The sequence below is a fragment of the Cyprinodon tularosa genome, unplaced genomic scaffold (assembly GCF_016077235.1).
Source record: "Cyprinodon tularosa strain WSP-4 unplaced genomic scaffold, ASM1607723v1 ctg74, whole genome shotgun sequence".
NCBI classification, from domain to species: domain Eukaryota; kingdom Metazoa; phylum Chordata; class Actinopteri; order Cyprinodontiformes; family Cyprinodontidae; genus Cyprinodon; species Cyprinodon tularosa.
In genome coordinates this window covers 2,360,102-2,641,252 of record NW_024039496.1, presented here as the reverse complement: position 1 = coordinate 2,641,252, position 281,151 = coordinate 2,360,102, and the positions used below count along the sequence as shown (strand labels likewise).

At 37.7% G+C, this 281,151-nt stretch overlaps 1 protein-coding gene across 1 annotated transcript; it reads right to left on the bottom strand.

The window, feature by feature from the left end:
- Positions 1-87,475: 87,475 nt before the first annotated feature.
- On the bottom strand, positions 87,476-246,448 carry LOC119773038 (EGF-like repeat and discoidin I-like domain-containing protein 3). The gene is made up of 10 exons (XM_038269832.1): positions 246,075-246,448; positions 208,666-208,695; positions 190,554-190,682; positions 165,597-165,710; positions 152,079-152,260; positions 134,266-134,421; positions 133,409-133,553; positions 132,080-132,264; positions 100,342-100,497; positions 87,476-90,723 (listed from the first exon to the last, which is right to left on the bottom strand). Exons 1-10 carry the CDS (start codon positions 246,136-246,138, stop codon positions 90,574-90,576), a joined length of 1,311 nt encoding a protein of 436 aa, XP_038125760.1. The 5' UTR covers positions 246,139-246,448; the 3' UTR covers positions 87,476-90,573.
- Positions 246,449-281,151: the final 34,703 nt, after the last annotated feature.

The following is a 281,151-nucleotide window of genomic DNA, read 5'->3' as shown; positions in this document are numbered from 1 at the left end:
CCCAAATCTTGTTAAATCTTCAAACTTCAGGTATGGAGTTAAGACTGAAGGGACCAGTCAAAGTAAAAACAGAACATGATAACTACATATCCAGTACACAAGGCCGAACAATGTTCCTGCATGACTCAGGTGAAAGAAGGCTTGACTTCACCTATAAAATCTTGAGCATAAAACACAGCTGACATCACCTACTAAACCAAAGCAGTCTCGCCTTATTCACCTTTTTGCATCTAATGGTAAGAAAATTGTTAAAATGGCTTTTTTCTTTCGACTGACCACTAGTTAGACCATAAGTAACTTAGGTGAGAAGAATTGCGCCCTTGCTTTTAAAGAAAAATTGGCTTGTCAAACGAACAAACACTGTTTAGATTGTTCGGGCATATAACATACTGTAGAAGGAGCATCAACAAAATATATCAGGCACAGCAGAGATTGCTTGCCAATCAACAGATATCTATTTTGTACATAACAAGCAAAACAATAAGTTGTTTGGCAAAAGAGTATTACACTGTAGCCTACTCAATTCCTTGGAGAAACTACATAGTATGTCGTGGCTCAGAACAGAGCACCCAGTATGTAACCACTTTAAACCCACCGGGTCCCTAGCGACCCGGTGGACTTTAAGTGGTGTTAATAATGTTTACCAGCAGGTGGCTCCATTGCACGCAGCTCCAAGTTGACAGCAAAAGTTCCATACCCCACAGCTCTGGAACTGTTATAGCTAGAGGTCTGAAATTTTCTGCATTTCTGGTCGACATATAATACAATAAAACCTGCATTTTCTCAACAATGTCTTTATTCAAAAAACACCTATCATTTCTGAGAATAAAAAAAAACAAAACAACTTTAAGTCATGCTTGTACTGATGCAGGTTGCTCTGTGTTCTGGTCACTCAATTTTATATATTTATATATTAGGAAACTAGAGCGTGTTAGCTTTCAAACAATGTATTGCACATGTAATTTGGGCTTACAGTTCTTAAGTTATTTGCTTTTCCATTTGGGTATGCAAAATAGGTGAGGATTACCCAAAATGAGGTGGATGTTAAGAGGTTAAGGCAAGACAGGCAGTGGGATAATTCAAAAATGTTTATCTAAAACGTTGAATCTGCAGTTACATCAGCTAGAGTGGCTAAGGCAGGAACCTCAGCAAGAGAGAAACAAAGATTAATGACCACGATAATCGGACAGAGGATAATTATGTACGCATGAGTCACTTTTTTTTATCAAATCAAAATGTAAAAAATTTAGAAATATATTGTAACATACATTTTTTTGATCTGCAAGATAAATACTTAATCTTTAATGATGAGTAAAGCATCATTTCATTTTTGGATGGATGCAGTTTAATACAATGAAGTGGAATGCTCTGATCTTCTTTATATTGAAGAAACCAAACAATCTCTGCACAGACACATGGCCCAACACAGAAGAGCGACCTCCTCGGGAAAACACACACGGTACATCTACACCCTATGGACAAAGGACATTCTTTTGAGGAGCAGAATGTTCACATTTTTGGACAAAGAAAATAAGTGGTTTGAGAGGGGTGTGAAGGAAGCCGTCTATACTACGAAAGAAAAACAAATCTTAAACGCAGAGGGTGGACTTAATTTCAAAAATATTCAATGCAGCAACTGACCCCCTTTCCCTCCCCCTTACAGGGGAACAAAAGACCTTGCCTGTTCAGTCAGGCCACCAATTCCCTTGAATGACCCCCCTGTCATAGACATAGACAGGTATGGGGTATTGTAGGCTAACAAAAAGCCAAACGACCTCCATACCAAAGGGGAGGACACATTAGTCCAGTTCAATTTGAATGTTTTCTAAGCCAAAACAAGGCTTTGTTTTTGGTTCACTCTATAAAGCCTCGAACTTAACAATATTTCTGACATTTGGAATTGGAAAACCTTCCTGGATGGGAAGCGAAACGTCTTCAAACTTGGAAACAAAGTCCAGTGAATTGTTTTTTTTTTTTGGAATATGAACTGGATGAATCAGAATCTTCACTAGTTTATTTATTAAAATTAAAAAAATGAAATACCCAGATTAAAAGAAAAAATGCAGCCTTATAATATTTATAATATTTAAAAAACTGCAAATAGCAATATGGATGTATAGAAGGCACTCAAGAGGCAGCAAAAAAACTGCAGAGGCGCTGGCCAGAACTGTTTAAATAAAGGCAACGATTTTAAACAATACCGAGCAGATATAAACAGTGTAACTAACAGCATGGAAGACAGGTATCTAAACAACTCTCCTTTTTGCACCTTGAGTAAATAAATATTTCACTTAAGGAGCTCTTTAGCCTCTAACAGCTCTATCCAGCAGGTGTTCAACAGTGATGTTATTTTTGTTACAATGCCTTTACTATCTAAACTGTGTCGAAGGGGCATACTATGGCAGATCTCCCCTTGCCAGTGTACTTATTCAACTGCTTCTTATTATCAACAGATAAGCTAATGCTCCAACATACCACCCTATAAAAGATGTCTGGTGCCACCACAGTGTCAAAAGAAAGTATTAATTCTAAAATATCTCAGTTTCCTGAAACTTTATGACGTCTCAGTCGAAGCACAAATCACTGAAGCGATAAACAGGTTTAGTACATTGAGTTTAAATTCCAAATAGATCAGAAAACAAAGACAAGGCTAGCAACAAGAAGTAGTCATAATAAAAAGTATTCATGTTGAGCTACCGTCAAAAAGTTACAACTCTTCATGTACTGTGCTCTTAGTAATATCCAAATCAAGAAAACAGAAAGACATTTATCCAGATTAACAAAAGGACTGAACACATATAAACACATGCAGGAGAGGGAAAAGAAAAGATTCAAATAAAAAAAGGGAAGTTTACTTTGGCTTTTTCATAAATGTTTGGTGTGAAGTAAATCTGAAGAAGATCTGAAGCAGATCTGAAGTACCGATATTTACTCTTTAGGTCTGTTTTCATAAGGCCATGTCTCAAGGCCAAGAGCACTCAAAGAGCTGTCTTTCGGTTGGCTAAGTTCCCACCCTTCCAAAGGGTGCTATAAAGGATATAGCATCTGAAAAGTGATTGGGACCCTTTATTTGTAAACTTCTCGTTCCCAGTGGACACAAAGAGGTAAAAACTGAGAGACCACAACTCCTATTCTCATGAACACACATTTTAACCACTGCCAAAAATGCACTAATAATTATAGGAAACAGAACCACATGTAAATAGACTTAGAAACACATGTTAGGAGTGGAGGCACAATGAGGTTTGTTCCTTTTAATAAGACATCAAACTCAAGAAATATGACTTCTTATAATCTTAGGGAAAGGAGAAACCCAACTGGTATGTTGCAGACTTATCATGATTGTCATAGTATTCATATAAAAGCAGTAAAACAGCATTTGTTTTATCTTATTTAAAAAAAGAAATGTTTTGCCATTGGATTGAAAGAGCCCAAGTCCATAAACTTTGAGAAAATTTCAACCATTTTAGAGCTGAGAAACAAAAATACACACAATAAAAAAAGGAGAAAGCTTAAATCTTTACCATGATTTCCAGTAATTTCTTTTTCAATAAACAACAAACAGCATGTTGTAGTTTTTTTCTTGTAGGAGAGAATCCATATGTATATTTGACAAAATGCCATCAGAACCTAATTCAAACACTGAAATAAAATCATATTGACAACAACCTCACTTTTTAAAAACATCTAAAAATGTAAATGTTTTTTTCATTTACTTGTCAATAGCGATTTACAAACCATTTCCTAATGGTGCACTCAGACTAGAGACTGACACGGGAGTGGATTTTCACTCCTGTCCTGTCCCACTCCCACAGAAAAAAATGGTGTTCCGTCCCGATCCCGGGCCAGAGTAGAAATCTAAATTCTGTCCCGTCCCACTCCTGGTGAAATTACTCCCACTCCCATCCCGCTCCCATTCAGAATGACTCCCTCTCCTCCTGCACCGCTCCCATTCTTGTTGTTTTTGAGCGCGGGTGAAAAACTCAGAGCGGAAGCACTGTTGGTTTTTGGGTCGTGTAGTTTTTTTGACTCGCATTATAGTGTAGGCTTCAAGGAAAAAACTACTGACCTAGACTTCAAGGAAAAAAATCCAGTACTGGTGCCGCGCCAGTACTGGATTTTTTTTCTTTCTATTTTATTTATTTTTTTGGCATCGATCCTAGTTTTTCTTTTTAGTTATTATTGGTTTGCTCCCGCTCCCGTCTGCTCCCATTAATGTTCAATCCTGTACCGTCCCAATCACATGATCGTTACTAATACTGACTCCCATCACACGGGAATCCCACGGGAATCCCGTGACCCGTGGGATTCTCGAAAAAATGTCAGTTTCTAACTCAGACTGGGCACGAGGGCTGTGGTAAACACAGTGGATTCACATAGAATTCCCATGCAAACCATGCGGTGAAGAGTGGTGAAGCAGCCAGCGATGAACTCCACGTTGTGAGAGCGTCCACTGCTCTGGCCTCACCTCATACTGCTAGATAGTCCTGAGGGGTTGTCAAACAGCAGCACAGCATGGAGAGAGCGTAACGGTGATCGCTGAAGTTTCACCTCTGCTTTTATTGTGAAATGCCAACAGCGAGACCTTGACAGGAAATGACATGGAGTTGCCAAGGGTAACAGCAGGTCCAAAGCAAAGGGTCTAAGAGGCTGGTGAGTTACTGAATACAAAAAAAAATACAAAAAAAAAAATTCCGGCCACTAAATAAGGTAAATGTTCCCACTATTACTGTATATTCAATGCCAGCACAGGAATGACATGTGATTTTGACCTCTGGGTCAAAAGCTTCTCCCCCATATGCAAACAAACCTTCCCCCACCTCCAACCCATCTACTCCCGCATTCTCAGACCATTCTCAGTCTGTCCCATACTCAGTCCCACTCATCCTCAGGCTTATTCCACCATCAGTGTCCAGGCCCCACGGAGAGACTACTCAAATCCTTTTCTAAGTTACTCATACAAACGAATGTTGATTCACAGCATTAAAGTCTTCTGCCGGGGCCCAAACACCAAATAACTTATTTTGTTTATGTCTTTATCTGCTTCTGTTTCCTCAAACCCAGATGGCCGCTCACACTGAGCCTCGTTCTGCTGGAGTAACCTTCCTGTTAAATGAGAGTTTTCCTCTCTACTTTCGTTCCATATATGCTCAGTGTGAGGGATTGCAGAGAGTCAATGAGTCCTCACAATCAGCTGGTTTACCTCAGATAAAAATATTTTAAAGAATATGATTTTGTTACTTGTATAAATATATTAAATATATTTTAATCACAGCTTTACTCTGTGTGAGTCTCTCCAGTTTGAAATATGTATTACAAGGAACCTATGTGTAATTTGAACTTGATATAATCAGAGCTCTTCTGTAAATGAGTCATGGTTGTTGTGAATGTAAATAAAAAAACGGCACCATTAGGCAAGCCAAATCAAAGCAAGGCAAGGCAAGACAAAACAGAACAGGCATAGAAAGCAAGGTGAGTTTATTTAGAAAAATTCAAAGTGCTGAAAAATGAATCAAATGGCCCTATTTGTGTTGTGGCCTAAAATGGGAAGCCTGAAGTCTAAAAAAATTATATCACTCATTACATTCTAGCAGTTTCATGATATTCTGCCAAATTCCCAGTGACAACTGTACATCCACAGTAAGTAGATTATATAATAAACCTAACAAAGCAATGTCTACAATTCTGCGTAAATTTAAAATTAAGTTTTGCTTGTAAACCTACAGTCAGTTTAAAGCTGTGGCAGATACATTCAAGCATTTCTATAAGATAAATCAAAATTTGTTTTGTGTTTTTAAGGACATGTTTCTGGGTTACACTTTGTTCCTCCTTGGCTCCAGCTGGTTTGTTCTAGCTTCTTGCTGCCAAGTTCTCACCAGGGGGCATGTGGGTGTATGACTCCATGTGGGCCACAGCTGCAAGGACCTGGGAAAGAATCGCCACCATAACACAATTGCAATCAAGCAGTTTTTGAAAATCTCATTACTTTCTTTTACAAAGACGGCTCTTATCCATTTGATGACTATATTATCTCCTGTTCACAAGAAAATGCTTTTTCTCTATCATGCATCTCTGTCCTTTAGAGATAAAGGATTTTCCTGAAAACAGTAAAACACATTTTTCGCTGCTAGAGAAACAGGGAATGGGAACCGACTGAAAACACATTTCAGTGCTACTTTCTATCGTCATAGTAGCGTGCCTATCATGTATGAATCATGCCTCAAAACAAAAAATGGACTCTGTTTCTAATCTCCTGCAAGCTATTGTGTTTGACCTGTGTTCAAGGTGAGATAATAGAGTTGGCCCACCTGTAATACTTTGAGGTTTAATAACCTTCTAAAAGTCTTTTGAAATGTTATTCTTTAACGCTGACAGTTTCTGTATCTAAACATAATTTTCTAATGGACTGTTGGGTGCTTTGAGTTAAAGTTGATTTTATACTTACCACAGCCTTTGTCAGGATCCCAGTTTTTGTATTCGTCTGTTTGTCTTGTCTTTTGTGTCTCACCCTTCCACCACCAGGAGACGCCTGGCTCCATTTTGCCTCCTCACACACCTGCAAGCTGTTGCCTCATCACCGGACTGCTCTTAAGCCGCTGGTTGCCACTACTTCGACGCCAAAGTGTTTGCCAGTTTGGGGTACTCTAGCCAAGCCTTGTTTATGCTGAGTCTAATCTGATTTTTTGCATTTTGAGTTTTTGTCCTCTAGCCAAGCTGAGATCAAATTGAGTTTTACTGAGCGCTTGTTTCTCCCTGAGTCTCAACTTTGTTTGTTCTTTGCCTCTCAGCAGGAAGCCTTCCTGCAAACTGGACCTTTTCGGACTGCCTTCTCCCAAGAGGGATCAACTGAGTCTTACACTGAGCAACGGATTCCAAACAGGAGGTTTGGATCCAGCCACCTTTGAACATGCTGAGATCACTCTCTGAGTAAGGAACTCATCTTCACCATGACCCGTTCAAGTACCAAGGGAAAACTAAGTTGCAACCAGCGGCTGCATCATTCCACTCCGTCCGAGTTCTAGGTAAACCCCTGTCCGCCCTCCACCAAATCAAACAAACCCTGGAAGACCAACACACAGACTGGTGTCTACGTGTCTCTTTTTCTCTGGAAACGTGAGTGGCAACAAGTCCTCTCCTTCAAGATTAACTCCAATTCCCCACTGAGCCTGAATCTAACAGTCTGTCTTCCCCTCGTCTTCCACTTTCCCGGCCGAGCAGAGTTCTGAGGAACTCTGCACCGAACTTAAAATACTCTTCAATAAAACCCGTTCAAACTTTTACTCTGTGTCTCTCTGTTTGGCTTCACTGCATGTGGGTCTGAGCTTTAGATAAAATCATAAAAGCCTTTACTTTGATCTTTTTAAACCAGTAAAGGTATTTGTCATTTATTATTTCAAGTAAGGAACTACAGTTAGAAATTCATTTGTGTACAAAATAGTTTATAATTCTTAAGCTTTATCAGATTTTTCACAGTATAATTAGAAACCTCTTCTTTTTCTGTAAGGTTAATACACAATCTAAAGTGAAAGCTAGTTGATATATGCTTGAATATCTAGAAAATATTCAGCTCTATTCAACCCTGAGACAATAGATTTTAGAACTACCCGTCTGTTCAGTTACCAGCTTTGCTAATTTAAAAATTTAAAATTTTGGTACAGTCATCTTTGCACAATAGCTTAGGCTCAGTAAAATTGAATTGAGAACTAAATCCTCAATCTTCATACATTATCAGCAAGATTTGGATCTGTAATTATGACTTCACCATTATAATAGATTCATACTATCCTTTAGAAGGATAAGTGGAGTTGGTGCAGAGAAAGCCTGTGTTTTCCTGAATAAACCTGACTGGAGACATAACTGTGATAACTGTGTTCTCTAAAAAAAAAAGGAAAAGAGCACATTGTAAATTTTAAAGGAGTTTAGGTCATTGGTCTACTGTGGGGAGTTTGATGTATTCTGCCATCATTTGGTTGGGTAACAACAGCAGAGCAAATTACTTAAAGAGGTGTAATGACTTAAAAAGCTTAATGACTTAAAGGGCATAATGACTTAAAGAAGTCCGGCTCTGTTCAAGGAACTCCTTTAGAACCTCTGGAGATGATTTTCTAATGAAGAATTCTGTCAGGTTGAAGAGGACCCGAATGCAGAAACAAAAGGTGACGTGGGTTCTAGCAGATTTACAGTAATGATAAAAAGGTGGCAACTGAATCAAAAAAACCAAAATAAATACAGAATTGTTTTAACATCGAGGGACATCAAGGAAAACACACACAAGGAGCTGAGAAATGAAAAGGAACAAGCAAACAGTAAATGAAGAGGATTAGTATAAATGGGAAACTGAACAAAGACCAGGCTAATTAGCAGACTGGGAGCAGATATGGAAAGAAGACTCTAGAAGGGAGCAAGGGGAAAGGAGACTGACACAAGAGGGCAACCTTAACTAACTCACTAACTAACTCACTCACTCACTCACTCACTCACTCACTCACTCACTCACTCCATTTTCCGTCACGCTTATCCCAAGCCGGGTTGAGAGGGGTGCTGGTGCCTAGCTTTAGCTGTTTACGGGTGAAAGGTGGGGTACACCCTGGACAGGTCGCCAGTCAACCAAAAATACATTAGTACTTAAACACAACTAGAAAACACCACAAAATGGGAATGAAGCCATTAAAACACAGAAAAACAGTCTATCAATTTTTACAACACCCTTTTCTACAATGTTCACTGTGTCTCTACATGACTCATGCTTATATTAGTTTGTGTTTTCTTATCACTACTATACAGTCCTAATCACTTCAGGCACTACCAAAAGTTTTCCTCTCGGCAGACTCACCCCTTTTGAGCTGTAGATCCTTTGGTTCCATCTCTGATGACATTCTCCTGTCATGGCCAGTCAGTTTAGGTGGATCATGATGTCTTGAAGAGTTTGCGGTTGTATCATACTCTTTCAGTATATTGTATTAACCTAATCATGTTTTTAACCTCTCCAAAACGTTATTTCAGAAATCCCTTTGACCAGTTTTTTTTATGGCTTTATGTCCATAAAAAAAAAAAAAAAAAAAAACAGTCGTAGGAACAAAAGCTACAAGATACAAAATACACACAAAATAAGTTTTTTTTCTGAAAATAAAAAAAACGATTATTCTGTTTCTGTTACTTTAAAACATATGTTGTACTTAAACATATTAATGAAAAAAAAAATTAGAAAACATAGACAAATAATACTTTTGTGAGATACTGTACACAAAAATAAAAAGGAGGGATCGAGAAGGGATCCATGGAAAATTTATGTAATTACTGTATGGTTTCAGAACCTACAAAGCAACCTTTTGGGCTGGTTTTATAGCCCACAGTGGCCCAGAAGGAGAAATTTACAGTTGCACTGAGAAATGAATGGGTTCGGTGGAGATCATTTATTGGAAACAAAACTGCAGGGAATTATTTTTTGGTAAAGGTGGAAAAACTCTTGTATTTATTAGGATTACTTGTGACAAGTCATAATAGCTTCCCCTTGTACTGTAGTTTTATACCATTTTACTATGCTTACCTTTATGCAAACTCATTAAGACTCATATAATATTTTATTCACAACATTTCAGATAAAATCAAGTAAAGAATTAGTACCGTATTAGATTAAACAGACTGTCTACATTTTGCAGTTATAGACTACAAATCTGTAGCAAATTATGGTTCACAAGTTAAAAAGATAATAGTATAATATCCAACTACAACTGATATTAATAAAGAACTGAGCTGATATAAACACTGGGAAGACTGCTTCATGGATGGTGAATTATTGCAAAACTTAAAAATCAATTAACTAACTCAGAATATAAAGCGTGTGTTGTTTTTGTATTTGGCTGATTTAAGATGTGGTCAGAACATCCAGCAGCTTGGAAAGACTTCAGGCTCCAAGAAGGAGATTCATCCAAGGACACGGGTGTGGTGCCGCGGCCACCTGGCATTGTACTGCATAGAGATCAAGTTAGTTTCTACTGTGATGTTTGTATTTGGCATAAAACTAAGATACACCATTATGTTCTCTTGTGAAAGTGAATAAACTACATCACAGGCATTAGAAACCAAATCTGCTTGCAGTTAAGGAAGAAAGAAGGTAATTTTGCAGATTGGAAGCATATGCTGTCCTTTCACAAAGTTCAGGAACAAAAAGAAAAAAAAAAAGAAGAAAAGAATCATAAAAAGTGAATACATTTTTTTTTTAGAAGGCAGTGCAATGACTTGGTAGGATGAAATGTAACCTGCATCAAAGAATGAGATATGAATTATCTGAAAATCATTAGTTAGTACTGAGGAGGGAAGTGAATATTCACAGAAAACAATACAGATATCTCCCAAGTTGTCTAATACAGCGAAATGTTTAAAACAATACTTTAATGGGGGCTTAATATGAATACATGTGGATTGGGAGACAAATAGCAGTTAATGTTTCCACAATTGTAAAATATTTACACAGAGACAAAATGCTTCAAAATAAACTGAGAGACAATTTTCAAGACTTATATTTACCAAACACAGCACTGTTTCCTGAATTTTTATTTAATTACTGTAGATTGAAGCCCCATTTGCTTAGCCATGAATAGTGGAAAACTGATGACAATCTTACATAGACATTAGAGTTCAGATGAGGACAGGCATTATAAATATTTAGAACATGGAATAAATTTCCACACAATACTGAAGCCAACATACATGTGTCACAGAGAGGTTTATTTCTTGAAGCAAATCTGTTAGTTTTCATTATTTCTTAAAAAATGTCCTAAAAAAACTAAAAAATGCACATAATATTAAATTAAAAGAAAAGTTTTAGAACATTAGAAATTGATTAAAATACTTATAGTGTCAATAATCATTTTAACAACTTGGTCAGACTAGAGATAAGAGCTATTTCTATGAGAGATCAGTTTCACAAATAGAAATTTACACTTATTTAACCTTAGGAGCTGGCTTGAATGTTTTTCAGGGCTTTGTAATGACAATAGCTTAACAGAGACTCTGATGTTCTGAATTCTTAGTATCCTTTTCCTTTTGAAGAAAACAATCTTTAAACTCCTTCAATTTATATTATCTTATTCATATATTTTCCATATGGAACAATAGTGAATATGTCTAAACCTTCAGCCTAATCAGATCACACAATGTTTAAAAAAAAAAAACTCAAAGTATAATTTGACATATAATCTGGATTTCAAAATGTTCATTTCTATTGGTTATTTGGGGTCAACTGAGACCTAGTGGATAGAGAAGCCCTCTTACATTAACAAAATTACATCTTCTTTACATGTCAATGTGGCACTGGCCAAAGCATCTGACCTCAAGTTATCAATGAATGCTTCAAACAAGTTTATTGAAAAATAAACAAAAAGAGAGCAACGAAAAGGGGGTTCTTAGATTCTCTGCTGAGACAGGAAACTCAGGTCAGTGACAAGAAACATGAGAGGAAAAAGACTACAAAAAGTTACTGACCTGGTTGGGAGTTCAGTCCGATTCTGAGACCTGGGGGAGATTGTTCACTGTTTGCAGTTGTTACTGCTTCAGAGCGGGGGGAGCTGGCGCCAGCCGATGCAGAGCAAGCAACAGTGTCCAATAAGGGATAATTCAAAGCTGAAGTCCACTCCAAAACAGTTTCAGAAACCAGGGGATCAGAGAGCCGAAGATATGTCCAGGGAGAATACAATCCAAGGTCAGTTAAATAGCCAGGACCAGTAACCAGCAAAATCCAGGCCGTCAGACCAAGAATCACATTGAGCCGAACAGACAGGAAAAAAGGCAAAACACCAAAATCCCTGGGCAAAAAGCCGATCAGAATTAAACAAGACAGAAAACTTACTTTGAGCACCAGAGTTACTCACACCGAGACAGCTTGAAAAATCTGGTGCTGATGGCAGGAGAGCAAACGGTATGAATAGCTATTGGGACCAGGTGAATCAGATTGGCAGTAATCAGCCACAGGGCCAATTAGGCAAGTGAGCATGGGCATATGGACAAAGCCAATCATCAGCGCCAGGATTATGACAACTTAAGGCAGCTCTTAAGTTTCCTCTCTTTTCCTGCTGGATGAACTGATTATTCCAAGTGTACAGTACATGACCTCAGTAGCCTCGGCCAGACAGAACTGGATTAATTCCTTCACCCAGTAATGGAAGACAGAAAACAAAAGAGCTGCCTTAAGATCGGGAAGTAGTGGACCTGTGCATAGAGTCCATTCTGTGGCTAAGAAAGTGCTTTTTTATTTGCTGTTTGATTGACATTGCTCTATTACATGCCTTTTCAGTCCATAGAGTACAAGAATTGTTCTGCTGTGGATAAGTTGCTTATCAGCAGCCACCCAATCACCTGCCTGTCTACCCTCTGTCAGGTTCCATCTCCTCTTTTACTGTGTATTTCTCTCACTCTCCCACGGGGACCTTGGTTAGCTTCTCATCATCTCATCAACCTAATCCAGGAGCCTGCTGCCAACCCCTACAACACCTGAGGGTTTTTGCCCAAGTAATGTTCAGACATGCTCACTGTCCAAATCTTTGGAACAAGCCAGTAATGGGTTAATGTGGCATCATGAAACGCCTAACTGTATTATTACTGTGTCTATACTGTGTCATTCAATACTGACACCTGCTGGACTTTAAATCTTAACATTCAACCCATTTGACAGACTAAATTGACAGTGATTTGATGACATATTTATAATATAATTTAAGCCATTCTGTTATATTGCATTATTTCATATCTTCATTTATATGAAAATATGTTTGATATTTTAAGCTGCAGTCAATAAATAATTTGAACACATAAAGGTGAAAATTCAAGTGAACATGTGGATGAGGATGATTATGGACTAGCAAAAAAATTGCAACATAAGCACAATAACTACAGTAAACAAAAAATTAAATTAAAATAATTTTTGTATTCAGATAACTTGAGTTCAGCAGAGGCAAGCAGCAGAGGCAGAAATCCAACTCAAAATATAAAACAAACCAAAATCATGGAGACATCAGGGTAAAGACGAGTCTGAGGAGCCGGGGAGAGACGAGCAGAGTAGACAACACAGCAACAAGAAGGAACCAGCACTGAGTGACTGCAGAGGTGGAGTATTTAAGGACAACCAAACAAAGGAAGGACTAACGAGCTGAATGGGGAGCAGGTGTGGGTGGAACTGGCAAGAGGGAATCCAAGGGAAAAGAAAACAATCACAAGGGGGCAACAGAGAGTAACTAAAGAATGCTTGAAGATAATGGAAAATAAAAAACAAAACAACTGATAACAGAAAACTCAGAGTAACAACAAATAGGAACCATAACAGTACCCCCCCCTCAAGGGCGGATACCAGACGCTCTTGGAGCCCAAACACAAAACAACCCACCCAGGGTGAGCGGAGGGGGAAACCAGGAAGGAGGGCAAGAAACCAAAAACAAAACAACCCACAAAAGGTGGGCGAGGGCAACCTAAAGTCTCTAGGATTCAGCCGTGTGGCCAGGGACGAGAAAGAGTCTCTGGAGGCTGGCCGTGTGGCCGGAGGCGAGGTGACAGAGTCTCTGGAGGCCGGCCGTGTGGCCGGAGGCGAGGTGACAGAGTCTCTGGAGGCCGGCCGTGTGGCCGGAGGCGAGGTGACAGAGTCTCTGGAGGCCGGCTGAGGGGCCGTGGAGGCTTGGAGCGCCCGCTGAGGGGCCGTGGAGGCTTGGAGCGCCCGCTGAGGGGCCGTGGAGGCTTGGAGCGCCCGCTGAGGGGCCGTGGAGGCTTGGAGTGTCCGCTGAGCCTTACTTTAGAGAGCCTTTTAATAGTGTGCTCAGGGATATCAGGATGACTCTGAGCGGGCTCAGGGGTCCTAGGCGCTAGGCTAAACGGCCCGCTAATGGGCACAGGAGTCTCTGGCGCTAGGCTAAACTGCCCGCTAATGGGCTCAGGAGTCTCCGGCGCTAGGCTAAACGGCCCGCTAAAGGGCTCAGGAATCTCCGGCGCTAGGCTAAACGGCCCGCTAATGGGCACAGGAGTCTCTGGCGCTAGGCTAAACTGCCCGCTAATGGGCTCAGGAGTCTCCGGCGCTAGGCTAAACGGCCCGCTAAAGGGCTCAGGAATCTCTGGCGCTAGGCCTAACGGCCCGCTAATGGGCTCAGGAGTCTCTGGCGCTAGGCCTAACGGCCCGCTAATGGGCTCAGGAGTCTCTGGCGCTAGGCAAAACAACCCGCTAATGGGCTCAGGAGTCTCTGGCGCTAGGCAAAACAACCCGCTAATGGGCTCAGGAGTCTCTGGCGCTAGGCAAAACAACCCGCTAATGGGCTCAGGAGTCTCTGGCGCTAGGCAAAACAACCCGCTAATGGGCTCAGGCACTGGGGGAGCTGCCCCGCTAATGGGCTCAGGCACTGGGGGAGCTGCCCCGCTAATGGGGACTGGAGCTAGGGAAACTGGACCGCTAATGGGGACTGGAGCTAGGGAAACTGGACCGCTAATGGGGACTGGAGCTAGGGAAACTGGACCGCTAATGGGGACTGGAGCTAGGGAAACTGGACCGCTAATGGGTTCTGGAGCTAGGGAAACTGGACCGCTAATGGGTTCTGGAGCTAGGGAAACTGGACCGCTAATGGGTTCTGGAGCTAGGGAAACTGGACCGCTAATGGGTTCTGGAGCTAGGAAAACCGGACCGCTAATGGGTTCTGGAGCTAGGAAAACTGGACAGCTAATGGGTTCTGGAGCTAGGGGATCTGGCTGGCTAGGAGCTGATGGAGGTGGTAGGAAAGGAAAAAGATCTTCCCTCTCCCCATAAAAGTAGTGCCATAATTGAGACTCCTCAATATGGGGAGCTCTAACTGCAGGGGGTGTAATACGTGGACCTGGTTTGAGTTTTTTTGAAGATGGGACTAGCTGTTTGTCATAGAGGTGACGACTGAGACTATGGGAGACACTGACCTGGTTATGGGGGAAGCTAAGGCTAGCGTCAGGCTGACCCGCCGGAGGGGAAGTGGAGGCGTCAGGCTGACCCGCCGGAGGGGAAGTGGAGGCGTCAGGCTGACCCGCCGGAGGGGAAGTGGAGGCGTCAGGCTGACCCGCCGGAGGGGAAGTGGAGGCGTCAGGCTGACCCGCCGGAGGGGAAGTGGAGGCGTCAGGCTGACCCGCCGGAGGGGAAGTGGAGGCGTCAGGCTGACCCGCCGGAGGGGAAGTGGAGGCGTCAGGCTGACCCGCCGGAGAGGAAGTGGAGGCGTCAGGCTGACCCGCCGGAGAGGGAGTGGAGGCGTCAGGCTGACCCGCCGGAGAGGGAGTGGAGGCGTCAGGCTGACCCGCCGGAGAGGGAGTGGAGGCGTCAGGCTGACCCGCCGGAGAGGGAGTGGTCCTCTTCCCCCGGCGACGCTTGCGCCTGGAGGGAACAGTTGGCAGGGGAGAGTCTGTAGAAGGTGAGGGAGAAGTGGAAGGAACTAATGGAGAGGTTGAGCAGGCAGCCGCTGCAGGTGATTGAGGTTGAGGTGGTGGAGGTTTATTAAAAAGCTGAGCTAAAGCAGCCTTGTGATTCCACTCCACCTCTTCTAAAATGTCCAGAAATCCTAGGGATGACAGGAGATTTGTTTGGGGGGTTAGAATCTTTTTTAGGTCGGCTGCAGCACATACCCGTCTCCAGGGAGGGCTGAGAGTGGCAATCCTGTCCAGGGTGAACCGACAGTTCTCCAGGAAGTGTGTCATGCTTCCTGCCAAATTTGACTCTGCTGGGTCCATGTTGGCTGGTTCCTTCTGTCAACAATGGCTGGTGAGGTTGCTTTGAGGACCCAGATGCAGAGACAAGCGAAGCAGGGATGTGTTCTGAAAGGTTTAATTGAAGACCAAAAAGCAGCAGAGGCAGAAATCCAACTCAAAATATAAAACGAACCAAAAATCATGGAGACATCAGGGAAAAGACGAGTCTGAGGAGCCGGGGAGAGACGAGCAGAGTAGACAGCACAGCAACAAGAAGGAACCAGCACTGAGTGACTGCAGAGGTGGAGTATTTAAGGACAACCAAACAAAGGATGGACTAACGAGCTGAATGGGGAGCAGGTGTGGGTGGAACTGGCAAGAGGGAATCCAAGGGAAAAGAAAACAATCACAAGGGGGCAACAGAGAGTAACTAAAGAATGCTTGAAGATAATGGAAAATAAAAACAAAACAACTGATAACAGAAAACTCAGAGTAACAACAAATAGGAACCATAACAAAAACTTCCTTTTAACAGGAAGAAACCTCCAGCAGAACCAGGCTCAGTGTAAACTGGGGTTCAAGAAGACAGAAGCAGAGATAAAAAAGGCAACTGTAAAAGGCGGGTCCATCCAAGAAACACACAGCCATAGGATTAAGTGAGCACATCCAGCCAGTCACAGTCAGAGAAACAGGACTACATTGAAAAATAGGCTGGTCTCTAACATCTATAAACAAAGGTGTTGATGGCAGCAGCACAGCTGATATTTCTCTCCAGGATGGTGTTACAGCCAAACAGGAACAGACGAGGCGAAGCTACTATGAGAAAAACAGAGAGAGCATAATGTTAGAGATTGAACTAACACATTCTGCAGAATGGGAGAATAGAGATACGTAGAATGAGGCAGAATGATGAAAAAGGGATCCCCATGTCCTTCAGCAGTCTAAGCCTATAGCAGCATAACTATAGAAATAGCTCGGGATAAACTTAGCCAATTTAACTATAAGCTTTATCAAAAAGGATTGTTTTAAGCCTTCCCTTAAAAATAGACAGGGTGTCTGCCTCATGGACTGGTAGTTGGTTCCACAGGAGAGGAGCCTGATAACTAGAAGATCCGCCTCCCATTCTAGTTTTAGAAATTCTAGGAACTACTAGTAAACCTGCAGAATAAGAGCGAAGTGCTCTGTTAGGAACAATAATATCTTTGATATAAGATGGAGCTTGACGATTTAAGGCTTTATATGTGAGAAGGATTTTAAATTCTATTCTGGATTTAACAGGAAGCCAATGAAGAGAAGCTAGGATAGGAGAGATATGATCTCTCTTTTTAATTTTCATCAGCACACTGGCTGCAGCATTTTGGATCAGCTGAAGGCTTTTAACTACAGTTTGTGGACTTCCTAATAATAAAGATTAACAATAGTCCAGCCTTGAAGTAACAAATGCATGGACTAGTTTCTCAGCATCAACCCTGGACAGGATATTTGACTGATGAAAGAAGGACATTCTAGAAACCTCTTTTATATGGGATTAAAATGAAAGGTCCTGATCAAAAATAATATCCCCTATTGGAGTTATTTTTATTAGATTATCATGATTTACTCCTTTGGGAATCTTTTCTGATTTATTAGATTTTGGTCATGGGCAAGACACTGTCTGAATGGAGTAATGAGTGGGTAACAGTAGAGAAGCGGCAGAGAGGTGTGTTAAACTATGATCCTGCTTCCTGTTCTGCACCCTTGGTTTTTGTGGTTTTGGAGGACTAATAAATTTGGCCAGATTCTTAGGAAGAAGAGCTGCACCATCCAAAGTGGGATGGATGCCGTCTCTTCGAATCAGACCAGGTTTTTCCCAAAAGGATTGTCAATTATTAAATTAGTCCACGTTGTTATCAGGACACCTCATAGATGACCAGAGGTTAAATGGAGACATGCGGCTAAACATGTCATCACCGGTCAGATCAAAATAGCCCCAAAGGGCTGAAACCTTTCTTTTGCCTTGAGGCTGTTCCATATTTCTTCATGAATTTAATAATGAACAGCAAAAGATTTATTTTCCCAGATGTATCCAGTTGAGAGGTGTGCTTATAAACATAGTTTAGTTCAAAACAGCTTCTCTATCGGTCATGTGACTTTTTTGAATGATACACACACTGACACTCAGTTCTCTATTAGCTTGACACATGCGCAAATGTATCAGTGTTGCTGGAACCATCACTAGAACAAGCTCCAAGATTCAAGTATCAAGATTAACTATCTAGTTGGCAGCACTCAAAGTTTTGGACCTCATTTCTCCTAGATACAGACCTGTCCAAAGGCCACCAAGCACCTTTAGGTCACGTCAAGAACCAAGTCAGTCTGTTCCTGGTTAATTTCCTCAAACTCCCTCTGCCGGATTGCCCAAGGTTTCTTAGAAAATACAGGTGTAACTAACCTCCAGGATTCTGTCATCATCCCCTACCTAAGTTCTTGATACATCGCTATAAGCAATATTTATGGAAAAAAAATATCTCCAAACACATACAACTCCTTCTAACTGAATATCTTTTCCTAGACTATCCCTGCACCGAATCTGTTCCTGCATTTCTGTTCATTCACAGACTATGCAATAAACTGTATAAATATTTTCCAGTCTCCTGAGTAGTGTTCTGCATATGGGTTAGAAATTGGCACCTTCAGACAACCTCTACATCCCCACCTAAAAAAACAACAAAGGACTGAAATCATACACACCCAATCACCAGACACCTTACCTCACTCATTACTCAGCTCTGAGAATACAAGAACATTCAAAATATGAATCATATTCTTGAGACTTATTCCTTCACACAAATGTAACTCTTGCCCTATTAGCCCGATTGTACTTCCTCAGTCAGAGTAGCCTCCAGTCTGCCTGTTGTGCACAACCTATTAAATAAAACCGTTTGTATACAAGTGGTGGTTGTCTGGCTACCTGTACTTGAGTCTTAACTAGGGCATTCTCCAAAAAGTTGACTTGTTGACAAGTAGACTGAATTAAGCTCATTTGACTGACCTCTGGACAACTTGAAAGTTGCCTTCTCCCTCTCATGGGAGGAAACTCTGCGTGGCACTGTGTATGCTGCATGCATACCTAGTCTCGCATTGGCTTATTCTATGTTCTTGGTATAGCACACTATATAAAAATAGCTGGGTTAGACCTACCTGATGCAACCTGGGCCATCAACGCAGCAACATGTATTGTTTTTTCATTTGATTACTTTTATATAAATGGGTATAAATGTTGTAAGTTTTACTTCTTTATGATCCCTTTTATTAATTATTTTTGTTCTTACATTAATGAGTTTATTGAGATTTATTGAATTTAATAAATAAGCTAAACTAAAGCATATACTTCAGAGGCATTCAGTTCAGTTCAGTTCGGAGTTTCACCACCTGCTCCAAAAGCTGCGCACAGATAAGGGTTGCCTCCAGAGCTATTTTTGTTTAAAGGTTGCCAATCCGAGCCCAGTTTGGCAACTTTGAACCCTACTTCTGTGTCCACATATCCTGCCAGTACACCAACAAATAACAGAACCTCTCTGATTAGTTGTTGTCGAGCAGCAAAAGTTCAGTTTTTACAATTCAACCATCAGTGTCAAGCCTCAGCTGCTCGTGAAGGGCGTGACGCATCTCAGATGCTTAAATACCCATGACATGTTGCTCCAGATGCTTCAAGATGTACTGTTCCAGTTGGTTGAAATGCACTTAAGGACATTTTCATGTGCCTTGATCAGACATGGGCAATGTGGAGTCAACAAGTCATCTCCATGTCATGTATTTGTTCTACCCAGCCACTGAAGCAGGTGAGTCCAATCTTCACAGTGAATTAACCTGTGCAGATTGGACTCACCTGGTTAATTGGCTGGGTAGATTAATGTCTGGCCTTGATGCACTTCATCCATAGACTTTGCTTGAAAACCGGCGGCTTCTCCTGCTCAATGCACGCTTGTGAACACAGCCACCCTCCCCCACCACCCTGACGTAATGTGATGACGTCAAAGAGCGAGGCAGCAACTTGACTTAAACTTTTGCTGTAGGATATTTTACTTGGAAAAAACGCAACTCGTTAATGCCCTATTCTGAACCATCTGGCCATGCAGACTCAATAGGGCAACAACCAGTGTTGGGCACGTTACTTTAAAAAAAGTAATTAGTTATAGTTACTAGTTACTTCTCCCAAAAAGTAACTGAGTTACTAACTGAGTTACTCCACAATAAAAGTAACTAGTTACTAGTAAAAGTAACTATTGCGTTACTTTTGCGTTTATCGCCCCCGTAACCCTCACCACCCAGCCCCCACCTTCTCGCCGTGTGTTTCAAAAACCAGCTGAATAGAGCGGACGACAAAGACAAGAACCTGCAGAGAGTTTTGCATTTATTGAAACTCAACGTAAATGACATCAGGGGGGAACGCAATGTGAAGTTTTTTAACAGGGCATTCAGATCTGGTGAGTATATGAAATTAATAACTGGGGATGTCTAATTCTGAAATCCTGTGAGTTTGGGTTGTTATAGATACTGCAACATCTATCTATCCATCTATCTATCTAGATGTATACTCTGTGTGTGACATAAAATATGGATCTCCATCCCTGCCACAAAGGCCATCAAATAATGTTTAAAATAAAAAATACAGTAGGTTGAAAAGGCAGAGTATCCATCCATCCATCCATCCATCCATCCATCCATCCATCCATCCATCCATCCATCCATCCATCCATCCATCCATCCATCCATCCATCCATCCATCCATCCATCCATCCATCCATCCATCCATCCAGATTTCTCCCTTTCTCCATATAGGCTATCATTTGATCGTTCACGCTCTCCATAGTTCTCCTGTGGCGTGAGCACAGGGCGACTGTTGCGCGCCTTTAGTGAGCATGCACGTTTCCTGTCGCCTGTGCTGTGCGGAGATGCAGGGGAAACCGTATGTGATGGGGAAACGCAGCTCGACGTAACACCGGTATTTCCATCTGGAAAACTCTGTTTTGCTGCTGGAGTCATCCTCACTCTCCATCTCTCTGTGCGTGCTGTACGTTAACACCCGCCAGCGGAAACACCCACCTACCCAACTGACAGACGGAATCTCACTATACATCAGCCATTCTCATCCTCCCCTCTCTCATGACAAGGCGCGCACGAGTCCTATCATGAAAAAAGGTTAATTTTGCGACCTGAGTAAAGCGCAGAAATGGGGTGTCTGCAATGGTAACTGCGTTATAGTTACAGTCAAAGTAATTAATTAGATTACTCGTCACTAAAACAAGGTAGCGGTGTTAGTAACGCCGTTACTTTCAACGCCATTAGTCCCATCACTGGCAACAACAGACAGCCCTGTATGAAAGGCTGTCATGAAACTACGTTCCATGCTGTGACTCAAAAACAAACTTCAGTAATCCAATCTCTAAATCAACGGTCTTACTTGGTGCAGAAGATCAGCTCCAAGCTAAAAAAAACCTGCTCCTGAATCCTCATCTTGCTCTTCTGATGTTACCGCTTTCCGACAGACTACCTCCTCTCCCCGGATGGTTATTGCACCTCCTGTTTAACTTTTGCCTACTTCATCAGTATGGACTTGGATTATTCTTTAGCACCTCCAGTCTGCCTACTTCCCAGGCCTGCTAAATAAACCTTTTTGCATCCATATAATGGTTATCTGTAGTTGTTTCCAGCACTTGAGTCTAAACCTGTTGTTGTGTAATTAAAAGGTTTGATGTTAGACATGACTGACTACTCGAATTAGACAAAAATACTAAGCTTACAATGGAATTGGTCATAAATCATATAAGGTTTTAAAGTGATGTTCTAAAGGCCTTATTTCAGAACTATAAAATGTGATGGCAATGCTGAAAATATAATGTAAGCAAAAATGAATTTTTGCTTACATTATATTTTCAGCATTGCCATCACATTTTATAGTTCTGAAATAAGGCCTTTAGAACATCACTCTAAAACCTTATATGATTTATGACCAATTCCATTGTAAGCTTAGTCTCATAAGATGTCGATTTAAAGATGATGTTAATTGAACATAAAAACTAGTAGCTAGTAAATTATTTAGTTTGGCGAAGTATGTGTGTCCTACTTGTATATTGTTTGTTTAGCAGTACACTACCATCCATAGCAGCCTCCTCTAGAATTTACTTCCTGCCCAACCCCCTACCATTGTCACACATCATCTTCTCTCACAGAGAGCCCTTTGTGTGGATGGGAAGTAGTGTGAAAAGCAAAAAGAAATAGGAGAAGAGTGAATTTGTCCATGCTCCTCTTAAACTTGCTAAACATCTGAATTCGTCATTCCGGACAAGAAATAATCCCTAGATGGAGCAAGGGTTATAAATCATACAAATCCCAGCATTGCCACCCTTGTCTCTCTGTTTTTTAAAGTGACATGGTGATTTAAATTCCTGTGCAACAAATGCCATTTTACATATTAGAAAATTGTGATAGAAGAGAATAATTTACAATAAGAATAATTTAGAAATTCAAAGTAGAAAAAAAAAAAAAAAAAAACACAAGCTGGAGAAGAAAAAAACGTTTTTTGATTAGATTAGATAGATAGATAAACTGCCCCATATAACCAAAACATGTGAAACAAAGTCCCATTTTTACTGGTTTTAAAGCCAATTTTTTTTTAATGGTGTACTTGCATGCAGCAAGGCTTTGGTTACCCCGAGTAAAGTATAATGGTTGGAGATAACTGTTTAAGAAACTATGATACTCTCTAAAGAAACACATTTTATGGTTTCTACAAGGTTTAAATACAGAACAGTAACTCAATGTTTAAATATATATCCCAAATACACTCCAACTAATGAATACTGAGTACTGTTTAGATGTTGTTGGTTTTTCTTTGGTAAGTATCTGCACATTTGCTTTCCTTTTTTGTTTCCATAGATATATAACCTCATGTCTGTCCCTACGTAGAGGGTAAACATTGTTTAATCAACATTTAGGTTTTTGCAGTAATGAGAATAGTGGTGACATACGTATGGGGGTTGAGGGGATCAGGATCAGGACCACCCGACATTTGTAGTGCAAGAAATGTTCCAGACAGGAAGGCACCCCTCCATCCCCTACCCTACCCCCAAGCTACTTACTCTTAAATGGACTCTGGGACTGTGTCATATGACAGTGCCCAGCTGCTTCTGTTTTCCAGAAGTCCCCTTAATTTAAAAACACAAAAAACATGTGAGTTTAATGGAAACCTTAAAATTTGTCTTATTTGTTTTGCAACAGCACTGACAGACCTATAATGTACAGACTAGTTTGACCGTCTTTAAAACACCAATAAAAATATATTTTACCACTAACATTTATTCAAACATTTGTGGCCATCTTGAGGAGATATATTGCTGGCTTGGGTATTGTTTTTCCACACCTCTGATCTAGGATTTGCCCAGCAAATCAGTAACAGTTCAGCATGTACAGTAGCCTGTCAGACTCCAACAGAGCTGTGCTCTGAGCAAGGCATTATTTATTGCACCTAGCAGAAATGCAAGCGGCTATTTGGATATATAGAAGGACTATTGGGAAAGTACAATTGAAAAAGAAAAAGCCAAATTATTAAAGCATGTGCAAATTCGAGAACATAAGCAAAACTGACCTTATAACTAGGTGAGGACTTATTTTTTCTAAAATGAGAAGGTGAGTTAATTACTGTAGGAGATGATGCAATAAAGTCCATTGCATGGAATATTAAAGAAAGTGTGCTTTTGGAGCTTATCAATATAGGGAAAGAACCAGGAGCCCATCCCCATAAAAGTTGGTCTTTAGTTGGTCTGCACACTTTATTGCTTTATATTCCTGAAAATCTTATATTATATAATTCAAGTATTACCCCAATAAGTTAGGGGCTACTCAGTGGCGCAGTGTGTAACCCTGCTTCCTTGCAGCAAGAAGGTTCCAGTTTCGAATCCCAGCCCAGGGCCTTTCTGCATGAAATTTACATGGTCTCCCTTTGCATGCGTGGGTCCTCTCCGGGTAATCCGGCTTCCTCCTACAGTCAAAAAACGTGACTGTTAGGCAGTGATGGGACTAACGACGTTGAAAGTAACCTTGTTTTAGTAACGAGTAATCTAACTAATTACTTTGACTGTAACTATAACGCAGTTACCACTGCAGAGACCCCGTTACTGCGCGTTACTCAGGTCGCACAATGAACCTTTTTTCATGATAGGACTCGTGCGCGCCTTGCAGAGATGGGAAGTAAGGAAGTACAAATACTTTGTTACTGTACTCAAGTAGATTTTTCTGATATTTTTACTTTACTTTACTACTTATTTTTATGGTGACTTTTTACTTCTACTCCTTACATTTTTACTCAAATATCTGTACTTTCTACTCCTTACATTTTAAAAAATTGTCTCGTTACTTTAGTTTTGAATCATTTCAGTGGAGTTACCGTTATTATTTTTCACGTCATCAATACCAAATTCAGTCTAATTGGATGGGTATCTACGTTGCATTTGACGCACCACTACAAGATGAATCGACAGATTCGGCGGTATTCATTGGCGGCAAATCATTGCAGCTTGGTGGCGGTGGCGTTAGCATAGTAGCATGGACGACGAGATGATTGAAAATGAACACAACGGAGATCTAGTCCTATTGGCAGACATCCATTTAAAATGTAGGCAACGGCATGAAAAAAGTGGTTTCTACTTTTACTTTTATACTTTAAGTAAATTTACAAGCCTGTACTTTGTTACTTTTACTTGAGTAAAGAAGTTTAATCAGTACTTCCACTTTTACCAGAGTATTTTTTAACACAAGTATCTGTACTTTTACCCAAGTATGGAAAGTGAGTACTTTTGCCATCTCTGGCGCCTTGTCATGAGAGAGAGGAGGAGGAGGGGAGATTGGCTGATGTATAGTGAGATTCCGTCTGTCAGTTGGGTAGGTGGGTGTTTCTGCTGGCGGGTGTTAACGTACAGCACACACAGAGAGATGGAGAGTGAGGATGACTCCAGCAGCAAAACAGCGTTTTCCACATGGAAATACCGGTGTTACGTCGAGCTGCGTTTCCCCATCACATATGGTTTCCCCTGCATCTCTGCACAGCGCAGGTGGCACTATTCACCGTGCAAGCGACAGGACACGCGCATGCTCGCTAAAGGCACGCAACAGTCGCCCTGTGCTCGCGCCACAGGAGAACTATGGAGAGCGTGAACAATCAAATGATAGCCTATATGGAGAAAGGGAGAAATCTGGATGGATGGATGGATGGATGGATGGATGGATGGATGGATGGATGGATGGATGGATGGATGGATGGATGGATGGATGGATACTCTGTCTTTTCAACCTACTGGATTTTTTTTATTTTAAACATTATTTGATGGCCTTTGTGGCAGGGATGGAGATCCATATTTGATGTCACACACAGAGTATACATCTAGATAGGTAGATGTTGCAGTATCTATAACAACCCAAACACACAGGATTTCAGAATTAGACACCCCCAGTTATTAATTTCATATACTCACCAGATCTGAATGCCCTGTTAAAAAACTTCACATGGCGTTCCCCCCTGATGTCATTTATGTTGAGTTTCAATAAATGCAAAACTCTCTGCAGGTACTTGTCTTTGTCGTCTGCTCTATTCAGCTGGCTTTTGAAACACACAGCGAGAAGGTGGGGGCTGGGTGGTGAGGGTTACGGGGGCGAGAAACGCAAAAGTAACGCAATAGTTACTTTTACTAGTAACTAGTTACTTTTATTGTGGAGTAACTCAGTTAGTAACTCAGTTACTTTTTGGGAGAAATAGTAACTATAACTAATTACTTTTTCAAAGTAACGTGCCCAACACTGCTGTTAGGTTAATTGGCTTCTCTAAATTCTCCTTAGGTGTGAGTGTGTGCTTGAATGTTAGTTCGTCCTGTTTTTCTCTGTGTCATCCTGCGACGGACTGGCGACCTGTCCAGGTTGTACCCCGCCTCTCGCCTGTAGACAGCTGGAAACACCAGAACCCTCGTGACCCCAGCTGGGATAAAGTGTGACGGAAAATGGATGGATACCGTAATAATACCTGTCTGTTACATGTTAAGGCTAATGTTTCCCCGAGCAGTTTAATCTAATTAGGACAATTCTCCTGTCTGGAAAAACAGTTATCATCTTTAAAATGTAAATAACAAAGATTTGGGAATGAAATGGGTGGACAGCATTTGATTCTTAACAGAATTCCGAAAGGCCTTTATCTAGAAAACTGTGTAGTATTTTGATAAGACTGGGCCCACTAACGTCTCATCGTTTTACAAACATTGGGCATGTTGTAATGATTTGATGCTGTGGCTGGCTGTATGTATATTAGGCTCTTTTAACTGGTATTCGGGGAGCCTTTCTGAAAATGTTAGCCCGGTTGTGAGAGCTCCCTCATAGCTGCCTTATAATCATTTTGTATACACTATGTGTATCCACATACACTATGTGTATACAAAATGACTATAAAAGTTGTCTTAGTCTAAGTCTGGACTGCTTTTGTTCAGTTCTTTTTGTTTTACTACAATCCATTATATCAGGGCTCTTTACTTAAACACTTTATGGTTATAGTTTTATTTGTTGGTCAGATCTTAGACACTGATAAATTGTTTCATGAACGGGCTTTGAGACTTGCAATAGGAGGAAGCAGTGTGAGAAACTTCATTTAGATATAGCAACAGATAGTGTTACCTTCAAAGACAGATTGAAATGTTTCATGCCAGTGATTACTCTCTGCTTTGAGGGTTTTGCTTTCCCAAAAGATTAAAACAACTCCCACTGATTGGACATTATACAGATTTTCTACCCTGCTGAAAACACAACTTATTGGCTGCTGAACATCCATCTGTTTTCATTCTGTTCCTCAGCCTTTCCCTCCACCTTTCAGTGCTGTGACCACACAGTCATGGAAACTTTTTCTTAGCTTGATGGTAAACACATTATTGAAAATGTTTCTCAGATACCTGAGTCTCTTTTTTACATCCCTCTACTCTAACTTCTGTATGAGACCATTTTTTACTCTAATTGCATACGCTGCTCTGTTTAGGTTTTGTCTCATGTAGGCATATATGTTATTTAGTGTTCCAGTAGCATAACAACTTCTCATTACTTTCAAATAACTGAAATTTATGTCACACTATTTAAAGCAGAATGTTTGAATATCAAAATGTATTTTGTGAAAAGATCACTTCTGATCAAATATAAGATGAATTTATTTAAAGATTTAATATTCTTTCAGTTTAGTAATATGAAAAAAAATGATCAATAATCCTACTTGATAATCAATCATTTTTTTTAACTGCAATGCCCTATTTATTATTTTGCCAAATGTGAGTTACCTGAGCATGTCCCAGCAACAGACAGGGGCTTGTCTGTGAATATATTCATTATTTATTAGTAATTCTTCCTTATTAGCTTTGCCTGATCCATGGTCTAAGGCACTCTTCTAAAATACCAGAAAGAAGTTATCTTTTAAGGGTTATATTTTAATTGTAATAACCTCTGGCAGTTTGACAACCTTACTAACTCAAGTATCTTTATAGATGAGGTTGAAAAATGTTTGGATCAGAACCATTTTTTCTCATTCAGAATATTGTCCATTGTGCCACTGAAAACACTGCCAAATTGCTTCTGGGTGTTGAAAAACATTGATATTTGGAGAATGTCTTGTTTGATTTTAATTATTCATAATGTCATGATTTAACTAAAGCTGGACCCACATGCAGAGAGACCAATTCAGAGAGACCAGGGGAAAGGTTTAACAGGTTTTATTGAAGAGATTAAGCACGGTGCAGTGTTGCTCTGAACTCTGCTCAACCGGAACTGGAAGGTGAGGGGAAGACAAAACGATTAGTTCAGGCTCAGTGGGAAATTTCATTTGTGGATTTGAAGAAGAGGATCTGGTTGTTGACTCACGTTTCCAGAGAAGTTGAAGAATCTTTGACTCCAATCTGTGTGTTGTTTTCCAGAGTTAGTCTGATTCGGTGGAGGGCGGAACAGGGTTTACCCAAAACTAGATGAACCGAGGTACTGACTGACACTCAGATTTCCTGCTGTACTTGAACAGGTCATAGTGGAGATAATTCCCTTGCTCAGAGAGTAAACTCAACGTCCTCCTCAATGAGGCTGGATCCAAACCTCCAGTATGAATCCCCAGCTCAATTTGAGGCACAGTTGATCCCTCCTGGGAGTGGAGGTCTGAAAAGGTCCAGTTTGCAGGATGACTTCCTGCCGGGAGGCAAAGACAAAAAACAAAGTTTAAACGCAGGTAGACAAGAACTGGCAAACACTCTGGCGTTGAGGTAGTGGCAATCAGTAGCTTAAGAGCACTCCGTTAACGAGGTAACAATCAGCAGGTGTGTGAGGAGGCGGACCAGAACCAGGCACCTCCTGCTGGTGGAAGGGAGACATACAGAAAAACAAACAAACAGACTGGAGCCCTAAAACATAAAATTTGTCAGGAAAAACTGTGTGTGACTAGACTTCTATTGACATGATGCGACCCCACCACTAAACTCTCAGGTAACATAACTAATGGTTGTGCTCAATTTTTTTCACTGGACAGTGCAGTTTTAATCATCCAGAATAAATTAACTGAAAAATATATATATTCTTGGTATTTGCTGTTAAAGCATCTAGATCACTGATGTTTTTTGAAAATGAAAGTTATTTTTTGTCTGTCTTAAAACAAACTCCAAGGTTGTAACTCTGCATCGACACTATGGAGGACCAAAACTGACATAATTAAAAATTAATAAGCTGAGATAAATGGATGCCAAAAAAGTATGATAAAGTGGATTATAAAAAAAAATCCTTATTGATTTATTAGTTAGTGTATTTATGTGCTTATTAATTTATTCATTTCTTCTTTTACCTATTCATTGATTTCTTCATGATCTATTATGCATTCAATTCTACATTTCTGTATGCATTTCTGCTTCATTATGCAAATTAAGGGCTGTGTCTTATCGACCTATAGATCTCTCCTAAAGGAAGTAGTTTGTCAATTCCGTACCCTGCTACAATATTAAAATCGGAGGACACTGACAAAAAATAAAAAATAATAAATCATTTTGTTCTTTGTTGAGTCCATTGTGGTAGTTGGTAATGGCAGAATAATTTGAGAATCACCCTCTAAACATCAGACTTCACCTACAACACGGGCAGCTGCCGTCTTCAGAAGTTCTCCGATGACATTGTGGGCTGTGTGTCGGGGGGGACGAACTGGAGTACAGGTCGTCGTTATCAACTTTGTGGACTGTCAGAGATGTGTGGAGAGGTCTCAAGAAAATCTCCGGCTTTGGGCAGAAGACTAGCAGGGCTGCAGAAGATTAAACCATGTTTGCAGATGAGATAAACAGGTTCTTCGCCCGGTTTGACTGACCCAATCTTTGCCCTCAACTCTCCAAACATCTCCCACCCCAGCCCTTCAGAGACCTACCAACCCACCAGGAAAGGTAGGTCTCAGGAAGGTAGAACCTTTGCAAATGAGCTCTGTGAGGTTCTCAGCTAAATCTACAACCTGAGCCTCAGCTTGGGGGTGATCCTGACTTTTTGGAAGACCTCCTGTGTGGTACTGGGTCCCAAAATGCCACACACCAAGGAACTGGCACACTTTAGACCACTCACCCTGATCTCCCACGTGATAAAGACCATGAAGCGCCTCATCCCAGCATACCTTTGCACCGTGGTGAGCCCCACCCTGGACCCGCAGCAGTTTGCTTACCAGCCCAACATCGGAGTGGCAGATGCCATAATCTACAACACTCATCCACCTGGAGATCACCGGGGGCGCTGTGAGAGTCATGTTCTTTGACTTTTCAAGTGCTTTCAACACCATTAGAGCATTGCTGTTGAGGGGGGACCTGTAGGATAATGGAGTGGACAAAAATCTTGCTGCCTGGACCATCAACTACCTCACTGGTGGTAGAGCTGGCAGTCTGCAGCACCGGGGCCCAAAGGGCTTCGTTCTGTTTCTGTTTCTCTTCACCCTCTATTCTTTGGACTTCACCTACCACTAGGACAGCTGCCATCTTCAGAAGTTCTCTGATGACTCTGGCATTGTGTGTGGCGTGTTTGAGGGGAACAGGCTGGAGTAAAGGTCGGTCAACATGAACTTTGTGGACTGGTGTGAGAAGAACCACCTGAGTCTTAACACAAGTAAGACCAAGCAGATGATGATTGACTTCAGTACAAGATCCCCACCTCACTCCTCCATAATAAATAACAGTGGAGAGTTTCAAATACCTGGGTGTTCAGGTCAATAATGAACTGGACTGGAGTCATAACACAGTGATGCCCTGTACAAGAAGGGCCAGAGCCGCCTCCACCTCCCGAGGAGGATGAGGTCCTTTGGAGTGAGCAGGCTCCTACTTAAAACCTTCTATGTGGTGGCCTCATCCCTCCTCTACACTGTCATCTGCTGGGCCCCTGGCAGCACAGAGCAGGACAGAAAGAGACTGAAGAAACTGGTGATAAAGGCCATTTCTGTCTTAGGCTGCACTCTGGACTCAGTGGAGGAAGAGGCTGAGAGGAGGGTGTTATCCAAGCTTACATCCATCATGGACAACACCTCTCACCCCCTGCACCAGAGTGTATAGGGGCTAAGCAGCTCCTGTAGTGAAAGACTTATACACCCTGTTTGTAAAAAGGAGTGCTACCACAGGTAATTTATCCCTGCTGCAATCAGACCCCTACAATGCAGCACTACGACTGCATTAACTAATGTGCAATTACTATTTAATACCCCATGCAATAACCTGTGCAATAACCCTGTTAATTAAGAGACTGCAGCTGTTATAGTTATCTCACTACCTCATTGTTCCTTACCTGGTACCACTTTAATGCACAACGTCAAATCCATATTTGTATAAGTCACCTTAAATGTACATAAGTCACCTTAAATCTCTGTCTATTTCTTTTTCTCTTTTTATTTCTCGATCGACTGTATATATGTAGACGCAGTGTATATACCCCATGCACTCTCTAATCTTATCAGCACTTACGTAGTGTCGAAGTTGGCTGTGTGCAGATACACAAATGCGTTCATTTAGTGAACGTCACAGTAGGTGTTAAAAAAAGCCAGGATCTCAATGCTTCCTGCCACAATGCTGGGGTGGTGGTTAAGGATGGTGAAGAGGCTAAAACGGTGGGCTGCACCTTTACAGCTGGACCTGGCCACTCTTGTAGCAACACAGCTGCTGTCTTATCTATAGGATAGGGGGCAGGGGACCGCTAATGCAGGTATAGACAAAGCAACCCTTCTTATGACCTAAATGAACCCAATACAGAGTTCCTGTCTTCAGGCAAAATGTATACTGCAAACCTCTGCAACTCTAACTCTTCCTCCCACACCCCATAAGCACACTATAAGATGCTCTTAGAAGTTGTTAGCAGAAAGAAACTGGAAAGAATGTCACAGAGTCAAGCGATGCAGTAATATGTAACAAACTAATGGATAGAAATTGAATACTGAAGACATCATCCCTGCTCACTTGAATATTGAGGGAGAAAGGCATACAGAAATGTAGAAATGAATGAATGAAAGAATTAATAAATGCACAAATTAATAAATAAATCAGTGATTATAAGAGTTAAGAATAAACGTATGAATGAATACACGAACAAATGAATATGAATGAATAAATAAATAGATAAATTAGGAAATGATTAAAAAAGGTATTTACTAATCATAAATCATACTTACTGAGCATTACTTTCTGTCTGCATTTATTTGTAATTATGTCAGTTTTGGTCCTCCATGCCAGCTACACTGCCTCTGAAAATTTTAGACAAGTGGTACACCAGTTCTTTAGTTGAATTCTTCTTTGAGACAAAACTCAGATTTTCCTGGCTGCTTTCTTAACACCAGCTGATGTTCTCTTTATATGATTGAATCAGTGGCTGACATTGTTGCAAAATCATTGGCTGTGGCAACACCACTATTCTAAGTGAAAAAACGTTTATATAGTCAAGTTGATTTTTCCTAAATTATGATTACTTCCAAATTGAAAAACAAAACAAAAACAAAAAACAGTAACATGGCAATTTTTTTTTTTAAATTAAGATAAACAAAGCAAAGCTTAACATACAGAAGATTGCAGATTTTCTTTATCATGAAATGTTAAGTGGGTCTAAATGTAAAACAGATGTTCGAATGTATTTCACATCTGCAGCTGTCAGAGAAATAATACTTGTTTTTAATAGCAGCTGAGAAGGCAATCTGGGTCACATTCTCTCCTGCACCATAGACTATTGAATTGACTAAGCTGACTGATTTCACAGTTACATAACTGCTAAATCGCAATGAAGAAAACTTTAAAATACTTTAAGAAACTCTCAGAAATCAACAATGAAATTATATATCCAAGTAGTCTTGCCAGACTATCAGCCCTTTGACTGTATTTGTAATATTTTGACCATATGTTTAGTTAAGAGATGATGTGAAGCACATTAGAGTCAGTTTTTGATGATTCATTTGTAGAGATTATTATATTTTCAAACAAAGCTGCCTAATGCTGCCTCGTGATTTATGTTAGGTAAAAGTACACAAAGACTTATGACATAATCCATACTGTTTGCAATTACAGGTTTGATAATATATAAGGATTCGCAGTTGATTCAAAGGCAAGGGAAGTTTCTAATTTAAAGTGCTATACATGAAAAAAATGTATATATATATGAAAATGACATTGCAGTAATATAAAGGTAAATAAATATTCAATGAGTTACATACACAATTATACATTAAGGGGAAAAGAACACAGGACTAAACCATTTTATGCCACTTTTCTTATAAAATTTTCTATGGATGCTTTGGAAAGGAATAACTATTGGCACTGAAAGATAGGACTCTCTGAAACACTTGTGCAAGTGATTCACCTAAACACTGTTCCATTGTAACCAAAGTTAGAGGACTAAAACATTTGGTAACATTTATCTTTGTAGAGTCCCACATGTTTTATAAATCATCAAGCTACTAACAAGAGCATGAGAAAGCTATTCAAATATTGTTCCTTGGTGAAGTAGGTCTGATAGGGCTTTAGAAAGTAGTAGCATAAGGAGTTACAAATTAATCACTTATACCAGTAAATCTTTACGTCTTGTAATTATCTTTAAAAACCTTTTATTGCATATCACCAACAGGTCTTGCTAGCTGATTTATTTTCTTTTTTTTATCATTATCTAATGCCTCACATAATGGCAAGAAAATTAAAATCACACATTGTTTTTTATCATTCTGGTTCTGCCCTTTACAATAAGTTCAATGCAGTACAAAGACATTTCAAAGTGCTTTACACAAATTACAAAACAGGATAGAAATAAAATTAATTCTGAATAAAAGCAAGTAAACATAACATTATGATAAAAGCTAGTAATTAAACAAACTTAGACTAACATCTGTGTATTCACAGTTGGGTAATCTAAGGTGGTATTTATAGAAAAGTTCGATTTTTTTCCCTTTTTTTTGTTAATGAAATCACTATCTGAATAAGGCTGCTATCAACACCTTTGTTTATAATGTTGGAGATCAGCCTGTTTTTCCAGTGTAGTCCTGTTTCTCTGACTGTCACTTGGCTGGATGTGCTCTCTTCAACCTCTGACATGGGAGTTTGCTCGGAGCTTGTTTGCCTGGCTGTGTGTTTCCTGGATGGGGCCTTTTTTTTACAGTTTCTTTTTGTATCTCTGCTTCTGTCTCCTTGAACCCCAGTCGGCCTCGGCAGATGGCCGCTCACAATGAGTTTGGTTCTGCTGGAGGTTTCTTCCTGTTAAAACTGAGTTTTTCCTCTCCACTGTCTCTAGAAGTATGCTTAGTCTGTGGGATGCATTCGAGTCAATGAGTCGATGCAATCAACTGGTTTTCCTTAGACAGAAAACTTTGAATAAATATGAGTGTATGATCTGGTGAACTGTAAAGTGCCTTGAGATGACATGTGTTGTGAATTGGCGCAATATAAATAAACTGAATTTAAATTGAATTGAATAAGAATAAAAATTTTTTGATGACACAAAAACAGAATATATTCATCTCTGTGCTGAATTAATTGAAGAATCTTCAGAGGAAAGAGGACAAAACACAATTCATACCAACAGTTTTTTCAGATACCTAAAGCAGAAACAACTTTCAGACACACAAGGTAGAAGTTAGTATTTCAGATAATATACAATTGTCTTTGTGTGAATGTTGCTTGGGCTTTTAAATAAATCAATAAACATCTTATGCAAATGTTTCCTATGCATGTTTTCCATAAAAATAAGCTGCAGGAACAATCTTTTTCCTTAGTGTATGAGCCAAATGACTTAAGTGGAATAGAAAATTTGACTGAAGATACAAAAGAACAACATGAACACAAATATTTATCTAACAGAGCTAAACCCTTCTCAGTAAAACATCAATGGGTTACAGTATGTGGAAAAAATGACAGTCATGATGCAGCTCATTATATGGTTGAGCCTTTTGGTGACAGTTAATCGGTAAAACTGTCATTACGTGAACATCAGAGTTACTGGTTAGAACAGACCTGAAGCATCTTTTTGAATACTGTATATTATATTTCTGGGTTTTTGGTGTCACAGTTAGCCAATCACTACCCTAAAAGAAAGCATATGTTTATGATGGAGAGCTTTTAATGTTCTTTTAAAGGTGTCCGTTTGTTAAGTCTCCAATACACTCTTTTTATACAACTTATCATTTATTATTCATTTATTTTGCTCTGGATAAATCCGCATAAAACCCTTCATATAATTTGCTAATATTTGACCTAAAGGCATGGCTATAACTACTTATATATTCTATTTTCTATATAAAACTCCATTGCAGACATAGATAATGAAATAAACTCTAATGAGCCAAGACACATTTGTCACAGAACCAATAGGAAATTGAAGCATCCCCTTAAAGAACATATATAAATAAAAACTTTCATTTGTGGATGCACTGTATATACTGTATATATCCTATGGATCATTTTTCATCCTTTGGCAACTTCTTCTTGTCTTATTTGACTATTTGAGCTGATGTAAGGAGTACATTTCTCCCCTGTGAGATCAAAAATCTCAATCAGTCAAAAGTAAAAAAAAAAAAAAAAACCTACACCAAAATTAAAAAACAGGGAAAGAGATATTAGACTAATGACAAGTTTTACCTGTGTTAATTTTTTATTTCTTTTTGTCAAATTGTAGTTGTAAATGTCTACATTTTTCAGTAAATCTGTTCTGAATGTGCAAGTATGGCATCCACCAAAATGAAACACAACAAAAATGAGTTATGAATCTTTCCCATCACCTACCTTGGGGTTTCTCTAATAAATATTGTAGGACAGCTGTCTCATTTCCCTATTAATGATTTATCAAGCATAACTAATGTATATGCTGCAGCTATCTGACTGCTCTACAAGATCTCACGCTGCCAGGTCAGTGTGAATGTCACATCACTAAAGATTCTCCAATATCACATCACATCCGCTGATGGACATTTGACCAAATCTCGTATTGAACATTGTTCTGTAAACAATATGCCAGAAAAAAAAAAAAAAAAAAACTCTTCTGGAAATGTCTGTGGTGCCTGGCAGTTTATACTGTATATGATTTTTATATTTTTTTAAGAAGACAAATAAACATATATATATATATATATATATATATATATATATATATATATATATATATATATATATATATATATATATATATATATATATATATATATATATATGTATGTTTATTTGTCTTCTTAAAAAAATATAAAAATATAAAAATCATTGCAGACATGAAAGGCACTTGCTTTTTGGTGAAATTTGATGTTTTGGATTCCAATCCGGGTCCGTTTCACAAAGCAGTTTTTCTGAATACCTGAAATAAGGGAAACTGAGTTTTCGGTTTCACAAAGAGATTTTACTAGGACTCTTTTTGGGTTACCGTAGTAACATTCTCTCCAGAGCTAATATATATATATATGTATATATATATATATATATATATATATATATATATATATATATATATATATATATATATATATATATATATATATATATATATATATATATATATATATATATATATATATATATATATAATTCCCTAGGTCTGTTACATTCAATAGGTTTTAAAAGCAATCATTTTGGTTTGACAAGGATCTTATTAATGAATGATCAGTATTAATTCACAGAGAATTGAATATTTATAGGGACAGGATTCTAAACTCAGTTGACAGGATATGAAATTTATTTATTTTTGGTTAGTTATGTGTAAAGAACATAAATAACTACTGAAATTATTTGCAGATTACACATAAATAGATAAATTAATTCCGTGGGGGAAAAGGAATTATTTTAGGGTTAGGATTAGGATTCACTCAGTGATAACAAACAACTAAGCATACTGGCACAATCTTAAGCCATTCTATGGCACTGATAACCACTAATAATAGCCATTGCAGCTGCAAGCACACACTTAGTATTTACTGTGTAAAAGAATACAGATTCAAACAGAGAAACTCCATGAGATGATGCATTGGTCCTATCTATTAGAAAAACTTTTTTAGACTTCATCTACACCTGCTGCCGGATGATTTCACCTGAATAATTAATCTCACATTGGAGAAATTTTGGTCTGCACAGAGACCCAGAGTGGCAGTCTCTGGGAGTGGGTTTTGAACTTACAACTTCAGGATTCCAAGCTCTATGCCCCCACCACTAGGCCACCACCCCCCTTAAATGAATGCATTGATCCACTACTGTCCAAATTCTTAGTAATCCAGACCACAGCACCCACAAAACTGGCTTGAATTGGAGGGGACCAGACTTCCACTCGTTTTCAGAAAAACTGCATAAAAGTCTGGTTCCCTCCCATTTAAGCCCATTTTTTAAAGTCAAAAATTATTTCAAACATTGTTCTCAGGGAGATTTTCTCCCCCTTTTAAGAAGGTTTAAGCCATTCATTTTCTCCGGTAGGTATCGATTGACACAGCTATCACATATAAAGCCCTAAATAACCAAGCCTCATCAGAGATCTGATTGTTCCCTGTGTTCCTAACAGAGCACTTCACTCTGGATCTGCAGGTTTTACTAGTTATTCCTAAAATTTCTTAAAGTAACACTGGAGGTAGACATTTTAGTTAGCAGGCTCCTCTCCTGTGGAACAGACTAGCAGTTAGGCTTTTTTGATAAAGCTCATAAATAAAAACAGAGGGATGTTTGCTTAGTCTTTGGGTGAGTACAGAGGTAGGTGTCTGATCTGTTTCTGATTAGCTGTGACTCCAGCCTGGATTGAAAATTCAATTCAATTTTTCAATTCAGTTTATTTATATAGCGCCAAATTCACAACACTCAAGGCACTTTACAGTTCAACCAGATCATACAGTCAAATTGATACAAAGTTTTCTATCTAAGGAAAACCAGTTGATTGCATTGACTCATTGACTCAAATACAATCCCTCACACTAAGCATGCTTGTAGCGACAGTGGAGAGGAAAAATTCCCTTTTAACAGGTAGAAACCTCCAGCAGAACCAGGCTCAGTGTGAGCGGCCATCTGCCGAGGCCGACTGGGGTTCAAAGAGACAGAAGCAGAGACACAAAAAGCAGCTGTAAAAGGCGGCCCCGTCCAGGAAACACACAGCCAGGCAGACAAGCTCCAAGGCAGCTCCCATGCCAGAGGACGAAGAGAGCACATCCACTCAGTCACGGTCAGAGAAACAGGACCACACTGGAAAACAGGCCGATCTCCAACATCTATAAACAATGGTGTTGATGGAAGCAGCACAGCTGATGTTTCTTTCCAGGATGGCGTCACAGCCAAACAGGAACAGACGAGGCAAAGCTACTCTGAGGAAAAGCAGAGAGAGCAGAACCTTAGAGATTGAATTAACAGATTCTGCAGAATAGGAGAACAAAGCGAGAATGAAGCAGAAAGATGAAATAGGGGTCCCTATGTCCTCCAGAAGTCTAAGCCTATAGCAGCATAACTATAGAGATAGCTCAGGATAACCTGAGTCACTCTAACTATAAGCTTTATCATAAAGGAAAGTTTTAAGCCTGGCCTTAAAAGTAGACAGGGTGTCTGCCTCACGGACTAAAATTGGTAGTTGGTTCCACAGGAGAGGAGCCTGATAACTAAAAGATCTGCCTCCCATTCTATTTTTAGAAATTCTAGGAACCACTAGTAAACCTGCAGATTGAGAGCGAAGTGCTCTGTTAGGAACATAAGGAACAATCAGATCTCTGATATCAGATGGAGCTTGGCCATTTAAGGCTTTATATGTGAGAAGGAGGATTTTAAATTCTATTCTTGATTTAACAGGAAGCCAATGAAGAGAAGCCAGGATAGGAGAGATATGATCTCTCTTTTTAATTTTCATCAGAACTCTGGCTGCAGCATTTTGGATCAGCTGAAGGCTTTTAACTACAGTTTGTGGACTTCCTGAAAGAATTACAATAGTCCAGCCTTGAAGTAACAAATGCATGGACTAGTTTCTCAGCATCACCCCTGGACAGGATATTTCTAATTTTTGCAATGTTCCTCAGATGAAAGAAGGAAATTCTAGAAACCTCTTTGATATGGGATTTAAATGACAGGTCCTGATCAAAAATAACACCAAGATTTTTTACTTTATTATCTGAAATCCGTTTAATCCCATCCAAATGAAGTGAATGGCTAATCAGCTTCTTCTTCAGAGACTCTGGTCCAAAGACTATAACTTCTGTTTTGTCTGCATTCAGAAGCAGAAAGTTAAGAGTCATCCAGGTTTTTATGTCTTCAAGACATGCCTGTAATCTATGTAATGGGTTAGCTTCATCTGGATTTATAGACAGATATAGCTGGGTATCATCAGCATAACAGTGAAAATGAATCCCATGCTGTCTAATAACTCTACCAATTGGGAGCATGTATAAAGTAAAGAGAATTGGAAATATGAGCTGTGCTGCTGCTATCGAAATCTTTGTTTGTAGATGTTGGAGCTTTCTCTGTTTTTCAGTGTAGTCATGTGTATTTTACTGTGACTAACTGTATGTGCTCTCTTTTATCCTCTGAGAAGGGAATTGGCATTGAAGCTTGTCTGCCTGGCTGTGTCTTTCCCAAACGGGGCCGCCTGAGGAGCCAGTTAACAATTTTCTTTTGTATATTTGCTTCTTTTTGTATGTCAGAATAAGAATTATCAACATCCTGTTTTGTTGTTTTATTCATTTTTTTTATAATTATGGAAATCAACCTGCGATGGACTGGCGACCTGTCCAGGGTGTACCCCGCCTCTCGCCCACTGACAGGTGGAGATAGGTACCAGCACCCCTCGCGACCCCAATTGGGACAAGTGTGTCAGATAATGGATGGATGGATGGAAATGTTTCTAATTTAAAGAAAACAGGGAGTCAACACACACCTTCAGGACAACACATAAATATAACAACTTAAACATTAATGCTCAGTCTTAAAGTTGGTGGACAAAGTTGAGCAAAGAAATGCTTCTTAAAATGAATTCTATGTAATCAAAGAGAATAGTCGGAAAAGCAAAAATGAAGGCTAGAAGATTGTCTCTTCACATGACAAAAAAGAAACAACAAAAGCAAACCAAAAGAACAGAATTGGCAACAGAATTTATGGTGCACCACAACAAAATGAAATGACAATTCTGAAGGCTGCACCTGGTTCCTGTAGCAGATTCATGACAAATGAGGGAACATTGAGAGGAATCCAGGTGACATTCTTTGGTTGACTGCCTTTTCTCTGCCCACCCAGGGGAGTAATTTCAGCTCCTGTGCTCATTTTTCAAACTGAGGATGGAAGCAGCAGAGACTGAGCGGTAGCATTTGATTTCCCATGTGTGTGCATGGTTTTCAAAATTTACATGGAATGAAGCTCAAGCTCAAGATTTTTCTCAAAACAACTTGAAGGGATGTTAAAAAAAACAAAACAACCGAAACTGCATTTGCTATTTGCTCTGTGGGTTAGGTAGAGCTTTGAATGTCCTCACCCACCTTTGCTCTTTTTAGAGTATACATTTGTTTTCTTTGATGATCTGGAAAAAAATTGGAGAGGAAAAAGGGAATACTTAGACATAGTTAATTGTCATTTTGTATACACAGAGTGTATGCAAAACAAAATTTAAATTTATACAGCTTTCAAGGCAGTAAATGAACATCACCATTCAATAAAGTACAGCAGTGATAAATTTAAACAATTTGGAAGAAAACAAACATGGTGTAAAAAAAGCATTGAGATGGAAATTCAGAGCAATAATACATATGGTGTAAATATACAGTATTTCTGATTTATTATTATCAATGTGATGCAGATTCTGTGACATGATTTAGAGTTTCTTCAAAAGTTTACCTATCTGATGGTAGTGGGGAAGAAACTGTTGCAGAATCTGCTGGACCTGCATGGAATGCTGCAAAGCCTCTTCCCAGGAGGCCTAAGGGAGAACAGTCCATGGTGGGGGTGTGAGGGGTCATCGATGTTACGGGCTTGGGACACGCAGCGTTGGGATTAAATGTCTTTTATGGAGGGAAGACGAGCCCCAGTGATCCTCTCTGCTGTTCTCATCACTCACTTTCTTCCAGTCAGAGGCGCTGTAGCCTCCACACCACACAGCGAGGCAACTGGTCAGAATGCTCTCAATGTTGCTTCTGTAGAAGGTCCTGAGGATGGGTGGGGGAGGTGGGCTCTCCTCATCCTCAGCAGGAAGTACAAGTATTTTTGTGTCCTTTTGACCAGTGAGGTGGTGTTTACAGTCCAGGTGAGGTTGTCTATGATGTGCTACCCCAGGAATTAGGTGCTGCGACCACCTCTACAGCTGAGATGTTGATGAGCAGTTGAGCGTGGTTAGGCCAGTTTTTCCTGAAGTCAGTGATGATTTCCTTCATCTTCTCCACGTTCAGGACTAGGCTGTTATCTCTGCACCATCCTACCAGCTGCCCCACCTCCTCTTTATAGTCCTGGTTGTTGTCGTCTCTGATGAGTACCACCAACATGCTGTCATCTGCAACCTTCACGATGTGAACCTGGGTACCAGTCATGTGTCATCAGAGTAAACAGCAGGGGGCTCAGGACACAGCCCTGAGGGGAGCCTGTGCTTAGGGTAATGACATCAGAGGTGTTCTGTCCAACCCGGACTGACTGAGGTCTGTGAGGAAGTCTAGCAGTGAATTGCAGAAGGGTGTATTGAAGCCCAGCTGTTACAGTTTGCCTATCAGCCTGGTAAAGAATCTTCATAGCTTATCTTTTTTATTAGCGCCGGGGGGCATATAGACAACAGGAATGATAACCACAGTGAACTCTATGGGCAGAGGGAACGGTCTGTAGTTATGCTGATGAAGGTTCTCAGTCATCCAGGTCATAGTCATTCCGTAAAAATTCAAAAAAATATCCACTGGACTTGGTTTTCAAGATTTGAAGACATTTGGCCACCTCTCCAGGAAGCTTTCTCAATTCAAATGTAGTTAAGGTCTGTAGTTAACAGTCAGAAACTGGGTGTCTGGAGAGCAGAAGCTGGTGACTGTTGTAGCGTTTTTACAGCTGTTGTTGTTTATGTTCAAACAGAGCTTAGAATGCTTGACTTCCATCTTAATATTTTCCTCTGCAAATATTTATATGTGACTGTTCAGAGTAAAAACCCCGAGAGACATGACGTGGAACGATTTTAAACAAATAGCAAATTTTATTGCTGTTATTTCAGTAAAAATTCACACACACAAGCACTTTGAAACTAAGGGCTTCATACTGAGAACAGAGGTGTGTTGCAGTCAGAAGCGACTGAATAAATTGACCTTATAATGCTTGAGAAACAATTGGTTATAAACACAGAGAAAACTGGTGGACTGCGTTAAGCTAAAAAAGGAGCAGCTACTTTGCTTGTATGCAATTTTTTTCTTCCTAGTAGTTTGAGAAAATGAGCCCTCTTAATAGCACCCATTCTTGAACTGCCAACTTAACATGGTTGTGGGGTTCCAGTGCTCGGATGATCACTGATTTTGTCAGAGGCCTAAATTTAGAGCCTCCCAAGGCAAACATGCTCTGGGTGATGGCTCAGACAAAGAGCAGTTCAAAAATCCTTTATAATGACTGTACAATCGAGATAAGCAATGTATCCTGTGGAGTAATACTTTAGTATTGGACTTATGTTCATGCAATGCACTGAACTGTCTATAAAGAACACATGTTCAAGCATTAGAATGTCCATCAGTGTGTTAAGCAACCGGACATCCCAGGCCCGAGGTTGATTATCAATTTTTTAATCATAACTTCTGACCCTTGGTCCCATGGCTTGTGGACTGAAGCAGTCTACTAATCCAAACCAATGGGTGAGTGGGATGCAGTGGAAGAGGAGGAAACTCAAACAACTTGGCAAGCCCAAGAAAAAAATTAAATCCCGAAGTGTGTTTAAGCAAACAGAGGTCGTGTTCCAGCTACAAGAGGCAGGGGGACTCACTTCTCATCCTAAGCCAAGTTACTGGAGAGGGGAGCGTGGCTCATTGTCGAACCTCGGGTTCAGGAGGAGCAGTGTGGTTTTCATCCTAGCAGTTAAATCCTCGACCAGTTCTATGTCCTCTGCAGGTTGCTTGAGGGTTTTGGGTAGTTCTCCCCACTGATCCAGATGTGCTCTGTTGATCAAAAGAAAGCATTTGACTATGTCCATTGTGGTACCCTGTATGAACTGTTGAAGAAGTACGGAGTCCGGGGCCATTTACTTGGGGCTCATCCTGTCTCTTTGAATGGTTCGCAGGCAAGGACAAAGCTGTCGAGTTAGCATGCTGGGCAATAGTGGCTCATTCAGGTCTGAGGAGAGTTTTTGCCTCAGTTGGAGTAGTTAAAGTATCTTGAGGTCTTGTTAAATGTGAGGGAAGGATTGAGTGGGAGATCGATAGATAAGTGAGGATATTCTGTTATGGTAAAGCGAGAGCTTAGAGACAGATTTATTGACTTACCAGTCAGTCTTATCCACATTTATGGTCATTAAATCTGGACCATGACCTAAAGAACAAGATACCGTACCGTAGCGGCTGAAATTAGCTTTCTACACAGGGTGGTTGGGAACTTCTTTTGATATAATGTGAGGAGCTCTGTCATTCAGGAGAGGATTAGAGTAAGCAAACATTCCTTTATTGTACATTTTGTTAGCTTGTCTGTCTGCTGTATTAACCAATGAAATGTGCTGAACTAGATCTGTTATTTTCACAGTTTTTTTGTTTAGACATTTTTGTATAAAGTAGGGCATTAATTAATAAAAAAGTTTATTTAAATTCTATAAATCAAAGTTATCTGCCCGACAGCAATGATTAACTGCACGGCAGCATCCTATATTCAGCTATTGTAATATTTAGGCAAGAGCGGTAAGTATGGTAAATAATCTGGCTGTTATTAAAAATTGTAAAGGTTTTTTTTTTTGCAACATAAAACTGACTAAAACTAGACTAAAACCTTTGTAAGTTTTAATTGACTAACCAACTAAAACTATCACATGTTGTAATGACTAAAATGTGACTAAAACTAATAATAGTTTTCGTCCTGAAGAGTAAGGCTAAATCTAAGATGACTGTCAAAAACAACACAGCCTGGGATCCTAATTAATGGAAACAACTTATTAAACACATCTCTTTGTGTACATTATTTGCAATGTTTTCTAGGGGTGCCATAAATTTTGTTAAGGCCTGTTTCAGTTTTTGTGTTGAAGCATGGTTTAAAAGCAATGTATGACTTCCACTTTTTCAAATTTATGTATTTTTTTATTTATCATAACTTTTGTCAGATTTAAGTCATTTCTATGATCATTGTGGGGTTTTCTTTCATTGTGTTACCAACAACTTTTTCTACAAGTGTATATACTAGTTGGCAATAATTTTTTTTTTACTTTTATTTAATTTAATTGTGGAAAAATCCCTCTGCAGGGTTGAGAGATAGAGGAAAAAGAACACGTTTGCACTTTTACAGCTGGTTCTTAATCAGGTAGTATTTATGAGTAGTACTGAAACAGCTATTTCTTTTAGGGTTGCAGTCATGTAAAAATACAAACACTACTTATATAAAGGACACTTCTTTACAAACTCTCTGACAGAATTTTTTTTCTTTATGACAAAGATTAATGACTCTTCTTTTTGTCTAAAATTCAAAATATAACTGCAGCGCAAAGCAAAGCAATGAATTAAGTTTAGAAAATATGGATCTATGACAATTATTTAAACAGCAGAAAGTTATTTTCATAGAATAAATAACCATTGCTCTACAATTTTTTTTTTCTTCTTTTTTTTTGTCGATAACAAAATAATTCTAAACCCTCAGCCTCGGTCTTGGTCTCTGTCTTGTTCCTCGAGGGTGCAGTCATGGTCTCAGAAGAACTAGACTTGAACCCATCCCTGATCCTTCAGATAAGTATTCTAGGGATGCTAACTTAAGGCTTTTAAAAAGAACCAGCATCTTAAGAGGCATGCAATCACTATGCTTGATGAGCCAGTCAACGACCATTATCTTTAGCCCACAGAGAATTTACTGAGTGTTCAAGTGGAAGACAAAAGGCACAAAAAAGTCAAACATTCTTTTTTCAGTGAAACCTCTTTTGAGTTTTCATTACTTGTGAGCCACATTCACTAAAAATGTGCACATATGAATGTGTTTAAAATCCAATCTTACATGAGATAAATTAATTGGTCTTCCCCTTTTGAAATCAACCACAATGCTAAATAACCTATCTAACAATGTAGCTAAAGCCTGTTCTTCATGAGTAAACAAACTCAAAATAGTCCAAAAAAAAAGAAAAGAAAAGTTAAAAGATTTTCAGGATAAAATATGAATATGAAATCCTGGATTACTGTTCTGGGATATTGGTATAGAATTATCAATATTATTCATAATTTTAAAATACTATATTTTATATTTGATATATCTGTATCCAGTGACGTGCGGTCAGGGGAGGCAGGTGAGGCAGTGCCTCACCAGCCATCATGGAAAGAAAGAAAATATATAATCATAAAGTAATTTAAATTGTTATATTCATCCGGTGGTTTGTACTAAAAAATATTCATTTTTCATGTAGCTTCACCAATTTCGATTTTTATTTGTTCAAAATCGCTGAATTTTCTTATTTTCCCATTCAAATGCTTGGAAGCGATGCCGGTGAGGCAGCAGCGAGCTCTGCCTCACCTTGGATTGCGCAACCCCTGGCTCTGCGCTGGCTGCAAAGCGGAGAGAGCATGTTGCTGTACGGCGTCAATAAAATGGTTTAAACAAATGTAATATGTGAACTTATTTCTAATAATTTGGCTTATGTATATAATGTACAGAGCTTTTTGTCACCAACTGTGTTTGTGTAACGTGTTTCGTGTAATGAGCGATTATAAACGGCAGAGAACAAGTTCGAGGTGAGGCAGGCAGTTCTCTTGCCTCATGGCAGGGGGTGCTCAAGAGACTGAAAACATAAGGCAGGAACAGGACGGATCAAGGAAGGCTTTCTTCCCTGGCAGTGATCTCCATTGAGACAGAGAGACTTTTAAAACTGAAGGAAGATAAGGAGGACTTCTATTCATTTATAAGTAAAGGTAAGACAGTAATAACATTTATTTTGTTTTGTTTTTTAAGGAAATGTGTGTTTTGTGAGCTACAGTTTGTATGTGTAAGGATGCAGAAGTGAAACATAACCTGTAAACTGCTGTCAATCTATGCATCTATTTGCAAATCTGATTCTGATGACGTCAGTGCCTCACCAGCTATGAACCTCACCGCACGTCACTGTCTGTATCTCTGTTAAGACTTTACATTGTAAGGTAGAAAGAAGTGCTGTTGGTTGCAGGGAACAGCAGATGGAGCCATTGGCCACTTTATGTAACTTTTCTTTCACTTACCATCCAAATGTGTTTTGAGTGCATAAGTGGAGATGAAGGTGTAGGTGGATGCCATCAGTGCTTTCTGGGTGTTCATTATGTGCATGTATTGGAACCTGACGTTAATGCAATTTCCATTTTCAACCTAAAGAAGAGCAGGAACACGGCCTACCACACTCTTAAGAGGTTCTTTGCCACCTCATTGTTCTTATATGGATCTAAGTGAAAGAGGCATATACACAAAGAAGAGGCTGTTATGGAGGGAGTTTTGGACAGGGGCGTACACTTATCAAGCAAACCAAACACAGTCAGAATTTGGTGCATCACACAATGTTACACTTTGGTACATCATGATACAGATGCTTGCATACTGTATCAATGCTGCAAGAAATCCTTAGTATGATGGAATACACTAACGGAAGATGCCTCTGATGTTTGTTTTGGGTTTTTTTTTTTTTTTTTGTTATTGTTATTATTGGTTAGTTCATAAAAGGCTCAGTGTTTTGAAAAGTCCAGTTCAGGAATGGAAGATATTTGTTTTCAGAATTAATTTTTCTAGGAGAGCCATGAAAATAATCTTAATACAATTCCCTAAGGTGGCCCTGAAGAGTCCAATTCTCTCTTTGTTAAGGTATGTTTGAAAATAAAATATATCTGCAATTAAATATAATGATAAAGCTTGTCTTCTATTGTCACATAACCAATGCGAAAAAAAAATACAAAATTTAAAACAATCTGTGTATTTAAAAAAATATAGATAAGAAAAATACTTCATATATCAAACCTCACATACAGAAGGCTTAGTGAGTAAAATTATTAAGAGATAATAGTATTTACCTAAATCCTCTGTATTACTGTAAGGAAGACTGAGGTGCATGGATCCTAGCTTTTTAGGATCACATTTTACTTCATCTGTTACCCTTTTATAGAAAATGACTTTTTATTTTTACAGAGAACACATTTTTTGATATGATATATGATGTGATGGGAGTATATTTTGTCCCTGATCTTGCTAAAAAGACCGCTCAACAAAAGATCCAGTCAATGGGTTTAAATGAAAAGCGCTATAAAAAGCTGAATGGAAACAGACTTATAATAAGTTACTGAATAAGAAAAAGATTAACTGCTTATCTAAATACAAGCAATATGAATCTACAGAGTGAAGGGACATTTAAATTATTTGCAGGAGAAAGTAAAATTTTGAATTTAGATATTTATGGTTATACAAATCATTTTAAGATGGATCCAGCGGGTAAAGCCATTCAGTAAATTAAAGTGAGCGGAGATGTCATAAATGAGCTATTTTACTCCCATGAAAATTAATCAAAGCTATTAAATCCATATGAACTTGATGAACACTGATTCAAATTCATTGAAAAATGTGCATGTCTCTGCCAGAGTGCTAAAACATCTTGATTATAAATTCCATTAGTCAGTCTGCTTCTTTGAAAATCCTGCATAATGGTATATTTGGAAAAGGCTTCTTTACTTAACATTGCTCTACCGAGCTATGAGATTAACAAACTCTAACTAAAGCCTCCACTCTCACCTATGAAAGGATATGACTTCTTTTTTTGCGGTAATATCAAATGTGCATGGTTGGTTTGACCAAAAACCTTCCTCACAGACACCCTTCAATGAACTGGGACGGCAAATAGGAAAAGTAATACATTTCTTTAGTCAAAGCCGTAGATTTCCAGCTTATATTTCTCAAAGTTTTTGGACATCCAAGCTTCAGATTTCCCTTTTCATCAGCCTTATTCCACCACCAACACCTGCTCATTCTTTTTCATAAGCAGGAGTGAAATTATGTTCAGTAACATTATATATTCATCTTGACCATTCCTTCTCCAGCTCCAGCACTGCTGCTGACTCCTAGCCCTGCATTATTGAACATGCTGCACCAAAGGCTAGAGGGCCAGACAGTGGGTTTAGAGTTACAGAATCAGGATCAGTTATAGGGGATGGCCAACTTTTATACTGTAACACTGTTGATACTGTTTTATGACAAGTAGACAAAAAAAAGGTAGATCTTGCTGTATTCAAAGAACCCAAATTATATCAAGTAGTGATAACTGGAAAAAATTGGTACATCTGAAAATAAATTAAATTTTATTCCCATTTGAGGTAAGTCATTTATTGTCTGCCACCAGTTTGTCTCAAGGTTGGAAATATATTGTTCCAATACTGCTGCAACCCTACACTATAGGTCTAAATAGCAGATATAGTCAAACATTTCCTCCTAAAGACCAAAGAGGTTCTCTGTACCACCACACATCAATAAGCACCCCATCCAATATCCTGCCTGGACCGTGAAGTCACTATCTGCAATGTGCAGGTCGACAAATGTCACAGTGTTTCTTTCGTGATGTCAGATTTTTCTCTCAACACTTTGTTCCATCGGGTAAAGGTTGGGCTGGTAGATTTATTCAGAGGGTTTCACTCTTACCAGACCATGACTTTCAAGCCTGGTGTGTGATGTCAATTCTTATAGAACTTTACATTGAAAGACCAATCGCCCTGAATGTCAGTTCAATTAAACCCTCCAACCTTTGCCAGGTCAACGCGAGTGTAGAACTTCCCTGAATTAAATGAAATTGGACAAGATCTTAAAGGTGAAATCTAAAAAACACAATTTTCCAAAGGTTTGCTTTGTTTTACTCTGTATCTATGATTTGAATGGTTCAGATTTTTTTAATGTTTGTACCTACAAACTTCAATGTACCTTGTTGGGATTTTATGTGACAGATCAACACAAAATCCTTGATAAAATGAAGTGAAAATTGTACACTCTTTTTCACAAATTAAATTTGGAAAGTTATTCTCACATGCTCCTGAGTCAATTCAATGCATAAATACTTTAATCATTTTCCAGAGGGAAAATAAATAAAGTATTTATTAAATTCAGGAGTGCTGGCCTAGGGGATCAGAGCAGTACGCTTGTGTTCTGAGAGGGCTGCAAGTACCCAGTTCGATCCCTACAGCCTCAACTGTGGGTCCCTGAGTAAAAACCCTTAACCCCACACTGCTCCCTGGGCGCCCAACAATGGCAACCCACTACTCCCCAAGGGGATTGGTTAAATGCAGAATTAAATTTCTCTAATGTGACATCAAAAATTTCAAGTATTATTATTAAATGTTGCAGTTACTCCTAATGGGATTTCTTCAATAAGTTGTAGATGTTGATGGATGTAGTACACTATATTGCCAAAAGTATTTGCTCACCCATCCAAATTATTGGAATCAGGTGTTCCAATCACTTCCATGGCCACAGGTGTATAAATTCAAGCACCTAGGCATGCAGACTGTTTTTACAAACATTTGTGAAAGAATGGGTCGCTCTCAGGAGCTCAGTGAATTCCAGCGTGGAACTGTGATAGGATGCCACCTGTGCAACAAATCCAGTCGTGAAATTTCCTCGCTCCTAAATATTCCACAGTCAACTGTCAGCTGTATTATAAGAAAATGGAAGTGTTTGGGAACGACAGCAACTCAGCCACGAAGTGGTAGGCCATGTAAACTGACGGAGCGGGGTCAGCGGATGCTGACGCGCATAGTGCGAAGAGGTCGCCAACTTTCTGCAGAGTCAATCACTACAGACCTCCAAACTTCATGTGGCCTTCAGATTAGCTCAAGAACAGTGCGCAGAGAGCTTCATGGAATGGGTTTCCATGGTCGAGCAGCTGCATCCAAGCCATACATCACCAAGTGCAATGCAAAGCGTCGGATGCGGTGGTGTAAAGCACGCCGCCACTGGACTCTAGAGCAGTGGAGACGCGTTCTCTGGAGTGACGAATCGCGCTTCTCCATGTGGCAATCTGATGGACGGGTCTGGGTTTGGCGGTTGCCAGGAGAACGGTACTTGTCTGACTGCATTGTGCCAAGTGTAAAGTTTGGTGGAGGGGGGATTATGGTGTGGGGTTGTTTTTCAGGAGCTGGGCTTGGCCCCTTAGTTCCAGTGAAAGGAACTCTGAATGCTTCAGCATACCAAGACATTTTGGACAATTCCATGCTCCCAACTTTGTGGGAACAGTTTGGAGCTGGCCCCTTCCTCTTCCAACATGACTGTGCACCAGTGCACAAAGCAAGGTCCATAAAGACATGGATGACAGAGTCTGGTGTGGATGAACTTGACTGGCCTGCACAGAGTCCTGACCTCAACCCGATAGAACACCTTTGGGATGAATTAGAGCGGAGACTGAGAGCCAGGCCTTCTCGTCCAAGATCAGTGTGCGACCTCACAAATGCGCTTCTGGAAGAATGGTCAAAAATTCCCATAAACACACTCCTAAACCTTGTGGACAGCCTTCCCAGAAGAGAGACGTCATATTGAACCCTATGGATTAGGAACGGGATGTCACTTAAGCTCATATGTGAGTCAAGGCAGGTGAGCAAATACTTTTGGCAATATAGTGTATGTAAAGATCTTCTGTACTGGTCTGTCTTGAATTGATACTTGATAAACCTCTGACCGAAGACGTTGTTTCTGATTTTTTAGGGTTGTCAAAAATGTCCTTCATTTGATGGATACTCTTTCCCTGCAATTACATCTCCAGTTGTTTTAATCTAGGTTTCTTTTCAGCATTTTATACAGTAGGGAGGGATTAAAATTGTTTCCCATTCTATGTAGCAAAAGATAAAGAGCCTCTGTAAATGTTACATTTCAAATCTAGCCACATCTTTTTCTTTAGGTGTAGGCTTTGGCTTAGTCATTTAAATAGATTAGTGTGTTTGAAACTAAACTATTTATTGTAATTAAGGCTGTATTTTTAAGACTGTTGTGGTGAAAGTGAAACCCGTAGTAAAGTCCTACAGTTTCTCTTTTAAAATGTCCCTGCATTTGATTCTGTCCATGTTCTGATCATTTCCAAATACTTTCCTTTCCCTTCCAGTCTGTGTGTTTGCTTTGCCCCCATACACATGTGGCAAATATAAGTAGAAATGTATCAAGGCTTCCTTTCAAAAATGCCTATCTAAAAAATCTTGTATTACTGTCATAATGTGGTGTGCACAACAGGCAGTGTACATTTAAGGGTTCATGTGCACAACCCTTGCAAGCACACCATATAAAACCTTTGATCTAATTCTATTACCAATATTTGATAAAAATTGTCATTTCTACAGACAATCAATTTGAATTTAAGTCTAAACATAACAGAACTGGTTTTGGTTCATGAGGAAATTCAACAAAATCAAGTTGAAGTTTGTGGTTTGTAGCCTAGTAAAACATAAACATTTTGTGGTGTGTGAGAAGTTGTTCAAGGCTCTGGATCTATCTGCATAATCTTATTATTAAATTTGGGATTTAGACCAGTGCAACTTTCTGAAACAAAGAAAAATCCTTTAGAAATGTGTATAATTTTGGAAAGACATCAAAAGGCAGCCATCTGAGCTTTTATTGCAGCACAGAAAAAAAATGGGTAGTGTAGCATGATGACACACCAGTTTGGCAACTCTGGCTCCAATAAGGCAGAAACTTATTTACCACCCACAACAGCATGATGCAGTGAGAGAAACTCCAACCTAAGTATTCAATATTTACAGACAAGTTATTATTCAGATGCTGCCACACACCAGGGCACAAGATGATGAGGGGTTTAACTTGGCGCATGAGAAGACGCTGAGCTGGAAAGTAAGGGTGATAAGTGAAAGGGCGTGTTTATGTGTGGGGATACCACTGGCAACGGTTGAGCTGCTCAGCATGACCGGAGGACCAGATGGAGTTAGAGATAAGATAGATGTTTGATTTCCCCTGTCTTCTCATACTCTAGTTGTTTTAATAGCATCCTTGCAACTGCCAACATGAATATTTTTTTCAGATAGACATTCAGAATAAAAGAACCAAAATTAAAAGCATTTCCACAACAATTTCTTGAGGTAATTCAAAGATTAACTGATAAAGTGGCAGGATGAACCAATGATATATTCTTTGCAGGATTTCGTCATCATAGAGTTTTATTATAAACAGCAAAAAATTTTGATGTAGAAAAAAAAATTTGGCAAATAGCAGCAAGCATGATGTTTTCCCATTCCAAGATATGGAGAATGCTGATAAGGCAGTGTCTTCAGCATCTCATTTAGTGACATACACAATTCATGGCTTGAGGCTCTGAGAATATACCAATTATGTGTGGGACATGAAGCAACACTTGGATGCAACGCACATGTTTGGCTCTACAGTCCAAACTGAAATGGAGCTTAGACAGTGCAGCCAGCTCCAGCCATAATATCTCTGAACATGCAATGAACTGGTAATACTTCCCAGCTTAACAAGATTCAAAATATTCATGTCTGTCTTATGCTATATTTCCATCTACATTGGTATGAACACTCTATACATTGTCCCCTAGGTAATAATAAACAGCACACCCATCTCTTTTAGGATTTGATGTTGGTTGTTAAAGGAAAAGTCCTGTCAGCAAGGAATAACCAATGGGTCATTGTTTATACCTAAAAATAATTAGCGTGCAGTGATTTAATGAATTTAGCGTTAATCAGTAAAAAAAATAAAAACAATATTTTTCATATATTTCACTGATTTTTGCCCAAATATAGTAACACTTCACTCCTGGCATCTTTCAGCAGTGACACCATGATGCGATAAGCCTAGCACCATTCTCCCCGCTTAACAAGCAAAATCATTGGGAACTATTCACCCTGCTGTTCACCCTGATGACACAACTATGTCCCCAGGTTCACCACCAATCACATCGTAACGTTTGCTGACGATACCACGGTGATGGGCATCATCAGATATGACAACGACCAAAACTACAGGGAGGAGGTGGAGCAGCTGGTGGACTGGTACAGCAAAAAAAACCTGGTCCTGAATGTCGAGAAAATTAAGGAGATCATCGTAGACTTCGAGAAGAACCGGCCCAACCATGCTCCCCTGCTCATCAACAACTCAGTTTTAGAGTCAGCAGCACCATTTCCTGGGGGTGCAAATCACAGACAACCTCACCTGGACTGTAAACACCGACTCACTGGTCAAAAGGGCACAGAAGCGCATGCACTTCCAGCAGAGGATGAGGAGAACCCACCTGCCCCCCACCCATCTTCACAACCTTCTACAGAAGCACAATAGAGAGCGTTTTGACCAGCTGTCTGACTGTGTGGTGTGGAGGCTGCAGTACTTCAGACTGGAAAAAGATGAGGAGAGTGGTGAGAACTGCAGAGAGGATCTTCGGGGCTACTCTTCCCTCCATTAAAGACATTTCATCCCAGCGCTGTGTGTCCCGAGACCGTAACATTATAAAGGACTCCTCACACCCCCAACATGGACTGTTCTCCCTAATTCCCTCTGGGAAGAGGGAGAGAGAGAGAGAGAGAGAGAGAGAGAGAGAGAGAGAGAGAGAGAGAGCGCTAGTAATCAAAAGCATGATTTAAATACAATGCTTTATTATGGTGTAGGATTACAACAAAAGGGAACCACATCGAGCGTTGTGAACTAGTGCGCATTGGGCTGCAGAAAAAGCAGGGACATTCCATGTTTTTATACTTCCCAAAAAATGTTCCCTCTTCCTCCAGCTTAATGGCTCTGTGACTACTGCTACAGTGCAGAGAGAATAAAATCTATCAAAGTCATCAGAATCGACAAAATAATGTCTTATTCTCGCTGATGCCTTGTGCTGGCACTGAATATAACAATGGGTGTGTTTACCTTACTAAGTGTGGGATGGTTGTTTCACAGTATTTGGTAGTCCATCAGCCTCTGATGTTGATCTGCCGTTACCCCTGGCGATATCATAGCATTACTGTTAAAACCTCGCTATTGGGACTTCGCAATGAAAATATACTTGAAACCTGACATTACAGACTGCTGCTAAATTGTGCTTAGGGACAGAATCTTTTTTGAAAAAAGCTCAAGAGGCACTGAAAAGGTACTCCACTTTGGTTTGTCTCAGCGCTCCGTGGCTGCACGGTAATGTCATCAGCCAAAATAAAAATGTATTATATCTTTAAAACAAAAGCAAAATAACTATGCAAAAGAGGATGGCTGACCTCTGAATTATCATTATCTGTATTTCAACCTCTTAACTAAAAAATGTCTCAGAAACAAAGTAGCGCGAATAATCACTTTAAATGATCATTTGTATATTAATCAATCCCAGACCCTTTTTGCTACAAACTGCACCAGTGTGCTTAATTTTAAGCTTTTTCATGACTGCATTTTAGCATATACAGCAGGGAAAAATAAAAACATAATTTGACAAATTTGCTAAGAACTTCACTCCGACTCCTACGTGGGGAACCAAGGTATGCCGGGAATTCTTGAAGTCTGCTTTGATCTAAGAATTGGTTTAATTCTTTTTTTTTATTATTTTTTATTTAACCTTTATTTAACCAGGAAAGTCCCATTGAGTTAAAGTAACTCTTCTTTCAGGGAGTCCTGGCCAAGAAGGCGGCTTAAAAAGTTACATTAACATAAAACCACAGGAGACAAGACAACCACAGCTACATATCATCTAGGCAAAATTAAACACAACACAACAAGATTGGGCATACACATACAACCAAAAAGCAAATAGAAAACAAGGCATCCAATCAAAAACAGTTGCATCTGTCAGTGAATGATGATTTTAACAGGTCTTTAAAAGAATTTATGGATGGAAGTACTTCAAGATTTAAAGTGGCTTGAAGTTTATTCCATGCTTTAGGTGCAAATGATGAAAATGCTGTTTTTCCTAGTTCAGTTCTTGTAAATGGAGTATGTAAAAGTATTTTTTCTGATGACCTAGGCCTGTAAGTACTATCTCGAATGGAAAGTAAATTACAAATGTATAAAGGTAGTTTACCCATAAGGGCTTTGGCAATAAAAGTCAGTACATGAATTTTTCTCCTCATGTAAAGAGAAGACCACTGTACAGTTTCATAGAGAGTGCAGTGGTGAGTCCTAGCTGATGCACCTGTGATAAAACGTAAGGCAGAGTGGTACAGTACATCCAGTTTTTTAAGTAAGAATAAACTGGAGTGAATATACAGTGTATCCCCATAATCAAGCACTGACAGGAATGTGCTCTGAACTAGCCTTTTCCTCGCAAGATAGGGAAAGCACTTCCTCATTCTAAAGAAAAAACCCAACTTTGGTCTAAGTTTCTTACAGAGGCTCTCAATATGGACACCAAAGGACATCTTATCATCCAACCAGATGCCTAAATACTTGTAAGATGATACTCCTTCTATTTTAGTGTTCCTTCTATTTCTGTCATTTAACCTAATGTTAGTTATTGTGGTGAATGAACACGCGTTTTGGTTATTTAAATATTGTTCAATTACACTCAGTTATGGGAGAATCAAATCAATAATAAAGCTTTTTTTGTTGTTTTATTTGCCCAATGTTAAATTCACACTTTCTTCCAACAGATATAATATTATCAAATATCAAAACAAACTCAGAAACACCACTTGAGTTTTTTGCAGACCACTGGCCGATCAGTGTGAGCGAGGGTGTATTTCACCACAGAACCACATTGCCAGTAAAGCCCAAATTTGCTTTTTACTGGTCATTCGGGGTTGGGTCCTTAGAATACTAAGTTTGTGCTCATTTGGTTGTGCATACAGCTGTTTTTTCTGGGATAAAAAACAACAACATAAAAACAAAACAAAAACACAGGAATGCACTATTATTTTAAAGGAATATTTCTATTTTAATGTTGAAACACTGATTAAATAAATTAGCATAAAGGATTAGCATATTTTTCTAATGATGCATTTTGTGAAATGTTATATTTGTTGACACTTAACCCTTGTGAACAAACTGTGCATGCATTGAGAAATAAGAACTGAAACTTGAGAGCAGTAGATTTAGAGATTATTTACTGGAGTGTCTGCAGCTGTGCTGGATGTAAACCAAAAATCTAAAGAAAGATATAAATACAGAAAGTATGTAAGAATACATTCACACACATAAATATATATACATATAAAAGAGAGAAGGTGCACAGCCAGCAAAGGTATACAGAAAAATGTATTTATAGCTTGGAAAAAGTTCTTTGTAGGTCAAAAAGATTCTTTGATATAAAGAGTTAGTTACTCAGTCAGAGCAAAGGTGACAGAAATGTATTATGCATGAGAGTGGAACAAACGGCTGGATATAAAAAGAACCATAAGATATTCACACTTACAAGTAGACTTTAACAAAGCAATACTTCATGGTACAATGCACCACTTTATTAAACAGAAAAGGCATACATTTACACAAGCCTCAGTCTGTGACATGTTAAATACATTTGTATGAGAAAAATAAGGTATATGCTGCATGCGCTGGTTCAGTGTACATGTTTGCGTGACTTTTTGTGCATGCACAAGCAGCAAAGTAGCTTCTCCCAACACAGCGACTGTACTTCTCCCTCAGGCCCTGCAGGCAGTCTGAGGGCTGCACTTTGGTGCCCAGCAACTGTAAAAAGGAAAGTCTCTGATCTCTCCATCTGTTGTTCTGTTCAGCCCCAGCCAGCAAACGCTTTTGGAAAACCTTTTTAGTGATTAAAAATCACAACATACATGTGAGCAGCTGCACAAGATACATGGACATTTGTACACTTTTTTAATTACTGTTAGAGTATTCACTTGACAAGTTTAGAAGCTTAGGTTTTAATAGGTTTAAATGATATCTCTATTTAACTTCAGAAGGTTAAGACTATAGAATAAAGCTTTTGATGCAATATGCAGGCATTAATAAAATGGTAAGGAGAATGTTGCGGGTTGTTTTAATGAACGGAAATTAAAATAATTTTTATGGATCTTGCAAGAAGTCAAGTCATTTTGTAAACTGTATAGGCTTAAATTAACTGCTTTACTAATTATTGGATTTTTTCAAATGAATGGCAACCTGAGGTCGCCTTTCTTTCTAAGTTGAAGTCAGTTTATCTATGTGGTGTCAATTTGAAGCACATATTATTTAAAATACACATAGTATCTTGCATATAGGATACATATAGTTTTTATCCTCCAAATGATGGCATTTTTTCTTTTGGAAAAAAAAATTCACCTGTATTTTTTTCTGCACAGAGAGCATTAGAAAGTCTCACAATTCTTAGAAGAAAGCAAAGGTGCCGACTCAAAACAGGGTGCTATCAACTCAAAATCTACTGCACATGCTAAAAGGCAATAGAAAACCTGTTCAGGGGACATTGAGAGGTGAGAAACAGGACTTTGTTTTAGTGAGTGCTCATGTGCTCCAAGGATGAGGGTTATAAAAGGGTTTGCTGGAACAGGAACTGACTGGACCTGGTATCCCTGTAGGGAGGAGAGCAGGGTTACTGGGCAGGAACAACTCAGTGATGTTGAAGATGAACTGAAGGAAAGCCATTGACCTTCTTAGAATCTGCAAGATAGCACTGGCTCTGAAGATTGATCACAGTGGCTCAGTTTGGATGATTCAAATCCCTGTTTCACTGATTCAAATTCTGACCGTGCTATATAGGGAAAATGCCAGTGAATTGTGGGTCATGCACAGAGAAACAGTCCACAGGAAATGGGTTTTTAGAAGGACTAGTGATGAAGGGAAGTAAGGATCTAGGTGAAATTGGTAACAGGAGGCACGCTATCTGGGCAGAGGTTTCCAGGGGACAGTAGCAGGGGACAGATTTAAAGTCCAGGCTGGGGTCATACACAATAGCTAGGAAAATCCAGGTACATGCAAACAGACCCAGCTGGGAGGGAGGGCGAGAGGTCCATGTCCAAAACTTAGAACCCAACAGGAGTATCCAACAAGGACAAGGCAGGCAGGAGAAAACCGGAGAGAGAGAAATCAATATCAGGAGGTCATAAATACGGTATCTTTCAAGAATCTGGAAGTTACCCACTGGGAGAGCCAGAAATATATAGTGCCCCTCCTAGACGCAGCAGCTTCCAGTAATCGGTGAGGCTCCAAGTGTAACAACTCAGATGTAGATTCTCGGTGCAGCAGATGGAGAAGTTAGTGATCATGGGACACTGCAGCTTCTCAATCAGGAAAACAGACAGGAATCCTTACAGATATTGTAAAGATCAGAAAGTGCACAAGCTAGAGTGACACCCACATTTATTTGCAAGTCTTAAAAAGATCATACGCTGTAGCAATCAATACAGTTTTTCGTATAATATACATTTGTATCGATCGATCAATAGATTAATAGACTAATTGATTACTCATTATATATTTTACAATTCATTGTATTTTACTTTGTATTTTTATATTGATTTTTATATTTCTAAATGCTGCTCTTGCTAATTGAATTACCCTCCATGCTACTGGTAATAAATTTGATAGCTCAGTGGTCCATTTCTTTCAGCCATGATAACTCATACAGTATAAATTCTGTAACAGCTACTGAAAGCATAAGCTTGAAAAAAATAGAATGCAAAGCTCAAAATAAAAAGGACAAGAATGCTGCCTGCATACCAGTCATTTGAGGCTGCAATTTAATAATAGCTTTTCTGTCCAACCATTGCAAATATTTTCAGTTGCTTAAAGGAGAAGTTCGGTTTTTTACACTTTAAGCCCATTTTCTGTAGTGTCCAGGATGAAATCGAATGATCGACACCAAAAGTTTGACAATTGCTCCTGTCTCTGCTTTTTGGCTCATTTAGAATCAACCCCTGGCTGCTTTAGAATAGCTTGCATAGAGCATGTCCGATAATGTCCTTAAAACAACCTTAAACGTTCTTTTTTTAAAATATGCTACTCACCGGGTCGTCAGCGCTGTTTAATGACGTTCCAAAAAAAGTTTCGTGAAGAAAAAACGTTCCTGTAGTGTTTTATTTAGCATTTTGTAAATCCCATTGAGTTCTGTAGGAATAGTCAATATTCCGCTGCCAGCGGAAACGGAAATGGGGCCTGTTTACACAGTTGTAGTCTTTTCGCTTCACTCTGTGTACTCCGACGTCGAGAATCAAGAATCCACCTTTCGTACTCCATTTTCAGAGTTTTTTAAAGTGTTTAACAGAGACGTTAGCACCTCGACGTCGATCATTCGATTTCATCCTGGACACTACAGAAAATGGGCTTAAAGTGTAAAAAACCGAACTTCTCCTTTAAAGTTGAGAAGCTCTTAAGATAATCTGGAATTTTAAATCTAGCAGCTGTGACACTGGCAATGTAGAAAAACAACAAAAAGGATACATGTACATCTGTTAGCTCTATTAAAACTCATTCGATGAAACATATGATAAAAGAAAATAGAATGTTGCTTTGATGTACACAGTTTACATTACAAATATTCTGTAAACTGATTTGTAAAATGATATCTAAAGAGCTGCATTGAGCCACTGATAACCAGCCTTTAACCCAGAAGGACACATGTAATCTTAATCTGTCTCTTATCTCCAGTTTCAGACAATAAAAAAGGTCCCCATACCCTAACCATTTTTTCCCCCTTTACTATAGTGCCACAGCACCATGTGGCCCAATGTGATACCAAAGCAGAGTGAGTCTCATTCTTTTTTCCCTGATGACTTTTCCTTCACAGTGCTATTTATGGCCCAGTTGCTTGAAAGGGGCCTTAATCGTGTTAGAATTGTGATTAAGTGGTCATTGTGCTCCTCAAGTGGGAATGATTATTCTATGTGTCAGACAGAAAAGGAAAAAATAATATATATATATATATATATATATATATATATATATATATATATATATATATATATATATATATATATATATATATATATATATATATATATATGTATAGTGATAATAGATTTGTAAATTTCATTGTTTTTAAAACACATTTTTCAAAAGAAAGACAGAGAAAAGGGATGAAAGATTAAAATGCATTGTTAAACCTTTTTATTTAGATTAAGTCAATTGCTAGCTAACAAAAGAAAAAAAACATTGAAGAGGGATATATTTATCCCACATTATCAAGTATTTTCTGTCTGACAAGATTTCTATTTAGATTTTTAGCCTTCAGCAAACTAATCCAATATTTCTGTGCATTAAAATGTTTCAAAGCACCTGATAGTCATTCTGTTCACAGCAGAGAAATCCCAGAACACTCTACAGCAAAAACAAGAGATAAATAAGTAATGAAACACTGTAGTGAAAAACAACAGCAAAAGTGGAAGACAATATGAGAACACTGATTGTTCATGGAAAAAAAGATGAAAATAAAAGCAACTGTGCATTTTATCTTTGAAATGTCTTATCCCCCTCTCTTCACTCATATAAACTTGGTCTTCTCTAGACTGAACAACACTCTTAACATGGCCATGTCTGTGTTATATGACTGTTATTTTGCTATAATTTTGATGAAATCACTTTTTTTATTTTGACCTAAACTTTGTGTTCTTGTCCTATTATAACCTATGCTAAGCTGACACCCTTGCTCACAACGGTAAAATACAGCAGCTATCAACTGAAATATAAAATAGTTTATAGTAAGTATTATTTTTTGGTTTTCAGTAAATTTGTTTTATATAAAAAGTAAAAAGTTTCAACAGATAAATGCCTTATTTTGGAGCCACATGTCAGACAATTTCATGGGACTGACAGGAAGAGATATGCAGTTTCAAAGTAAAGCACATCAGCTTTGGGGGAAAATGCAAAATCAAATCTTTTAATCGCATGGGAAAACAGACAGATTTGGAATTCGACAGAACATATATAGAAGCGGGCATGGGGAAGAATGATAATTCAATTTTGGCTGCAACTGGTCTCTGGCTAGAGGGCTTTTCTGCAAAAACATATGTCTTTAATAATGCTCTTTAATTTTATCCTAACCATGCGCAGACCTGCATCAAGATGTTGGCTATGGGGAGGCTACATTGGCAGGATTGGTGGGTGATATGGTTGTGTTTTAAATCTCTCCGCATGTCATGGATAGTTTATGTGATGTATGATGATGTGTACCGGCAGTCAAAGTGGCAGGTGGCTCGGGTGTGGGACACGTTTGGAGAGGCCATGGAGAAAGACTTCTGTACGGCTTTGAAGCGATTCTGGTACTGACATCAATCAGCACATTTAAAGAGGTTATGTAGTCAGAGGACCATCAACCATGAGCAAATAGGGACTTGGTACAATAGATTCTAAGACTTAAAAATGAAGATGCTATGGTCTGATTGAATTATTATCTTAAATTGCCATAATTTAACTGGATTGAGTAGTAACTTATATTTTAGGCTTTTTGGACAAAATTAGATCCCTTTTTTATGGCTGCATCCCGTCGAAGGTTACTTACCATTTGTACGTGAGGTAAACCTCAGTCACCACAATTCTCAAAATGTTATCCTGAAAACCTTGGTGGCCAGCATGTCACTCGATTCCTTTTGTAGAAACCAGGACCCTGGGCTCCCAAAAACTAACAACAACATAACAATCATAAGCGGATTGCAGAATGAGCTGGTAGATTAAAATTTTGCTCTATCCAGTTGGCATAACTCTTCCTGCTCACGTTTCAACGAAAACCCCAAGTCTAATCCTTCTAAAACTGATTCCAAAGCTGAGTCAAACAAGAACTGTTCAATAGTTGTTGCCATCTTCCTTGTTGTGCTTTCTCCAGAGTTGAGCTGCTTTGTCGTCACGGCCTCAAAACCCCGCCCGCTTTGCATCCAGAAATTCAAAATACATCTCTGTGTTGTGATTGGCCAGCCAGTTCTAGGGCCTGGGGCATTGATTGAGGCTAGACAAGTTGTAGGTAAAAATGATTTTGGCCGCTGGCGGGTGAGGCTAGTTTACTCGGCTAAGGAAACGACATCAGTGGTACACCACCTATGGAGCTGGTTGACAGTTGCCTTTTGTATCTTTGCTCTTTTCTGTATGTCTACTCGTAGGGATGAGAATCAAAAACCGGTTCCTGTTTAGAACCGGTTCCGTGTGTTCCAATTCCATGGCACCATCCGGCAGCTCACTTAACAATTCTGTTAACGGTTCCAGGCAGCACTAGAACCTAGGGCTCTGGGCAGCACGACTTACGTCACATTTTTTATGGAAGTTACGCACACGGCATTTAGTAAGCAAGTACGACGTGACCAGGCATAAGTCTAGAAAAGCAAAAAATAAATAAAAAAATGGTGCCCCATAGGGTAAATCGGCAATTAGTGGCAATTACATCCTTGGGAGGAAATAAATGCAACATGCAGAAACACATGCGCACACAACATGGCATACATTTTAACAATTGCCGTGTTTTTGATGCTTTTGGACAGAAGCTAAAGTTACGACCAGCATGGAAGGCAACTCTGGTGGTAAGTAGCTAGTTTTATATCACTGGCCGTTATTACTGTGGTTCCTAGTAAATAATATGCCATTCCTGGAAATAAACCAAATTACTTCCTCTCTTTGGGGTTATTAAACAAGCTACAAAGTTGCGCCACAGTTCAAGAAGAGAGAGAAAGGTGACGTTCGTTTATTTAAATCAGGGGGAGACTATTTCCCGAAATTGTACAGTAATGCTTTTTCATTAAAACGGATCTCTTCTCGATTAGATTTAGATGACTGTGACGAGAGGGGTAGCCTGGCTGGCTCAGAGGCTGGCAGCTCACTGACTTCTGTTTTCGCCAAGGCAGGCAGATATAGAATGTCCCAGACGAAGGTAGACGAATGTCACTGTGCACTTACTAAGTTTGTTGTTTCACAGAGTCGATAAGAGAATTGAAAAGGAATCGAATCATTTTACAGAATTGATAAGAGAATCGAAATGAAAATCTTATCAATTCCCAACACTATCTACTTGTTTCTCCTTGAACAACAGTCAGCCTCGGCAAATGGCTGCTCACACTGAGCCAGGTTCTGTTGAAGGTTTCTTCCTGTTAAAAGGGGTTTTTCCTCCCTACTGTCACTGCAAGCATGCTTGGTGTGAGGGATTGCCTTTGAGTCAATGAGTCGATGCTATCAGCTGGTTTTCCTTAGATAGGAAACTTTGTAAAGTGTCTTGAGATGACATGGGTTGTGAGTTGGCACTATATCGATAAACTGAATTCAAATTAAATGTTGGAAATTATAATGACTAATTTATCATTTAGCGTTGTAGTAATAATATTGTATCGAATAATTGCTTGTAACAGCAAATTATTTGTTTAATAAATCTAACCTAATCTAATACAATAAGCCTATAAATAGGAAAGTTGTCTGCCGTTTTTTTTAAATATCTGCTATCTCTAAGGACGAGTGCTAAATAAATTATTTTTATTTAAAAGCTTAATTATATCAAGACATTTCTGGAATTTGGTTGATAATTGATGATAAACAATTGCACTAACAAATCAATATTGACATTTACTAGTTGTAAATATAAAAATAGGTAAATTTATATCCACATTTGCTGCTCTATTTAGTTAATAATTATTGATTGATGATTCATATCATTACTACTTATCTTAAAGTGGTGTTAGCCACACAATTATCTATCTTTTCTTTGTTGATAAACTGTTATTTTTTTTTAGTCAGGCTCAAAGAGGATGGCTATTTTATACTATATTTGTTTTTTCTTCTTCTCGAGGAGATTGATAAACTGCGCTTTCTGTCCCTCATTGTTTTTGCAAGGCTCAAAGAGGATCACTACTTTATCCATTTTCTGTCCTTCTGAATTCCTATCATGGGTATAATATTCTTTTTCATGTTTCATTCATTGTTTTTGCACAAGTTTGTCCCACTTGCTACTTAAGCTCTGTCAAACTCGAAAACTGACTGTTGTCCCGTGCGCTTAACAGACTTTATTTTGCATTGTACTCCAAAGTGGATGTGTTTTACTCCTTAACTGCGTCTCTCTTCCTGTCAGACCCATGAAATTGCTGCCGAATTGCTGCATAGTCTGACTAAAATAGACCTGGGGTGTATCTTAGTTGGACCTACGCAAGTGCCCTTGCGTAAAATCGTGTTGGGGGTGATTATACCAATTGACTTTAATGAGTACTAAACACCACAACTTCGTCCGACACGAGTTTCTGTCAGATCAGACACAAAATTGGATTTTGTGTGTTCTGGCCTTAAGTTTACTGTGTGTGTCTATACAGATACTGTGCTGAGAGTTAGTGCCTCATTGGAACAGCTGCAACTGCATGGAGATGCTGAAAATTGGGTTTCTCAACTTCTATCACTATTGATGTGCTGTCAGAGCTGTGAGGCATGCTGGGAGTTGCAGTTATAGTTAGTTTATAATTGTCTTGGCCGACATCATGTTGCCAAAAATAAGAGAAGGAAAAAATTGTGTTTATTTTTTTAATGACTACAGCCAGGTAATTATTAAAAGACAAAGACCTACACCTAACCCTTACAAGTGTACTTTTTCTTTTTTTTTTGCTAATATTTTCTTTTCTTTTAAAATTACCATAACACTTTCCTTCTGCACTTGACATTGTTCTTTTGTTTTTAAACAGGGACTTTAAAGAGAAATAATCCTTAAGTATGAGTGTCCTTATTTTAAAACACACACAGAGAGACTCCAAATGACTCAGTAATTTAAATGTCATTAATTTGTGGTGTCTTATCAGACCCTGCAGACAGCTCCTAATGCTGGCCTGCAATGGTGATACAGTTTTGTTGTTCCTAGACACACCGCATGCTCCTCCTGTTTCTCACATCACCTATCTTTATAATGGGATATGGGGCTGAAGCAGACTGCAAGGCAGTTTGACAATTAACCAATTACATTTCTTCTCTGCAATACCAGGATTGGTTTGCAGGAATAGTCGCCTCATGTAGATATCTCATTAAAGAAGTAAATTAGTTTTTTTGATTAGTTGCTTTGATGATTCATCACCCCTTCACTTCTTGCCTCATACATGTGCTCACCCTTAGACACAGGAGTGTGGTATGCACACATATGTCACAGATATTGTGAAAACAAACATTTAAAATGGGCATATGCAAATTTCTTGCATCAGATGCATAGTAGATTTGAAAGACTGGCATGTTCTCAAGTATACTTTTATTTAGTGCTATATATTCATGATATTATAGACCTGCATTTTTTCTTTCTTTGTATCCTGTTTTGCCAGTATGGCTTTGAGAATAGGTACACCACCTATGGAGCTGGTTGACAGTTGCCTTTTGTATCTTTGCTCTTTTCTGCATGTCTACTTGTAGGGATGAGAATCAAAAAACGGTTCCTGTTTAGAACCGGTTCCGTGTGTTCCAATTCCATGGCACCATCCGGCAGCTCACTTAACAATTCCGTTAACGGTTCCAGGCAGCACTAGAACCTAGGGCCCTAGGGTAAATCGGCAATTAGTGGCAATTACATCCATGGGAGGAAATAAATCCAACATGCAGAAACACATGCGCACACAACATGGCATACATTTTAACAATTGCCGTGTTTTCGATGCTGTTTTTTGAGAATAGATGTCCCAGAGCTAGATGACGGCCCAATATGTCACAAGAATCTTGCCATAAGATTCCGCTTGATACTTCTATATTGAACTTTATTGAACATTGTTTAGGGAGTAAATATATATATTAATGGATATGGAGACGGAAAGGGATGTGAGAAAGAAAGAGGGTATTGGAACTAAGGGGAGAGAGGTAGAGATACAGACAGAGCATTTTTTTTCTTCCTTAATACGAAGTATCAAAGGGCAGACAATCTCAAAACAAGTGGGATGTAATACTGTATATAGATGTTTCGTGCTGGCTTTATCACCTTATAAGCACACAATTATATTGAAAACTAAATTATTTTGAAAACTGGCATATAAGCTATAGAACACTCATTTTATGGATGGACTCATCCAGATGATACAATATACAGTATTAGCCAGTAGGGTTGGGAATTGATAAGATTTTCACAATTCCGATTCTGTTAACAATGAACTTGGTAAATGCACAGTGACATTCGTCCACCTTCGCCTGGGACATTCTATTTCTGCCTGCCTCGGTGAAAACAGAAGGCAGTGAACGGGAACTTCCGGCCTCAAAGCCAGCCATGCTACCCGTCTCGTCACAGTCATCTAAATCTAATGGAAAGGGCATCCGTTTAATGGTTAAAGCATTACTGTACAATTTTGGGAAATAAACTAATCTCCCCCTTATTTAAATAAATGAGCGTCACCTTTCTCTTGCTCCCTGAACTGCGGAGCAACTTTGTAGCTTGTTTAATAACCCCAAAGATAGGTAGGAAATTGGTTTATTTCCAGAAATGACATATGATTTACTAGAAACCACATGAAACACGGCCAGTGATATAAAACTAGCTACTTACCACCATGGTTGCCTTCCATGCTGGTCGTAACTTTAGTTTCTGCCTGGAAGCATCAAAAACATGGCATTCGTTAAAATGTATGCCATGTTGTGTGCGCAGGTGATTCTGCATGTTGGATGTATTTCCTTCCACGGATTTTATTGGCACTTTACATCCAAACTTTTGAACGGTTTACTCGATAGGATGCCATTTTTTTTGTTTTGCTTTTCTAAACTTATGTCTGGTGACGTAGTACTTGCTTACTAAATGCCATGTCATAACTAGCGTAATAAACATGACGTAAGTTGTGCTGCCCAGCGCTAGGCTCTGGTGCTGCCTGGAACCGTTAAGAGAATCGTTAAGCGAGCTGCCAAATCATGCCAAAAACCGGTTCTGAACTAGAGACTGACATTTTTTCGGGAATCCCATGGGTCACGGGATTCCCGTGGGATTCCCTTGGGATGGGAGTCAGTATTAGTAACGATCACGGGATTGGGACGGTACAGGATTAAACATTAACGGGAGCAGACGGGAGCGGGAGCAAACCAATAGTAACTTCCGCTCTGAGTTTTTCACCCGCGCTCAAAAACAACAAGAATGGGAGTGGTGCAGGAGCGGGAGTCATTCTGAATGGGAGCGGGATGGGAGTGGGAGTATTTTCACCAGGAGTGGGACGGGACAGGATTTAGATTTCTACTCTGGCCCGGGATCGGGACGGGACACCATTTTTTTCTGTGGGAGTGGGACGGGACAGGAGTGAAAATCCACTCCCGTGTCAGTCTCTATTCTGAACGGGAACCGGTTTTTGAATTCCATCCCTATTAGCTAGTTAAAGACACATTTTATACGATGAGTGACAATACAATGCGTTGTTGTGTGTGGTTGTGTATGCCAACATTGGCCCTCAAGCAACAACATTTTAATATTTTTGTCATAACTTTTTCATACTTTTATGGTGTATAACATTTATAGCATTTTTCTGGCTGTGCATTATCAGCCGATACTGATACCATACCGACACCATCTGTTTAAAATTGATGTGTGTGTGTATATATGAAGAACTGCATACTACTATATGTAAAATAATTGCCATCATGGCTTTGTCAAGCTGCTGCCTTCCTTTGTGAGGCAGGAAAAAGACTAATATAAAGTGATTCTAATACAACTTTTTATTACCTACCTGAAATGGGTGACAATAGTTGAAAAAACTTTTGACTCTGAAAACGGCATCGGTTCCCTATTTATTGATACCGATACCACCAATGTAGTGCTGGATCGGGGCCCCACCCACTACTGGTATAGTTATTGGTGCAACACTATAGTTTTATGCCTACCGAGGGCCATTACGAGTGTTTCCTCTTTAGATTCAACATTCTTTACTTAAGATAACAGTGTAAATCATCCTCATAAACATAATGCATTTTACCTGTCCTTAAGTGTGTTCATGAGAATTGCAAATCTGCACAATTACTGCCCTGATAATTCCATAAAAGGCTACGAGTTCCACTGTTTGTCAGAGGGTTTTCACTCCCAGATAGCATTGAAAATGAAGAAGAGAAACTTTATCAGTTTGGAGATCGATATTCTGCTGCCTGACAGCTGAGCAGCCGAAATAAAGGACCAGTAAAAGCCAACCGGGGGGATTAAATCTCAACAGTTGTAAATCGTTGCATTGTTACAGAATTAAAATAAAAACTACACTACTAGTGAAAGCAAGAGGTAGTTTGAGTACGAGTAGTTTGATCTCAAATGACCAAAAACCCACTTAATCCAGCAAAAAATTGGCTTTTTGTCAGCAAGCTCAGAACATAGTTTTGTTTGCCTGCCTGGCAAAGCGACACGCAAAAACTTGAGTTGCAGGCTATGACCACTGATCTCTATGGCTATGACGCAAATCTTCATTGAGAAAGAAATTTTTTTTGTATAAATGTATCTATTATACAAATTTTTCCAGAATTGGAAAACACAAAGAATGTTTGTTTGACAACCATTAATTTTTTAAAAAGCTCCAGGTTGCCGCAAGGGGGGTGCTCAAGAGCTGCATTACGATCCGGAGCAGCGGGTTGACAACCCCTGTGCTGGTGGAAGGCTGTGCTTCATGAGATAATAGTATAATCTGGGTCAACTGCTTCTAGAGATGGTCATGGTACCCCAACTGCTCAGGTTCGGAGAGGTTATCAAGGCTTTTACATACTTATTATTTTATGACATTGCGTGATAGTATAGTGTTCATAAGTTGAAAGCATAACGTCTGAAAGCAAACTGATAAACTGAAAGCGGAATAGAGGTAATTTATGACATTTAAGAAAGTTTACAAGTCAAAAATAGAGTTATGTTTACTTTTTATATTTGTTTTAAGTACCCTAGCATAATTTTCCATACATTAGTTACCATTCTTGTCATATGATATGGTAATAAGGCTGCCACATATGTTAAAACTTAGAAGTTGATAATAATATCTACACTAAACATATTTTTTCAGTAATTTTAAAGATTCAAGCTCCCCAGGATGGTGGTTGTTTGAAGAGACCAAAAATGACACCAGTACAACCTGCTTTACTTGCTTGACTAACTGGGTTTACTCATGATCAGGGATAATGCTCTGAACATTCATAGGTAGTCAGCAAATCATCAATCATGTTAAAGCAAAAAATAAAGCACAGTGAAAAAATGTAGATGGTAAAAATGTGTGAAGTTTTAAATCTCTCATCCCATCCATCCATACATCCATTCTTCCATCCATCTTTTACCTCTTGTCTATCAGTGACATGGAGGGCTGGTCCCCAGCAGTCTATGGGCAAAAGGTGGGGAACAACATGGACAAGTTGACAGTCCATCACATGGCAACACAGAAACATATAAGCATGCACACACACTCATGCCTAAGGGCAGTTTAGAATTACCAGTTAACACCACACTCTTGTCATGAAAATGAGGGATGTTATGAGTGTGTAAAACATGGGAAGCATATTATTACCCCTTTACTCTACTCTGATTCCAATGTCATACCCATAGGGATAAAAAATGTATATATATTTTTCTCAAATACTGTTATCGTTCACATCAAAGTGACTGCAGCTTGTTCCCCAGCACCACAATGTAGTGTAGGCCAATTCCTGTATGATTTCATTGTCATTTTGCATCTGCATATGCAGCACTGATGCTGAATCCTGAGTAGAAAAAGCTCTCATTAGTGTACCAGAGAACTCTGATTGCTGATTGACCAGACAGAGATTGCAGGCATCGAAGCCGTTTCCTTTTCCTGTTATACCCCTACCACACATTTGCTTCATCATCCTCCAATGCCTCTTAAGAATGATTTTGAGCCCAATTCCCATATGATGTTACTTTTTTGAGATTATAATTTGGTCATTCTCACTTTAGTCTCTGACTTTAAACAGCTAGTAAAATAAATAATATCTCCTTTTGGAGTTATTGTAGAAAGGAAACCTAGATATATGAAGCCTCAAATGTAAAAGTAGCCTCAGCTGTAATATAAAATATTCTATTATGAAGTTATGACCTTGTAAATTTTTTCCTTTATGTTGTTTGTCACAGATTTTTTTTATGACTATAATAATTTTACTTAAAAAAAAGAGATTAACTAAAACTGAAACACATTTATATGACAATCTTTTTGTTATTTAAAAGAAAAATACAGCTATGTCACCTATGAGGAAAGAGCTTTTCTAATCCATCCTGATTGCTTCTTCATCTCAAATCCTAAAGAAGTTCCCATAATGTATGCGAAATCTTATGCCTGAGGAGTAAATAAAAAGAACATTTATGCATTTTGATCATCGAATAGGACATTCCCCTACAATTTGACTCTAGGCATTTTTTGTCATAACATCGAACAAAAATGGATAAATGACAACAATCACATCAGAGTTGATGGACCTGGCTGTTGTACTCACATAAACAACATTATACAAGGAGTGCCAACAAAATGACAAATGTATTATTTTGACACAGTTGTTAGCACTGCTGTCTTGACTCTCAGGCAGGTTTTCTTAAGGTTTTCCTTGTTATTACTTGATAGCCTGATATATTGAAAGTGAAAAAGCACACTTTTCAAGTGTGTCACTGTTTTTGGTCAACTGTCCATGTCCATGCGTCTACAATTCAAATGGTTACTTCCAATGTATTAAAGTTTATTTGGCCTTAAAAAATGAATATATGCAAAACTTTTGAATACTAGATGTCCTTTGAAAATTTTGTCAGAATTTGTTTGTTTTATGTGGAGGTTGGTGTTTTTATAGCCAAAAATCCACAAATAAAGAGGCAAATGTACTGTTAAAAAACATATCTGGCTCTCAGCACTCCCTATCACTGTAGATACAAATGTCCAAACCAAACCAACACTCCAGAGAGGGGATTTACTTGTATTGTTTGATTCTAATTGGGTCCACCGGGGGCTTCAGAATAAGCAGGCCTATTTGCACCACCAACTCAAAACTTTTTTAAAGAACTGTTGCTGACCTTCTGTATTTATTTATATGTCCAGAACACCACTCAGCGTTCACTGATAACATAACACTGGATTGGTGCAAATTACCTTGTTAGGATTTTTTTCCCTACAGATATAAATAAAAGCCTGGATTTATTTTAAAACATACAGTGATACTCATGTATGACTATTTGTTGTTAGTATAGTTGTCAAATTATTAAATAATGATGCCTGGTTTAATTATGTATTTAATTTCTATTGTCTTTCTTAACAAAACAAAAAATAAAAATGACAATTACAGCAGCAGTTATTTTCCTATTTGAACTAAAATTAACTTCAAGATAAAAAAATAAAAAAATCCAATCTTTTTTAAAATGAGTTTAGGTTCAGTCTGACTAGTTAGAAAGCATATGTGAGCATCAATTTTTCCACAGTTCTTTGACATACAACTAATTGCTGTAGAATCCTATTGATCTTTGTTAGTTCTGCAGCAGCAAGGGAACAACTAAAAATGGGAAAATGGGAAACGTTTCAAGCCTAAAAATGATCTTCCCGACTGCCAACAGAAAAAAAAACTCTAAATCATGTCACAAACTCTGCATCATAGTGAAAACATCAAACCAAAAAAAACTAAAAATGCATAATTGCACCATATATATGAATGCTCTGAAATTCCATATCAATGCGTTTTTTTGCATCATGTTTTTTTCTTCAACACTGTTTACATTTGATCACTGCTGCACTTTATGGAATTGAAATGTTCATTTATTGTCTGAAAAGCTGTGTAAACTCTGTAAATACAAAATTACAACAAAAGTTGTCTAAGTCTACGATAGTCTTCTTCAAGTCTGGTATTTAGTATTGCATTAAAAACCCCAGCATAAACACTATTTTGATAATTGGTATATTTTGTCAGATAACACAAAAAGAGTGGTTCTATCATATTCTATGACCTAAGCTTTTAATCTGTGCAGCTTCTCCAGAGTTACAATGGGCCTCTTTGTTGCCTCTACAATCAATCCCAACCTTGTCACCACAACTTCATCCCTGACTCGTCCACTGTCTTTTCTTTGTTCATAATGTTGGTTCTTATCTTATATTCTCCAAAAAAAAAAACTGGGAACGATGTATAAAAAGTGGATTAATACTAAGACATAGTTCACACGGATGGAGTCTATTTATAAAAATCAAAAAGATAGATAATTTAATAATGATTCCCAGTTACCCTTTAAACCTTTGCACTACTTTTGGTTGATTTATCAAATAAAATCCCCTAAAAGGTAGATTTGTGTGTAAACCACAGAACATGTGGAATGGTTCAATGTGTAAGATTAGTTACTTTAGCAGAATACCATGACATTATATATAAAGAAAACATTTATCTAAATTTATGATTTAATATTTTTTTTTTTTTACCCCAGCTTGATTCCTTTACAAAAGATAATACAAAATTAATGTAAGATAATGCAAGTTTATCCAATTGTCAACATCTTCCATGCATGCAAGTATTTTTTATCAGTAGCTTCCGTCCTGATTATTTCTAGAAGTATTTCTTTTTTATGAATTATAAAGGTTAAAAAAGATGTCCCACAGAGGCTCCTGGCTATCATTTGACAAGGATTTGAAGTTCAATTGAGGTTCACTCATGTATGTTTCATACACTGCAGTAAAGTTCTTGTCACCTCCATCTTCAGGCTGGTCATCACTCATTCAATCTGCAGATAAGGAAGTTATCTCCATATGAGGGGACATTTTTGTGATTTTTCTCTTTCTTGTATTTTCTATCCTCCTAAATTCGTTAATAGTTAATCTACCAGTAATCAAAAACAGTCCGTAGGTTAATAGAAACCTATATAAAGAATTAAAGCAAGAAATAAAATCAGAGACATAGTTTAAATACATAGTTCCCATACATGTCAAAAGGAACTGTTCCATACCCTTTTCTGCCATTTCCAAAGAAAAGCACCAGACCCCAAAGAGCTCAATGACTTTTACTGAGAACAAAACAAAGTATATTGATACTATTGGGTAATGTTGTGTCTGAATGAGACAGAAACAAGAACATGTCAGGCAACTTGGACAAAGTGGATTATTTAGTGAACAATGAGATAGCTGACACATACAATGTTTTTAACAAACTTACTTATTTGAAGCTCTGGTTTCTGGCAAATAAGTATTTATATTTATATCAAAAGTATTTCCGCCTTATATATTTTCACAATGTATGCAATCGATACTGAAATAAGTGGTAAAATGACAAAATATCTGTACTAATTATAAAGATATAATTGTCATGTTTTAAGAAGACAGACTCTGAATGAATGCAATCACGGAGGCAAAGATCAATTAAGAGTTTTATTGAAGGTTGTGGTCTGGACAGGGAGGACACCGGCTGGCTGGGTAATCTGGGCTCTGCTGGAAAAGGTGAGGTGACAATTGAGCAACTGGAAGGTGCTGGTTTGAATGATGAGGAGCGCTGTAACTCACTGAGAAGGAGGCTTGGTGTCTGTTTGGGAGGATGATCTCCAGTGGTCCGGGCACAAGGTGCAGGTCCAGTTGGTGATTTCCTGAGGTGGTGTCAGAGGGTGGGCAGGCGGGTGAGCTCAGGCAGGAGGGCTTAAGCAGAAAAGAGACCAGAGGCCTCGCGGATTCCAGGAGGCAGACTGGGAGTGTCTCAGGCGAGTATCCTGAGTGAAGTGGGTTCTGAAGATTGGTCTTGGGCTTGGAATCCAGGGTTCTAGGAAGGAGGAAACAGAGAGCGCGGTTAGGTTCAGGTTTGATGAGGAAGCAAAGCTAGGAAGAGGATCAATCTGTACCGCGCAAAAGCATTAACTAACTGATGCCCTCCTCCTGGTTCCAGCTCCTTATGAAGGATGGTAATCAGCTCAGATGTAAAGCACCTGCCCGTCCAGCCCTGCTGAGGAGAGCGAGAGGGAAAAACAGACCTGCTCCCAGACCTAGGAGTATGACAATAATGTGGTGGCTAAATATCACTATTGTAAGATGTACTAAATCATTAACAAAGTACTTCCAGTAGGCATTACACAATCTAAGTGATTGGAGTACACCATTAAGGTTTTTGAATGCTGGTCCTTGCTCCCTTACAGGTCCTTTATCATGGTTGATTTTTTGGTATATGGTGAAGACTGCACTCGACTCAACTGCCTGTGAAGATGGAACATCCCTTAACCCAACATGAAGCAACCATATTCATGTAAAAAAATACTTGTGTGTTTTTAAAGATGGTGGTTTAACAACAAAGTGCTCTGATGTGGTAGGTACACAAGAAATGTGTTTTACTTTAAGTTCTGTGAGGAGAATATATCCATTCTCTCTTCTCCAGTTTATTTTTCTTTTCAATCTCTGGCTTCCTTAGCCAGTCAATACATTTGATCACTTATCATTATCACTTGTTAATTCCTTATTTTAACATCCACCTTTTTGTATTTAGGTGTAAATAGACCAGCCCAACAATTATCATTTACACCTGGAATTAGAGCCTGTACATTTGCTTCAAAACCAACGGTTCTTTGATATCCAATCTGCTCCTTTCCTTTCTGGTCTTTAAGTCTTTGCTAAAATCATACCATTTTACTTTGGTATTCCAGAACAACCCAGCCACTCAAATTACTTTTTTTTTTTTCATTTTCCATTTTCTATTCTAACTAATGAGCTAGATTTGTGAACATTCATTTTTTCCGTGTTTATAAATTGAATACACCATGTCGGACCCTGAGCACTCTTTTTTGTTGACTTAATGTGCATGGGTTGTAATACATGTAATTCATAATTTTCTACAAATTCTTGAAATGCTTAATAAAACTGTAATAAAATGTGCAGAGAGAACAGAACAGAGTTGTTATGATAGAACTCAATGTCAGAGAAAAATAACCTTTCTGTCAAACCCAATAGCAAATTAATTGTCAAGATATTTACCATAGGAGATTCCCTGTATATTAGCGCTTACCACAGTGGATAGAGTACAGTTACCTTCAAATACAATCAGAATGAGCCTGAAGCTACAGGGAAAGCTCCGCCACTGCTCCCAATTATTTAATAAGTAGGGAGAAATAAGAATTAATGCTTGTTTAACAAGACATTAAAACAAATAAAGTATTCTTGAAATATTCCACCTGATTATTTAGAATTAGATGATAGTTATCTCTGATCTTTGAAAGAATCTCATAGCTGGGATCTCAGCAGGTGTTTATAATTAGTAAGGCTGTTGAAAGATTTCTATGTATAATAGTTCCTATTAATCTTAAGATTTTTAACTGAAATAATAAATGCTACCTTATTAAGAACCATCTTTTGATGGCAGAAAGACAATGACTCTTATATAAAAATAATTTCTTTACACAAGAGGATCAGATTTCTATCCCCCAATACGATACGAGGAAGTCTATTTTTCATTCTGTGCTCAGCTCGCTTTAGGTATGCTCTCAGCTCACACTCGATTTGGCTCTTGCTCTGAAATTTCATTGAGCATGTAACTGCAAAAATCTTTGTTCCCTGTTGGCTGTATGACAGAGAACTATTTTATTTAGTACCAAGCCTCTGTGAATATTTCAATATATATGAAAATGTTAACACTTTATACATGCATTTATTTGATCTGTTTCTAAAAAAGAGCGGTTTGATTTCAGTGTTCATAAAACGTGTGTTGAAGTCAAACTATTCATAAATATCAGCAGGTTTCTATCAGTGCCCCTAGGCATCCACTCATCGGCCTGCAGAGCTGAGATTTAAACTGAGGAACTACTTGCTGTGAGGTAACACTAGAAGTACCACACCTAACATGAGTCACACAATCTGTTGCTTTTTATTTTTCAAAATGAGATCAGAACCATTTATTCAATCTGCTTCATGATCTATTCAAAAAAGCAGAAAAGCCTGGAGTAGATACATGTAATTGTAATTATTGTTGTTTGAAACTATGCAAAAAAAAAAAAAAAAAAACTGATCAAATCAGATTTATCCTGAGCCTGCTTTGATAATGAATGACTAATGCCCCTGTCTGTCAATTATCCACTTTCCTTAATGGGTGTGTCGTGTAAATATATATGTAACATATTTTTTAACTAGTGAACTTTTAACAGGAATGAGGAGTCCCTTATGTCGCTTTTCCAACAATGATGTTTTGACCCTGTTTGGGGTTCCGAACGTGTTTTTGAACGGGTTATGCCTGTTTTGACCAATCAAAGAAGTTTCTAAGTGCAAACACGAAAACAATTAAACATTAACCAACTATAGAGATTTACTCGTCCAGCTAGGAGGACATCGGTATGTTTTAGTTATTGTTTTAAATGTTTTTTGTACATTTATGGTTTGGACTGGAATAGTAATAAATTAATGTTCATTTTCTTCATAGCAAGGTTGATTGTTCTTATGTGCAGATATACTATTTCAAAGCATAAGAAGCTGAGCTGGCATTTGATTTAAGCTTTCGTTTCGGCAATGGTTTGGTTCCACCAACCCCTCTTTTTATTATTTGAGCAACTTGAATCAGCTAACTTACTTTCTTGGCTCTTTTTGAGAGTACTGTGCATTTGGTCAAAAATTTTCAAATTAAATTTTCATATGAAGAAATAACCAGATGTCCTGTCAGTTTTTTTGACTTTTCTTTTTTTATGAAAACAGTATTTCACACCACAACCGAAGCTTTACTATTATCTTTTTCAGAGAACAATGGATTGTCAGTGGGTCGTTCCTGTGAGGAGATGGCTGTTGGAAATGGGAAGGGCACCTTCCCAAGTTCAGACGTGAAACGCTCAGAGTAGGTGTGCACAGAGTGAATTATTAAAGAAAGGTCATCGTAACTCAATTCTGTACAGCACTAAAAATCTGTCTTTTGGGAAAAACTAGAGAATGAAGACATCCAGAGTTACAATAGCCAATTCAGAGCAGACCAAAAAGACTGAGAAGGGAGATGGGAGAATTCCTTCTTTTAAGGTTTATGTTCTCAAACATGACTGTGAAAACATGCTTTGATGTTTGTGATACTCAGTACAAAAGAGCGATAATATATGTGCAAGAGGTTTTGTGGTTTGGAACATGTACGGAGTATCAAATCTCATGTTTGCTATGAATTTAAAAGTTCTCTTGAGTCAAAATAATTAAATATATTGACCTGTTATTTAGAGAAAACAAGTGTGGGTGTCTATAGATCTTGCAAATATTAAAATTGTATTACAACATATCATGAGTTGTGCTTTTAAGACAGAAATTAGAAGTTGCAGCTAATGTTTGATATTACTCATTTTGTAAATCTATGGCTTGCTGATACCACTTTTAGCTGATTCCAATCCCTTTTTTTAATCTATAATGAAAGAACACCATTTTTTTAACATTTGTCCCCTTTCTACCAGGAGCATTTGTTAAATATTTTAATTTGGATTAGTGTGGCTGGAAACCAGAAGAATGACAATTAGCTGTAACAAGAAAGAGCAAATGTGTGAATGAAATGTACCCAAGTGTAGCTGTGAGGTAACACTGAGCAGAAATTAAGAAAGTTTAAGTACTAGGGGTCACCAGGACAGATATGGAAAAAGGTGAGATAATATGTTAAACTATGCTGGAAGAGGTGAAAAAACATGTCAGATGTGCTGCACAATGACATAATATCAGCAAGAATGAAAGGAAAGTTGTAGAAGACATTGGCAAGAGGGATGGTTTAGAGGCAGTGGCAGCAAGATGGGAGGTATATCTGGAGGTAGCACAGATGAAAATGTTCAGATTCTTTCCTGGAGTTAGGGGGATGGATAGGATTAGGAATGAGCACATCATCGATGTTTTGAAGTTGATGCAAAAAAAAAAAAATCATGCAGTCTTTCTCTTTTTTATGTGATGGCAATTTTTATGTCATGGCAATGATAGAAAATACAGTTTCCTTTTCACAAAGCACCTTAACTATTTTGTGCTTCAGCTGACTTAATCTATAACGCCTGGCTAATAATGAGTAGCAATTCCATTATTCACTAATAATTTCCACACCCAAGACTCACACTATTAGTTCAGCCCGGCAACACTTTGGCATGGTGTGTTCACTTTATAACCCACCAGTCTGGTCAAAGCTGTTTTTTTTTTAAATAGTCTTATCCTGATCTTGAGGAATCAATTTTAACAAGAGAAGCATCTATACTGATTCTTATATTTTACATTTTGCTACAACCTCAATACTATCTTTTTTGATTTAGAGCAATTTTGTGTTGGATTTTTTATTTCAGTAAAAAAAAATTGCTTCCTCGTAATTGTTTGGTTATTTTCAACTAGTATTAGACATTTCAGGGCTGAACACCAATGTGTGAGAATGCTGCCCTTTTAAAAATGTTCTGCAAGGAAGTACCTTGTTTAAGTTGACGCCCTATATTAGGAACCGTAAATAGCTATACTGCAAGATGTTCTTTCTTGGCAACTGTTGCTGCCAGGTTGCAACTGGACCAAAACCAAATCACATATCAACTTGACAAAAAAAGAAATCATTAAAAAAATCATGCACACAACACTGGCCCAGTTCTGCCAAAAATAACTCCCTAAAGAATACACAAACAAGATAACAACACCATTATCACGGGACAGGTGGAACTTGTTTGCCCTAAATAGTCAATTCAAGAAACAGACACATGCAAATTGATCTAGCTCATAAGATGAGGAAAAATGTATACAGATCAAAAGTTAGCCAGCTTTAGTGTTTTAAATATTAACCACAGGCGGCCAGTACAGATACCCTAGAAAGTTGTCCAGTGGATCAGCGATCATTTTAAGTATGAGCATTTGGTTGATGGTGGAACATGCTGAAACACTGCCTGTGGTTTTCTCTCAGTCACATACAGTTCTTCAGTTTTTTTACTAAATTGTTTTCAGTTGCCCGAAAGTCTAGTTGATACATTTACCCAGCATGCCTTTGTCCCATTTAGGATACTGTAATGCATATTTATTGCACTTTTTAAGAGAGTGGCTGTTCCACATAGTCTCAATAGAAATGCTTTGAACATTTCTCAGAAAAACACATTAGGAAGTCATAATTCGAATAACTTCAGTCATATCGAAAACACTCAAGCATATAATTTCACAGCTGTAGTTTTTTCTATTCAGCTAAGAGTTCCTGAAGGAGGAGGTTTGGGAATTGTGAGTCGTAATTTTTTTAGTATAGGTAACCAGTATCTGTATATTTAAATTATCTAATTCAAAGTATGTAAATATTGTCTGCAGGAACCAGCTTTTTTTTTTTCAAAAAGTATTCTGTTTACATCTTTGCTAGTGTCAAGGTTTTCCCTCTCTCAACCCATGTCAGCCTTTTCCAAAGTGGAACAGGCATGCTTCTTCTTCCAAAGAGACACAGGAACAACTCAACTCACTCACATTAGTTTATTCATCCTTTCTTTCCTTTTAGATGGACCTCCCAACAGTGCAATATGCAAATGTCATAAGTAGACTGATAACCTATAAACAGGTGAGATAACATTTACCCACAAAAAAATAAATACATAAATTTTGTCATGGTCTTGGTTCTGTTATGTTTTACTTTGCTCCATGTTTGAGTTCATTTGAGTTCTTAGGTTTTTATTTGTTCCCGTCTTATGTTGGTCTCCTTCTCCCTAGCTCCTTCCTAGAGGGTTTATTCCACACCTGCTCCCAATCTGCTCATTAGTCCTCTCTTTGTTCAGTCTACCATAATTACTCTCCTTGTGCAGTTCCTCAGTGCTGGTTCCTCATCTTACTTCGTCTTTCCTCATCTTACCCTGGCTCCTTGTGATTGTTTGCCCCTGGTGTCTCCATGGTTCTGGTTTGATTTACATATTTCATGTAGGATTTTTGGATTCCTGTCTCAGTTGTTTGTGAACATTTCATTAAATCTACAAAAACTCGACTCTGCCTCCTCACCTCTACATTTACGTCCTCAAAACCAAAACCAAACCCTGATAAATTTAGCTTTAAATATACATATATATATATATATATTTTTTTTTTTATCTGTGCTTTGCATAATTCATCATTAAATTAATAGTGAAGTAAAACAGGTCAACAAACCATGTAGCAAACCAGTGCATAGTAATATGTCTTTAAACACAGCTATTCATCAAACAACTATTCATCAAACAATCACTCTATTAAAGTTTAAGCTTTCTGTATTTAATATGAATTTTGCAAGCTTTGAACAATATTGTGCATCCGTGTTTTCTTTTGGGAAGTACTCAGCTGAAGCTCTTTCTCTGAGGAGAGATCAGTGTGAGCACAGGGGTCAGTGTAACAAAGTTTTCTAAACCTGAAATATAGGAAACTCAGAGTTATCCGTTTCACAAAGAGAGTTTACTCAACCTCTGTTTCAGTCACCATAGTAACATTCTCCCCAGAGCGGACCTGTTAGGTAGTAGGATTTGTTCAGTAAACTCAGGGTGTCCTCTGTCTCTGCTCTCCTTACAGCCAATCATGCTGTTTTATTTCCTGATTTAGTCTGATTTTTGTAAGTTTTGTGCATTAAGAAAAAAATATCCTCCACTAGGTGCATTAGACACATAAGGTTTTAAAAACAACAATTTGACAAGGATCTAATTTCAGAGAACTTTATTTTATTTATTTTTACAGTACACGAAGAACTACTGAAATTATCTTCAAATAGATTAATAAATTCTGCAGGGGGAAAGGAATTACTTTAGGGTTAGGATTCACCCAGTGATAACAACCTACTGAGCCTACCGGCATAATCTGAGGCCATTCTATGGGACTGATATCTGCTAATAATGACAATTTATTGGAATGATAACAAGCAGCTTCAAACAGACACTTAGTATTTACTGTGTGATGGGAGACAAGATCAAACTGAGAAAACTGAGATGAAACTGAAATGACGAACGGGTCCTATCTAGTAGAACAATGTTTTTATTATTCATCTTCACCTGCTAGATGATTTCACCTAAATAGTTACACTGATCCACTACCATTCACTACTATTCTCACTCGATGTTAGGCATTGCACAAGTCCAGCTTTGTGTGAAAATGTGTCCCCTGCAGAAGTTCAAAGATTGTAGAGATGAGAGGAAGTGTTCTTTATTGTGAATGCATGTACAGTTGTCAATGCATGGGCATAGCGTCTTATCCTTCTTTTATACAAAGAAAAGAACAACTCCTGCAGATTAAGAGGATGGCTGAATGATACCTGCCCTAAGAGAGGGTTCAACATAATCTCTCATCAGCTTCAACTCTGGTTCTGACAGAGAATACTATCTTCTCTTGGGGGGTAAAATGCCAAGCACAATTTTAATAGCACAATCTGAAGGGCGATGTGGAGGCAGAGCGGTGGCCTAGCCTTGTTGAAAACTTCACAGTGATCGAGGTAGCATTCAGGTAATCTGGAAATATCATGATAATCTACTTGTTCATAAGGAGTTTTCTATGAGGAAACTGTATGATCTGGTTAAACTGTCTCTGTAAAGTGCCTTGAGATTACATGTGTTGTGAAATGGCGCTATTTAAATAAACTGAATTGAATCGAAACTGTTGGGGCTGAGGAGGAAGGTCCTGAAGCAGAGAAAACGATTGTTCTGCAATCCTCCTACTGAGCCTGTAGCGGCTCACCCTGAAGTTGGAGTCTAGTGCAAACCAGGTCTGAGTTGTCTGGGTCCATATTGAGGCCAGTTCGCAGTGTGTCAGGAAACTGGGCAGGCAGGACTCAGATGACAACTCAGAATTTCAAAAATTCTGTAGTTTAATGACAGTCCAAAAGTTGGTTAACTGAGAATCAGTCAATAGGGCAGAGGTAAGGAAAAAAACACTGGGCATAGGCAGAGTCAGGGCACAAAAAGGTAAATAAATTCACTAGAAGCTAGAAAGTAGTGATGTTATGAGATGAGCTGAGGCTTCAAGGTGTGTGTTGAGTAGTGGAGCGGGCGTTTCGGCGAAGCGGGCGTTTTGCTTCATTTAGAGGAGGTGCCAAAATTGATGACGTCCAAAGCCATGCTATTGCCATATCACATGAACACTCTGGGAAGTCGTTCAGATCGCCCACAAACTACAACAGGCATTTAATTAGCCTTAGTACTCAGTCAAGATGTGGGAGTTTGTCGGAGAGTGTCAGATAGATAGAGGTTGGATACTGTCTAACAATAGATTGGTTTGAAAAACAACAGATCTAGTTGGTTAAAACTATTTTGGCTACATGAACACTGTAATTACCAAAATCTGAACATAAGTTCACACATAACGCTCAATCAGAATAAAACCAAAAACTGTGGAAAATCTGTTATTTATGAATAAAATTCCTAACACCTTTAATTTTGCTCATCATGGCCCAAGTTGCACAAACACTTTCACTATCTGTTTGAGCTTATGAGTAAATGTCCACATTTGTGTGACCATTTTTCTTTGTAATAGTTTTGCTGCTGTAAACACCAGAATTTCCCCATTGTGGGGCAATAAAGGGATTTTCTATTCTATTCTACTCTGAAATGACAGAAAAACAGTATACCTTAAAAGATTGTTCTCTTCTAAGACATTTTATGCAAAAAACCTTACAAACGATTTTATTATACACAATTTCAGAATCAGAATGTCTTTATTAAACCCTTCTTGCAGTGTATCCATTTACAGAAGACAGAAACATAACATTGTAAGTACAAATAAGATATAAAAATAAGATAAGAATAAAAATCAAAGGAACTTAAAATGGAAAAAAACAATAAAATAACTGCAAAAATCGCAATTGTATTGCTAACTGTAGTTATGCACTCCACCAGTAGGTGGTGACATGTTCACGTGAAGCTTCATGAATGGTGGAGATCATTAAAGCAATATGCCCAAATGGTTCGATGTCTCATGAGGCTTCATCTCACCATCACTACTAGAAAGCTTGGGAAAAAGGGCTGGAATAGTTGCTGGTAGAAACAAATATGAACTGGCAAGGGAGGATGGGACTGATTAAATACAGAGAGGGAGATGATTGAGGGCAGGTGTGTTCAGTCAACTGGCTTGGGTAGTGCAGAAAGCAAGGGTGAGGCAAAACAAAGCTGCCATATCACAGAAAAGAAACAATATAAAAGTAATGTATAAATGTATTTTGTCTGAGGAATGTGAATTGCAAGACAAATGTTGTAGATACTTTATTGTGCATGTATTTTAAATATATCTACAACTTAACTATGTCGTCTCACATTACAACGTATAAACGTGAATGTTTTTATTAGGATTTAATGTGGGAAATGAATTAAACTCATAGGGCCTGATTTATCAAGATCCAATTTTGCGTGCAGTAATTTGCGCTCACAAACTGGAATTTTGCGCGAGGGGCTGAACCATGGTTTGCGGGTGATTTAACAAGAGCGATTGCGTAACTGGTGGCAGGTGCAAAACTGTTGGAGACGCCCTATTTAAATGATGGTTTTTCACGTTTTGTGGTTTGCGGCAAAGTAGTTTGTAGTTTGTGCAAACTAGTGCATTAAGAAATTTTAATCTTACAGTGACCCCCCCCCCAAAAAAAAAAAAAAAAAAAAAATATATATATATATATATATATATATATATATATATATATATATATATATATATATATATATATATATATATATATATATATATATATATATATATATAAACTTTGGCAACCTTTATTCCCTAAGGTGGTATGTGGCTGAATTTCTACTTCACTGCAGTAAAAAAAAAACAAAAAAAAAAAACAGGTGTTTTGTATTGGCCTGTAGAAAAATGCACATACCAAATGGCTTACAATGGGACTGTGGATGAGATGACTGCGCGGACGCATCCCCGCAGCATTGGCATGTTGCTCCACAGGCGCAGAGGTCGGGGTTCTCCGGTAGGGCGTCAGGGCGACATAGCATTTAGAACGTCGGACAGCACTTCTGAAAAACGAGATTGGGAGATCCCAGATGCAAAAAAGTGCAATGTTGCAAGGAGTTTTGTGATATCTGGTATTGCGTGGGTCCTCCTTGTGGCTGGCTCCAAATCCATTCGGAGTTCCCCCAACAGCTCCAAAATGGCAATGCTGGATAAACGATATGTTTTGATGATCGTTTCCTCGTTCATTCCAAAAATATTCACACAGAGTGAAAAAATTCGTTCCCTGCGTCTCCTTGCTTAATTTCCATGTCTCCTTGCGACAATAACCGCTGCCATGTGTGCGCAATTACGCATACAGACCATTTGCACCTTCTTTTGAAACGTGTTAAATATAGAGTCAGATACCGTTAGCAAAATTGCTTTCAGGTTTAATAAATCACTTTGCGAGTGCTAAATTAATATATTTACATGTTCTCCTCCCACAAGACGCACTTTTGCATCTAAACGCCCCATATTGCATATTCATTGCAAAAAAAGTACTAAATGGATAAGAGGTGCTATTTAGCACGTTTTAAAGACCAAATCCTTTTAGCACGCTGTTGATAGATCAGTTTGTAAATTTTTTAGCGTGCGCAGTGAAATAGCTCACGTTTTATTACACGCAAACCTTTGATAGATCCGGCCCACAGTGAACTATTGTTTCGGGGCAAAGGGAATATTGCAACCTTCAATTTAAATAATTTCATTACAGTTACGCTTCTATTTTAGATCTGTCGCCCGCTGAAAAGTTAACCTTCACTCCATTTTTAAGTCTTTTGCAGCCTCTTAATGTTGTACCTTGATATGGCTGTATGGAACACTCAGCTAGTCATGCTGCAGTTGGAAAGTTGCCCCTGCGTCTCAGATTCCTGATGATTTTTGGCTGTTCCTGCCAGAGAGGCTGCTGTCCCATTAAGTTACTCCCTTATCACTAGTATAATGTCATAAAACAAAATTGTTGAACAGCCTTCATCTAACTACTAACTGATAAGAATTTGAAAGCATAACAAAAATAAACTACATCAAAACCTGTTGTTTTGTTTGACTCATGTAAACTCTACTTATTATGGAAGTCCAGATTTCCCCACAAACATTTTGATGGCTGTCACAGTTCGCTCGTTCTCCTGCTGCCGTCTTCCTCCCACATGCAGCCGCTTCTTCGGATAATGCTATTTAAGTGGATACTCAACCATAACCACAAGCAAACATCTGTGTTAACTTACATGTTTTTTAGCATCTGCCTGAAGGGCCTGTCCCTTTTTTATATATATTTTTTTCATTGCCTTCTTTTCATTTCTTTCTCATTTCCAGGATCATTTGGTCCAAATTTTAGCAACACATTAATAAACAAATTTTATGCAATTTAATATACACCAATATATACAGAAACATTTAATATATAAATGTTGTATAGAAAAATATCATATAGTCTTGTCTTCTTTTGCTGAAAAGAGCTTTCTCCTAGCCCAGAAAAGGTATCTTCACACTCATGTGTGAGTCAGAGATGGCCTTTATAGAGCATGTCGTGGAGGGGGAGCTGTTTTAAGGAGAGCTCTAGAGCATCACATTTCTTCAGGGATAGAAATGACCCTTTCGTCCTCCCTGACACATATCTGCATGATCATTACCAATTTCTAGAGAAGGGTTAATTAAGTTGAGTACGTAAATTGAACCTCAGCTCTCCCTCAGAAGAGCTCAAATCATACACTGGTTCCCAAACATTCTTGTTAGGCCTCACTTCATTGTCAGTGGTGGTGTAAAGTCAACCCCCAATCTATGTTATATTGCTTTTTTTTCAGCTGCAACATGAATAGTTGTTTGATCCTGAAAATCTGGCCCAGATTTCAGATGCCTGAATCTTTTTGTCACCTTGTTGAAATAAAAATAGCATAATCAATCAGAGCTTACCATCTTAAATTAGGTTTTTGTACTATGTTTTCACCTGTTGCCAGGTGTGTTTTTCTTACTGCTGGTGTTACTACTACAAAAATTAAATGTGGGAAAAGAAAGTGTTAATTTCTTGGATTGTTATATTTTGTCTTTTTCTTTTTATCCAAACAAGATTCTTACTAACAACAATCTGACTAAATCTTAATTAAAATCAGTTTGTAGGACTAAAACTATAAACAGAATCTTCAAATTAAGATTCTAAACTTCAAATAGAATCTTAAAAATTATTGACACTGTTTAAATTAAAAAAAGCTGACAATGTACATACACATAAGAAATGGCTTTCCATACCCTTTCCCTGGATTTATTGATGGCATCAGCATATACCTTTTATCTTACATTTCAAAGCTTTCTACCAGTCAATTATGGTGCAAATTTAAGCTTTACCATGTTCAATCAATTAAGTATATGATCCACTACAGGTGTCCTTATGTGTCCTGCAACACTGATTAGTTGAACGTGCCTTGCATTAGAGATATTAAACAAGCAACCACTCTGTTGCTGGGCCACACAGATATGAAATAAATATTTACGTTGGTGGAATATTGCACATTAATTGATCCGGAATGGAGGATTAAGAAATAGTGTTTCAAAACCCACTTAAGACACCCACTACCAGAGGGAGAGCTTCAAAAGGCATCTTGGATTCCCTGCAGATCAGTCAGATATAAAGACTTTTACAACCCCCATCTCTCTCTTTTCTCTTGGACAGCTTCTAATGCAGCCATGTAGATGATAAATACAGTATCTGAATATCTGTGGGCAGGACTACCTTATTCTTTAAAACATTTTGGAGCCACTTTTCATATATCTTTCAAAACTACCAAAACTGAATTGTGGATCTGGTTGGATGGTCTCTCAATACAATTAATCAACTTTTTCCAAAGGGTAGACAGGGTAAGGGAAAACCCTCCTTTCCAGACAGGAAGATTTTCTCCGGATAGACTATGGATTTCCAGCAGAAATGGAAGATTGTATCACTGACAAAGATGTCATTCAATTATGTAGAAGATGCATACAAAGCTGGATTTTTGACAACAAGATTTCTGCTGTTTGGAGTTGGTGGAAAATGTCGGCAGCACTTTTGGCCATCGTGAAGCTGGCCGGCATGTATGAGGGGATCTGCAAAAAAATCAACACTCGGAGACTGAGATGTTAAGGTAGAAGAATTGTAAGATGGATGTAGGCTAATCCTTGCACAGGATTGGAGGCTGGCTGCGATCCCTGCACTCAGAGGTGAAATGGAATAATCTAGGAGAAAGGTGTAAGCTCAGATTTGACAGAATGGAGCAAAAACTCTCAAGGTTTGCAGACAAATCAGTTCAGCAATTCATTTAAAGGGTGGAGTGGGAGTAAAAAAACATGTTGGGTTCATAGAGGGGATTTTCCTGGGCGTTGCAGGGGAGTCGGCTGCCATACGGCTGGCGCTTGACTGGAAAGGTCTATTTTGAATGGCTGCTACTTTATAAGGTCAGTGCCTTTCAGGGCAGCAGGGCCACAGTCACCACACACAAATTATGTAGCTAAATGATATTCATTTAATTAAAGTATTTTACCAATGTTAAACCTCTTGGATTTTCATTTTAAGTTGGTTTAAAAGCATTCAAATTGCTATAAATTAGTTTTCAAAGCTAATTTGATTTTATTCCAAAAATATCAAGTTTTACCTTAATTCATAAACACAAAATCTAACTGAAAGCCTAGATGTTATGCCTTAGCTAAAATCTTGTATTTTTTAGTATGTCGAATATCTATGCATAGTATATAAATGCAGTGTCCTTTTAAAATAAATCAATACATAATCACAGTTTTAACTGATATTTGTTTGACTTAGGGTTCAAATGTTTTGCCAAATTATTGTGTTGATAAATTCTTAAAGGTTTAACGTAAGTTTTTGATGTATTCCATACAGTATGTGCATAGTTGACTGTTTGATCATGATTTGAGCTTGAATCCTGCATGTATCTGTTGTCCTAACACACATATATGGGAGTGTTCACAGAACAGCATATGACAGTCTGAAACTTATTTGATTGAATATCAAATAAAATAGAGGCATAAAATTGAACAACGCTATATTGTGGTGTGCTGTGGGTCTGCATTGAATATAACACTGTAAGCATAAAATTGTATGGCTTCATGCTTGTAATTTTTCCTTAAGGGCCAAATTTATTGACCCAAAAGATATTAGTTGTCCTTTTGACTGAGTTTCCACTGAAGTTTTCTGATTTGTGTTCTCTTTGTCAGAACAAGGTTTAGGTGGACAGCAGTGCCTCAGTCAACAGCTGTTGAATACTCAATTTTAAGCAGATGGGTTGCGATATCCAAAACTGATTTTTGAGATACCCAAACTGTTCAGATATGATTAAATAACCTAACGCAGAGACTCCCAAAGTCAAGATTTTGAGATTTGATTTTAAGTAAAGTTCCACTGATTTCAATGTTGAATTATTTTAGACAATACGATAAACAGACTTATGGAAAACAAACTGTAAAGGTTCTAGATGTGTAATTTAAGGGAAATTGTAGTTTATTGCAATGTGTACTTTAAAGCAGTTAATTTTTCTGTCTTTAATTGTTAAAAAAGGTTGGGGGGGCAGTACTTTGTGTTAATGCACTAAAGGGTAAACAAAGTAGGTTACAAGTTTAAAAGAAGAGTCAAAATTTTTTCACACATATGTTTTATTTGTCAAACTCAAAGATTGTGTCTTTGAAGCAAGATTTTTTTTTTTTTTTTACTGTACAGAGTCTCCCTCTCATCTATGCAGGCTTAAAACGAACAGTGTTTCATCTAAAACTGTTGCCGTTTTAGATGGAGACAAAGAAACATTTTGTGAACAGATGTCAGAAATACAAAGACAGCATGGCTTTTCACTTTGCTTCCCTTTTTGAAATATTTAATGAAGTTTTACAATTCTCAAGATAACCTGCCATTAGATGTTGAGAAAAAGGAATTATACTGCAGATATACATAAAGAAAGAAAATGTGCCATGTGGACATCTTTGTTATACTGTACTGTTTTATTTGTACATCATGCAAAATACCTTAAAATTTTGCAGCAGCTCTACTCTGTCATACATGCCCAAAGGAGCCAACTACAAAGATCCATCTGTGCAGATCTTGGCCACAATAGTGGTTTGGCAAAAAAGCATTTAAGGGTCACAATCTTAGAAGACAAAAAAAAAAAAAAAAACATTAGGGAGATACAGTTGATTTGTTTATTCTGTGCCCAAAAACCTACAGAGTGGTAGACACCGAGACACATCAAGGACAATTTTCACACAATGGTAATCTACAACAGAGGCATTTAGTTGAACTTACAAGAGAAATTATTGTTATATCTGGACCATTGAAGAGCACTAGTTTACCACATACACAAGTGCTTCTATACTGTGTATGCCTTCGCCAGTTCCAATTTCCAGCTTATCATAAATAAAAAAAAAATAAATAAATAAAAACTTCTAGGCTGCATTTACTTTAAAAGAAATGGCATGGTAAAAAGAATTACTTTTGTTTTTTTCTGTGTGAGCTCTTTATTGTTGTAGAACAAACTTAAATTAGAAATGTTTGAAGCCAATTTTTGGCTTCAAACAGGGTGGACAGGGTTTTTTTTCAACTGTAAAAACCAAAGCACATTAACTACATACAGAAAAAATGAAGTGTATATATATATATATATATATATATATATATATATATATATATATATATATATATATATATATGTGTGTATATGTGCCCTCAATCACGGGTTGCACACTCCAACACCTTGCTTTCAAACAGAGACTGTAACATATCCCAATGTTTGCTTAACTTATCACTCATTTCAAAATCTTTATGCTGGTCAAACCGCAAAGAGATGGAGAGCACCTTCTCAAACAAGTTTGTTCAATCCATGAAATATCTGTGTTTTGTACAGTTAGTGCCATTGTTTATAGTGTATGTGTATTGGGATGAAAGGTCAAATATTTACTAGGTGATGTGTGTCAGTAGAGGTTGCATTTTGCAGTAACAACTATCTTTTTAATTATACCTAATGATTGCTTGCCCATTGTAGAGTAAAATGTTAATGTTTCACAAACAGTATTTGTTAGCCCAACTAATAAAAAAGTCTTACTCTCTGTAGTCTGCTGATCTTCTTTAGTACAGGAAGGAATGTCTGTACAGTATAGCAAATTATTGATAATTAATACTAATTCCCTGTCGCAAATTATTGTAATTCTTATGGGGCATACCGGTAATTTTCTTTGAAATCAGTGGCAGCTCTCTCACTTGGAGTTAAGACTATGCCACAGCACCGGATCTCTGCTTATTCAAAGTACCGTATCTCTGGTGAAATGCAAGGAAAATTAGCAATAGTGTGAAAGAAGTATACTGTAAGGTTTTGAAAAGACTGGTACTACAACATATTTGTAACTCCTGTGTAATACTCTTTGAAGTTTAGGAACCTCCAAGTATTACGTTACATACATGTACTGTTTACAACACAAAATTGTAATACTCAGGTATCCTGCAATACCTGTTAAAAAAATCCATGTCTGAGCAAATTAAACAATTTTTGTAACACAGCCTGCATTTGTTTCATTTTTCAAATTAGTAAATAATACCTTCATTAAACAACATAACAAAACATTATTTGAAATATGTACATTATGCTGATGACTTGAGTGGCTTCTTTCATTCATCTGCAATTTTCTGTGGATGGTAAGTTTATCATAAGCTTAGATGGCCAAACATTTTACACTAAGGTATACATGTGGGATTATAGCAAATGATTCCTATCCTGAGCTTTTGAATCAGTTCACCTTAGATCTCCAAGACAACATGAGGAAACTAGAACGTAGTTCATAACAATGACAACTGACAATCCAAAAAAAAAGTGATATTAAAAAAAAAAGCAAAACATCTAAGATTTTAGAAAGAGACCAGCTACAATCAGAAAAAGGGGGCAACAAATCAGATTTAATAAATAACAGCTGTATGTTTCCGTAAAGCAGTAAAACAATCTGACTGTTTTGTTTGCTTATTGTCTCATAAAGCATTCGTATATCAACGTTTAAAGTAATGTTTTCAGAGCTATCTAAAAATGCACATAAAAATAGGTCCCTAATTAAAAGCTATTTGCTCTGTGGGTCGGAGGTTTTCCATAATTTGTCTAAATATACATTGATAATTCACGCACCATGCAGGTTCTTAATCTTTTACATATATTACAAGAGTATTAGTTCTGTGACTGATGTGTTCCTTTGGGGAAAATCATGGCTTGAGTGAGCTACAGTTTAGAAATTAAAAACATGTTTCATTATATTTTATTTTTACATGATACCTTAGACAGTTTATTCATAATACAAGATGGTTAATAATGATCTATGATGCACAACAGACAAATTTAACATCTTGATTAAAAAGTGACACTGTACAGTAGCTTCCACAGTAAAACCACAGTGAAATCCCTTTTCTGACACTAACCCCCCACCAATATGTTACAGAAGTTTATTTCAAACAGGATGGCATTTCTAAGAGGCATAAAAAGACAAAGAAGTAGGAAACTGAGTAGGAAACTGAAAGACAAAAGTGAAACAGGGGCAGTTTTAAAATCATTATACAAAAGAACTAACAAGACCCCACTACCATTTATTCAATACTTATTTCTTGAGGAAAAAAAGGAAATCAATTTCTTTTTACATGTTGAGCAGTTCATTCCTCCGGTTTTCCAAAGGAGCTGGGAATTATGGACAGAAAGATGGAGAGGAGAGAGACATCACTCTTGCTCTGTGCAGCCCAGTATTTCTACACGCAAAGTGATCCTGCCGTACCAGGACCAGGGAAGGATCCGAATGAACCGAGCATAGATTGGGGGATCTATCACGTTCTTTCTGTGTGTGTCATTGTCAAAGTTCCCCTGGAATACCTGGAAAAGAAAGCAACAATTAATTTTATGTTCTCTACAATTTCTCCTATTCAGTAGTAGAAATGGAAATTTTTTGGATAACCTATGAGAATATTCGTTAGGAAGCCATACACTTCTAGTGTCTATTGAGCTCCAACTTATTTTATCTACTTTAAAAAATCCTGGTTTGGTGATGTTGGAATGCATGGGTTCTGGGATAATAACATCTCAAAATTTCATTTATTTTCACTATTATTATCAACACGTGCAGAATGAACCACAAGCAAAGCAAATATCATCAATAAAAATCTGTTTTATCATGAAAATAATCCAAACAGTGCAATTTAATCTGAAAAGAGCATTTTTGTTATTTTGATCAAAGCTTAATTACATTTTTTTAATATATTAGAGTTATAGAATAGGAAACAAAAATGGTTTTATAAAACAAAGACAGTCTGTAACTGGTAGAATCTGAAACAATAACAGCATCAAAGAATTTTCTAAGGCTACTATTACACTGCAGGCCTTAATGCTCAATTCCGTTTTTTTGTAAAATAATTTTTTTTTTGTGCCGTTGTTCACATTTCCAAATATATGCGACTTGTATGTGAACTCCAGCGTGAACTACATTCATGCAACTTAAGTGTCCGGCATGTGCAGTAGAGGGGGCAATGATGTCACAAGTGAGCATGCTCTGTGTTTACGGAAGTAAACATGGATGGTAGTGCTAGAGCGCATCCGCGATCTTAAGCAACCTCAGCTACAGTAGTGCATTAACAACACAATCTCTTCAAGATGGTTACAAATAAAGACTGCTCTCCGTATTACTGTCTACCATGGTTGTTAATTTTCTTCCAGCTTCCAGACGCAGAAAATTTACCTTTGTTGAGTATTAATAGCGAACAGGTTGGAGGAATGTGGTCAGGTCGCATTTGAAAAGATCATATACGTATCAGATTCAGGAATACATAGCCAAGTGGCTTGGGTCGCATTGGAAAAAATCTGATCTGTATTGTTCAGACTGTCGTGAAAAGATCAGATACAGGTAGCATGTGGCCAAAAAAAAAAAAAATCGGATTTCAGGCAACTGTGTAACCATATCAGATTTTCCTTTCAAATCACATAGATGTAATATAGCTGAAAGCAGCACATTTACAGTTATATAAAAAGGAATAAAAACCATCACCTTTTATCTTTCCTTCAAAATAGACTGTTATATATATTTTACCTGACATAGATTTTCATGATTTTTATAGCTCTGCTTAGGTGGTGATGGATAAGAGGTAGTTTATATCAGCAATTCTAATCCAAAAAAATGAAACTCATATAATATTGGTTCCTGACATACACAGTTATGTATTTCATAATTTTTCATTATGTGCAGGAAAATGCAAAAAGCTGTTTCTTATAACCTACTGTAAAGAAAAAGATGCATGTAAATTTTAATAGACAAGCATCCTTATATTAATATCCTTTACAGGAAAAGCAAGTCGCAGGAGGACATTGCTAAAGAAGATGGCTTGTCAGAAATTTTAATCTAAGCATTTGGACTAGAGATGGACTGATACATTGGCAGCTGATATTTTTAGCCATTATCAACATTTATTTTCTCTTAACATTATCAGCCCATATATGAATGCATTTGCCAATTTATTATTGTATTCATCAGCCATGCCTTGAGATCAAATGAAGGTCATACATTGCTGTTCTGCCGGTTTGCTATCCTTTTGCTCCTTTTTTGTTTCAGTTGAGACTTGTGTAACATTTTTTTTTTAATAATTGTATTACTATTTATTAGGAAATTAAGAGAAGAAAAAGCAGGAGACACGGTGGTGCAGGGGGTAGAACTGTTGCCTTAGCAAGAAGGTTTGAGGTTTGATTCCCATCCTGGGGTCTTTCTGCATGGAGTTTGCATGTTCACCCTGTTCTGCATGGGTTCTCTCCAGCTTCATCCCATAGTCCAAACACATGACCGTTAGGTTAATTGGCCTCTCTTACCCTTAGGTGTTTGTGTGTGTGTGCATGGTTGTGTGTCTCTGTGTTGTCCTGCGACAGACATGTAAGCTGTCCATGGTATACCATTGCTTTCACCCATGGACTGCCGAAGATAGGCAACACCATGACACGGACAGCATAACGTTAAAAGATGGATGGATGGAGGAAAAAAAAGCAATATAGGCTTCAAAAATTTGCCCCTTAATATCTGACAGCTTATATTGGAAATTGCTGATATAAAGAAAGAAATAGTATTAGTAATAGTAAAAGTATTTACTTCTTTACAAGAAGATGATAGACAGTAGATTCAGCTCTGCATCTGATTCAGCAGATCTCCAACTAAGCATAAAGTACTCAGTACATAGTACACTTTGATAATGTACTGTTTCATCAGTTTAATATCACTCTATGTATACAAATGACAATAAAGTTGTCCAAGTCTAACTAAATCCAAGAATGTCATCTTGTTGGATGTTAAATGTGCCTAAAGCAACATTTTAAGGTTTGACCATTTCCATATTGGATCATCACCCAGGGAAACAAGCTCTTTTGTTCATTATTAGGAGCTTTAAAATGTGCTTAATGACAGCTGGATGAAATAAATTCTAAGTAAATGCATCTGCACAGGGTGCTTCCTTCAAGAATCTGATAATGTCAATTTAACACTTATCATTATGCCTGTGTAATTGGGATGAAATAGGATTCAGTCTAGTGTGGAATAGAAAAGCGGTGGGATAAATCCAAACAGGTGCCGAAAACTGGGATTTACATATTTTGACTTCATTTTAGGCTAATTCCCTTTCAAATATTCATAAGAACTTGGCAGATTCTGTGTGGTTGGAGAGAATATTCACAAAGTGTGAAACACATCTTGCACTTCAACAGTCCAACTACAAAAAGAACAACAAAAATCCAAAATCGTATTTAAGTTGTCAAAAGAAGCTAGATGAGTTAAGGTGAATTATAAGCTGAGACAAAATTCCTAAAGGATTCATACAATTCCCTACAGGGGGGAATTGTGTGAATCCTGTAGCTGCTTTAGCTCATTCCCTACAGAAGGGAATTATATGAAGGTGGCAATTAAAAAGTATAATATATACTGTTGCATTAACACAGATGTTTTGTTAAAATTATTTCTATGTTGAAAAACGGTACAGTGTTCCTTTTCTGAAGGTACAAAAATACATATTTATAGTATATCCTTACTCATTCACTCAGATCAGAGTTTTCACTCTTTCAACATTTGAAAATATGAATTATGTTCTGAAAATCAAATGATAACATTTTACTATTTACATTTTATGATTACTCACAGTAAAGACTAATCTGGTGTAAATTTTTGTCTTCGGGAAACCAAAATAATTTGTTTTGGTGGATTTAAACTGCTGCAAGAGAGCTGATAAAAGTTAAAAGTGGAGATTATAGCTCTTACATTTGATATTATCTCTACTAGATCCCAATTGAATACAAAATTAAACTTATGAATAGCTGTGGTAAACCAAACCTATATTTTATGTTAAATACTTATACTGTATTATCAAAATCCCTGGTTTACCAGGGGGTTTAATCTCCAGTATAAAAATAGGAGGCAGATATCAGCTGCCTCTATTATAGAACCAACTCCCAATTTTTGTAGAAAGTCTGACTGCTTTTAATGCAAACTTTCTCATTGCTAGATTAGATTGGGTTACTTCTCTCCATAATAAGTCACTAAACAACTTTAAATCAGAGGCAATCAGACTTTCACTCCCCTTTTCGACCCTTATCCGGGAGTCATCGTGAATTCTGTCGGCCCACAATACACCAACCTGGAGTTGGGGCATTGATGTTATTAAGCACCTGGAGGACATCCTGCTCAGCACATTCCAAGTCAGATGCAAAGCAATTACCCATCCGCTGTTCTCCTGGTTGCTGGGGGTCTGTTGTTTTATATGGGTTTTGTTTTTAGCCATTTGAATAATGATGCTTGTGTGACTTGTTGGGACTGAGTCCCATTACAAAACCGCTGTACTGTTGCAGATCACCATAAAAAAAATCAGGAAAAAGCAATTAGTCTTCACATCAAACTATTTTATGTGACACTGAGCTGAAACACCGAACTGTTCTGAGCAGGCAGGCAGTAGGACGAGCAGCATCAAAGCCATTGTGCGGCACACTAAACAATGTGCATTTAGTGCCTGGTGGTGCAGACGTAACAGACCTAGATGCTCAACTGGAGGATCATACTTGCTACCAACTATCCCACATTTTTTTGTCCATCTGAAAAAAAGAACGGAAAACTTGGAAATATTTAACAAAAAGAAAAATTAGGAAATTCTCCACTGGACAGTACACTTAGAGTCTGCTCAGCATGTGCAATGGTCTGAGTATGTGGGAGCCTTTAACTGTCCTAACATTTGCAACTTCGGTTCTGCTAGTTTTGCCTGTTTTGAAGGTGACAATGGAGAAAAGATATATTTCCTCTCACGGTTGTGCTTGGTGTGTGTCTTGTCTTATCTGTGTTTCTAGAAGGCAGTCTCTCTGTTCTGAATTGGGATTATAAAAAATACTGAAGAGAATTAAATGTGATATGAAAGATGGTTCAGTTGTAAGATAACATTGGTAACATGATGTAAGAGTCAATAGAGTTCAAAGGCTTATACTTTAAAGTGGGTCTATAAATTTCAAGGCCTTCTCTAAGAAACTGTAAATGGTGTACACGTTTATATATTTGCTTGTGTTTGTTTGAACCAAAAAATTCTTTACCACCTTACTCTCATATTACTTTCATCAATTTCTTTCTTTGGTAAAACTATTTCAGTTGTGCCAGGCTCAGCCTGTTGTCAGACTATTTAAGTCTAAGCTAAAACTCATCATCTTATTGTGCTCTCTCGTTGTTTCTTCCTCTTTGTCCCTCATGCAGTTGCTCCTACACTGCTTAATACTGTATATTCAGGCTTTAGTCTTGCAGAAAATAAACTTATAATGTGGTATTCTTTGCAAATGTTGCCATATAGAATTTAGTTGATTCATTATTTGAATCCAAACTAATTTACGGTCTTTCATCGCCCTTTTTTAATGTAGCAAATAAAAGTGATAGTTTAGTGATAGTTTCACATATAGATTAGACACATAATTAAATAAAGTTTTTATGTTAACAGCACCTTTTTAAGTTGAGCATCATTACTTCTATGTTTATAAACTTACTGTTTACATTAGCTTCAATTATAAAGAGATGTGAACTTTGATACAATTGTTAGTGTTTAAACGGGTGCTAAATATTTTTTTTCTGTGTTCACTAAACAGCTAGGTAAGTTATCTATTTCCATTCGCTACAGATTGCTAAAAACGTATTCATTACTAGCATTGTAAAGGTCTACAGCCTCATAAGCCTACATTGTAACACGACAGCCTTATCAATAGCTACGTTTACATGGGCAAAATTTCCCTGATCCGATCCAAACCTTGGTTGATCGGAAATTCAAAATCTTTGTTTACATGGACACTAAATGAAATGATCCGATCATGACGTGTGTATACATGTACCAAGCGTTGGATCAGATTAAATCTTTTAAGCATGCGCAGAACTTCCTGCCAAACTTGGCAGTTCTGTCTGCGTCTGGTTTTTGGGAGGCCTGACAAACGATGCGCTCGGAGCGAGCGGAAAGAAAAAAGGAGAGAGGAGGAAAAAAGCGCTTGGCAGCGAAATGTACGAGAGAAAATGTAGAGAATGAGCGACTGAACCGGCGTGGGAGAGCGAGTGGGCTGTGGAGAGAGAAAAGAGGAAGAGGATAAATTCCTGCTTCCTGCAGCTTTAAATGAACTTGAGTGTATAAGTCGGCGTTCCTAGACTCCCCCCGCTATGTTGTTCACAGCGAGAGCGACCGGTGGTTTCCTGTTGTTGACAAGGCGGAAAAACGTCACGCTGACGTCGCACACATGCGCAGTGAAGATTATTTTACTCTTAAGATCCGAATGGGTGTTTACATGGACGCCAATCGGAATGGCGATCGGCAAAAACCACCTCTCTCATTCGGAATTAAATTTAGCTATGGCTATGCTTTGCACACATAACAATGACACTGGCCAAACCAGTTAAAAAACAAAAATAATTCTCAGCAGCTGCACCTGTTACAAAAAAGTCTGAAACTGAAAAATGCAGAGAATTATTCAATCACACAGTTTTCAGAAAGTGCATTTTCCTCTATTCTGCACTTTAGATGGCTGTATCGATACTTTTGAAAATGAGTATTGTATCCGGATACAACGTTTCAGTATCGATACTTTTTTGAGTATCGATACTTTTGATAAAGGACATATCAATGGCTTGCCAGCAGTAACACCTCCAGATCACTAAAATGTGACCTAAATAAGGTCCTTTTCTAAACTGTCGGGAGATGTGCACTTCCGGCTCCTGATTTTCCTAGCTCATACAGTATGAATCACAGAATGAAGAACAGGCTTTGTACACTTCTGGGATAAAAAACAGTAGAACCAACACTCCATTATTTAAACCCTTGGTGAGGTCAAGGGATCAGATTCTCCCAATCGTTTTACCCTCTAGTCTGTTTCTGCCTGACATGTCTATGGTGTAACAAACTCAATTTCATCAACAGTTGCCTGCCATCTAGGCCAAGTGTTTCATTCATCAAACACACATGCAAGTGCCTCTTAAGTGTTTTGTTTTGACATGTACTGAGGCTTAGGATCATTGGAACCCAAATATAACCATCGGAGCATAATTGCGTAATTTTATTCATAGTTACCCTCTAACCTGGAGAAAACTGATGGCTCTAATGGCTAATTAACCCTAATGCCACCCATGAAACACTGTTTAACACAATTCAGTTACTTTTTTTCCTTGGTTGTTTCCATTGTCAAGCTATCCAAGTCCAGTCATAAAAGAGCACCATTGCAGTTCTACTGTAGTGAATACATTAAACTAAGTTTAGGAAGTTTACGGACAGTAGATAGCATAATTTTGCAATGTTTAAATAGTGGACAGAGCTGTTACCTGTCTCGGCTATAAGTGTGGCTTTATTTGATTTATTTGCATAGAGATGGATAACATGCAACTCTATAGATTTTGCAGAGGGACGTTGTGTGTGTGTGCTGCTGAGGCCTGCTTTGACAACATCTGTATTCCGACAGAGCCTCCTCTCTCAATCTAGATCTAACTGCCTGCAGCCTCTGCCACACAGGAGCCGAAGGGAAAAGCTGAGAAGAATACTTACAAGCCTACACTGGTGTGCTGGAGCTAGACACTAAGCCACACACACAGGCACACGTGCGAGGCCAGTATATTCCTGCCAAGTCAAGCATTGTGTAGTGCCAGGAGGAGCCTCCGGAGGCCAACAGAAAAATGTGTCCTCCAGCATTAATGGCTGCTTTAGCTGACTGACAGAAGAAAACATCTTCAGAAATCATACAGTTAAACAGCCACTTGGCTCTCAGATGTCTTAGTAAACATACATGTCCCATTATAGAGAGAGATACTCTAAGTATCATACTTTCAGCTTCAAATAGTTAAATATTGAACCTTAAATTGATCGACATGGAAAATACATTTTTTTATAGTTAGCTTTATGTGCATGCAGGAATCATCAGAAATTTGTCAGTCATTGAGAAATTCTACTTTCTGCATGTAAATAAATCATTCCATCATTACATAAAGTACTGTCCAACAGGCACCCTTATCAGCAAGCCGAACTACCTCAGTTGACTACTTTTTAGGTGAATGAGCAACAATGTTGCTCTTTTGGTTATGATCCAAATCTTGTGGCCATAGAATTAGGTAACATAAATATAGAGGCAATGGGCCACATGCAAAAACCATTTATATAGACAAATTTGTCTTAAATAATTTCAAAAATGTTAAAAAAGCAATCCACTGGACTTTGTTTCCAAGTCTGAAGACGTTTTCAGTTCAAAATGTCAGAATCGGCGTTGAGTTCAAGGCTTCACAGAGTGGACTTAAACAACACCATGTTTTGGCTTGGAAAACATGCTAATTGAACCGGATACTGTAAATATGTCTGAAGAAGATTATGTCCCTTAGGAATGGGGAGTCGTTGGGTTCTTTGTTAGCCTGTGGCTCTTGGAATGAGTTTGGAATTTATATAATACGGATGACTGAGACTCTTCACCAGCGTATTGTTCTTAAATCATTCATATGAATGATTTAGGAGAAAATGTCACATTCAACATTTTCCTCTAATTTCTAATCTTCTGTCAGGTATGAACAAATCTTAGGAGTGCTCCATACTTGACGCAGGAGTCAGTTAATCAGTAATCCAAATCTAGTTTTTCACTGCAGTAAAATGACTCAATTTTTTTGTGCTATCTATTTAATTATGTTACATCATAATGTATTAAGTAACTCTGCAATTATAAATTACATTTTTATATGCTGATGACAGAACTACCGGTCACTACACCTGCAGCTGGCATGTCAGTAATCAGGAGAGAGTGGATTAAGTGAACTGAAAATGGATAGAAAGTGCAGCAACAAAGTAAGACATGCATTCAGTTCACTCCATGGCAGCTCCTCCATTGGCTTTGTTATTACACTAAATATGGAATGTTCAGGTATGGGTCTGTCTGCATTTCTCCAATTCGAGTTTCACCGTTAACACTTTGTGTTTTTGCATAAGAGAGATGGAGAGTGTGATGAAGGGATGGCAGATGTAAAGTAAACATGTGCGTGTTTATCAAAAGGAGATTTTGCAGAGTGTTTTTGACACCAGAAATTATTTAGCCTACCAAATATAGCTCTCAAGCTGTCTTTGGCACTTGTGATATTGCACATATTGATACTTGGATGATGATTATGATTTAGAATACTCTGCAGCACTATTCCTCTATTAGTTTCCAAATCTAACAAAATAATTAATATTCTAAGATATGAAAATTTAGCAGTGCGGATGTTTGAAAAGTAAACTGCAATTACACTTTAAATAACTCAAACTAATAAAATATAATGTAATTACATTTAAGCGTGCATATTTTGAGCTTTAATCCCTGCAGGCATTGCATCAAGATCAAAAATAATTAAATCATTTAATAACGCAGATACACACATAACCTCCTGCCAATGTGCAAAGACAACAAGCTGGAGGTTCAGTAGGAGCCCTTTGACTGCACGTTTCAGGATATTAGTAGAGAGGCTGCTGCAGCTCTCTGTTTATGTAGATGACTGAGATAGACATGAACTCTTCTGAAGGACCGTGAACAGGTCTGTGAGAATAGCACTGTCTCAGCTAGGCTGACAGCAGGGTCTTATCTAATCCCAAGCCTATCAGAGGACAGACCAGAGATGTTCTGTTCAATCCAAAGATAAGAGGATGCAAAAGTGTAGTGAAGAAAAGGAGATAGCTTCCCAAATAGATATCCTCAAGGCTAATGCCTCTTCTTTAAGTTTTTTATTAAGAATTTTTCATGCCAAATGTATCTCTTCATGCTATGGTTTCAGGCTGCTAACAATATCAACTGAAGACTTTCTTGTTTGTACTTCTGTTATAAATATTTCAAATCAACTGTTCTCAGAGTACCTACAGCCATAATACTCCATTAGGTTTTCTTTGTTCCTTTTGGTGCTGACAGTCAAGGTGTGTTGATGAAGACACATAATGGTCATTCATATGCAGAGGAAAAAACACAACTTACCTTGTCTTTTCCCTGTTTCTGATCTTGATACACATTCCACCGCTCTCCATCGTTACTGTAAGCTACTTTGTATGAGCCAACAAACTGGACGTGGCCAAAGTCTTTAGCTCCCTGTGTGATGATCCCTGTAACCTTGGTAGGCACAAGCAGATCCACCTAGGAGAAGCAAAGGGTACAGAAAAAAAAAGAAAAAGAGAAGGGAAAAGAAAAAAAAGAATGATGAATTTCAAAGCTGGAAAACTTCAACAAGTTAAAATGCGGTCTGATGTGTGCAAGTCTAACAATACAGTCAGTATCTTTTTACTTCCCTTCAATGTCATCTGTATACCTACAGAGTAAAGACATTTGGTGCAGTTCAAGTGAGTTTCAATTATTCACAGAATATTGAACAACAAGGCTAAGTCCACAGCCTGGCCTAAGCAAAACAGAAACTGCATGCAGCAGCAACTTCTCAGACCCACGCTACACCATCTGGGTTAATTTTTAATGGGGTCTCATTTGCTACAAACAATTTACCATCCAAAGTTTCTTAGCCTTGTAAAAACGTCTGTTTTGTAGATTAAATTAAACTTTTCACTAATGGTTGTTTCAACATAAAATAATGTATCAAAGCTAGTCTAAGAATTAAACTGTATAAAATGCTTAACATGTACAAGAACTTGCTACATTCTTAGTACCAAAGCCCAAATAGTCTTCCTACTATGTTAAATTAAATAATTGCAAATGTATTATGCATAATATACATAACAATTCCCCTGAAATATATCAGCAAAACAAAAATGACTGCTAACATCAACATTAGTGGTTAATTTCCTATACTGGACAACTGTAGCATTTTATAGCAACACTTATTCTTGTATCGAAGGCAGTTGTAAATGTGTGGCATTTATGTATTTTTTGTGACTAAGATCAATTGTAAAGTGATTTAGTTATGTATATTTCTATGTGACAAAATATTCCTTCCTTTTTAGTACAGTACATCACAGGAAAAGGTTATTTCTTTTATATAGTGCAATATTCAACTTTCCATACTTGCATAGTGAAAAATTTACCATTCCGATGAGTAAAAACTCTAGAAATAATGATGTAGTTGTCATGGTGTCTCTGATGAGGGGCTATTTTTTTTATAAAAGTCATATGACATATCCTAAATAATTAATAGGACAACTTGGTGATGTTGATAGCACAAATGCCACTGTAAAGCTGTCTAACCTATCAGACCCTTTAGAGCAGCACGAATTTGCCACCAACAAAAGATGAAAAACTAGCTGTGACAAATACAGTGGGAAAATTTAGAGGCACAGACAGAGAGAGGTGCGAGAGAAACAAAAGGAAACAGATTCTGTTTTTCTTTTGCTGAATATGCTGAATAAATACTGGGACAACAATGCATCAAACTAATAGGCCTGGTCATGAGCCAAAACATTCTACGCCATGTTCACACACGCTTAAAAGCAAAAACAAAAAAAAAGTAAGAAAGGGCTTATGTAAGCAAAGATACTAATATTTGATGAACTCATGTTTTTCAGGTATTGGCATAATGCACTGAACAATGGAACCATCAAACTGTTCACAATAAGTTAAGTTTTCATTTTCCATATATAAAGTTTTAGCAATGCATCAGAGGACCACTGTCTGTTATTGAAGACGGAAGATTATGGGTTCTCTCTTAAATGTTGACCTCCTGCTGTGTGTATAAGGGGATACAAGATGGAATATTTTTAATCTTTAAAATGCACCCATATTATTCTGCATTCAACTCTGCATTTGCAAGAAGCAAACCCACTCAAAGTAGAAGAACAGCTTGCTTGTGGACACCTAATCATGCTGTCATTAAAGCTATGCAGTTATGCAGATGCCGCACGGCATATATACATGCTTCATTTAATGCGAATTTGCTATTCATGGAGTTTTCCCAGCAAATAAATTCTTCATATGCCTTAATTTGCAAATGCAAAGCTCATTTCTGTTTTGTCTGTGGCAGCAGGGAAAGGAACATTTTTACTATGATGTATACCAATACATTAAGGCAACAGCTCTCTTACAATAATAATGTCAACACAAAACCCTGGAATAAAGGAGAGAGGAGTAGGAGATACCGTTAAGTTGATTCTAAGGGGTATGACACCTCGCATCAGGAGGCTTTGATTATGCTCCAGTTGCCGAGCAGAGAGGTAATCTCATTCCAGCCGAGCAAGTCAAGTCTGCCACAAAAACAAAGGCACACTTGAAGTGAAACCTGTAATTGCTGTCACAAGTAGCGGTCAAAAAATACGACCGCCCCTAGCTACACCAGCTCTCAGCACTTTGATGGCCCAAACTGAATTATGGAGAGAGATAAGCCTGTTAAAACAAGGTCTTTGCTTCGGCTCCATTCCTTCTTCTGTTCTTTCTTCCATCACACTCTCTATCCAAGTTAGTCCTCTGTGAGCTTTTAACCCAAACAAACTGGTTTTAAGTGCTTGTGGCACAGATGTTCTAAAAATATCAAACAAGAATTATGAAATAAGCTCAAGATTATCCTTTTTGTTCTTGAAATCATTAAATAGGTTTAATTTTAGTTTATATCTGTAGGGTAAACTGACCTTCGGTTCTACCTTTTTATCTCCAAAGATTATCTTCACTCCTGCCCCCATCAAATAGCCTGCTAGATTTTATTATGCAGTGATAAATGAGATCTATTTGAGCCCAAACAAAGCTTCTGTCTGATCTACCGGCTATGTGGAAGTTGTGTGTTTCTGTGCTTCACCTCTACAGGGTGTTACCTACAGGTGATTTTGTACAGCTGCAGCCCATCAAGGCCAATCAGAGCGAGCTTAAGCAGAGAATATTCCCCCGAGGGAGTAATCAGGCCTCCTATCTGCCTGTGATCTTCATATGTCTTTTTTGCTTACCTACTTGTTGACTCTATGAAGGGTCTCTACCCACAGTATAATCCTGGGAAAACAAGTCTCCTAGGAATCTGCTCCCCTGGATCCAAAGTCAGTACTCATCCTTTATCAACCAATACCACTTCCCATCCACCCTCCAACATTCCACCAACATCCCTATCTCCTTCTGGTAAACAAACAAAGAAGCGTTAGCTCTCTTCACCGCTCAACACAATGTACCAAATTCAGTCTCTCTGGGTTCTTAGATCATGATTATCTCTATAAATGGTAAGAAAGTACCCTTATTACCAATGAACATGAGTTCTTAAACTATTATTCTTCTGCAAACAACTTCCTCTTCCTAATTCCTTCCTGAATCTCTTCCTTAGGCCCAGAAGAAATCTTTGGTCTTACAAAAACACCAACATGACATGCTTTCACCTTGAAGTAGTATCTCATATCCAAGTTAAACGTTAACAGACACAAAAATCCAAACATGGAGCAAGACCACTGGCGCTGGGGTCCGTTTCACAAAGCAGATTTAACAAACTCTGATTCAACTCTGCAACTCTAAATTGATCTAGCCTAAAGTTGGAACTGTGAGTTTTTGGTTTCACAACAGCTGCTATGAATTAGTTCTCCAAGTAGAACCACTCAGAGTTTAGCACATGCCTAACAAGTATGAAAAGCCATTATGAGTGGAGAATCGATTGCACCATGACAAGAGGCAAAAGGAAGAACCTATTTCACCCCACTGGGACGAGATGCAGAAATGCAGAAATGAAAAAGTAAAAAAGATGTGTTTAAGAGAAACAGTGCTACAACTGCAAAGAAGAAGAAGATGGCAAAGGATAAGATTGTTACTCAAGTTAATATGTAAGTTTATATGAAGTGAACTATGGCAGGCCATTTATTATAAGCACTCTCCTCTCTAATGTTCCATTGGTATATTTCCCAAAATACTATACTTCTTGATAAAAATCATTTTGCGGTTAACCTGCTTCGTGAAACTGACCCCTGTTCTGTTCATAGTTTATCTTTTTGAGACAAGAAATCATAGTACTTTATTTGTCAAGCTGTGTCTTTAAGACAAATATATGTTTGAGAAGGGAATTTGTATAACCCTGTATATATATAGTATATCTCTGATCCCATAATCAGAATACTTAGAAGTTCCTCCCAGCACTTTAGATTTTTTTTAAACATGCTGAGGTGAATGCAGATGGGCTTTCTTAAAAGGCCTGTCAATTGTATACTTGAACTTATCTTACTTCAACTTCTAAAGGATTTTGCTTCAAATGTATTGGCCTTCAAGCAAAGTAAACATAGGTTATCCTCTTGACATGTGAGTTACACAGACTGATAATAAAAGACATGAGAATATATATATTAATAAGGATAACTTGATGTGGTGTCCCAAATAAGCCAGTTGCATTATCAAGTGAAACTATTGGCTTTAGGATGTCAGTAAGAGCTGATGAATCCAACGACTCTGTTCAAGACAGGTTTGTTTTTTTAAATATGTTTTACAGTACTCTATATTTGCAATCCCTAAAGATAAAAAATATTGTAAGTTTCTTTCCTTGAAGAACAAAGAGCTGTGCTGATTTTGCTCCGTATGTCTAAGAATCATTAAATCATTAGGAGGAATGCTGGTACGTAATACAGATTTTCTGAACATTCTCACAGGGCAAAATTCAGAGATGCATGCATAAAACTGGCAGTGAAATAAGGAGGAAGGCGATATGGTACATCAACTCCATATCAGTGTGATGATCATTACAGCTTAAAGCTATGGAAAAAAAGATAAAAACACCCTTATTCAATAATTCTTTTTTCTTTAGGAAGTTTAAATGAACCTATATCAGGTCGATTTACCTAATAATATAATGGCATTCTTTACATTCTTTGTATTGTTTGTGTGGGTTTATATTTAGCTTCAGTGCAAATCTTCTACCGCATTATAACAGCCGTCTTAAACTATCTTCATTATAATGCCTAACACATCAGAAGAGCTCATGAGCATGCATGATTCTCATTGAATAATAATGTTCCTTTAGTGTGGCAAGCACATATAGAGTCCAACATGCATAGCTTTAGCCTGAGTGTTTCTTTCATTCTAGCTTTTACTTTAGATATCCAAAAGAATCTCCTGAAACCAATTTCACAAGCTAAATGTACAGTACAAGAGTAATTGGAACTGTTCCAGTTAGTCTTCCTGCTCCAACCTTTGCAAATTTTAATAAAACTAATAAAAATCAGAATTCATCAACAGTATATAGGAAAACACTGCATAGACAATTTTGACACTTTGTCAAATATATATTAAATTTATATTATATTGGATAATCTCATACCATACAAACTGCTCAAAAAAGCAACCAAGATGAAGATCAGCTTCTCCATGTGTGAGTACTTGGTTCTAGCACAGAAGGGTCAAAGGGAAGAGGAGCTCCTATCTCAAGTGGAAAGTCTAAGTATCTCTAACTACTGGGGTCCTTTTCAAAAAGCAGTTTTAACAAACTAAGATTGTGAATAAGTTCAGTTAGCTCTAAGGAGGTTAACTGAAGTTGACTTGAAAGACTTGAGATCTGAAATTAATTTATAGACAGTCAGAATGTTTATTCTAGACGTGGAGATTGAAATTTAGTTTGAAACTGTCATTTTGACAAGGAATCTTTTTTTTTTCTTTTTCAAATATCAGGAATACATTTTTAGTCAAAGCAATACCTATCAAAACGGCTTGCCAGAGCCTGTTGCAACAATGATAACTTTATAGGTTTATTTCTTGAATGGAAGTGGATCTCTGTATTAAAGGTATAGAAGACACTCTTTTATTTCCGGGTGGATCATCTAAATAAGTGGTCCTGCTAACTGTCAGCCATTCTGGTGATATGTTTACGTAAGGCGGTTCTACATATTCACTCCGCTAGCTATCTTTTTCTGCGCATGCACTCTCTCATCTGTTTAATGTGGTGAGTGACCGTTTAAGACAATCATTGAAGCTAACATTTCTTACCGCTGTTCTTTGAAAATGGCTGAGGGTCATAAGAGAAAAAGTGTCTATGCAGTGTATGAGAAGAAAAAAAGGCCTCAGAAGTGGCAGATATATCCCAGAATGCTTTGTGTGGAGAATTCTTCTCGCAAATCATTATGTGATTTGCTGTCACAATGGCCCGCTGTCGCTATAGGCGTCATTTTTTGATAGCCGATTGCGACTAATAACAAAGATGGCGCAGGCACTGTGCGGTGGAGAAGTTACATGACCAACAGAGCAAAAAACAATAATACTGTCCCCTATAAGTCTCAATCTAACTTGATTAAAAATATAAACCATTTTGGTTTATAATATTATTCAGATTTTTAGAAGGAAATTATTCAGTTTATAGATTTAGAACGGGTCATTCAATAATCTTTTCAGAAGATGCAGAACTTCTCAGGTTTTCCTAACATTTCCATGCAGTTTATTACATTGTAAAAGATCTTGCCTTATCAAGTTGTTAACTTTGTTAAAAAGGTTTAATTTTATTGTATATTAACTCAGCTCTGCTTGTGTTAAGTAGGTATTGTTTGGATGACAGTGAACTATTAAAAAGATAATTTTTTCTTTTCCTGTTAACACCTCTACATAATGTTTTAATTAAAATCTTTTTATACGGGATGACAGCAGAAGTGAAAATGGTGTCATTTCGCAACTCAACAACAGGTAGGGTATTCTTTGAATCTTAACAATATGTACAAACTAGGGGGGGGGGGGGGGGGGGGGGGGGGGGGGGGGTTGGGATTGATTGAAAGAACGAATGTCTCATCATCCGGATTTGCTCCGTGATCAGAGGAAATGTTACTTGGCTCAGAACAGTGGTGAAAATTGGAAGTTCAGTTTAATATAATACCACTCTGTGAATAGTTCCGTCTGAAATGAATGAAAATAGTTGTTTTAATGGTTATTGAGTCAGATATGTGGCGGTAATGTTTGATTTATCTAGAGGTTTTTATCTGTTACTGTGTAAATGAGTTTGGCTGTAATTTAAGGACAGATTCTAATAGATCTGCAGAGTGGGGACTATAAATCTGATAGGAGTTTAATTTTTTTTATTGTTGTTTTGCACAATATGCTTAACTAAGTATTTTTTGTTGTTGAATATTAGAGATTTTGCAGATATATTTTTTATAAATACATTGTTTAGATTTACTTATGTATTTCTAACCCTTTTATAGTATAGAAAATCCCTTTATTGTCCCACAATGGGCAAATTTACAGCAGCAGAAAGATTATTGAAAATGGTCACACAAATGAGGACCTTAGAAAAATGTATAAGAATAACATAATAGGGAAGAGTTAAAAAATAAACAATAAAATACTGTAAAGTGTTTTAACAATATAAAACTGGAGAATTAATAACCAATATGCAGCTATGGACATTTTTACAGTAATGGATATTTGAAAATAGCAGCAACATCCGAGATGTGCAAAATGACTTTAGCAGGTTATTTAACTGACTAAGGTTTCTATCATTACATTTGATTTGATTTGTTCCTGCTCCCGGTGGTTGGAATCTTTATTCCACTCTGGATTCTTGTGAGTGTAGTCTTTGTTCGCTTTAACTTTTTAAAAAATAAATAAATAAACAAACAGTTTTGAAAACCTCGGTATTCATTCTTTTCCTGCTTTGTGTGTCAACTTTCACGGTTGCTAAGCAACAGAGCATACGCCCGTAAAACCCGCCGAAGGGCGGACCTGTTCGAATTTACAGCCAAAACTCTTCTGGCCTCCTTATTTTCAAGGGCTTGGAAGGATCCAGTCTAGGTAGACCGCGTCCTTGGAGGATGCAGCCCAGGTTTTCGTACAGAGCCTCTGATTAAGAACAGGGCTGCCCGCACTGACGCGGCTCAGGGATTACGTCACACGGAGCGTCGTGCGCAGTGAAATCAGGACATTTCCTCACTTTCTAAAAAAAACCCGGGACGCCCGGGACAGGACGTGAAATACGGATATGTCCCAGGAAATACGGACGTTTGGTCACCCTAGTACAAACACCTTCTGTTTAGAAGGCAAGAGAAAAAACATTCAGTTAGTTGGAAGACGGTCTTTCAATTCAAAGGAGTCAGGATCACATATTGTTAGTCTGCAATCCACAATCATCATCATTATCAACAAAACTTCTGTTATCCCCCCAAAAATTAAACCTGATGTGTATTCAGATCCATGGGCCCCAGTGCAGTTGCCTCTGTACTCTTGATTTACACAACCCCACATTTTCTCTGACAACAGCACAGTTTGAAAACAGTTTCTAGACTCCAACTGCACAAAAACCTACCAGTTTTAGTTGTTGTGCAAACATGACAGAATACATCCACAATATGAGAAAGATTTGTAGGAATAATGTCTCAGGTGCATTAAACTTCTGGAGAGGGATAAACCTTACAAAAATTTTAATTCATTTCAGATCAAATGTTTGTAAGAAAACCAATTAAAGCTACAGTGTGTAATAATTACAGGCATATAAAGTCAGAAATTTAATATATTATACATAACTATGTTATTTATCATCACCTATGAGCTCAGCCTTTTAACCATAATATTTGCGTTGCCTTAGAATTCGTTATTTATAATTACATAGGAGCGGGTCTCGCAGCCATGGAGGCAGACATCTTTGCGCTACGGCAAGCGCAGAGGCAACAAACTAGCGATTGCGAGATCTCCCATTACGCTCGAAAATAACTACGGCAAGTTGAGAGAGATGAACTGAGACGGTACTGAACAGTAGATGGCAGTATTATGCCTGAGAAGCGTTTAGTCTGCCTGAAACCAAAGAAGAAGAAGAAGCAGGTATACTGCGCCTCAGTAACAAGAAAGGTGAACAAGGCGGCAGGCGTGAGTGACTTTGCAAACTGTTTGGCACTGTGTGGCCAAACATCAGACGAATGGAGGATCATGCCTACTCTGTATCACAACGAAAAGCAGCGGACACCGAACCCCCGTCATCTAAGAAGCGGAAACACGACGAGAATAAACGCAAGCGTGACAAGAAACGACAAAAAACACGGATCAACATTGGCACGGCATTTACACAATGGAAGTCACTGATGGAGGAAAAAGGTTTTCAAAGTGACGCTCAAGTTGCCAGTTTTGTCTTGGACAGGTAATTAATCCTACACACACAATTGTCTAATATCTCTGCAGTTTTTGGAGTACAGGATGCTCAGACCTGTCTAAAACAATAACATGCTGCGTGATGATGCTGTTACTCTCCAGTATACTTATTCAGCAACGTCCCTGACGTTTCACAGGTACTGATTCAGTAATTTTCTGTAAAATAATTTTCTGGATATATACCTCGTTACTTCTCTCCGGCTCCTTTGGAGATCTTCAAGCCTTTCCTCCTCTGCTCTCACCCCGCTGGCACCCCTCTCTCGCCTGGCCCTAGCTGCACGCCCACCACGGCCTCTCTGCCCTCGCCCTCTTCCTCTCCCTCTTCCTCGCCTTGTAACCCCCGTGCCACAAACATGACTTGGACTCTGTAAAGGGGGAATATATATTCTTCCAGCGAACACAATCTCGCTGTTAAACTAATGACTACAATTACTTCGTCTGTTTATATCACCATGCAAAGCAGCTCACCAAAACGTCACAACGACGTAGAAAAAATAACGGCTATATTTATTATCTTAAGTCTACATGAAATCTATACCCTACACAGACTAATGAAATACTATCTGTAAAATTATCTATGTAAACAAACCTCATCACTTGAGAAGGTAGGTGATGCGGACGTCGTGGAAGACATTTTGTCCCGTAACGCTCGCCGTACTGTTGGGGGGGAGAAGCGGTGGGGGGGGAGACGTTCATGTTGCTGCAGTCTGCAGTCTGACCGCTAGATGTCGCTGAAAATTACACACTGTAGCTTTAAATCAAATGAACCCTTCTTCTGATAAGAATGCCACAGCATTTCTGGTGGCCTGTGCAAATGTTTGACTCTGGATGTAAAATTTTGAAACAGTTTGGTTTGGAGAACACTCAAAATAGTCTTGCACCCTATTTTGTATCTCACAGTTCATTGAAGTTATATTAAGACTTTAGACTTATAAAATAGGTCCTATTCAATTAATGTTATATAGATGAAAATATATGTCTTAAAGTTACACAGAGAGTCCATTACTGTATTACACAATATGGTACAAAATAAAAGCTACACATTCAGCTTTTCTTTTCCGCATAAGAGGAACAAAATAAAAGCTACACATTCAGCTTTTCTTTTCCGCATAAGAGGAAGTCTCATGTTCCACTGCTAATTTATAACTGATTCTCTGTCTTTTCCTTGGGGGGGTATCCACCCACAGACAGTCAGAGAACTTAATTTTTCATTCTCTTGCTGTTTGCTCATTTGTTTGTCTGTTTCTGAAACTCTCTCGCTTAGTAATTTGCCACACCATATAGCATTTTATACCAGTTGACAAACAAATAAGCCGGCTTTATTTGCATATATTCCATTATCCGTTTTTCATTTTGTTGCTTTTTTAAATAGTATTTTGGCCATGTTTGAATTTCTCAATAGACACAGCCATACAGGCAATCTCCCCTCGAACGACTCTAGTGATTTTTGAGTTTGAGTTTTTCCACATGGGGTGATGGGATGTCAGAGAGTATAAATGCCTGCTGAGCACTCACTTTGTGAAAGGAAGGTGTGCTGGCAGTCTGATGTTGCCCGGAGCATGGATCATGAAAAAGGGAATGTCACAGTGGTAAAGCATCATAGACAGGTCAGGACTGACAGCATTGCAGTGTGAACTTAAACATTTTCCTGTTTTTTGAAATCTGACTTGTATACACTGCTTCTGAGAGTGCTGGCTGTGAAATGTAAGTCAAATGTGGTTTCCTCAAAGCCAGACCTGCATGTAGCATACCCCCTCAGGTTATGAGGATAAATACCTTTGTCACAGCTCAAATTGGCCTGTTTGATGTATTCTGAAAGAGTCACATCTTACAGCCAAAACTGCTGGGAATATAAGCAACGGAAAAACAAAAAAACAAAACCCTCTGCAGTAACTCCCAGTAAGCAGCAAACCAGGAGCACCCACAAAAATTGAAAGCCAAACAGTTACACATGAACTGAACCATGCATTATACATCCTCCCACGCTAATCTTCCACTCTGCACATTTGCATGAAATATTGCCAGTTAGTGTGGTTGAGGTATAATTCTTAAAAATATTAAATAGAATATATTCAGTTTATCCATCTACATAAGAAACATTGTGGTCTAAACTTTGTCAAATGATCAAAATCAATCCTAAGGACATTCAAGACCACAGGTATGGAGGATTTTTTCCTGCCAAAAAACAAGAGCACATATTTTTGATTTGACAGCAGGATTCCCTCCACATGCACTTTAAAACTTGTAAAAAAGCCGTTGGCTCTGATGATATATATTTTTTTGCTCTATCGCAGACTGAATCAAATCGTCACCAAGCAACCTTTCCAACCAATAGAACGGCTGCCTCGGAAACGGTACTCTTGTTTTACTCTACTGAGTTTGCCTGTTATTGCTTACCGATGATAAAATTGCTTTTCAAATGGTTTCTTCTAACCCAATTGGGTGCTATGGTCTTCGATATGGCAAACCAGACTTATATCAGCTTATAAACAAAACTGGGGTCTTTCTGCATGTAGTTTGCATGTTCTCCCTGAGCATGCGTGGGTTCTCTCCGGGTACTCTGGCTTCCCCCCACTAATCAAAAACTTGACTGTTAGGTTAATTGGTTTCTTTAAATTCTCCTTAGGTGTCAGTGTGAAACGTTGTTTGTTCCTGCAATGGACTGCCAACATGTCAAGGGTGTACCCTGCCTCCCGCCCGTAGACAGCCGGAGATAAGCACCAGCACCCCTCATTTGGGATAAGTGTGACGGAAAATCGATGGATGGATATATTGAAGAACAATTTTATTATCAATAAGCAGTAACAGGCAAACTTAGAAGAAAGCATTCATTCACAATTATTGCTAAAATACATTGTAATGGCCAGAAATTAGACTGAGCTTGCCAGCATCTTTCTTATTATATAAATGATTTCCTTTTTTACCAGCCTCTGTCAGTATAACAGGGTAATGACCTTGAACTCAAGTTGAACATTAATCTGTATCTTAGTCTATTACTGTGTGTTTACTTTGTAATTTGGAAAATGGGGCTCTACCGTAAACCTCTTCAAGTAGTAAAAATAACTACAGAAGAACATTATGAATTCAGACCATTTACAATACTGGCAACTTCTTCAAATAAACACTTTTTGAAAACTTGAGGCTTTTAGGGAAAACAATGTTATTACTATCACTTATGATATAGGTGTCTATGCAGGTATGCTTCTTTTGGTTTTCAGTTGCTGAAAAGCAGTTGTAGAACACATGAGCTGCTAGCACTTATAAGGTGTTAAACTTGATTTATTTGCACAGGCCATTTTTTACCCTTGAAAAACACATCTGAAAGAAATAAACAGCTTGAATTTGACAGGAACATACTGTTGTTCAGTGCCATGCGGTTTAGATTTGTTTCAGTAGTAAAAACATAACATCTAGGTCAACAAAGCAATTTTGTTAAGCATGTGGCAGCAACAATGGACACAGCTATTACTGATGGTAACCCGCAGATAGTGAAATGACAGTTTTATTATTTCATTTACTTCAAGCAGCATCTAAACCCTGCTCCCACCTGTCCATTGAAATACAACTATTTCAAAAAGTAAAATGGTTGCAATTGCTAGGTTTGACTGATTACTTACCTTTCATACTAATAGTGACATTGGTATTGAAAATGAAAAGGGTTTAGTGTCTTGGACAAAAGACCATAATATACTTGCTATTTACAGACATCATGAGATTAAATTTATACAAACATATAGTTTTGGCATCCAAGCATCCGAACATTTGATGCTGGAGTTCAAAAATTTGAACTAATCCCCCATGACCATTTTTTTAATGTTTTACACATTGTAATCAAACACTTGAATGTACTTTATTGGGATATAATTAATGTACAGGATAATGCTAAAGTAGTTTATAAATGTAATGTGGCAGACAACAGTACTGAGTAAAGGGGTGCAGCAGTGTGTCCTAGTGAGCTTGACGCAGACATTTTAGATTTATGCTCAATATTAAAACGTGCTCTGTGCTATAAGCTGTGGGTTTAGATACAGCAGAGGCAATGAGGAAGTGGGGGCGAGTTTAGTCCGACAACAGAGGGAGATGAGGGTGAAAAAGAGCAGGGATTTAAGTGAAAAAAGGGTCCAAGCGTTCTCGCGCACCTCGATCTTCTAGCTGGTCAAACTTCACGAGTTGTTTTCCGCAATTTTGGTCATAAAAACAAAACAATTCGGCCTCCTGTCTGCGGTACTGTCTGTGGTCAGTTACAATTTGAGAGCGGTGCAGCGGAGTGTCTGCGGAGGGGGCGGGGACGTCTTTTTGTTCACTGCGACACCTACGCAAATGACCTGGTTTCGAAGTATGAATCAGCCTTAAAGGTTCTAAAGTTTTCTACAAATAAAAACCTGGAAAGCACAGTATGCATTTGTGTTAAGGCTCCTTGACTCTTCACCATCAAGAAACAAAATAGATAGCTTATGGTAAAGGTTGAGGACAGGTTTTAAGGGGAATTCTTTATATGTAGTATATCACAAGATTACAAAGGGGGAGGACTCATCACTCTGTTTAATAATGCCCTATATTGAAAAAAGGGATCCTTGGTAACTTTGAATCTTTTGAATATCTGGCTGTCCAAGTACAGGGCCTGTTTAATGTTTATAAACATTAAACAGGGTTTCTAAATGTTTTTAGGCCTCCCAAGTCCCAAAAAAACTTTTGTAATGATTTAAATGAACCTTTATCGGTGTGCTGTGTTGAACATGACAACTTATTTCTTGTGGGGGACAATAATGTTCATGCTGACAACCCTGAAGACAGATGTGTAAAAGAACTGTGTGCCATACTTAAAAATGTTCCTTTGACTCAACATGTTAAACAGCCAACAGACAATTGAGGATATATTTTGGACTTAGTCATTAGTAAAGGTCAACTATTTCTAAAGTTTCTGTAACTGATGTTGCCAAGCAGATAATTTTTTTTGTTTACTTTGAAATAATTTTTTCCAATGATCTAATTATGAAAAGAGATTGTATAAGAAACATTTTGTCATGCACAGTACAATTGATAACTTTACCCCTATCCGCCTGCTTCCACTTTAACCTTTAACTCAGTACATGAGCTGGTTGATAATTTCCATTGTAAAGTTGCAGACATAATTGATTCCATTGCTCAAATAGAGAAATGCTCCAGCAGTGAGAAAAGAAAAGAGTGCCGAAAAGCTGAACGAAGGTGAAAAAATAGACTCTGAAATTAATTCTGAAATTTATAAAGAAAATAAATTCACAAATGTAATTTACAAGTAAAAGATACTTGCACCCGATTTACCACAGTCTACAGGTTTACAAACCCTCCAATCTCTAGGGCTGATGAACTCCAATCTTAAAAGCCCTGTAATGACTTTGCAAAGTTCCTTTTCAGAAAATACAAGATATTAGAAAATAATTCTGCACATCGTCAACTCAAGTACCAATGCTGTCTCCAGTTAGAGTAAACTCTGTTAAAATGCCCCAATTCTGCCAAATAAACTGCAAAAGCTTAGAACAAGTTGTTCAGCAGCTAATCTCCTCTTCCTGCTGTCCTGATGTTTTACCCATGGGTTTTATTAAGAAGCTTTACTGTACCTGTTTTAGGGTCTGATTTGATTAAAATCACCTGTATGTCAAGTGTTTTCCCCCAGGCCTTAAAAACAGCAATTATGAAGCATTGTTGAAAAAGAGAAACTTGGACAAATGAATCCTGCAGAACCACAGGCCCATTGAAAACCTCCCCTTCTTCAGTAAAAATTATTTTTTAAAGAGTTGAATTTCAACAGTTAAATGCCTTCTTAACAATGACCAGATGCTTTGAAGTCTTCCGGTCAGGTTTCCATGCTAACCACAGCAGAAAGACTGTCCCGATTAAGGTCTATAATTACATCTGTATAAATTCAGAATTTGAAAGAAATACAGGTATTATTGGACCTCAGTGTAGCATTTGATATTGTTGATCACTTGATTTTATTACAACATCTGGAAAACTGGGTCAGCCTTTCTGGTACTGCACTGACTGGTTTAAATTCTAAATGAAGGACAGAGAATTAATGTGTCAGTAGGGAACTTTCCATGCAGACTAGACTTAGACCTGTATAAGTCTAACTTTAAGTCAGAGATCAGAAAAATCCCATGCAGGATTCCTCAAAGCTCCATTCTGGGGACCCTCCTATTCAATATGTATATGCTCCTTTTAGCTCGGATAATAGCATACAATACTATTATCTATACAGACGATACACAGCTTTAAATCACAAAGTCACAAGGTGACTTTGAACTCATCATGATACAGTAGCATTGGCTAGATGCTTAGAACAGATCACTATTCGGATGTGCCATAATTATTTCCAACTGATTAAAAATAAAACTGATTTAATAATCTGTAAACCTCTGGAGGAAAGATCCAGAGTTAGGAAAAAGCTTCAGCTACCAGAGCTAGAAACCACTGATTATGGTTCACATCTTGGTGTAATGATGGACTCAGACCTCAACCTTCAGAGGCAGATAAAAGCATTTATGAAGTTAGCCTTTTCTTACCAGGTACTCACTGGATTAATTCAACAACTAACATCCAAGCAGGATCTAGAAAAATTATTATTAATTAATGCATTTATCTTTAGTAGAATTGGTTAATGCAACAGTGTCTTCATAGGTTTGCCTAAAACGTCCATTAGACAGCTGCAGGTGAGCCAAAACACTGCTACCCGTGTTCTATCTAGAACTAAGAAAGTAGAGCACATCAGCCCGGTTCTAAAGACCTTATACTGTCTCCCTGTAGCTCAGAATTTAAAACACTCCTCTTAGTCTATAAATCACTGAATAGATCAGTACATTAATAAATAACAGATGTGTTGTCAGTGTATCAACCTCCCAGACCACTCAAGTCTTCTAATTCAAGCCTTCTCTGTCCACCCAGAACCAGAACCAAATATGGAGAGGCAGCATTTAGCTCCCATGCTCCACTTATCTGAAAAAAACTTCCAGAAGACTGTAAAAGTGCTGAAACCCTAGGTTCTTTTGACTCAAATTAAAAACCAATTTGTTTAGAATTTCCTTTGACTGTTAAACTCTTTAGTGATGTAATATTGCTTTAAGGTTGTGGTCCAACTGTTTGTTTTGCTTACCTGCTTTTATCATGTTTATAACATTTAATTGCTTTTATTTTTCTTTATCTTACTGTTTAAGTTATGTAGAGCACTTTGAACACTTTGTACTTGTATTGAATATATATATATATATATATATATATATATATATATATATATATATATATATATATATATATATATATATATATATATATATATATATATATATATATATACATACATATATATATATATATATATATATATATATATATATATATATATATATATATATATATATATATATATATATACATATATTCACTTTTGATAGTTCTGATCAATCTTGTGGTACTGCTACAGAATCATGGATCAATCATGCCAAAATAAATAGAAAAAGCGCTACCATTGTTGCTGATAGGAGTTCTCTAGACACAAGGCAGAGGATGATGGGAGGAGGGGGTTATGGTGTCTAAGGATAACAGTGTTTGTTGAATAATGAAAACAAAAGGCTTGCATTGTACTGATTCTGGGCCGATACACAGAAGGGTTCAGAGGGAGGGAAGGAAAACTAAAACCAACCATTTGGAACAGAGAAGCAGATGGACTTACCATCCTTTTTGAAACTTCATTTGGATGCTAATTGAATCAGCATGCTAGCTGCAGGGAAATCGAATAAAATGAAGAAAAGAAAAAAGGCATATTGGGCAGGATTAAAATCAGACTCTGACAATAATTCCCTAATGAAATTTAGAACAGGCACTATTTCAAATGTGTGCAGATTCTTTCTAAGATCCTTCCTAAACTGTTGGTTAATGTTCTTAAGCTAATTGAATGAGCAGCCATGATGGGGGAGGCATCTCAAACCAACAGTTCCACATTATTTAGGTCCGAATGGGTTTTGTATTAGATTAATTTTAGGCCCATCTGACATTACTCTCCAAATACATCCTGAATGATATTTCACAAAAAGTAGTGAACATACACACACACACTAATAAAACTTTGCCAAGTCTCAAAGTTTGTTTCCTGTTAATCTGCTGCAAACAAAATTGTGGCTCTCCAATACTAGGTCGCACATCTGCGAAGGCAAGACTTGGCAAAGAGGGCCCAAGTCCTATTCATCAATATACTAGTTTCAAAGAGTTACATCAGCAGATATTGTCAAAGGTGACAGAAAATAATTATAACAATTAAATTATGAATTAATTGATGATAAATTATACACATATTTGTATTTCTATATTAACAAATAACCTGTATATATTACAGCAAGATAAGCATTTTTTATGTTGTCAATTAATAAAAAATTAGAATAGGACAGCGGTACCATCCTATTCAATAATTGAGAAAATGCATTCCAGTGAAATTCATTTATAAGATTAAAAGAATCTTTAGAAAATTTAATAACCTTTATTTAGGCATAAAAAAACTTGTCATTACGCAGCCCCCTATTCTGTTTGAAATTCTGTTTAAAATAGTTTTCTTTAAAGATCAGCAGTAACAGTATCATTCTAAATGTTATGTTTTTATTTGGTGTAATTTGAAGAAATCCTCACCATTTAAAGAAATAGAGCGCTGAAGACATCAGTCTAACCAATCCCTTAAATGTGCTGCCGATATTTTTGGGCCAATTCTTAGAGAAACTATTGCCCCCCCCCCCCCCCCCCCCCCCCCCCACCTCCACTGACACAATAAAAAGATTTGATGATAAATATTACAGAAGTCTCAAACATTAAAACTCAGAATGTTCAGGGAGAACATGCAAAAAGACCCCAGGCCTGGAATTGAACCCAGAACCTTCTTGCTGCAAGCAGCAGTGTTACCCACTGCGCCACTGAGGTAGCAAGCATTGTGCGGCCAAGCGAGCCGCTGCCTGGCAAAGCCAAAAATAAGGGGCTGGGAAGAGTTTGGAGAGGCAATGGAGAAAGACTATAAGTTGACCTTCAAGTTATTTTGGCAAACTGTCCAGCGCCTCCAAGGAGGGAAGCAATGCTTTTCTAACCCTGAAAAAACAGTTAACTGAACATCTGCCTTCTTTCAAGTATTGCTTGTATAACTTGGCTCAAAGCATGAGGATTTGTGGAATTTTAGGAAATGTAACTGACCAAATAGGGTATATTCTACCTTAAAGCTAACATAACCTTGCATTTGTTGCCATAAATAATTAGTGATAAGACAACAGACATAGTGACAGACTATCTCAGAACTGCAGAAGACTGATCATGTTGGTTAATCTTGGATTTTACCCATCTGATATTATGCATTTACTGTACACACCCTGAGGAGGACAAGATTATTCTGTCACTGTCACCCTGCTGACTTGCTCTGCCAGGGTGATATCTGCTACAGCAGACGAACAGAAAGCTTGATGTTATCGAGCTTTGTGTCATGAATTAAACATGAGCTGTTGGCATTACTGAGCAGGTTTTGACTTTAATTCATCTCTCTAATGTGTTCTTACTTGTTAAGCTGAATTAAAACTTTACCTAATGTCTCATTATGTTAAAAAAAAGTGTTTTTTGATAAATTGGTTTTAGGGATCAGTCAAAGCTTCAACTAAACAAGAATATGAATTAAAACTTTACCTAATGTCTCATTATGTTAAAAAAAGTGGTTTTGATAAATGGGTTTTAGGGATCAGTCAAAGCTTCAACTAAACAAGAATATGTTAAAATTAATTATAATCAGTATTCCTATAACAATTCCTATAACAATAACAATAATAAATAAAAAAATGATTATTAAGCCAGGTTACTAGTATCTACTAAGTAATATCTCAACAACGAATAGAAAAATTAATTGTTTGACAATGAATTAATAAAATTCAATACTGAAAGAATAGGCCATTTGTAACCATCAAAATCACTGTACTCTATTACCTCCCTTTATTTATTCCAAAGGACTGTGATCTTTTGCATTATATTTCTCACAACATTTCAGGAAAATCTTGTTAGACAGCCCTTAAACAATATAGCAGTTATAAAGGCTTCCTAAGGCCCTTTTCTAGTCACAGTTCTGAACATCCCGATACCAGACAGAGCCAGTTCTTCTTCCTTTGAATAACAGATAACTGGATTTTTGACTTGAAGCCTAAATCCAGCCTTCTATGATCCTGAGCAAAGATCTCAGAAAGATTTATTTCAGAGACACATTCTTTTTTCCATAGGGACAATTGTATCAGCTGTTTTATTAAGGTTTTCAGACACGAAAACGAGTGAAGGGTGAAAAAGGTGAGAAGGATTAAATCCTTGAAAAACTAAAACTAAACTGTTTACACACAGTTTTTAAGGAAGACGCAAGTGCAGAGACAGCCGAGCACAGAGCTGGTGTTAATGGGCCTTTGAGACAGGACGTAACAGAACGCGCACACTGCTGTGCTTCTAAACTTATCAATAGCTTGGGATGAACAAGGACGGTGAGTACGATGAGAGCACGAGGAGAGTTTAGCACGTCCCAGATATGAATTGAGTGAACGTGTATGAGATTGGAATGCACACTAGTCTCACTTTCTAGTCAGACTGGCAACTATATATGCGCTGCATTTGGTGCCATAAAAAAAAATGGAATATTACAACTGGCAGCAGTTCCCCACACTTCCAAGTACTGGATACCGCTTCTGACTCTTTTAGCTGTAATCAGTAACAGATATGTTGCTGTGACCTCTGTATATAATTTAGGTATCTAGTGTAGCCATTTAAAAATGTTATTTTTACTAAGTCATCATTTCCTTAAAGCCTCTCAAGCCAGTCCCTTCAACATCCACCCCATTCCAAGCATCAAAATCTCTGAGTATGACTCAGCTGTCTGCTCTACGGTCAACTCAAAATTCCAACTCTGGTCTACGCAAGTCAAAGTTGCAGCACTGGCGCTAATATTTCAATGATTTAACTCTGGTACAGTGATTCAAAATGTGAAAGTCCAGGGCTCGATGTTAACCATTGCTCGATCGCCCGGAGCAAGTAGTTTTTATTGTCGGGTGAGTGCAAATTTCAGTGCATTTGCCCGCCGGGCAAGTGCAATGATCGCAAAAAAAAATTAGCACTCAACACAACTTTAAAATCACCGACATTCGCTGAAAACGACCCACAAGCGTTGCCGGCGCCATCTTTGTTGTTTTGTACACATTCTCGCGTGATTTAAAAAAGCCACATGATTTTCCGCTAGATGGCGTGACTCAGCTCTTGGGGAGAGAATTCTGCAGAGCACCAGCTGAATGCTTAATTTAATCTATACTATAATACACACTAGATTACAAATGATCAGTCAGGGATTAGGAAAATAATAATAATAATAACTGTATGCGCACAGTGTAAATATTTCTATCATATGGCAGTCTTCTGTACAGTGGTCATACATTAAAAAATGTTCATAAAATTTTTTTCTCATAGACATTGGAGTGGTGCATTTAAATGTTATAGAGCTAAACATGTTAAATTGGTGAGTAGTAGTAGTGTAAGTTTATAACCTATCAAGTTTTTTTTGGATTTTTTACATTACAATTTATATTTTTCCAAGCACAAAACAGTTTAAAGCAAAGTTTAGTTTGAAAAGAATGTGCAGGAAGGATTCAAAAGCATGTTAACACGGTAATGTAGGATTGGGTTCATTATCTGACGCATGCAAATACACACCAGGAACCTGTAAACTTACTGAATTACAAAAAAAAACATTTAAAAAACAAACATGTTTCATTGATATATATATACAAAAATGAATATTAGGAACTATATTTATCAAACATTATACTGGGCAAGTAAAAATTGTTTCTGGGCAAATGAAATGTGAAAGCCACTTGCCCGACGTCAACCGCTGAAGTCTATAAAAGGTGAGTGATCATATGTGCGTCTTACGGTTAACTTATGATTTTGTCTGTCTTTCTCATTAAGGTAAAACACAGTGCCTAAAATTGTCGAACAATAATACGTATACTCTTTACTTGTCTAAAGTCTCCGATCTTATCCCATCACATTTAAAGAGCAGTAAGCAGCTTGCAGAGACCTGTAATCAATCTGTAGCTAAGAGTTATGCTGAAGGACCAAGAATGGCAGTCACTGGGGATAGGACCAGATACTTCAAACTTTTTTAGAATGAAAGTGTTCTGGTTTTTACTACTGAGCTAGCACTCTTCTCCATGTAATTCCTGTTCTATTTTAAAATTTTACATTTTACATGTTCTATTTTAAAAGATGTTATCAACCTTCAAGCATGGCTTCACGTTTGTTTTATGGTTAAATGTAAGCCAATAAAACACAGGATAAGTTCAAAGACCAAACATACAAAGTAAAACAAACATTCGCATGCACATGATTTTTTTGTTTGAGCTTCCTGTTTTTGTAGTCACACGTTTTTGAAGCTTTTCCTCGCACCACAGTTTGCAGTTAAATCTGTGGATTGTCACTTTCTATGCTACCTTTGCAGACTCCATTACTTTCTACACACTGAGCTGCCATGATATACCATTGATCTCGCCAATGGCCATTTAGTTAATAACACACTGTTCGCATCAGATACAGACCCTGTTCAGAACTGCTCTCAAGCAGGCCAAAAAACATGAAGCACCAGGCCAGGGAATGATTGGGAAAAGGGCTGACAGGAATGAAACCAGCAGAAGTGGAAATAGTTGAGAAGGGGAATTCTGTCCCTCAATTTTCAAAATAGCAGACAGTATATTTCAGCTTTTCCTACTGTCTGGTGAACAGTAACCCTACAGTTTATGGTATAGGTAGGTTTTTAAATATTTATCCAGAGAGAAGAAAAAATATGTTATTTCATCTAAGTACTATCAGAAAAAATGTAAATCAATAAAAAGTAACATGATTTCTGACTTTGCTTTGAAACATTCTTCACTCAAACCCCTTTGGTTTATTTACAGTTCAACACACAAGAGCAATAGCATTGCTAAGGGGAACTGATACGGCAACTACTAAAATGTGGAGGACACAAACAACAGATTGTGGAGAGGCAGAAAAAAATAAATTGCGGCTTTATGGATTCCAGTAAATGTGTTGAATATAGACAATAATAGAGGAAACATTGAAATGGAAAACTATACTAACAGTGTAGCCATGTTGTAATTCATATCTAAGCTGAAACAGCAAATTGATTTCAAAATGTAATAAAATAGAATAGAACAGAATAGAAAATCCTTTTATTGTCCCAGATTGGTGAAATTCTGGTGTTTACAGCAGCAAAAAGGTTATAAAAGAAAATGGTCAAATAAATATGGACCTCAGAAAATGTATAAGAATAACATAATAGTGAGTATTTAAAAGATATAATATAAAGATTTACACTATTTCCTTTGAAAGTCATCTGAGAAACCCAAAAAGGGTGCTCAGAGGCATAGTCTTTGCTTCCCTGGGATTAAACTTCTCTAGAAATTGCTGACTGCACAGAAATGTTTGGCCTATGGCAGCAAATAAATGGCTCCAACCCAGTTCTGTCACACAACTATAGCATGTTCAAAGGTTCTAACTTATGCCATCACAACTTGCAGATTTGTTTTGGATCAGTGCCTCTATGTTCTTTTTTTTATGTCTGATTTTGTCTCCGTGAATCCCTGGACTTGGTAGAAGGCCACTCACACTGAGTCCAGTTCTGCTGGAGGATTCTTCCTGTAAAACAAATTCCTGTAGTTGATGATACAGTGAAAGCCAATGTCTGCTGTTGCTGCATTTTCATCCAGGAGGAATGAGCTGCAAAGTCAATGCAAATAGCATTTTTTCTTAGATAGAAAACTTTTAACCAATCAGATTGTATGACCTGATGAATTGTCTCTATAAAGTGCCTTGAGGTTATGTGTTGTAAATTGGTGCTTTATACATAAATTGAATTGAATACAGTACCCTGTGAAAAGCAAAGCAATACGCTTTGTCAACCTCTTTAAGAGACTGTCTGCTAGAAAAAATGCTGAATCATCAGTCACAAAACAGACTTAAATAGGTGGCAGGATGTGTGGGGTTTTTAACTTTTGAGCACTTACAATTTAGTCCTAGAACCCCTTCCAAAGAAATTATATGAGCTCAATCATCAAGACTAAAATGGCCAAACACAATAACTCATACACAACTGAAAAGTTTAGCTACCTAGGAGAATGATGGCTGGGTCTTTGATAAACCTGCAAGTTGTTTAAAACATCAGAGCATAAATTAAAGTTTGCGAGCCGACAGAATTGACAGACTCCTTGACAGATGTCGAAGCTTTTTTTAAAAAATGGGGCAAAATTAGGTTGCTTACAATTTAAACCCGTTGAGGTTCCCATGACCAAGATGACTGATAACTTAAACAAGGATGTTGAATCATCAGGCTTTGGCATAATAATGAAGGTCTGTCATATTTTGATATTTAAGAAAAGTCCTAAAAGAAGAAAAAGTGTCACCTTAAAATGAATTACTCTTGGTAATTAACCTATATACAACAGTATGTAATCGTTTCATATTTTAATTGAATTGCTGAGCTGATTACATTATTGAGGCACACCTGTCTAAAGGGCATACAAAAGAGTCCTTGATAATATTAGATTAAACTCTTATGGATATTACACAGGAAGAAGACTTATTAACTATTATAAAAGGTATTGTGAAATGTATATGTTGAAACTAGTATTTGAATTAAATCAAGAGCAGGAGCTTGAGGAACACTTCACTGAAATCCTATAGATGGGTCACTTTGTTCTGTCTATTTATTTCCCTTCCCTGTCGCTGTTTATAATCCCCTACTGTGCTTTCTTCTTTTACCCCTTTGCCTGCAGAGAGTCAATTCGAACCCCCAGTGTATTTACCTTGTAAACTGCTGTTTTATTTCTTCCAGCATCCTCCTAAGAAGACCTCCAAACATGTTGATGATGCTCTGATCATGTGTGTTTGGCAAATATTGGCCGATATTTGCAAATTTTTTCACAGTCAGTTGGATTTCTTGATCTCACAGATTAAACTGTTAATACAATATTTGCAAATATCATTCAAACAGTGCATAAACATCAATATTTACTCAGGCAGGTAGTAAATAATGATTATTAAATGAATATAGGTCTCATAAAGATATGATCCCCATTTGATGAACCATTTGGACAGAAGCAGAGCTGAATCCTAATATGGTAGGTAATTAAAGCCATTACCTTGTCAGAAAACTAGCAGACATTGTTTGTCCACACAGTAAAACCCAATAATGCTTTGATACTTTTTACTTCAAATACAAATGTGTGCAGTTTTTCTTTTCTTTAGTAACAGCAAAAATACTGTAATTGACAAATATATATATATTAGTGCTGTCAATCGATTAAATTTTTTAATCGCGATTAATCGCATCAATGCCTGAGTTAACTCGCGATTAATCGCATTTTAATCGCACATTTTTTTTCCTGATTGAAAATCATTTAAATACTCTCGATGACATACAAAAAAATACATACAGGCTAGGTTTGTGCCGATGTTCTTTTTTTTAAATGAAAACAGGTCACAGATACTGATTTATGCCATAGAAACATATGGCAAGAAGATGGGGAGGCATGTAGTAAAAAATAACAAATATGTAGCCAAAAAAAAGGCCCTGAAAACAGGCTGATGTAAAAGACAGTCTTTACAGTTAATACAGTCTTTTGAACAAAGACAAGCATTTTACCCTACTGCTATAAAATTTAGTAGAGTTAACATTAGATGTTAATTAACCAAGATAATAATGAACAATTTTCAATCAATACATCAAAATCAATAGACCGACATCACTAGATGAAGGTAGTCTATGCTCTAGAAAGTTACTTTTCAGCCTCTTAACAAAAATGAGAACACACACACACCCACTCACCCACACACAGACACACCCACCCACACACACACACACACGATACCGACAAGAGTGCCGTAGCAGATTCCATTTCACCTCAGTAATCAGTTTTCTCAGCGTATTTCAGGTTGCTACTAGTTACCAGACACTCAACTTGTTTGTTGGTGGTGGGGCTTAAAGAAAAGGCACTAGCGTCACCCAGTGTATGAGCGTCTTTTTCCCTTGAGGAGGTCCGCTCTCGAAGCCTATGAGAAATGCATACACTGGGGGAAAATAGCCCCGCCTTCCCGCAGGCTGCAGCGGGATGTACTTGGAAAATTGTACCATAAAACCACATAGCGTTAATCTCACGTTAAAAAAATTATCGCCGTTAAAATGGCCTCGCGTTAACGCGTTAATAACGCGATAATTTTGACAGCACTAATATATATATATATATATATATATAATAAACACATAATAATTAACTTTCCTGTATAATCTGTATAAACTCTGCATATTTATTTATCTTATAGCCTCTTAGAATTACTCTGCTTATATAAACCATGTATAGTTAATACATACACAGTCTCTGAGCACGTGTAAATACATTTTTATATCCTGTGTAGCACTTCTGGGACTCTGTGGGAAATACTATTGCTGTATTAACATTCAATCTGCCAGACCATCCACTGTTGAGTCAAAGTTTTCACACCAACTCTGTTGTCATTGGATGCAGAGGGGATTATCTGTGTGCCACAGCCACGCAAAACACATATTTATCACTTTGGGGAGATAATTGGCTATGAAAACCTCTGAGGCAGGGGATAACTAATGGACCACCAGTGAGAAATTATTATCAAGGCTTGTTTGTAACCTTTGCAGGCTGTAAATAAATCTGACAAGTTGCAAATGACGTGATGCAGTTTGTTTGGTTTTTTTTTTTTTTTTTTCCCCACAAGGCTAACCAAACAATCCCATGCCTGCAAACCCATTGACATTACCATTTATCAATTTACATAACAGTGTTAGTTATTGGGATGCAGTGTTGTTGACATAAAAGATGTGCATATATTCTGGGAATTCTAAAATGTCCAAGTCCCTTTTTATCTTTCCCAACACTAAATGAACCCTCATCATTCAGAATTTTGTGAGAGACTGAAGTGTTGCTGTGAATTGGGATTTGCTGTCTGCTGTGTGACTGCTGTGCAGGTGAGTCAGAAGAAGCTTGTTTGCTCACTTGTTCAGAACTGCCACAGGTGATACACATTTTTCTGTGTACTTATATCTTTGTCAAGACCTATTATTGGAAAAAGTGCATCCCCCTCCACCCTACTCTAAAGGTAGCCATTAAAATTGAAAGCTCATGCTGAGCCATGCCTGCAGACAGGGATCTGCACGTAATCCTTGCATAACAGAAGCACCACATGAAAAGGAAGAGGAGCAGCTGGCTGGAGGACACTTAAAGACCTAATGTGACTCTTCAACTTTGTCTTAAACCAATTAGTTGAGATGGATAAAAATCAATATCAAAGTCAAGACAGATTTTATCTTGAAATACCTTTTCATCTAAACTTACCAGTTCATTCACTATTTCAGATGTCATTTTCTGTGTTGCTGCAGAGGATTTCTTGTTTATAACACTTATGTAGATTGTGTCTGATTAGAAGACAAATAACTGTAGAAGAAACTCTGAGGCTCTATAGTGAAGCACCAAGTTGCTGATTCAAAAAAAAGTACTGTACTTCTTTTGCCCTCAGCGTCTTCTGAGAATAAAACAACTCACCAGTGGGCTTAGTTTGAAATTTTATTTTATTCTGTTGCTCTTTTTTCAATAATTCATATAGCATGTATAGAAATTTAGAAATAACAGAAACAATAAAAACATATTCATTATGTATGAAGTTTAAGTGAACACTGACGCCTCTATTACACAGGTCAATATTGGTAGCCCTTCCTGTGACTCAGTACCCATGAAGTAGGTCTCAGCCTTAAAAAGGCTGGTGAGGCCTGTTTTCAGGAGTTTTTAACAACTTGTCAATACTAGTTCTTAGATGACATGTACCCAAGGCTAAAATTTGTTACCTTATTTACATGTTACTTCTTCCATTGCCTTACTTCTGCTGCATTTGGTCAATCAACTTGTCGTAGTTCTGGGTGTGGCTATATACATTATCCATTAATGTTAAATCACAAGGTCCTATTGCAGTTCAGAAAAATGTGCAGTCAGACTAATGGTGCTTCCAGATCAAATTTGTTCTGGGTGTCCAAAATATTTGAACTCCAAAAGTTGAACATTGGGTCAAATACCAAATACTTAACGCCTTAATTGTTAAAGTGGTCTGTCTTTTCATTGCAATGTAGAAAAGCAGATACTGCAAAGTAAATAGTTGAAGAAGTATACATTATATACAAAGTTTGAATTCCTGGACTTTGTAACATTTCATATTTTTATTTTTATCCACATCATATTATTGAACCACAATGTAAAATTTGAATTATGCTTTTAGGAAAAAAAAGGAAAAATGCTTTATTCAGTCAGTTGGAGCCATTTAGTTATGCTGAATAGACTATACAAGCTTTTCCTAGCACAGATGTTTGACTTATCCGCTCTCTAACAGTATTTTACAGCACATTGGGGCCAGTTTTCTTTTCTCTTCACTCTCTAGTTCTCCTTTCACTCCTTTTTGAGTAAGAAAATTGTAAACGTAGTGGTACTCTTGAGAAAAATCTTCAGGTACCTTACCCACCTTTTACTTTCAAACTATCTAATTAAGGGAAACCATTGAACCCTGGTTAAAACCCTATTTCATTTAAAACCTTGCTCCCCCATAAAAAAAAAAAAACAACAAGAAAAAAAAAACATCTTTATTCTTCTCTAAGGCATGTGATTAAGCACAAAATTGAATAATACTGGTCTACAAACAACTATAGTGTGCTTGTGTTGACAAAGACAAAGTGCGAAATGTGTAACCATTAGACACATCTCTAACAAATCTCTCTTTGCTCTCTGGACATGTTAAGCCTCATAATTAAGTAATCAGCTCATGGCAGCTGGAGCACTTGGCAGCTCATTCTCATAGAGCCCTGAAAACAACTTGAGAGATTATGTTTTGATTCTCCCCTCTTTGTAAATTTATCTCTTGTCATGTCAGGAAAACCTAAGCTAGGATAATGCATTTAGCACTCTAGTTTCTCTTTTGACTTACAGTGCACAGACACAAAGCAATTCAGATGTATCATCTGCAGATGCAATTTCAATAATTAGACTTGACTAAGAAGTAAATGCGTTCTTTGACTTCTCTGTAAACATTTTAAATTTAGGACCCAATTTCTTCACTACTTGCACAAGTTTCTGTTTCTAACCAGTTACATCCATCAATAAACCTAAATTATATCTTTTAGTCTTTGCATAAACATTCCTCCTGCCTCCACTACATAATGTAACAACCTTCTTGATTAATAGGAATACTTATTTCATCATTAAGGCTGATTAATTCCATTAGTCTTTGACACTTTAAACTATTCAGTGCTAGTGCGGAGTATCAATTACCTACCATGACAACCATTTAAAAGCTGATACCCAATATTGCAGCTGAACAAATGCACATAAGATGATACTTTAATATATAAACCACCCAGTTCAAGCAATTGCTTTACTATACATTTGCAAAAGCACAGTTTGATAAATTACTCTCCATGTCTGTTTGACTCAAGACATCATATATGCCTGTGTGCACAGTCTCTGACTTGGGAAATGGAAGCCATTGATTTTCTTACTGCATCTGTGTAGTATCTCCCCTTTCCTGCCAGCACAACATGTAATATGAGACCGCAAGTTTTCCTTTTTACCTAAAGCAATCAATTACGCTCAGCTGAGATCTATGGCATAGATTGGTCCTCCCTAAGTGCCTTTCTCCCTGAGCCAACATCCTTGCATGTCATCATCCCTGATAAGAGCTTTAAGCATGGTAATAATTACAACAAAATGTCTGGATGAACCAAATCCAATTACAGCTGGCAAATCATTGTGACAGCAGAATGTGAAGAGTGTCATAGCTATAGTTTGCTGCACAGGTATCAGTCCAACTTAAACCTTTCCATACTTTGTAGCGTCTTAACCAAAAACTGAATTGTTTTTCACTTAAAATACAAAGTAGAGTGTGCATATAAAGTGTAACAGTTTTACAAAATTAAATCTGAAAGTTTTCACCTTCATATAAATACAGGTCAAGCCTTCTTTAAGAAGTTTAAGCTCTGTCTGACAAAATGGAATGCATCTGAGATTATAACACTTCAACAATTGCTGCAGGTCATCAACTGGGTTTATATCCAGAGCCATTAACTCAAGGATTCTTAAATCTATCCTTTGATCTAAATGAGGGATTTTCATTCATTGACTGTCTGGTTGCTGCAGAAACCATGTCAGGACCCTGAGCGTGTGTGTGTGTACTCCTGTATTGTAGTACCTCATAGGGAGAACGATTCGTTCAACTTTTCCATCAATTTGAAGACCATTTGTAAAAAAAAAAACGGAGGACATTTTGCTGGTCCTACCATTCTTTTTTGCAAATAGGTTTACGACCGTGGTGTGAATTGAGTTTAGGAACAAGGTTAGGTATACACTGATAATGACTAGCTTTAATGTTACTGTCGGGATCAGGGCAAAGAATGGGTTGAAACTCGCTAAATATCAAACTTTATGTTACCTTGTAACATAAAGTAGCAAGACAAGAATATATGTGTGTTTAACACACATCAAGAATGTATCCACAGCTTGGTCTTAATGCCAACTTTTAGAACCTCTGGTAAGGTGGCACATACATTATTATTATTATTATTTATTTATTTATAAATAAGCCTGCAGCTGACCCATGGGCACCGGAGGAGGTGCGACAGGCAGAAATGCCAAGCAGGATTTAACACCCTCCTGTATTATCCTTATTATTATTTATTTATTTATTTATTTATTTTAGCTTTGGCGATATTCAGGTCGCTATGCTTGTTTTAAACAAACTAAATCCAGCATATTTTTAGCCTGGCCTTGCCCAATTGGGTTATTGCAAAGGAATGGGAAACTGGCAGCTCCCAGGCCATGTATGGCCCACTATTTCATTTAAAAGTTAATTTAGAAAAATTAGAAAAAATACATAAAAATGTCTTTGCAGTAATGAAGTAGTTGTAATAATACAGTGAAAAAGAGACATGGCAGGGAGCAGAGAAAACAGGAAATAGAAAACTGGATGGAGGAAATCACATGAATTTTCAGGCAAACTTCTGTGTTCAGTCTGCTTAGAGATGCTATCTGCCAGGAATGATTTTAATATAAGTCACTTCTATAGCACATTGCAAAAGCTAAGTCGAATATGTTATTGAAGCTGCAAGGGCTGCTATTGTAGTTGACTTCACATTGAAACAACAACACAAAAACCACTACCATATAGGACTCTTACACTCAGGGAAAATGAAATCATAGTAAATGGTTCTTATTGTTTGCTTCAAACCTTGTGCCTATATTTACTAAAGAAGAGTGCAATTGCTGTAACTGTATTTGGATAAGCAATATGTTAAGCTACTGCACTGTATGTTGGTTAGATAAACATACATAAAAATATATATTCAAAAATGCAGTTTTATTATATCTAGTTAAGTTTGCGTCCCGATAAAATCCTCTACAAGAGTCAGATAAAGTCACCTCCTTCCTTCAGTGAAGTTGTCCATCCCTGGCTTTAGGGATCTGCCAGGACTGAGTGATTACAGAATTTCTGACCCTCATGGAGTACCCCTGCAATCCATAAGTAGTTTCACCCCTTCAGTCGCATGCTGAAGACTTTTGATCAAACTCATTGGGTTACTGTCCTATTGCAATTCTTTGCAGGTTGTCATTTACAGTTGATATGTACTTTGCTATTCCATATTCTATTCAGGCTATCTTCCTTTTTTCTGCTACAGAAAAGCATCCCTGCACCAGGATACTGCAAAGCCCATTTTTCACATTATCCCTGACCTTTCTCTTGTGTTTCTTGGTATTTCTAGGTCCTGTCTGTTCACTAATGTTTTTTTTTTTTTATGTTCTTAAAGAAACCTCCTTGGTATGCAGAGCAAAGCTAGGATTACAAGGATATATTCAATTACTGTACTTGCTTAAATAGTGGATTCTATTTTTTATTAAGAAAAATCAATACACTTTTGCAAATCTTTATTAAAAAAAAAGATATAAAATACAGTGATGTTCATGGTTGTAATTTGACAAAAGAGTTACCAGAAAAAAATCTCAACCTGATCTTTACTTTTTTTATATATATATATATATATATATATAAATATAGAAGATCATTCACAAGACAGCCTATTCTCTATACTTGGGAGTGAGATGTCGTCTCATACTCTCAAAGAAAAAGGTATTTGTGGCTTTTCTCAGGAAAAACTACATTATATGTTGTTTTATGGGTCACAATTGTTAGGATGATGGACTACTGATATACTGTAGTTTATTATGAGCCCTGCAAGCCTTCAACACGCTCTAATATTGTTAAAAAGAAATATCCACAAATTAACATTCATTTGCATATGTGTATTGTACTTTTCTTAATAGAAACATGTTTTGGCATAATTCACTATAATAAAAACAAATAGGATTAAGAGGTCTAATAAAGGCAGAAAACCTGGATTGCAGCCACAGATGATTATACTGCAACAGAGGCTGAGGGGGTGATGAAAGATAGTCAAATTCATTTGCATGAGATATAAAGCCAGCTTTCTGCAAGAACTTGACTATCAGGTTATTTTCCAGCTGAAATGTGGATTTTTCTCTGAATACAATAAGTAATAGAGGATCAAAATCAGATTATAGTTTACCTGTAGCCACTGCGACTGGTCACTGTGTCCAGCTGTCCAGGCATTAACCTTTCCCTGTTTGTCCAAACGAGCTTTTCCAGGCTCCCAAGTGAACATGTCCATGTTGAGTGTTCGGAAAATGCTGGAAGCCGTGACCTGATAATCCTGAACATGGCCTGACTTCATCCCAAGCGGTTCAGAACAACCTTAAAGAAGGAAAGGGTTCAGATTTATTTGTGTGCATTTCATACTTAACAGAGAAGATGTAAAAAAGAGCTTTATCAATGCTACCTGCCCATAGAATTAAAAAAAACCTGATTACAGATTAAACCATAAAAAATTATACTAAGTCACCTTTACGACAACAGTCTTTAATTTGGATGCTGTCACTAAATAAAGATAAATCAAATTGAACTAAGGTGTAATTGGAGACGGTCAACTGATTTTAGCAACTTTCTAAATTCTATGAGAAGATAGAAATTCAATCTAAACTAAATGTTTATCAAACTAGCTGCATAGTGGCACAGTTTGTAGTACTGTTGCCTTGCAGCAAGAAGAACTTTTGGGTTCGACTCTCTCTGCATGAAATTTTTAATGTTCTCCCCGTGCATGCGTGGGTTCTCTCTGGGTATTCTAGTACCCCTACCACAGTCCAAAAAGGTTCACTTAATTGGCTTTCCTAAATTGTCCTTAGATGCAAATGTGTGTGCATGGGTGTGTTTCTCTGTATATCTCTGTGTTGCCCTGTGACAGACTGATGGCCTGTCCAGAGTGTACCCCGCCTTTCGCCCATAGACTGATAGGCATCGGCCCAACTGTAACGCTGATGGAATAAATGAGAGAAGATCGATGGTTGGATGGATCGATTTTTATCAAACTATGCAGTTAAAGGCCTACTCTCTATAGACTGAAATAAAAAAAAGCAGGTTTATTATAACTACCTTAAAATGTCCATGTTATGAAATATACTAGATTACCTGTAAGCAGTGTTTTACAAACCTTAAAGTTAAGAAAGTATGTTTGAAGTACAGTGAAAGGACTGCTCTTCAAAAAGAAGTCTTGCTAAACAAGTTTAACATAAAATGCCACAGATAGTTTTACTTTTTCAGCACAACCCTGTTTTACTCTCTTACATTAACAGTGTTTTACAGTACATTGAATTATAAATACATAGTGACAAAACAATTTGGTTTCTTTATAGCTTTCTAATTTTTATGACATTTTGAAGAGAAGTTTAAGTCACAAATAGGTCAAAGATAAAAAAAAAAAAAAAAACAGCTTAAATACTGGGACCCAACGTTCTGATGGGTGCATCTAAAACATTTTTTTTGTATAATAAAGACCACATACCTGTCAGCTCACAGCCAAGTAGCTCCATACGTAAGGTGCAGTGCCTCCTGCAAACTTGAGGGTAAACACGTACATATTGGGCTTCAATGGGAGGTGTGAAAGAGTTGGCTGATGGAGCATTGTTATCGACGTTTCCTCTGAAAATCTGTTAAACAGGACAAAACACCCACTGATGAGGGAAGATTGAATGGTGAAAAATATAACTCTGCTATAATATAACAATCTACCTACTGCACTCTGTAGTGGCTACCCACAGTGAACAAAATGCTGCCATTCTAGGTCAATGAGTGAAAATTAGTGGGAAAAACAACAACTTTCTGCATCATTTGAGCCTGATGATTCATAAAACCAGCAGTGTGTTAAAAATAATGATTTAAATTAGTGCCCCATGAATTTTGCAAGACTTTCTTTTGAGTTACTGAATAAAAATTATATTAACTAAATTATTTTTTTGAGAAGTTAAAGCAGCATCATGTTTTTTTTCAATTTTCCACAAATACAAAAAATAGATTAAATTATGAAACATTCAAGGACAGTTTAAAATAGGTACATCTCATTGAATGAATAAGACAAGGACAGCTGTAGATTTCTGTCAAGAATGACAGAATGCTGTGTGGCCTATTTGGAGGCTCTTCATTCCCAAATAGCGTATAAATTGAATCTAAAAGTCCTGGAAGTGGATAGGGGTAAAGGGCAAATGGATGTGTCCTATATGTTTGAGCTGATTAAAAAGCCATCTCATTATGTCCTCTACCTTGACCTTCAATAGGTATAGTCTTTGTTCTCTGAGTGAACATGTATGAGTATGAACCTTTATCAATATGAGAAATGATAGACAAAAGTGGATGATCTCTTACCATATCCTCATCTTTGCCCTTGACTTTGTATGTTCTCCAGGTTTTGCCATCATCACTGTATGCTACTTTGTATGACTTGACATACTCTGGACTGCCGATTCGTTTGGCGCCTTGGGTAATCAGTCCTGTTACCCTCATTCTCCTTTGAAGGTTTATCTGCAGATTTCAAACAGAGTATAAAAAACGATTCATTCTTTCTTGATTTTCTGGTTTGTATGCATATCAAATGTGTCTCTGTGGCGACAATGTGAGCATGTTTCTGTCAGGGTCATCTATTTTACTCCAAAATCCTGAAATCAAATAAAACAATTAATCAATTCACTAGATCCACATCCAAATATATCTGCAAATTGCAATCAGTGGATACGTTGTGAATGTGAAGCACTTTGGTGAGATAGAGGAGAAAAAAACAGTATCACAGAGAGAGAGAGATGATTAATGGTTGCTGCTGATGCTTTTTTTCAATGCTACTATAGTGAAATTTAAGTGAATAAGGTGTTTTATAAACCTTTAGTTTTGATGAAGTACAGTTCTGTGATATTATACATACGTTTTCGTTTATTATTAATGAAGCATGTTGTCATTTTTTTTAAATGCAAAGAAAGAGGATTAATTAAAATATTCCAACACAGAGCCCAGTACAGGTTAAAAAAGACATGCATCAAAATAAAAGAAAGCAATGGAAATATATAAACTTATTGTAACAGTAATAACAAAACCATGCTTGGTTTAATTGTTAAGGAACTAACAAAAAACTAAATATAACACAAGTCAAGAACATGACGTTAGAACAAAATAAACAAAAGAAGAGCCACAAATAGAGTTAGACATTTACATCAGCCAGCTGATATTTTTTACTTATATATGTGTGTTTTCCTTGTATCATTACTGGCAGATATGTGCATAGGTTTAACAGTGCATTCTGAAGCCATGCACATTGCTGTTCCCTTCGCTAGATATTTTCTACAAATCATTTACAAATGTTATTTTGTTGTTGTTGTTATTTGTGTTAATAACTTTTTCATGTGGTGTAACATTTGTTTTCATTGTGTGATCTTCGCCAGGTACTGTAACTAGAGAAAAGAAGGCAATATTGACCTAAAGAATCATATCAGTAATCATTTAACGTAATGTCAAAAATAACAGGTTAAAAACTTGCACCTAGCTAAAACCTACAAAAAAAATATATAAATAAATTAGGCATGAAAAAAAATTTACAAAGACAGTTGTCATGGTCCTGGTCTGATTGTTCCTGTTATCCATTTGTTGTCCTCTGCTGCCCTCTTGTGTCCTCCCTTCCTCTGTTTCTCTGTCCTGCCTTCACCTCTGCCTACTGGTCTCTGCGTTTGGGTCCTCCATACAAACACCGATTCATGACAGAAGGATCCAGCCAACAACATGGACCCAGCAGAGAACCAGGCATGTGAACTCCTCAGCCCTCCCCATCTACAGGAGTCTGACCTGTGGAGCTTTTTTTATGGGGAGAGAGAAGATTTTTTTTTGTTCCTGCCACTGCCATCAGCTCCAAGAGCCCCTCGGCGGGGGCTCCAAGCCTCCAAGGCCCCTCAGCGGGCGCTTAAAGCCTCCAAGGCCCCTAAGCGGGCGCCCCAAGCCTTCAAGTCCCCCTCCATGGTGGTTCCTGTGCCGCAGTGGGCGGCCCCTTCGGAGGCTGTTCCTGAGCCGCAGTGGGCGGCCCCTTCGGAGGCTGTTCCTGAGCCGCAGTGGGCGGCCCCGTCCGAGCCTGATCCTGTTCCTGAGCCGCAGTGGGCGGCCCCGTCCGAGCCTGATCCTGTTCCTGAGCCGCAGTGGGCGGCCCCGTCCGAGCCTGATCCTGTTCCTGAGCCGCAGTGGGCGGCCCCGTCTGAACCTGTTCCTGAGCCGCAGTGGGCGGCCCCGTCTGATCCTGTTCCAGAGCCGCAGTCGACGGCTCCCTCTGAGCCTGTTCCAGAGCAACAGAAGCGGAGGCGGCGTCCTCCCCGGCGCATCCTGCTGAAGCGGGGGCGGTGTCCTCCCCGGCGCATCCTGCTGAAGCGGAGGCGGCGTCCTCCTCGGCGCATCCTGCTGAAGCGGAGGCGGCGTCCTCCTCGGCGCATCCTGCGGAGGCGGCGTCCTCCTCCTAGGTTTCTGCTGCATTGGAGACGCCGGCCTCCAGAGCGTCTCTCTCAGCTCCGGCCCCACGGCCGGCCTCCAGAGCATCTCTCTCAGCTCCGGCCCCACGGCCTCCAGAGACTTTTTGTTTCCCTCGCCCACCCTGGGTGGGTTGTTTTGATTTTCGGACTCTTTTCTGTTTTTGTGCCTGATTCCCCCTCCGCCAACCCTGGGTGGGTTGTTTTTAGTTTCTGGACATTTTAGGGCGTCTGGGATCCGCCCTTAGGTGGGGGGTACTGTCATGGTCCTGGTCTGATTGTTCCTGTTATCCATTTGTTGTCCTCTGCTGCCCTCTTGTGTCCTCCCTTCCTCTGTTTCTCTGTCCTGCCTTCACCTCTGCCTACTGGTCTCTGCGTTTGGGTCCACCATACAAACACCGATTCATGACAACAGTATGGATATTAGAGCAACGACATAGAATCATCTTGATTCATAAATGACAGGCTGAGAGAGCAGATATGATAATGGAAATTGACAAAAGTAATAATAAGAAAAAATACATAAAATAGAATTCATGACTCAGAATATTTATAGACATATATATGTAAATATTAATAAATAAAACAAGTAAACAAGCCTGATGGAGCTCCTGAAATAAACTGTTGCGCAAAACATTGAGAGATTCAATTAATCAGGTGTTTTCTGTAATGTTCAAGAAATGTTCAGTCAGATTTCTGCACCTGTTGACAGGTATGATGTTTCACTGTTCATGAGCAAGGTTCTTTAATTTGTCTAATACTGTTTGTTTTTTAGAATTTTTTCTTGAAGAAAATTTCAAAAGCGATATATTATTTTATGAAATTATCATAATTTTGTAAATTTTCACTTATTATAACTTCTTTCAGTTTTGTGTTATTTGATTACTAGTATGAATTTATCATTAACTTTAAAGGGAAGATGGGTAAACTTTCAGGTAAAACTCTATGAACTAAAAAGTATTGATTTCATTGGGGGAAAACTCTCCTTGTTAAATAAAGTAGAGTGGTGTATTGATGACCTGATTTCTAAAAACTCCCATAAAAAAAAAAAATAAATAAATGAATAAAGTAATGAAAATGTTTGACATAATTACAAAGACAATATTCAATAATGATGCCTCAATACAACACAACTTACTCACACTACCTGTGACAAACTGACAAGCAAGTGAATTACTATTGAAATAGGCATCGGTAAAGACACTGTGACAGCTCAGGAAGAATATGATAATACTATAATTATAATCAATATTGCTAAATTAGGTGATTGACATTAACAAATACTTGTCCTTTGGCACTAAATCTCAAGATGAAAAGATGGTTAAATGCCTGATAAGTACTGTGATTAAACTGGATGGTTTCAGCTAATTTAGTTTTATTCAGAATGAATCCTGCATGTTAAACAAGAGAATGAAAAAAGAAAGAAAAAGGAAAGGTTTTAGGAATTATAAAGACTTCTTTTTTAAGGGAGCAACATTTCCACTGAGATTAAAAATGGCTCAATTAAAATAGTTTTGAGGCTTTAAGAAATCTCTTTGCAGTATTCTGAAAATACAAAGATAGCAGAAAACAATGTTTAATCATATTTAGCATTGAAAAGCAAACAAAAAAGCAACAGTTTTCAATTATTTTTCCCTCTACCCATAAAAACAAATAATTTTATTCCGAAATAATTCTGCTCTGTCCACAGGCGAGCACCCTTTTGATAAACATAATGTTGGGTTTGCAGCTTTCAAGTAATAAATGATTAATCGTAACTGGAGTATAGAGACTGTAAAACATGCCACTTAGAGCAGTAACTATACTAAGATTGTAAAAACTATATAAATATTTAGCATTTAAGGTAATAAAAAGTTTTCCATCTGTCAATGTATTCTATCCAGAACTCCTTAAGTAGAAAAGCTTTAGTTTCACCTTGTTTAAGTCTGTAAAAAGTCTTCTTTATGTAACCTTTTGCTATCCAATTATTACTCAATTAATCGGAAAAAAAAAATCGAGAGATTAATCGATAAGCAAAATAATTGTTAGTTGCAGCCCTACTGTAAATGTAGTAAAGTAACAAAGTTTTTATTTTGGTGTGGCATTTTCACATTCTTCATTGCACTCCCTAAGATATAGACTAGGAGCTTCCTGTCGGCATTCTAGAATAACGTATATAAAAGCCTCAGCTCTTCACATATACAGTACTTGGTACCTAAGATGACAAAACATTTTAACAATACACCAGACTGCAGCAGCTTTCATAAGTCTGAGTAATGTATTGCGTCTCTGTTTTCTACACTCTTTGTTCATGATCTGTCAATACTTGTTGGAAATAGAGCCATGTGGTGTGCAATTCTGGGAAGCTCATGAGAAAGTGAGAAAGCTGATGTCAGTTGATGACAACTCTCATCTTCTCGTGACAAAATGTGAAGGCCTTTGGTGATCAAGCAGTGGAGCCTTTTTGGAGCGATCAGAGAATGCTCACAGACAAATGGTTGAAAAAAGAGCTAAAGGACGCCTCAGCTTAAAGAGTAAAGACCATCTTTCAGTATTGGTTGCAACCCTGTATGTTATTCATGAAACACATGCAACACTTGTGAAACTGATTGACACCTCTGGTAAGAGTGTCTAAAAACCTCAATATAGAGGAACCTTTATTGCAGCAACATTTTGCTAGACTATAGCCTTCTTTTGATTTTAGTACATATTAACTTTTACTGTGATAGTGATGCAGTGAAGCAGCATTGGGGCTTAGAAGAAGAACAGAAACATAAAGGATGTGGTTGTATTTTCATAGTGTTGAAAGGGTAAGAAAATAGATGGAATATTGGTAAATATCAGTCATGTTTCATCACAACAATATGATAATCTAAATTGGCCCAATTTTGATTATTGGTTCACTCCTTAATGAGAAAGAACAAAGAAATGAAAAACTGGTCACAAGAAAACTATGAAGTGGGAGAGCAGGTTGGATGTGAACTATGACTTTAATAGTGGGAGTGAAATATAAATAAACCCTGTAAACATACAAAAATATCACAGTGAACCAGTACAAAAACCTTTTTCTCATTGAAATAAATAGTTTCTTCCAACCTTATTTGACTGTTTAGAGAATCAAAATGTATTTGCCATTTAATATATCTAACCAAACATAACTCTTGAATTAGACATAGACATGGAACTCTCAGAACCTCAGTAATTTGCTGAACCTTACTTTCACGGTCATTTCATTTCATTTCCATTTTCTCAATAGAGTAAGAACCTCTTGCACCTATTAAAAGCCTTGTCACTAACAAGCCTCAGCTGGACTAATTGTTGGTGATCCTTCACATGTTTAATGGCAACTCAGAAATGCACCTCTGTCCCTTCATTGCTAATCGAGATTAATTTCCTAGTTTAAATGCAACATCAATGGAAGCATCATCACTGTGTAGATTGCGTGTCTCCACAAAAGCAGCTGTGCGTGATTTTTAGAGTGGAAGGAGTAAGGAAATGCTCTATTGAAACTACTTAAAATGTTTGTGAGGAATTAAAAAAAATCTACCCCTGAGAAATAAAGAAAATTCCCCCTCAACTGCACTGAAAACACTGTTAGCTGTTCTTAATGAGATGAATCAGAGGCCTACATGTATATCATTTTAAACTGTATAGTTACAAAAATGTGCTATACTTTCCTTTCTTTGATACTGGGTTAGGTTTGAAATCAATAGGGTCAATCTTGCAAGTAGGACACTGTCTTGGTGTAGAGCAAAACTGCTCTAGTATACAGTATGTAGGAAACCAGCTCATTTATTTGGGATGCAAAAAAACCCAAAAAACAGGGAGCTCTAAAACAATCCGACAAACAATAATAGTGTCACAGTTTTCTACTGGAGGATAAAATGTTGATGGAATACAATAAAGTCACATTTACCACACTCTTATCTTTCCAGCTTTCATTTTAGTATAGTCTGTGCATGCTACGTATCTTAGCCACTAGAAGTCTAACATAAATGTAGGTTTTAAGTAGATTGAAGGCTTATCCAACAGTCTATGCATGCATATTCACGCATGATCCTTGGAATTAAATATCCTGCCAAATAATGCAATTTCGATGAAGATATCTATATAAAATAACACTAAAGAGAATTAAAAATAGCCAATTTTAATATCTGATGTAAATTATATATATTTTTTTATTTCCTTAAATTCTAAAGACAACACGTTATCATTAAATTTAACTGCAGGCTGCAGGCCCAGATTTGAGTTACTGTCTGTGGCTGAGCTGCAGCAGATTGGTTCATTTACATCAACAACACTGAAGCCATCTAATGAACACTTAACATTCTTACTGTTTGTAATTAATATTTTTCAATAAAGGCACCTTAAAGCTTTACCAGCATGTTGTAAACAAGCTGAGTAACTGTTATTTGACAACAGCAGCCTTCTGCTAAAAAGACAACAGACCTCCTGGTAGCTAGTTTCCTTCCATTTGCATTTTTAAGACCACACATAATTCCATATCCAGTCTAATCAAGCCGACATGCCAAACATCGCCTTCACAAAGACACAAACATAGAATGGTCAAGGTCAAAGGAAATCTACTATTCATTGATTACAAACTGATATTACAACAGCCGAAAATTTATCATCATCAAAATAATCTGATTCTTTTTTAAAACTATAGGAATTGTGACCCTGTAGTGATAAAATATATTACAATGGTGAATAAGATTTATTTTTATTGCCTTTATCTTACAGACTGCATGTTTGGTGTGTGAAGTGATAAAATCTTACTTCTATGATGAATAGAAGAATAGAGCTCACTACCATGAAATATACTTGAAGAAGAAGAAACTGAAGTCTGGATAGGATTCCAACCTCGTCATCTCCTGACACATGCAAACAGCCATGGCATTTTTTTAATTAAAGCTTTTTCTGAGGGTCAAATGTATTTAAAGCTTTAGCTGAAAAGCTACCCAGCACACATTACAGGCTTATTTTTATTAGCAACAGCTACATTTCCAAGGACATAAGTGATAGGAATTTACTTTAGGAATATTGGTCTAACTGTCATGTTAACATGTCGGTCTGAATATTCTGATCAGATTTGGCAGAAAATGTATTAAATTGTTCTCCGACTGAGTGGAGTCAATATGCTGATAGACAATCTGATGGGCATGCATGTATCGCCAGGATTTTATCAGAATGAAGCAGGCCGACAAGAGTGTGTATGTGCGCTCTGTGTCAATATGACCTACAGTATTTCCACATTTTCTGGCTGATCACTCTGCCTAGCTGTATCCAGCCATCTCTTTTATTGTGATGACTTTTGTCCATTTAAACAGTACAATCCGATCACTGTTTATTTTTCACTCTAATACATTTTAATTTGATAGTGATAATTCCTGCATATAATATTTCATGTCAGTACTTTTAAATAGCCTAGACTTCCCCCATCCACTTGGGCAACCTCCTCCAGGAGAGTCCATAACCTGAGAAATATAGTCCCTTCAGCTTGTCTTTTGTCCTCATCTTGGTCTCCTCCTGGTGGGACACACCTCAACAGAGGATAGGGAACACCTCACCAGAGAGGTGTCCAGCAGGTATCCTAACCAGATGCCTGAGCCACTTCAATTGGCTCCTCTCGACTTGGAGAAGCAGCAGCTCAAATCTGAGTCCCTCCTGGATACTGATTTTCTCACCCTATCTTTAGGGGAGAGAAACTCTGCATAGAAAACTCATTTCAGTCACTTGTATCCAGGATTTTGATATTTAGATCAACACCCAAAGCTTGTGACTATAGATGTTGCGTTTGTTTTGGGAGTTGGCTTGTTTTGGAGTTTTAATCACATGTTTTTGTAGCTTTTTGTTGGTTTACTACGTGTTTGCAGAAGTCCTCCATCATCATTTCTGCTTTTATTATTACCCAACAAAAGTCCTCAGGTCTGTTGGTTAGGTTGATACCAAAAGCAGCCTTATGCTGGCTCTAAAGTTTTTTAATCAATTGTAACAGAAGTGGATGTTAATCCTTGATTTTCATAAATATGTTCACAGAACTAAAAACATTTGAAAATCATAGTCCTGCATGTCCCTAGATAAAACAGGTAATTCTTATTTACAGAAGATTTACTTTTAATAAACTCATCTTTATCGTGTCATGTTAGAATCTCACTATGCTGAGATTGAAATAACCATAGACAACATTATTATAACATAATCTTGTAGCAGCAGTAATGTATTTGTGTTAAATAAAAGTGTGTTAGTGATATATATATATATATATATATATATATATATATATATATATATATATATATATATATATATATATATATATATATATATATATATATATATATATATATATACATGTATATATATATATATATATAAATTGCTTTTAAACTGTTATTCTAAACATAACAACTGAGATTTAGTTAGCCTTTTGGTTATAATGTTGCTTAAATGTCAAATATGTGGAAAACACAAAGAGATGTTAAAAGAGGAAACAGACTTAATCATGACCACTTTATGCATGTGTGTACTGTAGTTTTAATTTAATCCCACCCCTGAAAAAACATGTAACCTAGAAATACAAAAGGTGCAGGATTTGTTATTCCTAAACGGTTCAATATAATCCGTGGTTGGAGTTCTCAAGCAAAAGTGTTATCTATTCAATAATGGACCTATATTTACAGTGATGAAAGACTGAGGTGCAGAAGAACTGGAACAAACAGTGCAAATCAGGTTACTGCTGTATGTGCATAATGTTTTTAGCACATAGGGAAATAGAAATCATGGAACTTAAGGTTCAAAGGTATTTATTCACTTACTGTCATGTTACATTTGTATAATAAAGTCTGATAAAAAAAAACTGTTTATAGATCACATTTCTGCCACAGGAAATTACAAAATTGTTTAATATTCTACAAAAAATAAAAGCTGAAAGCTTTTTAGAGAGAGAAAAAAAATGCATTTTTTTTCTCTTTGAGGCAATTTCAACTTGCAGCTTTGTGACTGGAAAATGATTTATTTAGGTTTCAAAATTTAGATTAACTAACAAGGTTTCATTCCAAGCTTGGGTCTAAAAGACAAGGATACATTTGTTTATTTTTTATTGACCTACTTACTTATGCCGTTCACAGTCTGATTAACCATCTGTCCTAATAAGGCTTGGTTGTCAGATTGTAAGTACCTTTTCATAAGATAACCTTTAATTATGTATAAAACTTACTTTTCATTAGGTCCTCTTAAGAAAAATTATTGGAGCACCCGATGCACTTAAAAAAAAAAAAAAAAAAAAAAAACATTTGTAGTTTTTCAATAGCAATATAGGAGATGGTGTGCACACACATTAGCAGCCATTCAAAATTTCCTCACTTCCCTTGATTGGCCCTTAGCTGGTCCCCTACAAATCCATTTTTAACATCTATATTTTCACTAAAATACTCCTTCTGTCATGACTTGTGGACATTAACATCCAAAGAAAAGCTTCACCTTCTGGTCAGACCCTTTAATTCAATAAAATGGTGGAGTCAAATAAAAAAGAATATGCAAGAGGGGGTCACTCCAGTGGCTGGAAGTTGGAAACTGAAGTTTGACTGGGAAGGGCCAATTTAAATGGCTGCTACTGTATAAAAATGTGCTCTGGTCAGAGAAATTCAAAATTCACTTTTTTGGTTTAAATGTAAAATGCAAATGAACATTTATTTTTACTAGGACAGTGAAAGAATTGAAGCTACAATTTAATGGTTTATGTCTGAGCATACTAATGTGTTTAAACAATCTTGCCAATATATAGACAGCAGCAAAAACTGAAGATTGCTCTTTGCAGAATGAGCCTGGTCTGTTTTATAAAGATGAGTGAAAAGAAATGTCTTTGGAGTGACAGGCTCTGTTAACCCTGGGCTATGGATAAAAATACCTTTCCACATCAACTTACATAACTCTTTTTTACAGCTATCTTACAAAGCTATAACCTTGGAATTGTTTTGTGGTCAGGAAGACACATTTCTGTGTAGGTGAATCATCCTTAAGTTTTCACTAACAATGCCTTTATTTAAAGAATAGAACAGCGACAGACCTATAGTTCATTTTCAAACAATGTTAAAGACAGCTTTATTTATGTCATGATACCTTTTTCTAAGAACCCAGATTGACATACTGTTTATTGGCTATGGTAGAATGTTGCATGGATGGGAACAGGCTTCCTTCTTGAATAATATGGTTCAAATTTTGGTGTCCAAAACTGTAAGAGACTTAATCTAAAAGTATTTTTAATAATTTAAATTTTATATTGGTTTACCAGTTAAAACTCAAATTAAAAATATATCAAAATTGTAGAAACATTGCAAAGTATGAAAAAAGTCTGAAACTACAATTGATCAGCCCCCCAGGAGACAAAAAGGCATGTCATAAAGATTGAGGCATGAATGTTTAAAATGGCTCGATTTAGCCAGAAATCAAAATTGCAATTTTTTTTTTATTACAAAAATTGCGATTTTATTTAGAATTTTCTATTCACTAAAAAAAAAAAAAAGCCTGTAGGGTGTTTACTTGAGGGCTTCATTTATTACATGACATTAAAAATGTTTAAAGTCCATTGTCACAAGACTTTACCATTACTGCTGCTTAGAAAAGTGCTTACTTATGGCATGAATCCATGGATCTACACACCAGCTGCAACTCTCTTCCTTTTATGTCATGCTAACAGCATTAGCACCACCTATACAGCTGGAGTGAGAAAGTCAGTGTTGCACACTTTTTAAATCAATGTACAGTAACTTCACCAATATTGGAGGCCACAGCAATTGGAAAATTGCACTGAATTGCAATTGTAAATTTTTGATTGAATTGCAAATGCTATAACTGCTCAGCCATAGTTAAAACTGCTAACAATTAGGAGTAAAATGATGATACTACTAGAGCAGTTTGCTCTTTGCAAATAAATGATAACATCAAAAGTTGTATTTTTAAAACTTTTAGCTGCAGTCAGCCATTTAAAAGAATAGAAGATGCTGATGTGGAACAATTCAAAAATAAGTTTGAAACCACTAAATTCAATATTCATGCTCTATCAGTATGTCTGTAAGGCAAGGCAAGGCAAGGCAAATTTATTTGTATAGCACAATTAAGTACAAAGACAATGCAAAATGCTTTACATGATTAAAATATAGGAACATAAAACAGAATCAAAGCAAGTAGGAAAAAATAAAAAAATAAAAATAAAATAAAATAAAAAATGCAGAAACAAAAAAGATTATTAAAAACAGTTGGATTAAAGAAAATGAAAAAGTTGAACTAATGCTGTTTTAGTTGAACTGTTTAACTAGAACAGTCGAAGGCAATCCTAAACATATGTGTTTTTAGTCTTGATTTAAAGGAACTCAGGCTTTCCGCACTTTTACAGTTTTCTGGAAGTTCGTTCCAGATTAATGGAGCATAGGAACTAAATGCTGCTCCTCCATGTTTAGTTCTAGTTGTAAGTATGCAGAGCAGGCTGGAGCCAGGAGGGTCTGGAGGGTTAATACACTGATAGCAAGTCTGTGATGTATTTAGGTGCTAAGCCATTCAGAGATTTATAGACTAACAGAAGTATTTTAAAGTATATTCTCTGAGATACAGGGAGCCAGTGTAAGGACTTTAGAACTGGGGTGATGTGCTCTACTTTCTTAGTCTTAGTGTGGACACGGGCAGCAGCATTCTGGATCAGCTGTAGCTGTCTGATCCACTTTTTAGGCAGACCTGTGAAAACACTGTAGCAGTAATCGAGTCGACTAAAATTAAAAGCATGGATTAGTTTTTCCAGATCATGCTGAGACATTAGTCCTTTAATCCAACCTTGTAATTGTCTTTAAATGCTTTTGGAGGTTCAAGTCTGAATCCAGCACTACATCTAGATTTCTGTTATATAACTTAAAACCATAAACAGAAAACAGTGAAACACTGTCGAATTAAAACATGGTTGACTCTGCTCTTGTATCTTTTTCTTCATATAACACATACAAATTGACCAACATGACAATCTGACAATCAAAATTCTGGCAGATTTTTTTAAATAATGAAATAATCTCATGTTTGCTCCTCATATCAAAATACGTTTTGTCATAAATCAAATTGCATTATAAATTAAGAGAAAGTCATTTCGTTCTGGATTGTGTTCACACGTACATCTACGCATTTAACTAAGCCTGGCCATATATAATCGAATAGAAAGCAAAAGTGATTTCTGCATCCAAACATTATATCTAATGTAACTTTCATTAAAATATGTGTAGACCTGCTTAGCCGTCAGACGTGATTTGTATTGTTTCATTTTTCCAACGCAGCTGGCTGAAGCAATATCTTGCTGATATTGGTGAGACCGGCAACATATTTCCCTTGAGTGTTCAAATGCAATTTTGCAAGCTGGATGTGGTGCGGCTGTGAAAACTCCCATTCACATAGGTGTGTAAACCTTCTACAAGTACTCACAAATCAAAGTTCCTAAAAAATGTAAAAACAAATATGGTGTTTACATATTTTGCCACAAACACCCAAAGGCTATATCTATCTAAGAACACTGTTTTGTTCTTGCTCAAACTGATAAATATATTAAGGCTTAAGCGGGTGAAGGAATTAGGTACTGTCTGAAACCTTATGGTGCTGTGTCAGATAAAACGGAACATAAAAAAGAAGAAAACCTAACAACCTAATAGAGTTGTCACCTCTCACTATTAGGCACATGCAAACAGACACACCACATCAGCTCACCTCAAAAAGGAACACCACTCGACTGCTTAGCTTAATCCCAAAGCATTGTCATGCCTGTAAACCTCCACACTCGTGCCCCAATTACACAAGCCCTTTGTATAGAACCCACAATGCCTGTAGCATCATGCGCATCATCCCACGTGGCATTATTAAAGTCAAATGCACCTTGTGAATATTTTATACCCATTTTTTCACACCTGAGTACCATATTCTCAAGCCTCCTTTCCTTTATTTTCTGTTACTATGTGAAGACTTTCTTTCCATGCTATCCTGATGCTTTGCAATATTTTTCTAGTCTTCTTTGCCTTCTTGTTTCACTCTCTGCCTATTACTTCTCTGTAAAACAAAATATTCATGCTTTAAAGCTTGCTTTCATTGCAACAGTCATGCAAGATTAAGTTATTTTATACCAGCCTAAAATAAAACAACAAACTAATAGGGTACTAAAACTAAATTCTAATTCTTTTTGAATTTGTATTCCCCTTTATGGCGGACTGAGCTATCTTTTGGATGAGAAATATCCAACAGAAGCTCAAAATATATCAGTTGATCATGCAAGAGTGAAAAAAGGGGTGATAAACCAGAAGTGAGAGAACCTTATTAAATATCCAATGAATGTCAGGTGGCCAAGGTAAATCCAACTAATGTAAGTTATGGAAAAGAAATAAAATGGTTACACTTAAAAAAACAAGCACCAAAACCATCATTTATAAATGGTAAAGACACCATTTATCAATTCCTAATTTATTTATTAATGTTTTTACTATTTTCAAAAGGTAAATAGATCATTTATTAAGGTATTAACCCCATTGATATTATGGTAAGGGTAAGTCCAGCATGACAGGGCAAGTTAAATAAATAAAATAAAAAAAAAGGCTAGGTTCAGTTCTAGGTCCCCTGATGTTAGGTCTAGGTCTAAACTAAAATGGCAGGAGAATTTAAATTATTCAGATTAGTGTTAGGAAAGAAACCCACTGATGTTAGGATTTACTAACTTGGAAGGGCAATATGATCTATTTACCTTTTATAATTATTTTAGATGCAGTTTATAAATGATTATCAAACATTAATAAACTATATCTTAATCATTAATAAATGGCCTTTTTACATTTATGAAAGAAGGCTAGTGCATAGTGTTACCAATTACTAATTACTGTAAAGGCCGTGATCTAGTACTGTATATTTTGTCTTTTTTTCCATTATTGAATAAATTGTATATGACACAATTTGAGAAAAGTGGGAACCATTTGGTGGAGCAGAAAACACAGAAAAACATGAAATTCTGAGAAAGTACATATATTTTCATTTTATTACAAAATGTACAAGTTGAAGATTTAAGCTAACAACTCAGTGCTCTAAACGACACTTTAAGAGGTTTTAAAATGGTAAACGTTTAAACTTGGCCCGTTTTCAAGTAATATCTCCCTCTGCCACATCTGCATATTGGGAGGAGAGAAACCCAATAAGCTCAATACCTTAAAGATCACCGGCAAAACAGATCCTTAAAGAAGATATTTCCTTTTTACAACTATAAAGACCTATAACAACTAATTTAAAAACTGCCCTTTATTTTATGCATGGGTAGCTTTTTAAAAAATAAGTGTTTTTTTTAGGAAAACTATTACATTGCATTGAAATTTAGGAAGACATTCGCTCTTAGAGTAAACTGTTTGATAGAGATCAAACGGCATTACATCTGCAAAATAGTTATGAGTTCGTAGGGTGTGCCAACAGTGAGAGCAGATTGTTAAACCCTAGGTATTCCACCATTGGTCATCTACGTGTTGAATTAAATTGTTTTTTTGTTTTTTTTTTTGTTTTTTTTACTAAATATCACACACATCGAGGCAGGCGCAGGACATTCTGTGCTGTTTTACCTGCTGTCTGATCTGTTTGTCTTTTTTTTTTTCCCTTTCCTGCAGTGAGCCTTGATGACTCAACAAAGTCCATAAAGTGCTTGTTTTTAAATGTCATAGTAAATTTGTTGTGTTCAGGCATTTTGATCTGCTTCACTCTCAAGGTACTTTCCTTTGCAAGATGCTAACTTTACATTACTCACAAAGCACAAAAGTCCTTAGGATTTGCTCCAGCGTGTTTGCATAGTGGATATAATGCATACCGGGCCTGCAGGTTATAAAGTAAAAAATACAGGTGATTTTTTGTGAACAGCATTGTAAGACAATAACCAACATTCATTGATGAGATACTTTTTTCAATGCCAATGATGATATGTGGCTAATCAATTCGCACACCACTAGTTTTTAAATAAGATAGCAGGTACAATCGTGTTTACATTTTACCCCTCAGCATACTTGGGCTTTTACCCAGCATGCAATGCATACTGGGAAATTATAATGGCATATATCCTTGGACTCGCCTCTTTACAGTTTACAGCTTTTAACCTATTTGTAGATTTAAAAAATCCATTAAAAGAAACCCATTGCTTTGACCCATAACAGTTTATGTACCTTCATGTCAGTGTAAGTGTTTCAGATTAGGGAAGAAAAGCAGAGGAAATAAACAAACACAATTGTGATGTTTACCTGGCTCTGAAAGAAACTCAAAAGAACTGGAGCAGAGTTTATTGATAACCCATTTGGGGGCCCAGAATACAAAAACCTGTGTTGTGGCACCTAAGAGGAAATTATAAATAACACAGTATTTGTTCATTTGTTTCCCTTTATGTACAAAGTTTCTTCTCATTATTAAGAAAATATATTAAAATCTTAAAAAGCCATTACAGTAAACTAGTTTTGCACCAACAATGGTACATGTATTCCCACACAAGATAATTGTGTTTCACCTAATATGGAGAAAAATTGACAAAGACAATAGGTTTTAAGATGGATTAAATTGAGTAAACGAAGTACACTGAATAAAATGCAACATTGGGGAGTTTAATACAGAACACGTATTCATGCTATAAGTGATGTTAGAAAAAAGCTGTTAGAGGGAAGTTCTAATTGTGCATTCCCACCAAAAGCATTCTGGGTGCCAGATCATCTGATTTACATGCAAAGTCTATGGTAGACAGCTTCTTAAATCAAAACTAATTTCTGCAACCCCAGTTTACTGAAGGCTAAACATTTCCCCCCTTCTGCCTGTACTCTATTCTTATTAAAATATTACATATAAATAAGATATAAATTAGTTTCTTATGTTGACATGAACCCCGAGGTATAATGAGTTTCGCTTAAATAAGTTTCTTGAATGCAAACTATCCTTGGGTAAGAGATAGTAAAAGACATAAGAAAGTGGGATTTGCACAACGCATTTTGCAAATCCCAAATGTATTTGTATTTTAACTATTTTGTGCATGAACAATAAGAGGTGCACTGCATGAATGATAACTTCAATAAAGCCTTGGAAAAAGGGTTTAAAGTTTCAGTTCTTTATTCACAATTTTACCATTTGTATGCATGTTATGGCCTAAAACCCTGTAGGAGGTTACTCAAACACTCTGTAGGGCAAAAGGCCCACAGCTTAGTTTAACATAAAAAAATTGTCTCTAAGAACTTAAATCAAACATCAAATGTATTTCCAACAGCCAATGTGATCAAGTGAGAATCAAATGTTTTTGACCAACATTTGAAAGACAGACAGACAGACAGACAGACAGACAGACAGACAGACAGACAGACAGACAGACAGACAGACAGACAGATAGATAGATCTCTGTAAGCGCAGAGAGATTTTACAAGGAGCTAAACAATGCTAGAGCTGTTGAAAACAGTTATAGAAATGCAGACACTATGTTCTATCAAAATGTCCTTTATAGGTCGTTATCAGTAAATGAAGCATCAGTTATCTAGTTGGACACAGGCATATTTAGAGTCTTGGCTAGATTGTTTCACAATCTATTAGCTGTCAAGTGGTAAAACATTTTTAACTTCCACAAAAGGGATCAACTTAATAATTGTGAACACATGGTCAAAAAAACATTGCTGAAACCACCATAAAAAACAAATAAAAAATCTCTTTAAAACTCTAGTTTAAGCTAAATCTATCAAATTTGATGGTTACAGTTTAATCTTTATGTGGCCAGTGTTTTAACTTATAGTCTATCCTGTGTGTGGAATGAATTACTGTTTTATGGTGATTTAACAATTTGGAAATATTTTTTATTAGAAAATCATAAAAAAAAAATTTCCTGATCAGATGCTAATTCCAATTTTAATTTTTTTTTTAGAACTGGGGAAGCAGTTGTAAAGATGTGAGTATGGGATGCAGTCAGTAACTGTTGGAAGGGTAATTGAGCATTCTTAAGGGCAGATTATACTTCTGCAAACGCACACATCAAATGTCGATTAGGTCTGGTGATGAACCAGTTTTGCTGGTATGCTTTTTGTGACCATCTGACGCATAGTCAGGATTTTTTTGTGGCCGACGACAGTTGCAGAACCTCTGCGCGGGGGGCGTGGTCGTGCACAGAGACAGATTTGACGGTTGCAGAGGCTATGCATTAGCAGCATAAATTGACCTTTACTGTCTGTTGTCCAATTATATTTACGAAAAAAGGAATTCTCTTTAGAGACTAAGGGTCGCCGCAATGAAAATTTGAACTAAAAAACAGCTATGATCTGTAGGAGTATCATAATAACCATGAATCGGTAAATTACATAAACTAATTGAGACATTTCAAATTTTTTTAACAATTGATATCTTCATTTGTTCTCCCAAGTTTAAACATTTATAGATATTTCTTTACTAAAAAGCGTGGCAACAACTATTTGTTGTTGCCAATCAGTCAAAAGGGGGATAATAATATCAATCAATAAGATAAACACCACAATCAACATTATACATTAAACATACAAGCCAAAAAACAAGTGTAACAAGTAAAACTTTACTGTTTAATGACAAAATCAACAAGGGGTCTGTCTCCAGTTAGGACTGCACCTGTGCCCTAATTTAGTTTTCTCTAAACCGGAGATGGCTTTGTGTTCTCTCCATCTTGTCACTGTGCTTTACCTGGATCCATGGCCATCTGTCATTCTCGGCAGCCGTCCAGGCGTTGACCAGACCCTTCTTGTTGAGGCGTGCAAAGTATGGGTACCATTTCTGCAAGCCAAAGAGAGCACGGTGGGTGGAGGAGGCTGTTATCTGTTGGTTGGAGATTATACCACCCTCCATGCCCAGTGGTCCGGAGCATTCTGGGAAAGAAAAGAGAGAAGACAGATGAAGCTTTCAAAACAGGCTTCAAGTGTGAGCAGAATGCATTTAGATTTCCAAACATATCACAAGACTGCAGATGTAAAGTCAAAGAGTTTATTAGCTTTACTGCAATATATTTAATATAATCGCAAATCTTTACTGTCCTCCCTTGAGCATTTACAAATAAATGAAAATGTTTGATTTGATTCAAACCTTTTTTTCCCCCTTTTTTCCCCCTTTAACAGCACAAGAGCATCAAACAACTTAGAATATAATTTTTTGGTCCCAATTTTAAAGCAAGAGTGGGGGATTTGTAAAAAAAATTAAAATCAGGATTTGTATACAGGAAAATACCATCACTATGTTACAGTATTATAACCTGCCAACATAAAATTATAACTATTAAAAAAAGGAACTCCAGTTACGACTGGCCAGCTTTGTCTTTTTCTTAGTTTTTATAACTTCAAACAGCTTAAAGGTTAGACCATTGAAGTTAGGAATAAATGATTCAAAAATCTTCAAAAAAAAAAAAAAAAGAGCACGGTTGGCATTGTTTTCATACCTAATCTTGACTCTTGTTTCCAGCTGTACTAAATGTGAATCATGTCTGCTGCAAAAACATAATGTAATTTGTTAAAGTTAATCCACTAAGGAACATACTGCGCAGGAGAACACTGACTTTTTAGCATCTGTGAAAAGATTTTTACAACTTCAGGTAAAAATGGTGTAAGGCACTCAGGTAATACACAGAGGCAATTAGCACATTCCTTTTGCAATTTATAACAAAGAAAGACAGAAAACCAGATCATTTACCAAAAAAACAAAACTTATGTCTTGTTTAGCTTATTTTCTTAAAACAAAAGATTTTCTACATATACTGTATATCAGCTAAACAGTTTTTCTCAAAAAAACCTAGTCCAAACATAGTTTTAGCCTAAAAGTTACAAGAATGCTGAGTGAAGACATCATAATTGCAAAGTTCTCAGTGTCAAAACATTTCTGTCAAAGCTGAAGTGTTTTTTCGGCTTTGTGGCATAAAAAACAAAAGGCATTACTAAAGTTGTTAGGAATTTGCCAGCCTGAAATAACTGCTGTAGAAAAACTGCTTGCTTCAACTTCTCATAATGCAACACTTTACTTAAGGCCTTCTACTTCATCTCCCATAATTCATTTTAAACTGCATCTGCATTAAAAGATATTAATTCCAAATCATAAAGCTAAAACAAAATGCTTCTTTTTTACTTTACAAGCTAACATAACCGCTCCGACCATAAACATCCGCCCAGACTTAGGGGCATTATTTGTCACAAATGCTTACGTTTTAATTAGACTGTAAGTCAGGAAAATAGTTGTCATGAATGCAAGGGATTATAGCTGAAGGGAGATCTTCTTTTTCAAATAAAAACTTTATCTGGTGCCTTTTCAGCAGTAATATCAGCTCTGTGCTGAGGTGTAGCCTTTATTTCAGGTAAATCAGGTAAGAAAAAAAATGCATCTGCAACAACTTGGGGAGGGTGCCTGCTATAAAAATGCACAAGTATTTTTTCAGTCTGAGGAAGTTTACTGCACTTTAATGATTACTCTAACATCCTAGTAATTTGTAATACTCAAACTGTTTCAGTATGTTTCATTTGATTGTCCATGACAGCTAAAGTTTTCACAGTAAAACTAAAGATACACCTGAGATTTTAAAGGACAGAACATTTTATTTTTAACAACTATCAAGGCCAATGTAAACAGAGCAAGACTGCAGAACAATGAATATATGCATATCTACAGGAGGGCATTTTGTTCAAGGAAAAGTATGTTTTACAGTTGCATATAAATATGTTAATAGATCCACAGTGATACATTTGAAGGTTTAATTTCTCTTCAACTCAATTATTTTCTTTAACTATTAATGAAAACCCAAATTCATTTTTCACCACACCTGCTGATATCCTGCTAGAAAATGAGATCAGCATCTCTGTAAAGCATGTAATCAGGGAGAACCAAAGAGGGCACTAAAATTTATCTGACACTTAAAATTAGTTAGACCACAGTGCTGACCATGGAATTGACACAGCGGACCAGTAGCATGGAGACTGAATGGCTCTCCAAATCATTGCTGACTGTGGAAACATCTTGTTAGACTGAAAGACCAAACCGGCTGGGTCTTCATCCCTTTTTACTCTTTTTCTAAACTCTAAGACCTTGATTTCCAAATTAAATACAATATATACTTTTATATGAAAAGAGGACTATGAAAAGCTGAGCAAGAGCCAATTTCTTTTTCTCCTTAGCCAAGGTCAAAGCCTGTTATTGTCTCCAGTCCAGGAGTGGCTTAACACAAGGCATGCAATAGCCAGTATCCTTGATACTGTGTGTCTATGTGTGGTTCTTGAATGACTGTTGTGCCCTTGTTGCTATCAGCTTAGTTTTATATGATGTGCTTCACATCCATGCCTCTTGTTATACTCTATTTTTTTTCTTTCACACAGTATTCCATGATATGCTTACATATCTGAGTCACAATCAACCCTTATGGCCAAATGTTTGCGGCAAAAAAAAATAGTTTCCTATCGTTCGCCTCTTAATTAAAAGATTGAAAAAATAAACCACAGCATGTGAAAAAAGTCTTTAAAGTGTTCCACTTCAGCTTCAGATGGTTCTAAGTGCACCAGCTGATTCACTACCACTGAACAGCAAGCTTTTTAAGCAGCAACCTTTTATGGCTTTCCTCCCTTGAGGAAGGCACAAGTGACTGTCTGCTTGACAAGGCTAGAGTCAGCAGTCTTCTCTTTATTGATTAGCCCATGATATACAGAACACTATGTAAAATATATACTGTATACTTATTTTTAGTGTCATACATGATATTTTTTTTTTTTTGAATAACTGGACGACATTTTTCAGCTGAATTCTTTTGACATACTCCCATGGGTTTTTTTAAAGGCACTAAAATGTAGGCTTTTTGTTATCAGAGACAATAAGGATAACCTTTGGCTTGTTTATGAAGAAAAGCTTCATGACTAACTACTGATGAGGCAGTCTATAAAGCTGACAGGAGGAATAAGCACAAAATGTGTTTTTCTTGGAGAAAAGGGGCTCAGCAACAAAGCCGTTAGCAAAGAAGGGAAAAAAGCAAAAAAAAAAAAAGCTATGCAACTTTTTTTCTTCCAATAATGGTTGTCTCCTGAAGAAGATGGATTACTTACAACCATTAGAACACACACTACATGTACATGTTCATCTAAAAGAATAGTATCATTCTTTTTTTGACAGGCTTCAAGCTGGCATCTCTGAATTCAGCTATTATCTCCCTGTCCAGACAACAAAGTGAAGAATCTGCAAAACCTTTATTCTTGTGATGTAGTGAGAAACTTAGTTAAACCTCAAAATGGAAGTTTTACAGACAAATCTGAGTTGGTTACCTTGGAAGAAAGGCAGTTACTCCTCCATTGATATTTTCTTATAATTCTATTACCTATTTTCCAAAGTACACAGCGACAAAAATTAAAATGTTGTTTGTTTCTTGTAAGCGCAGAGGGAAAAACACACTTTGTGGCATTATTTGCCAAAATAGAATAGCTTTGCATTGTCCAATTAAGATAAAATAAATATTTTCAGCTGTGTTAAAATGTATGCATAATATCAGGTTCATATCCAAGAAATACTTAATTTAATTTCTGTGAAACAATAAAATAAAATGAAAATCAGCCCACAGGACTGACTAAAGTTACTGTTAAAAATGTTTTACTCAACATAAGACAAAACTGTAACTATTCTAGGGGTATAAAACCAGTTTCATTTAAGTAACCTAACTAATGTTAAACTGCTTTAGGTGAACCAGAAACGTCAATTGAGCTGGATTCTTTAAGTACCATTTTAGGTGTTTATGTCCAATGATAACAGGAATATAAGTTAAAAGATAACTTTAAATGATCTTTTTGTGATATTTTATGTTTCTGAACATTTAATAAAGTCATTTGACAATTATTTGCTACTGTATTACTTGTTATGTGCTAAACTTTAAAGAACAAAATAGCTGAGATAACTTCAAAGTTTCCCAAAAGAATGACAATATATCTTGCAAAGACTTTAGTAAGAACCCAGTAGAGACAAGCAGACTGAGGTGCAAACTGGCCACTGAACTGAGTCCATTCAAAGCATCCTTTAGGGAAAGCCTGAGGCAATGGGCACCTGAAAGTTATGCTACAGCTCTGACTATTTAAACAAACTCGAATGCATTTTTTAAATCCTGTGCTTACACACAAACAGAAAAGGCACACACATAACTGAAGACAGAACAGTCATACAGAGAGCTATGAGAATAATTTAACCATGCAAAAAAGTCAAGAGTAAGGGAATAATGAACAAAGAAAACAACCCCAACACCCCATATGCAGAAACTGTAGGACTCAAGTAGACGGGGGTTCTTGTAAAACATCAAGTCATGTCTGAAGACTTTTCAGGGAAGATTCCCTATAGGCTCGGAGATAGGAAATATAAAATACAAGTGTGTGTGTGTGAGTGTGTGTGTGTGTGTGTCATACATTCCAGCATGGTAAATCAATCCCGCTTCACTAGCTCATTCTGTGACTCACTACTTCCAGACTGGTGTAGGTGGATACACAGGCTTCCTGCTGGAGCTTTAAGAGGCAGCTGATTTTCCAATATCAAATAGATCAACTTAATTTGGACCGCCTCAAAACTCTGACTGAGTATAAACAGCTTTTATTTTTTGTTATCCTTATTAGAATAAAAGGCTTGGGGGAGATTATTACCATTGCAGAATCTTTGAAAACCACTTTATTCGTGAATAAGCCGGCACAGCGATCATAACAATGTTAGTGTCAATTCCAAAACTAATTCTGATGCATTACTTTTACCTCAATTTATTATTGAACATCTGTATCCAACAGAGGCCAGATAAAGCACAAATCGGTTTACATTTATTTTCCTGGCACTGAAAATACACCACTGCTATTTTTCAGTCGTAATGAGCTTTAGCTGACTGTCATTTAGGAAACCTAATGATGTGTCTGAAGGTTTGAGTATTATTTCCACCCGTGTGCATGTATATTCTAGCCTGAAAATATTTAGCAGAAAATAATATTTCCAATCACATAACATGTCAACACATACTGTATACCTGGCTGGGCGTGCACAGCTTTTTACTGAAAGCTAATATCAGTTCAAGGCTGATAGTTATTGGAAGCTTTTATTGGAAAACCGTTCAGTTATGATAACAGTAAGGGTCAAGGCAAAGGGAGGAGCATAAGAATCTGCAAAGAAGTTAAGAATTCATACTTCAAATATATAATGCATGTGTTTGAAGCATGAGAAAAACTATTTATGCCATAATTTCTAATGCTGGGGTCCGTTTCGCAAAGCAGGTTTACTGAAAACTCTGCTTTGTGAAACAGACCCCTTGTGTATAATTCACCAACAAAACAACGCCTAAAACAAAAATAAAAAAGACTAAAAACTATTAAGCAAATGGAGGGTATCTTCTTAAGCTCTTTTCTCTCTATATTTTATCTAAATTTCTCCTTGGGGAGCAGGGGGCTGCCATCATGCAGCACCCAGGGAGCAGTGTGGGGTTAAGAGTCTTGCTGTTTGAGCAAGACTGAAATACAGTCTTAAAACGCCCACAGAGTGGCAGTCGGTGGGAGTGGGTTTTGAACTCAGAACCTCAGGATTACAAGATCTATGTCCTAACCACTAGGCCGCCACTAGTTGTCTGCCTTAAATTGCATTAGCCAAAACCAAAAATCAAAAGAAATATCACTTTACGCCAGCAACTGTCTCTTGTTGTAAGCCCTGGTAAGTTTGGACAACTGAGAGCAATAACAACTCAGTAATTTCAACTCCTACCAATCCTTTTTATGTTTAAGGAATATTAGCATACTCAAATAACCTTCATGAATTTACACGGGGAAATAAATTAACTAAGAATTGAGAACAAAGTGCCATATACACATAGACATTTATAATACACTACGAAGTAATGTAAAAATGTTGCTGTCTTGCTTAATTAAGCTGGCATAACCAACTTCAGATCTACTTTTTCATTATTCACTTAGGAAGTTTTTAATTAATGTTTTCAAAATTAACCAAATTATTTAAGCTTAAAAGTATAAAACTATATAGAGTAATTTATCTACATCAACAGTTCAAGAGCCAAACAGATAAATAGACCAGAATTGTTGAGATTGACTTTTTTTTTATCTTTTAAAAAGAACTATATGGCAGTTATCTGTAAGCACTTTTTGATCAAACAGTAGAAAGCATTTCTTTATATTAGGTTTATATTTTCACATTACCTCTTCACTATTGCATGGTCCGTCCAGCCTATTACAATCCAATCCATCTTTATTTGTAGAGCACTTTAAAACCTTGAAGAGTACCAAAATGCTGTACAAAGCACCAATAAAACACTGTTAAAACAAAACCAAAATACAATAATCTAACATGAGTGAGTCAAAAAAGTTACGACAACAACAAAAATATAGTAAGAAAAATAAAAAATATAAGACATATAGAGTTATAAAGGAAGGTCAAATGAGAAAAAGATATGCTATTTATGTAGTGTAAAAAGACAAGTAATATAGAATAGAGTAGAAAAGAATGGAATAGAAAATCCCTTTATTGTCCCACAATTGGGAAATTCTGGTGTTTACAGCAGCAAAAAGATATAGAAAAAATTGTCACACAAATGTGGACCTTGGAAAAATGTATAAGAATAAAATATTAGTGAAGAGTTAAAATAGTTAAAAGAAAATACTCTACTGTTAATTGTTTTAACGATATGACATTCCGGATAAATGTATCTATTTAATTTGGGGATGTTTTTTTGGGGGTAATTAAAACGTTTCAACTTGGGGATTAAGATTAAAATTGGTGAAATACATAGGGAGAAAACAATTTTCTAGGTCTGTTGAAATATGCTTATTTAGCTCTATCACTAAAATCCAAATTAAATAGTTGTGATTTTTATTTGACAAAAATATGAGGCATTTTTCAGGTACATGAAAAATTCCATTGTACTGCATACTGGAAGGCTTGGCATCACCTATGATGTAAGTGTAATTAGGCATTCCCTATTACATAGAACATTTGTGCCTCTGACATGATTGGTCTCTTTGACTGTAGTGGTTTTTAATGTGAAGGATTTCTGCAGGTGAAAAAGTACCATCTATTTTTGTTTCTTTTTTCTGTGCAGGAGCTGACATTATGGACTTATGTTGCATCAGCATAATATCATATTTGTCTAGATGCTTTACTGTTTGGCAAGCACTCTGAAGAGATATAATATGTGGATGTTGTGACAAGACATTACTGCAGAGCGACATTCCTTTTCACCTTGTGGCAATGATGGGCCAGTCTTAACGAGCTTCCTGCCAGTCGTCCGTCAGAGCAGCAGAGGCAGCCAGCCCGCGGGCTTTGCCCTGCTGGCCTCTGAGCATATATCAGCCCTGCGACAGCTCACATCGCTAACGCCAACACTACCGTGCTCTGACAGCTGAATCTATTTCCCACAAGCTCTGCCTAGACCCAAAACAAATTACTACCTTACTAAAATTAATGCCACCATACCAATACTAATGAGCATGTAACAGTAAGAGTTGAAAAGGGAGAGAATGATAAACAGATAAAACAGATGTCAGCTATATAGCAAGGCTTCCACTCGTAATAAATGAGAATGGTTGAATTGCTATATATTCATGTGGTATTAAGCATTAATTTTGAGAGGCAACTGATGCTCACTTGAAAGTGATTGCCACTTAAACACATAAATAGTTTCAAAAAGATAATCCATGCTGATTTACTGTGGTTACTTACAGCAGGACTATTGTAACCTATTTATAACAGCCATATTTAGAGACTTCCCCCATGACCAATATTCCATCTTCTCCCACTTATCCGTCAGGTGGGGCTGGTGCCTATGTCCAGCAATCTATAAGCAAAAGGTAGAGTACACCCTGGACAGGTCACCAGTCGGCAGGGCAACACAGAGACAAACAACCATGCACATACACATTTAAAGGCAATTTAGAGAGACCAATTAGCCAGTCATGTTTTTAGATTGTTGGAGGAAGGAGGAATACAGAGGGAGAGCTTGCAAAATCCATGCAGAAAGATCCTAGAGTGGGTATCAAACCCAAGAACCCTCTGCAAGGCAGCAATTCTACAAACCACCACCGTCCAGACAGTCACGAAAACCATGAAACACATAAAATATAAAAACACCAATTTAAACAGGTATCACGATGAAACTAATGCCTGTGACCAAAACAAAGAACTGTAGCACTCTTCTGCTCGTAGCTTGCACTCGTACTTGACAAGGTTTTTGGTTTTACGTTTTTTTCACCTTAAATGGAGTTGCCATTGGTGTCTGAGTTGCCCTGGATGCCTGTCACTTGAAGTATCCACAAAATCCATCTTGAAAGTAACCCTTTGATTGTTTGCTAGATCGGACCAATTCAACATGAACATGCTAGACGTCACATCCGTAGAACTACGCTGGAACTTCCAACTCAAGGTAAATTCAGTAAAGAAGGATACAGGCTTATAGACGCATCTTAATTGAACTGGGTGATATTCTGCTCATCAAACATTGTTTTTGTCATGAAGGGTAATTAAAACGACTACTGCAAAGATATTTTTCAGTATAAACATCCCAAAGTCTCTTCAACAAAATCAGTTGAAATAAAAACACATCAACAATAAAATAAGGCGGGTACTTGCTTTTGAATTCACAATTCTGTATTATAATCTTAATTTTCTATTACTTTTGCAACAGCAAAATGTTTGTCTTTCCCACTTGTCATAGTTCATTTTGTTTCGAAATGAACATTAATTTTAATAATTTGCCTTTCAGTGCTTCCACATTCTTTGCATATTTTTACCAAACGTTGTGTGTTACATACTACCTTAAGCAAGATACTTATCATATGAATGTAGAAGAGAAGGTAAAAAAAATATTAAAACTCAAGCATGCTACTTTATAAAATGTAGGTGTCTGTTTATTTTAAGATGTTCACCTACAGTATAACAACTATGAACAGTAACACATTTTTAATTATACTGCATTTCTCAGGAACAATAACATTTATATTGCTTTCCGAGATGAACACATAAATGCGCTGGAATGCATAATTGGGGAAAGAAAAGTTGGATAACACACTGGCACTAATGGTTTTTCATGTTTGTATGAAATTAAAGAACTCAGCAGTGTTCTGGGAGTTTTTTTTCCAAATTTAAGAAGCAAAAGAGGTGAATGTTACTTCTTCATGTTTCCGACTCTGAGGATATGGATAAGAAATGTATATAATGATAACGTTTTTTTTTTTTTTTACATTTTGTTGCTGAGCTGTTCAGTGATTTAGAATCTAGAATCATTATTTTTACTTATTTTTTTCTCATCTTAGATATAGAGATCCAATGTAAGGACGTTAGAACGGGGATTATCTGCACTCCTGTCCTAGGTTTATTGACAATGCTACAGTAGAAGCAGCATTCTGTATTGACAGTAGCTGTCTGATTGACTTTTTAGGCACCCCTGTGAAAATAATGCTGTAGTATACTCAATTGAACTAAAGATAAATGCACAGAGACATTTTTTCCAGATCCCAAAGGGACATCATTCCTCTAATCGTGGTAATCACCTCAGGTGATAGAGAAGATTCATAATGACTTTATGTGGCTCTGAAGCTATCTGAAGACATGCATTAATCTGTTCTATGCATCTCTTTAATGCTTCAAAGGGTTTATAGTCAGGCTGGTGACACTGTGGCAACATATGACTGTTCGTCAGTCAAGTAGTTATACAGATTTATCTTGTTGTTTTTAAATAAATGTATTTTTTAAATAAAGCTGTCCAAACAATGAAATATTTAGTGTTGAAAAACCTTTTTTTTTTTTGCCTTTTTGTTGAGCACCACCAGGTTCTAGTCCTATTTCTCCATGAAAAACACTGAACATCTATAAATGTGTTAAGCACCACAAGATAATATGAATCAGCAACATTTCTCCTTTAGTCTTTTAAAAAACAGACTAACTTTTCTTTCTCTTGTCCTATCTTGTATTAGCAAATAAAAACAGATACATCACAAATGTGTTTTTTTTTTCTCATAGATAATTTTAAAACAAAAGTATTAGCTAACTCCAACTTTAGAGAGGAACATTTTAAACCATTCCTCCATGCTCATAACAGCAGAAACAGTTCAGAGATTTAGTTCTTGATTAGCTAAACACAGATCATAACCAACCAAGCACAAAATCAGCAGATTCCAGTCACCTGATTATTTGATGATTGTTGGTGCATTTCTAGTGAATATGTGAATATTTGAATGTTGAGAAGGTCAAGCAAATTATAAAGTCTCAAACTCAGGCTCATCACACTGCGCTCACAACCGTATAATCAAATATTTCTGCAAGTGAAAATTATTCTTTGCATATGCAAAGCTGTTTTGTGCTTTCTGGTACTCTTCCTATTTCCTGCACATAGTGTGACTTTTTGTTTACTTACTTTTGCATTGCTGCTTGGCTAATGTTTACAGGTTTCAGAAATTGTGCAATGTAAGAGTAAGCTTACACTTTGATTATTTATCCTAATTTGTTTAATGGCGGCTAATATGCATGACTCATGCGACTTCCCATCAGAGGTAGACCATCAGTCTACTCTTGTCATATTTTGGACCAATATTAGGATTTATTTTCTTGTATCAGCCGATACAGTGTAGGAGAAAGGAGATAAAGACATGTTAAGGCAAACTGGCTGAGGAGGTGTAAAACTGTGGGTGTCCGTTGACACAGACTGAGTTTAACAGCAATACAGAGGCAGGGGAGAGATGGAGAGTACCATACATTCAAAGATACTGAAATAATAGATACTTTTATACAATTGCTAAAGTCAAAACTATAATGTGCCTGGGATTTGCTGATTATATCCACGAACAAAGAGTTAATGCAAGTTGGTAACAAGCAAGTCTAAACTAATGAAGCACTGTTTTGAGCCAGTATACCCAGGAACAAGAGGGAGCAACATTAAACCAGTTGTCAAGAGTTTTTAATAACAAAAGTTATATATTGTTTTGTCAGCTGCAGGATTAGCAAAATGAGAACAAAACTGTTACTAAAACTGGTATAAATATGGGTTGCAGTTTACAAATGTAACCTTTAATAAAACTAGCTGATGACTTAAAGGGCTTTAAGGAAATGAGATTTAAGTTGCCACTAAGCAGCAAAACAATGAAAGTTTGTAAAAACTGGGCTGAAACGATTTATTGTAATTAATCGTTTATTGAACAATTGTCAATTAATTTAGTAATTGATTAATCATTAACTGGAGTATAGAGACTCAAACATGCCTTTAGCTCATGTAGCAACCCACATAGAGCAGTGATTATTATAAATATTTTGCATTTAAGATAGAAGAAAAACCTTCTCATCTAACAATATGCTCTATCATGAACTTATCAGACAATAAATGTCATTCTTTTTGGCTAATTGTGTATGATACTGCAGAACTGAATAGTATTTTACTGTTACAGACACATCTGTAAATCAAGTTTAATCTGCAGAACTTCATATTTTGAAATGAAAACACACCCAGAAAACATTTATAGAGTTGACTTTTAGCTTTGGGGCTATTAAGAGCTTTTGACATTTTATATTAGCAAAATAATGAAGGACTTGTGGTCCTCTGGGATATTTTAAAATTAGAAATCCTTTCTGTACTCTTCATCTTCTGAAGGTGTAAACATCGTCCAATTACAGCTCAGAGTCAAAATTTTAATCTTGTAGTCATAACATCAAATCTAATGCACTCAAATAAACATCGAAAGCAAGCCATCTTAGTAATCCTATTTCAGCTCTAATAGTGTCTAAAATGCTGAATCACTTCTTAATAACATGCTGTTTGGTTTTTAAAGTGAACTTCACAATTATAAGTAGCGCCACCTTTTGTTTTGAGTATTTTTTTTCATATATAGATATGTGTTGCTAATCATCCAGGATAAACTGTATCTTTGCTTCCCTCCTTCGTTTTGTGAATGTTAGCTCCACAAGCAGTTGTTTCCATCATAGAACTTGGGTACCTTTTATGCAAGAAGTACATTTATACAAAAAAGCCTTTATTGCAGTACCTAGGTAATAAAAAAACGAACAACAACAAAAAAAACACACTCACAAACTAGCTTCACTATCTTTGCGGAGCCTTTCTATTGAATTCCATTAATTTCTATAACATAACTGTGACCATTACCCTAACCATAATGGGCTCATACCTAACCCTAACCCCAACCTAATCTCAATTCACACCTTAATCCTAAAAATGACCCCTGACCCCAAAACAGCAATTCCCCATGTAGGGTCCAGGCATCGGGCCCCACAAGGAGGAATTTGTCCCTACAACGTCCCATTTTCCCTGAAAATGGGCCCCACAATGTATTAAAAACAAGACCCCACACACAAATGTACACCCCACACAGAAAAAATAAAACAAAAGGCTATACATGTAAGACGGAAAATAACATTATAATTGAATGCAGCCATTCAATGGCAATGGCTACAGGTTCAAGGTCTAGAGATATTCTAATCCTAAAATTCATTAGTGCTGCAGGTTCTATTCCAATAATAGCATTACAAACTAATGATTGTAAAGCTATGGGGCAACTTGTAAAAAAGCAAGGCTTTTCATGATCAAAATGGCTTCTTTTATAACAGCCTCTAGAAAGGAAAACAAAGTGTCATTATTTCTGTTTTTCAAAACAAAAATAGATTTTCTTTCTTGCCTTTAGCATGTTGCCTAAATTACTTTAAGAAGAACATTTGCTTTTTTTATTTGCAAACTAAATTTTTTTGATACCGTCACTTCATAAAAAATTGGAATTTTATAAAATGACACAGCTTAATATTTGCTATGTAGTATTTTTGCAAAATTACATAATGGGGTATTTAGTTATGCAAGTGAATCGTGTTAGGTGCAGGAAAATCACACAAATTCCACATTTATGTTTTTGCAGCTGGAATGTAATCTGCGTGAGAGCTGCTGCTGCTGAGGTCAGGACTAGTGTTGCTGCCAGAAAGAGACACACAGATCTTCAACTTGAAAGAGATGGTAAAACAGAGGGGGGAAAAAATGTGGAAATATAAATACAAAAAAAAAATAATTGTAGAGTTTCTTTCTTATGACCTGTACCACAGATTTCTTATAAGAAAATAAGCATGAACATAAACTTAAATGTGAATATATAGATATTTTGATGTTGAACAAGTAGAAAACCTATGGATTAGAAACCTTACAAAAAATTACAAAAAAATAAAATAAAAAAGAACATCACTTACTGTATTGGCAGTTCCTCCCCATGTACTCCCCTGGGCATTCACAAGAATAGTTAGCAACCTGATCAGTGCAAACTCCTCCATTCTTACAAGGGTCTCTTCCACATTCATTAATATCTAGAAGAGGAAAAAACAAGACACAAAAATTACAATCCTTAAATTTAGCAGCAAAGATAACCTGAGAGATTTTATGCACATTCAAATTCAAGGTATGAGAACATCTTCAGAATTTTATGTGTTTCTTGAATCCTGTAGATATTCCCATAAATGCAATGCTATATCAAAGCTAAATTTTAAAATGACTCCATCACTGAATTTTCATGCAAAGAAAATGAAAGTTTCAGTGAATCCAGCTGTTGACAGAATAGTACTGCTTCAAAAATGAAAATCAGTATTTTGTCACCTCACTACCTGCTTTCCCCATTTGGATACATCTGATACAAAAATAGACATACTGTAAGGTGCAATCAAGAAGTATGTTTTTTTTTTTTTTTACACAATCATCCATGAGTTTTATAATCCCAGCTTTAATAACCCTAAACCAAGTAATTTCTAGTGTGAACCTACAACCTACAACCTAATCTCCCTTCACATCTTAATCCTAAACCTAACAGTTAGCAACATAGAAAGTGAGGACCAGCAAAATGTCCTCACCTTTGTACAAATAGTCCTAAATTGAATGCTGAAATTTGAAAAATGGTTCTTACCTACCAAAACAGAAGCACACACAAATACACATAAATCTACAGACATAAATAAATAAAAACATTCTATTAGGTTCTCTAATAGAATGTTATATATTGTACTCTGAGGAGTAGAGAAGGTTTCTAGGAGTTCAGAAGAACTACAGCTTTAGGAGAAAAAAGTGACTGTCCTTTAATATATCCTGCAGCCCAGGCATTAGAGCCGGCACTTGGAGGGCAACCACTCAAAAGCACAGTAAAGTGGATGTGAGGGCCTTTAATAATTATGTGTGCCAAGCTGCTTGTTAGCTGGTCACATAGAAATGATAAGATCCTTAAAGGTAGTCCAATGATCTAGGAGCACATAGTGACATTTCTTTGAAGGCAGTTTCTTTGCTGCATGCTGCTTAAGTGGGACCGGAATGTAATAGAAAATGAAATGGTACTCTCTCTCAAAGGGTAATAGATTACAACTATCTAATGCTAAAAAGAAGTAACTGCTTTGCGAACTAATTTAAGGGACTCAATGACAAGTGACTACTTCCCAAAATCACGAATGAACACTGAGGATGTGCAGAGTCTGTCTGTTTCTTTAAATCAGAAGTTAAAAATAAAACATCACTTTAGCTTTTTTAAAGCAGTACTACAGTAAGTAAAAAAATTCCTTAATACATCCTCTTCTAAATCCCTGTAATGATAATCTAAGTGTTTATAATTTAACTAAGTGGTCTCCAATTTCTGGCTCTAGTCTGAAAACCATTGTTGAACGCTTCTGCCACGACCCTGGTGGCAATGTTGCGCCTCTGTTCTCGTTCCTGCGGTAAACAGGTCTACGGCAGCCCAATATGAAGCCATTGGCTTTAATAGACTCATGCCTCAAGTGATTATAGAATATCTTTTATTTTGGAGGCTTATAACATAGCAGAGTCCACAAAAAAGCTAAAGCAAACCTATGGCAGGACAGCCAAGGAAGACAAAAGAATCGGACCAAGGCAAGGTCTAACTGCTTAGAGAGTGACGGCGCAGCAGGTGTGAGGTGTGCGGAGGTCAATGTCTACAACAGTGCTATTTTCCAAAGGTTTCTAGGAGAAATACGACTCAAAAATTATTTGCTGCTGCTTTAAGATTCTTAATGAAATTGGTATAGGTTTTATTTTTTGTTGTTGTTGATTGTGGAGTTGAATGACATTTGATGGCAACTAGTACTGTTTCTGCAGCTAACTCAGTGCCATTGTTTGTTTTAAAGATTTATTAGAACCGTCAATTATTTTCTTCTGAAAAGTTGAATATGCAACAAACATTTTCAAAACGAGTTCAGCTAGAAAATAAAAATCTTTTTGAAATGACTGAGGCTTGTGTGTCAGACTGAGTTTAAATCAGCATGAAAAGCAGATACTTGCCTTACCAATAAAAAGTTACAAAAAAAATCCACTGGAAGCTTAGGGTATTAAAAAAAGCTTCCTGAAATGTCTTCAAACTTGGAAATAAAGTCCAGTGCATTTTTTTGAACTTTTTTGGAATTGCCTTTACAATGTATTATCCATAAATGCTTTATGAATTTGAACCTTTGTTGACGATGCAGTGCATATATGAAATTTGTCTGGTGGTGAAAAAATTACGCAATTTTGATCCTACATGACAAAACTCTACATGATGCTAACTAGCTCCTTTAAAGAAAAATAAGTAACTCTAGCAACATTTATTCATGTCTGATTTATGGATCCTGTTCTCAAATGTGACTGCAAATAACTAGACCAGAAGGAAAATAAAGATTTTACACATGTAACTGTTGTTCTTCATCAAGCTCAGACATTTTAGTTAATTTAGTATTAAAAAGACACAGAGGGGAGCAGAACAGAGCAGCAATGGTCAACAGTCTCCGCTAATAGCCATGTGAAATAGCCCTTATTCACATAATCAAGGTGACAGAGCTTGAACCCAACCCCATTACACATTTCGCACTCTGTTGTAATAAGTATAGATAAGAGAAGGAAATGACAGCGATAATTTAAAACTCGAGGGATGGAGTAATTTGAACTTTCAGTCACTTGAATAAATCTGTAATAATTTCCAAATTTGCCAGTGGCTGCAAATATGCTTTATCCTCTAAAACACACCTTAAGCTGTGTGTGACTCAAAGGTGTAGTTTGGCTTCATGAATAGGTAACTAGAGTTGAGATTTAGAAAGCTTAAGGAACTGAAAAATGACCTTATCAATCAAAAGATCTTAAATCACTAAGGTGCTTTTTTAATGGTATCTTTTCTTGGTCAGAAATGTGTTTCAGGCAAGGTCTTTGAACATAACTGTCATTAGGGGGCTTTGAGTAGACAAACTAATATATTTAATTCTTTTCTCAAGAGGATACTAAGGAAACATAATTCAAACAGAGCAAAACAGAACAAGTAGAGGATGAAGGAGAAATGATGTGTGGTTCAACCAATACCATGTGAAAAACCTGCAAGTTAAGGGCAAAGTTAAAAGCTCTAAGAATGTGGATAATTTCTTTTTATACATTACCAACATATCAACTTTGCAAAAAAGAGAGAGATTGAGATGCCCGTTTAAATGACACCATATTTTGGTACTTTTTAAAAGAAAATAAAAATCTAGAAAATGTTCATTGATCTTGGTGTAAACATCACATTAGAAGATGGATAGCTGAAATACAATTGTAGGCTGTTAATCATAGTATATCATTCCATTATACAGCCCCATTTAAAGTGTTGTATATAAGAGGAGATAAGAAAGGTTTAAGTTTTATATTGCCAGTCTGTCTTGATTTGTAATTTTTTATTCACATATTTTTTCCATTTGTTTCAAAATGTTTTTCATACAGTACTTTTTTTTTTATTTTCAAAGCTTCCAAAACAAGTAAAATTACTTCTGGGCTTAATGGTTTATTATAGAAAAATGTAATTTTGATTGATTGAAATTGATTTGAAAACCAAAATATTGTTGTTCAAATATTATCCTAGCTGACTTAAGCAACAATAAAACCGGATAAATGTAGGTAAAACTATTGCTAATTGAATAAACAGTCGGGCAGTACAAGACAAAAGAATAGATATATTCTTTTTACTTTTTATTAGATTAATTTAAAAAGACTAAAAACAGGGCTAAATGAAATATATATTATTGTATATCAGTGGTCTTAAGTAGAATTCTATTTACTAAGAAAACATCATATGTTACCATAAATATGCATATGACACACAATTATATGTCACAATGTCAACAGGTGACTATGAACCCAAACAAGAGCTGAGTAAATGCATAGAAGAAATTAGTCTACTGATTGGGCGAAAAACTTTCTTCTGCTGAATCAAAACAAAATTCAAGTAATCATTTCTGGATATAAGGACAAAATGTAAAAGCTAGCACAGAGTTTCAGTTAATGCAGCTAGAAACCACCAATTAGACTAGAAATCTAAGTGGACTCACACCTAAATATAATAACAAAGTTGGCCTTTAGTCACTTAGATAACATATCTAGGATAGAAAAACAAAATCTGACATTAAACTTTTTGTTATTCACTACAGTATTAAAAACTAATTTGAAAGCATGAGCTTAAAAAACTAATTCAAGCCTTCATTTTTAGTGTAAATGATAACTGTCAAGGTGTCTTCACAGTTCTGCCTAAAAAGTTGATCAGACAGCTGAAGTTGATCCAGAATGCTGCTGTCCTCGTCCTCACTAAAACTAAGTGGAGAATGTCACGCCAGCTCTATACTTTGTACATTGGGTCTTTATAACTCAGAGAATAGACATTAAAATATTTCTGTCACTTTTTAACTGAATGACTAAGCACAAAACTAGATTACCAACTTAGTGTATCAACCAAAAGAACTCAGACCTCTCAGGTCTTCTGGCTTAAATGTACTCTGCACACCCAGAAGCAGAGCCAAATATGGGGTATCAGCTTCCAGTTCCCAGATAAATGTAAAAGCACTTAAATACAGATTTTAAATCAAGATGCTTCTGCACTGCAATGTCCTATTCTGTTCTTTTTCTTTCATATGGAGCCCTCTGATTTGTCTTGAAATAATGAAATGTACTATATGAATAAACTCGCCTTGCCTTAAAGGACAAAAACATACAATCTCATTGTAATGACTGAGAGATCAGAAACAATAGAAACTATGCTAAAGAAGAATATATTTATATTCTTTTAGATTTTGTTTAATTTGACTTACATCAGAAACATTTCCTGAAATGGGGCAATTTGAAAGAATGTTAGCACTTAAATTCAGTAAACACAAATTTACTACATGATTAAAAAATCATTCAATGTTTTTTGTTATGATTGTGGTTTACAGCAAATGAAAACAGACCATACAATACATTTCTATATAACATAAGAGACTCTACAAGAAGAGTAACCTAAAGACATGTTTGTTAGAAAGAACCAGATTAAGAGAAATGTAATCTGAGTTAGGTATGAGGGCTTGCAGTAATGTCTACCTCTGAGAAATAACTGATCAATTAATATAATTCCCCTTTTTTCAGAGAAAAACAACAAAAACATTAGTTGAACTTCCCGGATGCTTTTCATTTATTTTATTGCCTGCAAACCAAGGAGGCCCTGAGTTGAGCAGTTAAAAATAAATAATGCAAATTAAAACAGTTATTTAGCAGGACTCATGCAAGCATGCCTGTGTGAAAATCGTACAATTATTTATATAAAATACTTCCTTTCCTCTAATTACCTGGTGGAGCTATAAAAAGTAAATGTGATTTTCTGGTCATTTAATATAACACTGACATACAATGCATTCATAGTTTTTACTTAGTGAAGAATGATCTGCAGTTTAGCTTGCAGTAGTTGAAAGTTTCCGAGAAACAAATGTTACAGAGCACTTTATAAACTTTGAAGACTGTGCCTTAAACAGCATAAGTAACTTTTTATAGGAGCCATATTACTTTGTTTTACTGCATGATGCTGCCTGTTAGGTTTTAGATGATATTCTTCCTACAGTAGCAGTTCAAATCACTGGGATCAAATATGAATGAAAGCCAAATGGACAGGCTACTCAAACAGCCTGGAGCAACACAACAGACCATTAGTCCATCTCGTTGCACTTTCACAAGGAATCATCAGTCCCTGGGGGATCAGTATGGGGAAGGTGAGAGTTGCCAGTAAATCAAGTGAAAAAAAGGGGATACCTTCAGTAAATGCAGTTAATCAAGCTGGTAAAAATTTGAAACGGTACAAAAAGGGAAGAGGAATAGATGGATGGAAATAGGAGAAAATGGTAAAAAAAAATTGTAGTGTCTTGACAGTAGTTCCTTAATAACTATCAATATGATGAATCCAGAAAGGCTATTTAAATATTAGAAGTCCACAGCTAAGTTCCTACCCAAAATTTAAGTGTTTGTAATTAAGGTATTATTATTAAGCTTCATAAAATCAGCCTCTTGCAGAATATGTGTTTAGTTCCGTGACAGCAGTTGTAAATTAAATTGAACATTATTGATCTCACATTGGAGAAATTTATCTCTGCATTTTAACCCATCCCCTTGTCGGCGCCCGGGGAGCAGTGTGGGGTTAAGGGTCTTGCTCAGGGATCCAGAGTGGCAGTCTGGGGGAGTCAGGGATCAAACTCCCAATCTCAGGATTCAAAGCTCCATGCCCTAACCATTAGGCCACCACTCTACCCCTAACAATTAAACCATGTGATTCTTCTAAACATTTTCCACAATGGATGGGCACAATAAACAGTAAAACACAATAGTTTAAAAGCGCTGATAGCATTCAACATCCCCTAATACCAGTGAAGACGAAACTGCTTTGGTTTCCTTTACAATGTTATAAAAGTTCTACTCTTATTTTCCCATGAATAAACTTTAAAAAATGAGTGTAGGTCCACTTCACTTAGAAGAGCAAAGAAAAGAATAGAATAGAAAATCCCTTTATTGTTCCACAATGGGGTACAATAAGGTCATTTAATTTAATTCAAATAAGAAGTGACAGAGTATTATAATTTTTTTACTTTGTGTGAGAAGAAAGTACTGTAGTGTTGACATTTGGATAATGCGTAAAAGTTGTATAAATGCTAGCATAGTGTAGTGTGACACCTCCGATGATCATGCAGTAGGATATAGATTTTTTTTTTTTTTTACAAGCAACATATTTTCCTAAACCATTAAAATTCATGGCAGATAAACAATATTAGGACAGGACTTTTACTAATGAATAAATGTAGTTAAGTGAAGATCCAAACGAAACAATCCCGCAAATGACCTAAACATAGGGGTTTCAAAGAAAATAAATGTTTGCGGTTGATAGAAAGGCCCTACTTCTTTGTAGTGTCCAGTTACCTGGATTTACTCCGCCACTGCTCCAGAAATGTCTCAATTGAGCAATAATGAAAACAATCAATTGTGTTGTATGCCAGGAAGTATCTGTTGCAACGAGAGCTAAATTAATTGTGGTATGTCTAGAGAGCAGCAGAAAAAAAGGTTAAAAGGCAGGGTGTACCTGGTGTGCTAAACTCCTCAGCTCCTCCACCTGCTGCAGGCACATAAACATAAACAACCATTTGGATTTTCATTTCACTGAATATTAATGGTATCTCATGTTGGAAATGGGTTGATAGAGGGTTACTTTAAAAAACTGTGAGGACAATCCCATCCATAGTATCACTAGACTCATAAAGAAGATAAAGCAATGTAATTTTCAAAGCTAGGTTTTATTTAAAACTGTTTTAATTGGAATATATGTAGATGCATGTAATGGCTTTGGAAAGTCTAAACAGCCCCAAACAATACTATAAATCACACCAGTGTTTGAAATAAATACCAGCTAATAGCTGGTAATCCTCTCACACTCATAAAGCTCCCAAACTTAATTAGCTAAATGAAAGGTAGCGTCCCTCCAGTATTACTTCTACATCTCAGGCAGTTCCTTCATTAAATTACACTCAGAGGCCAAATAAAGACTGCTTTGTTCTATGGCAAAACATTTAGCCAGACAGTTTGGACAGAGTAAAGAGGATGAGTCAGACAGTTTGTTTTTACAGAGAGACATCTTTATATATGCATAATCTGTTTATGTATAACTAGCTGAAAAAAGTGTTTCTTTTTTTATGTTTCTATTTAGAAAACTAGATGCACTTCATCCTTCTGCTACTTCTGCTTCAGAGTGGTGAAGTGACTTGACTTATACTGTCAGCTGTCAGAAGAAATTGTGTAGGCAGCAGGTTGTTTATGCCTATCATGTAATTAACCCCAACCTCAAACTGCTAGATTGTCTTGAAAGTAATCATCTGATTTTTTCAATAATTTACCCCTGGAGACAGAGTGCTGCTGTTGATGCATAGCGATTCATGTGGCCACTAGGCATTAACCTGAATGACAATCAATGAGCACCACGTGAAATAATTAAGAGAACAAAATGAGTAACCAGGAAAAAGACTAGAAATAATAAATAGGATGCATTAGATGTGGTTTTTGTGTCATAGAAGTTTACAAAGGATGATTAAAAACAAACGTTTTATATTTGAATTTTTTAAATATATTTCACTCATTAGTTTTTATATTAATATATATAAGATTTATTAGGATCAGAATCTAGTAGAATCACTAAAAATGCTGCAACAGGTTGATACATAATTCCTAAAGGAAACTCATATTTGATCACGATGTATCTACAAAAATCAATGTCAAACCATGTTACTAACAAACAGAAGAGGATGGGGGTTAAAAGAAATGGGAGTTTAAAAAGTAAACACAAACTATCACAGCTAAAAAATGTCTGACTTTATTGCTTATTTGCTCAAAACCCACTTAGTGAGAGTTTTGAAGTAAACAAAAAGACCATTGCATTATTGGCTAATTTTATCTGTAAAAGAGCAGTGTAACCTTGCCTGGTTATTTCTGTTTATATTATTAACATTGCACTTCATCACACTTAGTTTTAATGACTGAGAAATAAAGACACCTCAGTGCGTTCAAGGCAAAGTGTTTTGGCTTTACAGATTAAAAGAAATGTATCACAGCATGTTCGATGCTTTGCTTCCCTCAGTTTCAATTCATAAGTGAAGGGGGCTTTATACAGGGGCTTTTTATAGAATGAAACATAATGTATTGTAAGCACATCAAATCTCTACTGAGTGTATCTTTATGATGAATAGCTCTGTAAAGCTTCTGATTTTAAAAGTGTTGACTTTTTCATAGAAGTAAATCCTCAGGTCAACCAGCCTAAGATGTTTAGCTTTAACAGCTCCTGGTGTAGTAAAATATGTCTAGCCCTCACAACATGAGGACGACACATGGCCTGTCTCGACTGGGTGAGACAAATATAGAAGGAACACTAGAAAACGTGCGTATTCGCTGTCAACCCACGTTTGTCACACCACAGTGACAACTATTATCTCATAAGACAGATTTTATTTTAGGGGTCTGATGGAGTCACGAAACCTCACATCCCTGAAAGTTATTACACTGACATATATGAGCTTCAATATGGTAATCTATGCTCAACATGAATATTGATTGTACTGATGATTCTAAAACTTCATTCATATTCACAACATAGCTTTTACAGTTCTACATGCTGTATTTTTCAAGAGAGCTGAGGATGCATGAGGTTGTGAATGCAGGATTAGGACTGGTGTATTCCAAGGACGTGTTCTCTGAAGTGGGATTAGCCTAGCAAGAAGTTATTCACAGTAGCACTCCACAAGCCCTTGAAAAGACATCTTAGGATGCTTTGCAGAGAGCCTTGAGAATCAGAGGAGCAAAACACTCATCATGCAGACTGGGGGATCCGGGAGAGTTGGGATGTGAAGAATGTGAAGAGCCCTCATCCTGGAAGCACAATGACATTCAGAGGAAAGCCTTAAGTGTCGTTTTAAGCTCAGAGATGGAGGCTCAGCAGCAGGTGTGTGAGGGGAATTTGGATATCAGTCAGAACAACAAAGCCACAAGCTCCTTAATATCACCAAGACACTCTGAATGTAAGGATTAAATGACATGCAGGTAAATTATGGAGGGAGGTGACAGGCAGACAGCAAGGTTGCTGCTCTTATCAGGCTTTATCCGCACTAACATCTGCTGAGGAGGGCATAATGTTTGACAATGCAATATAATTACCTACTAGGCAAATGGAAAATCTTGTCTTTTAAATGAATTACAAAACATTTTCTACCCACATAACTATGAAAATGTCAGTGTAGTTTTATTAATCACAACAGTTATTCAAGGCACTTCTATCAACATTGGTTTATTCATAAAACACAGTACTTCACCTCTCTGTATGAAACAGCTACAACTAGAGTTCTTAACCTGTAAGGATTATTCTTAATCTTAAGGAAAAATCTTAATCTTACCACATGTGCAAATAGTACCTATTAAGCTCAGGATTAAAAAATAAAGCCTTAAATTATTAAACACCACAAATGCATTAAAAACTGCTTATTACCTAACTGGAACTAAATATTGTATGCAGAAAGTTAGTAATTTTAACTGAAATTTAAAAAAAAAACAGATGGGTTTTAATTTTGGAGTTAAATTTAGTTGGAATCTATTTACGTAGTTTACGATTGTTTTTTTGTTAATTTTGTTTAGTTCTTTTGCTTTGCAGATTTTCTTCCTGTGTACAGTTCAGATTAGGTCAGTTCAGTTCGGTTTATTTCAGTTTAATTCAATTCAATTCAAACCTACTTTGTTTACTCTCAGTAGATCCTAGCTTTGAGCAGAAACAATCTGATGTAACCAGTGACCGGTTGGGATTACTGTTAAGTTCAGCCCAGGAGAAGCCTTTTATATAATCACACAACAAACACAAGATAAGCTGTAATTTTAACAATATCAATATATTTTCAGTACACACACACACACACACACACACAGTGAGTGTCACATTGGTGGAAATATAAAGGAAAGGCAGGACCATGGCGGAGTCATAGCATTCTCAAAATGGTTGTTTCTGGTATATGAAAACTTCTGAGAAGCAAAGTTTAATGTCCAGATCTAGCATTTCAATTCAACTGCAAACACTATTTGTATTACTTCTAGTCTGCTGATACAGAATATTTTCTGTATTTTTAATTTTTTTTATTTCTAAAATGAGTGTATGCCTGCACAACATATTGACTCATTAGCACACTATAAGCTACTTAGTGCAATGCTCAATAAAATAATTACCCATCAAATAAAAACTATAACCGCATTAAATGCTGAAGGAAAAAAGGCCATTAAACTGTAGTAAAGTATTAAATAAAATTATTTTAACACCTTCAGACAAACTAAATGATCTTAGAATCAGATGGAATAAAGGAAAAAAAATATCTTAAAGATGTTATTTAGAGTTGCGCCGCTCAATTAAAATAAGTGAGTGGTTTGGCGAAGTCGTTACACATAGATTATATTAAATAATTAATTTCATTAATTGCCTTGCAGAGCTTTCTAGTGGATACAGAACAAAAGAAAACACAGGATGAATACTTGAGTTAAGGGTTATCAAAACAATAGATATTTGCTTTCATTTCCTTTCCAAGTTATATAATAATGAAATCTAAGGAAACTTGTTAAGGTAATATAAGAATTGCTTTTCAATATTGAAAAATGCCTTTCAATAATTTGATTCACATTGGCTGCTACTGTATTAAGCCCTGTGCATTCAAGCAGAACATTTTTCAGCATTCTGCTTTGACTTTCAGAAGCAGGAAAATGACCCGGGCAAGGCTGAGTGAGAGTTTTCTTTTCTCTCATCTGGGATTTGGAGTCACATCTCTATTCATTCTATGGCCATCTGCCAACAGGTCCATCTTTCCTGCAGGGGCCAAGGGGTAGCAGTACATCTGAAATGACTGCAGAAGACTTTACTCAATTAGGCCACAGAGGCACCCTGTTGCTTACAACTCCTACACATGGAAGATAGAACAGGGAATGAGTTCTGGATGGCTTTAAAGAAAGAGGAAATGAATCTAGTTTTATCAACTAACTCAGGTAACCTACTGTATATCAAAGGTTCTTCAATGAAGAAACTAAATTATCAGCAGCAGAATCTTTATCACACATTTACAGGCAAGCCTCTAAATAATAGTTATGTAGAGCTGATAAGCATAAAAATATTTGACCAGGCCTATTTTCTGTTATAAACAAGACTTTAAGGTACATTTACAACAAACTGTGTAATTTCAACCAACACGGCGGGGAGTTCCCTGCAAAAAAACATTTATTTAGGGCCACTGTATTTTGACCATACCAAACATATTGTATTTTTAGGTTGAGAAACCCTTAACTTTCAACCTTTTGAAGTAGAAAGTTGAGTATATATATATATATTAAGATCCAGACTGACAAACAGGTGATGGCTAACCAACCAGACATCGTGTTGATCGACAAACAGCAGAAGAAGGCAGTAGTGATAGATGTGGCAATCCCAAGCGACAGCAACATCAAGAAGAAAGAACATGAGAAGCTTGAGAAATACCAAGGACTGAAGGAGGAGCTAGAAAAGATGTGGAAAGTGAGAGCAGCAGTGGTGCCAGTGGTAATTGGAGCACTGGGGGCTGTGACCCCCAAACTGGGAGAGTGGCTACAGCAGATTCCAGGTAAAACATCAGAAGTCTCTGTCCAGAAGAGCGCAGTCCTAGGAACAGCTAAGATACTGCGCAGAACCCTCAAACTCCCAGGCCTCTGGTAGAGGACCCGAGCTTGAGGATGACACATACCACCCCATGAGGGGTGAGAAAACTGTTTTTTTTGTTTTTTTGTTTTTTATACTCATATATAATCTTCAAGTGCACCAATCCTGTACAGGACCAGGAGGAAAAAAAGTACTGATAACATATAATTGTTTCGGTAAGGTTTTAGTTTGGAAGTTTTGAATGGAGCATTTTAATTTTAAATTTCCTGTGTATCAGACTTGGACAATAAAATCTGTATCACTGCAACATGAAGCCCAAACCTTAGCCAGTGGATTTTTTCTTTGGTGTTATCTCTTACAGCAGATCCCCACAGGAGTCAGCACAGAATTGGTATCTCGATACCGCCAGAAAGTAATGGAATCCATTAGCGCTGCTGAGTATTGCTGCTCTGTTGTTTCAAGACTGTTTCCACCCACCTGTTAATTTCATTTGCACAGAGGCTCTTTGGGAAACTATAGCCATACAGATGAACTCTGTTCACCTGAAACAGATCTTTGCAAAACCAGAAATGGTGTTTACCAAAAGACATTAAAGCCATCTTTTTCACAAAAAACAGAAAGATGTAACAAATATTTTCCTATGTGGGACTGCAGACAACCCATTGAGAGAGAGTTCATTGTATAATCTGTTTTAACACATATTCTACCAAGAACCGGCAGACACAAGTGTTGCTACAACAAGCCAAATAATTAACTATGAACACCACATTTTATGCCAGATTAGCAGTTTGCTTAACATAAATTCTGCAAATCTCATAAATGTGCTGAATTCTGAGACTGTTGTCTAACTACTGAGTAATTGAGGTTTGTCAAGACTTATCAGGCGCATCTGCTGGTTCAAAGTCAACTTGTTAGAGCTGGTACCTACAAACCCAACTACAGTAGATAGTAGAATAAAAGGGACTGCTTTTTGTTTAGTGCTTAAAGTTGATGGATTATTTCTTTAAAAATAGGCATTTTACAAAGGTTCAAGCATTTCTATTGTCACAAAGAAAAGATAAAAACATTGTTATGACACAGAGTGCAGAATAAACCTTTAGAATGCAGACAGACATCATCTATGAAAAAAAAATCAAAGTATCCCTAGGGTGCATTCTCATTGAACGCAAAACTGCGCTGAAGGTAGGATGACGAGACAGTCCTACTAGGGCAATATTAAAACAGCTATTTCAAAAGCAACCTTGAAGCCTCTTAAAGCATTCTTACTTCATCCTTTTTCAACAATATTTTCTTCATCTTCAGTTTTTATTTAGAAAAGGTTTGTCTCTTTTTCCTACTTCATAGTTGCTCACAGCTACATCTAGTCCCTGATTGGATTTTGTGATGCAAATATAAACCAAAGTTGAAATGTTTAATCTCCTGCTAATTTTTCTGTGATTCATTCACAGGTGAGAGATCGATCACGTTTTGCTGAATTTACCAGAATCGTGTTGTTTGCCTTGATAAATTCCCCACCTTCACCTCAGTCAGCTTGCTTTGCTCCAGACCTGCCCTTCTACATAGAGAATACAGAGGAATCCTTCACTCAATCTGCGAAATTTGCATTCAGTATTCAGTATTTTTTCTATCCTCCATTTTGATTTTAAAAAAGCATAGAATCAGCTCTGCTCCTTCCACCAATATTCCTGCCACATCCAGCCCCTGATTGGTTGTTGCAACTCAACAAGACACAAAAGTTCAGATTTTCAACTGGTTGCTAAAATCATGCCTGTCGCTTCATCAGAGAATAAATGTCATTGCTTTATGTTCCATTGCTTTGTGTTGCTCTTTTCTCCTGAATACACTTCTATAGAGGGATGACCTAAAACAGTCACTTATGCAACTGAAAAGAGTATAAATAACAGTAACAGCAAGTTCAAATTTCTACAGAGAGCCATGACAGAAGTTCTAACGGGCACAGAGCTCAGCAGAGTATTACAGTCAAAGGGCTAATGTTTTCGTTTTGCTGTAGAAGAAATTTAAATACAGCAAGATCATTTATGAGATATTAAAAACGGAATGCATTATTCCACAATATCTTTACTACATGACTAAACAGTAATTTCCCTGGGGGATTTATTTCACACGGGAGCAAATTTTGATTTACAACTTTAAACCCTAATAATTTGTGAACATTAATTTATAATCTCATATGCCTAATGATGCTAACTTTAGCCCAAAGGCATTAATCGTATTCACTTAAATTGTAATTAACTTGTCTAAGTTTAGAATATATTGTAAAAAGGACTATTTGCTTCTTACATAGTACTGAAGCAAAACAACTCAAACAGACTGTCAAAGTCTTCTGTCTGCATTGGGCAGAAAACCGTCTCATCCATACTTGTGGATGAGCTTCGCTGACGCAGGATTGGACTAAGCTACTTTAAATGCTTGAATATCCACAAAGTGCACCCTCTCTGCCTCAACAACTTTATTTCATTCTGTGAAATTAAAATTTATCTTGATCCCAACGATCTAGTTTTTAACTTGATTATGACCCTACCCCATCTTCATGTCAGAAATATCGGTTTTCACATGGGGCTCCATGGTGGTGCAGCTGGTAGTTGCCTTGAGGCCTTTATTCTTTATACACAAAGTGTAGATCGATCATCTGTCTGTCTCTCTGTCTGTCTATCCAGCTAACGTTTAACCATTTAATAGCTTAATAATATCTACATTCATATCATCACCATCAACTCTGCTTATGTTCTTAGTCCTGCTGAAAAGAAGCATCCTTAATATAGTGATTGAGGGATTTAGACGTTTCGAGCAAAGTAAGCTTGTATTAGCTATGAGAACAGCAACTTTTAAACAGAGCATGCATGAGAAGAAATGGGCTAATGGATGCTTTCGCACACGCATTTTTTTCAACCTGGAGAGGGCAGGTCTTTTAAAAAGTTTTGTGAAAATCCTCCACTATACCCTTAAGGTCTAATGCTAACTAAAACTCATTATGGTCAAAGTGTATTTAGTATTTACTTTAAAATGCTACTTTTTATTCTCAATTGATCAGATGAGTGTTTCACACTTTTTTTTTTTGAGTTGTTTAGTTTTTTTGGCCTTTGTGAAGACTTCTTTTGGGTTCTTCCGTAAAGAAGATGTTTCGCTTCAAATGACATTTGAATTGAGAAAGCTTCCTGGAGGGGAAGCGAAACATATTCAAACCTTGGAAACCAAGTCAAGTGGATTGTTTTTAAACTTTTATGGAATGACTATGACCTGGATGACTGAGAATATTCATCAGCATATTCTTTTGGGTTCTTACCGCGATGATTTCTTTATCTGGCACTTTTCCATGAACAAATACTCATACTCTTATACAGGACATTGAAAATAGTTTACTGGTCAACTGAGTTTACCACCTGAGCTGCAAATCTTTGCAGTTTCATCAGAGTAGTTCTAAGCATCAACAATTCTTTGATTGATGGTCTCCTTTACAACCTTTTAGTTGAAATACACATCTATGTCTTAGAGGGCTTTGCTCTAAAATTATGGAAAATGCACTGAACAGAGCGATTTGGATTTTCAAAATTTAGAATATTCATAGAATCTTTGCCACCTCACCCTGCTTTAAACATTGCATAACTTTATTTCTTACCTTTTAGAAGCTATAAATTTATGCTTATCATGTTATCATTCCAAATTCTACATTCAGCTTTATTCAAAATGCTCCAGCCCTTTATGCTTTTGTACAGTGACCTTGAGTGTCCAGAAATGTGCCTTTTTAAATAAATTTATTATTATTATGTATTAAAAAAAAATAAAAACCCAGTTTTACATTTATTTGGAATCCAATTATCATCGCACCCTGTACAGGAGAGTGGAGAATCTTGTCTATTCACCCAGTCCAACAATCCCCTTTAACGACCGACCTTTCAGACATTTAGATGGGTATGGGGTATTGCAGTCTAACAAAAGAAGCTAAAACAACCCCCATTCCGAATGGGTGGACCCCTTCTTCTGTTGGAATTTGCATGTTTTGAAAACAAAAACAAGGCTTTGTTGGGCTACTGTATAAAACTTCGAACTCAACGCTATTCCTGACTTTTTGAATTGAAAAAGCTTCCTTGATAGGAAGAAAAACCTCTTCAATCTAGGAAACTAAGTCCAGTGGATTTTTTTTTTTTTTTTTTTTGAATGGCTATGACCTGGATGACTGAGAACCTTCACCAGCATGTTTCAGCTTTATGTCTGGCACTGTGTAGGATTAAAACATAGAAGTGATAATTAAGTTGCATTTAATGATTTACTGGCTGGAGCCCTGCATAAAGAGGATTTATGCAGTTATCAGTCACGACTGGAATCAGGCAAACAAATGTTCATTGTCTCCAACAACACGACTGACAGCTTGCAGCTCTACTCATCTTTCCAGATCGATTCATAGACACACTCAGTGTCTCTGGCAAGAGTTGTTGATGTTTACTATCCGCCGTGGCTGCTCGCTATTGGTCACTGTTTTCAATGTTTACTGAACCTGCAAAGCGTTCTGGCCATGTATTGCAAGCAGTGGGTGGGCCTTAGGCTTATGAATGCAAGTTGAGACCACACAGTTCGGCATCGCACCAATGTGAAAGCAGAGAGAGCCCTGAGGCAAAGTGTTTGACCTCAATCTGAGGCAACCCCATGGCGCTGGGACACTTTCAGATCTGTGTAGAAAAAAAAAAAAAATATCCTGGCTCTCTAGTGCCTCATCCAACAGAAACAGAACTAAACTGCTTTATTTTTTATGCTGGTATAACTTTGTTTAAATTAAACAAGACAAAAAGATGATGTTTCTGACTACGTTTGAGAAAAGATCAATTTATTCAAACTGAACTGAGTGCTGCAAAAAGGTATTCTTGCTAATTTATGCACTAAAAAACACGGCTGGCATGGAGATTAACATAATTGCAGCAAAACTTTTCAACTCTTGTAACCCAGCGGCTGGGAAAATGAGACAAATTTATACCTGCCGGTACAAACCTCTGGCACCATGAATAAACCAACGCCTCTGTTTATTCAGAGAAAAGTTTACATTTCTCCATTAAATAAATAGTTGCAGAGTTTCTCCTTAATAAACTTTTCCACCAACTTAACTTTTACGTAAATCTACCATAATCCAATAAGCTAAGCTTGCCCTAGGACTGTAATGCTTTTTAAAACTTAAAGAGAAAATCTGCCCTTAAACAGAGTTTAGCAGAACTGCTTATATTAACCAGGCCATTTTCTTGATCTGAGCCAATGAGCAACTTTCCCTTGGGGCTATATACTAAACAGCAGCTGCATTATAAGAGGTTTCTCTGTGGAGATGAATAAAAACACAAACTGAGGACACAGTGTCAATTTGGAATACCCCATGCTATAAATAGAGGCAGATTTAATTGTCCACTGTGAAAAAAAGGCAAAATGTTAAGAGTAACAGTTTTACAGCTTGAATGCCATTAATCGGATGAATCTTTATTTAATTTTTCTTTAAAAAAGTATATTTTGTAAAACTATTTAGGCCCTTTATTTTAGTGCCAAAAGGGGAGAAGACAGTATTTGTTGACATGTTATGTGATATACATTAAAGTAATCTTTTAGGAAAATAATGCAAGCCGTTCAACATTATTTACAAATGAAAAGTGTGGTGCATTTTATATTAAGTTGCATTTACCCTAATATGACAAAATTCACTTTTAGCCTTGAAAAGTCACATAATTAAAAACAAGAATGTATTTCTCTTTTTTTTTCTTCAATTTTACATATTTGAACAGGAACAGCAAACAACATACAATAACTTTAGAAAAGAGAGATACATTCTAACATGTTACAGTTATAGTGCTAATTTACCCCAGTAGTCACTGCACCAATGTGGGTAATTACTGTAAGTGGAAACATAGCTGTTGTATCGTGGCCTCACACATTTGTGATTGTAAAGAGCATCAGCAAATGTACCAGAAACCAGAACTACCTGTAGATTAATCAATGCAAATAAGGAAAAGGAATGAATCTCAAAAAACAGGCTTAAATCGGACGCAAAAGGGACTTTCACTTGTTTTTTGTTTTTTTTAATTGCTTTGACACCTATCCAGGAGTCAATCCTGTCGGCTAGCACTGCAGCAATCAATAGAATGAATGCATTTAATCTTGAGGCTTTCATCAAAATGGTGAGGCTCTGTCACAATCCTCAGCACGAGTGTCAACTATGGAAAATTTCCAGCTTCTAGAAGCCCCAAATTCTGGTATCTGGAAGTGATCCTAAAACATTAACTCTGGACAAAAGACATGTACTGTAAAAACTCTACTTCCTGAGTTGCTCTAGGAAGTACATCCTTCTAGCCATTGGATGTTCAAAATTGTATCTTAAAGTTGGCGCTACAAAGCACTAATAATAAAACCAATGCCACAGGATGCGTTTTAGTCAACCTTTTTGTTTTTGCTCATTTTAACGCACCAAGCAGAAAAGCTTGATGGAAACAACGAAATACTAATCGAATTAATTTAGAAAAAAAATTTTGTATACAAAGATTGCCCGACTTCAACACACTTATTAAAACTGCAGTCCATTACTGATATGTGGTCCATGCTAGCATAATACCTCTCCTCCTGTTTATCACAATTAACATCAATGAATGAAAACATTATGCTTTGAATCACCTTGTCACTCAAAAATGGACATATACTGTAATTAGAATTTTCTTATTTTTTATTGTAAAAGATTGCTCAAGATTTGCATTATACTTGGATGGAATAGCACAGGTAAAATATGGCACTGTTGAACACAATAAGGATCTTTTGTGCTATTAAATCCCATGTTCCGTCTTTGATTAATTTCGAAATAAAGTGGGTTGCATATGCAAACTTGTAAATATATATATATTTTTTTTTATCCTTTCTAAGTATTCATTTTAGGTATGTGGTTGTTGTTTAAACTGTTGATTAGGACTTTTGTGATGGAAAACTGAATAAAAAATGTTTGTGCACAAAAACTGCACAAAAACTGTGCAGTTAAAGTTTATTCTAATTCTAAAATACATGAAAGAATTTTAGAAGTCATCAGACTTACTCGAAAACTTAAATTTAAAGCTCAATCCAAAGTGTCTTTTCAAAGGAGGACTGACTACTGTACAAATGGACACCTCACTGTTCAGTATCCACCCTTAAAGAAATATAATAACCATTAGTCCTACATTTTTCATTTTATCATATGAAATCAGAATAAAATATAAAGATATTTTTGGTATAAAGTGGAAAAAAACAAAAAGCTCAAGGTGAGCATACTTGGCAAGGCACTAACCAGTTCCTGTAAGAATCTGATGCTTCTTGTAATTTTGAGGCCATCAATTGATTTTAAAGGCCTCTCATATAACATTAACCTTTAAAAGCAGCAGCAGTTAAAGAACCAAGTGCTTCATACTTTCTTTGTGATCTTGGCTGGTCTGGCAATAAAAAAAACAGCTTCAAAACAAAACAACAATGAAAAACAACCACCGCACTCACAGTGATGAAATTAAAAGCAGGCCTGGAAATATCCCATTTTTTTCTCAGACAGCATCATCCAGTTGTCTGTTAACAAAATATCCCTCCTTTAACTCCTATCAGCCAATAGGTGAGAACAAACAGCTTCTGTGGCACAGAGGAATGTTTGAGCACTGACTTTTTTGTTGGTGGAGCAGTATTTTACTACTGTCAAATGTTTAAGAGCTAAAATAACACTTATTTACAGCTTCAGTTTACAGTGATGTGTTTTGTTGTTTTACACAAAAACATTTGTACACTGAGGGCCGGATCTATCAAAGGTCTGCGTGTATAAAAACGTGAGCTATTTCACTGCACACGCTAAAAAATTTACAAACTGATCTATCAACAGCGTGCTAAAAGGATTTGGTCTTTAAAACGTGCTAAATAGCGCCTCTTATCCATTTAGTACTTTTTCTGCAATGAATATGCAATATGGGGCGTTTACACGCAAAAGTGCGTCCTGTGGGAGGAGAACATGTAAATATATTAATTTAGCACTCGCAAAGTGATTTATCAAACCTGAAAGCAATTTTGCTAACGGTATCTGACTCTATATTTAACACGTTTCAAAAGAAGGTGCAAATGGTCTGTATGCGTAATTGCGCTCACATGGCAGCGGTTATTGTTGCAAGAAGGAGACATCGAAATGAAGCAAGGACACGCAGAGAACGCATTATTTTTAACTCCGTGTGAATATTTTTGGAATGAACGAGGAAACGATCATCAAAACATATCGTTTATCCTGCATTGCCATTTTGGAGCTGTTGGGGGAACTCCGAATGGATTTGGAGCCAGCCACAAGGAGGACCCACGCAATACCAGATATCACAAAACTCCTTGCAACATTGGATCTCCCAATCTAGTTTTTCAGAAGTGCTGTCTGATGTTCTAAATGCCATGTCGCCCTGACGCCCTACTGGAGAACCCCGACACCCTGCGCCTGTGGAGCAACATGCCAATGCTGCGGGGATGCGTACGCACAGTAATCTCATCCACAGTCACTTCTTGTGAGCCATTTGGTATGTGCATTTTTCTACAGGCCAATACAAAACACCAGTTTTTTTGTTTGTTTTTTACTGCAGTGAAGTAGAAATTCAGCCACATACCACCTTAGGGAATAAAGGTTGCCAAAGTTTTCTCTTTTTTATATATATATATATATATATATATATATATATATATATATATATATATATATATATATATATATATATATATATATATATATATATATATATATTTTTTTTTTTTTTTTTTTTTTTTTTTTTTTGGGGGTCACTGTAAGATTTAAATTTCTTAATGCACTAGTTTGTACAAACCACAAACTACTTTGCTGCAAACCACAAAACGTGCAAAACCATCATTTAAATAGGGCATCTCCAACAGTTTTGCACCTGCCACCAGTTACGCAATCACTCTTGTTAAATCACCCGCAAACCATTGTTCAGCCCCTTGCGCAAAATTCCAGTTTGCGAGCGCAAATTGCTGCACGCAAAATTGGATCTTGATAAATCCGGCCCTGAGAGTCTACAAAACATGTAATAAAACCTAGAAAAGTAAATACAGTCTCAATTGGATTTCTTCTAAAAAGGTACTACATATTAGTGTATGTAGCACCACAGTTCACTGATGCAGTGCTATACAGGGCACAAGAGAATAAGCACACAGCGAGTCAGTCTGTGATCTGCCCCAGGTGGCCTGAATATCTGTGATGGTGACTCAATGGTTTTAAATCAGGTCAAAGCTGTAACATCTGAAGCTGATTTTCCATGTGACAAAAACCCTTTTCAAGTAACAGATCTAATACAGCATGGTATTGACTGTCAATCTGGGATCAAATACAGAGACTAATGCTGAAAAAAAGAAAGCATTTCACACATCCTGCATTTAGCCCAATCAATCCTGCTCTGCTGGGGTGTTTCAAGACACACATTGATCGACAGCCAAGATGGAATCTGTTCAAAGAACTTGCTGGAGAAGAAAGGTTGGAGAAATATTGAGCAAGAAGGTGAGTAATGGTCATCCATGAGTGAATTTAGCAAGCACATTTCTTTTTTTTTTTTTTGCTCTCAAAAAGGACACGATAAAAAATTAAATCAGTTCCTAGTTTGACTTAGGTTATATGTTATACTGTGATTTATAACAGGATTCACAAATAAGCCAAGAGGAATGAGGTAAAATCCCAAACCGCATCACATCAGTGCTGGCTGTTTTCATCAAAACATCAAACTGCTTTTGTAGTAAGATGGCAGCAAAAATCCAAGCCCAGAAAAATACAACTCCAACAGTTTAGAAAGCACTCGTCCCTGACAGACTGAAAAACCGTCCCCAAAAAAATGATCTGCAACCTCATGACGTCTCAGGCAATCATTCCCAATCTTCAACTGTGACAGCTCATTACAGTGTTTGGCTACTGGCCCAATACTGGCTCACTTGTTCTCTTGTCACCATGAGGACATGATCACACACAATTCAGAAGATAAATGACTCAGCCATGATCATGGCTCAAGCAGTGACACTAATCCTACATTAACCCCAGTTTTCTAAAGTAGCTTTAATTATATTTGACATTAAAAAGTTTGAATTTCCACACAAACATTAATTCCAATGTTCAGAGTGTATCATTACTGAAAAAAAATCATTACAGCCCAACCTAGCAAGTACCTGATTGTCATTATCTCTCTCTTAAATGGCCATGAAAATGCATTTGAACTCTTTATTATTTAAAACAATTGTTCTTGAAAGATGTAACATATAATTCCATTAGAGAAATAAAACAATCAGCTGCCAGTTAAATAAGTTGAAAGATTGTTGGTGCCAGAAGGGCTGGTCTGAGTATTTCAGAAACTGTTGATCTACTGGGATTTTGACGCACAACCATCTCTAGGGTTTACAGAGAATGGTCCGAAAAAGAAAAAACATCCAGTGAGCGGCAGTTCTGCGGGCGGAAATGCCTTGTTGATGCCAGAGGTCAGAGGAGAATGGCCAGACTGGTTCGAACTGATAGAAGGGCAACAGTGACTCAAATAACCACCCGTTACAACCAAGGTGGGCAGAAGAGCATCTCTGAACGCACAGTACGTCGAACTTTGAGGCAGATGGGCTACAGCAGCAGAAGACCACAGCGGTGCCACTCCTTTCAGCTAAGAACAGGAAACTGAGGCTACAATTTGCACAAGCTCATCGAAATTGGACAATAGAAGATTGGAAAAACGTTGTTTGGTCTGAAGAGTCTCAAATTCTGCTGCGACATTCGGATGATAGGGTCAGAATTTGGTGTCTACAACATGAAAGCATGGATCCATCCTGCCTTGTATCAACGGTTCAGGCTGGTGGTGGTGGTGTCATGGTGTGGGGAATATTTTCTTGGCACTCTTTTAGCCCCTTGGTACCAATTGAGCATAGTTGCAACGCCACAGCCTACCTGAGTATTGTTGCTGACCATGTCCATCCCTTTATGACCACAATGTACCCAACTTCTGATGGCTACTTTCAGCAGGATAATGCGCCATGTCATAAAGCTGGAATCATCTCAGACTGGTTTCTTGAACATGACAATGAGTTCACTGTACTCAAATGGCCTCCAGAGTCACCAGATCTCAATCCAATAGAGCATCTTTGGGATGTGGTGAAATGGGAGATTCGCATCATGGATGTGCAGCCGACAAATCTGCGGCAACTGTGTGATGCCATCATGTCAATATGGTTCAAAAACTCCCTGAGGAATGCTTCCAGCACCTTGTTGAATCTATGCCACAAAGAATTGAGGCAGTTCTGAAGGCAAAAGGGGGTCCAACCCGTTACTAGCATGGGGTACCTAATAAAGTGGCCGGTGAGTGTATATATATATATATATATATATATATATATATATATATATATATATATATATATATATATATATATATATATATATATATATATATATATATATATATATATATATAAATATAAATAAATAATGTTAGAACTGTAAATTTACAGTCATTGTTACTATTTTTCAAGGCTGCACTTTTAAAAAATAGCTGTTTCTAAATGAAATTTCTTTTTGTTTTTACACTTGTGTAAACAAAATGACAAATAAAATCTGTCTAATATATATATTCTTGATTGTTTGCATTATACACCTTGCCCAGGGACAACGTTTTGAAAACTAGCTTCATACCTAATACTGACACATTTGCAGAAGTCTGTTCCTGACATAAAAAAATTATAAAAAATGTTTTTATTTATTTATTTATTTATTTATCAATTAATAAAATTCATGATTTTTTTTACAATACTTTACAATTATTAATCAGCGAATCAAAAACAATTAAATATGTGATTTAAAATGCTACGAATTCCAAATCTTAGGCAAGGAAAGATGCCCTTTCTTAGCAAGTACAGCAACCCTACAGAATGCATTACTGCCTAGATTACCAGCTGCCAACATCTCCATCGATCGGTAAATGCAGCCCAGCAGACCATCAAGCCACAGCTTCCAGACCTAAACACACTCAGTATACAATCAGACTACAGAGAAAAGGGTAGCAGTGTAATCAAAGACATATCACATTGAGGACACCATCTGCTTCCATCTAGAAAATGGTTCAAAACAGTAAAATGAAGCAAGAACAGAATGACAAGCAGCCTTATTCCAAGATATATGGCTTTCATTCCAACTTCTCTCGTATTTTATTTTATACAGTGGGGTTAAATGTACACATTAATGGTTTGGCTAATTTTAGACATACAGCGTAGTTGCTGCTTACCAGATTATTTTCCAATCATTTCTATAGCCGATAAAAAATTTTTTTCTTTTTAAATATATATTTTAAATAACATGCATGTTTTGTATTTTTTTACCAGCCTGTTTTACCAACAGTTTCATCATAGTTTTGGTACAACTACGACATAAGCTACTTAGTCTAAACAAAGGAAATCAAGTGCAGTTTTACACTTTACTATACCTCACGTTGTGCTTAGCTGAATTTTCAAAAGTAAATCCATTTTTTTCATGGCTTAAAATTTATTCTCATCACATTGTCATTCATTAAGTTGAAATTGTCGTTGATCAAAAGGACATATGTTATCTGGTTTACATCTTTACAAACAGCCTTTGTTTATCTTTTTTGTTTCATGTCACATTGGATTTGGATATTAAAGACAGACTACTTACTGTGCTGGCAGTGAACTCCACTAAAGCCTGGAGGACACTTGCACACATAACCAATGAAGGTATCGCCTCTGTACGTCTCACTGATCTCACACGTTCCTCTGTTGTGGCAAGGGTTCGGATGACAGGGGCCTGTGCACAAACAAAAGGAAACAGACACACATAATGAGTACCATTTGCCAAGTAATTTGCTAAGTAAACAAAAACATAATGCAACTAGATTATTTACTCTTTTGAAGAATATTGTTTTTCTTTGTGTTCTCTCAGAGTAAATAAACCTCACCCAGTCAATAATTTGAGATCCACATAAAACAAAACCATATGTTTTCTGTATGTTTAGAAATTCATTTCTTTAAAACCCTATGAGACTGTGTGCAATTACACAGGTATTTAACTGGGAAACAAAGAGGATGCAAGGCGAGAACCAGGTCTTAAAATTGTTCAATGTCTCCGCTTTAGGAATACCACACTGCTCACTGATGGATGCAAGAAAAAAAGTATAGACTAGGATCAAAGTATTGTAGACTCTGTCAGTATGGTAACTGTTAGTTCTGCATTCAAAATTGCATTCTCTTTTATGGAAGACTGGCAAAAAAAAGCTATTGTTCAAAGAATATAATAGAATTTCAACTCTTTTGATCCCAACAAACTGCTGTGTTTGCACTGAAAGTATTAACATTCATCACCCTTTAAAAAACAATGACCACTGTGAAACATGGCAGCATTAAGCAAATTTTTTCATTTATTAGATTGCTCTAGTCAAACTCTAGATTTAACTTAAACTCAATCTCTAACAACACTTAAAAAAGGACATCCACTAGCACCACCCAATCTCACATGGTTTAAGAGAAAATAATGTATTTGTAATTTAGAGTATTAAAATGCAAGCATGATTATTCTTTCCCTTTACAATTACTTGATACTCTGATTAATCTATAAAATAAAATCCAAATAAATTGTGGAAAATGTTAAATAATATGAACAGTTTTGCCAAACTAGGTGTATCACTATTTAAACTGGTTTGTTGTTTTTTTTTTTATCTCCAGCATTTCTGATTGCTAATTATTAAGGGTTTACCCTTTTATTTACATATGGTGAATGCACATGTACAAATCTGAATCTCTGAGAATGCCTTAATTGATTGCATTTTTAAATTTTCTTCTGCTCCACTGGATGAATGATGGGGATAAACTGGGAGATTGATTGACCTGCTGCCTTTCATTTTTCAATGATTTCAAAACCAGTGGGTGACATGTACCAAAGAGCAGTAGGTTGCAAAATGCCCAACAGTACACACTCTAGAATCTCAGAAAGTTTTCCAACAGGTAAAGCATGATTACGCTTATTTTTTTAATCATACTTTATTAATCATGTCATGGGAAAAGTACAATTTACATTTTATTAAAATTTTATTCACATTTTTATAATGCAAAATTTTTTATGCGTATGCTAAAAGACATTTAAATTTATTAATAAAAAAAATCATAACTTTTCCATCTGAATAACAATATATCAGAGGCCAGCTCAAAGCTTGGGCCCAGACGATTTATAAGCAAGAGTCATTAAAACCAAATCATTATTATAAATCAGCAAGACAGAAACTTGATTTCAAGAAATGAAATAGGCAAACCACTCAGGTTTCCAAAGTTTCCTCTGACAATTTCATAACTTGAGGATCAAAGTCTTCTTTGCAGATTAAGAAAATGTGCTACTATTCGAATACACCTAACAACTTCTTTGCAGCAACCCCTCAATATTATCAAGTGAAAAGCAGGATTTTTTCTTGCAATGGGGATTTGAGATAGGATAAAAGGGAAGAATAAGAAATATATTGGGAAAAAAAGAAACTGTTGGGAAATCTTTTGAGCATTCCTTAAAACGTCTGGCAAAAGAACACAGGAGTGGTTTCAGGGAGACCGTAAAAGTCCTGTATTGACCCAGTTAGGTTCATAGTGCAGTGAATCAGCCCCAGAGGGAACTGGAAATGAAACTGTGTTCATGTTATGGCTTAAAATGTTCTTTCTTCGATGAAAAAGAAAACTTCAAAGAATCGCTGTGCCAGGCCTGTATAATCCTTCTGGAAGAAGGCTAACATTGTTGCCAAATTTACCTTAGCCATGTAGAAAAAGAAAAACTCAAAGGTTCATTTTAACACAATTTCTCAAGGCTGAGGCTTAACATTTTTATAATTTTAGAAAGTTTTGTTCCTGTTTTTACTTTTTCCCACAAACTTACACAATTAGCAACTTGCAAAAGTATTGCAAACTCTCTCACATTTCTATTCTATACTACTACCTGTTGGCATTTTATATAATTGAGGGTAGATCATATTTATGGCATGAACGTGGAAATGGACATATGATTTTCTTTTTTATGTAATAAAAAAAACAGTGATAACCATTCAATCCCACATAGTCAATGCATTGCAAAGATCACTTTACAAAAAAAACACTTAAGAACATTTATTGTCAACAGAAAAGTTTTAATTTACATTTGATAGCATGCACCCTAGGGTCAAAATATAGATACACACTGTGCAAAACAAACAGGAATAAGATTTTTTTTTCTAAATCATTCAATGATTGATAGCTCTGGCTATATATTCTGGGATATTGTTTTGCTTGAAGCTGAATCTCTGTATCTTTAACAATACATTTTTTTTTTTTCGTGACAATCCTCCAGAGAAACCAGGCCCAAAGCCCTCGCTAGCATGAATAAGAATGGACTTGACCTCTACCACCTCCTCATTCCACTTAGTGGGAGAGGGGGGTCATCTTCTCAGATCTTACCAGGAAAGAACTCAATTTTGGTTCACCTCTTTTTAGAGGGGACCAATATCCATGCAGATGTTGTAATATTTTATCTCTAGAATATGAATGTATATACTGTATATTTAACTAGAACTGGATTTGTAGTTAATGGATACATCATTCAAAATTAAGGGTAAAACCAATTTAATGATTTCAAAAATCTAACATCTATGCAAACACTACACACTATTGCAAAATCTAACACAAGGTAGACTAACTGAATAAGTTAAAAGAGGGGGAAAAGGTGTCTAAGAGTCCGTTGAAATGGCTTATAAAGGGTTTATAAGGAAGACCAAATGTCAATACATTCATTAATCTCAGTTAAAAAATAGCAGCAGATATAAATGCAACTATATATACTGTTAAAACAATGTAACTTAATTCAGCTTACAATGGTTACTGTTTAAAAATGTTACAAATCAACAATATAGCATTGTGGCACCTCAGTAAAACTACATTCAACTAACTTAGTTAGATAAAGGGGGGAGGGTGCTTTGATGCAGAGTCAACATGGATCAAGATGGTGGACCTACTACTGTAGGTGGTGATTACCAAATGGTGGACCTTATCATGTGACTAAAGGGGATGGGTCACAGCTTCTCCAAGGTGATTGGTCTTTGTTTTGTCAGTTATTTGAGGTGACAGGAATTTGAGGCTTTGATAACTGTTTCCTTCTTTTTAGCAATGTTGTATCACAACACCGAAAATAACCTTTTTTGGGGAAAATTTGCATTATTTCTCAGGATGAAGTACCAGGATATGAGTCCTACTTAGAATGTATAACCAGTTTTGACCTACTCAGCTCAACTTCCACCTGACCTTTAGAGAAACCCTACTTGCACCCCAACAGGTGATACATCAGTCCTCATCTGTCACCCCTCATCTGGCAGCACACAGGTATGTTTCCAGAAACATTCCACCTGCTGTCAGCTCCAACCATCATTCCCCATGGAACCGACTCCTCCTCAGCAAAGGGGGGTTACACTCCATTGATTCTATTGAGAGGTGCACTGGGTCTAATCAGTTACCATTTGAATAGAAAGAAGTAAATATTTAGCGTTTGTAATGTTAATCTCCATTTGATAGGCAGACAGAATCAAATGCACCCAAACATCTGCTTCATTTCAGGAATGCAGCTTGCCTCTTGACCAGAGGGACACATCAGTGCATAAATCAGGCAGGTCCAGTGTATGTATAAAGCCAAGGCCAGCCAAACATGCACTAATCCCTAACGGCTTCATATTCTATATTCCACATTTCTCAATGTATAAAATGGTTCGTTGTTGAAAGCAATGACTTTTCAGGACATTCTAGAGATTAGATCAATGCCAAATCCTCCCATTATTTAAAGAAATAACATTTATTGGCTTAAATCCATGTTAAATGTTGGTTTTGGCAAGATAAAACCAATAATTACCTAAAACCCACTTAATATTAGCCAATCATAATGCTGATCCCAAACTGGGGGAGCAGAAGTGGGGCCAAGCTGTTCTCAGGAAGTTCATAAGAACCCCAACGCAACCCTCTCCTGCTTTTTGCTTGCTCGAACAGCATCCATACAGTATGGTGCTGATACCATCATGTTTCACAATGGAAAGTCTGTTCATGGTGGTTTTCAGTTTTTGTTAAATGAGGATAAAGCTTAACTCTTTTGGTCTTACCTGACCAAAAATTCCTTCTGCCATATATGTGCTCCATGATTCTATTGGGTTGCGGTGAACTTTTAAACAGAACTTCTTAAGAACATTTTAAAGGCAAAAAGCTTAATCCAATTGACCTGTATTCTTCATATATTCAGATGAAGAGTTTCAGTGCTTTGTCGAATTTGTTTAGCTTTGTATACTGTTTTATTACTTAATAATGCTTTAAACCTTTCCACATATTTAGTGTAAGGGTGATCATGGATCAAGAGGTAGGGAAACATGGTTCCTGTTTTTGGTGGTAAGAGGGCCTGGTGGCACCAATTGTATCCAATTGATTAATCCAGATGTGTTTGGTCATGGTTGCTGAGGTCAGGCACACCTGGACTAATCAGTTCATCCAGTAATGAAAGACTGGAAACAAAAGAGCTGCCTTGAGTTCAGGAGGTGGTGGAGTTGTGCATAGAGCCCATTGCAGCAATTTTTCAGTCAGTTGGGTCCGGGGCAGCTGTGGCTACAATGTGACTTACCAGCATCCCCATGTGAATGTGTATATGAATGGGTAAATGGCTGAATTTCGTGTGAGACATTTTGGGGTTCTAGGACTCAATAAAGCAGGTAATTTACTATCATGGATCTGTCTGCTTTGTTCCTTGGTCTTCATGAAGCTGTCTATTCATTAATGTTCTAACCCATGAGGCCTTAATAAAACAGCTAAATTAACATGGAGAATAAATAATACCAAAATAGACACTACTTACAAATTAAGTGAAATCTGAAAGCAACTGGGTGCAATCATTTTCATTTAAATGTATCAGATTACAGGTAGCTGAATTCCAATGTACACTTCCACCCACAAATCTGCATTTCAGAAACAACAAAACTAAAGCTAAAAAGAAAACTAAGCCTCTTTTCTTTAATGTGATAGTTATGTGTAAACTACATTCAGACACTGGTATACTGTACATCATTGCCAAAATGTTCTTAACAAAAGGCAAAGTCAACTTTATCTCTTTTTGATCATCTTTGTTTATGGGGGAGTATCAAAGAACAACTCAGGGTTTTAGCAATATATAAAATCATGACAAAAGTGAGTATAGGGGTTCTATTGTCAAAACAGTGTACAAGTTGATAAAAAAAAACTTATCTTTGTCTTTTTGTTTCCTTTTTAATGACTGAACTGTATTATAAGCTTATAATTGTGTTAAAAAAAAAAAAAAATTGAAGCTGATCGCACCATTCCAGCCTACCTGCTAAAAATCAGGGACCCTTTATGTTCTACCTGGCCAGGTCCCAGGTCAGTACAGCTTGGCATACAAAAAAGCTGTTGAGCCCTAATTTGCATGGGAATTCATGTTCATGGTAATTAGGTATAAACCAACTGGCTGTGTACAAACTGGTCCATTCATCATGACTATTGTTTTTGCTTTAATATTCAGCTGCAGTGAACAATAACAGAGCCTTGAGTGCATATTTTAGGGAAAAAAAATTGCAAAAATAACACTGCACACTATTTCTCTTGTAACCTTTTTCTTTTTCTCCTTCCCAAATAAGACAAAACTATGATAAATACATGTTTTGTTTTATTTTAAACAACATATCTCATAAACAAATCTTATCAGCTTTAATATACAAAGTTGTAAAACCTGGATGCTTGCAACAATATATCAAATCAAAATGTTGAGATAAAAGAAGGTAATCTGGATTCATATTGTGGCTTATATTATTTCAATGCATTTAAACTATCTTCTGACTTAAAATCAAAGCAAGCTAATATTTCTTGTTCTCACTGCATTTTTTTATGTAGTTCCCTATTTTCATGCCTTTTCAGATGTTTTTAAAAGCATATCTGACTTGTGAAATAAATGAACTTTGACAAGGCTATTATTTCATTTTAAGTGATAAACAACAAAACATCCCCAGGGTGAGAATATCATGCTCTCTTAAGTTAGTGTTACAAATTAAAAGCCACAAGTGCAGAATTTGACAGCATTACAAAAGAGTCTGAAGTGTTGTTAACCTAAAGTTTAAAAGTGCAGTGTGTGGATTGAAAATGAGCTCAACAGAAAAGACGGATCCTAAAAGCAGGAATTGTTACTAGGCACACTGTTTTTTTGTTTTTTTCCCCCTGATATCAATAACCCTCTGGGTATAATTGACAAAGTAGTTAATCTTGCCGAAGAGATATTTTTATCAAACCTAGGTACCGTATCAGCACTGTTGAAAATCACACATCCCCTAAAAAGAGTAATCTGTTATATTTTACTCAGAAACTGCTTTCAGAGTAAAAAAAGGTTTGGCAGTTGTTGATCTGAATATAAACAATATAAATAACATTGCAAAATGGAAATAAAATGGGAAAAAGGTAAGAAAGACACACCAGATGGAGATGAAGGATTAAAACATGCTAAAAGATGTAGATATAGTGTTGTCTACGTAAGTAAAAGCCAATTTTGAGTTCCTTTTGGGGTTTGCTTGTTTCACTAGATTTGCATACTGTATAAAACAGTAATTTAATTTATTACCCACAAATTACTCAGGTTTCTATTTTAACAATGATGTCATAATCAGATCCCAGATACTGGCTCACAGGATTTTTCAAGAAATAGTATCAGAATAGCCACATGCACTGAAATTCTAATACCTGTAGTCAACCTACCACCTAAGATTTATTAAAGTGAAACTGAAAAAGCAGTAAGCTTTTGTAAAATGTGATGATTAACATGATGAAGAGATGCCAACTAGTGTTGCTGACATCTCTGTGGATTTAGATCTGTAAAAGTACAGTACATGACAGCAGTTTACTTGCTACTTCAAAACAGCAGTTTGAAAACAGCAGTTTGAATTTCTCCAGAAGGTATAAATAAAATGACATGGTTATTTAAATTAACTAGAAGAACAGATGCTGTTTAGCCAAAGAATTAGGTAGAATTCAGGTTTAACATTATCTTTTAATTCTACCTTGTTTTTTTTTATGACTGGAAGTTATATTGTATTAATGTATTTGAGTGAGCCAGGCACTTTAAAAACTACGCAGAACCAATGGGAGGAGCCAAATATGAGGGTGCTGCTAAGGAGTCCTTCGAAACATAAGGACTTGGGGCTCAAGACCTGGGATAGAGTATCAAAATACCAAGGTAAACAGGCAGGATTCTCAGCAGCAATAAATAAAATAGTTGCAATGACCTTACAGCAACTCTGTAAGAGCATTGCTAATATCCGATTACTACTGTGATTGTAAAATGAAAGCAAAATACTACTTTCTCTAAGATGGCTTGAAATGCCACTCGTGTGTGGTTTGATGAATAGATGTGAGGTGTAAGTCCAGAGGAACCATTTGGGGCTTGTGCGAATATCATCTGAGGCTGTGATACCAATGGTCGCTCAAAGATTGATGGGAGCCTGTGTCATTTCCAGCGTAGGCTTTGTGTTTTTTTTTTTCAGCTGCAAAACAAAGGCCAATAAATCAGCTCAGAGAATGTGACCAACGGTTAAACATTTGAAAGCATAATATACCTTCTGTGTGGATCAATCAGAAATACGTGACATTCCACGGTTATGGCAATATATAGTCTTAATGTACATCTTATCTTAAAGGTAAATGATATCCCAGGCATTCGGAAAAAGGGTATGGAAACTTGGAAACAACTGGGCTGTGTGCAGTTACACAAATAAAGGTCCACATTCTATTACCTTCCACCAAACTCAAAGTGTTGGGATCTGGAGATCTGCCACCTGTCTCCAGCAGAGAGCACTATGGGTCTCCTGAGCTGGAGCCTCCCGCACACCTAAGGATCATCAGCCCATCAGGAGACCTCCTACTTAAGCAGCGACCAGACCTGTCTTCAGCGCCGGAGTGTTGACCGGTTTTGGTTAGCGGAACCTGAGCCTCAACCTGAACTTGAATCTCTGTCTGCTCTAGAGAGCAACCTGATCCTAATCAGTCTCTGTCCTCTCTGCTCACAGGAAACCCGACTGAACTCAGTAGCTCTGGAGGAGCTCATGTTTGGAAACCTGCCTGCCTGCCCAAGGAACCCAAACCTGAAGATCATCTGCCTGAATCTTCCTGCTAGTTCTCAGGAGAGAACTAGAAGAACAACTCAAGGTCTGAATCTCGCTAGCCTGAAGCTAAGCTCTGTCGCTGCTGAACTCTCTGCTGGAACCACAGTCTCTGGACCCAACCGGTTCCCTCTCTCCACTGAACAGTCTGAACCTCATCAGGTACAAACCAAGATCCAAAACTCTGCCAAGCTATCGCTGCCACCTGGCTAACCAAACTATCCCTCTCTGCAGATACTCTGTGAAACCGAGTTCCCGGACCAGTACCAGAAGCAGTGCTTTGTTTACTCTGTGTAGCATCTCTTTAATAAACTGTTTAACTTTTACCCTGCTTCGTGTGGTGTTCTGCATGTGGGTTTAATCACAGAGACCCATCATGACACAAAGTGAGTTTAGTGAGCAATTTTTGGAGACAGTGTCGTAGATGAATGGCTAGTCATCAGTCAGTCTTCAATTTTAAATTACTATATATGTCATAGACATATACTGTACTCCTTTTAGATAGGTGTACATATTAAAATAATTATATTGGTACATTAATATTAGATTTGCAGTAGTTGTAAGACATACTCATCAAACTAGCACAAAGAAATGTGTATAATTCATTACCATTTTCCTCAAAGATAGAAGTTAACAAGATAAACCTGTTATTAAAAGTTTAAGTTTTATTTTAAAAAAAGAGCAGTTTTAAGGTTCAGATTAGATTTTAAGGTGGGATTATCACCTGGAAACAAGACCCAGTTGTCATGATCGGTACACTAATGTGACCCAATTATGCAGAACACCACGACACAGGAAACAGATGAAAAGTTAACAGAGTTTATTGAAGACAATCCAACGATAGTATGTTCTGGTTATGGTCCTGGGCAAACGGGTTCACCGGAGTCTGTGAGGAAGACAGTTAGTTAGCTGGGCTCTTAGCGGTTTGTCCTTTGATTGTCTCTGGTTTGTACCTTGTGGGTCCTTGAATGGATCTTGGAGAGGAAGGTTGTTGGAACTGGAGAGAGTCTGATTAGCTGAGTCCGTTAGCTGCTTCAGCGTCTTGCTTCTGAAAGGTAGCTGACCTTGACTTAGGATCTCCAGCTCTTGGTCCAGAGCTGCAAGAGAATCCAGGGGAAGTCTTCAGGTTTGGCTCTGAGGGCAGGCTCGGTGGGTTAAGCTCTTCCAGAGCTTCACGAAGGAGAATCAGATTTTCCTGGAAAAACAGAGACAAGATTTGGATCCTGTCAGGATCTCAGAGCAAGTAAAGTTCTCAGAGGTTCAGGGCTTAGGTGCTAACCAACTGGCTCAACACTGCGGCGTTGAGGCAAGGTCTGAAGACAGCTTAAGTAGAGGGTCCTCCTGATGATGGTAACGAGCAGCAGCTGTGCAGAGGGCTCTGCTCAGGAGGATCCACGGCGGACTCTGCTGGAGAAGAGAGGTACTTCTCCAGCTTCCAACAGTACCCCCCCCTCAACGACCGCCCCTTGGCGGTCCGGAGGAAGTAGATGGGCAGGAACGCTCATACTCCTCGATCAGGGAAGGATCGAGGATGTAAGAGCCGGGAACCCACTGACGGTCTTCAGGTCCGTAGCCCTCCCAGTCGACGAGGTACTGCCAGCCACTACCTCGCCGACGGGAGTCCACGATGCGATGGACGGTAAAAGCCGGGTGGCCATCGACTTCCAGGGCGGGTGGTGGGGAGTCGGATGGCGGGCACAGAGGGCTAGAGACTACGGGCTTGACCTGAGAAACATGAAAGGTGGGGTGGATGCGAAGACTCGGAGGTAACTGGAGACGGACTGCGGAGGGACTGATGACCTGGGAAACCTTAAATGGACCGATGAATCTGGGAGACAGTTTCCGAGACATTCCCTTGAGGGGAATGTCTCGGGTGGACAGCCATACCTCCTGTCCGATGGCGTACTCGGGAGCGGGACGTCTCCTGGAGTCGGCAAAAAGTTTGGTGGTCTCTGATGATTTGTTGAGGGTGGTGATGGTTTCTTTCCAAATCCTTTGACAGCGACGGATGTGTTGGTTGATGGTCTTGACTGCTATCTCCTTTTCATCTGCGGGGAAAAGTGGTGGTTGGTATCCATGACTGACCTGAAATGGTGACTGGCCGGTGGAAGCTGATCTCTGGGAGTTATGGGCGTACTCGATCCAAGGTAGATACTGGCTCCAGTCGGTGGGGTTGTTGGAAGTTAGGCAGCGGAGGGTGGATTCTAGGTGCTGATTCATGCGCTCGGTCTGACCATTGGATTGTGGATGATAACCTGAAGTCAAGGCAGACTTACAGCCCAGAGCTGAACAGAAGGCTTTCCAAACTTGTGAAACGAATTGAGGACCACGGTCTGATAGGATTTCCTGGGGAATGCCATGTAATCTGAAGACGTGTTTCACGAGAAGCTGAGCAGTCTGGAACGACGAGGGGAGGTTCCTGAGAGGGACTAAATGACAGGACTTGGAAAAACGGTCAACGATGGTGAGTATAGTGGACATACCTCGAGAGATGGGGAGACCAGTGACGAAATCTATGGCAATGTGGGACCATGGACGTGAAGGAATCGGAAGGGGTTGTAACAGACCAGAGGGTGGCTGATGCGAGGCCTTGTTTCTAGCACAAATGGGGCAGGCCAGCACATATTCCTTTACGTCCCTGTGGAGAGTGGGCCACCAGAAGCGTCTGGTGATGAGAGCGATGGTTCTACTGACTCCAGGGTGGGCCGAGAATTTGGCAGTGTGCATCCATTGAATGAGCCTGGACCTGACGGAAGACGGAACATAAGTTCTGTTAGCCGGACCGTTACCTGGGTCGGGTTCCGTGGCCAGGGCGGAGTTAATAAGATCGGAGATCTCCCAGTTCACGACTCCCACAGTACAAGAGGCCGGGAGGACTGGCTCTGGTGTCTCGGGTTGATCGACGGAGTATAGGCGCGAGAGGGAGTCTGGTTTCACATTCTTAGATCCGGGTCTGTAGGAGATAACGAGATTAAATCTGGAGAAGAAAATGGACCACCTGGACTGACGAGGGTTGGCCTGTTTGGCAGACTGGATGCTAGCAAGGTTCTTGTGATCAGTCCAGACTAGAACCGGGTGCTCAGCTCCCTCTAACCAGTGTCTCCACTCCTCCAACGCCAATTTGATGGCTAATAGTTCTCGATCTCCAACGCCGTAGTTCTGTTCTGCTGATGAGAGTCTGCGAGAGAAAAAAGCACATGGATGAATCTTTTGATCTGAGTCGAGTCTCTGGGAAAGGACGGCTCCAACGCCAGAATCCGAAGCGTCGACCTCCAGGATGAACTGTTTAGAAGGGTCGGGCTGAATTAACACTGGTGCTCTGGAAAACAAAGATTTCAGTTTGTCAAAAGCAGACTGAGCTTCGGGAGTCCATTGAAAATTCCTCTTAACTGAAGTTAAAGAGGTCAGAGGTTGAGCCGTCTGGCTATAATTTCTAATGAAACGACGGTAAAAATTGGCGAACCCCAAAAACCTTTGAAGCTGTTTTCGATCTTCAGGAATCGGCCAGTCCAAAACCGCCTTTATCTTGTCCTCAGCAGGCTTAACCTGCCCGCCCTCGAGCACAAACCCCAAAAAGGTCACTGATGGTTGGTGGAACTCACACTTTTCTGCCTTGACGAATAACTTGTTCTCCAGTAGCCTCTGTAACACCAGGCGGACATGTTTCTTGTGCTCAGTTAAGTTCCGTGAATAAATGAGACTGTCGTCTATATAGACAAAGACAAACACATTTAAAAAGTCTCTGAGAACATCATTCACTAGTGCTTGAAAGCAGGCGGGGGCGTTTGTTAAACCAAAAGGCATTACCAGGTACTCGAACTGACCCAATGGTGTCTTGAAAGCAGTCTTCCATTCATCTCCTTCTCTGATTCTGAGGAGATGATATGCGTTTCTCAGATCCAATTTGGTGAAGACTGTTGCCCCCTGAACAGGTTCAAAAGCAGAGGCTAGGAGAGGTAGAGGGTACTTATTCTTTATGGTGATTTGGTTCAACCCTCTGTAGTCAATGCATGGTCTTAACGAACCATCCTTCTTGCCAACAAAAAAGAAACCAGCACCCAAAGGAGAAGAGGACGGGCGAATAATTCCAGCAGCTAAAGACTCGTTAATATACTTCTCCATTGTCTCTCGTTCTGGCTTGGAGATGTTATATAAACGGCTGCTGGGTAACGGTGCACCAGGTAACAACTCAATAGCACAGTCATATGGTCTATGTGGTGGAAGGGACGTAGCACTGACCTTACTGAAAACCGGGGCCAAGTCATGGTACTCAAAGGGAACTGAAGATAGGTCAGGAGAGTCCATCTCTCCCCCACCCCTAGGAGGCCCCACCACGGGGGCTGCCGACCGAAGACAAGTCTCATGACATGACGTAGACCATGCTTCCACGTGACGTTCAGTCCAATTAATGCGTGGGTTGTGTTTCTCCAGCCATTCGAATCCAAGCACCAACGGGGAACATGCGGAGGGAATAACAAAAAATGTGATAGTTTCACGATGGTTACCTGAGAGGAGGAGCTCGAGGGGTTGGGTTTGATGAGTAACTTGGTGGAGATTTTTCCCATCAATGGCAGAGACACGGAGGGGTTGAGAAAGAGGAACAGTTTCAATCATCAATTGTCGAACGAGGTTAGAGTCTATGAGGTTCCGTTCACAGCCTGAGTCAATAAAGGCAGAAAAAGAGAGGTTCTGATTATTACAAAACAAGGTGGCAGGCAGCATCAATCGAGGAGATTTCTTAGAGTTGGTTTGGCCCGCCAGACTCCTCAGATCCTCTGGCGGGCCCTGCCTTTTGATTTTGCCGGGCAGGAAGCAATGAAATGTCCACTTTCACCACAATAGATGCAAAGTCTGCTCAAAAAACGTCTTTGTCTCTCCTCAGGAGTAAGCCGAGTGTGTCCCACCTGCATAGGTTCGACCTCCGTACCACCTGAATATGAAGCCTGAAAAGGCAGAGGGAGGGACTGGGCTTTTGGTCGGTCTGTGGGAGGAGAAGAAACAGTCACAATATTTGATGCAGAAGTAGAGGCGTGAGACCCAGAATTTCTTAACTTAGAGCTGTTTCTGGCTCTAATTCTGTTATCCAATCTAATTGTTTGTTTAATTAGATCCTCAAGGGAGGCTGGTTCGTCGAGAGTTGCCAGTTCGTCTTTAATATTCTCATTTAAGGCCATGAAATAAGCTCCCTTCAGAGCACTTTGATTCCATCCGGAAGCTGCTGCCTTAACCCGGAAGTTGATCGAAAAATCAGCCACAGATGAATCTCCCTGCTTAATACTGAAAAGAGCACGAGAGTCAATTGTTTGATCAGTTTCCTGATTAAAAACCTGGGAGAATTCAGAAATGAATTCAGAGTATCGGCAGTTGAGACTTTCATCTGAGGGAAATCTGGCCTGGGCCCACTCCAAAGCTCTTCCTGTTAGTTGAGAGAGAATAAAGGTTATTTTCTTAAAGTCCGTCGAAAAGCTGTTTGGAGAGTTCTGGAACAATAATCTGCACTGAAATAAAAATCCTCTGCAATCCTTCATATTACCAGAGAATTTTTCAGGAAGGCTTAGGCGGAACTCTGATGACGTCACTGCTGGTGACCTCGGAGGGGGAACTGGACCCGGAAAAGGTTGCGCTGCCGGTGTGGCGTTAGCACTGTTCATGAAATTAGCATAGCTCTGAAGCTTTTGATTGTTAGTTTCCACAAGACAGTATAACTCACGGAGAGTCTGAGCTTGTCCATAAATTTGTGCATCTTGCTCCTCCAATCGACGGCGGATGTGCTCTGCTGGGTCCTGTGTTTGGCCGCAGTGTTCTGTCATGATCGGTACACTAATGTGACCCAATTATGCAGAACACCACGACACAGGAAACAGATGAAAAGTTAACAGAGTTTATTGAAGACAATCCAACGATAGTATGTTCTGGTTATGGTCCTGGGCAAACGGGTTCACCGGAGTCTGTGAGGAAGACAGTTAGTTAGCTGGGCTCTTAGCGGTTTGTCCTTTGATTGTCTCTGGTTTGTACCTTGTGGGTCCTTGAATGGATCTTGGAGAGGAAGGTTGTTGGAACTGGAGAGAGTCTGATTAGCTGAGTCCGTTAGCTGCTTCAGCGTCTTGCTTCTGAAAGGTAGCTGACCTTGACTTAGGATCTCCAGCTCTTGGTCCAGAGCTGCAAGAGAATCCAGGGGAAGTCTTCAGGTTTGGCTCTGAGGGCAGGCTCGGTGGGTTAAGCTCTTCCAGAGCTTCACGAAGGAGAATCAGATTTTCCTGGAAAAACAGAGACAAGATTTGGATCCTGTCAGGATCTCAGAGCAAGCAAAGTTCTCAGAGGTTCAGGGCTTAGGTGCTAACCAACTGGCTCAACACTGCGGCGTTGAGGCAAGGTCTGAAGACAGCTTAAGTAGAGGGTCCTCCTGATGATGGTAACGAGCAGCAGCTGTGCAGAGGGCTCTGCTCAGGAGGATCCACGGCGGACTCTGCTGGAGAAGAGAGGTACTTCTCCAGCTTCCAACACCAGTTTTGTTCTAAGCGGCTCTGCATAATACATTTTGCTTTATTTCAAACTGATTTAGAGGCCAGAATTGAAAATGAGCGCATAACCAAAAATGAAACTGTTCTGCGTTTGATTAAATTTTCTCCCCCATCTTACAAAGTACTGAGTTAATAGTGATAAGTCAGCCTATCAAATAAACCTTGTAAGCGCTTCATGAAAAATGTATTCAAAAGAGCAGGAAACTGGCACACACATCTGAACATACACATTACACCTCTCTCATGAGCGTGAAATTTGCATGTTAGCTCCTGAGATCTGACTATGCACCTAGCAACATCACAGAGAAATCTAGTATGGCCTAATTGTGTCAATTCTATTTTAACCCAACCTCTTTTTTTCTATGATGACTTCACTGTTTTATGGCTTTCCTTTTGATTGCACCAATCCTGCACCTCCTCCGATGAAAGTTGGCACCTCATCACTAATATTGCCTCGTCTCTCAGCCTGTGTTCCCCCGCACTTATGCTTTCAGAGAGTTCCTGGCCTCTAATTTATTTGTTCCTTCCCAATCAACCATTTTAGTCCATCAGCATTTCACAGCATGAAACAAATACACTTAAAGATAATTGTGGTAAGAATTTTGCACGAATGAAATTATTCAGAAATACACTTAAAGATAATTGTGGTAAGAATTTTGCAGGAATGAAATTGTTCAGGATATGTCAAATGAATACCCAAAAGGAGAGGTCAGGCTTGAGATCAGCTGGGAGTCGGGGAAGAACGAGAGGACACAGGAGTTAAGAAATGCCATGAAAATGTCAATGTTATAGCAAGCTGGCTACAAAGGCTCCCTTGATAATAAAAAAAAAATAGCAATTTAGGTTGGAGCTCTGTCTAACAGAAAATATAAAAAGACAAAAATGCCTGGGTCTTAACAGGGTTTCTTATTTTTAATGGAATATAAATATACCAAGTGGATAGAAAAAAAAATCCAGGATTCCACAGAAAGCAGATCCACATTTCATACTTTCACAGTTTTAAGAGTACAGGTTTGAATGCAGTTTTAATACATTTTAATAAATACACATCATATTTGCTCACATATACGCTGCCCTGAGTGCCACAAAATATTGTTTAATATATGCACACAAAGGCTCTGGCTCAATATGCAGAATAAATATATGACAGTCTTCAAAGAGGATCTAATTTACCTAATTCCTCAAATCCATCAGAAGTAATTTGGCCCTTCATGTCAATCTGCCCTATATTCTCTAACAAGTCCAGTTTCAGGTCAGTGAGCACAAGATTGAGCACAGGTCAGTGAGCACAAGATTATAACCACCTCAGCTCTCAACTCCATAAGAGACATTTCTGCTGTGCTCTTACTTTAACAGTTTTCATGCTTTTGTAAAGCAGACCGTTACTGTTGAACAAATATAGAGAGTATGTACATTTTTAATAATTACTTTGCTAAAAATTACTTTTTCTGAGCATTTGCCATTACTGTGAGGGTTTTTTCTTTTACTATACAATTTACTTTTGTTCCTATTGTGTCTTTTTTCCACATTTGAGTCTGATGCAGAGCTTAATTGGCCACTTCATTATTATGACAATGCCTATTTATAACTATGTGCTTTTGTTCCACTCAGCTGTATTCTATTCTATTTGCTTAGTTTTTATGTTTTTACTTTTTGTGTTTCGTGAGCTGTAGTTCTCTACTGTAGTTGTCATGATCCTGGTGTATCTGCTCTTGTTTCAGTCTCTGGACTTCAATGGCTGAAAGAGCATTCCTTGAGCTTTCACCTAAGCACCAAACCTCTCTCATCCTAATCCCAATAATTAATTTATCCTGGAGGTGGATGATTCTGACACAGCAGTATGGGCTGTTCTGTCCCAGAACTCTGAGAGGGATGGTAAGCTACACCCCTGTGTGTTCTTCTCTCATTGTTTAAATGAATGAAAGAGGATTTTTTCACAGAAATTAAGTGTTCAGATTCATCTAAAATTACTTAATTGATGGCTAGCATTCTTGCACATACTGTGTGCTTACCCCCCCCCCCAAAAAAAATAAATAAATAAAAATAAAATCCATAAACTCTGGCTATGGTTGGGCCTACAAACAGTAAAAAATGATTGGCTACATGTTTGCCAATCAAACATGTTGCGCACATTATTTACGTAGGTTCCAATGGTAACTCATATGCTGTTTTGCTAGCGGTCCACCATCACGCTGGAGAATGAAGAAGTACTGTAAATAGAATTATAAAAATATCTAAACACTGTGGCTACAAGGCATGCAATATAATAGACCTATATATACAGTAAGATAAAAATGTAGAATGATAATCCCTATGGTCTAATGTAATAAAAAAGTGATTTAAAAAAAATAGAAAAACATTCGGCCGCAGCTGGGACCAAATCCTCAACCTTCAGAACTGCAGACCACTCACTCTACCCTCTACGCTAACTGCTCACAACACGTAACTCCCCTCCCAGTTTGCCAATTGATCTATCTAATTCTGACTCATGGGACGCCGAAATAGACTCAGACTGCCACCTAGTGGCTATAGTAGTCACATGTTTTTCACGCAATTTGTGAAACACGGGGAGCGTGATTGAAGTGTTCATTTCCAACCAGCGCCCACTGTACTTCTACGCTGTTTTGCTGCTGCAGCTTTTTTTTATATTTGTTTACTCTTTAAATCTCAAAGTAAGTTGCAGCTGCAGCAGCGGCAACACACTAGCAAATTGCAAATATAACTTGCAGTGATAACGCCGGCATAGAACTCCTCTTCTTATGGAGATTTCCTTCTGACTAGGTGCATCCTGGCACTTTGCTGCCTCTCAAGGTGAAATACAAAATTACCGGCAGAGTCGTTTCAAGCATAGAGAACTTTTGCGAAGGAGGGGGGACTGATGCATATGCATGGTTCAAAAATACACGAACAGCCGTTGAACATATCTTTCACCACAGAGTCCTCTTTCCTGCCTTTAAGTCCCCCTGATAGAAACTACAGTGTGCGATACCATGAATATTTGGCCATTAAACTGGCACCAAACAAAGGTACCCACAAACAAGCAGAAACCAAAGAACAGATAGATATCCTTTAAAACATTTCCTACCTGGAGAAGTTGGATCCTCACCATCTGCTCCTGTGTAGAGGAAAAGGGGAAGAAGGAGATAATGGAAAAAAAAAAAATTAGCTTTAACACAACTTTCTCTTAATGTTAAAGACTGCATTTGAGTCCAACACCAACAATTTGGCTACACTATTACCTGTATAATGGGCTACATGCACATTTGACATGGAATCCTCTGAAGAATAACATATGGTAAAAAAAACAGGCAAAGCTGCCATCTGTAGGCCACCATATGACCAAAGCAGCACATTACCCCGTTTGGCAGACACACTTGTCTACTTCAACCTGAGCTTTGAGGCTCTAGTCCAGCTTTCACAGCTGAGATTTGGCCTGTCTACTATCATTAACAAAATCCTCAATCTCCATCATAACCCGTGAAATTGCTCCAAAAACTGTGCCTGGAAGCTGATACAGAGAAAATAAGCGAAGGGCATTAGATGCTGGGGATAACAAAAAAAGCTGGAGTTACTATAGTGGATGATAAGAAATGTAAACCAATGCATGGATGGATGAACCAACAAAGACAATCTTAAGGCACAGGATTTGCTGCCCTGTAAAACAAAATATGTATGAATGTGATTTTATGAAACATAGACAATAACATAGCTTACTGTTTGCTTCATTAAACTGAATACTGAACAGATATTTGCATACAGAAGGTTTAAGCTACACAGGTCATAAAGCTGACCAGTAGACAGTTGGAGCGCTTTTATTATGGTGATAAATATGTACAAATATATACCCGTATTTCTATGGTTTCCAGTCATAAAACAAAGCAGAATAGAATAATGGATTCCTTTTTATGAACCAATACCTGTTTCTTTTAAAATGGATTTTCGTTTCCTTACCCCACATTGATTCAAATTATTAAACAAAAAATGTATGTAAATGAAATCGCATTACCTATCTTATTTCAAACATAGCAGAACATCTGTACTAACATTTTTTTTATATTTCTATAGTGACCCTTAGTACTAAAATGTAATCTGTTTGTTTAAATCAAACTTGTTCATGTAATTTGACAAAAAGGATTCTAGTGTATTGAAGAGACAAAAATTTTATTCAAAACCACAGTTTTTCACACTCCATTGAGTGAGAGGAGGCTTTGACCAAAGTCACATAAAGCCAAAGCACTTTGTCAGCCCCTCATCTGTCTGACAGCACAAGCTCCCCTCTCTGTTTCCTCATGCATATAGTCCAGTGTAATCCCCAAACAAGCACATTCCATTTTTTTGCTTTGTGTGTTGTTGATTTTTTTGTCTTCAATTTTTTTCTCCCTCCCTTACTTTCCATAGAGGTCAAGGCGGAAACTTGAAAGTCCTTAGACACATTTTGTATACACACATAATTGCACACTAGCAAATGGAAAACAAGTAATAATAAAGAGAGGGGAGAAAAAAAAACATGTGCCTCGGAGCACAGACAACGCTTCACACCCACACATAAATACACATGCAGAGAAGATAAAGAAGCAGAACATGAAGGTGTTTTTTCTCGCTCTCCAAGTGTTGATGTTGTGAATCACAAAACAGCGAAAAATACCGGGCACATAAAACACTTGGCTGGTGTTCTACATAGATGAGTGAAACCATTCAACATATGCTACATCTTAAGGTTTATCTCCTGTGGATAAAAACATTGGTTTATCTAATACTGTCAGACAAATCTGTGTCTTAATATCATAAAGAAACAAATTATAGGCAAAGCAGGGACTATAAAGTAGAATATAATCACAGCTAAATGAATGTCTACTTCCAGAAACATTCAGTAGACTCCAGAATTAAAATAAGGCTATGTATCAGAATCAAGGAGCACATTGAAGTTAAGCCCCTGTAGTAGTTAAACCTAGTTTCAAACCAATAAATCATTGAGGATGGAGGGTGGAGCTTGCAACATTTTTCACACTACAAACACCAAATGTCTTCAGAGGCAAAGGGAACAGAAATTCATATGATCAAAATGATAAAAAAAAAATGTCAACATTTAGAGAAATGTCAAGACCTGCAATAACCACTGCTGTCAAGGTATTGATGCAGATCTTCAAAGTTATTTCAAGAAAAAGTGAGTTAAAAAGAAAGTCACACAGCCGATTAAAATGTGACACAGTTACAGGCTTTACTGTGTTACATACAATAACAGGTATAAACGACTGATTTCCATCAGAGAATCAGATGTTATGCTCACTTGCCAACCCAAATGTGCAACAACATTCAGGAAAAAATTGAGAAAAAAAAATCACATCTCAGTTGCCTGTGATTAGTTCTAATCACTAATTTCCCCCTTTAGGATACATATTTCAGTCTTTCAAAAACATTTCAAAACCTTTAAAGTCTTTGTCAAGTTTAAACTAGGGAACATCCTAATTTTCTCTAAACACAATAGTTCAGTTGCAGTAAAATGGAAATTAAATGTTTCTAACCATTATCTAAAGCGGAGGTCTTCAACAGGGGTCCGCGACCCCTAGGGGATCCGCAGAGGTACTGCATGGGGGTCGTGAAAGTTATGGTTGATTAGACTTTATTGATATTCCCCACTGCTATTTTTTTTTCCACTAATTGAAATATTGAAATGTCTTTAAATACACTTTAACATGAATTCAACACACTGAAGTAAACAGATAAATGGAGGCAGAAGATGTCTTTCAGTCATCAACGCACACATTCAGCGACACACAGGAGCTCTTTCAAGCTGGGGACTGTTTCATTCACAACACCTGTCCCATCAACCAGGAATCAGATATACTTTAATAATCCCAGGGAAAAAATTACTTTAATTACATTACTCTATCTGTAATAGAGTGACTATAGGACCAGTTTGATATAACACAATTTCATACAATATATATAATTAGGGGGTCCCTGCTCCATCTTGTCATCATTTTGTGGGTCCATGGCCTAGAAAACATTGAAGACCCCTAATCTAAAGTGCACTAATCTGAGGTATGACAAAACAATCATGCATAAAAGTCTGAGTAATACAGAAAGCTCTTGGTTGTTCAGAAAGGCCAGAGTTATCAGGTGATCAAGCAAAGATGAAACTTTTAAGGTCTGATAAAAATGGGCATTTAGTCTCTGGGTACAATGTTTCTAACTGAGTCTGCAAGGGATCGTCAAAAAGAGGCAATATTATTATCCCTCTGATGAAATTCATAAATAGCTTTTTGATCCCAAAGGGAATTTAGATTTAGTACCGGTAACTTATGTTTTTCTTCAATGAGTTGTTGTAAATGTTGATTCATGTAGGATGGAAGGATCTTGCACCAGATTTGACAAGCAACACCATGTTGGTGATTAACATTGTTCTGAAGAGGATGCCTACTAATCAATGAGAAATGTTATGTATCTTTTAAAACAATACAGCCTTTACTATCTGGTTTCAACTGTAGGCATAATGCATGTTTATGTCTTAATGTCTTTTTTTTTCAGCTGTTGACCTCATTTATTGTAAGAAGAAAATAAATGAATCAAAATAGCAAAGTCCATTGCATTAACATTAGTTTATAATTACACCATGATTACATTAAAAGAAATTGGTTTAGCATTTTTAAGAGAATGTGAGTAAGATTGAAAAATGTAGACATTTATTAAACACAAGATGACATTAATGTTTTAATATCAGGAGGATTTTAAGAAGGGTTAATTATGGTTGACCTAATTGTAAATGTAGTCAAAATCAAAATAAGATATTTGACAAATTAATACCATGAATCGATAGAAAGACCTAGACTTAAGACTCACTTTTATTTATCCCTTGGGATTTCTCCCTCAGGGAAATTCCGGTTCTGGTAGCTTATATAGAGTACAAAGCGTTAAAGCAAAATTCAATTAAAGATAAAAATACAACAGACAATATAAAAAGAGTGTATATAGTACCAAACAAGCATAAAAGAAAAAGGTTGTAATTTTCTGGGATGTTTTCCTTAGATATAAAAATATCTGCACAATAGAGTGCTAAGGGAAAACTACGAAGTAGTGGACTTTGGTTATTGCACTTGCACTTCAGAAATGTACTGACCATATAAATAAGTGAAACTTAAGTATAGTTCTAATATTACATCTATTTTTTTCTGGTTATTGTTATGATTGATTATTATTTTCAGTCGAGTCACTTGGCAATAGTCACACTGATCTGCTGGTGTTGTTTATGTAACATCTTTATTAGTCCTGTTATGGTTTTGATGTCTGTACATTTGACTGGAGTAAAAGGTCAACACAATCATAGCAACAGATTGGACTTTGATAGCGGAAATGTCTACAGTTAAGAGTCCCTCATCAGTTACACAGTATGTTATTCTCAGACTGTAGAAAGGTGGCAGAGGGACTGCATAGGGAGCTTAATGTCACTTATTTAACAACACAAAGTTTTTGACATTCAGTAGGTGTTAGTGCATTAGCCATTCCCTTACTACATTTACATAATACATTTACATAATGTATATCGAAACTTCTTGCAAATGGTCCATGACAGCAGCTTGCAGTGTGGGGTTTTACAGTGATAAATCTTTATGTGTTTTTTGCAGCAGTAAACTTATTTTCACTAATTTTGCTCTCTCTGATGAATAAAGGGTTTAAAGGTGATTGCCCAACAAATTTAACGTGACAAAATTACAGCAACATTTAGCATCAAGGTTTACAGAAATGTGTCCCTCCAGATAAAGTTAAAACCATGATGGCTTCAAAACACAGTTTGGATTTCCATGTAGCATTAGAACTGATTAAAGCTACTATGACTGATGAAAGATTGCTACTCTAAGATTTCTTACTGACATAGTGAACTGGTAAATCACATGGCAACAACTCAATGCATTTCTGCATCTGGATATGGAAAAGTTAACCTCTTGATGTTTTAAAAGAACATAAAACAGGAAAAATGGATTTTGTTTTTCTCTATGTGTAACCATCTTACAATTTTACAGAGAAATGTCAAAACATAGAAATATCTAGTGAGAATCAGATACCTGTGCAAAATACTATGGTCATCGTAAAGGCCAGTTGACAACAGGCAGCTTTCAACAGTGAGACTAATCACTCATTAAGACTATGTATGTCACTTACTGTCTCCAGTAGCAGAAGATGACATGAGTGTTCCATTCTTTTTTAGCTAAGGAATAAACTGATTTAGGAAAATTTTGCTTTGCTACTAGTGATTATTTTGCAAATCGAACAATCTGTTGATAATGTTTTTCAATTTTTCGATTAATAATCAGATAGCCAAAGGTCCTTAAAGAAGAATTTTTGCGAAATTAAACCAGGTGAAGCTAAAACTTTTCATATTGAATTCTGATTGACAGACAAAAAAATTAAAAAATGTTTTTGTTAATATTTTTTTTACAATTTTCATTTAATTACTGCTCTAAGTAGGTTGCTCTGTTGGTTAAAGGCATGTTTTAGAGTCTCTATACTCAAGTTAACTATTAATTGATTACTAAATTAGTTGAAGATTATTTCAACAATCGATTAATCACGATTAATCTAATTGCTTCAGCCCTAGTTGCTTTGTTTGCTAAATCGTGATTTCAAAACCAAAAAAAAAAAACAGATGATAGTGTAAGATTATCCAAACAAATCATTAAATTATGGATAGACCTGAAGAATTTCGCCAAAAAGCAAAATTGTGAATTTTTTCAACCAATACTGCAATTGCTATTTTATTTAGATTTTCCTCTGCACTAACCACAAGAATGCAGGTGTTTGAATTCAGGGTTTTATTGCTTTTGTTAAAGGTAACATGACTAAAATTAAGAAAATTGTGTTTTTGTATTAAATTGTGATTATGTTGCAAATGCATTTATTTTGACAGCTCGAATTATGGAACTATAATGCTTTATAACAACAAAATATGTGGCTGTAAAATTGTGTAGATCCAGCCTCTTAGTAACATGAGAACATCAGTTGCACCAGTGTTGACCAAGCATATCCCATGATGACCATAGTATACCCATTTTCTGATGGCTACCTTTTGTAATGTTACAAATATCTCAAACTGGTTTCTTAAATTTGGCAGTGAGTTTACTGTACTGCAGTGGCTTTAACATTCACCAAATTTCAATCAAGTAGAGTACCTTAGTGACGCAGTGGAGCAGATGACTCACATATTGGATTGCCAGCTGAAAGATTTGCAGCAACTTCTTGATACTATGTCAATATGTACCAAGTCTCTGAGGAGTGTTTCATAGATTCAACACCAGGTTTAATCTATTTGATGAACTAAAGCCAAAAAAGGTGGTCCTATCTTTTATTGAGCGAGGTGCACCTGATAGCAGTGCTGTGAGACTTTAAACACATGTTTATATAAAGGAGGCCCAATATAAATTACTATAATCTTAAAAAATTAGAACAGAATTAAATATACAATGAATAACAGAGTAATTTAAACATTAACAATCATAGCACAACTCATCCAAACACAAAGCATTTGTTTGCTGATAAGAGTAGCAGAAAAAAAATGTCTGAAAAAGTTCGGGATTAACTTAGTTGTAGTCAGACTCACAGCAGTGTCACTGTATGGGTTGCACATTAGCAGTCTAGATGTCACCTTTTCTCATAGCTCCTTCACAGACACATCCACAAAGCTACTCCTAAGTTCCAAACAGCTGCTCAGTGTGCATCTTTCTCCCACATACTATCAACCTTTAAAGTGTTTGTTCCATCCCTGCCTTGCTTATTAACATTAAATCATCTTGCTGTGGAGTGGGTGGCTTGCTGTGAAGCGACTCGGTTACAGTACCAACAATAATTAAGGAGGTATTGTTGAGGCACTTCCCTATCATTAACTGTACCAACTAATGACAAGGCAGTGCAGCAGAACACCCTGTTATGTCAAATAAAGTGATGAACATTATCTCATTGTAAGTAAATAAACCATCCATTCTCATTTTGCCTTTTTGTCATCATCACAGGACCAGGTTAGACCTCTAATTACAAGTGTCTTTTCGAAACATTGCCAAAGAAGAAATAGAAGACACTTTGTGTTACAATTACTCTGCAATTATCACCTGAAAAAATTAAGCTAGTCTGGTTCGAATAGTGCTTTGAGTGATATTTTAGCACTTTTTAAAGAATATGACATAAGCTACATATATTGAGGATATAAGACTAATTGCATTCCTTCAAACAGACTCTGCCAAATGCAGACATGGAGATGTGAAAAAGTAACAACAGTTAATATGATAAAAGCTCAGATTACTTTGGCAACCACATTGACATTACTGTTACTACATTTTATAACTTTATTGTCAACAGGAAACAAGAGCCAGCTTATTCCAGTGGGGGTGGATGCAATCAGGCCTGAATGCAACCTCTGAACTGATACAGAATGGAGCTGTCCAGAACATGCTTGCCCCCTTTTACCAAAAAGAGTCCCCCCTGCAACTGTTGACTGGCCCTTTTTCCATCAGATTCCCTTAAGTTAGAATCAATTTGCAAAGAACTCCCTTATATGTTCAATTGCATAACAATGCTAAAAAAAACTGCCCACCCAGGTCACCATGATTCAGGCAGTCCTTAAATATCAGGTTTGAAAAAGCTTTTTATTCATCTCAAAAGAGGTAAAACAAGAGGATACACAATGTGACTGAAGTAGTACCGGTACTGTTTTCATAAGGTTCCCCATATTCCCTAACAGGGGGGTCATCAAATCATATCCCCTGAATTCCCACACCATGACACCAGTGAGACTTTCTACGATATGGCCAAGATTGGTTCTCTCACTTAAGAATTAGCATAAATATCTGCACTAAATGACTCAACATAAGTCATCACCACTCATGTTGTTTTCTGGTTACAGCATAACTCTGAGTGCAGCTGCGTCAACTTTGGAGAAAATACAGTAGCAGCCTAAAGTCTGGCTGATAGTATTTGACACATGGTATGTTATTAAATGGGGCATTTTAAACTGTTCATCTGTGTCTGGATATTAATATTTTCTTCAAGTGATCTGCCTTAGGGAAAGGGAATCCTTGCAATGTGTGAGGAACCCTTCAACCCCTGTGAGATCTATAGGGCCCACATATGCTTGGTAATTTGCACATGCTTCAACAACCCAGCCACATGCAACACAACAATATGTCCCTATCAAATGTCTTTAAGCGCAGGTAATGTCTTCTAATGCAGTTATGCGTCATCCTTGTTTTTGCACTTCACCTGTGCTGTCTGACACTTCAGTAACTGCCAGACAGGTTTAAAGTTCAAAACGTGATTACCTTTGAAGCTTTTCTTGACGGGTTTTATTGAATCAGTTATATATCCGTCTTAGGTCTACACATTTACCAAATTATTTCCAAGTTAGAACTTTTTGCAAAGCACTGGAATTTTTTATATACCGTATTTTCACGACTATAAGGCGCACTTAAACGTCTTTTTTTCCCTCAAAATGTGCGGTGCGCCCTATGGTGCGGTGCGCCCTATGTGTGTTGTAACTGCGACTTTTGAGACCACCTCATTGAGGAGATGATGAAAGAGTGGCTGAATGTAAGGAGACCAGGTGTTTTTTTTCCACTCATCACCATTAATCTGTGACTCCATGCGTGCCCATCTCACAGCTGATGTGAAAAACATGGGGAAACAAATTAATGCTGTGCTCGCTGTTCAACCGCTCGACATCGGTGTGAACCGGACCCAGCAGGTGCAGCAGAAGCAGCGAGTTTACATGCAAAGTCAATGGTTGACGCGCATATAGGTGCAGCAAAAGGTCCCGCAGCGCGTTTTGGTGCAGCACGTCGGGAGCGTTTAAGCATCTGATGCACCGCCAACGCGCTGCTGCTGCTCAGATTGAAAAGTTGAAGTTTTGCTGCTGGACGCGCCGCATCAACCAATCAGAGAAGCTGATCTGGGAGCTGGCAGCGAGACAGACAGCGCTCTGATGACATATGATATTAACGCAAATGAAAAGGCTGGATGGATGGATGAGGAGATGATGAAAGCGTGGCTGAGACAGGTGTATGTGAGAAGACTAGGTGGTTTTTTCCACGCATCACCATCGCTGCGTGCCCATCTCACAGCCGATGTGAAAAAAAGATGAATCAAATGAACGCTGTGCTCGCCGTTATCCCGGGGGTCTGACAAAGGAACTTCAACCGCTCGACATCGGTGTGGAGCGGCCGTTCACAGTAAGGCTGCGAGCGGCGTGGGAGCGATGGATGACAGACGGAGACCACAGTTTCAGGATAAATGGAAGGCAGCGCAAGTTACGCCACCGTTTGCGGATGGATTGTAGATGGACTGTGTCTGCTGGCTCTGTTGTTCAAGCTTTCGCAAAAGCCGGCATTATTTCTGAGGAGCGAAGAAGACATTCTGACAGCGAAGAAGGGGAAACTGGCATGTCTGATTTAGCGCAGCTGTTTTATTCAGAGGAATGCTGAGGATAACAGAGGATGATGACTTTGATGGGTTTGATTAATACTTTGTAATAAATACATGAATAAAGCACAATCATACTCAGGTTTGCTCCCGCTCTATTTTTCTACCTGAAAACTTAATTCAACAGCTGCCTCTGAGCGCGTCTCCTCCTCTTCAGCGCGATGGCTGGCAGGTGTTTTTTCATCTAAATAATCTAAATCTTGCAGCTATATTTGCTGTGATCAGTTGGAATAAAGTAGTTTTAATATGTTTTTAAGTGAGAAAGGCCACCTGAAAACTTAATAATTGCAGTCAGTTCATCCAGATTATCTATTTCTGTCGGAGGCGCTCAGACCCCCACATACCAGCGGTGCACCCAGGAGAAATCCTTTCGTTCACCGCGGCTGCTGGCAGGTGTTTTTCATCTAAATAATTTTAGCTGCAGGCACCAGGATACCGGTAATAAAAGCGAACATATTCCGTCGGCAGGTTTCAGGATTTTAAGTTAATTTAGGAGTGACCACAGCGCTGTGTCATCTGCGATGTGTCTGTCTCACGGCCAGCTGCCAGGTTTGATTAATACTTTGTAATAAATACATGAATAAAGCACAGTCATACTCAGTTTTGCCCCCGCTGTATTTTTAAATACGCAGTAGAGGTATTTAAAGGTAGTAGAGGACATGCACCTGTATATAAAAAACGCGCCCTATAGTCCGGTGCGCCTTATGTGTGTGTTAAATACAGAAATGGGACACATGACTGAGAGTGCGCCTTTTAGTCCGGTGCGCCTTATGGTCGTGAAAATACGGTATAAGTATGATTGAAAAATGACACTCATTTGTCATACTGCATGCACATTAACATTGAAAACCAACATAAACATTTAATTCCTTATATCTACAAAATATCCATAATATTATATTGTATTGAAACTGCAACGAGCCATGAAATCATGTCAAAAGGTCTGTAATATACAGTAAAGATTCTAAGCAATAAATTCACATTTTTTGCATTAAACCATGTTACATTTTAAAATACGGTCATTTTTGAAATATTTGCTGCCAAGTTAATCCATAAAGACAAACTGTTAAGCTCAATTAGAATTGTAACAAACAGCTGTGTTCATAACAGAGACTCTCTCAGACCTCAAGACCTTCAGTTGGCTGCCTGACTATAACAATGAATTCTCTTCAAGTTATTAAACTGAAGCTGACAGTAAGAGGATAATCTAAGGAGAAAAACAAAAGGTTAATATGTCAAATCTTCAAAGGTCATATTACTCATGCTTCATATCACTTCTCACAGTTACTTGAATAATTGAGATCTAGTGATTTTTGAGGGTCAACTATACACCTAAATTCTTTGCACTTTAGAACAATTTTTTAAATACTTTTTTGCACCATGGTAGGGGACCCACTGGCGATCTGTCCAGGGTGTACCCTGCCTCTCGCCCATTGGGTGCACCACCCCCCCTTCGCAACCCCATTCGGGACAAGCATGTCAGATAATGGATGGATGGATGGGTCGAGGACCCCATGCTGCTAAAGGAAAACCAGCTGGAAGTGCTGTTTCAAATCCCAAATGATCTACAACCATGCAGCTCTTTATGCAACTTAACTGTCTTGCACAGTTTGTTCTGACACCTTTGGATTAGAGCCAGATTTATTTTCTTCATAAATTTTAGCTACAGTTTTATGTCTGCTGGACTGGACTTCATTGCCAGACTTTTCTGCCTGGGGGATTATTGAGACTCAGTCACCTATGACCCTATTACGGGTTAACCAATGTTCGTTCCTTGAACTACTTTTAAAAGATATTGACCACTGATGATTTGAAACACACCACAGGATGTGTGGTTTTGAAGATTGTCTTCCACACTCCTCTAGTCTAGCTCTATACTCACTCTTAAATAATTAAATGTTTTCCCACCTTTCTTGCTGCTAACACATCATTTAAGGATATGCTATAAAAACAGAAAAAGCCCCAAAATTATGACTCAAGGGAGTTCATTTCAGATATTCAGATATCTTATAACCGGTGTTGGGCATGTTACTTTGAAAAAGTAATTAGTTATAGTTACTAGTTACTTCTCCCAAAAAGTAACTGAGTTACTAACTGAGTTACTCCACAATAAAAGTAACTAGTTACTAGTAAAAGTAACGTTTGCGTTACTTTTGCGTTTCTCGCCCCCGTAACCCTCACCCCCCGGCCCCCACCTTCTCGCCGTGTGTTTCCAAAGACAGCTGAATAGAGCGGATGACAAAGACAAGAACCTGCAGAGAGTTTTGCATTTATTGCAACTCAACGTAAATGACATCAAGGGGGAACGCGATGTGATGTTTTTTAACAGGGCATTCAGATCTGGTGAAATTAATAACTGGGGATGTCTAATTCTGAAATCCTGTGTGTTTGGGTTGTTATAGATACTGCAACATCTATCTATCTATCTATCTATCTATCTATCTATCTATCTATCTATCTATCTATCTATCTATCTATCTATCTATCTATCTAGATGTATACTCTGCGTGTGACATAAAATATGGATCTCCATCCCTGCCACAAAGGCCATCAAATAATGTTTCAAATAAAAAATACAGTAGGTTGAAAAGGCAGAGTATCCATCCATCCATCCATCCATCCATCCATCGATCCATCCATCCATCCATCCATCCAGATTTCTCCCTTTCATTTGATCGTTCACGCTCTCCATAGTTCTCCTGTGGCGCGAGCACAGGGCAACTGTTGCGCGCCTTTAGCGAGCATGCGCGTTTCCTGTCGCTTGCGCGGTGAATCATGCCGCCTGCGCTGTGCGGAGATGCAGAGGAAATCGTATGTGATGGGGAAACGCAGCTCGACGTAACACCGGTATTTCCATCAGGAAAACACTGTTTTGCTGCTGGAGTCATCCTCACTCTCCATCTCTCTGTGTGTGCTGTACGTTAACACCCACCAGCAGAAACACCCACCTACCCAACTGACAGACGGAATCTCACTATACATCAGCCAATCTCATCCTCCCCTCTCTCATGACAAGGCGCGCAGCTATGGATGACCTAAAAAATAATCTTTAATATCTCTTAAACAAAAGTAGCACAAACAATATTTTTTCTGCACAAATCTGCACTAACGTTCCACTAACCATTCAGTCTATTTGCAGAGTTTTTTGACGTGGGGTGTCAGCTTCACGCAGCTGCGCACGAGTCCTATCATGAAAAAAGGTTCATTGTGCGACCTGAGTAACGCACAGTAACGGGGTGTCTGCAATGGTAACTGCGTTAAAGTTACAGTCAAAGTAATTAGTTAGATTACTCGTTACTAAAACAAGGTAACGGCGTTAGTAATGCAGACCTTATATCTCAGTTGAGTCTAAAGTCTTCTTTGTTGTAAATGAATTGTGACCTGGGTCGCCAAATAGAGTTTTCATATCTCACAAATATTCTGTCAGGATTGGGTTGAGGTTTGTGGACCCAATGCAGAGGCAGGGAGGCAGACGTGAGTTTTTGTAGATTTAATGCAAGGTAAACAACCAACAGGGGCAGGAATAAAAAAATCCCAAAAAAATCCAGCAAGAAAAAAGTTAAACAAAGCAGAAACCATGGGGACACCAGGGGAACCAATCATGATGAGGTAAGACACCTTTAAGACGGTGTAGGTCGAAGTTTGACAAGGAACCAGCATTAAGGAACTGCACAAAAAGTGTATTTATGGGAGACAAAACAAACAGAGGACTAACGAGCAGATTGGGAGCAGGTGTGAACAGAGCAGACAGGAAAGGAGCTAGGGAAAAAAGGAGAACACAAGAGGGCAGCAGAGGGCAACAAATAAAAACCTGAAAGCTGAAAAATAACCAGAAAACACAACAAAATAAGAATTAAAAACTAGAAAACATGGAGAAAAGTAAAACTGAATACTCAAAAGAAAATAGAACCAAGACTGTGACATATTCACACATATATTGCAGCTAAAGCTAGCTTTTTTAAGAAGTTAATACAGTTGACTTTAAAGAAATCATCAATCAATATCAAATCATATCTTTTTTCATTAAGGATCATGTTGTTTACCAAATATAAAGAATTCCAACTTGAAAGAAAAAAACTGAACCTTTGTTTCATTGCCAAGTGTGTGTATGAAGTGCAATTTGTTCACATCAAAGAGGAGAAAGCCCTTATTCATTTCACTATATTCCAGGTTGTTGGTGTGTTAAGGGAGGAGGGAAGAAAGCCTCACACCCTCTAATTGGATGTTACCGCTAGAGGGAACAAACAGACTTTGGCCTCCGGAGGGGTGAATGAAGACAAGGAAGGTGTTTAAAGCAAGCCAAAAAAAAAAAAAGTATACATTTTCCAAGAAGATCACAAAGACAGACTATGTTTTTGTAATCCAAAAGAAATGGCTTAACATTTCAAAGATTGTAAACAAATTCAATTTAAACAATAGAGTAAAAGAGTTGCAAAAATACTTTTTACTTTCTTTTTGTTATTCAAAAGTCAAAATTTTAACCAAGAAAAAAAGAATCCCAACCAACAATTGTAGCCTGATAGCAGTTAATTGAATCTGAAATTAATCTAAAGTTATACTGTGTAATAATTATTGGAAATGTGTAATAATACATTTTCTTTTAGTGGAAATGTAATGCATTATACAGAAGTATATTTTTTTACTATTATCTACGAACTGAAAGTCTCAATCCTTATGTTGATGGTTTTGTTGACTTTGCTATTTATTATTACATAAGACTGGGTGTTGCATGTATGGAGGCAAACATTTTTGCTTTATGGAAACCCAGAGCTGACAAACTGGTGACTGTAGAGATCGCCATTAGTCTGGAATGTGACAGGGGCAAGTTAGGCTTTTATCAAATCTATCACCTACATAAACTAATAAAATACTATTCATAACATTATCTATGTAAACTAGACTTGCACGGATCAATTGGCAATGCTCGGATATTCACCAATATTGACATGATTGACCACTATGAATACACACCAGTCGTTACGTTTTGGCTGAGTTTTTCTCTGATTGGACATCAATCTTTCTCCTTGGACCATGTTTGTTTTGGTCACATTGCCCAAATGAATAACGCGTACAATATAGGTCCGGGATGAGGCAGCCAGCCATGCCCCCCTCTGGACCTAAGGAACCACAGTGGTAGAGATGGCAGCTTGCCACTGCTAGTTCAGGAGAGTGGAGGAACACAGCGGTAGATTGGAGAACTCTACAGGGCAAGCGGAGCAATTAACGTCCAGAAGAGGCTGCGGAGGGTGGGGCTCTCTATAGAGGCCTGAGGATAAAACTGAGGATCTGAGGAGGGCATCATGAGATCTGATAAATCTGCCGGGCAATTAGAGCACTCGGGGAGACGGGCTGTGGATGGCCATGAGGAGGACGGAAGTACACAGGAGAAGTCCGCCTAGGAGACGGAGCAGGAAAAGCCAGCGGCAGGCCGAGCCTAGCCAATAAATGCAAACACCGATAAATGGAAGAAGGACCACTGAGGATACAAGAACCCAGCCGGGCGGACAGAATTCTTATACTTTATAATTCAATTTCAATGAACATGAGGCAATAGTCCTGAAGAATTTGTGTATTTAACATTCTTATCTGTGATCGGCAGATACTGATTTTGGTGCTTGGGTGCCAAAATGCTGGTTGGTACATCTCTGATGTAGGACTTCAACTAATGATTATTTTGCTAAATGATTATTTTTTCTATTAATCAATTAATATTCGGATGTCAAAAATGATGATTTTTTTAGAGAATTAAACCAGGTGAAACTAAAACTTTTCATACTGACAGTAATAATCATTCAATAATTGCTAAATCACAATTACTGTGATTGTTTCTGCTGTACTCTAATCTAAACAAATCTTGTCTTCACTTGACAAGCAAGGTTAGGGTTTCGGCCTCTGTACTGTCGGGGGGGACATATCGCTGTCTGTCAGGAGTCTGACCATTGGATGTCGCTGAAAATCCCATAATTTTTACAACATATCACTCATTGGAATAACCTTACTTTCCCAGCGTGAACAAACAATAACAGCATTCAATGTAATAGCTTTGATTATTTATTTTTTTTAATCAAGGTATAACATTAAGAAGAAAGACAGAAGAGGACTAAAAATGTTGATAATGGCATATAAAATACTTTATTTAACACCTTCTTTTAATTACTTTAATTTCTCAAATTGAATCTATTAAGCTGCAGAAATTCTGCTCATCTCATGCCACCCTATCTGTTGCACTCTTCATCTCTATCTGTGTCTCCTCTCTCAAACTCTCTACACTGAAATGATGCAACAACACTGCAAACTACATCTAATTAAATTTTAATCCATTTAGCCTGATCCATTTAGATTATAACCTGAAAATTAAGTTTATTCATTCATGCCTTTAGAAATTAACCTTTATGTTTTTCCTTTATCAGCAATAAGAAAAAGATTTGAAAGGATACTACGTGTTATATTTGTTATGTTTAGCTATTTTAGGCTGTGAATCTTACATGACCTTAAAAGAAGAGATCTATTACAATTTGTTCTGAAAATGAATAAAATGTTTTAATCAATGTGTTGTCTTGTAGAAAAAAAGCCCAGTCCCAGAGTAAATGAATTAAACATTTACCCTATGTAATTGAATCTACACTGCTGCCAAAATAGACAACAACTTAAATGCCATTTTCTTTTCTAATAGAAACACATCTGATTTACTTCTTAAGAGTTTTTTGTTTTTTTTAACTCAAGGTTTATTTAACCATTACAAATGGTAAAATCAATGTTTTAATGAAAAAAGGAAATAAACTGACAAATAAAATTATAAAAAATGTATTCATTCTATTATTATAATTCACTATTTTGATCAGTATGTTTATTTAATGAGGTCATAAAATACAAGTATACAGTAAGCTATAATCAACTAACTCTTTATGTGCAGACCATGGCCCTTCAATAAAGCTGATGGAAAGGTATTACAACAAAAGCTAGTAACAGATGTTTTCATTAATTTGTCTGATGAAAAGCACAAACTTCCATTATTGAGTATTGCGTACAATTACCAACCTATAGAAACAGACAAAATATGAGTCTGAAATAAATAAAGGTAAAACAGTTAACAGAAATTATTTTTGTTTACTTGCTCTCCATTTCTTGTCTTACCCTCTGAGAAACACATCTGATCAAGTAATGCTCAGTATTTTGCAAAAAATGTTTCACTGTATGATCATGCATGAACTTCTAATTTTTTAGGTCTAACTTCTGGTTAGACCTAAACTGCTTTTCGTTGCCTATAACCTGTATATGTGTAATGACAATAAAGTTTAATCTAATCTAATCTAATCTAATAAATTTGAGCTAGAGCTGAGTGTTGTGAACTTAATATAATAGATTTCTTTGACTGAACTTTCAGTTACCTGGCATATATTCAAAATCACTTTTAAAATATTTCTTCTTCAAATCCTAGCACTTACTTCTCTTACTGAAATACTATATTGATAGTTATGTCATTTCTAACCACTCTTGTGGGCCTGAGCTGTAATAAATGTATTTTATGCAACCTCAAATATATATAGTGTGACTAATGTAGTCAATGCAGGGCCATACTAACGCAATAGTATTTACAAACCCATTCAGACAATGTTAAATTCAATCACTGCAAAGTATCACAGTTTTAAACGCTGTTGTAACCTTTTGACATACTGTTTGATGAGTAACTTGAATTATGACTATATTAAATTAAAACAAAAACAGATTGCAAAGTAGACAACTAACTAAACAAACATTAATTAAAAAGAATAAAAAAAACTAATTTTAGTTTATGACTCATACAGTTCTTACTTACTGACTCAAAATGTGTGATTTTCATCAGAAGAGAGGCCTATATAATTAAACAATCCGTTCTCTATTGTAAATCACATCCCGGCATGGAAACATAACAACAGCGCCCTTTGATAGACTGTGATAATTAATAACATTCCTCTGAAATCTATTTCAGGTTCTTACTAATTAGGAGCCAGCAAAGCTAATATGGCTTCATAAATATTTCACCGGATTCCTAATATATGCTCCTGTTGCTTGACACTATGGCAATATGGAAATTATGCTTCAAATTATTCAAGTATTTAATGGGGTATTTTTGATTAAATGTGAAAAGTATAAAAATTGACTCAAGCCAAAACATGCATGTTAGTGGTAAGCTTAGTTTCTGGGAAAACAACACTTCAGGCTTTGCTTACAGACATAATTACCAGATGCATCCAGTATTTCTTCTGAGTGGGAGCAACTGTGTGATTGACATTTCCTTCCTTCCAGCCATCCTTTGGATGCCTGACATTGCAGCTTATGGCTGAATGAATGCTTGTGAAATACCTCCGTCTCTGCTCTGCCCCCCATCCCTTCATCTCCCTTCACACTTATTACAGATGCCCTAGTTTGTTCGTGAGCCAGGAGATCTTGCTATCCTCATTACAAACTTGGACACCTCCCATCTTTTGTACCCCTTTTTCCAGACAAGATCTCACACATTTGCGCTTTTATCCCAGGAGCAGCATAAAAAGGTTCATGAAACATGTATGATGAAGTAGTGCTCACATCTCATTTCAAACCTTCACACTGAGGGAGACAGTGCCAGTGATAAAAAGTGCCACATTTGATTGCAGGCGAGGAAAGTCAAAAAAGCAAATGGAAAAGACCTTTCATTTTAAAATGTGTGTCAATTCTACGAAATAATGCATATTTAACAGCTCATTGAGGCATTTCTTTGACCCTGTTCCTTAAATGTTTTCCTCATTAGCACTCTTGTTGCAGTGATGTTTCCCACGTAGCGTTTAGGATGAGAGCTAATTCTGCCATGCAATAAAATTGTGAGAGAGCATTGCCCTGATTTATAATTCACAAAGAATGCAGCAACATTTTGAGGTGAAATATTAAGCTTATTTGAAATGTTCTGAGACTGCTTGGATATCTATCAAGCGATCATGGGGTTGAGTAGTTGCTGTTTAGGTATGATTAACAGCCAGATTATTTATAAAATAAGGATTTGATACCTTAGGAAGTTATATGGTCCTGTCATAATAACACAGGGATACATTTTATTATCCTCAAAACAAAGAAAAAAATCAACACAATGAAACAATTGTAATGCTATTATTCCATCTTGATTTAATTTTAGTTATAGTCTCTTGCAAATGAAGTTCACAAATTACCAGTGTAAAAAATATTCTAGCCATCTGAAATGTCTATTACCTTTCCCACTGGCCGACAAAACCGGTTTACTTTCGGGAACCATCAGCTTTTTATGGCAGTGGGAAAAGCTCACTGACCCGTGTCAACCAAGGTGAAACAAGCAACCCATGTTAAATCGCCTAGGCTCTGTTCGGCATGAACAATGTTAGCTTTAAAAAAAAACATACAGTAAAAACATTTTTGGATAGGTTATGTTTTAAACCTACTTCAGTTTTTTCAAAACAGGATAAATTTATGTGAATTTTCTCTAGAAAGTTGAAAAAAGTGCCATTATAGTGTATTGTGTCCGATGGGCCGATAAACTCGACTAGGGCTGCAACAACGAATCGATAAAATCGATAAAAATCGACTTTTAAAAGCGTTGGCAACGAATTTCATCATCGATTAGTTGTGTCGCGCGATTATTGCGTCATCCGCCGCGCCGTCATCACTGCCTCTTGACTGAAAGAGGAAGAAAAAAAAATATGGCAGAGCGAGTCAGCGCTGCAGGTGCAGTGTTGCCAACTCAGCGACTTTTCAGACCCCTCCAGTGACTATTTTTCAAAACAGCGACTAGCGACAAATCTGGCGACTTTTTTCTGTGTCACTGGCGGCTTTTGGAGACTCTTACGTGAAAGCATGTATCGTTCCTACTCTGCCGTGGGGCGCCTCCCCCACCCCAACCGCGTTTTCCCGCAGGAGTCCCTCTCAGTCAGAGCCTCAGCGTCCAGACTGCAAATGAAGCGCGCATGCACCGGGATTAAAGGCGCAAATTGATCACAATAATTAAAATAGCCTGCTCTTTGTAAAGCGAAAAAAGTGATAACATGCAACTTTTTTCAAAAGAAATTAACATGGCACGGAACCACCATGTTTGTTTGGTTTTAAAGTGGGGAAACGTAACGTTAGTTTCTCAGGTAGCTCATCTGATGCTTTCCTTACATTGTTAGTAGGTTACAGACAGTGATAAGGTTGGCTACTTATTTTACTTTTAATTTCATTTGAATTAGCTTAAGCAGCGTTTATATTTTCTTTATAAATAAATTAACTTGCAAATTATGAGGGCAAGGCTTTTAAAGTTTAAATCTTCTGGCAAAGATAAAGTAAAGAGGATCCTGCAATTTATGGAAGTAAAGCAGAATAAAATCCAGCAAGATCAGTAATATGTCAATTAATTATCTGCCACATTCCCATGTAAATATCTGTCTTTGGAGGATGTGTTTTTTAGCACCCGTAGTTCTCTCATTTTTATTCCAAATACAATTTATAATTTGAATCACAGGGCTATTTTTATCTCTATGGTTCAGTATTTTCTCAAGTAGCAACTTTAACTGCTATACTTTCCTGTCTTAAAAGGCAGAACTCTTCTAGTCTAAAAAAACTCATTTGTTGAAAAGGGGGGACCTATTTTTTGAACCCCTTAGGGGCTTTTAAAAACAAAAATGTCTTTTTTTGTGCTTTATGAAACAAAGTAGCCTATATTTTGTGGATGTACAGCTACATTTCTCATGTAAGTTTGCGTAGTTTTAACACAAACATTTATTTTTCATATTGCACCAGTACAGTTAATGAGCAACCTGTACTTGTGTGCTTGTTTGTTCTGTCTAAAATGTTTATTTTGGAATAAAGAGGTAAATATAAAAAATATTTTTTGTCCGATTCATCGATTAATCGAAAAAATAATCGTCCGATTCATCGATTTTTAAAATAATCGTTAGTTGCAGCCCTAAACTCGACTATCCATATTGAGATGATTGGATTCGTCATTGAATGGTTCATTTTACTCAAAGAGCAGTCTTTGTTCCTTAAAATGAGTTAACTAGGCTAACAGTTGTTGTCAGGTAACAAGACAGACAGGATACTTACCCGATTAGATGCATGTTTGGTTCTCTGATATAGGATTTAATCTAGATGGGAAAATGTTGCCTTGTCTTTTAAAGTAAGTCCACAACTTCTCATTCTGCTGGTTTGAAAATGGTCTGCTATCAGATTCCAAATCCAAGGGGAGACATTTTACTTTTGGAACAATTTAGTGTCGCCAGCGGCCTTCAGGGGTGCCAAAACTGGAAGTTAGAGATCAAGCGCCCCTGGTTGCTAAAAGTAACCCGGTATTACTTTAAAGCAGTGCTAAGTAATATTTATGTAGCGCTTCTCTGACATAACCTTTTGAAAATAGCACCTTTGAAAGCAGTAAGAGCTCTCTGTCAGCTGGACAGCACATCACATCTAGAGCGCTTACTTTACAGCTGGAAGCAACACATCACAACCAAATGTCTGAAGAAGTGCAGTATTTTACATAATCTAATGTAAACTAGACTTTTTACAGGAATAAAATCATTTTATATAGTCTGTCTGAAAAGCAGACTTTAAAAGGTTGTTCAACCTCACCAAGTTTTATAGTTTAACACTAAGAACTGATTGCTCTTGTCACAACAGTAACACTAAAAGACATTAGCAGATATGAGACTGAAACACACAATAACAACAGTGCCAGGTCTGCATCAGCTATCATCTTTGGTTTTGTTTGAGGAGAAAATGCTTTGCCCGAATTCCTCCTTGTTTGAGTGCTGTCCCAATCACATTAACATTTTTTCTCTTTTGACAGAGGTTTTCTATGCCCCATTTGCTGGCTCCAACATGTCACAGACTTTCAAAGATGGAAAGTCTAATGCACCAACAAATGTATCACTATAAAGTAGAATATAAAATAAAATACCAAAGAAAAGCAGTGAAGTTGCAATATGCCACTAATGATTATTGTGATGACAATGGTAATTTGATTAATTATGCAGCTAATATTGAATTATAATTGTTGAAAGGTTTTACTTTACCTCCCATTCCAAACAATTGTTTTTATAACCCTTGTTTGGGCTAGTCCAAAAATGAGAAAGCATGACAACTAATCAAACAAAACTAACAAACTACCACCCAGAATGTCAGTATTGGGCAGGCTCGAACTGGTAATCTGTGATACCAGGCATTTGCCCGGTAGGCCGGTCCTAATTTCAGCGTGCCCCAACATTTCCTCTCCTTCTCTGGCCAAAGCACCTACCTATTACAATAAGTAACTCAAGGAGTTCAAGAAGTACTCCAATGTTAACTACCTAAATGATGCATGCAGTATATATAGCCCTTCCTTGTCATGCACATCCTTGTGACGGTTGGCATATGGTGTAATTTTCTATTCCTTCAAACTGTTTAATCCTTGCAACAAACTAAATTATAATTAAACTAAAATGCTTTCTTTAAACCAATCAATGATTTTCCACTTATATTTGGCAAATTTATGTTTGTATATTTTGCAAAAATATGTTGCTGGGTTTTGCATCTGTTTATATTATTCCGTTTCATTGCCCACATGTCACCTAGACTCGTAGTGAATGCTTACACACCGCTGAGCTTTCATGTATTCATTCTTGAAAAACTGCTTGTCTGCCTCTATATTGTATTGTTTTATGTTGGTGTTTTTACATCACTCGGGCTTACGTTGTAGACTTAGTATGTGTGTGTGGGTTTCTGGCTGGCTTCGTGCAAGTGTGGAAGTTACGCAGCAGCAGTTACTGTTGCGTTCGTGTAATAACCAAAGCCAGTGAAATGGCATTTTAGAAGTCTTGGTGATGGTTCTCGTGTGATGCTTGAAGACAGATCGGTTAATCCACAATTTGTATTCGTATTGTGTTTCACATTTGAGACGCACACGTGGTTTAGACGGAAAAATGGCAGGGCCGAAACTCTTTCCAGTCCGACCCTGGTATTGCATATCCTATAACATTTAAAGAAATGTCTATACTCTATGATACAGTAAACAGCTTTCAATGATTTGTTCAGCAGATGTGTATGGTTGAATAAGGAAATGCTAAAAAACTTTAAAAAGGTGCATAGTACATACTGCAAAAGAAAATAAAAATGCCTAGGGGTCAAATCTTGCACCTGTGCATGGCATAAAGCCTTCACTTAATTAAATAACATAAGTATTTGTTAAAAATCTCACAAAAAGTATTTAGCACGTATGTGATTAACTTAATTAGAATACACATCATTTCAATATGATCAAAATAAGCATCTGAGTTAATTCAAAGTACAATGTTTTTTTAATACCTCAAGACAGCATGCAAAAAAAGGAATGTGTGCATTTTAATTTAAAATCTAATGTAACTTGTGTAACACTCTTTTGAGAGGAATGTGATGTGACTACATCATCTATTCCGTAACACACATCGTACTGGCTAAACTTTAGCAGGCAGCTTTGGCATGCACCAACGTTTCAGGTCTGAAGCTTTTACTTGTCATATCTTTCAGTGAGAAAATAACAGGTGCTCTTGCCTGTTGTGTAGCTCCCCTTGCTCATGTAAACAGGTTCTGTATTAAACATATATTTATGAGAGAATTTTTGTTGAGTAACACTCCTGCTGAAAGGAGGGTAAAAAGCCAGTTATCTCAGAAACGCGACATCATATACATACTGATGCACATCCAATTCAGAGAAAAGGCAGGATATTTCACAATATAGCACAAATATGCAAAACATCTTCTAAAATAACAGTTTGGATCATAGTTGCTAACCAAAGAAGCCTAACTTTTCAAGCTCAAACATGACAGGCATTCACAAAGTAAAATTGCTTGTTTGTTAACTTCAAACTCACAGCAAGCCTTAAATGTTAAACAGATGCTGCACACAATGTTCCTCTGCAACATCAAAAGTATATTAAAGAACCATCAGAAAGGATTTATAAAAAACATTTCCTCATATTTTCTCCCTCATATATCAAAAACCCACTGGCCTAAGCTCTGCATTGTATGTACTGAAAAGGGCAAGCCTGACAAATTGAATTTTCTTGATCCTGCTTACCCACTCGGTCACTGAGCTTCATGCATCGAGCATGACTTTTCCAGAGAGCCAGAGTAAAAGGAAAGAATGCTATGTATGCACTGGGTTTTAGCGCGATGATTTGTTGTCAAAAGGTGACTATCATACCTTCCAAATATCACACAGCAGCTTTTTTCTCTCTAATTCCTTGTCTTCTTTTCATTTGCTCAAGGAGCATGATTTAGTCTTCCCACACATTCTTCAAATGTTTGACAGATTTACTGATAATAAATGATGATAAATTGGTAAGACAAAAATAAACAAACCCATGTCCCAAAAAAAATCTAACTTAAGGCAGAAGTTTGCCTTTTTTATTTATAAGATCAAACCAGATTAATTGGATCAACTTGATCTTAACCATAGATCAGTATGTTATGCCTAGGATACCTACTTTGTATGGATACAAATGAAGGAGACAAGACTCTGAAAAGCGCTGGATATTGATTCAAATTTTAAGAAATTATTCAATTGTGATTCTCAAGATTTAGAATCAATTTTTTACCCATGTGGTCGAGTCTAAATGCTAGTATTAAAAACTTTAGTTTAATAACGTTATATATTAAAATTTAACAGAAAATGACCTAATGGTAGTAAGTTATGGTTAAGTAAAGTAGAAAATGCATTTTTTGAATTGATCTCTGGTTAAATAAATCGATCTTTCGAACTACTATGAGAATCCATTCAGAACTTGAAAACTCACCACAAGTGCAAAAGGCAGGGTACATAATTTAGTGACACCAATTAACCTAGCAGTCATGTTTTGGATTGTGGAAGCCAGAGTAACTGGTGAGAACCCGTGCATGCACAGGGAGAACAGTGTTTCAAACCAGTGTTGTTTTCATCAACAATGACAATGACGGAAATATTTCGTTGAAGCTCCTTTTTTTATGAAGATAATGAGAACTAACGAGATCAACATAAACCTTTGATGATGAAAACATGACGAGGTATGGTTGTGAGTTTTCGTTGACAGGACGAGAGTTGATAAAAATGTTAGCGGGTCTATCAGACCATTAAAATGCATCATTGTATTGTAATCTGTTAGACAAGTTAAGCAGGATCATCTGTGCTGCTGTGTCTTGTTTGATCAGGCTGCTCACCTGGCATGAACCAGTGCAAATTCTGCATGACAAAAGATGGATCATTGCAGCAGCGGTAGGGTTGAAAGTAATCCAGAATGGTCTGGTACTGCAAACTGAACTCTGACAAACTCCTCCTCCAGCTGAGCTAGTGCAGACATGCATCTTTGCGTGCGCTTAGATTCGAAACCAAGGGTATACAAATAAAGCCAAAATTGCCAAAGAAGAAAGAATGTTTTTGTCTCTTTGCATTAATCCCCGGATGTTGTTCCTACCTCTCCCTCTTTACCGAGTATATATCAGAGCAGACTTGTCCGTTCTTAAGAGTAACAGCTGTCCTAGCATGCACTGCAGCAGCAGAGCAGCTTCCGGGTTAGTGCTCACAGAGCTAGTAAAACGTTAAAAGAGATCTTTTCTGTTGCCGCTGTTCTATAAAAGTATGTTTTTAAATCATCTGAGGTGAGAACATTATGCTTTTAACCTTTACTGTATGGCCCACTTACTGATTTAGAGCGTAATTAAAAAAATAGTTCCCGATGTTGACAGGACCGCGGCAAGCGGTCCTCCGAGGGTAACCACAGCCAGAGCTAATTTTAGCCCCTCCCCAGCAGCTCCCTCTCTGCATAGCCATGTGTGAAGTACCACTGGCTCTGATGGCAATTTTCTTGTTTTCTTTGGCAAACTGTTCATTTATTTGTGTTTATCTAACTGTTAATTATTATTCCCCTACTAAATGAAAAAAGTAAGAATACATTATTATCTAGATACTATTAACAACAGCAGGTGAAATGCAGCTCCACATGTGCCGAGCGTATGGTGACGTCACAAGTATGCTTCTGTTCCAATTTATCCATATTTATTCTGCGTGCTTTTGCTCTGCCCAAGTCCATAATTTCCTGCATTCTCCTCAAGAACATACTTGTCGAGGACATGAGTCCATACTTGCATTTTTCTGAATTGAGAAACGGACTAAATCTAAATCTAAGATGGCTGTCAAAAACCACACTGTTACAAACTGTGAAGTTCTTAATTCAGTTTTAGGTAAAGCATATCAACTACAGTACCCTCACTTAGCCAAATACCAGCAATTAATGGAATAATCTTGCAAAAAAGAAAAATTATCTTTAAACATGATCCTTGAATAAAATCATTATGTTTTCACTTCTAGGGTGTTCCCTCCCTTCTGAAAGGAATTCTTCATTCCATTCCTGTGAGCTTTATTAATTAGTGGTCTGATTTATGCAGGTGGTTGCAACAGTGTACACTACAAGACATAAGTGAAATAAAGCAAAATATATCTGACTTTGTTGCTCTCTTTTCTTCCTCTTGCTCCCTTGCTTCCAAAAAAAAAAATTATTTACAGATTTGAACCTACTTATTGGAAACAGACCAAAAATTACTCGTTATGTGTCAATCTACCAAAAACTGTCCAGGTACCAAAGTTACCTTATCACTGAGGTGAAGCAAATGAAGACAAAAAAGAAAGTGCACAAAGAAGAAAAACACCATTCTCGGGTTCGTACCAGTGTTCTTCAAACACCAAAAAATGCTGCAATTTGTTGCAACTATTGCTCTTACCTCCAAATGCCAAAAGCATGTATTTATTCAGCTGAGAGGAATTTTCTGTTTTCTAATGGGCCCTACTTTGATGTTTTACGGTGAGTGTTTTCTGTGCATTGAACTCCACATTAGAGGGGATTTTCATTCTGATCCACAGCCTTTTACCTCTCTCCTTTTATTTATTTATTTATTTTTTGTAGGGCACCGTGCATCCCAGGGGTAATTTAAAACATCTGGGCTGAGGATATTTCACCTCTTAGTGGGTATGCCATTAGCTAAATACTCCTCCTTAAAACACATTAGAGATTTATTTAAATTTAAGATAAAGCACAAGCTTCCAGTCAGCCTTTCATTTTAACAGTGATTATTTGCAGTGATTATTTAAAAGACATATCAGGAAAAGCCATCTGACGGGTATGATAAACAAGAAAATAATTTTTTGTGAGGTTTTAAAAAGAGAAGTTTAGATTTTCATCCGTAATGTGCAAAAACTGTCTGAATTTCTCTTCCAATGACATTTCTAGGTTACATCTGGAAACTTTTTAAACACAAACCCACGCATCAGTCCGCACACAGAAACTCACAAAAACACAGCCTGTACTTAAAACTATTAGCTCAAAGATAAGTTGAAACAGCAAAACTACCTCGCACAAGTGTTTACATCCTTTTTATCCATTCTACAATTTTATATGATAACCAGAAGCCTCAATGCTCTTAATCAGAATTTTGTACAATAGAACAGGACATAGTAATGCATAATTGCAGAGAAGGATGGAAATAATATAGAGGTTTTTTTTAAGTGTTTCTCCAATTTAACTACAATCACTCTGTAGAATGTATAAAATTTTTGGGATGATGTTTAAAGTATGCGCATAGATTCTTTGGTGGTTTTAAAACACCAAGCTTAAATAAGCTGCCATACTCAGGTGAGACCTTGAATGTCTAGTAGAGATTCCTGACGTCTGACAGACCAGCCATTTTGTCGAGTCTTGTCTCGCCTTTTTATTTTTAGGAAAAAAGTTGCATCATTTTCAACATTGTTGAAGAAAAATACTGGTGCTGAACAAGGCCAGGGACCCTCTTGAGTATGCCAAAGAAACCAGCAGAAAGTACCCACAGAACAGCTTTCTCAGGTACCTCTTCGTTTATTCCACCTCTGCCTATTGTTGCCTCGCCATCACTCTCATCAATGACTTTGGTCACATACAGCTAATGAAGACCATTGGCTGACATTGTTAGTGTAGTTCTTCCACATGTGGCACCTTTAAATGGAGAGAAAGATATTTTTTGTCATGCACTTTCTCTGCAGCTTGTGTTTTATCTGCATATCAGAACAGGAACAGATAACATTACTTCCATTCCACAATACACTGCCCACAGGTATTACACTATGTTCTGCGACCAGTCCGGGGGAGATAATGTATTCTGTGATACTGTACCATTGGGATAGCCCTATGTCACTGAAGAAAAGAATCAATGGTCAAAAACTAGCTTGTATCAAGTGTAAATGGAAAGAAAAAAAAGGTTGTCTTTTGTTGCTGAAATTGTTATGCAAGCAGGGATGGAACCGAAGCAAAAGGGGTTGGTACTTAGCAATTTTAGTGGGTTAGCCCAGTGTCAATTTGAATTTCTGATCACCTGGCAATATAGTCATAATAACTAATTAAATAAGCGTTCTCTTTTTAAATTGTCTGGACTATTGACCCAAATGGTATGTTGTCCCAGTGCGGAAAAAATGCCTGATATGCCAGATGACCAGTACATCCCTGCCCTTCAGCCTCCAGAGGCGAGTCGGCAGTGACTTTGCTCCCATGCTTCTATTTAATTACTGCAGACATAACTCTGAATTATTTTAGGTTAACCTTTAGAAACCTAAAAGACAAAAATCCCTACACATGTCAGAGCTTTTTAAAACCAAAACTAACGCTAAAAATGAGAATGTATGGGATGAGAAGGATGCCAGCCCACACTGAAACATTAAAAGACTTACTATTCTTACACAGTATAGAATCGAAATGGAAATGTCATCACAGTTGTACAAAACAAAATTTCATTTTATGACAATAAAGTTTTGTCTAAGTTAAGACTAACACAATAACACATGACCCAGTTTGGTCAGCTTTTAATTTAAACGTGGGACATTTAAGAGCTTTATATCTAATCATTTAAGTGTTGGACAAAACCTCAGAAAAGGTTGCTTTGCAGTTCTAACCACACTTTCCTAAAGTGGTAATCGACAAATAAATCTCCTACAGGCTGTATCTAACCACAACTATACAGAATTAAAAGATGCCACGGTTGGATGCTTTATTCCAAAATCAGTTACTTTGCCTCTAATCTGTTGTGGAAAGGTAGGCTCTTACAACTTTGGCAAACACTGATGAGCCCGATGGGGCTGCTGCAACCATTACACCACTCAAACTAATCAGTTAGATCTAAGGCATGGAGCAGCCATAGAATAACGATTAAATGAAAGCAATTAGCAGAAGGAAAAAATCAAGGTAAAGAAAAAGTTATGTGTACATTTTTCCAATGTTTAGAGGAAGTTTTGAATGCTTTGCACTACAAGCAGATGATCTAAAGGAAACTAAGAAATGTGGTTGATGTGATTAATCTGTTTGTTTTTCACTGGTGGTACAGTTATCAACTTTAAAAACTAACATAGTTTAAATAAATCCTAAGTAAATCGACAGCATTGTTTCTTTATTTATACTTCCATGTTTAAGAAAATCAGAGGCGTCTTGAAAACTACTCAATAATGCGTACCTTTTTTGTTTCTATTTTCTGTTAAGGATGTTGGGGGGTTATTTACGCAGCCAGTTTAAGACTTTTCACACATTATTACGGGTCTCAATAAATAAGCCTAGAATTGTATATACTGTAATTATGAAAAAAATTATAGTATCATAAAAATAATTCTAAAAGTATTGAATTTTGATGATGGAAGCAAATCTATAGAGGAAAAAAAAAGCCAAAGTACTAGATTTTTTTGGGGAAAACTTCCCAATTGCATGTGGCAATTATGAAGGCTACAGAATCCAAACCACTTCTCTAACACTGAGGTGCTGTGGGATTTTTTTGTCAGCTCGGTCCCTCAACAGTTTAGTAGAAGAGCTCCCTCACTATCTCATCTCTGCTTCCCATGCCTCCTGTCAGAGCCACACATTCTACCTGTGTTTCCAATCGGTCTCCATCCCCTCTGGCAGCTCAAACAATGTCTTTTAGTATAATTTATGTGTTTTAGACATAATGGATAAACCCATAGAAACACTGGCTGTTTTGGAATCGGTTGCAGACTCTTTATTAGCATAGGAAAGTATGAGATTGTAGCAAGTACAAAATACAAGTTTCATTGTAGCAAGGTATTTATACAACTCCAAAAAAATATTTTTGTTTTTGTTAAACAGCAAGAATTATTCCAACTGATGTGAACATGTTGCTTATTATAGGAAGGATGTTTTCTCATATATTTACATTAAAATAATGTTTTGATATAAATTCATGAAAAAATATTAAAATCTCCCTTGATTTCAAGTACTTTTTTATCATAAAAATAAACAATCAACAAAAAAAAAAAGAAAAAGGTGTGTTAAAATGTATGCCCTTAAGCCAAATATATAGAATAAACACCAAATATTTATAGAAGGATTTTTATCTCATTATTGGGTCATGGCCTTTTCTTACTGTCTAACTAACAACTTCATAGCTTTAAAAATAAAAAAGGGAAGTGAGACATATTTTTAAAAGCACATCAAAACTATAGATGGATAGTTTTCGTCAGCAAATATTCACTAAATGAGTTTATATTATTGACAGAATTCAAGCCCTATATTGTAATTATAATCAAATCCGTGTTGCCTATTTTGATTTTATTAGTATGACTTTGATAGATGTAGTTCAGGACATTCTGATTTAAATTTTCATAATTTGTCTTGTAGACCAATGCTAAATAACACATATTGTGAATTTTCAGTATTTAGATACATTGAATTTAACAAAAAAAACTTACCTTGAGGATAGAATAGAATGGCAAGGTGGCTTACTCGAATTTTAGATTAAATCTGATGTTCAAAACTTTAATATATTTTATTTCTCAGCTCTTAAACTTAAGGATGTGCCACAACCTTGACTGACAAGGAAAGTGAAGACTTGCAGTCCATTTGCTGTGAGCTTTGTAAAAATGTTCATTATTTAAAATAATCATAATTAACTAGTTGAAAAACCTTTAATTTGGTGTATGAAAAGGAAGTTACTGTTTGGATACAGATGTTTTTATAATGTAAAAGATCATTGCCTGTCAAACTGAAACCTTGTACTACCGATTGCTGTTACATCTAATTGTGGTATTTTTATTTATTATTACTTTTGCAGACAGCAATGGCAAATCTGAAGATTTCCATAGTGGATATATTATGATAGGGTTATGTAAAACTTTTTTTTTCTTTGCTCAACACACACTGTGAGCCTTCTCATGGTTGAGTCATTTATCATGACCCAGTGGGATTACTTAAAACCAGTGTGCGGTCTTATGAAAGCTTGAGCTAGGACATGATAGGCTGCTCCATGTTCTTAGTGGAACAACTAATGTACACTCAACATGAACTGACACTACAAAAAAGAGCACTCATATGATCTTTTTTTCATTTTCAGGGTTTTTTTTTTTTTTGGCAGAGCCATGGTTTGAATTCTGACACCGGGTTTAACATTATGCAGGGGTGGGAGAGTAAAAAAATCACAGCATAAACCCACCATTATAAGGCTGCCTGCTGCTTTCAGTAAACGATACTTTTAACATGTCTGAGCGGATTCACAATCAATGTTTCCAGACTTGTGTGAATATGAGCAGATAATGATTTGAAAGGAAACACAAGGAGAACCGTGCATGAAAAGTAGTTATTTTTACTGCTGATAAGACTTTTCCATGTGAGGAGTTTAAACGTTTCCCCTTTCTCACTCTCTGATGTACAAACTTGGAACTGATAAGCAGCATGTTACCTTGAAAGGTGAGAAATTAGCCTGAAGCCCAGCATAGCATTTAGAAAGAAACTCTGCTTATTCAGTTACAAAAAAAGAATAAGATAAAAAGCCTAAGCAAAATAGCACTTACACCTTATTTTATTTAATTCCAAAAGCTAACCTGAAGATGTTGTGACTTACAAAATATATCTCATGGAGCACAGCCACCTTTGCCTTGTACAGTAGCTTTATTAAAGCTCTTCCTCTGTGAGTGTCCTTGAATTCCCTGTAACTGTCCCCCCTGTGTCCTCCTATTAAGTTGAGCATGAAATGTAGGCAGGACAGGAAGGGTCTGACTACATCACAACATAGGCAGCACTTTATCCATTACCTTGTCACCATAAGGGACAAATGACCTCTCTGTTAGATTTAGGGGATTAAAGAACATGTGCATGGACGATGAATAGCCCAATTAAGTCCCACGAATATATCCTAAAATAATTAGAGAGGGGACAACAGCCAATGTCAGTACCGTCCAGTCTTCTGAGCATGATTTTTCTAGTGGATGGGGTCGCAACCAATGAATCACTTAAATTTTTGTGGTATCATGGCTAGTGATCTGACAGAGTCCTGACCTTTACTCATTGATTTGTTTGTCACATTTAAAACAAGAATAAAGGGCACATTGGACAGAGTTTGTGAGTCATTCACCCCCAAACACAGTAATGGGATTTTAGATAAATTGCCACCATTTCTATGCATACTCAATCATTAGCCATTTAAATGTCAACAAAGTCATATCTCACTGTTTAGCAAAATAGCAGAATGTGAATAACTATGTACAACTAGTTTAAGTTAAAGAGTATTAATCTTAACTGATCACCTTAATTCAGAGGGTTTTCAGCTGAAGGTGCAATGCCACCTCTAGGTCTAGAGTCAGTCTCTGCTTTATGCGAGAGCTCAAAGTATCTTAAGTTTCAACAATTGATGGTGAAATATAGTAGAAGATCTTTACCAGGATTGAGGGCTTGTCAGTATTAATGCAGGAAATTCCTGGTTCTGTGCAATAAAAAGAGAATATCCACCAAGCAGGCAACTAAAAATAACTTATTTATTAGGTTGTCTTGTCTCAGCTTTGGACTGTAATTGTGTTGAGTAGATCCTAAATCAGGGGAAAGCAAAATATAGAGATGATATCCTCTATATTGAAAGCAAAGATATGCCAATCTGATATTAATATCTATATTGGTCCCAATGTTGGAGAAATTAGAATAGTTAGGGATGCATGATATAATCGGCCCCCTATCGGTATCGGCCTGTATCGGCCTTAAAACTGAATATCGGACATCGGCCACCCCACCGATATTTAACCCGATATTTGAACAGCTTCTGAGTTTCTAAAGTCTAAAAAAAAAAAACTTCTTTTTTACAGACTTAAAAACTTCTAAAGACGAGGGAAAAAATATTTATACATTAAAATATCACAATATCTTCATATGCTGATATATTGCCATTTAAAAACACCATATCAATCTCTTTTACTAATGAAATATTGCTATATGTCATCGTTATGCTACGAAATCCCCCGGAAATTCACGAAATTTTGCCATATTTTCATATGTTGATATATTGACGCGGTATCGATCTATTTTACTAACAAAATCTCACAAGAATTTGCAAAATATCACGAGAGTTTGTAACAGAACGATGAAATTTCCCGAGATTTTGAAAGTAAAATAGATCGATACCGCGTTTTTAAAAATCAATTTGATATCAGCATATGAAAACATATTTGAGTATATTATTTTTCAAAGTGTCAGAAATGGATAACAAAACTGCTATTTTCAATGACTACTTATTTTTGTCCAGCTTTAACATCAGTATCGATATCGGTTATCGGCTTTTAAAATATCGGCATATCGGATATCGGCCAAAATCCCAATATCGTGCATCCCTAATAGTTAGGTATCATTAAAATTGGGCCCCATCTATAGGGAAAGATGTATTCAGTCTATTACTAAAATGAATTTTGGTTAGGATAAAAATCTTCTTTTTTTTTTTTTAGAAAGAGATCAGACTTAACACCAAACTTGCTTAGCTAATGACAGGTTTAGAGACTAAATACTTCTCTGCCTACAAACAACAGAATGTTTTGTGGTTCAGGATTAAGATTCATTGAAATTAGAGAATATCTTATCCATTTTTTTATATATATATATATATTTTCATGTGTCTATTGCAATACATATTGTTATTTTATTGTCCAGTCCTACTTTTTGGGATATACATGTGTGAATTCATATATATCATACTTGATTGTAGCAAGGAGTTTATGACAGCCTCTTTAAAAGTCAACAGTGATGAGGATAACATTTAAGCAAGCAGAGCTCTGGTATCAGAAAAGTATCAGGACCAGCAGATATCAAAATTCATGTGAGGGAAGTGGGGTGCAACAATGTGGATTGATCCATCCCTAATTGAAAGGGGCCAGATAAGGTTGGTTCGGTACCTGATCAGGATGCCTTTGGGGTTATCCCGTTTTGAAGGCTTTCAACGCAAGTTCAAATCAGAGAGGATTCTCAAGCAAACCCATAAACTTGCAGTATATTGTATCTGGCCCGGGAACATTTACAGCCACTTAAGGTGAACCAAGGGCAAAAACCGGGCCTCCCATTGAGGGACTTTAGTAAAAGGATTCAGGATAAGTTCCAATACCTTCATTAAAAATAAATGTAATACTCTTATTGTAATTTACTTATCTTTTTTTATTTCTTAACTTTGATCCCTTTCTGTTCCACATCAGCTCAACAGTTCATAAAATGCTGACTTTTTTCACCTTTTTAGGGTGTATTACATAATATCGAAATTACTCAAAAATGCAACAATTCAGTTGAATAAATGAATATATAAAATCAACGGCCAAAAAGTTAAGTTGACAATATTGTGTTCTACTTTGAGGGGATGTAATGGACTGAATCCAATTTTTCTTTTCTTTTTTTTTCAGAGGGGTGATGGGGTGGGGAAAACCCATAATACCGCTTCACAAATAATGCACTTGGGTGAACTATAGAATATCTAAATTGCAGGACAATGGATGGTCATCTTCAAAAGGCTTAGCATGTCGATGAAAGCATCCATAGCTCAAATTCAGTAACAGGCTCTTCTTGGAGCACTCAGCAAGAGAGCTATAGAATTGCAATTGATTTTTTTCTTCTTTAAGGATAACATACATGGGGAGGACATTAATGCATTAATTCAACAGAGCTTTCACACACATTTTATGACAAAATGGTGTAGATCTATTGAGTGTACTGCTATGCTTCAATTTGTGTTATCCTTAGAAAACAAAACAGTTAATTGCAATTTCATATTTGAATATCCATGGTATTGTAGTTATTAGCTGCTAACAGACACATTATTTCTATGGCAGAATTGATATAATATTTATTTGTCTGTCTGTCTGCCTGTCTGTCTATTGACAATTACATTTTTACAGTTGATTAGGACAAACAAACAGCTGTAAAATCAACCTTTTTACACAGTAAATTCACTGACTAAACAAAGCACCACCTAATAACATTAACATTAATTGCAATCAATTAAATGTGGACAATTACATTGCTAATCAAGATGGCTTACAATTTACCTAAAAGCCCTAAAGTGGGGACCGGTATTATGTAATGAATAAATAATAAATAAATGAAAGTGAGTCTTAGTACAGAGAGACAATCTTACATTTCTAAACACTAAGTGCAACCATCTGCTTTGTCCAGGCTTGACAGGCAGAATACCAAACAATGTGTGAGAGTCAGCACCGGCAACCAAACGACGTGATGTATTGTGCACAGACTTGAAATAATGCACTCTGTTATTACCTGGGGGCCATTGTTTCTGGCACATCAATTTATTTCAGTGGCACTGTGTGACATCACCAATAGTGTTTGTTTTTTGGGCTATCTCTGAAGGCGCCTGCTATCATTGAGTAATGACTGCGGATAGGTGAAACATGTCTTCGGTGCACAAAGGATTTCTACTGATAAGAATACATTATTATTTTGTGACACTAAGCTTGTACATTTGAGATACAGGGAATTTTAATCTTGTATCATCAGCATTTGTTCAATAAACATTTCTCTACAAAACTGCATTTTCTTCCCCACACCAATCCAACATTTTAAATAATTTTTTTGAGATGCCAAAATATAACCTCAATGACCAATCTGGCTTAAATTTTATTGATTCCCCCCCCTCTAGTTGTTGCTTTGAACTAATGGATGTTCCAATATAGGAAGACTTCTACATTTCAATATCAAGAAAGACAAAGTTGGTGGCAAAACACAGTAATTGTATAGAAATGTAAAAAAAAAAAAAAAAAACTTGAGATTTAAAAAGCTAATGGTTTTGATGACTGATTATTGAACTATAAGTAAGTAAATGCTCTTAAGGCTAAATAGAGGAGAACTATTAGCTGTTATCAGTGCAAATGCCAAACAACATTGGGCAGCGTTTACAAGCTCCTCATATCTGAAACCAAGTCCCTCAAAACATACTGCAGTCGTGCTACTGTATATAGAAACCTAAGGCTCCTTGGAGGAAGGAATAAATCTGTTACTGTTTGCTGCTGCTTTCCTAATATGATACCATCATGTCTTCACTTTTTATATGTTTTAACATCTTATTATAACACTTCTGCTCCTGATTTATTGCATTAATTTTACACTTTTATTTTCCTCCTATAAAAAACTAACTTACGACTAGGTGGTAGACTGCAGACTTCCTTCACAAGAAGATAGTCCAACCAAACTCCTTGTTATCGGTTTTATTTACTCCTAGTGTAATTCTGTAAGAAGTAGAATGAAAACCTATGATACAAATATTTTAGTAAATGTTTTGTATAAGAATAACAGTCATATAACAAATAGCTCAAACAGTTATTTGGAAAACAGAAAAAAACATCTTACAATTTAGACATATTTATTTCCCTGTAAAAATGTGCAATAGTAATCACTGTCCCCTTTTGTTTCTATTTTATTTATTACATTTCCAATCAAAACTATCAAACAGAGCATGTAAATTTAATAATTCAGTAGTAAGAATCAAACTACTTTTTTCCTGAAATGTTTACATTTCTATCCAACAGCAGCGTAAAGTAGCTATGTAGCATTTTGGCAATAGTGTTGGTAAATGTTGTTTCCTTTCTTTCTATTTTTTTTTATATAAACACCAAGGTTATCATACTGTGACTCTATATAAAAAAGATAATATTTCAAAAAAATGTATAGGGATTAAATAAGAACCACCGAGGAGTATTTTTAACTCTGTGAGCCTTGAAACAAGTTGTCCCAAAGCACCAAAGCTCTGTTCTTCTCCTCAGGATTCATTATGCCAGTCTACCAGGGAGTATTATGTCTTGCAAAGGTTTTCACTGAGTTGACACAGTGGCTCAGGTAGCCTAGAAAGTCTGCTCCAGGCAGATTCCTTGTTTAGAGACCGAGGTCTGTCTGACATGTGTTACTCCTAAGGCAAGTGTGCCGTTAAATGGATAAAGACAAGGAGGATGGCATGACCCACTTCCATTAGGGCAACTGCAGGCTGTTTCCTTCACAGAACATCCCACAGGTATACTGGTTTTCTCCTGACCAGTGACAAATTTAAAGCAGGAAAAAAAACTTAACATTCCCGACATCCAGAAAACTGAAAGCGTAAAAGGGGGAGAGGATGGGATTTTTAATGTATCTTAAAGTGCATAGATAAATCTATAAGCATTCAGCAATTCCTTCTTTGGAGAAGACAGCCGGGGCTCTTATACTAACACTCCAGATTAGATTAAAGTGCATAATTGACCTTTTTGTGGCGCTATGGTCAATAACATCGCAGCCTTACATAAATGCGTAATTTGTTCTTTGTTTCCTGATCAAGCTTCCCCACTAACCTTTTTTTTTTTTTTTCATTTATCCGTCTTTGACTTCTTAGAATCCAGCTTGTTTAAGAAAATGAGGTAATCTTATAGTAGAAGCTGTTAAATCTAGACGCTCAGCATATTTCACAGAGAGGAAAGCGAGACAGCTGATTACCGACTGGAGAAGGGAGCGCAGAAATACCAATGTTTAAATCAACTCTGCGCGCCTAACGCGCAAAACATCCAAGAGAAACAATCATCCACTTTGGTTGATTTAAAAGTACCCTGAATACATTACACACCAATGATCCTGATCTCCAAACAAGACAGACCCACATACGTTTTTATGCTTTTTTTTTTCTTTAGTTAAAAATATGAGCACTTTCAATGCATGTTGTAAACACCGCGATCAGCACCAATCAGTCTGTCACTTCGACTCCAATAATGTTAAACAACATAATGACTGCTTCACTCACCTTTCACACTGTGTGGGACAGCGGCGCTCAAACACAACACGATGAAAGGGAGTAGCGGTCCCATCCTTGCTCTGCGATCAGGTGTGTCTTCCAAGGTTATGGTGATGTGGTTAAAAACATACACAGATCACACCATCAAAAAAACTTCTCCTTCCACCGCTCTCACCAGGCTACAGGAGAAAACCTGGGAGAGGCTGTTGTAGGGTGTCCTTACAGGGGAAAGTATCTCCTAAGTGATAAAGTCGTCTCTGGGATTGAGCAGAGCAGGAACGAGTGAGCTGCGTTATAAGTTACCAGCTGCCTGCCTGCCGCCCCGATCCTACCGCAGTGGTGAGATACAGTGGAGAGGGCGACGTGTGCGCTCTGAGCTCTCGGACATCCCATGTAAAGCTCTCCAAAGTAGTGGGAGTCACTGCTTCCTGTGAGCAGCTACAAAATAAAATGTTATGGCTGTCTAAAACATAAGTGCTCTAGATTCTAGAATAAAAATGAAAGAATATCTTCAAATGATTTAATCTGTACACTTTGCTGCTTCCAGCTCCAAGGCGACCTCTTTTTTTTCAAATAGATTATAAAAAAAAAAAAAAGAAAAAAAAAAACTACATACAAACGATACCATCTATAGGTAGGTACATGGGCGTAGGTTTGCATAGGGACCACAGGGACAAGTCCCTACCAAAATTTTGGACCAACCTACTTATCCCTACCATCAATTAGATGTGAATAACATGTTTATAATTTACAATGCAGCTTTGTTGCAGCAGTAGAAGGGATGGAGAATATTGACAAACCAAAACTTTTTTATTTAGATATTTTTTTACAATTTTGGTATAATTCTTGCTCCAACTGTCAGGATTTGGTTATGGTCAGGGGCAGGGAGGCAGAGGTGAATTTCTTGTGGATTTAATTATTAGTTAACTTAAAACAGAGACAGGTAATCCAAAGATCCAAAAACGAAAACTAAGTCCAAACAGACAGGAATCCAAAATCCAAAAAAGAAACTAGCAGGAAATCAGGAGTCCAAAAATCCATTAATCAAAACATGAAAACAAGTCAAACAAACCAGAAACCATGGAGACATCAGGAGGATCACAATCACAAGGAGGAAGGCTCAGAGAGACAGAGTTGGGGGGAGTTTGATGAGGACCCAGCAAAGAAGAACAGAACAGAGAGAGTATTTATATGAGACTGAAACAAAGAGAGGGTTAATGAGCAGACTGGGAGCAGGTGTGCACAGAGAAGGAGAGGAAAAGAGCTAGGGAAAAGGAGAACACAAGAGGGCAGCAGAGGGCAAGAAATTAATAACCTAGAAAACTGAAAATAACCAGAAAACACAACAAAATAAGAATTAAACCACTAAGGGCCGGATTTATCAAGATCCAATTTTGCGTGCAGTAATTTGCGCTCGCAAACTGGAATTTTGCGCGAGGGGCTGAACCATGGTTTGCGGGTGATTTAACAAGAGCGATTGCGTAACTGGTGACAGGTGCAAAACTGTTGGAGACGCCCTATTTAAATGACGGTTTTGCGCGTTTTGTGGTTTGCGGCATGGCGAGTTTGGACAGCAGAAGGCGCAAAAGGAAATTTGACCCCATGGAAATGGAGGTGTTGGTGGATGAAGCCAATAAACATTTAAGTGAGCTACAGCAAAGAAGTGTGACTATCACAGAGGAACGCTATATGTGAACAAATCAGTAATAAAGTAAACGCTGTTGGTGAAACCTTGCGAACAGTGGATGAAGTAAAAAGAAGATACCAGGATATTAGAAGGCGACCCAAAGAAAAACTGGCATATAACAAAACATCTGCGAACAAAAGAGGAGGGGGCACAGTAGATGAGATGCCTCTGACCAGCATTGAGGAACAAGTACAGCTGACGCTCTGTGAGGAGCAAATCACTGGAATTGCAGCACCAAAATGGCAATGCTGGATAAACGAAATGTTTTGATGATCGTTTCCTTGTTCATTCCAAAAATATTCACACGGAGTGAAAAAATGCGTTCTCTGAGTCTCCTTGCTTCATTTCGATGTCTCCTTCTTGCTACAATAACCGCTGCCATGTGTGCGCAATTACGCATACAGACCATTTGCACCTTCTTTTGAAACGTGTTAAATATAGAGTCAGATACCGTTAGCAAAATTGCTTTCAGGTTTAATAAATCACTTTGCGAGTGCTAAATTAATATATTTACATGTTCTCCTCCCACAAGACGCACTTTTGCGTGTAAACGCCCCATATTGCATATTCATTGCAGAGAAAGTACTAAATGGATAACAGGCGCTATTTAGCACGTTTTAAAGACCAAATCCTTTTAGCACGCTGTTGATAGATCAGTTTGCACATTTTTTAGCGTGCGATGTGAAATACACTATATTGCCAAAAGTATTTGCTCACCTGCCTTGACTCACATATGAGCTTAAGTGACATCCCGTTCCTAATCCATAGGGTTCAATATGACGTCGGTCCACCCTTTGCAGCTAGAACAGCTTCAACTCTTCTGGGAAGGCTGTCCACAAGGTTTAGGAGTGTGTTTATGGGAATTTTTGACCATTCTTCCAGAAGCGCATTTGTGAGGTCGCACACTGATGTTGGACGAGAAGGCCTGGCTCTCAGTCTCCGCTCTAATTCATCCCAAAGGTGTTCTATCGGGTTGAGGTCAGGACTCTGTGCAGGCCAGTCAAGTTCATCCACACCAGACTCTGTCATCCATGTCTTTATGGACCTTGCTTTGTGCACTGGTGCACAGTCATGTTGGAAGAGGAAGGGGCCAGCTCCAAACTGTTCCCACAAAGTTGGGAGCATGGAATTGTCCAAAATGTCTTGGTATGCTGAAGCATTCAGAGTTCCTTTCACTGGAACTAAGGGGCCAAGCCCAGCTCCTGAAAAACAACCCCACACCATAATCCCCCCTCCACCAAACTTTACACTTGGCACAATGCAGTCAGACAAGTACCGTTCTCCTGGCAACCGCCAAACCCAGACCCGTCCATCAGATTGCCAGATGGAGAAGCGCGATTCGTCACTCCAGAGAACGCGTCTCCACTGCTCTAGAGTCCAGTGGCGGCGTGCTTTACACCACCGCATCCGACGCTTTGCATTGCACTTGGTGATGTATGGCTTGGATGCAGCTGCTCGCCCATGGAAACCCATTCCATGAAGCTCTCTGCGCACTGTTCTTGAGCTACATGAAGTTTGGAGGTCTGTAGTGATTGACTCTGCAGAAAGTTGGCGACCTCTTCGCACTATGCGCGTCAGCATCCGCTGACCCCGCTCCGTCAGTTTACGTGGCCTACCACTTCGTGGCTGAGTTGCTGTCGTTCCCAAACACTTCCATTTTCTTATAATACAGCTGACAGTTGACTGTGGAATATTTAGGAGCGAGGAAATTTCACGACTGGATTTGTTGCACAGGTGGCATCCTATCACAGTTCCACGCTGGAATTCACTGAGCTCCTGAGAGCGACCCATTCTTTCACAAATGTTTGTAAAAACAGTCTGCATGCCTAGGTGCTTGAATTTATACACCTGTGGCCATGGAAGTGATTGGAACACCTGATTCCAATAATTTGGATGGGTGAGCAAATACTTTTGGCAATATAGTGTAGCTCACGTTTTTATACTCGCAAACCTTTGATAGATCCGGCCCTAAGACTATTAAACAAAGAGTAAAGCAAAACTGAAAACTCAAAAGAAAGTATAACAGAACCAAGACTAAGACAGTAATGTGAGAAAAAAAAAACAAAGAACACAACAAAATAAGACTTAAACCATAAAAAACTAGAAAAAAGGGAGCAAAGCAAAACTGAACATCCAAAAGAAAAACATAACAGAACCAGAACTCTAACACTAATTGGGTTGCTGTGTGAGCTAAAGACATGTTTTAGAGTCTCTACACTCCAGTTAACGATTAATTGATTACTGAATTTGTTGAAATTTCAATAATCGTCTATTCCGATGAATTGTTTTAGAGCAAGATAAAGTATATGATATGGGTTAAATAGAGTAACTACAGCCTAGATGACCTGTAGAGTGAAATTAATATTCTAAATGTTCAGTGTCAGTTCCAGTGCTGATGTAAATAAAATAAATTTATTTGGTGTTCTTTGAATCTATTATTTTGCTTTGTTTCATGATACAGAAAGAATATTTATAAAATAAGAGTGAGTTTTACCTCTGTACAATTGTATATCTTCAAAAAAAACAGGATAAATCCATAACAGCCATATTCAGACTATATTTTGTTAAATAGGCACATATTTACTTTCTGTCATAGTCGCTGGTAATTTAAAATGCAAACCTTTTCAAAGTGGAAAAAAGTCATAATTCCTCATTCATCAGAGCCGATGATGCTTCAAACATTGACAAACAGCATCTAGTGTGTGTAGGTAGAGCTTATAAAATTTGTACAAATGTAGCAAAAAATGCTGCTTTTCTCTTTAAACAAAATACACCCTGATTTTCACGTCAAGCATAAAAAAATGAGCATGCATATTTTTGCATAGGACCAATGACATCAGACCAATAATGTCCCTACCAAAGTTGAAATCAAACCTACACTCGTGGGTAGATAGGTCAGTTTCCTATTACAGCCAGGAGAATATGTGCAAGTTTGCCTGAAGGTGACTTGTTGAAGTTTGAACTTGAGGTTTGAAAATAATAGGAATGAAATTTAGATGACTTTGACATTATGGGTGTCAGACTGAGTAATCTGACTATTTCAGAAACTGCTCATCCACTGGGATTTTCACATGCAACCACCTGTCTGGTTTGCAGAGGATAGTCTGAAAAGAGAATGTAAGCAGCAGTTTTGTGAGGGAAAAAAACCCCAACAAAAACTGGCAAATAAGAAAAAAACATGTGCATTCCTAGCCTGTTTGTGGGTGATGCTTGTCAAGTTAGGACTACAGCCTTTAAGGAAAAAGCCTGTACAAATCTGTACAACAAAGAATTAGATCATCCATGAAAGTAAAACAGGAGTAAAGATCAAAGAGTCCTGAATCATGCAGTTAATAATTTACTATTTCAAAATTGTTCATAATTGGACCTGAAATTGTACATTTCTTTCTCAATGTGAAGCTGTTCAAATGCTAAAAAAAAAGAAAATCTGCACTCTTTTAGAGTATGCAATTAAAGAAAAGGAAAATGTGGTTTATTTGTTGTGACTTGAGGTTAGTGTGGACTAAGTGTGGACTTAGTGTGTATCAGTTCTAAGAGGAAAAAAGAACATTACATATTTATCTAGCCAGTCTGCACAATGCAGAAAATGGTACGGAGGGAGAAGGTATCTTCAAGACTCACTGTTGGAAAACAAGAGAGCAGCATGTTTTCTTGTTCTCATCAAGTAGTTCATATCTCATCAAGTAGTCATATATGTATCTAATGGTTGGTATAACAGCCATTAGATTCATTATAACATCTATTAGATTCTTTATACATGCTGACTAGTTGTGGAGAGGTCTAGAAATAGTAATTTCAGGATCATTATACAAAAAGTACCTCATAGCTACTATTAAGTACAGTGGAAGATCTATGGAACTAGAGACATGTTTTTCATTCAAACACCCAGGTGCCAGGGTCATTGGCTTCTTTAAATCTTTGTAGTACCACGACAAAAAACATCCAAACAATATTAAAATTTACACACAAAAAATTATTTATGAGAAGCCAAAATCAAATTTTCTCATGCATTTTACCATTCCCTGAGCAAAATTTGACATAGGAAACCTGTAGGGTAACCTAATGAGAAAAAACTTCAGGAAAAGAAAATCCAGGACTCCTGACAAAATCAAGACAAAGCAAACAGGAACCATCAATTCCCCCAATTTAGATATACTCTAATAATTAGAAATGTTCTAGACTATCATAACAAAAGTCTTGTTTAATGAGGTAAGGAAAATAATAACAGCATGGCTGTCAAAATAAGTGGCAGGGATGATTTGTAATACATGACTGAATAAATAAATGTATTTAAGTTAAAGAATAGGGCTTCCAACGTTTTTCCATCTAATATAATCTTTCAGCTGTGAAGGTAATATTTATTTTATAGCTCTTCACACATCTGTACCAGGGGAGCAAATAAATACAAGAAGGCGCTACACATGCAGTAGCACTGCTTGGCACATGTAACGCTTCCTTTGCCACAGTCACACACCAGTAAGAACATCAGGGTCAACGTGGCTGCTCAAGCACAGTTTGACAAGTGGATCAAACTGTCATTCTTAGTTAAATCCCTCTCAGCCACCTCTGAGACATGGCTGTGACACAACTCTTCCTTATGAATTTACAAATCTACCACACATTTAGCCTGAGCCAGTTTTCTAGGAGCTGTAGACTTTCCAAAAAGTGCATCAATTCATTAAGCAAATATATACCAACACTCCTCTCAGCTTATATAGGTGTAAATTAACATTTCTCAAGCTGTAGGAAACCTTATAGAGTTCAGTCTTCAGTCTTTTATCTTAACTCTATTTGATCCATTCAGTTATATTAATATGAATTACCAAATAATGCCTTATTCTTTAATGAATTAACATTAAATGTAACCAAAAAAATATTTCAAACTCTTAGGGTACAGAACACCAGTGTGTTTAACCTTGTTTGAATAACGTATTAAGTTTGTTTAAACTTAGGTTATTTATAGGTTGTTTATAATCTTGTAACTTAATTTTCTGCTTTGTTGTATTGCAGCCCTTTGTTGCCCTAGTCTTAATTGGACATGATCCAAAGATATGCATTTTTTTTAATGGTAAATTCATATTCTAGACCAGACCCCAGCATAGTATATTCCCTTTCATGAACATGACTCCAAGGACTGGCATAATTGCTAATTTTATTCACCTGCCTAACTCTCCCCGGTTTCCAATTACTATTCATCTAATCCACCTGCTCCTGCTCCTTTACATACAGTTCAGTCCCAGCTATCGCAGCAGATCATTGAGTTGGATGTCATTGCTGATGCCATGGTTCATGTTCTTGATTTGGGCGGCCAGTGGTAAGAGAGGTTTTCAGTGTTTTGTAGTGTTCCTATTTTCCCGATTATGATCTGTCTCTTTTCCACTGAGCGTGCCCTGTTCCTGTCTTGGCTCAGTGGAGAGAGTGAGTTTTAAGTGTACCGTAATGTTCTTGTTATCCTGACCTGTTCTGCCTCAAGCACTCTGCTTGCCTGTTCCCATCTGAATGTTCTGCCTGAACTCTCTGTGGACTCTTGGAACCCTGGCCCTGCCTGTTCCTGTTCTGATTGTTATCACTGATTGGGGTATGGATTCTTGGATCTTTGAGCCTTCCTGTTCTGATCTGTTTCCCTGACCTGGCTTGAACTCATGCTTGCCCTCCGACTTGACTGCAGCATCGGGGACACTCTAGGCGGCACCTGCCACATCTAATTTGCAGCCCTCCAGCTGGATCCTACTGCTTTGAATGGAGATGGACTGAACTGATTAACCAGGTAAGTGACTCACATGGATAATCATCTTCCATCAGACTGTCATGGTCACTTACCTGTGTTTTTCTCCACCAGAGTGTCCAGTGATGGCTGGTGCCCAGCCCTACTCAAGCCGCTGCAGATCCAAAGCTCTGCATCTGTCATCTTAATAAATGCCTTTTAGGTAATCATTGTCTGTGTCGTCTGAATTCTGGGTCTTATGTTCTGGGCTTTTGACATTCCCCATTAAATAAATGTATATTAAAACTATTGTGTGTGTAATTATAGAATTAATCATTATAAACAAAATTTGGGTCCATAATATTTGCTGTTGATGTATATCCTAACTTGGAAGTCGTATAACTTTAATGGAAATGTGGTTAGAAAACAAAATAAAATGCAGCTTTTTATCAGGTGAAATACAGCTTGATGTCAAAGTACCCCTGAGCACTGTAATTTTGGGTTTACTACCTAAATTTATCTATCAGCCAAATAGCTTAATTAGAATATCTTATGGATAAAAGGTAAGCATATCATAATTTACCTGATTCATGAATGCTTGGATTCCTTACATCAGGGATGTCAAACCGGTTCCAGGAAGGGCCGTGTGGCTGCAGGTTTTCTTTCCAACGAGGCAATAGCCCACCAGACTCCAGTCATCTCATCAAGTGAGTCCAGTCTTAACATTATGACTTGATGAGATGACTGGAGTGTGGTGTGCTATTGCTTGGTTGGAAATAAAACCTGCAGCCACACGGCCCTTTCTGGAACCAGTTTGACATCCCTGCCTTACATGGTCTTCTAGGGAGCTAAGAATAGCACATTGACAGCGCCTTTGGAGAGTGATGATTTGATTTCTTTAAGAGATTTGGCCGAGTTATTTTTTTCTTTATATTCACAGAAACAGGTTACATTTGTGACAACCCTGTCGAGTGTTTGTTTGAGCTGCTGCAGGGATGGTTTTGCATGGAGTGCATCAGATGTTCATTTGGCACACCTGATTTGTTAAATCTTCCCTGTATGAATGGAGTGCTGCTGTTTTGGTTTTTCCCCAAAAAATTGGTGTGCCAGTTTAACCTATTTTTCCACAGGCTTGATTTACTTCATTTAAAGAGTTTAAGTGTCTTTTATAGAAATGTATATTAAATCAAGTCCTTTTGTACCTTTTCCTCTTTTTTTGTCACAATTCAGTTTTGTGTGGTTTTTCTAACTTTTATGGCTGTATTTTGAATTTTGGCAAACATCAAAACCAGCCTAAGGTGTTTTTTTCCCTCTTGCACATAAGGTGTGTGATTAAACACCTGCTGGAGTTATGCGTAATTTGGAGATTGCTATATCACTTCCATTATGGTGTGCTTAATGTGCAGGTTGGAAACCATTTCTTCAGGTCATTTGGGGAAAAGGAATTAGAACGTTTTGGCAGACCAGTCTGGCTTGGTGTAGAGCAATCGGAGAGCGGTGTGGAGTTTCCCCTGGATAGGAACATTAAATTCTCAGTTAGAATTTCCTGACACTAGGGATTATGACTCATGTGTTCTAAAGTTGTTGCTGCCCTTTTCTTCAGAATCTGTTGCAAGTGATTTTATTCTTACTCGTGGGATGGGTTTGATCATTCTTCCCATTCCTTCACACAGACTGGTGCTGGATTGTGAAGTCTTTCAAGGTGAAGCTTTAGTAGACGTGCGTCCAGTGCTCCTCATTGATGGCATTCACTTTATTTTTGGAAATTGTTTGGCTGGCAGTATAGTTTGGGCAGATGTTCCTCCTTTACCAGTTTTAACTTCTTTTCCATTGGGAACAATTCAATTCAATTCAATTCAATTCAGTTTATTTATATAGCGCCAAATTCACAACACATGTCATCTCAAGGCACTTTACAGTTCAACCAGATCATACAGTCAAATTGATACAAAGTTTTCTATCTAAGGAAAACCAGTTGATTGCATCGACTCATTGACTCAAATACAATCCCCCACACTAAGCATGCTTGTAGCGACAGTGGAGAGGAAAAACTCCCTTTTAACAGGAAGAAACCTCCAGCAGAACCAGGCTCAGTGTGAGCGGCCATCTGCCGAGGCCGACTGGGGTTCAAGGAGACAGAAGCAGAGATACAAAAAGCAGCTGTAAAAGGCGGCCCCGTCCAGGAAACACACAGCCAGGCAGACAAGCTCCAAGGCAGCTCCCATGTCAGAGGACGAAGAGAGCACATCCACTCAGTCACGGTCAGAGAAACAGGACCACACTGGAAAACAGGCCGATCTCCAACATCTATAAACAAGGGTGTTGATAGAAGCAGCACAGCTGATGTTTCTTTCCAGGATGGCGTCACAGCCAAACAGGAACAGACGAGGCAAAGCTACTCTGAGGAAAAGCAGAGAGAGCAGAAGGTTAGAGATTGAACTAACAGATTCTGCAGAATAGGAGAACAGAGAGAGAATGAAGCAGAATGATGAAATGGGGGTCCCTATGTCCTCCAAAAGTCTAAGCCTATAGCAGCATAACTATAGAGATAGCTCAGGATAACCTGAGCCACCCTAACTATAAGCTTTATCAAAAAGAAAAGTTTTAAGCCTAGCCTTAAAAGTAGACAGGGTGTCTGCCTCACGGACTAAAACTGGTAGTTGGTTCCACAGGAGAGGAGCCTGATAACTAAAAGATCTGCCTCCCATTCTACTTTTAGAAATTCTAGGAACCACTAGTAAACCTGCAGATTGAGAGCGAAGTGCTCTGTTAGGAACATAAGGAACAATCAGATCTCTGATATAAGATGGAGCTTGGCCATTTAAGGCTCTATATGTGAGAAGGAGGATTTTAAATTCTATTCTTGATTTAACAGGAAGCCAATGAAGAGAAGCCAGGATAGGCGAGATATGATCTCTCTTTTTAATTTTCATTAGAACTCTGGCTGCAGCATTTTGGATCAGCTGAAGGCTTTTAACTACAGTTTGTGGACTTCCTGATAGTAAAGAATTACAATAGTCCAGCCTTGAAGTAACAAATGCATGGACTAGTTTCTCAGCATCACCCCTGGACAGGAGATTTCTAATTTTTGCAATGTTCCTCAGATGAAAGAAGGAAATTCTAGAAACCTCTTTGATATGGGATTTAAATGACAGGTCCTGATCAAAAATAACACCAAGATTTTTTACTTTATTATCTGAAATCAGTTTAATCCCATCCAAATGAAGTGACTGGCTAATCAGTTTCTTTTTCAGAGACTCTGGTCCAAAGACTATAACTTCTGTTTTGTCTGCATTCAGGAGCAGAAAGTTAAGAGTCATCCAGGTTTTTATGTCTTCAAGACATGCCTGTAATCTATGTAATGGGTTGGCTTCATCTGGATTTATAGACAGATATAGCTGGGTATCATCAGCATAACAGTGGAAATTAATCCCATGCTGTCTAATCATTCTACCGATTGGGAGCATGTATAAAGTAAAGAGAATTGGTCCTAGCACTGATCCCTGTGGTACTCCACAGGTAACCTTTGAGCGTGTTGAAGATCTATCATTAACATGAACAAACTGAATTCGATCAGATAGATAAGATTTAAACCAGTCTAGTGCTGTTCCTTTAATTCCAACAAAATATTCAAGTCTTTCTAAAAGAATATTATGGTCAACTGTATCAAATGCAGCACTAAGATCTAACAGGACGAGCACAGATACAAGTCCATTATCTGAGGCCATGAGAATATCATTAGTGACTTTCACCAGAGCTGTTTCAGTGCTATGATGAGCTCTAAAGCCAGACTGAAACTCTTCAAAAAGTTCATTATGGTGGAAGTGATCGCAAACTTGTTTGGCAACTACTTTCTCAAGAATTTTGGATAAGAAAGGAAGATTGGATATAGGTCTATAATTGACCAAGTCATCTGGGTCAAGAGACGGTTTCTTAAGCAGAGGTTTAATTACAGCAACCTTAAAAGCTTTAGGTACATATCCCTGTAACAGAGATAGATTAATCACATCTAAAATGGAGGAGGAGATCAAAGGGAATACCTCCTTAAATAACCTGGTTGGAACTGGATCTAACATACAAGTTGAAGGCTTAGATGAAGACAATAATTTTGCTAATTCAGAGAGTTCAACTGGATCAAAGCAGTCTAAACCCGGTTCAGATTCCATGACTACCTCAGGTACAATCGCGGATAGAGGAGTGCTTATGATCTTATTTTTAATAAGATCAATCTTATTTATAAAGAATCCCATAAAATCATTGCTGCTAAGAGTAGGTGGAATGGACGGTTCAACAGAGCTATGGCTCTGGGTGAGTTTGGCAACTGTATTAAAAAGAAATCTAGGATTATTCTTATTCTCCTCTATTAATGAGGAGAAGTATGCTGCTCTTGCTTTACAAAGGGTCCTCTTATACAGCAGTAAACCATTTTTCCAGACTAGGAAGGACTCTCGCAGGCCTGTGGAGCGATATTTTCTCTCCAGTTTCCTAGCATTTTGCTTCAAAGTACGCAGCTCTGCATTAAACCAAGGAGCAAGCTTTCTATTTTTAATGGTTTTCATTTTCAAAGGAGCTGCGTTGTCTAAGGCAATACGCAGAGAACTAGCAACCCCATCAACAAAATCATCAACCTGTGAAGGGGAATAAGCTAAGCTTTTGCACTCTGCAGCACTGCTCAGTGACACAGAGGAGAGAGAAAGTGAAGCAGATTCTTTAAAATTTATAACTGCACTATCTGATAAAGATCTACTAAAATTGAACCTTCTTTTGGGGGAGGAGAACTCTGTTAAAGTAATCCTGAAGGTTATTAGAAAGTGGTCAGAGAGGACAGGGGTGTGAGGAAATACTGTTATTTCTTCACATTCTATGCCGTATGTCAGCACAAGATCCAAAGTATGAAGATGAGAATGCGTGGGACTATTCACATTTTGAACAAAGCCAATAGTGTCTAAGATAGCATTAAAGGCTGCTCTTAAGCTATCGCCTTCAATGTCAGCATGGATGTTAAAATCTCCCACTATGATGACCCTGTCAGTATTTAATACCAAATCAGAAAGGAACTCTGAAAACTCATCTAAAAATTCAGAGTAAGGACCTGGTGGACGATACAAAGTTACAAAAAGAAGAGGTTTTCTTGCCTTGAAATTTGGATCAGGGAAATTAAGGGTTAAATGTTCAAAAGAGTTGTAGGTATTAATTGTTTTGGGAGTAATCAGTAAGTCAGACTGGAAGATTGTTGCTACTCCTCCTCCTCGCCCAGAACTTCTGGGGATGTGAAAATTTAAATAGCTTGAAGGAGTTGCCTCATTTATGCTCACATAATCCTCTTGCTGCAGCCAGGTTTCTGTAAGGCAAAACAAGTCAATGTGATTATCACAAATCAAGTCATTAACTAGTAGACTTTTAGAGGAAAGCGATCTTATGTTAAACAGACCGCATTTAATTGTTTTAACTTTTTCCCCAATTGGAGTTATTTTGATTTTAATTAGATTATCATGATTTACTCCTTTGGGAATCTTTGCTAATTTATTAGATTTTGGTCGTGGGCAAGACACTGTCTGGATGGAGTAAAGAGTGGGTAACAGTAGAGAAGCTGCAGAGATGTGTGTTAAACTACAACTCTGCTTCCTGGTCTGCACCCTGGGTGGTCAGGGTTTTGGAGGACTAATAAATGTGGCCAGATTCCTAGAAAGAAGAGCTGCACCATCCAAAGTGGGATGGATGCCGTCTCTCCGAATCAGACCAGGCTTTCCCCAAAAGGATTGCCAATTATTAATGTAGCCCACGTTGTTTTCAGGACACCACCTAGACAACCAGCGGTTGAATGACGACATGCGGCTAAACATGTCATCACTGGTCAGATCAGGGAGGGGACCAGAGAAAATTACGGAGTCCGACATTTTTTTGGCAAACTTACACACCGAAGCAACACTAATTTTAGTGACCTCCGATCGGCGTAACCGGGTGTCATTACCACCAGCGTGAATAACAATCTTACTGTATAACAATATCTGATCACCATGCAAATTAAGTTTCTGGTTGCGTGATGACCCGTGCTATGGTGATGTGCCTCCTGACCTGGAAAATTAATCTGATTTGCAGGTATCCTCCTTAAGTACGTTTCGTCTGACAGTTTAGCAGAAAGTGCTAAGGCATGAACAGCAGAGTGACCCCACTTTAAAAACGTATTTTCTCTTGCACCGACTTGAACTGAAACAAACCTGGGATTATGTACTGCATATTGGTCGGCTATTTCAAAAGTGGGTCACTGTATCTGACGGCATTGTGGGAGATACCATTTTTCAGTTGTTGGTATCAAGTAAATTTCAGCCAATGGTTCATAAAAGATGAGAAAGGGGGAAAAATGTCAGTGGCCTCCACCTGTAAAACCAATCTTGTTTTGATGGTCTTCTTGTTGTTGCCCGTCTAGTTCACCTGTTAATTTCATTAACACCAAAGCAGCTGAAACTGATTGACTACCCCCTCTGCTAATTATCTGACCAAATCAATATCCCAGAAGTTTAATTAACTTGATGCTATTTTCTGATTACAAAGTTTTCCTTTAATCTTGTTTTTTTTTAGTAGTGTATATTTTTTGGCCTCGTCTTAAAATAGGTTTTGTAGCTAATATTAAGAATTGGAATGTGTTTCAGCTGACAGGAAACTGTGTCAGTCCATTAAACCAGCACCATTACAACCAATATCTGATAACCCTTTGAGCTACTTCTTGACTGTGTTGGTCCTTTGCCACCTTCAAGCTATGGAAAGTATTTACTAACTGATATGTAAAAGTACCAGATATCCAGCAGCATATCTATTGAGGTCAAAAACCAAGGCAATGGTGAGAGCATTAACACAGTTTATTTAGTGTTTTGTATTCTGAAGACTAATGCAGAGTTATGAGGGTTTAAACATTTTTTGCACATGTTCTCTTCTAAAAGTCCTGCACATAACTCATAATCTATTACGATTTTTGCATTGATGACTGGCTTAATTACTAATTTCATTGACCTGTCTAACTCTTTCCGGTTTCTCATTACTACTCATCTGATCCACCTGCTGCTGCCTCTATTCAAACTGCCTGGTACCAGTCATCAGGGCCTGATTATTTTCCTCGAGCCAGTGGTGAGAGTGTGCCAATGTTACCTCAGTGTTTCTGACTACCTGATCCTGAGCTGTTCTGCCTCTCAAGCACTGAGCCTGAACGTTCCCATCTAATCGGTTTCCCTGGGCTGTTTTTGGACTCCTGAATTCTGCCTGTTTAATTAGCTTTGAGCTGTTTCCTGTCACCGATCAGATTTGTTTTCCTGCTTAGGACACTCTGGGAGTGGCCCACAGCATCTTGTTGTCACCCTTTTGGCTGGTTCCTACCTTGTTCTTTTGGCACAGACTTAACTGTTAAACCAAGTTAGTGACTCAGGTGCATAATCATCCTCTGTCAGACTATCATGATCACTAACCTGTGTTCCACTCCTTCAGAGGTTCCTGCCTTAGATGCACTAGTAGCTGTTACGACAGATGGACCATGCTTTAATAAACACTATTTAAGTAATCCCACTGTCTGTGTTGGGAGCTGGAGAAAATCCCATCTTTCTCCAGCAGAGTCCGCCGTGGATCCTCTGAGGGAGCCTCCTGCACAGCTGCAGCTCGTCAAGATCATCAGAGGATCCACTACATAAGCTGTCTTCAGACCTTGCCTCGACGCCGCAGTGTTGTTCCAGTTGGTCAGCGCTAAAGCCTAGATCCTCAGTGAATCTCCATGACTTTGAATCCAGTCTGGATTCTAACTACTGTCTCTGTTTTCCAGGAAACCTGTGCCTCCTCTGTGAAAGCTCTGGAAGAGCTAACCTGCCGAGCCGACCCTCTGAGCCAAACCCTGAAGACTCACAGAGAACCCCCAAGCAGCTCAGGACTAGAGCTGGGAAATCTAGGCCAAGGTCTGTTCAAGCTAAGACGCGAGACGCTGAAGCAGTAAACAGACTCTGCTGACAAACTCTTCTCCAGAACCAACAGTGATTCTCCCAAAGTAAACCTCAAGAACCCTCAAGGTACAATCAGTGAACCTCTGGAAATCAAACCCTGTCAGCAGTCACTAACTGTGCTGTCTCTCACGCAGACTCCGGTGAACCAGTATCCAGGCCCGAACCAGAATCATTACATTCTGTGTGTTTTGTCCTTAAATAAACTGTTCAACTTTTATCCTTGTGTCCGTCAGTGGTGTTCTGCATAACTGGGTCTCCTTTTGTGAACCCATCATGACAGAACACTGCGGCCAAACTCAAGGCCCAGCAGAACATCTCCGTCAACTATTGGAGGAACGGGATGCCCAAATCCACAGACAAGTTCAAGCTCTGAGTGAGTTAAACTCCCGTATAGAGTTCCAAGACCATGTTGTCCGAAACTTCACCAGTCGTTTAAACAATGCTAACGCTACACCAGTTCCTCAACCATTTCCGGGTCCCATTCCACCTCCGAGGTCACCGGCAGTGACGTCATCTGAGTTCCGCCCTAGTCTTCCAGAAAGATTTTCTGGTAACATGAAAGAATGCAAAGGATTTTTATTTCAATGTCGGTTGATTTTTCTGAACTCCCCTGGCTGTTTTTCCACGGATCACAAGAAGATAACTTTCATTCTCTCACATTTAACAGGAAGAGCCTTGGAATGGGCTCAGGCAAGATTTGCCGCTGACGACAGTTTAAATTGCTACTACTCTGATTTCATTGCTGAATTTACCCAGGTTTTTAACCAAGAAACAGACCAAGCAATTGATTCTAGAGCCCTTTTCGACCTTAAACAGGGAAATTCTTCGGTGGCTGAATTTTCAATTAACTTCCGGGTTAAGGCGGCAGCTTCCGGATGGAACCAAAGCGCCTTGAAAGGAGCCTTTTTCATGGCATTAAATGAACAGATTAAAGATGAACTTGCAACCCTCGATGAACCTGCCACCCTCGAAGATTTAATTCGCCTCTCCATCAGACTAGATAATCGAATTCGAGCCAGAAACAGTTCTAAGAAGCAGAGTACATTTTCTTCTGCCTCACATAACGTGACTGTTTGTTCTTCCTCTACAGAGCAGTTGCCCACTCAGAGGTCTAAACCCCAGTCTCTACCATTACCTGTTCGGGCCTCTCATTCGGGCGAAAGGGATGTCGAACCAATGCAGGTGAGACACACCAGGCTCACTTCAGAGGAGAGACAGAGGCGCTTCTTAAGCAAACTATGTATCTACTGTGGTGAGAGCGGACACTTCATCGCCTCCTGCCCGGCAAAATCAAAAGCCGGGGCCCGCCAGAGGATCTGAGGAGTCTGGCGGGCCAAATTAACACTAGGAAATCTCCTCGACTGTTACTACCTGCCACACTTTTCTGTGATAATCAAAGTGTTTCTTTTTCTGCTTTCGTCGACTCAGGCTGTGAACGGAATCTCATCGACTCAAACCTCGTCCAGCAACTCCAGATTAAAACCAATCCTCTCTCTCAGCCTCTCAATGTTTCCGCTATTGACGGAAAGAGACTCCATTGAGTTACCCACCAAACCCAGCCCCTCGAGCTACTTCTGTCAGGTAACCACCGAGAGACGATAACATTCTTTGTTTTTCCCTCTGCATGTTCCCCGCTGGTTCTCGGGTTCGAATGGTTGGAGAAGCATAATCCTCACATTAACTGGACTAAACGTCTCCTGGAATCATGGTCCACTTCGTGCCACGAAACATGCCTTCGTTCTGCTGCCCCCTGGGTGGGGTCTCCTAGAGGTGGGGGGGAGATGGACTCTCCTGACCTTTCTTCTGTCCCCTCTGAGTACCATGACTTAGCCATGACTTTCTAAAGTCAGCGTTACTGATGTTGCCCTATCTGATCACTTTTCTGTTACCTTTGAGGGCATCATTTCCAGTGACTCATTTAGCCAAAGAGACATCATAAGAAAACGCACCTTTAAGGAAAATGCCACAGAAACTTTTATTCAAGCTTACTCTGCTACTTCAACCTTGGGGTGCAACTCAGTAGAAGAGCTAGTAGATAACTTTCAGTCTAAAGTCTCAGACATCATTAGCTGCATTGCTCCAATTAAAGTGAAAGTCTTTTCCGGTAAGAAAAAATCTCCTTGGAGAAGTGCTCCAGCAGTTAGAAGTGAAAAAAGGGAGTGTCGTAAAGCTGAACGCAGGTGGAGAAAGACGAAACTCCAGGTTCACTATGACATCTATAAAGAGAGACTTTACAGATATAGCTTACAACTGAAAAATGCAAGAGAATCTTTCTTCTCTGAAATCATTAACAAGAACATTAATAATACTCGCGCTTTATTTGCCACAGTCGACAAGCTAACAAATCCTCCTGTGTCCGTGGTTCCTGAACTCCACTCCACCCGGGCCTGCAATGAATTTGCTAATTTCTTTACTGAGAAAATCCTAAAGATCAGAGGATCAGTTTATACATCCATATCAAGTTCAGTACCAAAGTTGTCTCCAACTGGAATTGATCTTGGCCAAATGTCCCAATTCAGCCAAATAAACTATAAAAGCTTAGAGGAAATCATTCAGCAGCTAAGTTCCTCCTCCTGCTGCCTTGATGTTCTACCCACAGCTTTCTTTAAGAAAGTTTTACCTGTCATAGCATCTGATTTGACACAGATAATAAACACGTCCCTTCTGTCAGGTGTTTTCCCGCAGTCCCTAAAAACAGCAAATATCAAACCACTGCTGAAAAAGAACAGTTTAGACAAACTACTACTCCAGAACTACAGGCCCATATCAAACCTCCCCTTTATCAGTAAGATTATTGAAAAAGCAGTGTTTCAACAGTTAAACACTTTCTTAGATATGACCAGCCGCTTTGACGTGTTCCAGTCAGGTTTCCGTGCTCACCACAGTACAGAGACTGCCCTTATCAAGGTGTTTAATGACATCCGTATAAATACAGACTGCGGAAGAACCACAGTGCTGGTACTATTGGACCTCAGTGCAGCATTCGATACTGTCGATCACTCCATCCTGTTAGAGCGCCTGGAAAACTGGGTCGGCCTCTCTGGTACAGCTCTCAACTGGTTTAAATCATACCTAAAGGACAGGGACTTTTTTGTGTCAGTAGGCAACTTTACATCAGAGATGACAAAAATCACATGTGGGGTTCCCCAAGGGTCCATTCTGGGTCCCCTCCTATTCAATATCTACATGCTCCCTCTTGCTCAGTTAATAAAAAACAACAACATCAGCTACCATAACTATGCAGACGACACACAGCTTTACATCACCATGTCACCAGGTGACTATGAACCAATTCAAGCACTGAGGAAATGCTTAGAAGAAATCAATGCCTGGATGTGCCATAATTTTCTTCAACTGAATAAAAACAAAACTGAAGTAATAATCTTTGGACCAATAGAGGAGAGATCTAAAGTTAGCACACAGCTTCAGTCGCTTCAGCTAGTAACCACTGATCAGGCCCGAAGTCTAGGTGTAGTGCTGGATTCAGACTTGAACCTCCAAAAGCATTTAAAGACAATTACAAGGTCGGCTTTCTATCACCTGAAGAACATTTCCAGGATTAAAGGACTAATGTCTGAGCATGATCTGGAAAAACTAATCCATGCATTTATTTTTAGTCGAATTGATTACTGCAACGGTGTTTTCACAGGTCTGCCTAAAAAGTGGATCAGACAGCTGCAGCTGATCCAGAACGCTGCTGCCCGTGTCCTCACTAAGACTAAGAAAGTAGAGCACATCACCCCAGTTCTAAAGTCCTTACACTGGCTCCCTGTATCTCAGAGAATAGACTTTAAAATACTTCTGTTAGTCTATAAATCTCTGAATGGCTTAGCACCTAAATACATCACAGACTTGCTATCAGTGTATCAACCCTCCAGACCACTCAGGTCTTCTGGCTCCAGCCTGCTCTGCATACCTAGAACCAGAACTAAACATGGAGAAGCAGCATTTAGTTCCTATGCTCCACTTATCTGGAACAAACTTCCAGAAAACTGTAAAAGTGCGGAAAGCCTGAGTTCCTTTAAATCAAGACTAAAAACACATTTGTTTAGGATTGTCTTCGACTGTTCCAGTTAAACAATTCAACAAAAACATGTTTTCTTTATTCCAACTGTTTTTAATATTCTTTTTTGTTTCGGCATTTTTTATTTTATTTTATTTGTTTTTTATTTTTTCCTACTTGCTTTGATTCAATGTTTTATCTTCCTGTATTTTAATCATGTAAAGCACTTTGCATTGTCTTTGTACTGAATTGTGCTATACAAATAAATTTGCCTTGCCTTGCCTTGCCTTAGCCCCAGTCTTCAGTAAGGTCAGTGCGACGTCCCTACCTCCACACAGACCATACGATTGCGCCATTGAACTTTTACCTGGTGCTCCTCTTCCTAGCAGCAGATTGTATAACATTTCCAAACCCGAAAGAGAAACAATGGAAAGATAAATCAACGAATCATTGGCTGCTGGAATAATTCGTCCTTCGTCCTCACCATTGGGCGCCGGTTTCTTCTTCGTGGGAAAGAAGGATGGTTCCCTGAGACCTTGTATAGACTATCGAGGTTTGAACCAGATTATAATTAAAAACAAATACCCACTGCCTCTTCTCGCCTCTGCTTTTGAACCAGTACAGGGTGCTACAGTGTTTTCCAAACTGGATTTAAGAAACGCCTACCATCTCCTTAGGATCCGTGAGGGCGATGAATGGAAAACTGCCTTCAAAACACCCTTGGGTCAATTCGAATACCTCGTTATGCCCTTTGGTCTAACTAACGCTCCAGCCTGCTTCCAGGCCCTAGTAAACGATGTTCTCAGAGACTTTCTCAACGTGTTTGTTTTCGTGTACATTGATGACATTCTCATTTATTCCAAGAACCTTGATGAACACAAGATACATGTCCGACTTGTCTTACAGAGACTTCTGGAGAATAAGCTGTTCGTGAAAGCCGAGAAGTGCGAATTTCATCAACCTTCAGTCACCTTTTTGGGGTTTGTGCTCGAGGGCGGCCAGGTAAAACCTTCTGAGGACAAGATCAAAGTAGTCTTAGACTGGCCTGTTCCAGAGAACCAAAAACAACTTCAGAGGTTTTTAGGATTCGCTAACTTCTACCGTCGGTTTATTAGAAACTACAGCCAGACCGCCCTTCCACTAACCTCCCTGACCTCTGTTAAACGCACATTTCAGTGGACTCCCGAGGCTCAAGCAGCATTTGAAACATTTAAATCCTTGTTTTCCAGAGCACCTGTCCTTATTCAACCTGATCCTGCGAAGCAGTTTATCCTTGAGGTGGATGCTTCAGATTCCGGGGTTGGAGCTGTCCTATCCCAGAGGCTCGACTCAGACCAGAAAATACACCCTTGTGCTTTCTTCTCCCGTAGGCTCTCCTCCGCTGAACAAAATTATGATGTGGGTGACCGAGAGCTTCTGGCTATCAAACTGGCGTTGGAGGAATGGAGGCATTGGCTGGAGGGAGCTGAGCACCCGGTTCTTGTGTGGACTGACCATAAGAACCTGGCTTACATTCAGTCAACAAAACAGGCTAATCCTCGCCAGTCCAGGTGGTAAATTTTCTTCTCTCACTTCAACCTAATCATCTCCTACAGACCCGGATCCAAGAACGTGAAGCCCGATTCTCTCTCTCGTCTCTACTCCGTCGATCATCCTGAGACTCCTGAACCTGTCCTTCCGGCATCATGTACAGTGGGAGTGGTCAACTGGGAGATAACAGATCTCATTAATTCAGCTCTGGCCACTGAACCCGACCCAGGTAACGGCCCATCTAACCGTACATATGTCCCATCTTCTGTCAGGTCCCGTCTTATCCAGTGGAGGGATGCCGCCAAATTCTCAGCTCATCCAGGAGTCAGTAGGACAGTTGCTCTCATCTCCAGACGCTTCTGGTGGCCCACTCTCCACAAAGACGTTAAGGAGTATGTGTTGGCTTGCCCCACATGTGCCCGTAACAAAGCCTCACACCAACCTCCTTCTGGCCTGCTTCAACCACTTCCTGTTCCCTCGCGCCCATGGTCCCATGTCGCCATCGATTTTGTCACCGGTCTCCCAGTCTCCCGAGGTATGTCCACTATACTCACCATAGTTGATCGTTTTTCGAAGTCCTGCCACCTTGTTCCCCTCAGAAAGCTTCCTACAGCCTTCCAGACCGCTCAACTCCTCATTAAGCATGTTTTCCGGCTTCACGGCATCCCCCAGGAGATCCTCTCGGACAGAGGTCCTCAATTCATCTCCCAGGTATGGAAAGCTTTCTGCTCTGCGCTCGGCTGCAAACCTTCTCTCACCTCAGGTTACCACCCCCAATCGAATGGTCAGACCGAGCGCATGAACCAACAACTGGAATCCACCCTCCGTTGCCTCACGTCAAGTAACCCCGTGGACTGGAGCCAATTCCTTCCGTGGATTGAATATGCCCACAATTCCCTCCGTTCTGCATCCACTGGACAGTCCCCATTCCAGGTCAGTCTCGGATATCAACCACCTCTTTTCCCCGCAGATGAGAGAGAGATATCGGTGCTATCCGTTAATCATCACATCCGTCGCTGCCAGAGGATTTGGAGGGAAACCATCGCCACACTCAATCAGTCATCTGCATCAGCAAAACGTTTCGCCGACGCCAAGAGACGTCCCGCCCCCGAGTACTCTGAGGGCCAGGAGGTGTGGCTCTCCACTCGAGGGGATGTCTCGAAAACTCTCCCCGAGATTCATCGGACCATATAGAATCTCTCGAGTCATCAACCCCTCAGCTGTCCGTCTCCAGTTACCTCTGTCCCTCCGAATCCACCCTACATTCCACGTTTCCCAGATCAAGCCCGTCTCTTCGAGCCCTCTGTGCCCTCCGTCCGACTCCCCACCACCTGCCCTGGAGGTCGATGGCCATCCAGCCTTCACGGTGCGCCGCATCGTAGACTCCCGTCGACGAGGTCGCGGATGGCAGTACCTCGTCGACTGGGAGGGCTACGGACCGGAGGATCGCCAGTGGGTCCCAGGCTCGTACATCCTCGACCCGGCACTCATCGAGGAATACGAGCGTTCCTGCCCATCAACCTCTTCCGGACCACCAAGGGGCGGTCGTTGAGGGGGGGGTACTGTTGGGAGCTGGAGAAAATCCCATCTTTCTCCAGCAGAGTCCGCCGTGGATCCTCTGAGGGAGCCTCCTGCACAGCTGCAGCTCGTCAAGATCATCAGAGGATCCACTACATAAGCTGTCTTCAGACCTTGCCTCGACGCCGCAGTGTTGTTGCAGTTGGTCAGCGCTAAAGCCTAGATCCTCAGTGAATCTCCATGACTTTGAATCCAGTCTGGATTCTAACTACTGTCTCTGTTTTCCAGGAAACCTGTGCCTCCTCTGTGAAAGCTCTGGAAGAGCTAACCTGCCCGACCCTCTGAGCCAAACCCTGAAGACTCACAGAGAACCCCCAAGCAGCTCAGGACTAGAGCTGGGAAATCTAGGCCAAGGTCTGTTCAAGCTAAGACGCGAGACGCTGAAGCAGTAAACGGACTCTGCTGACAAACTCTTCTCCAGAACCAACAGTGACTCTCCCAAAGTAAACCTCAAGAACCCTCAAGGTACAATCAGTGAACCTCTGGAAATCAAACCCTGTCAGCAGTCACTAACTGTGCTGTCTCTCACGCAGACTCCGGTGAACCAGTATCCAGGCCCGAACCAGAATCATTACATTCTGTGTGTTTTGTGCTTAAATAAACTGTTCAACTTTTATCCTTGTGTCCGTCAGTGGTGTTCTGCATAACTGGGTCTCCTTTTGTGAACCCATCATGACAGTCTGTCTTGCCTTGAATACTGGGTCCTAAGTTCTGAATGGTGACATAATCAGTCATCAGCATACAATGCTAAAAGACAGGGAGCTTTAAAAAGGACACAAACCCTAAAGTTTATTTTGCTTACATATTGCTTATAACTGGGCAGGGATTGGGAAGAGAGTCTGCCATAGCTGATTTTGTCCGCAAGAGAGGCAGTACAGGAAAGTACAGGTTTCAGCTCCAATGAGGTTTTATTTGGACATAAGGTGTGTTGACCCCTAGCCGTGTTAAAGGATACATCGGTTGATTCTGAACCACCTAAAAACTTTTAATTTAACAATTTTTCCAAGAGACATGATTTTCTTCATTGAAATAGTTTTCTTCAGCGTCTTCAAAATAACATTTATAAATCAAGTTCTTTGTTTCCTTTTGCCTATTTTTTGTCAAAATCCTAGAGGGAGGTTGTAACACTTTTTGATGTTGGTCTGAAAGATGCAGGCAAACTCCCACAAACTCTGTGAAATGTGGTAGTGTGGACAGTTGTAGCATCATTCTGAAAAGAAAAATCAATTTATCATCAACATTATTTGTACTGCTTTACTTGCTGTCAGACAGGTAGCTTAACTGAGAATACTGCGCTTGTGTATGTTGTTAAAAGAAACGGACTGTCTTCATGAAACATTAACCCAACCTAACAACATGTATGATTTGATTGTCTACTACTACTGCCTAGATCACTGTTTTAACATGTCTGTTTGTGGATTGTGGATGCCAATTAAAGTGTCAAAACACATGCTACAATGAATGCACCCTCAATACTGCAAAATAGTTGAATATGACTTTGTCGCAGAGAGTATGCTAAATTCCACCTTTTTAACTTATATGGGTCAATATCAAGTTCAGTGGATTAGTGGTTGTACAGACCATCCCTCTGACAACACCAAAAGAGGTCAGCAGTAGTTACTGTTAATAACAGAATATTAACATGATGTCAGATGCAAGACTAATGATAAATAAAGAAATACATCTATATTACTATTCATAATTTCAGAAAAATTTCCAAAACTTAAAAAGTCTCAGAGCTAAACTAAGTAAAATGAAACTTGGTTATTTTTTGCAACCTAGTTTGATTAAGGCCTCGTCCACACGAAGTCAAAACGAACACGAAACGCTAATATTTTCCAGAACGTTTGTCGCAAAGACGGAGACGTAAAATAAATGTGATCGTCCACACAAATGCATGAAAACGCTGCAAAATGTATGCCAGGCCTGTAAGTGGCACTGTGGTGCCAAAGCAAAAATAGGCGACGAAATGTTGGGCATGCGCACTAATATTTATAGATGGTTGCCCTGCGGGTCCATTTTCGTGGTTCAGTCAAATTCAGGTGCTGAACTATGTCGTCGATATTGCTCTGTTCTTCCTGGAGATATTCCAGAAGAAGAAGATTCTGTTGTAAGCCTGACAGCAGGGTAAGTAGCATGAGCAGCAACCATTCAACACAGTACGGCGCCATTGTTGTTGTGATACTGTGTCGCGCATGCGTGTTTAGAGGCGACGCTTTGACGCATGCATGTAAGAAAAAAAATGCGGTTAGAGCTTAAAGATGGAAACGCAAAAACGGCGTTTCAAAATCTTCCCACTCTGAAGGCTTTATAAAAAAAAGATCGTTTACAGACCCCCGAAACGCCGGCTTCGTATGGATGAGAGGCTGGTTTGGTGAAAAATTTGTGCGTTTAGGCCAGGGTTTGGCTTCGTGTGGACGGGGCCTAAATGTGTCAAATGGGAGCTGTAAAAATGTTGGTTCACTTTGCTATGCTTAGAAATGTTTTGTCAGGACCTTACATCTAAGTAAACATTTAATAATCCCTTTAAATTTAACTCAATAAAAGAAAAAATTCAAGACTAGTGCTTTTCTAAGATAACAGCACATATGAATTACCACTGAACAGCTTGTAAACTAATAATAGCTAAAGGAAGTTTTATTGTTTTTTTATTTTAGTTTTTAGTTTTAGTGGCTTGTTTTTATGAAAGGTAGGCTGATAGGAAAGGGGTTACGAGAGAGGGGGAGAGACATGCAGGAAAGGACAACAAGAAACACAGGCTGTCTTTGAACCCTGGTCACCCAGGTTGCTATACAGGCCTGCATACATAGGTTGTGTGCACTAACCACTGCGCCACCAGAGCACTGCAGACCTGTTGTCTTTAACAGGACATCTAAAAAAAATCATGTCAGTTTTAAAGGAAGGGGATATTATATCTCCTGTAAGCTGATGTCATCTACCACCATCAATCTGACCTTGAGATGTGTCCAAGCTCATCATCATGAATCATTTAATACCTCAGGTGTTCTAAGAATTAATGTAGATAAAGTTCTATGCAGCTGGTTGAGACTAATAAATCAAACGAGGGAGCTATAGTCAAGCAGACTATTGTGTTAATGAAATGCTACCTGCTATTTCTACAATCACATCCCCACCGACCTCAGCTTTCACATCAAGGCTGTTTTCCTGAAACATGATTTTGATTTATATGGGCAATAACTAAAAAATAGGAAAATTACCACAAAGATATATTATAAGAGTAAAACTACAAATAAATGAAAAATAATAAAATGCTTTGTAAAGAAATACTAATCATGAGTCCATATAAATCTTATAAACATGTGGAAAAAGTTACTGTATTTAAAATTAAAGTTTCTTTGCCTTAAAGTAAAGGACACAGTGACAGAAAAAGTAGGAGCTGGGCTTTGAACCCAACACCACTGTCACTCAGGAGAGACTGGGCAACTGGTCAGAGATGTTGAGAACATGAATAAAGACATGGTCAAATTAGGAAATATCCAGGAGTAAAAAGATGTGATTGGTTCCAAAACATTCCAGACATCTAATATTTACCTTCCAAGTAGAAAACTAACCTTAATGATAATTGATCATGTGAAAACAAAATTAATGTAATTGTAAAATAAGAAATTGTTAATAGTTATTTTTGCAAGGTGATGTATTAAGATATCAACAGAGAGAAACAAGTTGTAAAAACATTTCAGTCCAAACCCAGAGGGTGAGGATGGTTCCAGCCAGCCGGCTGCCAACGTGGGGCGGCGGTCACTGCACAGACAGTCCCCTATGCTGATGTATCAGTTGCCAGAGGACAGGCAGGAGATCAGAACTGAGCAGACGAATGTAGGCAGGATAACCCTCCCTTACATTTTCTTACATTTTTTAAATAACCTTTTCTGGAGGCTAGAGAAACATATTTAATAGCTAATTAAATATGTAAAAAAATATTTATTTAATAAGGATGAAAAATATATTTATCTATTTAATGCAAGCATCTTAGGTTACATTGAAATGATTATATTTATGAATAGAGATCTTTCCAGTTTTGCTTTATGTACCGGTAATATGTGACACAATTGGCTTTCCATACCTGCTCCAGTCCCATTTGATCCCATTTATAGATTTTTCTTCTTATGTGATTTCTACAAGAGTGACATGTTTAAATTGGACAACAAAATGTTTTGGTCAAAATCTTTCTTAAGCAGTTAAGGTTGTAAAGTAGGATTGTCTATTTATCCACACCCATGGCAGTATTGTTGCAGCTGCGGACGTGCCATGTAGTCACATCAGTCAATTTTAAAACACCTAAGCTTCTAAACAATATCCACTGGTCTGATGTTAATTATAACTTCATCTAGCAAAGATAGGAAACAAAACCTTGACAGAAACTGCTGAGTTGTGTTCTCCTATAGAGCACTTAGAAGCTATGACCGCTTTCTCAGACTTTTACAGGTAAGGGCGATCTAAAGTTCTGTTCGATCTAAAGCTGGTCCTCCAGCTTGAGGAGGCTTCTTCAGGTGAGAGCTGCTGTACCCTTCCTGTTAAAGTGTTGAGCTGCTGCCTGACTGTGTATGAAGGGGAGGATTCACGTTCTGTATTTTCCTGTCTCCACCTGCAGCACAGCCAGCCTTATGTATAGCAGCTTGACAAACTTCAGAGAAACTGCATCAGCGGGACAATCAGTTAAAAAGAATGGCTGGTGGGGGTACCTCCCAATACTGCCCCGGATAATTGTAATAAAATAATAATAGGTATGATTTTATGAAACTTAAGAATAAAGCTCCAATTTATATTTAAAATCTAATATTTGCAGTAAATGATGTAGGGGCTGATTCAGGACCCCCCTCTACCATGGGCCCGGGAAAACTGGCCCGTTTATCCCCTCCTGTCGGTGGGAGTGGTTCCAGATACGTTACACAAACAGGCAGAGGTCTGGCAGGAGTCAGAAGACAGGTCAGGCAAACAGATCAGATAGGAAAAGGCAGGCTCTGAGGTTGAGAGGCAGAACAGGACAGGAATAGATAATCAGAATACAGGAACGCTAGAATAACTCTCACCAACGACTCAAAAATAATCTGGAACTGATGACTGGTCTGAAGGCTGGTTAAATAGACTAAAGGAGGTGAATCAGATAACCAGGTAACGGGAACTTGGGGGAGCTAAGCGGGTGTGTGAAATGAGTAATCAGACCAGATATCAGTGTCAAGATCATGACAGGTACGGTATGCTTATCCAGGGGAAGCACATCCTGCAAAGTCAATGGCTCTATCAGCTGGGATTCTAGATAATTAGAAAACATTTAACTGCCTTTCTGTATGATTTCATTTAATTGTTTCTGTAGAGTGTCCTGAGAGGAAGAGTTTCATGAATTGCAGCTATCTAAATAAACGGACTTAAATTGAAATTATGAAACCAAAACAAAGTACACTATCAGTTTAAAACAAGCCTATTAAAAAATAAAAAGACCATCAAGTGATAGAGAAAGCGGATCAAATAAACCATGCAAATGCAAAGACTTTTAACTTCCTCCCTCATTGTCATCTAATGCAGCAAGGGCAGAGGCAGAATCCCGGTGTCAACCACTTGTTTTTTTAAGCTAATTTTTGCCTCTCCTGCTCTAATGCTTTGCCTGGCCTTTCTAAAATGCAGAGATTTAGACCTCCTCTACTCACATTCATCCTCATTTGAGCTAAAGGAAAGCGTTTAGGATGCGCAACAGCCTGGAAAATACAGTGACCTTCTCATTTACTCATTAACTGCCTTTTTTTATTACGAGTTATGTCGTAATTTCTGGCAAAAGTTTCAGTTGGATAGAAGTGGCAAATCTATTCAGCCTGGCAATAATTCTCACCTAGTTAAGCTAAAAACCTTTTTCTCTTTTATCCACATGAAAAGAGACTTTAATACCTTTTAGAAAAAAGAACAGTGGATTTTGATTGAAACCTAATCAAAAAGTAAAGCTTTTGTATGCAATGGTACACTGAACTCTACAAGCATCATTTAATAAGGATTGTCTTTTATATGGCTTATTAGTAGCAAAATGTTTTCCAACAGTTTCCTCTCTCTTCCATCCCATTCTGTGTGGAGGGAATGCTTGTCCATATCTGCTCAAACCTTTTATATCTCCAGGTTCTTCTTTTTTCTTACAAACTGGACTCTAAATCATGTTGTCTTATCCTATGCACTGTAGTCTCCAAAATATGTTCACACAGAATGAAAGATAAAAAGGAAAAATGTAACAGTGGGAGGGTTTCATAAAACAGTAAAACCCAAGCTACTAAAGGATATAGATGAAGACAAATGAGACTAAGTGTGGTATGAGGGTATTTTAATCCAGAATGGAAGGCAGGATTCACTAAATTAGATGCTTTTGGAAAAAAAGACAGTAAATCAATTCCAAAGAGAATATTGGCTTGTATCTTGTTCCATCTTTCAGAGTATTGGGACACTGAACAGAGTTGTGTTGCCCGACCAGCCCTGTTAGTTTCTGTCTTCTGTTTTCTGCTCATCCCAGGTGACTGTAGAGTTGGCATCAGCTCATGTTTTTCATCTCTTTGCCATTCCACTTATGGTTGTGCTTTTTCTGTGGCAAACACACAGAATACTAACATAAGAGATTCATTAACATTAGAATCTTATTGTGTTACTGCAAAGGAACCTTGATCTTGATGTTAGGGAATAAAAGCATAATAACAATGTAAGCTTTTTTTTTTTTACTGAATAGCAGATAAGTAGCTCATCTTCTATAATGCTATGAGTATCTGATCAAAATTCAAATTACAAATTTTATTAAAGAACTGTATTCATAACCGAAATAAAAAACATAAGATATTCCTGTTCCAATATGTTTAGAGTTTGAGAAGGCTACTTGAACATTTTTCTTTAACCTGCTTTTGTCACCATTGCATTATAGCTTTCCTGTTTTTAGAGAGTAGAAGATGCTTTATGTAAAGCAAAGAACATGTTTTTTTGTATTGAATATATGGTTACAAAACTTAATATACTATATTGATTTGCAGGGAAGCCATGTTATACTGTTCTGCTCTAAAGCAATCCTGTCAGTTTCTGCTAGATCCATAATACAGTGACACATAACAGGTTCCTTTGTGCAAATGATATAGTATTATACTATTGTATCTTACAAAGCATACAAAAGCCTCCTAACTGTTAATCCTACTGAACCAATATAAGATAAAGACAGTTTGGCAGAATCAGCTTGTAATGTAAATTATAGTGCAAGTTATTCTATTTAAATCTATCAATTAAAAAATGAACTTTTAAGGAATTCCTTCAGACAAAGAAAAGGAACATGCACTTGCTAATATAATATTCAACTTTATCACAAAACCTTTACCCTAACAATACAAACAAAAGTTTTCTTCAGGACTGAGGTGGTGATGGAGGCCACGAAACACCTGCCTGTTTATCAATTACTCAGTAATTATCTGCATGCTTCTCTCATTTTTCCAGCTTTAATGTTGTAGTTGTAAAGCTTCTGCTGGTTTCAGTGTTTTGCCAACTGACTTCAGTCTGTTATTGTTTGGTTCCTATGTTTTTAACTCTAGCTCTGTCAAAAGACTGATGTCATGAGTTTCATAGTTTATTGAGCTGATATGCCCCTATTGTGAAAAAAGGGATTTTATCAAATAAATTTCATGTATAAAACGGCTTCAAGCTGTCAGTGGTTGAACAGATTATTTGAACTTGTTTTTTATGCCGCATCACCCAAGGCACTTTGCAAAGACAATTTAATTGAGTAAGATAGGTTAAACTCCTGCATGAGCATGTGGTGTTAAGACCCAGCCTAGACCCAGCCTGGCAGCCAACAGGGATGAGGCCATACGCACCAAAGTACCCAACTCCGTAACAGCACACAAAGGAACCTCTTATCAGCGGGGAGCATAAGAAGGGGGAGGAAACAAAATTATTTTTTTGAGACAAAAGTACCCAGTAGCTTAAAAGACAAAAAAAAATAATAATAAATTAAGATCTTAATGTTGGCCTAAAATTACAGAGATCTCAGTCCCAGATTAATAATAATAATAATAATAATAATAAATCCAATTTGTACCGCACTTTTCATTAAGAAAAATCTCAAAGTGCTACACAGTGCAAATAAAATCAAAGATAAAAATCAACCATAAAAATCATGTGGTCATTAACAAAAATCTCAAAGTGCTACACAGTGCACAATAGATTAACCTATTTGACATGAAGCAGTTAGTGTTGTATGTTATATTATTTTATGATACTATTATGTCACTATGCCTTGGTATAGTGCAGTTGGAAAACAACAGATTGCATAGGAATAAGATCTTCTGTATCTATTATATTCCTTTGCAATCTTAGTACATTGACTAAAGACTCAATATAACAAGATATGTCTATTCTTCTAAATCCTACATATCACAACATAGCTTTAAGGCAAATGTAAACAAAAATTGCAGGAAAGATAAAAGAGCTTTTCCCAGGTAATAGTAAGGACAGAAAATGCATGTTCAATTTTTAGGAATGGCCGTTAATTTTAATGAGTGTAGTGTTCTACCTTCTGCCATGCAATGTTCACAACAGATTGTTGCAATAAACACAAATGGCCAAGAAGGGCTGTATCTTTGCAAAAATCAATATGTTGTTTCCTTGCTTCGGACAAAGGCTCTTTTAATGTGTTATTGCAACTTGACATTAAATTCCCTGAGCATACTCCTTCATGAACACACTTGTTACTGAATTTAGTAAATGTATTAACACAAACCATAAGTACCATACATTGTACATGTATGGTACTGATACATTTTCATGAGTTTTTGTTTTTAAGTGTTTTGCAGATACAAAAACCAAAAAAAAATAAATAAATAAATTGTCCACTGTCACAACAAGCTTCTTTGATAGAAAGGGATGCTGCAAAGTCTATGATTGAATACAAGTAACCTACTTTCCTGAAAGTGATTTTCTCAGACAACTGCTTAAACAAACTGAACTTAATTCCACTGTTTTAAAACTAGCATCACTTTTTGGATTGGAAAATTTCCCAAACCATTGATAAAACATAGGTGCATTCATCACTTCTAACATTTATTATTTTTGCATTAAGTCATTTTATAATTTAGATTATATATTTAATTAGTTTATAATTAAATATATAATCATACAGAGTACATATATCACAAAATCTATTGAACCCTTTTGAAATCAATGCCCATTGCACCATTGGCAGTATGACCAAAAACAAAAGGTTAGTCTCCATGGGAAAATCATAAACCTGTTTACTTTAAAACATGAGGCTTCAAGGCCAACTCCAGTTGCCTCACCTGCCCTGTTCAATATATGTGAACAGAAAATAGCTTGCTGTTCACATGCTACTGATCATTTAACACAGGTGGTAAAAATAAATAAGCAGGACAGCCATCTTACATGCTGCACTAAGGCTTCAAACAACAAATTTTATCCTCTCTTCGGTCTACATTCCAAGCCCTTTATGTTTTAAAGAAGATGATCAGATCTAATTATACATTTTTTTTCATATTTAAGCAAAAAGTTCCTCAACTACTGGTTGGGGTTTCACATTACTGTACATATAATGCATGGAGTAATATTTTTGCTTGTCAGATGTATAGAGAACAATGATGCATTTTTACATTGGTATTGTCCTTACATTTTTGGGATTTTATATCTGATCACCGGTGTGATGGTACAGAAAAGTATAAAGAATGCTCCTACCAAAAAAACTGCTATATATATATTAATATATATAAATGCTTTGAACTTCCATATAAATCTGTTTTCTTGCAACGTTTTTTTTTTTTTTTTCTGTCCCACCCTGTTTACATTTGATCGCTGCTGCACTTTAAGAAATGGAAATGTCATGAGAGCTGTACAAAAAAAAAAATGTAGTTTTGTATAATCTCTATGTATAAAAAATGACAATAAAAGTTGTCTAAATAAGTTAACAATTTTAGTTGTAGAACAAATACAATATGCAGTCTATACTGACTTAAATAAAATTCTGTCAGTTTCTGAGTTATCTGCTTTATTTTGGATGCTTTAAACCTCAGAGTTTCGGTCATTTTATCTTTTTAACTTTTTATTTTTATTGATTAGCTATCAATAGTCATAATAAACTTGACTAAGTTATAGACTTAACCTTTATGGTTGTGTTTTTGTCACAAATTCTGGCTATTGATATAAAGGAGACCCTCTCTTGTGGTGTGTTACAGATGTTATAAAACTATTCGTTTTCATGGATGTGGTTGTAATTTAGTTATCTGATAAATGATAACAGCAGAGTGTAATTAGGAGATGTAATTTGAACCATTCATCTAACTCTATAATAAGTAAGCTACAATATGAATGGGAAATTGTGTTTGTAATTCATGTAAGCATTATAACTGATATTGCCATATGTAGAAGACTTGGAGATTTATTTTGTAAATATATTTTGCCACTGTCCTCTCTTCTGTAACTCCAGTTAAGTCTAGGGTTCTGTGCCGTGTGCAGTAACTACATTTTTTTGTTTGGTTGTTTTTTGGGGGGTTTTTTGTCGTAAATTTGAATCCCTGGATTATTCTATACAAAAGGGCCTGTTTGGCCTTGTTCTGTTTTAGAAAGTGTGGGCTTTTTTGTAATTGTAAAGTTTGAAGGTTTTTTTCTTAAAAAATCTGAAACCTAAACAAAGCATCTACAATTTCTTCCAATGATGAATTAGGTTTTATAGTTAAAGGAAAGTTTTGAAGGACTGAGGTTGAAAGTGTACTTCCAGACTCCTGGTCTAGCAGTATATTTTAGGATGTTCACCAAAAGGAAAACAGAGATTTTAAGATCTTAAGTCAATTTAAATGTTAGTATTTTTCTTGTAATGCTAGGTTCCTTTAAAGATGGCTTTAAAGTCTATATTTCAGGATAGAGACAAATAACTGTGTTTCTGTCAGGGTGAGTGGCAATCACCTTTAACCAATGTAGTAGGTATAGTTGTTACTGATACAGTACGCACTACAATGATCTGATCTGAGCAGTCATAATAATAATATTATTATTATCATTATTATTATTAATAATAATAATAACTTTATTGATCTCTCACTGGAGAAGTTTAATTGCATATTAACCCATCACCTTGACGAGCAATCTCTCAGCAGTGTGAAAGCTAACTTGCCCTTTTTCATTTCAAATTAATATTAGATGGTCCAGTCCAATGATGGTCTATAAAAGTAAATATCTTATTTTTTAAATTCTACAGAGACTAGGCTGTAACTAATTTTAATCTATCAACTGTAATATAAAGCCCTAAAAAAATGCCGAATTTGGAGATAATTTCCCACGTGTGTATCATTTTGCGACTTTAGGATTGTTTGGCTTTTAACAGCAGTTAATAATTATAAATAAACAGTTTATAAAAAACTCATTAAAAAAGTTAAAGTCTATAATTTCAGCCAAACAGCCTACAGTTTGTCAGATACAGAGCTGTTAAAACCAGTCTATTGCAGTGGTATAAAGCTAGAGGACAAGTGATTTGGGCTCTTACATTTGAAACAGCAAGCTCGGCCCACATAATAAATACACAATTACTTTATTCCAAAGTATAAGAATTTAGTAAAATAATCTAAAACCTCTAGGTTAAACACTTACGTAGGCAAAATTATCTAAGCTAGCTGACATTGTCTGTTAGTAAATGTCAACTAAACTACTAATTGAAATGAAACTAATTGTTGGATCTTAAATCAGTTTCTCAGCAATCAATTTTCAATGCCTGCCTCGCATTGCTTTTGCAAGGACCTGTCCACCAACACTCATCCTGCTCCACTTTGCCTCCAAAAGCCTGCTATATACATCCTAACTGTGGAAGACCCTGACGACTGCAACAACAACTACTTTGCCAGCACTAGCACTTTGCTACCCCATGACAAAGCTGGTATTTTCTGGAACAAGCGCCTACTGTTGAGGGGTTTAACAAATAATCTCCTTTCCTTCCTGCTAATAAACGGTTCAAAGATGCACTGCCTTGATTTGCCTTGCCTTTTTTGTGTGTCAGCCAATATGCTGTTAACTACTGGCCTTATAAAAGATTATCCAAACACACATAGTCAGCTGTAGATCCTTATATTTCCTAACGTTGCATAAAAAGTAACGTCTTCTCTGGTGATCTATAATACAATTCATTGTGTCAAACTAAAGTAAAACTAAAGGCCATAAATAGTAATATTTGACAGATGAAACAAATCCTATTCAGCTTGATAGCCTTGTTCGTTTTTATTACCACAAAGTAAAGGCAGATTCATATGAGTCTGTGTTTTATCATTAAAGGAATAGTACACCCAAAACATGATTAGCCTTCATTTTCTACTCACCCCCATGCTGAACAACACTCTGGAGTACTTTTTTGATATCTCAAATGCATCTGGAGATCTGGGAGGCTTCTTGCTGTCTGCTGACATTCAAATAATGGAGGTCTATGGTGAACGAGACAGAAAGGTCCATAAAAGTCCACAAAAAACGTGTCAATATTCCTCCATACTGCTCGTCCAATGTATTCCAAGTGTCCTGAGTGGGTAGCATCCAGAATTTACTCGAAACGAAGTCATTTAGAATGTTTTTAGAGCATAAACAGTAGTGTATAG

Coding starts and splice junctions, on each gene's coding strand:
- LOC119773038 (XM_038269832.1), bottom strand. CDS start 246,138: ATGGGACCGCTACTCCCTTTCATCGTGTTGTGTTTGAGCGCCGCTGTC. Junction 152,261..165,596: donor GGGGAGGAACTGCCAATACA/GTAAGTGATGTT, acceptor TTTCTTTCCCAG/AATGCTCCGGACCACTGGGC. Junction 100,498..132,079: donor ACCAGTCGCAGTGGCTACAG/GTAAACTATAAT, acceptor TGCTTCTCCTAG/GTGGATCTGCTTGTGCCTAC.